General features: G+C 33.7%; 42 protein-coding genes and 1 long non-coding RNA gene across 72 annotated transcripts; 25 read left to right on the top strand and 18 right to left on the bottom strand.

The window, feature by feature from the left end:
* The first annotated feature begins 299 nt into the window (after positions 1–299).
* Positions 300–13,857, top strand: LOC110627090 (histidine-containing phosphotransfer protein 1). Of its 2 annotated transcripts, XM_021773324.2 has the most exons (7): positions 300–477; positions 821–860; positions 1,129–1,259; positions 1,359–1,427; positions 12,918–12,989; positions 13,351–13,423; positions 13,614–13,857. In XM_021773324.2, the coding sequence occupies exons 2-7, from the start codon at positions 849–851 to the stop codon at positions 13,671–13,673; spliced, it is 417 nt and encodes a 138-aa protein (XP_021629016.1). In that variant the 5' UTR covers positions 300–477; positions 821–848; the 3' UTR covers positions 13,674–13,857. The 2 variants fall into 2 exon arrangements, with proteins under 2 accessions (XP_021629016.1, XP_021629015.1); XM_021773323.2 differs by lacking the exon at positions 300–477 and having other exon boundaries at positions 801–860.
* Positions 13,858–15,964: 2,107 nt separating this feature from the next.
* LOC110625908 (60S acidic ribosomal protein P2B) lies at positions 15,965–17,579 on the bottom strand. Its single transcript, XM_021771601.2, has 4 exons — positions 17,425–17,579; positions 17,238–17,327; positions 16,343–16,572; positions 15,965–16,207 (listed from the first exon to the last, which is right to left on the bottom strand). The coding sequence occupies exons 2-4, from the start codon at positions 17,323–17,325 to the stop codon at positions 16,181–16,183; spliced, it is 345 nt and encodes a 114-aa protein (XP_021627293.1). The 5' UTR covers positions 17,326–17,327; positions 17,425–17,579; the 3' UTR covers positions 15,965–16,180.
* A 1,157-nt stretch (positions 17,580–18,736) lies between these two features.
* On the bottom strand, positions 18,737–23,665 carry LOC110626070. 4 transcript variants are annotated; one of them, XM_021771808.2, is made up of 7 exons: positions 23,378–23,665; positions 21,537–21,603; positions 20,790–20,939; positions 20,411–20,484; positions 20,159–20,277; positions 19,695–19,778; positions 18,737–19,235 (listed from the first exon to the last, which is right to left on the bottom strand). In XM_021771808.2, the coding sequence occupies exons 2-7, from the start codon at positions 21,541–21,543 to the stop codon at positions 19,130–19,132; spliced, it is 540 nt and encodes a 179-aa protein (XP_021627500.1). In that variant the 5' UTR covers positions 21,544–21,603; positions 23,378–23,665; the 3' UTR covers positions 18,737–19,129. The 4 variants fall into 4 exon arrangements, with proteins under 4 accessions (XP_021627500.1, XP_043817503.1, XP_021627499.1 ...); XM_043961568.1 differs by having other exon boundaries at positions 23,303–23,665; XM_021771807.2 differs by lacking the exon at positions 23,378–23,665 and adding an exon at positions 21,857–22,429.
* Positions 23,666–24,647: 982 nt separating this feature from the next.
* Positions 24,648–27,689, bottom strand: LOC110625904 (flagellar radial spoke protein 5). 2 transcript variants are annotated; one of them, XM_043961551.1, is made up of 10 exons: positions 27,327–27,458; positions 26,801–27,091; positions 26,545–26,629; positions 26,240–26,356; positions 25,904–25,968; positions 25,735–25,823; positions 25,556–25,635; positions 25,305–25,416; positions 25,041–25,160; positions 24,648–24,943 (listed from the first exon to the last, which is right to left on the bottom strand). In XM_043961551.1, the coding sequence occupies exons 2-10, from the start codon at positions 27,084–27,086 to the stop codon at positions 24,758–24,760; spliced, it is 1,140 nt and encodes a 379-aa protein (XP_043817486.1). In that variant the 5' UTR covers positions 27,087–27,091; positions 27,327–27,458; the 3' UTR covers positions 24,648–24,757. The 2 variants fall into 2 exon arrangements, with proteins under 2 accessions (XP_043817486.1, XP_021627287.1); XM_021771595.2 differs by lacking the exon at positions 26,801–27,091 and having other exon boundaries at positions 27,327–27,689.
* A 3,481-nt stretch (positions 27,690–31,170) lies between these two features.
* LOC110626190 (cytochrome P450 94C1) lies at positions 31,171–32,983 on the bottom strand. Its single transcript, XM_021771972.2, has one exon. It carries the CDS (start codon positions 32,894–32,896, stop codon positions 31,358–31,360), a length of 1,539 nt encoding a protein of 512 aa, XP_021627664.1. The 5' UTR covers positions 32,897–32,983; the 3' UTR covers positions 31,171–31,357.
* A 7,346-nt stretch (positions 32,984–40,329) lies between these two features.
* Positions 40,330–41,651, top strand: LOC110625723. The gene is made up of 4 exons (XM_021771351.1): positions 40,330–40,478; positions 40,590–40,860; positions 40,993–41,345; positions 41,429–41,651. Exons 1-4 carry the CDS (start codon positions 40,330–40,332, stop codon positions 41,649–41,651), a joined length of 996 nt encoding a protein of 331 aa, XP_021627043.1.
* A 5,156-nt stretch (positions 41,652–46,807) lies between these two features.
* On the top strand, positions 46,808–50,927 carry LOC110627165 (proteinaceous RNase P 2). The gene is made up of 6 exons (XM_021773427.2): positions 46,808–47,762; positions 48,224–48,325; positions 48,448–48,620; positions 48,844–48,964; positions 49,656–49,724; positions 50,418–50,927. Exons 1-6 carry the CDS (start codon positions 46,857–46,859, stop codon positions 50,727–50,729), a joined length of 1,683 nt encoding a protein of 560 aa, XP_021629119.1. The 5' UTR covers positions 46,808–46,856; the 3' UTR covers positions 50,730–50,927.
* Positions 50,928–51,477: 550 nt separating this feature from the next.
* Positions 51,478–54,819, bottom strand: LOC110626187 (probable fatty acyl-CoA reductase 4). Its single transcript, XM_021771968.2, has 10 exons — positions 54,664–54,819; positions 54,471–54,574; positions 53,820–54,022; positions 53,594–53,694; positions 53,255–53,447; positions 53,017–53,178; positions 52,465–52,546; positions 52,076–52,345; positions 51,834–51,958; positions 51,478–51,758 (listed from the first exon to the last, which is right to left on the bottom strand). The coding sequence occupies exons 1-10, from the start codon at positions 54,740–54,742 to the stop codon at positions 51,602–51,604; spliced, it is 1,476 nt and encodes a 491-aa protein (XP_021627660.1). The 5' UTR covers positions 54,743–54,819; the 3' UTR covers positions 51,478–51,601.
* Positions 54,820–65,734: 10,915 nt separating this feature from the next.
* Positions 65,735–69,567, bottom strand: LOC110627018 (alcohol-forming fatty acyl-CoA reductase). Its single transcript, XM_021773232.2, has 10 exons — positions 69,414–69,567; positions 69,204–69,307; positions 68,628–68,830; positions 68,422–68,522; positions 68,066–68,258; positions 67,222–67,383; positions 66,915–66,996; positions 66,532–66,798; positions 66,191–66,318; positions 65,735–66,081 (listed from the first exon to the last, which is right to left on the bottom strand). The coding sequence occupies exons 1-10, from the start codon at positions 69,490–69,492 to the stop codon at positions 65,925–65,927; spliced, it is 1,476 nt and encodes a 491-aa protein (XP_021628924.1). The 5' UTR covers positions 69,493–69,567; the 3' UTR covers positions 65,735–65,924.
* A 5,163-nt stretch (positions 69,568–74,730) lies between these two features.
* Positions 74,731–79,547, top strand: LOC110626143 (pentatricopeptide repeat-containing protein At2g27610). Of its 2 annotated transcripts, none has more exons than XM_021771902.2 (2): positions 74,731–78,876; positions 78,977–79,547. In XM_021771902.2, exon 1 carries the CDS (start codon positions 75,027–75,029, stop codon positions 77,664–77,666), a length of 2,640 nt encoding a protein of 879 aa, XP_021627594.1. In that variant the 5' UTR covers positions 74,731–75,026; the 3' UTR covers positions 77,667–78,876; positions 78,977–79,547. The 2 variants fall into 2 exon arrangements, with proteins under 2 accessions (XP_021627594.1, XP_021627595.1); XM_021771903.2 differs by having other exon boundaries at positions 74,731–77,965; positions 78,214–78,993.
* A 195-nt stretch (positions 79,548–79,742) lies between these two features.
* On the bottom strand, positions 79,743–85,469 carry LOC110626144 (protein SUPPRESSOR OF K(+) TRANSPORT GROWTH DEFECT 1). Its single transcript, XM_021771904.2, has 8 exons — positions 84,797–85,469; positions 84,019–84,124; positions 83,587–83,785; positions 80,934–81,002; positions 80,772–80,846; positions 80,574–80,672; positions 80,310–80,465; positions 79,743–80,096 (listed from the first exon to the last, which is right to left on the bottom strand). Exons 1-8 carry the CDS (start codon positions 85,260–85,262, stop codon positions 79,971–79,973), a joined length of 1,296 nt encoding a protein of 431 aa, XP_021627596.1. The 5' UTR covers positions 85,263–85,469; the 3' UTR covers positions 79,743–79,970.
* Positions 85,470–87,887: 2,418 nt separating this feature from the next.
* LOC122725051 lies at positions 87,888–89,246 on the top strand. The gene has a single exon (XM_043961470.1). It carries the CDS (start codon positions 87,888–87,890, stop codon positions 89,244–89,246), a length of 1,359 nt encoding a protein of 452 aa, XP_043817405.1.
* An 11,680-nt stretch (positions 89,247–100,926) lies between these two features.
* On the top strand, positions 100,927–103,772 carry LOC110625748. Its single transcript, XM_021771371.2, has 5 exons — positions 100,927–101,266; positions 101,561–101,667; positions 101,893–102,400; positions 103,208–103,326; positions 103,434–103,772. The coding sequence occupies exons 1-5, from the start codon at positions 101,009–101,011 to the stop codon at positions 103,633–103,635; spliced, it is 1,194 nt and encodes a 397-aa protein (XP_021627063.1). The 5' UTR covers positions 100,927–101,008; the 3' UTR covers positions 103,636–103,772.
* Positions 103,773–103,910: 138 nt separating this feature from the next.
* On the bottom strand, positions 103,911–106,614 carry LOC110625749 (UDP-D-apiose/UDP-D-xylose synthase 2). The gene is made up of 9 exons (XM_021771372.2): positions 106,178–106,614; positions 105,827–105,919; positions 105,602–105,709; positions 105,306–105,420; positions 105,088–105,221; positions 104,896–104,997; positions 104,723–104,815; positions 104,420–104,555; positions 103,911–104,336 (listed from the first exon to the last, which is right to left on the bottom strand). The coding sequence occupies exons 1-9, from the start codon at positions 106,436–106,438 to the stop codon at positions 104,233–104,235; spliced, it is 1,146 nt and encodes a 381-aa protein (XP_021627064.1). The 5' UTR covers positions 106,439–106,614; the 3' UTR covers positions 103,911–104,232.
* A 14,850-nt stretch (positions 106,615–121,464) lies between these two features.
* On the top strand, positions 121,465–122,519 carry LOC110625469 (zinc finger A20 and AN1 domain-containing stress-associated protein 3). The gene is made up of 2 exons (XM_021771068.2): positions 121,465–121,848; positions 121,960–122,519. The coding sequence occupies exon 2, from the start codon at positions 121,977–121,979 to the stop codon at positions 122,505–122,507; it is 531 nt and encodes a 176-aa protein (XP_021626760.1). The 5' UTR covers positions 121,465–121,848; positions 121,960–121,976; the 3' UTR covers positions 122,508–122,519.
* Positions 122,520–124,995: 2,476 nt separating this feature from the next.
* Positions 124,996–127,489, top strand: LOC110625472 (beta-1,6-galactosyltransferase GALT29A). Its single transcript, XM_021771073.2, has one exon. The coding sequence runs from the start codon at positions 125,558–125,560 to the stop codon at positions 126,728–126,730; it is 1,173 nt and encodes a 390-aa protein (XP_021626765.1). The 5' UTR covers positions 124,996–125,557; the 3' UTR covers positions 126,731–127,489.
* Positions 127,006–132,082, bottom strand: LOC110625473 (protein ADP-ribosyltransferase PARP3). The gene is made up of 17 exons (XM_021771074.2): positions 130,815–132,082; positions 130,530–130,725; positions 130,312–130,425; positions 129,967–130,024; positions 129,808–129,877; positions 129,549–129,723; positions 129,331–129,464; positions 129,006–129,243; positions 128,776–128,903; positions 128,618–128,694; positions 128,349–128,509; positions 128,050–128,259; positions 127,863–127,965; positions 127,696–127,778; positions 127,478–127,621; positions 127,217–127,399; positions 127,006–127,147 (listed from the first exon to the last, which is right to left on the bottom strand). The coding sequence occupies exons 1-17, from the start codon at positions 131,126–131,128 to the stop codon at positions 127,061–127,063; spliced, it is 2,475 nt and encodes an 824-aa protein (XP_021626766.1). The 5' UTR covers positions 131,129–132,082; the 3' UTR covers positions 127,006–127,060.
* Positions 132,083–133,846: 1,764 nt separating this feature from the next.
* On the bottom strand, positions 133,847–137,259 carry LOC110625973 (zinc finger protein WIP3). Its single transcript, XM_021771684.2, has 2 exons — positions 136,558–137,259; positions 133,847–134,665 (listed from the first exon to the last, which is right to left on the bottom strand). Exons 1-2 carry the CDS (start codon positions 137,143–137,145, stop codon positions 134,228–134,230), a joined length of 1,026 nt encoding a protein of 341 aa, XP_021627376.1. The 5' UTR covers positions 137,146–137,259; the 3' UTR covers positions 133,847–134,227.
* Positions 137,260–145,077: 7,818 nt separating this feature from the next.
* LOC110627182 lies at positions 145,078–152,704 on the top strand. 7 transcript variants are annotated; one of them, XM_021773451.2, is made up of 5 exons: positions 145,078–145,298; positions 145,406–145,511; positions 146,704–146,763; positions 146,926–147,018; positions 150,394–152,704. In XM_021773451.2, exons 1-5 carry the CDS (start codon positions 145,079–145,081, stop codon positions 150,422–150,424), a joined length of 510 nt encoding a protein of 169 aa, XP_021629143.2. In that variant the 5' UTR covers position 145,078; the 3' UTR covers positions 150,425–152,704. The 7 variants fall into 7 exon arrangements, 3 of the variants coding, with proteins under 3 accessions (XP_021629143.2, XP_043817858.1, XP_043817859.1); XR_006352571.1 differs by having other exon boundaries at positions 146,685–146,763; positions 146,926–152,704; XM_043961923.1 differs by having other exon boundaries at positions 146,926–152,704.
* Positions 152,705–154,609: 1,905 nt separating this feature from the next.
* On the bottom strand, positions 154,610–155,970 carry LOC110627046 (CEN-like protein 4). The gene is made up of 4 exons (XM_021773268.2): positions 155,672–155,970; positions 155,521–155,582; positions 155,224–155,264; positions 154,610–155,140 (listed from the first exon to the last, which is right to left on the bottom strand). The coding sequence occupies exons 1-4, from the start codon at positions 155,870–155,872 to the stop codon at positions 154,920–154,922; spliced, it is 525 nt and encodes a 174-aa protein (XP_021628960.1). The 5' UTR covers positions 155,873–155,970; the 3' UTR covers positions 154,610–154,919.
* Positions 155,971–163,632: 7,662 nt separating this feature from the next.
* LOC110626224 lies at positions 163,633–166,175 on the top strand. Of its 4 annotated transcripts, none has more exons than XM_021772009.2 (5): positions 163,633–163,977; positions 164,108–164,337; positions 164,887–165,098; positions 165,190–165,451; positions 165,604–166,175. In XM_021772009.2, the coding sequence occupies exons 2-5, from the start codon at positions 164,125–164,127 to the stop codon at positions 165,925–165,927; spliced, it is 1,011 nt and encodes a 336-aa protein (XP_021627701.1). In that variant the 5' UTR covers positions 163,633–163,977; positions 164,108–164,124; the 3' UTR covers positions 165,928–166,175. The 4 variants fall into 4 exon arrangements, with proteins under 4 accessions (XP_021627701.1, XP_021627699.1, XP_021627700.1 ...); XM_021772007.2 differs by having other exon boundaries at positions 163,634–163,977; positions 164,096–164,337; XM_021772008.2 differs by having other exon boundaries at positions 163,634–163,973.
* Positions 166,176–168,411: 2,236 nt separating this feature from the next.
* LOC110627150 (ABSCISIC ACID-INSENSITIVE 5-like protein 1) lies at positions 168,412–170,979 on the top strand. Its single transcript, XM_021773403.2, has 5 exons — positions 168,412–168,499; positions 169,119–170,075; positions 170,167–170,238; positions 170,594–170,623; positions 170,718–170,979. Exons 2-5 carry the CDS (start codon positions 169,167–169,169, stop codon positions 170,802–170,804), a joined length of 1,098 nt encoding a protein of 365 aa, XP_021629095.1. The 5' UTR covers positions 168,412–168,499; positions 169,119–169,166; the 3' UTR covers positions 170,805–170,979.
* Positions 170,980–172,335: 1,356 nt separating this feature from the next.
* Positions 172,336–182,861, top strand: LOC110626380. 5 transcript variants are annotated; one of them, XM_021772224.2, is made up of 17 exons: positions 172,336–172,491; positions 174,022–174,332; positions 174,840–175,074; positions 175,713–175,969; positions 176,782–176,949; positions 177,144–177,274; positions 177,353–177,887; positions 178,000–178,094; positions 178,542–178,604; positions 178,688–178,776; positions 178,876–178,941; positions 179,149–179,778; positions 179,890–179,961; positions 180,141–180,211; positions 180,297–180,354; positions 181,561–181,828; positions 182,077–182,861. In XM_021772224.2, the coding sequence occupies exons 2-17, from the start codon at positions 174,058–174,060 to the stop codon at positions 182,634–182,636; spliced, it is 3,573 nt and encodes a 1,190-aa protein (XP_021627916.1). In that variant the 5' UTR covers positions 172,336–172,491; positions 174,022–174,057; the 3' UTR covers positions 182,637–182,861. The 5 variants fall into 5 exon arrangements, with proteins under 5 accessions (XP_021627916.1, XP_021627914.1, XP_021627915.1 ...); XM_021772222.2 differs by having other exon boundaries at positions 177,144–177,887; XM_021772223.2 differs by having other exon boundaries at positions 174,840–175,068; positions 177,144–177,887.
* A 6,405-nt stretch (positions 182,862–189,266) lies between these two features.
* LOC110626841 (transcription factor TGA9) lies at positions 189,267–195,939 on the bottom strand. Of its 3 annotated transcripts, none has more exons than XM_021772966.2 (13): positions 195,425–195,939; positions 195,129–195,290; positions 194,901–194,989; positions 194,423–194,553; positions 193,925–194,179; positions 192,893–192,931; positions 192,707–192,766; positions 192,459–192,536; positions 192,301–192,346; positions 191,602–191,873; positions 190,773–190,994; positions 189,607–189,749; positions 189,267–189,516 (listed from the first exon to the last, which is right to left on the bottom strand). In XM_021772966.2, the coding sequence occupies exons 2-13, from the start codon at positions 195,236–195,238 to the stop codon at positions 189,429–189,431; spliced, it is 1,533 nt and encodes a 510-aa protein (XP_021628658.1). In that variant the 5' UTR covers positions 195,239–195,290; positions 195,425–195,939; the 3' UTR covers positions 189,267–189,428. The 3 variants fall into 3 exon arrangements, with proteins under 3 accessions (XP_021628658.1, XP_021628659.1, XP_021628660.1); XM_021772967.2 differs by having other exon boundaries at positions 194,480–194,553; positions 195,425–195,938; XM_021772968.2 differs by having other exon boundaries at positions 194,483–194,553; positions 195,425–195,936.
* Positions 195,940–199,629: 3,690 nt separating this feature from the next.
* Positions 199,630–202,080, bottom strand: LOC110626843 (F-box/LRR-repeat protein At1g67190). Its single transcript, XM_021772969.2, has 2 exons — positions 201,807–202,080; positions 199,630–201,466 (listed from the first exon to the last, which is right to left on the bottom strand). The coding sequence occupies exon 2, from the start codon at positions 201,104–201,106 to the stop codon at positions 199,847–199,849; it is 1,260 nt and encodes a 419-aa protein (XP_021628661.1). The 5' UTR covers positions 201,107–201,466; positions 201,807–202,080; the 3' UTR covers positions 199,630–199,846.
* Positions 202,081–203,985: 1,905 nt separating this feature from the next.
* LOC110626941 (protein BIC1) lies at positions 203,986–204,719 on the top strand. The gene has a single exon (XM_021773135.2). The coding sequence runs from the start codon at positions 204,077–204,079 to the stop codon at positions 204,509–204,511; it is 435 nt and encodes a 144-aa protein (XP_021628827.1). The 5' UTR covers positions 203,986–204,076; the 3' UTR covers positions 204,512–204,719.
* A 1,442-nt stretch (positions 204,720–206,161) lies between these two features.
* On the top strand, positions 206,162–208,693 carry LOC110625444 (60S ribosomal protein L10a-2). The gene is made up of 5 exons (XM_021771033.2): positions 206,162–206,318; positions 206,742–206,961; positions 207,810–207,975; positions 208,114–208,319; positions 208,484–208,693. The coding sequence occupies exons 1-5, from the start codon at positions 206,314–206,316 to the stop codon at positions 208,535–208,537; spliced, it is 651 nt and encodes a 216-aa protein (XP_021626725.1). The 5' UTR covers positions 206,162–206,313; the 3' UTR covers positions 208,538–208,693.
* A 2,557-nt stretch (positions 208,694–211,250) lies between these two features.
* Positions 211,251–214,827, top strand: LOC110626774 (ferredoxin, root R-B2). The gene is made up of 2 exons (XM_021772850.2): positions 211,251–211,449; positions 214,160–214,827. The coding sequence occupies exon 2, from the start codon at positions 214,168–214,170 to the stop codon at positions 214,618–214,620; it is 453 nt and encodes a 150-aa protein (XP_021628542.1). The 5' UTR covers positions 211,251–211,449; positions 214,160–214,167; the 3' UTR covers positions 214,621–214,827.
* A 3,692-nt stretch (positions 214,828–218,519) lies between these two features.
* LOC110627081 (glucan endo-1,3-beta-glucosidase 14) lies at positions 218,520–222,130 on the top strand. 2 transcript variants are annotated; one of them, XR_002489827.2, is made up of 4 exons: positions 218,521–218,770; positions 219,053–220,086; positions 220,173–220,328; positions 221,920–222,130. XR_002489827.2 is itself a non-coding variant. In XM_021773316.2 (3 exons), the coding sequence occupies exons 1-3, from the start codon at positions 218,716–218,718 to the stop codon at positions 220,227–220,229; spliced, it is 1,146 nt and encodes a 381-aa protein (XP_021629008.1). In that variant the 5' UTR covers positions 218,520–218,715; the 3' UTR covers positions 220,230–220,329. The 2 variants fall into 2 exon arrangements, 1 of the variants encoding a protein (XP_021629008.1); XM_021773316.2 differs by lacking the exon at positions 221,920–222,130 and having other exon boundaries at positions 218,520–218,770; positions 220,173–220,329.
* Positions 222,131–223,060: 930 nt separating this feature from the next.
* LOC110627082 (DNA polymerase epsilon subunit 3) lies at positions 223,061–225,556 on the top strand. Its single transcript, XM_021773317.2, has 3 exons — positions 223,061–223,313; positions 223,439–223,557; positions 225,065–225,556. The coding sequence occupies exons 1-3, from the start codon at positions 223,129–223,131 to the stop codon at positions 225,244–225,246; spliced, it is 486 nt and encodes a 161-aa protein (XP_021629009.1). The 5' UTR covers positions 223,061–223,128; the 3' UTR covers positions 225,247–225,556.
* Positions 225,557–225,695: 139 nt separating this feature from the next.
* LOC110627080 (receptor protein kinase CLAVATA1) lies at positions 225,696–228,231 on the top strand. 2 transcript variants are annotated; one of them, XM_021773315.2, is made up of 2 exons: positions 225,696–227,593; positions 227,721–227,914. In XM_021773315.2, the coding sequence occupies exons 1-2, from the start codon at positions 226,129–226,131 to the stop codon at positions 227,765–227,767; spliced, it is 1,512 nt and encodes a 503-aa protein (XP_021629007.1). In that variant the 5' UTR covers positions 225,696–226,128; the 3' UTR covers positions 227,768–227,914. The 2 variants fall into 2 exon arrangements, with proteins under 2 accessions (XP_021629007.1, XP_021629006.1); XM_021773314.2 differs by having other exon boundaries at positions 225,696–228,231.
* A 1,570-nt stretch (positions 228,232–229,801) lies between these two features.
* Positions 229,802–237,598, bottom strand: LOC110626672 (protein transport protein SEC24). The gene is made up of 14 exons (XM_021772711.2): positions 237,092–237,598; positions 236,771–236,836; positions 236,195–236,248; positions 235,902–236,074; positions 235,475–235,661; positions 235,183–235,328; positions 234,949–235,103; positions 234,637–234,718; positions 234,445–234,560; positions 233,224–233,322; positions 232,902–233,025; positions 231,397–231,674; positions 230,647–230,861; positions 229,802–230,545 (listed from the first exon to the last, which is right to left on the bottom strand). Exons 1-14 carry the CDS (start codon positions 237,417–237,419, stop codon positions 230,334–230,336), a joined length of 2,235 nt encoding a protein of 744 aa, XP_021628403.1. The 5' UTR covers positions 237,420–237,598; the 3' UTR covers positions 229,802–230,333.
* Positions 237,599–239,121: 1,523 nt separating this feature from the next.
* Positions 239,122–241,127, bottom strand: LOC110625985 (40S ribosomal protein S25). The gene is made up of 4 exons (XM_021771696.2): positions 240,965–241,127; positions 240,797–240,871; positions 240,565–240,699; positions 239,122–239,418 (listed from the first exon to the last, which is right to left on the bottom strand). Exons 1-4 carry the CDS (start codon positions 240,965–240,967, stop codon positions 239,305–239,307), a joined length of 327 nt encoding a protein of 108 aa, XP_021627388.1. The 5' UTR covers positions 240,968–241,127; the 3' UTR covers positions 239,122–239,304.
* A 1,160-nt stretch (positions 241,128–242,287) lies between these two features.
* Positions 242,288–247,746, top strand: LOC110626482 (rho GTPase-activating protein 1). 3 transcript variants are annotated; one of them, XM_043961906.1, is made up of 7 exons: positions 242,288–243,204; positions 244,376–244,496; positions 244,695–244,814; positions 246,322–246,552; positions 246,703–246,768; positions 246,914–247,175; positions 247,271–247,746. In XM_043961906.1, exons 1-7 carry the CDS (start codon positions 242,753–242,755, stop codon positions 247,294–247,296), a joined length of 1,278 nt encoding a protein of 425 aa, XP_043817841.1. In that variant the 5' UTR covers positions 242,288–242,752; the 3' UTR covers positions 247,297–247,746. The 3 variants fall into 3 exon arrangements, with proteins under 3 accessions (XP_043817841.1, XP_043817840.1, XP_021628092.1); XM_043961905.1 differs by having other exon boundaries at positions 246,914–247,746; XM_021772400.2 differs by lacking the exon at positions 246,703–246,768 and having other exon boundaries at positions 242,346–243,204; positions 246,914–247,746.
* A 1,036-nt stretch (positions 247,747–248,782) lies between these two features.
* Positions 248,783–250,109, top strand: LOC110626484 (protein FANTASTIC FOUR 1). The gene has a single exon (XM_021772402.2). It carries the CDS (start codon positions 249,067–249,069, stop codon positions 249,937–249,939), a length of 873 nt encoding a protein of 290 aa, XP_021628094.1. The 5' UTR covers positions 248,783–249,066; the 3' UTR covers positions 249,940–250,109.
* A 2,463-nt stretch (positions 250,110–252,572) lies between these two features.
* LOC110626488 lies at positions 252,573–253,900 on the bottom strand. The gene is made up of 2 exons (XR_006352566.1): positions 253,029–253,900; positions 252,573–252,913 (listed from the first exon to the last, which is right to left on the bottom strand). It is a non-coding gene; the product is annotated as an uncharacterized LOC110626488 (long non-coding RNA).
* A 716-nt stretch (positions 253,901–254,616) lies between these two features.
* On the top strand, positions 254,617–257,466 carry LOC110626483 (WD-40 repeat-containing protein MSI1). The gene is made up of 6 exons (XM_021772401.2): positions 254,617–255,120; positions 255,225–255,551; positions 255,731–255,883; positions 256,500–256,624; positions 256,801–256,896; positions 257,006–257,466. Exons 1-6 carry the CDS (start codon positions 254,776–254,778, stop codon positions 257,232–257,234), a joined length of 1,275 nt encoding a protein of 424 aa, XP_021628093.1. The 5' UTR covers positions 254,617–254,775; the 3' UTR covers positions 257,235–257,466.
* Positions 257,467–257,691: 225 nt separating this feature from the next.
* Positions 257,692–258,469, bottom strand: LOC110626487. The gene has a single exon (XM_021772406.2). The coding sequence runs from the start codon at positions 258,350–258,352 to the stop codon at positions 257,801–257,803; it is 552 nt and encodes a 183-aa protein (XP_021628098.1). The 5' UTR covers positions 258,353–258,469; the 3' UTR covers positions 257,692–257,800.
* A 441-nt stretch (positions 258,470–258,910) lies between these two features.
* LOC110626485 (probable calcium-binding protein CML48) lies at positions 258,911–262,759 on the top strand. 5 transcript variants are annotated; one of them, XM_043961907.1, is made up of 6 exons: positions 258,911–259,556; positions 259,989–260,035; positions 260,889–261,064; positions 261,162–261,180; positions 261,348–261,390; positions 262,623–262,759. In XM_043961907.1, exons 1-6 carry the CDS (start codon positions 259,172–259,174, stop codon positions 262,670–262,672), a joined length of 720 nt encoding a protein of 239 aa, XP_043817842.1. In that variant the 5' UTR covers positions 258,911–259,171; the 3' UTR covers positions 262,673–262,759. The 5 variants fall into 5 exon arrangements, with proteins under 5 accessions (XP_043817842.1, XP_021628096.1, XP_021628097.1 ...); XM_021772404.2 differs by having other exon boundaries at positions 262,620–262,758; XM_021772405.2 differs by lacking the exon at positions 262,623–262,759 and adding an exon at positions 261,836–262,001.
* On the bottom strand, positions 262,353–264,431 carry LOC110625724. The gene is made up of 2 exons (XM_021771352.2): positions 264,131–264,431; positions 262,353–263,042 (listed from the first exon to the last, which is right to left on the bottom strand). Exons 1-2 carry the CDS (start codon positions 264,237–264,239, stop codon positions 262,699–262,701), a joined length of 453 nt encoding a protein of 150 aa, XP_021627044.1. The 5' UTR covers positions 264,240–264,431; the 3' UTR covers positions 262,353–262,698.
* Positions 264,308–267,240, top strand: LOC110626332 (peroxidase 60). Its single transcript, XM_021772160.2, has 5 exons — positions 264,308–264,444; positions 265,888–266,139; positions 266,235–266,414; positions 266,536–266,695; positions 266,792–267,240. The coding sequence occupies exons 2-5, from the start codon at positions 265,915–265,917 to the stop codon at positions 267,238–267,240; spliced, it is 1,014 nt and encodes a 337-aa protein (XP_021627852.1). The 5' UTR covers positions 264,308–264,444; positions 265,888–265,914.
* Positions 267,241–269,113: 1,873 nt separating this feature from the next.
* Positions 269,114–270,259, top strand: LOC110626027 (putative protein TPRXL). The gene has a single exon (XM_021771756.2). It carries the CDS (start codon positions 269,268–269,270, stop codon positions 270,063–270,065), a length of 798 nt encoding a protein of 265 aa, XP_021627448.1. The 5' UTR covers positions 269,114–269,267; the 3' UTR covers positions 270,066–270,259.
* Positions 270,260–275,986: 5,727 nt separating this feature from the next.
* LOC110627204 lies at positions 275,987–277,318 on the top strand. The gene is made up of 2 exons (XM_021773489.2): positions 275,987–276,187; positions 276,699–277,318. Exons 1-2 carry the CDS (start codon positions 276,058–276,060, stop codon positions 277,082–277,084), a joined length of 516 nt encoding a protein of 171 aa, XP_021629181.1. The 5' UTR covers positions 275,987–276,057; the 3' UTR covers positions 277,085–277,318.
* The last annotated feature ends 407 nt before the right edge of the window (positions 277,319–277,725 follow it).

Genomic DNA, 277,725 nt, shown 5'->3' on the forward strand with positions numbered 1-277,725 from the left:
TGTGCCCTAAATTGAAAAGAAAAATAAATTTGAAGGGAAAATTGTTATACCATTTGTCTCATAAAGATAACTTTGTTTTTTTATTCGTCTTAAATTATATATTATTTTTTTGAGATAATAATTTATTAATTAGCTTTTTATTATATTATTATTTAATATGCATTAAAAAATAAAATTCATTAGTGACTGCGGTTGACTAAATATCACAAATTCACAATAGCTGTTTTTTTTTTTTTTTTTTGTCTGAACTAAAGCTGATGAGATAAATATGAAAAGACAGACAACTAAGCGACTTTGGTGCCCTTAAAAACTTACCAAACAAAGCCAAAAGGGATAAGCATGGCTTAAAACAGTTTCCATTGTGAATAAACACTTGGAGACAGTCCATGGAGGACACCACGGAGGAGCGTGGAGAGGCGCGTGAAGCTGTAAAGGCGTTTGTTTGTTGACTGCCCAGTCGTATCGTAGCTGTTGTTGGTAAGTAGTAACTGCTCGCATAAACACATTTCCACGTAGAGCGCAGTCCAGGTTTCACTGCCAAAGTTGGCACTCACTGCCAGTTTAGATTTGATTTATCCCAAACTGCCTCTTTGTTGTCTTTCTTTCTTTCTTCTCTTACTTTGCATACATATATATATATATATATATATATATATATATACAGCTCTCTCCCATTGCAAGAATTCATCTATGGTTTGTGTGGGAGAGAGCTGAAGAGCTGATAAATTTCAGCTCTCTGCTTTCTGGATTTTGCCTTGTTTTTTTTTTTTTTTTCCATATTTGCTTTTGAGAATAACATCATGGTGGGAATTGAACTCAGGCAAGAACAGAGGAACTGTGTTAGGAGCATGAAAGAGCAGGTGACCCTTTGGTTATTACATATATATGTATATATATATATGATTTGTGGTTTTGTTTTCATTCCTATTTTATAGTACATTGTTGTGGAGCTAGGGAAAATGAGGAGGCTAATGATTTTGTATTTGTTTGGTCGGTAAGAAAGCCTTGATTTTCCTGGAAACACCAAAGAAAAAGGGGAAATAAAACCCTTGTGTTGATTATTATACAGGCCAGAAATTATTTGTGATTTTTAATTTTTATGTTCTTATAGTTTTTTCTCCTTTGCAGGGAATATTAGATGATAACTTTGATCATGTGCTTGATTTACGAAGTACAGACAATCCTCGCTTTGTTGTGGAAGTGATATCCATGTTCCTGAACGATGCTGAAAACTGTGTAGCAGAGTTGAACCGATGCCTGTATTCCTTTTAAATGATCTTTTTAGTTTAATGTTATTTAGTTTTCCATTATATTTATTTATTGTTAATCAGGCGGAATGATCTTTCTTAATTCATCAGGAATCAGCCTGTTCTTAACTATGCTCGAGTTATCAACTATGCTCATCAGCTTAAAGGCTGTAGCTCTAGGTAACGTCTTTACCTTCCCAGTATTAAATTCACTTGCATTTAATCAAAACAATCTCCTTCTTATATGTTTAGATTCATGGTAGTATTTGGTGAGTATGTTCATAACCATGAAGACTCCATTCTTTAAGAATCTTTATTGCAAGGGAAATTCTTACAAGTATCCGGTACACATACTCCCAACTAATAAATAAATGATAAACAAATTAAAATTATAATAGATTTCAAATTCAATCACGGTTTATTATCATTGCACATAAAACGAGTGCACAAATGAGGGGTGCATGTAAGAAATTTCTTTATTGCATATGATGTATACGAGTGTGGATTGTATTATCAAGGAGCTAAAAAAAAGAGTTTAAAAGGGTTTTTTTGTCACTTATGCGGTCTAAAATAATTGAAAGGGTTTAAGAATGTTCCAAATAGTTTGTTTAAGATGCAAGAGAACAAAGAATACTTTTAGAATTTAATGTGCATAAATACACTTGCATTATTTGCTGTATATTCAAATCATTGGATGCTAACTAGAAAGAAAAGCGCGTGCATTCGCGTGGCGCGTATCAAATTGTTAGGAGCAACATATAAATGATTATTAGTTAGAGTTTCTCTATCAAGATCCACTTGCATTAGATCAAGGAAGATTGATTATGTGTCACCTGCTACACATAAACATACACATTTATATCATAAGAGAACTTAGGAGAGCCGCTGACTCCAAAATAGTCCATGTTTAATTTATGTTAAATTTGACAACAAAGAGTGCTTTTAAGAATTTAACGTGCATAAATACACTTGCATTATATGTTGTGTATTCAAATTATTGAAAACTAACTAGATAACGCGCATTCGTATTTTTTATGGCGCGTGTGTAACGATCTGAAAATCAAATCGCTATCGGCGCTAGAGTTCAGGTTGATTTAAGATCGCCGGAACCCGTAGCAAGCCTATTATACATCCTGTTACACCTGATATAATCTCATACATGATCATACAAATATATAAAAATATTTTCATTTCATAAACCAAAACTCGACATGTGCATGCATCATAATTGAAAAATATGAAACCAATACTAGAGCTCTCATCAAATACTCTATTGTAGTCAAAATTACATACCTAAGGTTGGTTCAAACATAACTTATACTTTAAAACTTTTACATATAAAGATCATAAATAAGTGATTATAAAAGAAAATTCAGGTAAAACACAATTCTAATCCATAATTTAATACATATCCACATCTATACTATTATAACAGAACTATACCAAATAACTCTGCTGACCTTCTGAGTTAATTTTTATCCTGCAAATCTATGATTAGGGAAAAGGATAAGTTACAAGAGTCTAGTGAGCAGAAATATAAAGAAAAGCAGTTAAATAAAATATATAATCGTATGAATGCGTCGCAACACAGACAATTGACATCAAGATAGACTTGTCACCAATAACCATTTCTAAATTTCAATAGTGTCCGGCCCACAATAGGCGCTCTTCAGACTTTTTCTTAAACATAACATAACATATCCATAGTGCCAGGGGTTTAGAATGGGCCTTGACCTGGACTTTACCTTATATAATGGCAGGGGCATAAAATGGGTATCGACCTAGACTTTCGTATCCATCATAACATATCATAACATGCTCGAGAGCTAATGGATCGTCCAACATTCATCCACAACAATAATAAATTATGTAATGCATCATATTCATGAATTCTAATGCAAAGCAACATAATCATATACACATGGCATTCGTGATGCATGAACATGCTTAAAACGTTTGATTTTCTTAAAGTAATAGTTCAGTTTAGTTCTATTCACCTCTCGCGGAGGCAAACCTAGTTCTGAAGCAGTTATCTCACTGCAAACCTCTACGATCTCCCAAATACGATCCTCTTGAAGGAAACACCAGCACAACAACAATGGAGAAATTCGGAGGAGAAGAAGAAATAAGTTCCGAAAATCCCAAAAGCTAAAACTCAAAAATCAAATAAGGATTTGTGAAGAAGAGGGACTAGAGACTCACCTCTACTGGCAATGGAGAAAAAGTTCTCTTCTTTTTGGGTAGAGCCATTTTATAGGTGGCTAGAGAAGTCACATTCGGTAGCAGAACTTGAAGGTTCGGTGGCCGAACCTTCAAGTTCATAAAATACTTCAAATTCATTTTATAAAAATCTATTTTACCCTTCTAAAGTTTTCAATTCCAAGATTTCAGATTTCAATGTAGATATTCCGTCGGAAAGTTAAAATTTCGACACCAAAATTTAGCCGGATATTACAGCGTGTCGAACTGCTAGAAGCAACATATAAATGATCATTAGTCAAAGTTTCCTTATCTAGTTCTGCCTGCACGAGATCAAGGAAGATTGATTATGTAATACCTGCTATATATATACATACCTATTTATATTATGAAGAACCCTAGGAGAGTCGCCGATCCCAATTATTGTCCATGTTACAGTTATACTAGATTCGACCAACGGCCTATCTTGCCTCCTCTACATCCTTGACAAACCATCTTTATCTTAGTAAAGTCAGAATATTTTCGGTTAGGCTTTGTTATTTTGTAGGAACTGCTTTTTAATGGTCATTAGACTCTGCCACATATACACATACCTATTGATCCTAACTGTCTGTCTGGCTAAGTATGCTTAAAGAATAATATATTCTAACAATTTAACATACACTATGGATTGTGATGACTGCTGGATTTCTTCACCCCGGCCTAAAGGCCAGGCCCATGAAAACAGCCCATGATTCGAAGGCTTCAATATTCCCCTCGAGAGCCAGGTCCAGCCCGCTCAGTCACAGGGCCGGACTCCGCCTAGACTCCTCAATCAAAACCGGCCCAAACCTCTCGGCCCAGTAATCAGGCCCTCACCAGGCTCAACTTCAGCCCTACCATTCAACCCAGCCCGGAAAGGGGAAAATGACCAAGATGCCCCGCTGGTAGGTCCTTCCGCATGCGTATCAGAGGAGAATTAATGGCCGTTACGCATGGAGCAGACGCCTGACACATCCGTACATACGGAGCTAAGCGACAGAAGACAGCTAGCATTATGGCAGAGAGACAGATATATATATATCACAGGATAGGCTCTTCTTCTTCATTCTCCTTCCTGGACACCATTTTTATTCTTTCTGTAACCCTTGCTTAAATATACTACTCTGAGCCATAAAATCTGACTTGGGCGTCGGAGGGCCTCTGCCGGGGCACACCCGGTAGGCCCCTGACCATTCTTTCTTATTTTACAGGTCCTTTCACCAGGAAGAACATGGAGAGACCCATCAGGGAGCCCAACAAGAAAGGACCCAGAAGAAAACCAGATTTACCATGGACCAGGAAGAGGAAAATATTTATCAAATGGCGCCGTCTGTGGGAAACGAAAGAGATTTTACTATCTCTGAAGTTTCTAGATCCACCCATTGAGATCCACATGAGGTATGAAAGTTTAAGCGAATAACCCAGCTGAAAAGAGAGATCCAGCTGGTTTAAGAATATCTTGACAGTCTCTTAATCTTCATTTTTCTACCCTCGTTGTTTATTTTAACATTTATTAAATATTATCACTACTAACTTTTTCTTTGAGATCTGACGAGGTGAAACTTCAGATCGAAGTGCTTGCCTGTAAGTATAAATTTTAATTTTTTCTGTAAAAAAAAAAAATGCATAATATACATATTTATTGAAATTGTGAGGTCGGCCGTGTATATATATTGTAAGGGTTGGATGGGCAGGTTGGCTGTAAGATTCCAAGTCAAAAAAAAAAATAATAAAATAAAATAATAAATAAATAAATAAATAAAAATAATATATATATATATATATATATAGAAATAGCAGGAGTGAAAAGAGCTCGAGCTGCCAAAGACGCGCCGACCTGAGGAGGAAGCTGCTGGTCTGGTCAAGACCCGACAAATGAGGTCGGGGTGATGTAGAATTGGACCAGATGTGAAGGCATGATAGAGCTGACACCACGTCTGCAAGGGAAGAAACCACAACCTTCAAGAATTAAAGCAGACACCACCACCAGATGATCAACTTTTGAGTGGGAAGGCTCCAGCAGACCACGCTCAACAGGTCGGAGGAAAAGCTCAGACAAGTCGGAAAAGCGAAATGGGAAAGAACGACTTCAACAAACCAACAAGAGATTCCCAATAAACATCGCGAACCCGACTGGGCATTGAACCACATGAATAAATCAGCTCATGCTTAATAGTTGACGGACCCAAGCTTGAGATTGAAATCGTGAAGTCAGATAGATGTAAGCTTGGGGTCAAAGCCATGTTGGAGGATGATCCCGCATTCCTGGTCGGATGGCCAGACTGCCCTCAAGATTTGAATTAGCAAGTTAGTGGGTCAGAATAGCAAGACAGGAAGGAGCTCGGCAAATCCGACGACCACAGCGATAGATTGCTCGTTCAGGTCGGATCTGTGCTCGAGCTCAGAATTGTGATCGAGCTCAGAGCTGTGTTTGTGGAAAGCTGGCGAAGCACAAAGATGGCTCTGTCATCGGCAAATTCGACGACCACACTCATTCAGATCGGATCCGTGCTCGAGCTCAGATCTGTGACCGAGGTCGGAGCCGTGTTTGAGGTCGGGCTCACATCCCAGGTCGGGTGAGATAATGTTACCGAACTCATATTCAAAGGCGAAGTAAAACAGATGAGTATTTACAGAGCAACCTCGATCGATCAAGCAATGCTCGAACTGTCCCAAGGCCGCGCCAACGAAGTGCTAGACCGTCCATCTATTGCTGTCGGAAACTGCGTAAATGGAACTTCCCACCTGTGACATCCACGCCTTCGTCATCTCTATTACCCGCTGTTACAGTACTAAATCTTTTTAATTCGCTTTCTCTGGATTGTTGAGGTGGGGGATTGAGCTCGGCCACCTGAGTCCGGTGACCTGAGAGGTCTAAAAAAAAAAAAAAAAAAACGGTCAGAGCGGATTGCTCGAGCCCTGGACCACCGGTTAAGCCGAGAGCTTCCCTTCAGCTTCCGAGGCTGAGGCTTGTCGTCTGAGGCAGAACAGGCTTGGGTAGTGAGAAAAGGGAGCGATTTAAGATTGGGCTGAGGTCGGGCAAGTGAAGAGGACAGCGGTGATGGACAGAGGCTCGGGCTCGGCGGCCTCAAGGTTGAGAAAGAAATCATCTTCGCTAATGCGTCATTCTCTGCCACGAGTGGGCTGTGATGTGGAATACTGTTACACATGGGTCTCAGCCATTGGGAGTCTCAACAAATCAGAGGAAAACTCTGGAGGTTAGAAAGGCAGCGTATGGAAGTTTGGAAACCACGCCAACAAGGGTTACACATTCGTTAACTTCACCGACTCAAGAGCCGTAGGGAAGTTTCATGCCGCAGTTCACAATCAGCGTTGGGAGCTTTTTCAACCAACCAAAATTTGTGAGATAGCCAGTGCAAGACTCCAGGGAAAAGAGGGGCTGGTGAAGCACTCTCGGAACTCAACTTTCAAGTGTGGAACTAATGATTATTCGCCAGTATGTTTCAGCCCACCCAGAGATGGTTCAAGGGTTATAGTGAAGCAAATGATCATAGGGAAACGTGTCATCATCTCGGTGTTGCTCAATCGCTTATTGAGAAGGGCCACATAAAGGTCAGCTTCTCCATTTATCATAATTCAATTTTTGAGTAGCAATTTCTATTTTATATTAGTAAAGTTCAGTTAAAAATAAAATATGATAAATGAAAACTAATTAATAAATTACGGAGTGAATAAATAAAATTAACTAGCCATATTTTAAGTAACATTTATACACTCAATTAAATTATATATTTTTAGCAAACGCTAAGATGTTTTCAGTAACATCAGACTTCCAATTATTATTATTATTTTTAAATATAAATACCTTAGAATATCAGGTCTAATTATAAAACTTAAATCTTAAAATAAAATTTTCATGAGCATACAGATATATGCTCAGAGGCATACTAGCTTAGGGGAAAAATTTTCGCTGCTAGTTAAGAGTAGCATGAATACCCTAATAAAAGGGATTATATATTTAAACATATTGCTTTTGTAAAGTAAAATCTTGGAGAAGTTTACATATGCAAATATATTGTTCATTGCATCTTTGGAATCACATGAGATAATACTTGCATGCATCTGAAAGATGAAACCGAATGACATGTGCGACATATTATTGGTGAACATTATTAAATTAACAACGAGCATCCGCGTTATATACGCTCTGTGCAAGCTTTTATTTTGCAGAAAAATTCTAAATCTCGCCCGAAGACCCTGAGACATAGAGACCTCAGAGGTAGAAGACCGGGATCCCCAAGATCTCCCGGATTCAAGACCGGGATTCCCAAGATCTCCCGGATACAAGACCGGGATCCCCAAGATCTCCCGGATTCAAGACCGGGATCCCCAAGATCTCCCGGATTCAAGACCGGGATCCCCAAGATCTCCCGGATTCAAGACCGGGATCCCCAAGATCTCCCGGATTCAAGACCGGGATTCCCAAGATCTCCCGGATTCAAGACCGGGATTCCCAAGATCTCCCGGATTCAAGACCGGGATCCCCAAGATCTCCCGTATACAAGACCGGGATCCCCAAGATCTCCCGGATTCAAGACCGGGATCCCCAAGATCTCCCGGATTCAAGACCGGGATCCCCAAGATCTCCCGGATTCAAGACCGGGATCCCCAAGATCTCCCGTATACAAGACCGGGATCCCCAAGATCTCCCGGATTCAAGACCGGGATTCCCAAGATCTCCCGGATACAAGACCGGGATCCCCAAGATCTCCCGGATTCAAGACCGGGATCCCCAAGATCTCCCGGATTCAAGACCGGGATCCCCAAGATCTCCCGGATTCAAGACCGGGATCCCCAAGATCTCCCGGATTCAAGACCGGGATCCCCAAGATCTCCCGGATTTAAAACCGGGATCCCCAAGATCTCCCGGATACGAGACCGGAATCCCCAAGGTCTCCCGGATACAAGAAAAGAAGACCTCACTGAGGTCCCACCAAAAGAAGACCTCACTGAGGTCCTAGCAAAAGAAGACCTCACTGAGGTCCTGGCAAAAGAAGACCTCACTGAGGTCCTAGCAAAAGAAGACCTCAACAAGGTCTTGACAAAAGAAGACCTCACTGAGGTCCTAGTAAAAGAAGACCTCACTGAGGTCCTAGCAAAAGAAGACCTCACTGAGGTCCTAGCAAAAGAAGACCTCACTGAGGTCCTAGCAAAAGAAGACCTCAACAAGGTCTTGACAAAAGAAGACCTCAACAAGGTCTTGACAAAAGAAGACCTCACTGAGGTCCCACCAAAAGAAGACCTCACTGAGGTCCTAGCAAAAGAAGACCTCACTGAGGTCCTGGCAAAAGAAGACCTCACTGAGGTCCTAGCAAAAGAAGACCTCAACAAGGTCTTGACAAAAGAAGACCTCACTGAGGTCCTAGTAAAAGAAGACCTCACTGAGGTCCTGGCAAAAGAAGACCTCACTGAGGTCATAGCAAAAGAAGACCTCAACAAGGTCTTGACAAAAGAAGACCTCACTGAGGTCCTAGTAAAAGAAGACCTCACTGAGGTCCTAGCAAAAGAAGACCTCACTGAGGTCCTAGCAAAAGAAGACCTCAACAAGGTCTTGACAAAAGAAGACCTCACTGAGGTCCCACCAAAAGAAGACCTCACTGAGGTCATAGCAAAAGAAGACCTCAACAAGGTCTTGACAAAAGAAGACCTCACTGAGGTCCTAGCAAAAGAAGACCTCACTGAGGTCCTGGCAAAAGAAGACCTCACTGAGGTCCTAGCAAAAGAAGACCTCAACAAGGTCTTGACAAAAGAAGACCTCACTGAGGTCCTAGTAAAAGAAGACCTCACTGAGGTCCTAGCAAAAGAAGACCTCACTGAGGTCCTAGCAAAAGAAGACCTCAACAAGGTCTTGACAAAAGAAGATCTCACTGAGGTCCCACCAAAAGAAGACCTCACTGAGGTCATAGCAAAAGAAGACCTCAACAAGGTCTTGACAAAAGAAGACCTCACTGAGGTCCTAGCAAAAGAAGACCTCATTGAGGTCCTGGCAAAAGAAGACCTCACTGAGGTCCTAGCAAAAGAAGACCTCAACAAGGTCTTGACAAAAGAAGACCTCACTGAGGTCCTAGTAAAAGAAGACCTCACTGAGGTCCTAGCAAAAGAAGACCTCAACAAGGTCTTGACAAAAGAAGACCTCACTGAGGTCCTGACAAGAGAAGACCTCAATGAGGTCTTGACAAAGGAAGACCTCAACAAGGTCTTGACAAAAGAAGACCTCACTGAGGTCCTAGTAAAAGAAGACCTCACTGAGGTCCTAGCAAAAGAAGACCTCAATAAGGTCTTGACAAAAGAAGACCTCACTGAGGTCCTGACAAGAGAAGACCTCAATGAGGTCTTGACAAAGGAAGACCTCAATAAGGTCTTGACAAAAGAAGACCTCACTGAGGTCCTAGCAAAAGAAGACCTCAACAAGGTCTTGACAAAAGAAGACCTCACTGAGGTCCTAGCAAAAGAAGACCTCAATGAGGTCTTGACAAAGGAAGACCTCAATAAGGTCTTGACAAAAGAAGACCTCACTGAGGTCATAGCAAAAGAAGACCTCAACAAGGTCTTGACAAAAGAAGACCTCACTGAGGTCCTAGCAAAAGAAGACCTCAACAAGGTCTTGACAAAAGAAGACCTCACTGAGGTCCTAGCAAAAGAAGACCTCAACAAGGTCTTGACAAAAGAAGACCTCACTGAGGTCCCACCAAAAGAAGACCTCACTGAGGTCCTAGCAAAAGAAGACCTCAAAAGAGGCAGAAGACCTCAATGAGGCAGAAGACCTTAAAGAGGCAGAAGACCTCAAAAGAGGCAGAAGACCTCAATGAGGCAGAAGACCTCAATGAGGCAGAAGACCTCAATGAGGCAGAAGACCTCAATGAGGCAGAAGACCTCAAAGAGGCAGAAGACCTCAATGAGGCAGAAGAGCTCAAAGAGGCAGAAGACCTCAAAAGAGGCAGAAGACCTCAAAAAGGCAGAAGACCTCAAAGAGGCAGAAGACCTCAAAGAGGCAGAAAACCTCAAAGAGGCAGAAGACCTCAATAAGGCAGAAGACCTCACTGAGGTAGAAGACCGGCAAAGATCTCAAAGATCTCCCGGAGCAAAAATAGCCAGAATCCCCAAGATCATCCGATGCAACAAGCAAAAACAACTCATAAAGAACATAGTTCTGATCTCACATAAAAGATTGGGGCACGGGACCATAAATGAAAAAGCTAAACTCCGACCTCCCAAAGGAGCTCAAGTCATCAGGTAGATAGACTTTAATCTCACACAACAGCCAAAAGTACCAAAGCATCATGCCGATCTCAAGAAAACGAGCGCAGTACTGGTAAACCCGATAAGACAGACCAAATTAAGGCAAGGCGATTCCTAAGCAAACTGCATACCAAAATACAAAGCCAAACAGAGAATCACGGGCAATCATGAGAGGCAACGACCTCGAGAATTGACCGCTCACACTAAACCAACTCAGCTGACCTAGAGAAAGGTCCAAGCAACAAAGAGCCCGCAAAAGGCTCGAAAGCAGACAGCCCATAAATACTCGGGGGCAAAAAACATACACGAGAGTCCAACGGTCAAATAAAGAATCAAGAAGGCAAGACGGTCAAATCCAAAAACAGATAGTCCGACCCCTGCAATCCAAGGTCGACCTTCCCGGAAGCCTGGAGGGGCCTCACATTTGGACCGGCAAGGCTATAAGCCTATAAAAGAAAAGTTAAAACCAAACAAATGAACAGTCAGACTGAAACACAGCCCGAATAATGGTCGACAAGAAAGCAAGAAATCAAGTCCGACTTCACAAAAGAGCTCGGGGCATCAAAGTGAAGAAAGTGAAATTCCGAACTTCGGAGCTCGCGATATAGACATCGTCACAGGCTATAGGCACAAAAGCCTAAGCGAAAAGCAAAGAACCGAGCTCCCAGCTCGGATGAACTCGTAACAGGAAAACAACAAAAGAACGAGTACTCTATCCCAGTGGAGTTTACAGCTCAAACCACACCGATTACCGGAAGGATATCTCAAGAGGAACAAGGTATTATATTCCTGAGCTCGCGACAATGACGAGATCGCGAGCCAAAAAAAAGAATGCCCTCATGAGAATAAGAAAAATTCGCAAGTTAGAAGCTTAACCAGACTCCGAGCTCTTAGCCCGGATCGGTTCAACCAGCAAAGACCCAGTAGAGCCGGCTTGATCCAACAAATAAGTAAAGTTGACAAAACCAGAAGATAGTGTGAGTAGAAAATAATGATGAGGTACATGCCGAGGTGAAATATCATTTGTCATCGAACACACATTTCCATAACGCCATACATTCAAACATCAAAGTAAAGAGACAAAAAAATAAAAAGGGAAAGAAATGGAACTTTCAACAAGAGCAGTTCTCAGACCACACATGAATAGAAATTAAAGATTTATCCCCTCACCAGTCATGGAATAACTGCTGAGGAGATAAAGGGGCAATTGATGACTGCTGGATTTCTTCACCCCGGCCTAAAGGCCAGGCCCATGAAAACAGCCCATGATTCGAAGGCTTCAATATTCCCCTCGAGAGCCAGGTCCAGCCCGCTCAGTCACAGGGCCGGACTCCGCCTAGACTCCTCAATCAAAACCGGCCCAAACCTCTCGGCCCAGTAATCAGGCCCTCACCAGGCTCAACTTCAGCCCTACCATTCAACCCAGCCCGGAAAGGGGAAAATGACCAAGATGCCCCGCTGGTAGGTCCTTCCGCATGCGTATCAGAGGAGAATTAATGGCCGTTACGCATGGAGCAGACGCCTGACACATCCGTACATACGGAGCTAAGCGACAGAAGACAGCTAGCATTATGGCAGAGAGACAGATATATATATATCACAGGATAGGCTCTTCTTCTTCATTCTCCTTCCTGGACACCATTTTTATTCTTTCTGTAACCCTTGCTTAAATATACTACTCTGAGCCATAAAATCTGACTTGGGCGTCGGAGGGCCTCTGCCGGGGCACACCCGGTAGGCCCCTGACCATTCTTTCTTATTTTACAGGTCCTTTCACCAGGAAGAACATGGAGAGACCCATCAGGGAGCCCAACAAGAAAGGACCCAGAAGAAAACCAGATTTACCATGGACCAGGAAGAGGAAAATATTTATCAGATTGTAATGGTTATTTGAATTCCACAAGCTACATATCTGTGTCTATCTAAGTGGCAGCTGTTAGCTGTCTTTCCTTCTATTGATCTTTCTTATTTGCTTTAATCTCTATTATATATCCATGAAACCTAAAGGAGACGAAAAGTAATCAGTGTATGTACAAATTCGTCTTAAAGCTACACTATAAGGTAACCTCAAGGTCATATGTCAACATAAATAATAAATATGCCACTCACTGACTTGATGTTCTTCATCATACTATTTCAGAAACTACAGATTGAATTCTGCATTTTAACAATCTGCATTTGGAGTTGCAGCATTGGTGCCCGCCGGGTGAACCTTGCGTGTCGTGAGCTCCAAAATGCTAGCGATGCTATGGATCAAGACGGGTAAGAAGCATCTCGTTTCTGTCATTGATTCATTAAGATGACTGTCAAACATATATGTACATAATATTATTGTATGCAGTTTGCTTACAATTACAGCTAGCTCATTACATGAATGCCATAATTTCTAACAGAAGAACTAGCTTCCTACTCACTGCTACAACAGTGTTCAAGATAGTGATTGCAATTTTTGGTGATTCTTATTGAACTCTAAGCATGACTATGGCTGTTAACTCTTTTTTAAGCTTTAAATTAACTGGAATTAATGCATTGGAGAGTAATCTCTAGTCTTACATCACTATGGAAAAATTATTACATACAACTGTTGTACGTACACGATTATAATGGGTTGTCATTCTTTTAGGTGCTTTGAGGCTTTCAACAAGCTGAACATTGCATTCCAGGTTCTGAAGAACAACTTAAATTCAATTACCCAGGTAGATCTTCTTTCATAATTCAGGCCTTTTAACACTTTTCCAGGTGCCTAAAGATCAAGTGAACCACCAAGGATTTAAGCTTCTTTTTCTTTTTCTTTTTTTTCAATCTTCTAAATTCCTTATAATACACCAATATTATATCCTTAATTTGCAGTGTCCACACTGTTAATCATACTGTAATTGAGTGCAGATAGAGAGATACATCATGGCTAATGAGAGCAGGAGACGCCGCCTCCTCCTCCGTCCATAGGGTGGTGGTTTAGCTATGCCAATTCAGGTGCTCAGGCAGAAAATCTGAGTTGGCTTTACAAATATATGCTATGATAATATAAATAAGAGTTCACTAGAACTCAAAGTTCTACCCGTTGTAAGACTGCTTTTGTTCTATGTTTGTATGTTTGAGTTTGAGACTTTTAATATTGTTCAGTGCTCTATTAATTTTTTCGATAAATTTCGAAATTAAATTTCAATTTGTGAAAGAAATAGCTTTCAATCTTGATATTTTTTTATTTTTCATAAATAAAACTTAGATAAGGAAACCACCAATTACAAGTTAGAAAAAAAAATTTTGAATTACAATTTTTGGCTTTCCAACCACAATCCCATAGAACATTACAAATATTGAAAGAATATTTTAATTTATTGAATAGTAAAATAAGGGCAAGCACAACAATTATCCCCTGAAATTTTTATTTTTAAGTGAAAATAGATTAAATGTAAATTTATCTTCAATAGACTGTCATATTTAGTCCCCCAAGTTTTTAATAAAAGAAATTAAAAAATTGATTTTCTTGTTAATTGTATACTTCAGTCTTTCTAAATATATTGTATTTGTTGAGTCACTAATCAATAATTCATATTTAGATATTTCACACATCTTAATTAATAATCTCACTCATATGGATAAAAGTTAATTCTCATTAAGCTAAACAAGTATTATTGTTTCGTAGCATTATTTTTCATTTTTTAATTAAATATAAATATCTAAAATTAAAATATCTTGGTAAAAAATAATTAAAAAGACCAAATTCAGTGTAGGAGAACTAAAATGGAAATAGACGGAAGGCAAAATTAAAATTTACAGGTCATGTAAATAAGGGTGGGTGGGACTAAATTCCTAGTTTCAATTTTATGTGATGTAATATAACCCACCGGCATTAGAGAGTGTGCATATAGTCTCCACGAGAAAAAACAAAATCTTTTAATATTTATATATTATTAAGTAAAAATATTTTAGAATATAATATTAACATAAAACTACTATGGAAACAAAAGTAAGCTTTCATGTATGGAGGTCGATTCTGATTAACAATATTTTCCGAGTTCAGCTGTGTTATTTGATAGGATGTGCAGGGAAGTATAACGCGCATTTTCGCATGACTTAGGTGCCTAAATAAATGCAGTTATATAATTGATTTTATAAAAATTTGATTGCACTCGGTAATTTTTTAAATGGATTAAATTTAAATTAACTTTTAAGTTATTTAGTAAAATCTTGAGTTTCACTCTTTTAATTTTTAACTCGTTAACAAATCAATTAATTTTTAAATGTATAAATATATTTATGAACTAATTCATTAAATAAATTTATTAAATTTAATATCATAAAGTAATAAATTAAATTTAAATTAATTTTTAAATTTATTCATTAAAAATTGAGTTTGACTTTTTTTTAATTTTCACTCGTTAAACATGATAAATTTAATATCATAAAATAATTAAGTTTAAAATCAAATCAACATAAATTTTCATAAAATTTATTAATATTCAACTTCTTAAAATTTAACAATTCTTTTTTTATTTAATTTAAAAATTAACTTATCTACATATTTATTTAATTAAAATTATTTAATTTTAAATTTATCATAATTATAAATAAATTATTCTTAAACTATTTAAAAAACCAATCAAATCCAAATATTTAAAAAACCAATCAAATCCAAATTTATTAATATTCAAACTTGAAATATGTAACACTAATTTCAACTGAGCTCAAAAGAATCAACAAAAGTTCAAATTTGGTTCGAAATAATCTTGACTAACCAAACTTGAAACGATTCATTTTCACGGACACAAAGTCTATAATTATTAATTATGGTTAATAATAAATAATTCCATTAAATCATTTTTCACAAACATATGAAGCCCGCAGAAGTTAAATCCCATTTGAAGATGGCAACAGGCAGAAAATTTCGTTTGTGATTTAAGGAAAAATAGTTGCAAGTAAAATGGGCAATGTCCACAAGTTGTCATCATCTGACTATTGTATACATATATATATATTGAATAATTTCTCACGAATGGGTCAAGCATGCAGACATATTCACAAAAGCTCAAGTTCAAAGCTGAGGGCCATTTTCAAGCAATAGATTAACAGGTTGGCTTACGAGAGGCGATCTTAAGCCACAAGGGATCTCCCCCATCACTATGGCAAAAAAATGATGAATCAAAACTCTAAGGGATTGCCATAAATAACCTTTGATGGGATATTAATCTCCAGGAATTTACTTCAACTTCACAATATAGCATCTAGGAATCAGATTAAGGAGAAAAAAGGGCAAGCAATTCCATAACTGAAATCCCAAAATTAACAATTATATCCGAAATGTCTGGTCTCCGATATTTAACTCAAATTTCCAGAAAGCCAAACAAGTTCTAATTATCATATCCAACTACAGACCAAAAAAATTATAATTTTTAGCTAAAACGCTAGCACAAAGTAGGACTTGATACGAATGGAACCAGAAAACAGATCTCTTAGTCAAAGAGGCTGAAACCCATATCCTGCAGCAAAATTGAGGGAAAAAATAAAGCAACATCAACAATAAGGTAAAATGAAATCACTGGGCCAGCACAATGAAAATTGTAATAAGCATTAATCAAAAATGGCAATTGCCATTTCCAATATTAAAAGTTTACCTCATCAGACTCTTCTTTCTCCTCAACCTTCTCTTCCTTTTTGGCCTCAGCAGCAGGAGCTGCAGCACCACCTCCTGCAGCAGGAGCAGCAGCAGCAGCAACGGCAACACCACCACCAGAAGGCACTGAAGCCAATTTCTCTCTACCAGCAGCAATCAACTCTGTAACATCTTTTCCTTCAACTTCAGTCAGCAACAACTTTATCCTATCCTCATCAGCATCAGCTCCAACTGCAACATGAACAAAATTATTTTTTTTATAACATCCTTCCAAAGCCTTAATGTGTTCTGGACATTATCATTCATTGAGGTTAATGCACAGATACACTGATAAAATGCAGTAATACTCTACAAAGTTGCCACTGCAAAGATCAGGATAATTTGCTTTACAGAAACATGAAGTTGTTCAGATATTTGTTTAATGCTTGCTATTTTAAGAAAACAAAGGCAAAAACTATCACTTATGGATTGGGTAAATAAACAATTATTGTGGGCACTGCATATAGAAGTATGAGACATAATAAGCAAATTATTCAATAATTACAACAAAAATTGGTATTGTAACTCCACAAAAGTTTGTTGCAAAAAGCAGTTTAATATAAAACCATCAGAAACTATTCTCGTCTTCCAGATAAATTATTCAATATCATTAAACCTCACACATGCACATCATCATTAAGCCACAATTACAACAAAATCAAACAGAGCTCCAAGAACAACGGCAGAGATAATACATGGTTTTCATCACGAAAAGATTATTAAACAAAAACTAAAACATGTAAAGATAAGCAACAGCGGTAAAATTAATTAAACAGGTTATATCTCAATAACGAGCAGATTATGATTAAGTCAAGTGTAAACATTCATTGAGAGTGAGGAGGAGTGAGAGAAAGTACCAGATCCGAGGATTTCCTTCAAGTCCTCAGCTGTGGGGTGGGTGTTGCCTCCCAAGACGGCGAGCAAATACGCTGCTACAACCTTCATTCCTGCTCAAACAACATTCGTTATATCAAATCAGTATCGCTATAATGCATATGAAGAACTTCCATAGAGCGAGGAAGGGAAGAAGGCGAAAGATATTACTTTGAGATTATGGATTGGCTGATTTTCAGCGATGAAGTGAGCAAGCAAATGCTGCAGTTAGGGTTTCCACGAGAAGACAGCAAGGAATGGCTATATGTGAGAAATATATATGGCTAGGGTTTTTCTCTCGGAAGTGATTATCAGATCGAGTCCATTCATTTTTGAATACTCAGCTTAGGCCAGAGGCCTGCCTATCCTAATCCAAGTCCACTAATTTTTTATCCGGCCCAATTCCTATCGTAGACATTGTCTAACTTGTTTTGTTAATTTTTAGATAAAATTACTACTTAATCTTTAGAGTATTAGAAAACTCTTAAGGTAGTCTTTTGGGTTTAAAAAACATATGAAAAACTTATAAATTTTTAAAATATTTACTAATTAATATCTATTAATTTTAACTATTAAATATTACATAAAAATTTAAAATATTTTCAGTATGAAAAAAATTAAATAATATATATTTTTACAAAATTGATAAATCAATTAATAAATTTTTTAAAAATCATAAGAATTAAATAGTAAAATAATTAATGGCTAAAATTAATAAAAAAATTAATTAATAAGTTTTTAAAAATCTCATAAAATATTTTAATATATTTTTCAAAATTAAATGGTTAACTAGTAAGTTTTCTCATACAAATTATTAAAATTAAATTTCTTACTTTATTTATTTTACTAAAAAATTACAACAAACTTTTAAAGAAAATAGTATTAATAAATTGTATTAATTTCATTTCTTTGATATTTACCATTTAAGGAATTCAATTACTATTGCTTTCAAAAAAAAAAAGGAATTCAATTACTATGACATTAACTTTGGTTAGCTAAAATAAGCTCAGTGGTTTTGATTCAGTCAAAATCAAACAGAAGGAATGTTTTAGCGTTGTACATCATGGATTTTAGGAAGTCAATAGCCGTTGGCAATTTCATAGAATCCAACAAAATATTCGTGATGCTCTGTCTGGCCACCCAAAGCAACTGGGCTTGCCTGAATATTGTGTGAAAATTCTGGACCAAAGACAAATTTACCTGTTCTCAAATGCATATCAATTAGGATTAGTGAATGCAAGTGAGATGGTAATATTTCCACTGGACAATCATATTAATTTAGGTGGTAAAGCTTCACAGCTCAGTTGATGCGAATGAACCGTAAGCTGTCTTCTCTTTTCTGATTCTCGGTAGTGATGTAAATTTTTTCTAAGTTCAACCTTTAACCAAGTTTATTAGTTGCAGTGAAAGAAGTGAGAAGGGACTTTCAGTTATGAATGCATCATCCTAATTGAACATATTGTTCATAAAATTATTTCATATATACAAGTATACCTGCAAATAAATTTTATTTCACTTTTTTTTTTTCAATCCAAAAATCCTGAGAACTTCATGTAATCCTTGTATTATTTCATGCAAGTGCTCAAGCTCTTCTTGCCTGTGGAGTATACATGTTGATTATAGAATCAATCTCTATCAGTGGACCTTGTCCATGCACAGACTCCTCAGCAATACAAGATTCATGCCATACGTACTATCACAGCATACTGGATACAGATTTGGAGTGTTCATAGGAATCCTTGAAATTGCATTTGTAACACATAATTCATTTCAATTCCGGCCCTTCTTGGCAGTATCGAGTTCATTAGCATTGTAATGCCAAAGGTTGCTGATGGAGCTTATTAGAAAATGGCCCTATAAAAATGCAGCAAAAATGTCACCAGAAGAACCATCTTTTGGTAGTTGAACTTGGTGCTGGCTCATCCTTATTCACATCCTTCTTTCTGTTCTGAATACCCTGCTTTAAAGATTCCAACCTTCTCCTGCACGGCACAATGGAGAAGCCTAATTAATTCAGTAGAGGAAACTAGAATACAGTTACAATATGATAGTTTTTACCATTTATTTCTCCAACACTTAAAAAGCATAGGTCAAATAGCTAACAGTCCATTAAAAAATATCAGCTAACTCAGTTTTTAATATCAGCTTTCTCTTCCCAACAACTATTCTGGCTTTATATTTATTAATACAGCTCAAAAAAGAAAACAACTTTTACCTATTAATTTCAAGATATGTATTGGGGTGGGGGGGGGAAGGTGGAGTCCACACTACAAACCATTTAGTAACCAGGTACACCTGCCCAATCTTAATCAAAGCCACTTATTGACAAATATAATTGAAACAACTCCATACTATTTTAAGTTGAAAAGGAACTGATTCATTTTATCTGTGTAAACATTAATGCCTATTCCATGAAGTACAAGGATGTGTATAGAAATTACTTTGTATCAGTAAGACGACCATGCAAGCTCCATCTCTGGCGAAATCCTTCAATGCCTTCAATTCCACTAGCAAGAATCAGGCGCCTATGTAGGTAAACAGTATGGCACATGAGTGATGTCCAAAGAAGTGTAAACAATCCAAATAGCTAAATATCAGTCATTTGTATTGTACCATCAACAGCAACTCTTTTAGAAATTGTTAATTTATCTTTCTTTCTATTTCTTATATATTACAAGTACAATGGTTAGCACGGTGCACCACTTCTGTTACAAAGAAATCCAGGTCCTTATCCTTTTACAAAGCTGATCCCAAAACTAGGATACAGGATAAAACATGAACATGAAAATATAAACATTGAACAAGTACACATTGCTTGCACTGACACGTCACAGTATGCATATTCATATCCTTGCAAGAAGAAACTTTCACAACATATTATCAAAACTATTGTCACATAAAGTACCTATCCAGTGATGTGATTTCTGATTCAAGCTGAGAAACTCTTTCCTTTGCTTCATCTAAGGGCATTGATAACCCCAATTTACGCTCACTATCTTGAAGCCGTTTCCTGATTTCCATATCCTGTCACTCAGCATTTTAAGAAAGAAAGAAAGGAGCTATTTATGTCAATCAATGAGTCAAGCTCCAAAATCTCCATTTACACATTTAAACATAAAATACAAAAAAGCCAAGCATAAAAGGAAATCATTCTCACCCTCTTCTCAGCACACTGACGATATAAAACAAGCTCATCTTGACAGAAAGGCTCAATGTCATTGATTTGCAAACCTACAATATATTCAGGAATTAATTACTCATTAGTGTCCGTTTATAAGACCTTATAGTGAAAATCAAAGACCGGCGATTTTAGCTGTAATTAAAGTTATTTTCTTCCTTTCATTCATAGAAAGAATAATTTCATAACATCATATGTATCAGTCTAACTAACAAGGTAACATGAAAAGTAGATGCCCCTAATGTCAAGGTTAAGCAATCATGTTTGAAGTATATTTTGCATAACAACTCTACCGGATACCATTAACAAACTAAATTGTCCAATGAATTAAACAAACACAATGGAAATGCAAACTTACAGAGAAATAGGTTCCTTAAAATTCCATCACACAAATCAACACCTTCAAGCACATGAGATGCAATTTCTGGTGGGACGAGAGGAGATGGTGGCCCCATCATCAGATCATCTCCAACCAATATAGTTTCCTCCATAGTTGGTTGTGAATCAACTGAATACCATAATAATAGACAAGCTTGTAAATACATATACAAGTCTCTTAACTAGTAATTTTAATATGTAAATGGAATGGTGTACAGAATGACCTTAGGCAACACTTTGCAGACGCACATAAATTTGACAAATGAAAGAAAGAAATCCCAGGTACCAACCATGAAACATTGACTAAAATTCTTCAAAACCTTAAATCAGTATTGTTGATGTAAAACAAAGAGAGTAACTCCATAAGCACACAATGAGCAAAAAAGTAAAAGAAACGAGAAAAAAGAACAAGCAATGTACATGAGCATTTATGCACGTGGGACACAAATTAATATTCTCGAAATAATTCATTTGCCGTTAAACAACCCGACAGCCACTTTCATTTAGTAGAAACATGCATAGCCTCACTGTGCCCATATTTAACCCGAAAGTTTGCGCACGATATTCTCTGATATACTTCCGTTACACCCAACACTCCCTAACTCTCCCAAAAAAGAGCTAAGCTAATGGTAGAAAATATTGCTCAGAATTGTTGATTTTCGTGCCCTAAAACATACAATTACAAAAAGGAAAACAAGTACAAAAAGAAGCAGGAGCATTCACATACCATCCATGATTGCTTTTGAGTAAACTCTCCGCTACTAGAAGCCCAAAGTTCAATTAGGTATCAGAACCTGTAAACCACAAGAAAGAAACAAAATTAAGGCCAGAAATCAATGAAGTAGTATGAAACAACAGCAACAGCATAATAAAATAACTGAGAAGATTATCTGTTATATGGATAACAAGAATCCAGGAAAGCTTACAATTTCCTCATTCACTTCAACAAATGAATGGAAACATTATAATGTAAGTAGGCTGTGAATACTGAAAAACACCTCTATTGAAGAATTTCATCAAACACACGCAAGACATTGTAAAACTAACCTTTATTACACCAAAGTGGAATAATTCAAGAAGAAGGCTCCGAGAATTAGCGTGTGGAATGCTAATATTTCTGTAAAAGAGGTAGAGTTGAAATGAGGCTACTAAGCTGACGAGCCGGTTCAACTGAGCAAAATGTCGTTTTGTTTCTCTTTCCGTTTGATATTGTGTAATATAGCCGCATAAACTGCGTTGAAATCGGTCAGTTTGGTTCCGAGAGGAAGAAATGAGGCACAGCAGAGCAGCAAGGGCAGAGAGAAGGGATGACTCTAATGAGGCACAGCAGCTAACGAGTAGAGGACCGGTGGAGGCCAAGGTGCAGTCGCTCAGAGAGAGAGAGAGAGAGGGGAGAGTGAAGGGGCGCAGAGAGAAAGAAAGAGGGAAGAACGGTGAGAGGACTCGGCAGTCGGGCAGACGAGAGGAGGAGGGAGTGCGCAGTCTGTTCCTAAGAAATGAAGGAACGAGGTGGGAACTGGGGGGGCAAAAGAATACGGGCTGAAGTAATTCTGGCTTTTGAGGAAGTATGGGTTTGTAATTGGCCAGGCTCAATTTTTAGACAATTTTTTTGAGAATAATTACTATTATATTCTTATATTTTAACTAAATTAATTAAAATATGTTTATATTTTTAAAATTATACTAAAATATTTTTATAATTTTAGTTCCATTAAAAAAATATCCATTAATTTTTATTAATTTTATCGTTAATTTTAAGGTCAAAATTGAAAAAACTAATTTTTATTTTTAAATTACCCTCCATATAACAAAGGAAACTCACTCCTCTCTCTATTTATTCTCTCACATCTCTGCTTCTCGTTTTCTCTCACACATCATCAACAGCCCAATCATTTAGCATATCAAAACCCATAGCTACATGCGCCTCCTTCCTAAAACTCAGCATCACAGATTTATGTTTTAATTGATAATTCTTTGATTTTTTATGTTTTAATTGTTAATATCTATCAACTATTTTCATTTTGATATTTCAATGGGGTTGTACAATTTAGTTGGAGGCATGTCCAGGTAGTAGTTGGTATACAGGGGACAGATGGGAGGGTTCCTGGAGTGTTTTCAACAAGTTAATTTTAGTTGTTCAGTTTTTGGAAGAAGCAAGGCAGTATGCAAGACAAATGAATCTGCAGACCTCACAGTCAAATGCAGAAAAAGCTAGAAAAAACAAGAACAGGAGGAGAAGAGAAAAAGCTCGAAGTCTTAAAAGCTCTCTCCTCAAATGGTGGAAGCCTGACAATAAAAAGAGCACATAACCTTCTTGTTCTGTAAATTCATTAATCCTAGTGATTACGGTTGCCATCTTTCTGTCAAGAATCGATGCCTTCGTGCCCCATCTCCACATAAATCCAATCTCAATCGAATACACAGTACAAGAAGCACAAGAAAGCATCATATACAACAACTTAGTGAAAATGGTAGAGATAAAGACGATCACACCATAGTAGGGACTTTAGTGAGATAATGCATTCAAGGCACCAACAAATCCGTGCACCCAAAAGGCAGAAGAAAAACCTTGGCAAGAGGATCGATAGGCATGATTTGCTTAGAGTCTCCGACTATAGCTGGCATTTGGCCTTCCTCAGAGTCTACCACTGTTACTAAGTAGATCTGCTCGTCAGATGCCAGGTAGATCGAGAGGTCATTGAGCAATATTGAGGGGTCCTCTTCTGGCCTTCCTTACTAGACACAAGGTAGTTCTGCTCCTCGATTCCAAAACTGTCATCCATTCAAGGTGGACTTGAAATGAAGGAAGAAAAAAAAGTAAGAAGAAAAAGAGACAGAGAAGGGAGAAATAATCGTATCTGTTGATATTGATAAAGAGGGTAAATTGACTATAAAAATAAGTCCTCTCTTCTTTAATTAAAAGAATAGCGGTAAAAATAATAAAATTTAGCGGATGTCGAATTAAATTATAAAAAATTTTTAATATAATTTAAAAAATATAAAGATATTATAATTAATTAATTTAAAATTTAGGAATATGATAGTAATTATTTTTTTTATATAAGTCAAATCAACTATATTGTTAGTTTAAAAAAAACTATATTAGACAAATTAAAAAAGTTAAATCAATTCGGTTATTTTTCAATTAAAGCCGTTCATCATTCACCCAATAATTTTATACACGGTAATACTCTTGTGAAATTAATCAATTTTTATTTTTATTATAAGGATTTTTGTGATCGTAAGGACAAATTTTCATAAAATAGAAAGTGAAATTTGATAAACTAGAAAGTGAAATTTGAAAAATAAAGAATCGTCCATTAATATAAGAAAAATTAGAGAAATCTATTTAGAGATGAAAAATATATTAAATTTTGACAAATTTTGTCAAGTGTGACATATGAACCCATTTTATTGATTCCAATTTAAAAAACAAAAATATAAAGAACAAAATTTGGAAAAATGATTCAGTTGCATTGCTTCTGTCTGGTAAGGAGAAATCCCATTCCCTTTTCCTAGAGATCTTATGTTCTTTCAATAAAACCAAAGCTGAAAAAAAACTCAGGCCAGAACTCTTACTGCCAAACCAAGACAGCACAACTCTGTTTTCACAAATCATATACACATCTATTGCTTGTTATATTAATTTGGTAGAATCTTGACAAGCCAAACATACACAGACAAGAAGGATAATTAGAGGAAGGCAGCATATAATGTTTAGAATTTGCAGCATTTCTTTAGGTTCAAGTTCAAAACTCTCCCTGTCCCAGAGAAATCGGTGTTCATGTTTCTGAAATATATCTGTAGATATGCACATGTTTCTAATGAAGTTCAATCATTGAGTAACAGACAGCTTAGAATATTTTTAACTGAAGTAATGTGCTACATTACACACAAAAGTTATATATAGATAACCATTAACAGCAAAAAAGATTATGGAAGCTCCGTTCATATGCGCCTGTATTCATCTCCAGAGTCCCCAATTACTTTCATTAGGTCTTTCCCTCTTTTGGAAACTTCTTGTATGCTATTTACATCCTCCTCGTCAAGAACAAGTGAAAACACAGCATTGGTGTCATTGATATGTTCTGATAAACCAAGCCGAACACCTATCATTGATCCTGCCACTGCTGGCTGCAGTAGCACATACCATACCATACCAGAAGAATGAAAGAGCATAAGAAATAATGCTGTAGATGATTTGATGAGAACACAAGAAGCAAGAATGTACCTGATCCAATATGTATTTTACAGCAACAGTTGGAATTGAGACACCATGTTTATTGGCTATCTTTTTGAGTGTCTGCAGCAAAACTTGAAACTGACTCCATCCCCCCCAAGCATCCACCATCTGTCATTTTTGTTATAAGATATCAAAAACATGCAGTGTGAGGTAACTTCTAATATTCTAAGCCTTAAATTGTACTTGATTTGACAACTACGCATGTCCCTCAATTAGGCAACTACTAATTCCTTCAGCTTTCTTATATCGTACCCTTTTGTATTTCTGGAGTGAGGGTGTATTTAATGGCGGCCCAGCAAAAGGAATGGCTAAGTTGGTGTCAAGGAATTTTTCAGATAGCAGCCCACCCATTACTGTCCCGTACCTGCATTTGTCCATTATTGTAAAAAAAAAAAAAAGAAAAAAAAAACTGAATTGATGTGGTTTGATTAAAGAATTGCTTATTTTTCTATCATTTGAGGAGCATCTTCATTATGTTATGAATTAATTGGTGATGAACATACGTTATAAGTTTAACTCCTGTAAGTTGACAGAGCTCAGCCATCCTCTGCTGAGGTCGCATGTCAATGATTGAATGTTGGACCTGATGAAGTCACAGCACCCCAGTAACAATCAGATAACGCTTACAGACAAATGTGGTTTTGCAAAAATGCTCAGGAGTTGAATACGTCTTGAGCTTTACCTGATTGCTGACGACAGGGATTTCATTTTCCAGAATTATTTGTAGTCTTTCTGTGTCAAAATTTGTCAAAGCTACAGTCTTAATTTTACCTGCAAACCACTTATTGGAGTAATCAAATCAAGATATGCATAGCACTTTAATAAGAACAACAGACTTAAATATTGCTAACCTTCTTCTTTTAGGTCCGTCAGGTTTTTAAGAGCATCAAGATAACCGGGATTGGAATAGTCCCACCTATTCAAGTATATGCAGAAATTTGTCATTAGAAAAATCATGATACATAAAAAGGAACAAAGAAAGACTTGAACTGTCTCCTAAGTTTATTTTAAGCCAGAACAAGCATGGAATATAGGATTCCAAATTCCTAATTAAAGTTTTGAGTAACAAATTCAGCAATATCAAACATATATAAATTAAAGAGGAAACCTATTATCATATATATATTCAGCACATCCTGTGACACAAAATCCAAGTAAAATAATCAGAAAGGTAAAAAGAAAAATACCAATGGAACTGAAGCATGTCCAAGGAAGATACATCCATTCTCTTTCGTGAAACGTTGATGCTCTCCCTCACAAAGCTACTTGTCATCTTAACTGGTGGTGGCACCCACTTAGTAAGACTGCATTTTATAATATAATGGGTAAGCAGATACTAAAATTCCCTTTCTATTCTCCATGTCAGGTTTCTTATCCATGTAAAAACTAAGGTTCATGTTAACTGTAAATTATATATCATCTGTCAAAGATCAAGTCATAGCCACAAGAATTTATAAGACAACTAAGAGTTAAACTCTGAGTTGTAACTCACCCTCTAATCTGATCCAAGAGCTCTGGTGGGCGTTCTCGGCGAACACGATTGATGAAAATCCCATAAAGATCTTCAGCAGGTCCATCTGCAACAGCAAAGGAATAAAAAACAATGGAAAAGTCACAATCATAAGCAACAGATATATCGGTGGATGACTAATGCCTATATTATAGGCTTTAGCATTAAATTAATCAACCGTTTACAAGTCTAACAAACCATATCTTAACTAGGAAAAGAAAAGCGATTTCCCCATTACATATATCAGCCATATCGAAAGTGGTGAGTCCAGAATCAGCATATTTAAGCATAGCATCAACAGCATTGTCACGTTCAATCTTGCCCCAGCCACCACTGGTCTGCCACATCCCATTCACAACCCTACATATGTCTAATGAATCCTTCCCATTCTTCACTATAATTTTCCTGTTATCCTCAGTTAGTACACATTGCAACGGCTTCAGACAGCGTTTTCTAAATTCAGCATCTTTTCTGGTTTTCAGGTCCAGTGGGTGGAAGGTGAAATTGGTAAAAGAATGGTGCATAACCTCTGCCATTTCAGAACAAGAACCCAAATAACCACAAGCAGAGAGAAGAGACTAGAGAGGACCAAATATAAAGACAGAAAAACAAATGTCATCTCTACAATTCTTATCTGTTTCCCTTTCTCAGCTAAAGAGAACACGTGTCCGTAAACCCCCAAAACCACAGAAATGCATAATTGGGGAAAAGAAAAAAGGGAAGCTGGAATAAGAGTTTACATTAATGGAATCACGTATACATACAGTGATCGGCCATGTCGAAGGTAGTGAGGCCGGCGTCGGCGAGCTTGAGCATGGCCTCAACGGCGTCATCGCGATCAATACGCCCCCACCCGCCACTAGTTTGCCACATCCCATTCAAGACTCGGCAAATCTCCAACGAATCGTTCCCATTCTTAACCGTGACTCGTCGGGACTCGGTTGTTACGACGCAGCATCTGACCGAGTTAGCACCGAGTCGGGCTGACTTAGGGCTAATTGGGGTTGAGGAAGTGGATTTGAATGCGGAGAGGTAGGGGTAAGCATGGTGTAGCGACATTGACATGGCTTCAGGGACAGAAAAAGCGGGAAGCAGAACAGAGCTGGTGAATGAAGATAAGGTGTTTGTCGAATTGGCGCTCAAAATGATGGATTTTGCCTAATGGGCTGGACCTGATTTCTCTCCAAGCCACGCCCAGTTTTTTCATACAGGCCCCATGTCTCTCTCGAACTCTTTTGTTTCCTCTCCGACACAAATTTTTTTTATTACAAATTGAAAAAAAATAAATAAATAAGGAAATTTAGTATAATTATTATTATTATTACTTCCAATATAATTATGACGATTTAGCTAAAAAGTAAAGGGAAAACAATTTATTAATTGTAATCGTAACATAATTAAGGAAATTTAGTTAAAGAAAAAATATACTTTGATTGATTATAATTGTAATATAAATAAGAAAGTCCGATTAACAGTTTAACAAATAAAATTTTGAATTTTTATTTAAGGAAACAAAAATATAATAATAACATAATTAAATAAAAAATTTATACACTTAACTAATGTATTTTTCATGTTGTATCGATATAGAATATATATAATTATAAACTTCTGTTTATAAAAGATTTTTTTTGGTAAAATTAAAAATATGTATATTATTTAAAAAAAACAAATATATGATTTGAATAGAGAAAAATATTTTTTTTTTCTCATTTTTAATGATAAAAAACTGAATGCAACACTATGTCTCAGTCCCAAAAAAAAATAATAATAAATTGCAATACCAAAATTCATTGATAAAAACTACTATCTATATTCAAATATTAAAAACAAAAAGAAATCAATGATCAATACAACGTTAATTTCCAAACTATCAAAGAACTCATGAAAACGAAAAAAAAAAAAAAAACAAATAAAACATGTTAATTGTGTAAAACATGACTTGATAACTAGGAAAGCAATACTTTAATATTGGGAGATTTAAATGTAAAACCTACTTCAATCAACGCAATTATCTTTTAAGTGGACACTTAGAGAGTTTTTTTTTTTCTAAAAAAGGAAAATAAAAGTTAATATTGGCTACTTAAAATATTTATCCAAATAGAAAGGAAAGGAAAAAAAGAAAACAAGAAACCTGAAGATGAGTATTTATTTCTACACTTAATCAATTAAAAGTTTAAATATTATATTAATATATAGACTTATCATTATATTTTTTTTAATATTAAATAACCTGTCAACATTTAATTGGATAAATATATGTAAAATTTTATTTAAATTTATATATAAATAGTTAATTTATAATAATTAAATATAAAATTGATATATTTTATTAAAAAATTATATTTATTGCTGACTGAAATGTTAATTTTGCTTTAAATTTTAAAAAAGTGAAAAAGTTACTCTTCTCCTAATTAGAAAAATTTAAAGTATTTGAAATCCTTTAATCGAACAAATCTTAAGAAAATTACTAAAAGGGACCGAGAAAATACCTGAAGAATATATGTATTCAAGTCCAACCCGGAGACGTAGTCGGATCAAACCAGCTCAACCCAAATCCTAAAAATTGACCCAAATGATTTTAGGCCGGGTACCCTAGCACCGCATGCACAGAGAGTCCCTCGTGATTCACAACCCTAAAGTGGATTAAAAACGAAACATCAATGAAATTTCTCTAAAAATATATACATAAAAATTTAATGAGTCAAAGAAAAGTATAATTGGTGAATTTTTAAAGTATAAAATTTTAGCAAATATGATGTGGCTTTTTGGCTTGCTAAAAAGGGCAAATGAAATGACATCTCACCTCACCTACACCCCTATTGGTCAAGTTCAACTTATTACTAGAAAAATACTCTACAAATTAAACAGAGACTCAGTTATTTCATCTTTACTTTTATTTGGGATTTGGGAAACTTCATTAAAAAAAAGAATATTAATTATCAAATGAAAATAAAAATGGGCAATTGTTTTTTTTTTTTTTGTTTCAAAATAAGCTTGAAGATGAGGAGCACAAGTGAATAAAGAGGAATGTTAATTAAAAACTGCAATAGCAATTGATTCCATCAAGACTAAAAACTTCTGCTGCTCTTGTGGTCCACTCTTTAATTTATTTCTAAAAATAGCTACCTGCTATATTTATATACGAAGTAAATGCCCTTGTCTAAAAATATCCCGTATGGCTAAACCTTATTACTATATAGTCTACCTTGATTAACTAATTTATTTAATGTATAATATTGGTCAGGGACAGAGCGAGGGTTGAGCAAGGGGCACGTGCCGTATCAGCGACCGGAAAATGCTTTGAAGGGATGAAGGTAGCGCAGTGGCGCAACCGGTGGTGCCGCAGCAGTATAGTTGCAGTCGGTGGTGCCCTACTAAAGAGAAGCTCCTGGCTCTGCTATTGATATTGATAATATATTTTTTTTTTCAGCAAGCAATGCTTATAGTATATATATTCCATTAGATGTTGGCTTTTAGTGTAAAATTAATTAATTTATTTTATGGGTTAATTGAATTCAACATGGCAGCGATCAATAATGCTATCAATTTAAGAAACATATATAGAATACTTAACAGAAAAAGATACCTGATTCTGACATTTATCATTTAATAATAAAATTTTCTAATTGTCAACTACTGTACACAAAATAGTTTAAAATTTTCCAAAATATATATTAAATTTATTATAATTAATTTTTTTTTTTACAATTTGCTATAATTATTTTAAGGATTAACAATTAAACTTTTTAATTATAATCCAAAATTGAATGTGCATGTGATGAGATGGATAAGCATAACATGATATAGGTGAAAAGAATATGGGAAGAGTACAATATATTAAATTTAATTTAATTTAGATGAGTAATTAAAATAATAAAAACAAGGTCAGGAATTAATTTATTGAAGATAAATAAAATATGCAAATCATGGGGCGGTACCTAGTTTTATCGTGTCCATGGATTTCTATTTTCTACTTTAAAACACCAGCTTCTTTAATGAAGAGCATGTGAGTTAGTTTCTCTAGAACTACAATCATGTGGCCTTCCATAATCATTATCTTCCTTTTCATTAACGTTTAATTCATTAATTTTAACTTAATCAATCAATCCCACCAACACACAACTAATAAATAATTATATATCAACAAATTTTTAATAAGCTTTAATTTATCTATTCAAAGAGCTGGAGAAATTCATCCACAAACAACGTTGAAAATCAAACAATTTTTTAATATAGGTTTTCATACTCTTTATATGAGCCAAGACTCATATTTCGTAGACAATTCTCTCTTAATTAATTTTTTAGATTAATTTTTAAATAAATTAGGTCTGATCTAAAACAGAAATTATATTTTTTAATATATATAAAAAAATAAAATAAATAAAAATTATAAAAAAAGTAAAATTTTAAATAAAAATTCAGTAATAGTTAAATTAAATGTTGTTATCAAAATTTTTATATCATCACTGAATATTAATGTATATTGAAAATAGATATTTAACTGAACTAATATTAATATGAAAATTATATTTAAAATTACAAAAAAAAAGAGTATAATTTTACTTAATAAAACTGAAATTGTATTTATAAACCGTGAATTTTACATTTGCAGTATTTAAAAACTTGCCCAATTTCACAGAATTCAAAAGAGGCAATAATACTGCTACTTGATAAAGAAAGGGAGCTGTTCTTAGTAACATGTACAGAAAGCTTGCCTTTTTTTTTTTTGACCCATTAGATATCATCACACTTATTTACATGGCATAGCTATATATGCATGATCTAACTAATATTATATATGGTGGCCGTGGTGGTGGTGGTTCGTCGAGGACTCTCTTTCTTGGATCAAAACTGGCAAGCCACCTCTCACGGTGGCTGTAAGACCCGGGGAAAATCTCGGTGGCTGATCCGGATCCACAACCCGAACATTGAAGGACCTAATCATTTGCAGAGCTACACTTTTCATCTCAACTAATGCCATTTCCTTTCCCAAACAAACTCTAAATCCAGCGTGGAAAACTGGGTATTTGTATGAGTTTTCTGCAACAAAAACCCCATTTTTTAACCATCTTTCGGGTTTGAATTCGAGACAATCCGGACCCCAAACCCGCTCCATTCGACCCATTGCATATTGGTGATATGTTACTCTAGTGCCTTTTGTTACAAATGTATCATCAGGCAATATATCATCTTCTTCAGCAAACTTGGAATCAAATTGAACAGATGGGTATAATCTTAAACTCTCATATATGGCTGCATTTAGATAATGCATGCCTCGCAATTGCTCATAGCTGATGTTCTCTTGACTCGGCCCTATGATTCGTTCAGACTCATCTCGAATTGCTGATTCAACTTCTGGGTGCTGTGACAGCAGCCAGAAGAAACTTGTTAGCCCTGAGGCAACTGTGTCACGACCAGCCAAGAGAAAGCTAATGACAATATCACGAAGATACTTATCATCGTTGATGGATCCCATGAATCTTGATAAAAGATCTTTCTTATCGGTGAAGCCTACTTTTCTCCGGTGATTGATCAATTCTTCTGCGAGTTCATCAACATATTTTATAGCCTCTTTGAGTTTCTTTTCCGATCCTAAATTTAGTAGCCTTTTGATCTTCCAAATAATCGGCGATGGTGCTGCAGCTCTCTCTGCAGACAACTTTGACGCAGTATCAAAAGCAAGAGCGAATTCTGAAATGGGCAGAGATAGCCGAAGGCATCCGGGGTCTAAACCGAAGGAAAATTTGCAAATAGTATCGAAAGAAAATCTTCTAAACACATCTTGCAAATCCAAAGCTTGATTTTTATCAGCATTTGATGACAAGAGAGGAATCAACCTTCCTCGGATCTCACTCATAATAAGCTCAAAAGCATAAATCCTTATAGACACACTACCGAGCTCTAAACTGGCCATTTTCCTTTGAAACCTCCAAGAATCACCATCAACATTGAAAATACCTCGACCCAGAAGATCACCCAAGAGAGCAGAGAAAGGTTTCCCTTTTGGGTAGTTGTCAAAATTTGTCTTGAGTATATACTCAACGTTTTCTGGGTTGGAGGTGATGACATTGCCGAGAACGTGGAGATGAATCGTTCCGGTGGGAGATTTCCGAAGAAGATGAGTATACCAATCGCAGAGATTGGCGAAATCTTTGGTCCAGCTCGCAGTGAGATAGCTCTTGCAGACCTCACAGTTACACCATGGCTTAAGCCTGAACACAAAGACGAGCAAAGAGAAGAAAGAAAACAAGAAAGTAAACCCAAAGAAAAGCAAAGAAAAAACACTGGAAATGGACTCCAACCACAGGGATGAAGCATTCATCAACTCCATTGATGAAAAGAAAGGTAAAGAAAATAAGAGAGGGGAAGGTGAAGAAGGTGACTGTGATGGGTTAGTGAGGGCTGCGTCATATATAGAGACGAAGGTATCAGTTATTTCTTTTTCATTAGTGAATTTTTTTGGTAATTAATTTTTATTATTTTATTATATACATGGAGGAAATATTATTCAGGTGCATGAATTACACGTGCCGAAACTTGAATAATATGTCCAATATCATGTGTTATAGCTAAAGGCATTCAAACACGTGCTATTTTGTCTCTCTTTGGCTACCGTATTGGCCCGACAAGTTGTCTCTGCTTTCTTCCTCCGCCACTTGATGTCGGCTCTGAGACGGCGTAACCACCAATTTGCCAACCACTAACGGAAGTTGGCGCTGGCTTCTATCTTATTTTGGGAGCGGGACCCACAAATAAGGTCAAAACTGTCATTTATCATTATTATTATTATTGATTTTTCATATAATTAATTCTAAACGGGAACTTTAACTTAGACTTCGCAGCTATAAAGGCGACTTCCATACCACTGGTCCAGCAACTCGCCAACTAATTTTGAGCCAATAATTTTATTTAAATTCAGGTTTCAATCACGAGTTTAATTTAATTCAAGTTTTAACAACATTATTATTATTTCAACATTATAACAACATTACAACATTGAACTAGGAGAAGTTGAAAAGTCTTCTCTGTTTGGGAGGCTTCGTCTTGTCTTCTGTGATAAAGTTTCCTTTGATTTGTTATTTTTTTTAGAATTTCTTCATGGCAACTGATGAAGACGCGGTGTCAGTGGAGATGGCAAGTTTATCTGTTGACGGCGAGGCAAATGATGATGACGGCTTAGTTTTCGAGGTTGATGATGGCGTATTCGGCCAGGAAGATCCCTCATTGTGTCTAGTGGGTTATTTTCTAACTAATCGACCTATAAATTTCAACGCCATGGAACACACTTTGGTTGCTCTATGGCAACCTTTTGAGCAAGTTTCTGTTCGGAGAGAGGAGGGTGATTTGTATGTGTTTCAGTTCTATCATGCTATTGATGTGCAATGGGTTTTGGATATGCGTCCGTGTACCTTCAACAATCATCTCCTTATTCTTGAAAAGTTGGAGGGCTTCTCCCATCCAACTGAGGTTCCCCTTACACATGTTCCGTTCTGGATTCAGGTGCATGGTCTACAGCCAGATTTCTTCTCTGAACGGGTGGTGGCCTGCATAGGTAATGAACTGGGAGTGTTCTTGGCGTCCGATCCTTATAATTTTCTTGGACTACGAAAATCGTATGTTCGGCTCCGCTATTATCACGACCTCTCCAAACCCATTCATAAGTCATTGAGAATGCGAAAAAGTGATGGTGCATGGTTTAATGTAACCTTTGTTTATGAAAGGGCTCCCAACTTACTGTTTCATTTGTGGACTTTTTGACCATACAGAGAGATTTTATCGCGAGCTTTTGAATCTTGGGAATGCTCCTGTGGTTCATAAGTTCGGTCCTGAATTACGTGCAAACTATCGACGTCCTCAAAGCCATGGAAGCAGGTGATTGAAGGGAGGAGGGGGAGAAAACAGCAGCCAAGGTCCATCGGGCATCATTTTTTATAATTCTGTCACCACCAAATCCGGTGGACAATGATGATCGTGATATGGACAGGATTCGTGAGGACTCTTTGAATTCATTTTCTATTGTTGGGGAGGAGGTTGCTAGGGGTTTGGAAGCTGGTGTTACTATTGTCGACCCTAAAAGACGACGTACGGGCCTTGAAAACAAGAATTCCAATGGGGAGAAGCCCACAATGGATCAGGGATTAAGTGGTGGTTGTAGCAATCAGTCAAAAAATGGAATAGCGGCGGGCCCTGGAGTTCAGGCCCGTCGATCACAATGAATTGTATTAGTTGGAACTGTCGTGGGCTTGGCAACCCACGAGCAGTTTAGGTCCTGAAAGAGATGGTTAGAGTTAAGAGGCCAAATTTTCTTTTCCTAATTGAAACTTTATATTGTTCTGCTCGGGTGAATGAAATAAAAGACTTGTTGGTTTATGATGGTTTCTTCAGTGTGGATTGCTTGAGTCGTAGTAGGGGTCTGGCTTTACTGTGGAGATCGGTTTCTTCTATTACTCTTCTTAGCTCATCGGAACAACATATTGACACCGAATTTTTTATTGAAGGGGTTGGTAATTGGCACTTGACAGGCTATTATGGCGAGGCTAATCGGGACTTTCGTCATTTATTTTGGCAACTGTAACGACCCAAAAATCGGACCGCTACCGGCGCTAGGATCTAGATCGGCTTAAGGCCGCCGGGACCCGTAGCAAGCCTAACATACCTCCTGTATACTTGTTAAATCCCATACATGATCATACAAATACATAAAACTTTAAACTTTTTCTTTCATTTACCAAGCTTAATCTGTGCATGCACAAACTCATAACCATAAAACTCCACACTGGAGCCCTCATCAAATGCTCCAATGGGGTAACATATCGTACATTAAGCTTGGTTTACATAAACATCATTAAAACATTTCATTAAAAAGATCATGTACCAGAAAGGGATTAACATACACTAGGACCAAGCACAATTTTATCCTCAATACAATTCTTTACATTACATCACATTATAACATTTTACAATACATGTCCACAACTAACTATTACATAAAACATGACTTATAATCCTGGTGACTTCCTAGTCTAGCCCTGTAACATCCTCAAACACATAGCTAGAGCAGTGACATCACTAGGTAGGGCTAGGCTATTTCACTACTAGAGTAAGTGGCCTTAGGGAATGTGCTAGCATAACGCTAAACTGCTAATAACTGAATCATAGAAAATTCAAATAAAGAAACAGACGTATTCAGAAATAAAGCAGACAGTGTGATTAGCGAGTCGGGAACGAGTCACTTTCGAAAGGTGCTTAGGGTTTTCCGACGTGCTTGCTTGGTGCTTGTTTAGAAAATGTGCAATAAAGGAAAAAGAAGATGTTTTTATTCTGTTTATCTGTAAACGTGAACTTGTTTACGCTATTTTGTTATTTGTTGTTATCACCCACTGAGCCTTAGCTCAGCGTGTTGGTTTTTACCTCACGCAGGTTGTAGATAAAGTAGGCACGCGAAGTTCATCAAAGGTCTACATCAGATATCAAGGCCATTATCATAGCTGGTTCTTTTGAGTCTCTGAGTCATAGTACAGTTTTATTTTGGCATGTACATATTAAATAGAGTGAGTTGTAAAGATTATGTAATCAAAAATAGTAAGATATCAAATGACAGTTGTTAGTGTAATTATAAGTGTGATGTTCATATGTATTACAGGTTAAAGTGCTAATGAAACAGAGGAAATTCTGCCGAAAAATTTTGGTTTAGAAATCTCACATTTATTTTAATCACTTGATGAAAGTTACATGCATTACCTAAAAACTTGGTATTTACAGATAAAAGAAATTGTTTAGTCCTGATATATCTAAAAAGGTATAGTTTGTGACATTCATTGCTCTATCTACTCTTTGATAGGGTAAGGGGTGTTACAAGCCCGCACCTGCAAACCTAGGGGGTTAAGGGAAAGGGGTGAACTACTAGAGCACAGTGAGCAGAATAGTAAAATATTATATTGAAATTCATGCTTTCATGAAATGCATCACATCACAAACAGATCACATTAAGGATGAACTTGTCACCAATAGCCCTTTACATATCCAATAGTGCCAGAACGTAGAATGGGTCCTGGTCTTTCCCTTACATAACATATCATAACATTCCAATGTGCCAGGGACGTAGAATGGGTCTTCCTGGACTTCCATACCATATCATCATCATATCATATCATACCATATAAGGGCTAATGGATCATTCAATGTTCATCCACATCAATATCATATTATGCAATGCAACATATTCGTGAATTCTAATGCAAACAACCTAATACATCTCATGGCATTCGTGATGCATGAACATGCTCAAAATTTATTTATTTACTTTGCAATATAAAGAGTCATTCTACTCACCTCAGGCTAGCTCTGAAAAGACTCTGAAGCAGCTATCTCACTGCTGGGGTCCTTGGTTCCTCGGGTCCGAACCTACACAGGTGGACTCAAATGAGGGACCAAACATAGACTAACATGACTCTAAACAACTCCCCAAAAACCCCCTAAAATATCATAAAACAATCATAGAAATTATGCAAAGGAAGGCTAAACAGGGCACTTTCGGCGACAGGTTCGGCGGCCAAAAATCCCTCCAGAGCCGAAACTCAGCCACTTTCGGCGGCCGAAAGTCCCTTCCAGAGACGAAACTTATGCATGTTCGGCGGCACCTTCGGCGGCCGAAACTCCCCTCCAGAGCCAAAAGTCCAACTTTCGGGGGTAGGGTTCGGCAGTCAAAATCTTGCCTCCACAGGCAGGTTCGGCGGCCGAAAGTCCTTCGGCGGCCGAAAGTCCTTCGGCTGCTGAACCTGAGTTCTTCCAAAGTGGCAGAACTCAGCCTCCTTATGCATATTTTGCCTCCCAAACCTTTCAAACATGCTTTTAGCTATTCTACAACATGCATACTCATGCAAACAAGCATATAAGGGTCTCACACTCTCCTAAACCCCCACAACAACACATATAGCAACTCATACACCATACATTACACATATTTTCAACAAAACTCACATGAACTCTAACAACAAACAACTAGCTTAAACATGCATTTCTACCCCATAAACTTTCATAAAACTTGCTTAGAACATCGAAGAAGGTGAGGATCGACGCTTACCTTTTGAAGATCGAGAGAAAACGTGATCCAACTTGGAGATTTGGGGAAAATGGGTTCCGGAGGTCTCCAAGCTTCCAAACTTCGATCTTTGCTCAAAAACTTCAAAAACAAGTTAAAACTTGTTAGAAACTTGTAGGATTTGAAGGAAAACCTCAAAACCAACCATGGGAGGGCATGAACTCACCGTTGATCGAAAATAGGGGAGAAAACTAACTCATTTTCGGCCATGGGGCCTTTTATAGGTGGCTGGCCAGACCACCTTCGAAAGCCAAAGGTGACTCCAAAACTCCACCAAGTTCGGCGGCCGAACATGAGGTTCGGCGGTCGAACCTGGATTTTCCTCTATGGTCATTTTCATTCAAAACTCAATTTCTTTCTTACTTAAAACCTTAAAACACTTGAAAACATTTTATAAAAATATTATTCTACCCTTCTAGAGGTTTCCGACATCCGAGATTTCACCGGACGGTAGAAATTTCGATACTGGAGTCTAGCCGGGTATTACAGCAACGGTTGCGTATACTGGCATCTCATCATGAAGCACCCTGGGTGTGTCTAGGTGATTTCAATGATATTCTATCGCCTTCTGAAAAGCGAGGTGGTCGTCCTCAACCTTCACGTTTGATCAATGGCTTTCGGGATGCACTTTGTGATTCTGGTCTTATTGAATTCCCCATGACGGGATATCCTTTTACATGGGAGCATGGAAGAAATAGTGATGGCTGGGTGGAATCTAGGTTGGACCGTGTTTTTACTAATATTCAGTGGCGTACCAGGTTTTCTAATTCTACTGCTGAAGTGTTGGGCTCCTCTACTTCAGACCATTTGCCTATTCTTCTTGCTGTCAAATGCTTTGTGGATCAACACCATGCTCATCTTTTTCGGTTTGAAAATAGTGGCTTCGTGAGGCAGGTTGTCGGACCCTAATTTTGGATATTTGGCAACTCTCTCCAGATATGGTTGAGGGTAAGCTTATGGCCTGTCGTACTGCTTTGAAATCGTGGGGCACGAATCTTAGACTTCTGCATAAAGCTGAGATGGACGAGAGTCTTGCTATTATGGCCCGTCTACGCGGCTCTCGTCTACAGGTGCATATGGATGAGTTTTTACGAGCCAAATCCCGTTTCTTTCATCTTTTAAATCTCCGTGAGATCTTCTGGAAGCAACGTGCCAAGCAATTTTGGCTTAAAGAGGGTGATGCTAATACTCGATTTTTCCACAGTGCTACTTTTGCTCGGAAATGGAAAAATACAATTGTTAAACTGCTGGATGACTCGAACGTGTGGCATGATAAGAATTCGGGTCTGGAGAAGGTGATGTCTGGATATTTTACGTCTCTCTTTACTTCTCATGATTGTAATTCTGAACCAGTTTTGCAGTGTGTTCCGTTATTGGTGTCACATGATCAGAATGCATCTCTTTTAGCTCCTTACAGTTGTGACGAGGTAAAATCTGCAGCTTTTTCTATGAAAATTGATAAATCTCCTAGGTTAGATGGTTTCAATCCTGATTTTTTCCAGCATTATTGGGATATTATTGGTGGGGATGTGTCTCATTTTTGTATTGATTGCTTGCATTCAGGGTCTCTCCCCTCGAAATTGAATGAGACTGCTTTAGTTTTGATACCTAAGAAGGGTGTCCCTGAGCGAATGAGTGATTTGCGTCCTATTGCCCTCTGTAATGTGGTTTATAAGATCATGACTAAGATGATAGTTAACCGGCTTAAGTCCATCTTGTCGTCTATTGTCTCGGAAAGCGAGAGCGCTTTTATTTCTGGGCGCAACATTCAGGATAATATAATCTTAGCTTTTGAGGCTATGCATGGATTTAATATGTTTCATCGAAAGAAAGAGTTATCTGGGGCCCTTAAAATGGACATCAGCAAAGCCTATGATAGGCTGGAGTGGGATTTCATTCGTGACATGCTCATCCGTATGGGGTTTGCGCAGCGATGGGTTGCTTTGGTGTTTTCTTGTATCTCCACTGTTCGTTATTGGATTCTGCATGATGGCAGGGAAATCGGCCCTATCTTACCGACGAGGGGACGGAGGCAAGGAGATCCCTTGTCACCTGATTTATTCATTCTTTGTGCTGAGGGGCTATCCCGCCTTCTGCAAGACAGTATAAACCGTGGCAGTCTTCATGGGTTCAGGATATCACGGGGTGGCCCGCAGATCTCCCATCTTTTTTTCGCGGATGATAGCTTGATTTTCTTCAGAGCAAATGTTCAAGAGGCGTTGGAGCTCAAGCGTATTCTTCGCATCTATGAGAACGCATCTGGACAATTGGTTAACTTTCAAAAATCATCTATTTCTTTCAGCAAGTATACTCCTGTGGCTCTTCGGGATTCTATCTGTTCTGTGCTTCAGGTTGAGGAGAAGCCGGATTTGGGTAATTATTTGGGACTCCCTTCTCATGTTGGTAGTAACAAGAGGGAAGTGTTCAGTTTTGTTAAGGATCGTTTGTGGAAGCGGCTGAATTCATGGAAGTATCGTGCGCTGTCCCAAGTAGGTAAAGAGGTCCTTTTGAAAATAATCCTCCAAGCTTTGCCAAACTATGTTATGAGTTTGTTTTTACTGCCTCGGACTTTATGTGCTGATTTGCAGCGTATGATGACCCAGTATTGGTGGAGTAAGGGTGTTGATCAAAATCGTGGTATTCACTGACTGGGTTGGCATAGAATGGCGAAGCACAGACTAGACGGCGGGTTAGGGTTTAAATCGATCCATGAGTTTAACTTAGCCATACTTGGTAAGCAGGGTTGGAACATTATTACCAGGCCTCATTCTTTAGTGGCCTGCGTTCTTAAGGCTCGTTATTTTTCGACAATGTCTTTTTTTAAAGCTTCTTTGGGCCACAATCCTAGCTTTTTGTGGCGTAGTATATGGGCGACTCGAAGTCTAGTTAAAGCTGGTGCTTATTGGTGAATTGGGAATGGCAGGTCAGTTTCTATTTGGTCTCACTCTTGGTTGAAAGAGGCGCCCGACTCATTGGTTTCTACACCCCCTCCTCCGAACTGTACTCTTTATGTTGTTGCAGATCTTATGATCGGCCATAGATGGAATAAGAGTTTAATAGCTCAGTTGTTCAATGACAGAGATAGGAGTTGTATTTTGAACATCCCTCTAAGTCTTTCTTCGCACCTAGATGTGTGGTGCTGGAAGTTTGCGTCCAAAGGTCACTATTCTGTCAAGAGTGCTTACAGATTTCTGGTTGCTGGGTTTTGACAGAGGGAAGGTAGTGAGATATAGAGTCGCTTTTGGAAGACGAAGGTGCCTCCTAAAGTTCTTAATTTCTGCTGGCGTGCTTTAGTTAATGTTGTTCCTTACCTCTCTTTGCTTCAGTCCAGGAGAGTTCCGGTTGATTCGATGTGTCCGTTGTGTCATGAGGCTCCTAAGACTGTCTTGCATATTCTTGTTCAATGTCCTTTTGCCCGCAGTTGCTGGTTGAGTTCGCCTTTGGGTTGGCCTGCATTCTCCGCTGCCTCTCTTAGGGAGTGGTTCTCTTTAGCCTTCCTTACTGCTTCTGCGGAGAATGCTTCCCTTATTCTAATGATATGTTGGGCTTTGTGGCATAACAGAAATAATGTTGTTTGGAAAGTTCAGGATCGAACTACGAGTGGTGTGTTCTTCATGGCACTGAATTTTTTGCAGCAATGGAGAGGGCCTGTTCTGATTCTACCAGCTGCACCAATATTGTATTGGCTTTGACTGTCTAGTCTCCTCCACCGCAGGGTTGGATTAAGGTTAATATTGATGCCTCTTTAAACTCGCAATGAAGTTCACTAGGCTTCGGCTGTGTAGTCCGAGATGCTAATGGTAGATTTATGGCGGCTAAAGCAGGCTTTTTTTGCAGTCAGATGGAGGTTAAGTGTGCTGAGGCAATGGCTTTTCGAGAGGCGTTGAGTTGGATTAAAGAGTGCAGATGGGATCAAGTTCTTTTTGAATCGGATGCTCAGGTTCTTGTTGTGTCCATTAACAGTGTTTCGTTAGATGATTTATAACCTTTTGGTATTTTGGTTCAAGATTGTAAATTACTTCTATCCAGTTATGAAGAAGCAATATGTGGTTTTATTCACAGGTCTGCGAATGATGTCGCTTATGTTCTAGCAACATCGGCTCATTCTGAGTCAGGTCAAGGAGTTTGGGTTCATGTCCCTCCTCCTCATATAGTTTCTTTGAACGCTTTGAATTAATGATATTTCTCTCCTTTTCAAAAAAAAAAATTTAATTTTTCAAATTTTTTAATAAAAAATTTGATGTAAAATAAATAAATAAATTTCTACTTGATTTAAATTAGATTAATTTCATCTCGCCTTTGAGACTCTAACATTTAACGTTTAAATGATTTATCTTAAATCATATCATATTTTCTTGTTTGTAATGATAATTTATTTATTAGTTTATTAATATATTTTTATTTAATATACAATGAAAAATATTTTTTTAATTACAATATTATTTATTGTCAAGTAATAAAAATGAGAAAAACATTTATCTATATTTCTTAATTTATATGAAACTAAATATAAATCTATATTTATGGGACATATATAGAAAATATTATATTTTTAATTTACAACATGTTAAATTTAAATAATTATTTGTAATACATAATTAAAAATAAAAACTCAATGCTTTCATTAATGTTTAAGTTTTAATTTTAAAAAAAAACTTTTAATTTTGAAAATATTAATTAATAAATTAAATTTCTATATCCTCAGTTTCCTTCTACGTGGAGAATGCTATTCACACATATTTCAAAAAAAAAAAAAAAACTCAAAACCCTCATATTGAACTGAGCAACATAAGTCATTCTTCATAAGAAGCACACCCCTAGAAAACCCCATGTTACCTGCAAGATCTCTATTAAAGCCTAACACAAGGGTTCCACCCATAAACCGAAAGATTTAAGACGGAAAAGTCTGAGTCTAAGCACATGCAGTTAAAGAAACAACAGTCAAGGAAAGTGAAGATTGAACCAGGAAGTGGTGGCCAGAGTCTCTCCTACCTATAAAAAGGTAGGGAAAGCCACGGATCTAACAAGGAGAGGACTTTTGTTTTGATATAGTCAATTAATTAAAAAATTATTATTTTTATATTAAATATTAAATATAATATAAATATTAACTTTTCAACAAGCATTTATAATTTTATTATTTTAAAAAACAAATTTCAACCGGAATGGCAAACAATGGTATTGAAGTTGAGAAAGAAAAGCAAGTGCCTTTCATTTTCATGATGTTTGAAGGATTATGTTAACATTGACAAATACCAAAAATCTAATTTGCACAATTTACACGTTTTAAATAAGATAGGGAAACTTAATTAATTATATATATAAGTTGTTGCCAAACATTTGGTCTAAATAGACCTAACCCAAAACCATAAATACGTAGGCAGGCAGTGTTTATATGATGTTTTTTTATTATTAAAGTGAATTTATTGATTTTTAAGAATAATTAATAATTGAGTAATATAAATTATTTATATATTAAAAGATACTATAAAATCATTACTTTAATCATGTTAATTACTTTTTATCTTTGTATTATTTATAAATAAATAACTAATATCATTAATTTGGATCACATATCAGTATTTAATAAATATAATATAATTAAACTTTATTAATTCATTTTTTTAATTTTATATTATTACGAGGTTAAATATATTTTACAACTGTATAGCATTTATGCATAAATTGTTAAATAAGTAAAGCTCGTGATATTATTTTATGGAAAAAAACATTTAAAATGTGAAAATAGGAAATATCAATATACTTCCGATATTTGTTTTTCTTGAATATATTTAAATTCACTCTCAATATAAATATTGATTTTAACTTAAAATATTTACGGCTTGATGACTAATTAAAAAAATAAAAATTATATGGCTTTGATGACTAATTGAAAAAAATAAAAATTCTATGAATTGCAATATATTATGCCAATTAATTTTTTATAAGGATTAAACTTTAAATTATGGGTACAATTTATTTTTCTTTATCCACCCAAAATTTTGTAAACTAACAAGTTTAAGGGTTTAATTTTCTTTTTGCCTTTATCTAAATATCCAATTAGCAAATTTTTTTAGGAAAAAAAAAAGCAAAATCTCACCTAATTTTGATAAAAAAAAAATAATTTAGTAAAAATTATTATTTAATTTTAGTGTTATTAAACAATTCACAAGTCAGTTTTTTTGTTTTGAAATATATTAAAAAATTTATAAAATTTTAAAAAATCTATTAGTTAATCTTTATATTAACTTTAACAGTTAAATATTATAGAAGTGTTTAACATAGGTTGAATATAAAAAAATTAATTAATATATATTTTTATAAAAAAATTAATTAATTAATTTTTTCAATTAATTTTAACTATTAAATACTTTTGATATAAACAAATTAATTAGTATATATTTTTATAAAATTAAAAAATTAATTAATAATTTTTTATATTATAAAAATTAAAATGTAAAATATTTACAGACTAAAATAATTAATTAGTGAATATTTTAAAAATTTATAAATATTTTAATATATTTTTTAAAAAATAAAAAATTAATTAACGAGTTATAAATACCATAAAAACTATATAATAAATTTTTATTTAGTAAATGAATAAATTAGCTAAATTTAATAATTCAATTTTTCTAATAGGAGAAATTTCAAAAAATTATCATGTAGTAGGTAGGATACGTATTTGACGGGTAATCCTTTTCTTCTAGAAATATTAAATTCACATAATATTTTTTTTAATTTTAATCTGGCTAAAATTATAATCTTTAATTTTAAAAATAGATATATTTTCTATAACTAAACACTTTTAATATTTAAAAATCATAGCTCTCATAAAAAAGAAATTAATAAATAAAATGAATAAAATATAACTAAAACAACGCCAAAAGCTAAATAATTTTAATGTAATTTATTTTGATGCCTTTGCTAATCTTTAATAAAAATTATAATTTTATAATAAAATATTACGTTGTTGTCCCTATTAAGAGTTTCTGAAATATTTTGATTGTTACTTATGATTTATGTATGATAAGAATATTTTTCATATACAATCAAATTATTTTTCAGAATATGCAGATCTTTTTGACAGATTTATGACATCTTTTAAAGGGATATCTATTATGAAATTAAAGGCAAAAAGATGTCTGTGTTGATTTTTTAATAATGTTAATTTTGAAAATATAGGGAATGGGGGGCTTTTGGTTTTACAATCGTTTGGAAGGAGATACAAGATAATGAACTCATTCTGATTTTTAGATTCTGATTAAAGACTTTCATTCTGATTATTATAACGAGACGTTAGCTAAATTGGTCAGGGATTTTGTTGGCCACTATAAAGAGTATGATATGAAAAATATTTCAGTTATGTCGCCGAAAACCTTTAATGATTTATACTCGAGAGATGAGAAAGAAGAAGTAGTATATTTACCAAATTATCTTACACAGGGTTTAGACAGGCATTTGAGAAATATTTTTGCAAAATTATCTTATACAGAAATTTGATTTTAAATGATTGTAAATATTTGTTAAACTCTAAAACTGATATTTCTATTAAAGGGATTCGTCGTAATACTACTTTAACTGCTCATACTTTAACTAGAGAATTTATTAGGGATAATTGTCAATTTATTTGACATAATATCTCTCTTTATTTAATAAAATGTTATTAATATAACCAGTAATTTTATTTTAAAAAAAATATTAATTTTATTATTAGGGTCAAATTATATGATTCTCTATCATTAATTGAATTATAAGATTCTACGTTGTAGATTTTTTTTATACAATTTTTTCTTTTTAATATTACCCAAAAATTTCATTTTTTGTAAAAATAAAGCTTAATTTTATCACCTTTTCATCTCAAGAGATAATCGGCTAAAACTGATTTGTTTTTTACTGTAAATCCAATGAGATAAGGGGCTAGTTTTGAATTATCCTTTTCCTTTTATCATCAATAATTGATTATTGAAAAAATATAATCAATTAATTTTAAGTTTATTAACATTAGAACAATTTTTTAAAATATGAAATTTATGATAGATTTATTTGTGGAACATAACTTATATTTTAAAAAAATATTTTTTTAAAAATATAACTAATTATTTTTTATTAATTAATTTTAATTTAAAAAATAAAATATATATATATATATATATAAATCTTAATAAAATTTTAAAAAGTGTGAAAAATAATTTTTTATTTTCTTTAAAATAACTTAAATTTTCATTTAATTTTTGTTAATTAAATTTTTTAAATGTTTCAAATATGAAAAATTATTTTTAAAAAAATTAAAAAAATTGTTCATAGCTTAAAATTAAAAAAAATAATAAAATGATCACAGCACATCTAGTTGCTATAGATATTTAATTGTGTTACATTATTTTATGAGATGACATATAAATAATTATATTGATTGAAATCCTATAATTCTAAAAGAATTTATTGTAATATGCTCATACAAACACACTTGCAACTTCAACTTGTGGGTGTTGATATTGACAATCCCTTTTTTTTTTTTTAAAAAAAAAAAAACAACTTATAAAATTTTAGAATAAAAAAATAAAATAGTCAATTTTAATATTAAAAACTAATAAAAAAAAAGTGCCAAAAGAGAAGATGTTGATTTTGTAAGTTGCCATATCCACTTGTTTGGTTAGAAAAATAAGGCAACAAATAGTTTGACTTCTCCACTTTTAACATATTGAAAGAGACTACACTATGGTAACATATTTTAGATTTATTTATTTATTTTATTAAATTTTGTATGATAACAATTTCATTGGTGGAATAAATAAATAATTTTTATTTTAAAATGCAAATAAATAATAAAATTAGGCTCTCAAACAAAGATGGGTCCCCATACTAAGAGAAATATATTCAAGTGGGCCTATTGTATTCATCACCAAATTAACAAATAAAAGAATTCACAATAATATTTGTTTTGAGCAAGTTAGAAAAAAAAAAAAACAATAAAAAAAGTTTGAATGAGTATCATGATAGCCCAACCCAAGAAACCCAAGCCCGCCAGCTAAAAAACATGAAACATTGGTCATTGGCCCAGTTATATGTTTAAAAGCCCAAAAGTATTAGGCCCAACTACACGTGGCAATGTCTTCGAGAGTTAATTAGGGTTTTTCAATTTTGAATTTCTCCTCATCACCTCCAAAAACCCTGCTTTTCACGTCCATCCATGGCCACCGCACAAGGCAAGAAAAAGAAACAGAATAAAAACCAAACCCCAGAATCCCAATTCAACTATAATCTCAACTTCTTCTCCAAATCCAAAGACCTTCGCTCTGCTGTCTCTCTCTATGATTCCGCTGTCTCTAGCGACACCCGTCTCAGCCAGCACCATTTCAACACTCTTCTATACCTCTGTTCTATCTCTCTCTCTGACCCGTCAACGAAAGAGCTTGCGCTTCAATATGGGGTTCGCGTATTTGACCATATGGTGGCAAATGGTATCAAACCCAATGAAGCATCGATCACTGCTGTTGCCAGACTTGCTGCAGCAAAAGGAGATGGCGATTATGCTTTTGATTTGGTTAAGAATATGGGTGTCCATAATGAATTGCCGCGGTTGAGGACATATGATCCGGTCTTGTTATGTTTCTGTGACAAATTGGAGGCTGACAAAGCGTATGAGGTGGAGGTGCATATGGAAAGTATGGGAGTGAGTTTGGAAGAGACAGAGCTTGCGGCATTGTTGAAGGTGAGTGCGGAGACTGGAAATGAGGAAAGGTTTTATGGGTACTTGCAGAAATTGAGAAAGACGGTTAGGTGTGTGAGGGAGGAGACTGCAAAGATAATTGAGGATTGGTTTCAGAATTTTGAGCATAATGGACAGGAATTGAACGTGGGTTTGGTGAGAGAGGCAGTTACAAGAAATGGAGGCGGGTGGCATGGGATTGGGTGGATTGGGAAGGGGAGGTGGGTGGTGAGGAGAGGAAATGTGGATAATGATGGAAAATGTTTTTGTTGCGGGGAGCATCTGGCTCGTATAGATATTGATGATACGGAGACTGAGAGATTTGCGGCATCTGTTGCTGGTTTGGCAATGGAAAGGGAGGTTAAAGCTTATTTTAATGAGTTTCAGGTTTGTGATGTTGAATCTGGAGATATACAGAACAAAGTTTGAGGATTTGATGTTTTATGCTGATTGACTTGAGGCATTCATGTCGTTTAGTAATGACTATCAGCCTATCAATTAGGTCATCTGCTGTTTGCTTGGTGTTTTATTTGGTATGCTGACAGAATTTTTTCCTGATTCTTTTGGTTTGGGGGGTGTGACTTTGTGAGTGTGATGTCTCCCCTGTTTTGTCATGCTGTTATCCTTTCTTTCTTCAAACGCATGTAGCAAGAAGAAACACATTAGCTTTAAAAATGTAGATTTTCATGCTTATATTGGTCATCCCTTCTGTCTCGATGAAATTAAAATATGAATAACTTTACAGGCACTGCCATTTCATGATAATTTCATTTTTTTGGGAATTTTTTTAAATCTCTTACAATTTTTGTTGATTTCTTCCTTCTCTGTTTTAATATCTTCTACAATAGGACTGGCTGGACAAACATCCCAATTATGAAGCAATTGTAGATGGAGCAAATGTTGGTCTCTATCAGCAAAACTTTGCAGAAGGCGGATTTAGTGTTTCTCAGGTTATTCACTTTGAATTGATTAGTGTTTCCCTTTATCTCTATATATAGCCTGTTTCTTTCATTTTAATTGTCCATTTATGTGATTCAAATGAACTGATGTTCTCAAAATTGCTATAGAGCAGCTTGATGCTGTTGTGAAAGAGCTGTATGGTCAGAGTGGGAACTGGCCTCTTATTGTCTTGCATAATAAACGTGTTCGGGCGCTCCTGGAAAATCCTTCTCACAGTAAACTGATTCAAGAGTGGATAGAAAAAGAAGTTCTTTATACAACTCCTCATGGTTCAAATGATGATTGGTAGGACTATCTTGACCAACTCTTGTGTGTGTTCGTCCTATCTCCAACTGGACAGTATTTTACTGCGCATAGTTTCTATTACCTGATTTTGGAACATTATGCTAGTGCTCCCCTAATTACTAATTTACTAGTTGCATGTGTTATTATTTATTTATTTTTTATGTTCATATTAACAAATTTAAGTAATAAGATGTTCATATTAATGAGTTTTTCCATAATTCAGGTATTGGCTATATGCTGCTGTAAAACTGAGGTGCTTGCTTGTTACTAATGATGAGATGCGGGATCATATTTTTGAACTTCTGGGAAGCAATTTCTTTCTCAGGTGGAAAGAGAGACATCAAGTAAGTGCTATATCAGAATCTGATCTCATATGTGATCTAGTGTTCTTATTTTTGTGGTGTCAATTTGTTAGTTATTTTTATCATTGATCTTTGTTGCTTCCACTCAAGATGGTGAAAAAGGTATTTGCAAACAAGTGAGAATGCATCTACTTAAACCTTGAAAGTTGAAATGATCTTGTGATGGATTTGGCTATACCGCTTTTCCTTCATATCTTATCACGCTCACTCACAAGATATTTTTCTTTTGTTAGTGTATCAGTTTACTAATATAAAATTTTAACATATTGTATTTATGTGTATATTTTATTATATTATAAAGCACAGAAATCTGGAGTTTTCACAAGTGTACAATAAGTTTGAATCATTAGACCCTTTTTTAGGGTTTAAGCAACATGTATGTAATGTATTTATTCTAACATGTATATTGGAGAATTATGGAAAGAATGAATTAGTTTTGTTGATCTTTTCAATACATCTTGTTTCATTAAGTGATCGATTCTGTTTTGAAATTGAGTATGAGGCTTTGTCATGCTGCTTTAATATGCAATAGTAATTTACTGAAGTAATTTTGTGCCTCCTGGTCAAGAATCTTTCAAGATTATCCTGCTTACATTTACAACTTTTTAGTTTATTTCAGTTTTAGATTCATACTTTATGACTATTGATGAATTCCCTTATTTCTTGTTTGCAGGTTCGATATACCTTTATGAAAGGGAACCTGAAACTTCATATGCCAGGACCATTTTCTGTGGTAATCCAGGTATGTTTTCCAAGCCAACATCCTTCTATGATATGTTATGAGAAATCCATTATAATCATGAGTGATATTGACTTGTGTAATTTAAAGTTTTAATAGACATGTTATTGCATGAGCAAAAACTATTTGGGAGAACTCTTACATGCATAGTCTACTGTCCTTGTGTGTTTGCTGCTTCTAAAATTTTATTTTTGGCATGTAAGTCATTTAACGGATAGAATTTAAACATTGGACATCAGGGCAAATTTTTGTTAAGGCTTAAGCATCATATTGGTATCCATGATTTCCTTTTTTTAGAAGTGGAGAACGGTTGGATAATTGTCTTCGTGCACATGGTATTTGTGCATTATACTGTTTCACTCTAGTGCTAATTGTTTAACATCTTAACTGAAGTGTGATAGGGAACATGCCATAAATGTTAAAACTGTAGGGCTCCAGTCTCATATGTATGACTCATCAATTTTCTAATGGTTACTGATTATGAATGCTTGATGTTATATTTTTATCGCTTTTCTCCTACATAAGATTGAGATGTTAACAAGGTTTCTGTTGGGTTTTTTCCCCCCTTAAGCAATAAATCATGCAAGTGACATGAGCATAAACCTGCGTTTTTTTGGTGCCTGATGTTACTGATGCGAAACAAAAACCTTTATATTGCTTAATCATATATTTGATCGTCTTTTATCTCGGTTTCAGGAGTCGGAAAAAGGAGCATGGCATGTGCCAATAGCAGGTGATGGAAATGAGGATTCTAAACAGAGTTGGCTCTGCATTACCAGGCCAAGTGCTTGGGGTGAACCAGGGGAAGATGCAGTGAGCATGGAAACTTGTGAGAATGGTGACAGCGTTTGGAACGGTTGTAAGTTGTTGAGCCCTTGCAAACCAAAATGTATTTCAAGTTGCGATAGTGAACCTGAAAGGCAAGATTCTTTTCAAGAGTCTGATAATAAACCTGCAACAATGACAGGTAAACGGAAAGAAAGATCCCCATCTCCATCAATTTCCTAGTTGTATCTTCCTTGAAATTTGTGTCATTTATAAAAGGCCTTTGAGGACCCTCTGTTGAATCCTTTGGGTTCACAAGGAGAAACCAAAAAAAAAAAAAAAAAATAAAATCCAATGTTGAATTTGGTTACCTCTTGCTCTGTAATACAAAACGCTATGCTTTTAATTGGAAAAAGAAGATTACTTACAGGAATTTTGACATGGCAAAGCTCTTAAGGAATAAAATTTAGTTGTTTTTTTCCAGCAGCTATCCTTCTTCCCTTCAACCTATCTTGAACTGGCTGCTGTACTTGTCCACTCCATTACAGAAGATGATTGTTTTCAATCTTATTTCAGTTTGCACTACTTCCCAGAAAATAAGTTACTTAGATCTTATTTAGTTGGAGTAACTTAATTAAGAAATTTTTCAACTTTTCAGAAAGTGTTAAAATTACTATCTGTTTAGTTAGTATTTTTTCTTGATTTTTTAGAAATTCAAAACTATATATTACTTAATTAAGTTAGTTGGAGTAACTTAATTAAGATACTTTTCTTGAAATGAAAGAAGTAACTTCTTTAAGTTTGTGAGAGGTGGGGAGAAAAGATCAATCAAACAAATTAAATATATCAACTTTTAGGAATTTGAAGTCCTGACTTAATTTCAGCCAAATAAAGCTAAAGTCTTGAAAAATAAAAATGCAACTAGCTAGCTGATGAATAGAGTTGATATATTTGAACGTAAATGGTAATGCACTAATTAGAAGATAAGTCATAGGATACGATTGAGTTTCACGATGATCAATTATTAAAGTACTTGAGCACAACCATAAAGCAGAATAATATATCCAAGGATGATACAATTGATAGATAAATTGAAGGTGTTGGTGACCTTGGGATCATTTCATTACATGTTTAACAAGACCAGGAATGTGAACGTCTATCATGTAATCCTCCCAGTCAATTTCTAAGGGATCAAAGCTGAAGCCATCTGCTTCTTCAGGAAATGTCTCTCTTGCTGCTATTCTCAACTTCTCTGAGTTCGTGTCGTCAAATCTACATGACATTTATACACATAAGTGATATATATTAATAAAAGTATGGAGAGAATTATTGAGTTAAACTACTTACATGCCCTCAAACAACGTATAAGGTTTATAAAGATCTACCAATCTCAGCACTAGTTTTATTTTCCTATCAAGAATTTCATATGTGCTCTGATATCTCTGGAACACCATTGTTGCAACTCTCAATGCCTGTGAAATATTAAAAAGAGATATTAAAACTTTATTATCAAGATGATGATGCAAGTTTTTAGAATTGTTGTGGCATAAAAACACTTAAGAGCTTATGATTAAACAAAAACTGAAGACCTTCAATGGCAGCTGATAACGAATTGCCATGTACAAGTAGAAGCTGGCCATGGTGGTAAAATTGGTGCCTTTGATAACCTTGACTGGCATTCCATCATTCTTGTTAATCAATGGATTTTCAGAGAAATAATCAAAACAAATATCACGAAGATCTATTGACTGGATAGGGTTTCTCAATGAAGATCCTATATGATAAATGGTTTCTGAAGATTGCTTCCCACGCGCCGCCATGGCCACGATAATACCATTCACCACCATATCAGCTGGTATCTGCACATTATCATCACTACTTATTTTAAACATCATTTTCTTTCATTTTTGGCGATTTTCAACTCAAAAGATGAAAAAAGAAAAGGAAAGAAAACTAAAGAAAAGAGAGATAAACTCACCACATCTAGGACTAATTGTGGTCTAGAAATAAAGCATGGAAGTTTTCCTCTGCCGAAGCCCACAATTACACTATCAACGGTTCTGTCATTGGAAAATAGATATTATATTAATGGGTTTACAAATTTTAATATAAATATTTAATCTAAAAATTATTAAATTTTTAATTTTGTTAACTAATATTTGATTTAAATTGAAAAAATCGATCGAAATTTAAAATTTTAATTTGATTCAGTTTTAATTTTTAAAAATTTTAATTATTTTAATTTGATTTAATTTTATGAAAAAATTAATAAAATCGAATGTGAGCAATATTATATTATTATAAAGATTAGACCATAAATTAAAATTAAAATATTTCAATTAAATTTTAAAATATTAAAAATAAAGTATAAAAAAATAAAAATTCATTAAATTTAATATATCGAACCGAATTAATATTCAATTGGGTTTAATTTTCAATCAATTTCGATTCAATTCAATTTTCATATATACTAAAATTTCAGTTTATTCGATTTAAACTAAACTGATTGATTCATTCTCTTATTTATTACCTTAAACCTTCAATCCAGCCTGGAAATGGTTCTTTGTAAGTACTTGTGATCATGGTGGGACGTATAATAAGAAGGGGCAGATCTTCTTTGAAATGCATGAGAAGCATCTCTCCCATTGCCTTTGTAAATACATAGGAGTTTGGCCACCCATACATCCTTGCCCTACATATTATTATATTCATCAGTGATTAAGAAATAGTAATCACAACTAGGGCTAATTAATTTGATTCCTTGATACCTTTCTATCCCAAAATTCTTCATAAATTGTGTAATCTCTGTCTCTGAAGCATTTTCTGATAGGAGTTCACTTAGTTTCTCTTGAATCACTTCCTTTTCTTCTTCAATGTCTATTTTATCAGTTCCCTTCTTGGCTTTACCCATGATAAATGGCTTTTCTAGAATGAGGCCTGAATCTTCGCCGCACACATAAGCTGATGATTGAAAAAAAAAAATCAATTATTTGAATTATGATATAAAATTCATTATATGCGGTAACATGAAATAATTTTTTTATCAATTTTATTTATGAGAAACAATAAATGTGGGTAAATTAAAGGCAACTAAAGAAGTTACGTACCAGTTGAGACATGGACAAGCATCTTGATTTGAAGACATTTCTTTGCAAAGTTCATGACATGCAAAGCTCCCAATGTGTTTACGCCCAAGGAATTGTCATATCTTCATAACACCCAGAAGAGAGAGAGGAAATCTCTAATAAGTTTCTATTAAATTAAATTACAAGAAAAAAGAAAATAAAATTTTAAATATTTATATACATTAATTTGATGTTGGTTTTTGATTACCTATCATCAAAATAGGTAGTAGCAGCAAAATTAAGCACAACATCAACTTCTCTCCACATCTCATCTCTCAAGTGGGAATCTTTCACACCCAAGTCTTCAAAAGAGATGTCCCCAGCAACAGCACTAACCTTTTCTGATAAAAAGGAATTTAGCCTTTCACCATATTTTTCTCTTACAACTTTAAACAACTCTTTCCCTATCACCTGTTCATGTACATATATCAATTAAAATTTAAATACTAAAAACTTGTTATTTACTAAAATTGAAAAAAATCAATACCTTTTAGTATACAAGTTTTTTAAAAAAAGTACAATTTGGTAAAAACTCCTCAGAATTACTAGTCAGTTTGAAAATTAAGAAATATTAGTTATTTTTACCCTTATTCTATTAGATATATAAACTATTTTATATAATTTTCTAAAACCATCTTATCATTTTTCTTTCTCTTTCTTCATTATTCAACTTTTCTAATCTGGAGAGAATCACTAAAATTAAAGTAATTAAGTGATAATTTAGTAAATTAAGAAGTATTTTATTATAATTTAGATAATTTAATTACTTTTTCCATTATTTAAAAAAACCTAAAATTGGATGAAAACGAGTAATACTATACTATTTTTTTTTTTTAGAAAAGAAAGGTAATAAAAATACCTCCTTATTTAGGCGTTCTATGGCAGAGTTGGCATCAGAAGCTCTTAAAAGAAGATAAAGCTTCTTAACCTTTGGCTGAACCCTCAATATCTTCTCCACAAAAACTGCACCCATTTGAAAGAAAATTGTCATATAACAAAAATAAATAAAAAAATAATTAAGAGAGAGATTGATGGGAAGGGCATATGTATACCCTTAGCTAGATAGCCAGTTGCACCAGTGACCAAAATGGTCTTGTTCTCAAGAAACCCAACTATGCTTTCCCTCCCCATTGAGTAGAGAAGAAGAAGAAGAAGAAGATATTCCTCTTCTCTAGTTGGTATACGTATATTATTTGGTGAATGAAAAACATTTGCTTTGCTATATATATAAATGCAAGTTTACAACTTCTCTTACCAATGCCTACTTTTCCAAATTCACTTTATACGTGTAAGAAATTTCGATATAAATGATGAGACATTATTGCATTTTAAAATTTATGTAATAATATTAAAGCAGCGGTTATAAAATTATTATTTTAATAAAAATTTAATTTTTTTTATTATTTATAATAATATATTTAATAAAATTATAATTTTAATTACGGTTTTTTACCTGTTGTTAAAACTAAATAAACTGCTTCTTTATTATACATGCAATACATATTGAGAAGATTAATTTTATACGAAGATATATATATATTTAACCTTTTTAAATTATAAAAGATATATAGTTAATTCACTGTGAAATTATATTTAATTGAATAAGCAGCAATGAAAAGATTAAATAATTATAATCTACTAATAAATTTTAATAGAAAAATTATATATGAACAAAATGTTAAAAATTAAATTGTTTGTTATTAAAATACTAAGATTAAATTATAAATTTTATTAAATTTCAGTGGGTATATTATTTTACTAATAAATATGTAACTTTGCTTTTTAGAATTTAAAAGTTAGGCAGAAAATCTTACAAGGTACGACTAAGTTTTTTATTAATTCAAAAAATGTAATTTTAAAGCCTTTTAAATCTATTAATTTAGTGAGTTAGAAAATTGTAATTTTTGCAAAGTATTTAAAATGTTTAACACTTTTATTTTAAAAAATTAAAATTTTTTCCAAGTATAAATTTAAGAATTAAAAAAACTCTAAAATTAGTTTATAATTTTTTTTTTCAAATAGAGGATAAAAGTTTGCCATTGAAAATTAAAATCTCCATTTTTATTTCTTTTTAAATTTTCTTTAATATATTAATTTTGATTTTTTCAATTTAAATATCTAATTTTTTTTTCATTCTCTTGGAAACTATTTAATATCCATAATGTTTTAAATATTTTAAGATCTATTTGGTATTTAATAATTTTATTTCAAAACATTTAATTTATGTTATTTAATAATTGAAAAATTACATATGTGAAAGTTAAGTTGGCAGCTTTTCATAATTTTCACTGCTCATAACTTAGAAGCAACATTTTCTGAAATATTAAGGAATAAAAATAAAATATTTATAATAATTTAATTATTCAAACTACATAATGACAACTTTAAAAATTCCCTTAATTTATTTTCTTGAAAAATAAAAGCCAATAATTATTAACCGTCACTCTTTTTCTACAATTCTCATTGTGTTAAAAGGGAGAGAAATAATAGAATTACTGAAAAATTTCTTAATTTATTAAATTATTTATAATTGTAATTTATTATTCAAATTAAAATTTAAAATTTACATAAGTTGAAACATTTTATTTTAGTAAATATATATTTATTAAATAAAATATCTATTTATAAATATTATTTTAAAAAAAATTCAAGAAATAATATGTTTATATATTCTTTTAAATTATTATTCTTTTCGTAATATATTTTCTATAATATTACAAAATAGTGACCATTTTGCAAAAAGTTTAAAATAAAACATAAATTTTTAGTAAAATTTAATTTTTTTTATAATAAAGTATAGAAGTCATGTTATAAATATATTATTTTTTGTTATTTGAGTGAGTTTAGAGAATATGGATCCAAAATTATTAGCCTATTTGGACTTCACTGTAATAATTTAAAGTAAAATTTTATGAAAAAAAAATTAATTAAAACGAGAAAAATGATTTTTTTAAAATAATTATTTAAAATAATAAATTAACATTTTATGTAAAAAATATATTTTTCATGAAATTCTTTTATAATTTTTAAGAAAAAAAGAGAAAGCTGTGTTTTAAAATTTTATATTTTTTTAAACAAAAAAGTGAAGTTGTAATTTAAAAAAGCACTATTAAATTAAGTAATCAGAACTTTTTCGTAAATTCACTTTAAAATTCTTAATTTTTAATTTTAGATAATTGAAGTGAACTTTTAAAGTATATCATAATTTTAATTTTGAATTTTGAGATTGTTATGTAATTTTTTAATTATATTTTAATAAAATATATTTTTAATTTATTGGATATAATAATTTAATTTTTTTTATAAATTTATATTTATATCTTAATTTTTTTTATCTATTATTAAATAAAATAATTTAAATAATTTTATAAATTTATATTCATATTCTAACCTTTCAATTTTAAATAGTGAGGATACAATTATTAAGACATACAAAAAAATCAACTAGGAAAAAATCATATTGGTTAATAGAAGAAATGTAGAGGAAATGATAAAATTTAAATAAATAGAGTGACAAAAAAATAAAGTAAGAGGTAAAAGAAACTAATTTTTTTCATTAATTTGATCAATAACGATTTGGTATCAAATATATAAAAAATTAAAATATTTATTAATTAGAAAAAATTTATTTTCAGTATTCTCATTGACACACCTTTTTGTGATGGCACCCTATAATGCATGTGGAAGGTAGCATTTATAGATATTGAAGATGACATTACTCATTGCATTCAAGATCATAGAAGGATACAAAATTATTGTCAACCTTTTTTTTTTATCGTGCTTTAGAAATTAATTATCTCTTGCCTTCTCCATCTTGTGGATATTGGGTAGTTAGAATATAAAATAATATTAATTAAACTTTTGATATTGAGTAGTTAGAATATAAAATAATATTAATTAGGCTTCTAATAGAAGAAACTCTAAGCCTACAAGTGATTGGTTATTTATAGTAGTTAGAGCTATAGTTGCATGCTCCTCTAAAAAATGTCATTCATAGAATATGAGTTTATTGCTATGCCTCTTAATAGCAAAAATATCCTACGTATTAAGAGATTTATGAGGTGTATTCTATTTATTATTATTCCTAAATGACTTGTTACTTTATATTGTAATGACTAAGTTGTATTATTGATGCGGACGAGATGAGCCGAAATATTTAAAACGGATGGACCGGTCCAAACGTGTCTATTGAGCAGCAAAAAATGTTTTGTCTATAACTTTTATTATGGGTATCAAAATCACTATTAAAATCCTAATTTAGAAAGCTCGTCCTGATATCTACATTTGTTCAATGCCTTTGGTTACGTAACGGCCTGTCACAAGGCCTAAAAATACTGTTTAGGGTCTCAGAATGGCCTTTAAAGTTAAGAAAATATGATAGGCGCATGTTTTGATTGTGAAGCAGATTTTGATGAATGAGCCTGAAAAAGCAAGTGGATGAGCAACCTAAATTGGTCCATCCTCTATTATAGGAGTTCAAAGAATTGATGGGAGAAGACACACTAGATGGGTTACCACCCATGAGAGACATTCAACATCAAATTGATCTTATTCCTGGTGCTAGCCTTCCTAATTTACCTCACTACAGGATGAATCCGAGGGAGAGTAATATTTTAAAAGGGAAGGTAGAAGAATTGCTGTGGAAGGGGTGATTCAAGAAAGTTTAAGTCCATGTGTAATGCCAGCTTTGTTAACACCAAAGAAGGATGGAAGTTGGAGAATGTGTATTGATAGTTGGGTGATCAACCGAATTACAATGGGCTATAAGTTTCCAATTCGAGACTGGATGATATGCTGGACAGATTGCATGGGGCGAAGTGGTTTTTGAAGCTAGATTTAAAGAATGAGTATTATTAAATTCATATTAAACTTGGTGACGAGTGGAAGTTAGCGTTCAAAACCAAAGAGAGATTCTATAAGTAGTTGGTTATGCCCTTTGGGTTGTCAAATACTCCTAGTACATTCATGAGACTGAGGCATTTAAACCATTTATTGGCAAATTTGTTGTAGTTTACTTTGATGAGTCTCATATATAATAGTAGTGAAGAGGAGAACATGGTCCACTTGAGAGTTGTACTAGTTGTGTTGAAATATAATCTTTTGTATGTTAATATGAAAAAATACAGTTTTCTAACCCAAAGATTAGTGTTCTTGGGATTTATGATTTCGGATGAGAGTGTTCATGTTGATGAGATAAAAATTGCAATAATCAAAGAATGACCCACACCCAAAAATGTTTCTGAATTACCCAGCTTCCATGAGGGTGTTCATGTGCATTCCGAAGACCTCCTTAAGGGAGAAGGTGATTAGTGACTTGTATAGAGGCGTATTTGTAGGTCACCTTGGGAGAGACAAGGCTCTGGCAACCATCAAGGAAAAGTTTTACTGGCCACAACTGAGAAGGGATATCTGCAAATTTATGGAGAAATATTACACTTGCCAGAGATCCGAGGGCCAGTCCAAGAACATTGGGTTATACTTGCCTCTGCCAGTTTCAGAAAATATTTGGAAAGATCTATCTATAGACTTTGTCCTAGGACTGCTTCGCACACAAAGAGACATTAATTTTGTTTTTGTTGTAGTTGACAGATTTTCGAAGATGTCACACTTTATTCCTTGCATAAAAAACTCAGATGCAGTCGTTGTTGCAAGGCTGTTCTTTAAAGAGGTCGTCCATCTTCATGGGGTTCCAAAATCTATTATCTCAAACAGTGACAACAAGTTCCTTAGCTATTTCTGGGGGACACTATGGAAATTGTTTGATTCTTCCTTACAGTCCAACAGTACCACTCACCCGCAGACTGATAGGCAAACAGAAGCAGTCAACCAGATTTAAGGCAACTTGATTCGCAGTCTTTGTGGAGATAAAATGAAGCAGTGGGGCCTTATTCTTCCTCAAGTTGAATTTGCTTACAATAGTGTTGTCCATAATGCCCTAGGCCGCTCACCTTTTTCTGTTGTCTACACCAAGGTGCCACAATATATGTTAAATTTAATCAAGCTGCTAAAAGGTATAGATACTAGTATTTCAGCAAAGTACATGGCTGAGTAGATTGTGGATGTGCAGAAGGAAGTTAAACAAAAGTTGGAGCAAGCGAACTCAAAGTACAAGCAAGCTGCAAATAAGCATAGACGACAAGAAGTCTTTCAGGTTGGAAATTTAGTGATGATGTTCCTGCGCAAGGAGAGGTTCCCAGTTGGTACATATAACAAGCTGCAGCCTAAGAAGTATGAGCCCTATTCAGTACTCAGGTGCATTAATGACAATATTTATGTGATAGATCTTCCAGACACCATGGGTGTTTCTAAGATATTTAATGTGGTGGACATATCCAGGTACCACGACTTTGATATTCCTTTGTATCCAAATCTTTTGCTTCGCTCGAGATCGAGTTATTTTCTAGTGGAGGAGACTGATGCGGACGAGATGGGCTAAAATATTTGAAATGGGCGGATCGGTCCAAATGCGCCCATTAAGCGGCAAAAAGCGTTTTGGCCATAACTTTGACTACGAGTGTTATAATCGTTATTAAAATTCCAATTCGAAAAGCTTATTCAGAGATCTACATTTGTTACTTGCCTTTGGCTATATAACGGCTTGTCACGAGACCCAAAAACATTGTTTAGAGTCTCAAAATGGTTTTTGAAAATTTTTTTATCAATATTTTAGGATTTTTTGAATTTTTTTATACTACTATTTAAAACAAACGTTATATTTTGTGAGACAATTTATTTTCCATTCAGAATTATACACTTTTCTCTAAGTTTATTTAGAGTTTATTTTTAAATGCGTTTATATGACGTCAATTATACATTTTCTTAAAAAAGAAAGATATCTATTAAGTATCTTTCAACTGATTAAATATTGGTTGATCTTTTCACAGAACCGTTGTTAAGTGAGAAAACTAAAAAATTTAATGGAAAACATGATACTGTGACTAATCTAAAAAGATAATATTATTTGAATTCTATTATTTTTTTATAAATATCATACAATTTGAAACTTATACTAGAATTTTAATGTGGAAGTTACATTTCCGATGCATATAATATTTAAGGAATAGTGGGAATGATAATAAAATTACTGTCCCATCTAAAGTTTTATATTTAACTCGTGCAATGTAATCCAAAATGAGAAGATTCAACTTTGTTTTTAACTGTTCTTATAGCTTTAAGTGGAGTGATGAAGCAGTAGTGGACACTCACAATGAGAGTGCCTATGCAGTTTTCAATAAATTAATGGTGAAGTTGTAGTGAAATTGCTAAAACAGAATAGAGTGCAACGCCATTTTTAAATGCACTGCGCCGTTGTAGATTTAAGAATTCATGTATAATACAAATATGAATTTTATGGTTTTATGTGCTATACATATGTCCAATAAAGTTTTATGCCCTTTATTATAAAATAATATTAAGTGAAAATTGTTAAATATAATATTTATTAATATTATTTATTAGTATATATATACATAATGCAAGACAATATAATATAAAGGGACAGGGACATGGACATGTCCTTACTTTTGATTAACGTCAATGGTAAGTTTAATTACTTTTAATTAATTTATTTATTTATCTATTTATTTATTATTTTTTAAACGAAGCCATGCATCTTTTCAAGTCTATAAATAAAAAGTGAATTTCATTTTTGATATGTTTTTCTTTCTCCCTTTTTATCAATTCTTGTATTATTTTTTCTTTCAATTTTGAGTGAAGTTTTTAAAATTAAGAAGAAAATAAAAGAGTAAAATTTTTAGTTATACGTAATTAAACTTACTGTTGCAAGGACCTCATCTTTTTATATTTAAATTGAATCAAATTAAATTATTAATTAAATTATATTTTTTTATAAATTTTAATTTTTAATTTATCAAAATTAAATTGGTTGATCACCCCTAAACTAACTCTATTTTTAAATAACTTCTTTTATTTTCTTAAAATAATTTTAAATGATGTTTTTTTCCCAAAGTATGTCTATATATCTAAAGCGTGCAACTAATTTTTCTTATGTTACAAAAGAAACTTCAATATTGATAACTAATTGATAGGGTTGCTTAGGAAAAAAAAAAAAAACACTGATTGACGGGCGATAGCGGCGAGTAATCTATTTTCTTCAATAAATTTCATGATAAATGTGATAATTGTTTTTTTTTTTTGAAATAGGAGTTGGGGGAGTCGAACCTTAGACTTCTCGGATGCACTTTCCACCAGGTTAAGTCTCGGAGTGCAAATGTGATCATTGTGATAATTGATAGAATATATATAATTTATATGACAATTATTTTTTATAATTATATTCTAAAGAAATAAAATTATAATTTTAACTGATTGAAATATCAAATATTAATTTGATTGATTTTGAAATTCTAATGAAATTTTAAAGTCAGTAAAATTAATTTAATTAATTAATTAACTAATAACTTTAACTAATTAAAATATACGTAAATTAAAAAATTCATATGATTAGTTGAAAAATAATAATTTAATTGAATAAAATATAAAAATTTAATGTAAACAATTTTAATTAATACTGAATTTTCGTAAATTTATTATGAAATAAATTTAATTGATAACGAATTAATAATAATATAATACTTTGTATAAAATTAATAAAAAAAAGTAAAAAATTACAATATATACAACGAGTTAATAAATATATAAGTCACGATGTAAAAATTAGTATATATAAAAAATGGAGGAGAGAAACTACTATTGAGAATTTAAAACATCCTTAATTAGATTAGATGATTATAAGTTTTCTTTAATTTTAATTGGTCTAAAAAATAATATAATAAATATTAAAATCTTTAATTTAATTCCTTAAATGAGTTTTTTATTTTATTAATGGATAAAATTTTATAATTTTTAGTTTAATTTAAAATTATGAATTAATAAATTATTCATTTAAATTTATTATATTTTTTTAAAAAAATTAGTAATATAGAATTATATTATAAGTTGTGGAGGAGGTTTTGGAGACTAAATTTTAATTGAAATTGTTTTGATAATTAAATGAATTTAATAGAATTTATTTTTAAAAAAATTTTATTTTCCTATTTATCTAAAGTTTATATATTTTTATGCGTTATTATTCAAGAATATAAAATTTTACTTGTAAACATAAATCTTACAATAATTATTACAATTAGTGGCAGAAATTTTAGAATAATATTAATTTTGGTATTATATTATTTAACATATAGTAGCAATGTAAATAATTATTGTTAATTATTTAATAAAAAAATGATAATAATAAAATTTATGAGTATTATTAAAAAGTTTTTTAATTATAATATTTATTATTACCACTATAATTTTATAATAATAACGTACAATATAATAATTATATATTCCTGATATAAATTCAGCCCAAATTTATTTAATCATTAATATACATGTAAGGAATTTATTTAATTTAATTCATTAATTAAAAATCGTATGTGAGTTTCCCTGTAATCAATCATGGATGCACAATCTTAAGAAGCAAATCAATGATCCTCCCAGTCAATTCCTATGGGATCAAAGTTGAAGCCACCTGCTTCTTCAGGAACTTTCTCTCTTGCTGCTATTCCCAACTTCTATGAGTTTTGTCAAAGCTACAACACATTTTAAGCATAAAATTATGTGTAATACTTTATTACATATTTAATTAATACTTTATTAATTAATGAATTATATAGTTACAAATTTTAAAAATTACTTCCTTTGAACTCGCAGATTTAATATAATAGTAAGTGCATCTGAATAGATTAAGAGATTTTAAATTCTACTATTATAATCTCCAATCCATATTTTAAAAAAACAAGAAACCTCCTTTTTTTTAAAAAATAATTATATATTAAATCTCTTATTATATAAGTTGAATAAATTTTATTACTAGTTTTTTTGAAAAAAGCAAAAGTAATCATTTTATTATATAATAAATCTGTATTATTTAAGTTGAATAACTTTTATTATCTATCTTTTTAGATAAAATAATAATTTGATATCTTATCTCTTATTTTTCATAAAAAGCAATAATTAATTTTACCTGAAAATAGAATAAAATAAAATGATATTTAAAGTAAAATTTTGGACATTAAGGATATAATATTTTAATAGAAAAATTGTCATAAAATTAAAAGGTTAAGTTACAATTTATATTTAAAATAAAAAAGTAGTAGTAAGACTTAATTGTAAATTTTATTAAAAATTAAGGTTAAGGTAATTTGCATTTTATAAAGGAAACTATGCTCCTAATTTTTTAAGAACTTTAAAGGGATATTAAACTTTAATATTTGATAATTGTTCTATATTTTAATTTAAAACTTATTATCTATTATTGATCACTCATCTTTATAATTATTTAATATTTAAATAATAATATATTTTAATATTTAGTAATTCTTATTAAAATTATCTAATACTTTAATAGCACCCATTAATCAAATTTAAATTTATTATCAATTAATATTTATTAATTTAACAATTTTTTATAACTATTAAATATTTATTATTTTAATAATTCTTATTTCTAAAATTTAATAGTGTTATGTTTTGCATAACATTAAAAATTTATTTCATTTTTATAATATGATAGATATTTTATAATCCAGAAAAATATTTCAATTAAATAATAATTCCTATAGATATTACATAAATTAATTTTATAATTATTAAATAGCATGTATTATAAAACAAAATCTACAAAAGATTACAAGGATTAATAATTGAGACTCTATTAATATTGCTACTTATAATTTTTCATATTATTTAAATTTATTTATTGGAATTATTTGTTGATCTTTACCATAAATTCATCAATAAAAACATACATTTAAAAACTATAATGAGTAGCAAAATAATCTAAAGATTTACTTTTAAATATCACTGAAAAAACAAAATAAAATCTTAAATATGATAATTATAATATCAATTATTATATAATGGTATTTATTATGAGCACAATAATTTTTCAAAATAATTATAATAAGATATTAATATAAAAAATTAATTTGTATACTAATCGATAAAAAAATTGTATATTTCTATTACCAAAATTTGTGACGGCCGAGGCTCCATTCACTTTATGCAAAGATAATATATAATATAATAGTTTTATCTTATATATAATAATATAATATAATATAATATAATAATAATAATATTATTATAATTTATTAAAAGTCGTGCCTTGCACGTATTTTGTAATTGTGCGTATCCTCATATTAGAATGTGAAGTTAAATTTTTGATAAAATAATATTTCATAATTACGTTCTGTTAATAAATAAAAATTTTTATATTTTATTTTATTTTAATATTATTGATGTGTTAAAAATTATAAAAAAAATATATGTAATTTTACAAAATTTCAACTAAGGGTTTAAATTTAAATTTATAAAAAAAATTAAAAGATATAATAAAAAAGTGAGAAACCAATAAATTACTCTGCTAATCTATTTTATTATAAAATTAACTTCAAATTTGAAAACTAGAAAACACTTTTTTATAATTATTCTTAAAAAAAGTTAATACTACATATAAAAGTGAGGAGAATGGAAAATAATAGAATTATTAAATTTACTCTTAAATCGGTTAATTATTTACAATAATAGTTAAATTTAAAAATGGATAATAATTTATTATCTAATTTTAATTTTAAAGCTAATTAAGAAAATCTTAAAATAAGATATAAGAATATTAAATTTTTAGGATAAAGAATTATTGTTTAAATTTTTTTCTAATTTTATATTTAGATTGTTTCCCATTCGTATTTTTTTTATTATATCTTTGTTAAAAACAAATTAATAATATAGAACTATTTTATAAGTTGTAGATGAAGTTTTGGAGATTAAATTAATATATTAAATGAATTTAATGGAATTTAAATTGTGTTTAGAATTTCATTGGACTTTACTAATTAAATCAAAATTTTAGACATTTTTATGTGTTATTATTTAATAATATAAAAAATTATTTGTAAACGTAAAACATGTATTATAATTATGTTACAAACTATGAAAGAAGTCCATAAGACTATATTTTTAAACAATAAATTACTATATTGAAGTTAAATAAATTAATTTTTATATTTTATTAAATTTAATAAAATTTAAATAGTGCTAAATTTCTAATATATATATATATTCTGCACTTTAATTTTAATATTAATATACAAGTGAATTGAAAAATCTTAAAAATACAATCGTTATATATTTGAATTTGACTATAATCAACCATCAATTATTTTTAAGTCTTGAGAACAATGTTGAGAAAGCAAATCAATGATACAATTAATAGCGAAAGTAAAGGAGGTGTTGGCTGGCCTTGGAATCATTTCATTACGTATTTGACAAGACCAGGAATGTGAACACCCATCATGTAATCCTCCCAGTCAATTCCTATGGGATCAAAGTTGAAGCCATCTGCTTCTTCAGGAACTTTCTCTCTTGCTGCTATTCTCAACTTCTCTGAGTTCGTGTCGTCAAAGCTACAACACATTTATACGCATAACTTATGTTAGTATATATATTAACAAAAACATGGAGAAAGTTTCAAAAAAACAAATTCATGGAGAAGATTTGAGTTTCACTACTTACATGCCCTCAAAGAACACATAAGGTTTATAAAGATCTACCAATCTCATCACTAGCTTTATTTTCCTATCAAGAGTTGCATACGTGCTCTGATATTTCTTGAACGCCATAGTATTTGCAACTTCCAATGCCTATGAAATATTACAAAGAGACACTAAAACTTTATTATCAAGATGATCATCATGACGTCTCATGCATATATAATATATAATTCAAATATTTCACATGACGTTCTATATATGTTAGTAATAACATAAAGGGTAATCTAGTATCTATGTCGCAAGTGATTTTACTTCACCGTTGCAATAAAAACACCTTCTACGGTTAGCCATAAGATATTCTACCTTCAAAGGCAGCTGAAAACGAATTGCCATGTACATGTGGAAGCTGGCCATGGACCGAAAAATGGTGCCTTTGAGAACCTTAACTGGCATTCCATCCTTGTTAATCCATGGATTTGCAGAGAAATAACGAAAGCTAAAATCATGAATATTTGATAACTTAACAGGGTTTCTCAATGAAGATCCTATATGATAAATGGTTTCCGATGATTGCTTCCCATGCGCCACCATGGCCACCAAAATACCATTCACCACCATATCAGCTGGTATCTACACATTATCATCAATACTTTTTTAAACATATATATATATTTTTTCATTTTTGGCAATTTCAACTAAAGAAAAGGAAAAAAAAAAAAAGTAAAGGAAGAGAGTGATAAGCTCACCACATCTAGGGTTAATTGTGGATTTGAAAGAAAGCATGAAACTTTTCCTTTGCCATAGCCCACAATTACACTATCAATGGTTCTGTTATTGTAAAAAAGAAAAAAATATTATACAAAAGAAAATTATTCATCAAATGAAGTTGAATTCAGTTTATTTACGATTGTGTAGCAAGTTTAATTTAAATATTTATATCGAAATTCATGTAAAGTCAGCTAAGGAGTGTATATTATTGAAATAATTGGCGTATAAATTGTAGGGTACATATTTAAATTAAAAATTATTAAGCTCGTTTCCTTTATCAATTACCTTATACCTTCAATCCAGCCTGGAAATGGTTCTTTGTAAGTACTGGTGATCATGGTGGGACGTATAATAAGAAGGGGCAGATCTTCTTTGGAATGCATGAGAAGCATCTCTCCCATGGCCTTGGTAAATACATAGGTGTTTGGCCACCCATACATCCTTGCCCTAGATATTACTATATTCATCAGTAACTAGGAGGCAAAAAAAACAAAAAATAAACTAGTGCTTCTATAGCAAAGTGAAGAGACTCCGACGATAATCGATAGTCTAAGGATTCATGTCTACAAACGCTCTCAACATTTAAAGAATTAAAATATATAGTTTTAGTATTCAAGGTGTCGAATTTGTATCTCAACATTTAAAGAATTAAAATATATAGTTTTAGTATTCAAGGTGTCGAAATCCTCAATTTTACATTGTAAAGTCAAAACACAAGTATTTTGATTCTGAATGATTTGAAACTCGAAAGTTTTGACTTCTTAATTCAGTGCCCAAAGATATTAGTTTAGACACACTAAACGATATAATTTTCAAACATGTAAAGTCTTATGATAATTAAAACTCCAAATCTCACATGTACAAAGATGTCTTCAAAGAACCAAAATTTTACAATTTAAAATCAAAATAAATTTTAAAAAAATAATTATAGTCCTATTAAATATGTTAAGATCATCTTTTATCGTATTATTCTCTTAATTTTTATTATGAGATTTCATATAAATCATTTATGTCCATAACCAATCACTCGATATTTTTTTAATTTATAGATCGATATTCAATATCATACACGCAAAGGAGATTAAGACAATATTAATAGTTAAGGCTAATTAATTTGATTCATTGATACCTTTGAATGCCAAGATCCTTCATGAATTGTGTAATATCTGTCTCTGAAGTATTTTCTGATCGCAGTTCACTTAATTTCTCTTGAATCAGTTTCTTTTCTTTTTCAATGTCTATTTTACTGGTTCCCTTCTTGGCTTTACCCATTGAAAATGGCTTTTCCAGTATAAGTCCTGAATCTTCACCGCATACATAAGCTGACAATAAAAATTACTAAATTATTTTTTGAAAAACAAAAAATATGAAACAATTTATTAGCTGTCTGAGGGTAGGTATGGATATAATTAATCTTATTTATGAGCTACAATTAATGTAAGTATATTAGAAGAAACTAAAAGGAGAGAAAGAGAAGTTAATTACCAGTGGAGATATGGACAAGCATCTTGATTTGCAGACATTTCTTTGCAAAGTTCAAGACATGCAAAGCTCCCAATGTATTTATGCCTAAGGAAATGTCATATCTTCATAACACCCAAAAGAGAGAAAAAATGAAATCTTTAATAAGTTTCTATTAAATTAAGTTACAAGGAAATAAGTAATTATTTTATCTTCATTTTTTCTATTACCTATCATCAAAATTGGTAGTAGCAGCAAAATTGAGCACCACATCAACTTCTCTCCACATCTCATCTCTCAAGTGGGAATCTTTCACACCCAAGTCTTCAAAAGAGATGTCCCCAGCAACAGCACTAACCTTTTCTGATAAAAAGGAATTTAGCCTTTCACCATATTTTTCTCTTACAACTTTAAACAACTCTTTCCCTATCACCTGTTCATGTACATATATCAATTAAATTATTCAACACATTATCATATACACACACATACAAACAATGAGAGGTGAAGATGAAGGAATATTAATTATTTTTCAAAAATTTTTTTTTTTATTTTATTAAATATATTTATATAATTTCCTAAAAATTCATCTAATTAATTTTGTTTCTCTTTTTCGTTATTATCTCTCTTTTTAATATTATATTAATGGAGAAATAATTATTAAAGTATGGAAGTAATTATTAAGTGAGATAACAAATAATTTATTAAAATAAAAAATATTTCGTTAAAATTTAAAAATTTTAGTTACTTTCTTAATCACTATGCTTAAACTATTTAATTGCCAGTATTTCATAAAAAAAATATACCTCTTTATTTAGGCGATCTAGGGCAGAGTTAGCATCAGAAGCTCTCAAAAGAAGATAAAGCTTCTTAACCTTTGGTTGAACCCTCAATATCTTCTCCACAAAAACTGCATCCATGTCAAAGACAATTGCCATAAACATTAATTAGAAATAAAAAAAATTTTCTCCCTTAAAAAGAGAGAGAAAGAAATTCATGGGGAATGGCATATATACTCTTTGCTAGATAGCCAGTTGCACCAGTGACCAAAATGGTCTTGTTCTCAAGAAATCCAACTATATTTTCCATCTCCATTGGCTAAACAACGAGATTTTCTTTCTTTTTGTTTTCTACTCCTTTAGTTGGTATATTGATTGGTGAAATGAGAAGCACTTGCTTTGTTATATATAACTAGAGAAAGCCATGCAAATGACAACTACTCTTTGAAGTCGTAGCAATGACAGCTTACCAACCAAAACCAAAGTGCACGAACCTAAACGACAATAGGAATTTGTAACAATCTCCCTATCGTGTAAATCTAACATTTGTGATTCACCATCCAATTAATCCAACATAAGGTTTCCTTTATGTTCAAATTGTTTTTGTCCAGTCCACGTTTCCTTCAGATTATATTTAATATTTATTTAAAAAATAAATAAAAGCTAAATCACTTGCTCCTGAGGTGCAATTAGAAAAAAGAAAACTGAAAAACTAAGGCTACCAACCCAGAAGAAAGATAGCTGAGCAACTAGAGAACACCTGGACACTCATGAAGAAGGTTAGGGACATGAACAAAGAAAAACTTCAACACGTGTGAGTGCAACAGAACACCAAAACTAAGAAATGAAGGTAAAGTCCTTTAATTGTTTGGTATTGATGAACGTACGTCATCTGTGATCCATGCATTTACCGATCACCCATAATTATCCATTTCTTGGTTTACTGGTCACCAACACATGCATATGAATATTAAATAACAAATTAATAAGTTTTAATATATTGTTGATATTAAATAAGGATCATGATTGATATTCAAGTTGAGCCTCAATTATTATGGCTCAAATGCTTCCATCAATTTAAAATGTCACATCTATTCTTACAAATTGAATAGAGATTTACACGTCAACGACAATTCGCATTCTATCATTATTATACATACAAAACGATGCACGTAAATAAGTGGTATTATAATATTATTTATTATTTTATTATAAAATGATATTATAAAAATTGAAATAATATCAAATATTAAATAACAAATTGAAATGATACTGAATATTAAATAACAAATTAATAAGTTTTAATATATTGTTGATATTAATTAAAGATTATGATTGAGCCATAATTATTATGGCTTAAATGAGTCTCATCAATTTAAAATGTCACATCTGGTGAATTAACTCTTTAAATTACATTATCTTTTCTCCATTAATTTTCTTTCAATTAGATATCTTCGTTTTATCAAACAACATAAATTATGTTATCATTTTCAAGATAAATAATAATTAAAAATTATATTCATTTTAATATTTAATTCTTTCTACCTACTTATATTCTTCACAAAGCTTCTTCTTTCCAATATTTTTTGACACTCTCTCCTATTTTCCTTGCAATATCTTCAATAGTAGAAATGAAGATTTCATACCTGATATTCTTGAATAAGAAAAATTACAAGTGAATAATATGTGATATTTTTGAACTATAAAGGAAGTATTGTTGATAAAATGGGGACTATAGAAATAAACAACAATGGTTGCTTTATAACTATACCGATCCTTATTCTTACAGTTTTGTCAGAGAAATTAAATGGACATTTGCATGTGGACGACCATTCACATTCCATCATTATTGATACATACAAAACGGAGCACGTAACCAAATGCTATTATAATATTATTTATTATTTTATTATAAAATGATATCATAAAAATTAAAATGATACTGATTTATAATATATAAAATTTATTAATAATTCAATAATATGTATTATAGTAAGGTTTAATATTTAATTCAATGATTTTATTTTAACTATAGTATGTTTATAAGATTTTACATTTAAATCACATGTCAATTTTAACTTTACAATATGAGATTTTAAATTTAAGTTACATGTTTCAATTATACACGACCAAGTTTATATTACAATCATATGGTCAATTTTGATTATATTGTATGAGATTTTAAATTTAAATCATATATCTCAATTACACATGATTAAATTTATATTATAATATATGATCGATTTTGATTATACTATATGAGATTTTAAATTGAAGTCACGTATATCAATTACGTATGACTAAGTTTATATTATAATTATAGTGTCGATTTTGATTATACTATATGAAATTTTAAATTTAAGTCACATATCTCAATTACGCATGATTAAGTTTATATTATAATTATAGTGTCGATTTTGATTATACTGTATGAAATTTTAAATTTAAATCACATATCTCAATTACGCACGACTAAGTTTATATTATAATCATAGGGTCGATTTTGACTTTACTGTATAAAATTTTAAATTTAAGTCACATATCTCAATTACGCATGACTAAGTTTATATTATAATCATAGGGTCCATTTTGATTTTACGGTATGAGATTTTAAATTTAAGTTATATATTTCAATTACGCACGACTAAGTTTATATTATAATTATAGGGTCTATTTTGATTTTACTATATGAAATTTTAAATTTAATTCACATATTTCAATTATGCATTACTAAGATTATATTATAATTATAGTGTCAATTTTGAGTATACTCTATGAGATTTTAAATTTAAGTCACATATCTCAATTACGCATGATTAAGTTTATATTATAATCATATGGTCGATTTTGACTTTATTGTATGAGATTTTAAATTTAAGTCACATATTTCAATTACGCATGACTAAAATTATATTATAATTATAGTGTCGATTTTGACTATACTCTATAAGATTTTAAATTTAAGTCACGTATCGCAATTACACATAACTAAGTTTATATTATAATCACATGATCGATTTTGACTTTGCTGTGTGAGATTTTAAATTTAAGTCACATATCTCAATTACACATAACTAAATTTATATTATAATTATAGTATCGATTTTGACTTTAGTGTATGAGATTTCAAATTTAAGTCACGTATTTCAATTACCCATGACTAAGTTTATATTATAATTATAGCGTAGATTTTGACTATATTTTATGAGATTTTAAATTTAAGTCACATGTTAAAATTTAAATTTAAGGATTGACATGCTTATAGAATAAAGAGAAAACTTGAAAATAAAATTATAATAAATTGGGAAATATAAAGTAGTTAATATGTTTATAGAAAATAAAACTCTATTTTGAAAATTGAAATACTTAATGAATGAAAGAAAATTTAAAATTTGAATTTCAAATTCTATATATTAGTTGAGCAACTTCATTGATCCACATTTGTTGTGGATTAAGTTGAGCCATGGAGTTTTTTTCATTAAATAATAAAATTTTTAAAAACTTAGGTAAAATGTTAAAAATGTGGATAAGAAGCTAAAGGCTAAAATTAATTGAGGATGCAAAATCTAGGAAAAATAGTTATTGTCGAGAAAAAGTGGCGGTGAGGTGAAAGGGATGATCCACCCTAATTATTTTTTATCAATAATTATTTGACAAATTAATCCTCATATCAATTTGCACATTGCTTATAGTGGATCCATATCTCTATTCCAAAAGTCATTTAAGTACACCATAACAAGAAATTTCAAAGACAGTGGCGGTGAAAGGGACGACCTACCCTAATTATTTTTATGTTTACATCCACTCCCTGAAAATGCTATATTTACCAACTCCAATCCCTAAAAAAATAAAAAAATAAAAAAAAAAGAAAAATTTTTCTCAAAACCTTATATTATTAAATACGATTTAAGTCGTAATATGAAGTTAAAAAGCTCAAATATATCAATTCATTTACAGAGCTAATCGACGCGGAAAAGAAATAACATATTATCTTCTTGCTCACTGCTCCTAAACTTAGTTGATGACCGTCATGCTGAACTCGCCAAACCGTTTTGATTCTGGCGATTAACTCATCAAAGGAGTTCCAGACTTAAGCTAGAAATCTAAACAGTCCTCCAAGGAGAGGGGCATTTCATACTTATGAGTGAAATTGTACAATAAAATAGCATCCACCAAATTGATTACAAAAGCTATAGTTGGGATTTAAACAGTGAGATTCTTTGTTATACTGACTTGTGCAACTTCAAAGAATAACTACACATGCCCACCAGATCTTCAAATGACAAGGATTCCTCATTGCGAATACCTTGGAGGGTCACCGTGCAGGAAGCCATTGATGGCGATATGCATCTACTTCAGCAACACTGCATGTTAGTCTGCTAATGTTCTTTCAAGATTAATCCTATTGGTTATAAGTTCAAGAATTTAGGGGCCAGTATCCGTAGCTAGCGAGTCTGGAATAACTTGATCTGTCAATATTGGACCTGAATCTTCTTGATCACTTGCTAGTGGAGTCTTTTGATCTGTTGCTTGTTGGACACAGTTTGTTTTATCTGTTACTGGTGCAGTGGATTTCTTGTGATCTGATGCTGATTGGTCAAGGTCCATTTCATTAGTTTCTGGTTGAGATGCAGTTGGTTGCTTTGAATTTTTCTGATAAAGATTAGTTTCAGCAGTTTCATATTCAGAGAGGAGATCCATGAATTCGTTGAGCAAACGCTGGACTTTTCTATTTGATGCCATCGAAGGAAGAATATCTTCTCTCATGAGTTTGTGCTTTTTCATTCCCTGCAAAGTGCCAGAGTGTGGCTCAGACAATGCTCAACAATTTGTTAAGCAAATACATACGAGTAAAGTCCAGAGTTAATTGAATTTAATATATGAGTAAAATCGATGCGACTATTAATAAATTCAAAATTTAATTGTTTAATAAATTTTGAGTTTATTAAATTTAATTTGGAATAGTTTATAAATATTATATAATAAATTTTATTTAAAATTAAATAAATATATATGAATTACTTCATAAATTTATAAAAAAATATATAAACATCTATAAATTTTAAAATTATAATAAATTTTAAAAAATTTAAGTTACGACTTGTGAAAAGTTTATAAAAAATTTAAATTTAATTTTTTTACGAAATTAAACTCAAATTACTTTATAAAATTGTTCACAAATTTATTTATACATCAGTTTATAAATTCATAAACGAGTCTAACAGATAAATTTTATCAAGTATTTATAGAGTTTAAATTTAACTCATTTATTAAATCAACCTAATTTAAATCGTTTAAAAATAAAATCGAATTCAATTAAATTTTTATCAAAATCCAATTTCAAATAACTATCAAACAATTCAGTGAATTTATAACTTTCTCCTACTTTAAGCAGGTGTATATAATTGTTATGAAATTTTTTTATTATATATCTAAATTTTAGTATTTAATTATTAAAATTAATGCTGATATAATCTTTAAAATTTTAGAGATGTTACCATGTATTTTTCAATCTAAAAGACAAAGTTTTTCTTATATGATAGTATTAAATAGAATTTAAAAGAAGGGTGAGTAATTGAAAGAAGGATGGATATGAGTAACATGTGAGAGCAAGAGATGTTCAACTCTATTTAATTTTAACCTTAAAAATAAAACCACCATTCCCTAGTCCTGAAATTAAGAACAGGACATTATATGAGTTGCAGACAGCAGGTGCAGTGCAGGTCCTTGTGCTTTGTCCGAGCCGCAGCAAGACCTTCAGTTTCACTGGATTATTGTTCCCCAGCTTTCACCCAAGAGCAGCCCAATGCTGCTATTCATCTCCACTTATATTACTAAAGAAAGCAGAAGATGACTCTATACCTCATTTTCCAAACCTTTCATGGACCCCGAATAAAGCAAACCTTCAAATCCATTCCAACCCAGTTCTATTTTCAAATCCACACTCACCATCCTCTCTCTAAAACTCATGCCATTGCCTTAAATCCTCAGGCTTCTTTCTTGGACATTAAACGCCCAGTCGTACACCACACGTTCGATTTAAGTCCCCAACAAGGCTCTCTACAGTGCAATCACTTTCTTTTTGAGTCGTCTCGTAATAATTCACACCCTGATGTTGTCAATCTCTTCCTGGGTATTCATCGTTCGGGGTTTTCCATTGATGGGTCAACCCTTTCTTGTGTTCTGAAAGCTTGTGCATGCTTATTTGATGAAAATGTTGGGAATCAAGTGCATAATTATTGCGTAAAATCTGGTTTTTTTGAGGATGTCAGTGTTGGTACTTCTCTCGTTGACATGTATTTCAAGAATGGGAGTGTTGAAGAAGGGAGGAGAGTTTTTGATGAAATGGGAGTGAGGAATGTGGTGTCATGGACCTCTTTGCTTGCAGGTTACGCACAGAATGGATTGAGTGTTGAGGCATTGAATTGCTTTTTTAGAATGCAAACAGAGGGGATTAAGCCTAATCCATTCACATTTGCGACTGTTCTTGGAGCTTTGGCGGATAAAGCTATAGTTGAGAAGGGAGTTCAAGTTCACACAATGGTAATAAAGAACGGGTTTGACACAAGTATATATGTTTGTAATTCGTTGATTAATATGTACTCAAAGTCAGGAATGGTTAGAGATGCTAGAGCTGTTTTTGACAGTATGGTGGATAGGAATGATGTTAGTTGGAACACTATGGTTGCTGGTTACGTAACAAATGGACTTCATTTGGAAGCTTTTGAGATGTTTTACTATCTGAGACTTGGTGGAGTAAAACTCACCAGTATGATTTTTGCCTCTATAATTAAATCATGTGCTAATATCGAGGAATTGGGTTTTGCTAGGCAGCTACAGTGTCAGGCATTGAAGGGAGGGTTTGAATTTGCTCTCAATGTTAGAACAGCGCTGATGGTAGCTTACAGCAAGTGCAAAGATATGGATGCTGCTTTTAAGATATTTTCAACGATGCATGGAATCCGAAATGTGGTTTCATGGACGGCCATGATTGGTGGGTACTTGCAGAACGGTACAGCGGAGCAAGCTGTGCATCTATTTTGTCAAATGAGTAGGGAAGGTATTAGACCAAATGATTATACTATTTCTACTATTCTCGCAGCTCAACCCGTTATTTCCCCTTTTGAAGTACATGCTCAAGCCATCAAAAGTAACTATGAGAAGTCACCTTCAGTTGGAACTGCACTTTTAGATGCTTATGTCATGCTAGGAAATATTGTTGGAGCTTCAAAAGTCTTTGAAAGAATAGATGAGAAGGACATCGTGGCATGGTCAGCAATGGTAGCTGGATATGCTCAAATGGGAGACACTGAAGGATCTGTTAAGATATTCATCCAAATGGTAAAGGATGGGGTTGAACCTAATGAGTATACTTTCTCTAGTGTAATAAATGCATGTTGTTCCCCTACAGCAGCTGTAGAACAAGGAAAACAGCTACATGCCTGGTCAATTAAGTTGAGGTTTAATGATGCTTTATGTGTTAGCAGTTCTCTTGTCACCATGTATGCAAAGAGAGGGGACATTGATAGCGCAAATGAAGTTTTCAAAAGACAAAGGGTGAGAGATTTAGTTTCTTGGAATTCAATGGTATCTGGATATGCACAGCATGGCAATGGGAGGAAGTCTCTTGAGGTATTCAAGGATATGCAAAAGCAAAACTTGGAAATAGATGGCGTAACATTCATTGGTGTCATTTCTGCTTGCACACATGCTGGATTAGTGGATGAAGGTCAAAGATACTTCAACATGATGGTGAAAGATCACCACATTGAGCCAACAATGGAGCACTATTCTTGCATGGTTGATCTATATAGTCGGGCTGGAATGCTTGGAAAAGCCATGGATATCATAAATGCAATGCCATTTCCTGCAGGTGCAACTGTGTGGCGAACTCTCCTGGCAGCTTCCTGTGTTCACCGCAATCTAGAGTTGGGAAAGCTTGCGGCAGAAAAGCTCATCTCTCTCCAGCCACAAGATTCAGCTGCATATGTTCTACTCTCCAACATATACGCTGCGGCAGGAAACTGGAAAGAAAAAAACAAAATAAGGAAATTGATGGATGAAAGAAAAGTGAAAAAAGAAGCTGGGTACAGCTGGATTGAGGTAAAAAAGAAGACCTACTCATTTTTGGCTGGTGATGTTTCTCATCCCATGTCAGATGAAATTTATTCAAAACTAGCAGAACTAAGTACCCGATTGAAGGATGCTGGTTACCAGCCTGATACCAATTATGTGCTTCAGGATGTCGATGAGGAACACAAGGAAACAATTCTTTCTCAACACAGTGAGAGGCTGGCTATTGCTTTTGGATTAATTACCACAACTGCAGGAACTCCACTCCAGATTGTGAAGAACCTAAGAGTCTGTGGAGACTGCCACACAGTTATTAAGTTAATATCAATGATTGAAGAGAGATATATTGTAGTCAGGGATTCAAACCGCTTCCATCATTTTAAGAAAGGATTGTGCTCTTGTGGAGATTATTGGTGAGGGCTCCATGGTTTGTGCATTTAATTTGGAAACCTCCAATGGAGAGCCGAGGATAACTTCACCATCTTTAGTATGAGGATTCATATCATGCTCGTCTGCCGCAATGACTGGAGAACCCAGAGTGATGCAATGATTTGAATCTTCCATCCATAACTTTATGGGAAAGACTGAATCACCATGACACATGTTTGTTTGGGTAGGATTCTTGCAATGAGAATGAATGTGTTGGATTTTCACATCAGAAGAGTAGCTTAAATCAAGTTTGAAAGATACAGTTGGATGATAACATCAGCAGACAGGTAAATGTTTTTGACAATCGGAACCTTATAAGAATACAATTTTGTAAACCACATTGAATAACTTTTGAGATTGGTAATTCCGGAAAAGATAAATACTTCACATTTTCCCTCTCCTAATACGTTTTCTGGTTGAAACCTTTCCATTTCTTGTATACATTGTGCCTTTGATTTGTGCCTTCTATAAAAGAAATGCTTTGCACTTACAAGATATACATGGAGTTTTTTTCCCTTTTTTTTCTTTTGAGGAGATTGCTAGAAGAGTGAGAAGGCATGGAGCATAAGATTTCGGTTTCTAGGATATGAAGATCTCTGCAGAAGCTGCAACAAGTGTTGCATTTTCACTAGCACGGAAAGTTCCAATCAAGGTTTTGGTTTCAAGACAAACAGGCTGAAGAGGGAAGCGGAAATCAATACCATAAAGGAGCTTTTGACATTAAAAAAGTCTATCCAGCTTGGCTTCAATATCATTCATGACTTGTATTGTAATCCAGCCTAGAACGCCTTTTCCTAGCTTCCCTGCTAGCAAGATACAGACGGTGAAACCAAAGGAATGCTAAACTATGGGGAAAAGTAAATGGTATTCTCTAGGTGAAAAAAATGTCAGCATCAGCAGTCCAGCACACAGATTAAGCCAATAAAGATGGTAAATCAGGAACTTGGTAGAAAGCATCCAGTGCTGTGTTTAGCTTTCCAAATAATTTCACAGTAACTGCCAACAATCGAGGTATGTGACCTGTGACTGATGCAGTGTTGGTTCTATGGTCATTACTGTTTCAAGCATACTGCCTGAAAATAAGCTATGCTGAAGGATTCAAGTGGTCTGTATGGTTGAGATGGACGCCTGCGTTTGTCCGCAGATCACAAATCAATTTGACATTGTTGACCTGTACATTGTTGAACTAGTGCATAATGTACGTGTTCATCAAAATTTCATGTTCTGCCTTTGTTAACTTTCAATAGGTGTATGTATGAGATAATCAGACGGCTGTTTGCTTTCTTGTGAATTTAAAGAAGCCTCATGGAGTTCCCATTCACCGTCTCGCTTCCCGAATGCTAACCGTACTGCATACTGCTTAAAGCAAACTTCATTCCTGAAGAAGCCTCGTAAGATCCGAGTTAATCCAATTGGAAGTGCAAAAAGCTCCATGGTGAAGATGTTGATTCAAGCCAGGACTTGGTAAGGAGTTCCTGATCGTTTGAGTTTCAGGTTTATTAGCTATGGTCAAAAGGTCAAAGAGCTCTAAATTTACCACACCACATCACAATTTATATTAAAATTTTATAGCAGTTATTGAACCTTGATTTTATTTCAGTAAGATATCAATGTTAAATTTGATGGGAGTTTATTTTTAAAAAAGACAAATTTGAGTACCTTCCTTGATTCAATACAACATTTAAGACAAACAGAAATTGGATAATTCTGAGTAAAAAATCCACAACACAACCAAGAATCACTTGAACATACAAGAAATCACCTGGCTTGCATGTTCAATTACAACTAGGATCGAGTGAAAACCAAAACTTGAGTACTAAATATATACAAGTCAAGTTGAGAGAGAGAGAGAGAGAGAGAGAGAGAGACAGGAGGCAATAAAATTTGTTTGATACATTTGCAAACAACTAGTGCCTTCCACACGTCCGACCCGGCTTTTATAAACATAATTTGACCCGACTATGGCAAGACTCCAGATTGCCTGAAACTCCATAAATGCTTGCAAACAAGATAACAAAGGTGATTTAATTTTCGGGAACAAGAAATCGTTAGGAAGCAGCCTGATAAAATAAAATTCTGGAATGATATTTCTAAAACTCTTCTTTACACAATTTGAAACATGCAATTTAAAAAGTATCCATATTCAGTTCTTCCATCTCAATACAAAGGGAAAGTCAAACCAGCTTCCCCCTTTGATGAAAAAAGTAATTTATGGGAACCAGCATTAACAACTAAAATACATATCATAGCTGTTGAATTCATGAGTGTGGATCAATCGTATCACCATATTCATTAGCCTTCCTCTCCAAACTCCTTTGTGAATCTCTCATGAACCTCCAAATCAGCTTTGCTCACAGTTGGCCTCTGTCTTGCAAGGACCTTATCAAAATCCGTTTTCGAAATAGGAGGGGGAAGGATCTGCAGACACATTGACAAGTATCAAGAAGAATTTAGGAACTTTAAAGATAAGCATTAAGCAGGCATAAAAATAAGATAAAAATGCCCCCCTTCTATCTCTAAACATCTAAAGCACATTTTTTTTATAGAGGAGAAATTAATGAATGTGCTTTTCTAATCTCATTATCAGAAAACTGACAGCAGATACTCATATCAAGGGCATCTATTCATTACCTGGGCTGCTAGTCCTTGCGCTGCCAGTTCCTGCATGGTAATTTGGACAGCACCCGGTTGCTTTGGTCCACATGGCACCCACATGCCATTAGGAGTCTTGATGAAAAACATGGCATCCTGTGTTTTACGAACAGGCTCAAATAGAACATCCTTGACCTGTCAAAGTCAAAGCAAAAAAATCTATGGTGTGATCCTTCTTAAAATATCTCCATAGTGAGAATTTTTAGGGGAGGAAAAAAAAATCTTAACTAGGGACATGCTTACACAAACAGAAATATCTGAACCCGAAAAGCCCTCAGTCTTGCGAGCTAAGACTTCAAAATCACTTTCAGTCAAGTTGTGAGGGGTATCTCCAAGATGCACCTGTTCAAATGTTTTTGAGGCTCAGCAAAAATAGATGAAGATAGTTACAAAGCCAAATAATTCTTGAATTAAAGTTATGTCCAACAATAACACTAGTACCTTGAACATGTGCTGCCGAGCCTTCAAATCTGGGAGAGGAATATATATACGCTTGTCAAAACGTCGCCTGATGGCCTGTAATCACTAAGATTAGCACCAGAGCCAAAGAGTAACAGCATTCAAGAGAAAATTGAAAAAAAAAAATAATAATAATTTTCTTACTTGATCTAGGGCATATGGCGTATTTGTTGCTGCAAGAACAAGAACTTTCTGGTCATTGTTACCTACACCCTAAAATATAGGAAACTTATGGTCCATTTTACTTCACAAAGAAACATGCACAACATACATGAATCTATTAGTTGGACATTTTCAAATTTATCATCCTCAGTTCAGTGTAAAACAAAACTAGAATAGATACCACATGAAGTTTATAGCATCAAATTAACTGGACAAAGTAAAAACTGAGATATAGAGAGTTGCAAGAAAACAATTCAGACCAATTTTAATTTGATCCCAAAACTTAGTTATCATTTAATAAACAAAAAACACTGAATAAAAAAAAAACCGTTATCCAACACATTGGAAGTTAGCAATCCACAATAACATAAGGATGACATTGTTAATAGCAATAATAAGAATCAAACCTTATCAGTTTGCACTATAGAAAAGGTTATACAATTTATTTCAAGCATAAAGGTTATACCCATTGTAATAAACTAATTTGCAGCTCATGCAGAATGTCCAAGAATTATCCAGGCAATTGCCTAAAGCCATTTCAAAGTACTTTGATGATTGAGAAGTAGATATGCTAGATAATTAAAGCATTAATCACCACCAGGATGTCACTTATTAGTTAACTTGTGTGTGGAGACATAAATAAAAAACAGTTACAATAGTTGAAAGCTCTGAATGTGGTTTCAAGCATTTGTTGATACAAATACTCAATTTTCAAATATCCTCTAGGTCCTCAGAGCAGTAAGAACACTACCTCTTCTCACTGAATTTCCTCAACTTAGGAACTCTATTCAGGCTAAACACACCCATGACTGACTATTGAGAAACATAGGACAAAGATAACAGCCAAAAAAAGAAGAAACTCTATGCACCACTTAAGATGAAAGCCTTGCCATGAGAAACTGCAGAATCAATTTTGCAAGAAGGTATAACCCTGGAATAATTAAAGATTGTATTTGTTTTAGGGAGATTTATAAAAATGTCCTGGGTACTGTCATTATTAACATTTAATAGGTTATTCCCTGTATTTTGAAAAACTCACTAAAACCTTCCAAGGTTTTGATGTTGTTAAATACTTTAGTCATTCCATCAATTTTCTAAGTGTGTTTCAACATATTCCGTTATTCAAATTTCAACTAAATAGCTATTTAGTCCCTAAATTCATCCATTATAAACACTTCTGTGCATTTAGTTTGAAAATTATATTAAAAAATCCTTCTTCTACAAGGGAATTTGATCTTTTCCTTAAAAATTAATAGCCAAATGGATGAAGGGACAAAAGTATTCAAGGGAAGCAAAGTTTAGAGAGGTTAAGGATCAATTTGTTAATAATGGTATTACTTATGGCATTTTTGTAATTCCCCCTTGATTTTTAAAAAATCTACAGCAGCTGTTTTTTTCTTGCATACAATTTGAGATTTTACATGATATATTCTAACTTGATGGACCAAGTACACTGCAGCAATAATTTCCAAGGAAGCAATAAACTTTGGCCATTCCCAATTTCACCCTCATTGGTCATGGATTTTGTCCACAATCCCAGATTCCAAGGTGAAAGAGAGTAGGAAGAGGGAAGATAGGTTGAAAATGAAGAGAAAAAACAGTTACTTAGATGAAACAATCATATGCATGGACACATACTTGGGTACAAGACTGAAGAAAAAATTGAAGAGAGTAAGCACCCCCACCAACAAACACATGAAGCAGGATGGAGAACCCAGGCAAATCTAAATGTCATAATTATATACCCTAAATAAATAAGGGCTGCAGCAAATATTTTTTAAGCAAGACACAAAGCTAATTAACAAAATATATAGAAAACAACATTAAGAGTCAACATATGAAACATAAAGGTAGTAACATGACAGAATATGTATGTGGGTATAATTAAATGCCCCCCTCTCTCTCTCTCTCCCTCTATTCCTTCTCTAAACTAATAACGTGCTCTCAATTTGCAGTGCAAATTATCTCCCCCTCCCATGTCTAGAACTTAAAACTTCTAAACTAGTCCAGTGCTCTCAACCTGTGCTCCCAATTTGCAATGCAATAGATCCCTCCCTCCACCCCTTTCTGACCAGATCCAGGCATTGCAAATATTCATGGTTATCAAATATATTCAAAGTCTAGAATTTTTAATTCCATATTAATTTGGAAAAGAAAATTTTAGTATCTTTAATTTTATTAGAATTTTATATGAATCATTTTCTTGTAATTTGAAACTCGGACTCTCAAACCTCTCCGCCATCCGACATTATGACCAAACAAGTGCACAGGACATCGTTTGCAAGTAAGTATCCTAACACATGTAGAGCCAGCTGTAATTAAAAGACAAATCTAAGCCAATGAGGTTGCCAATTAAGATTCCCATTCAAAAGTACCATGTATTCCATAAACCTTCTTATTTCAGCATCAATGTCATCACTACCTCATCTAAACAGGTTTTTTTTACAAGTGTTATTAATTCCCGTTAGAGGCTTGGTCAGAACAAAATTGATATTATGAAGATACCAAGCAGAATTGAAAGCATTCAGAAGAAGGTAAAATGAATGGCAGAGTAAAATAATGCCATTCTCAGTGGCAGCAAAATAAAGAATGCTATTCTTCCCAATCACTTGCCAACAAGGGGGAAAAGACACACCTGCATCTGCACAAGAAGTTCTGTCTTGATACGTCTTGAAGCTTCACTCTCATTACCTTCTCCACGCTGGCCACACAAGGAATCTATCTCATCAATAAAAATAATCGAAGGAGCACTTTCACGTGCCATTTGGAAAAGATTGGAGACAAGCTTTTCACTTTCACCCATCCACTTTGAAACTAGGTCTGACGAAGAAATACTGTAGGGAAACAGAGAATTAAATTCCAGCAACTTGCAACCTAATTAAAAACATAGATGATCACATGCTAGTTACACGCATAAAAGCTCATTTAGAGGAAAAAGGAAATCTAGATGCAGCAACAAAACATTAAGTGCTGCCACAACATGCCAAGATTAATCAAATAAAAACTGACAACTTACACCTTCTCACAGCTAAATTAAAAGACTCTCTTTGTGACTTAGACTATTTACCTGAAAAAAGTAGAGTCTGCTTCAGTTGCAACTGCCTTGGCCAAGTAAGACTTCCCAGTTCCAGGTGGCCCATACAAAAGAAAAGCTCTCCAAGGCCGTCTCTTCCCTAAAAGAAAGAGCAAAAGGAAATATAAGACATTAACAGAGTAAAGCCAGTCGAGATTTGTTACAAAATGTTAATACAGAAGTTACAATGGAGTCAATAACAGAATAGATGCAAAATGACTGAATTCTATATCTCCGAGTCCTAAGTAACCTGCTGATGACATAAAAGAAAAATAAAAGCAGAGCAATAACAAGAAAAATAAAAGTAGAGCAATAACAACAATAAGAAACCTTCTTTGCATCTTCGTTCTAACTGTTCTTCTACCAAGTAAGAACCTTAGATGTCCATATTCCAAAATCCTTGATATACCAAACACGACAGAGCACGCATGCCACTGTCTCCATTTACAAACTCACGAGTCAAGATAAAACAGTGGGGCCAAGACAATACCCAAACATGATCATCGGATAAACATTTTGTATCAACTAGTTTACTTTAAGGCAACCACTTTGAAGCAAAATAAACTCGATGGACCCAAGACAGCCAATAGAAAGATTAGCAATTTGCTATAGCGATGATAGATTCAGAAACCATGCATCAAAAATCATTTTGCAGGCAGTTCGATCCAGCAAACCATTCCAAAAGCATACGATTTCACAACCATCAACCAAATATAGAACACACAGAACGGGGGGGGGGGGGGGGGGACGGAAAATCGAGTAGAAAATTCACCTGTAAAGAATTGGGGGAACTTAACAGGCAAAATAACAGCTTCCTGCAACGCCTGTTTCGCGCTCTCAAGTCCAGCCACATCATTCCACTTGACGTTAGGCTTTTCCCTAATAATTGCAGAATTCAATCCAGCTCTCAATTTGGTCTGTTCAGGATCCTCACCATCTTCTCCATCCTTAGGTTTGGTCTTGGGGCGGGTAGCAACAGCAGCATCCCCATTGGAAGCGGGCCCAGGGCCGCCTTCATCGAGCACAGCCCGGATCTCCTCAGCCCGACGAAGATACTCGGTGAATTTCTGGGTAATCGCTTCCCGAATCTTAGGGTTCTTCTCGTACTTCAAATGGGTCTTGAAGTACTCAAGCGCGTTCATATACAAAGGGAAGGCCTTAGCATAGTTACCAGCATTATCTTCTTGTACGGCTTGCCTGACATACTCTATCGCTTGCTCCTTGAAATTGCTATACATCTTATAGAGGTTCCCGATCAATCAACAGAAGATATCATGTGAAATTTTGGGACGAAATGAGAAAACCTATAGATTGATGATAATTTGGTGATGAATTTGAGAAAAAACAGGGGTTTGAAAGAAAAAGATTGGAAATTAAGGCTTAAGCAGCCATGTCAAAGGAAACAAGCGTGTGATGACTGAGGTGAGGGGAAGGTTCCAATGGAAGTTGCTAATAACTTATTATTATAATATAATAATTATTTTTCATGAGTTATTATTATTTGTGTACAATAATAAAATGAATTATATTTCATTAATTAAAAATAAATAAACGAAAAATATGAAGCAATTGTATAATAGAATATCCCTATTTAAACCAGGACAAAATGCTTCAAATACTATGAGATTTACCATGAATTCCAATTCTCTATATTTTTCCTTCTGATTAATGAATTATGATAATTTTTTCTATTATCATAAATTGAAGAATAAAAATTTCATTCAATCTAATTGAATTTGTTATCGATTTTTATATTTGAAATAATTTAATTGTTGTTTATAAAGCAAAATTTATGTACAATTATATACAAATTTAATTGAATTTATTTTTTCAAAAATATTTTTTTAAACAAGCCTTAAGAAACATCAACATAAATGAAAATGCGATTTCAATTCTATTATTTTATGTTGATTAATGTTTTTTTTTTAAATAAAAGTCCTAAACATTTCCGAATTTTAATACTTTTTTTCAAAATATTTCATAACTTTAATTTTTTTAAAATTGTATACTTAAAAAGTTTTAATCCACCTCCTTCCACGGCTTCTGCATTGCAGTACCTATAAAAAATAATAATATAAAAACTATAATAATACAAATTATAATTTTTGAAAAATATATTTTTTCGAATCACTAACCTTGTCAAAATTCTAAAAAATAAACTTGAACATTGATGACCGCTGGATTTCTCCACCTCAGTGAGGGACCAAGCCCTCAATCACGGCCCATCACTCGGAGGCCCACGCGATCCCAATACAAATAGGTCCAGCCCGTTCGAACCTTGATACAGGGTTCATATGGATTTCTCAACCAGGCCGACCCAGTTCCCATTGCCTCTCAGGCCGACCCAGCCCTTACTGCTTCTCAGGCTGATCCTTCTTGGACTCAGTATTATTCCTATCTCCCGGCTCAGCCTGGAATCGGGAAGAAGGCCCCACCTTCAGCCTTGTGGACCCATCCACACACGCACGAAGGGAATCAGGGGCCGTTACGCATGAGACAGGTACCGGATATCCTCGTACAATCGTATCAATATGGCAGAGACAGGTGGTCCAATGATAGCCACGCCGTTGCACGTCACTGGCATAGGAGGAAAAGGGATAAAAGGAGAATGATCCTCCCCTAAGCTCTAAGTTTTTCCATTATTCCAAAAACCTCTGTAAAACCCTATTTCTCTGGATCTCAGATCATCAATTGGCGCCGTCTGTGGGAAACGAAGGAGATCTTTTCATCACCGGAGTTCCACTCTTAACAAAACCCACTGAGATCCACGATGGCTAATCACAATGAAAGCAACCTTAACATCCCAAATGACCTGAGCTCTGTCCAGGAGGGGCAGCAGTTCTCCTTTTCTAGTCCTACAATACTAAATAACCAAACACCTATTCCTCTCAATCCCTCGCCAAGCTTGGCAGGGAATGCTCCCACCGCCACCTTATCTAACCAGGACCTTCAAACCATGGCCCTCCAACTACAGAACACCGCCCACTGGTTGGGGCAGATAATGCAACAAAGGGGCCTCAGCACCCCGATAAATACACTCCCAGTGGTAGAAGAACCCCAAACCAATGAGCCCCAACCTGTCCTTGACCGCCTCCAAACCAGCAGCCGCGATACCGGAGAAAAGGGGAGAAGAGCCGGAGGCCCGAGTCCACGGAAGGAGGGTGAGGGAGATGATAGAGAATGATAAGGCTGACAACTATTCCGCCGGGACAACCAGGTGGGCGAGAAGTGAAGCAGAGGAGAAGGAATACCACCTGGAGAAGAAACCCAGGCTGGAAGATGAGAATGTAGACCAAAAGCTGCAAAAGTTGAGAGAGCAGCTCTTGGCTGAACTGGGAAAGAAGGATCAGAGCCAAACCTTCCTGCCCACTTCTTCACCTTTCTCGAAGTGGGTGCAACAGGAAATTGTTTCTAAGAAGTTTATGATGCCATCAATGGCGGCTTATGAAGGAGCTGGAAACCCCCGAGAGCATGTCCTCAACTACAAGACTTTCATGGAGCTGCAGACTCTATCAGATGCCTTGATGTGCAAGGCATTCCCAATGACGCTCTCAGGGCCAGCACGGGCATGGTTCAACAGCCTCGAGGCTGGGAGTATCAGCAGTTTTGGGGATCTGGCCACTCGCTTCATTAGCCGGTTTATTGCCGGAGTGCCAGCAGATAGGAAGACGAGCTACCTGGAGACAATCAGGCAGAGAGGAGACGAATCGCTCAGGGAGTATGTCGCTCGTTTCAATACGGAGGCCTTGCAGATTCCCGAGCTCGATGAGGGAAAGGCGGTGGAAGCCATGCAAAAGGGGACGACCTCTGCCGAGTTCTTCGGCTCATTAAGCAGGAAGCCTCCGATCTCACTGGTCGAGTTGATGAAGAGGGCTGAGAAGTACATAAGGAAGGATGACGCCTTGGTGACAAGCCGATTCGCCAAGGGAGTGGCAGGTAAGGAGAAAACCCTGGAGGAAAGGAGGCCGGAGAAGCAAGAGAAGAGACATGGCAAAAGGCCTGAGCCTTACAGACAGCCCTGGGAGCGAAGGGACCAAAGACCTCTCCCTACTCGGGTCTCAGAACAGAAGTCACTCCCTCCGTGGGTTCCAGAGAAGTCGACCCCACTTAATGCCTCTAGAGCCGAAGTGCTCATTGCCGTCCAAGACAAGGAACTCTTTCAGTGGCCTAGACCCCTGAGAACGGAAGCCGACCAGCGAAATCCTGACAAATACTGTCAGTTCCATCGTACTCATGGCCACGACACCAATAACTGTTTCCAGTTGATCACGGAAATCGAAAGGCTGATAAAAAGGGGACACCTGAAGAACTTCGTGAAGAAACCAGAAGGACAGAGACCCCAGCCCAATCCAGCAGTCCAAGCGCCGAGGAGAACGGGAGCTAACCCCGTAAACGACGGGTCTAGTGGGACCATCAATATGATTGTCGGAGGCACAGGAGGACGGATGAGTCGAAGGGGGAAAAAGAGGAGTAGAGAGGGAGAAAGCAGCAGCGCTGAGGTCATGCAGGTCGTCGTACACTCTCCGACGGTCATCACTTTCTCCCCAGAGGATGCCCAGGGTGTTCAAATGCCCCATGACGACGCCTTTGTCGTTGAAGCTGTCATTCACAACTACCGCGTAAAGAAGATCTTAGTGGATGACGGGAGCAAGGTGAATCTGCTACCTTATCGAGTCTTCCAGCAAATGGGAATCCCCAAAGAGCAGCTGGTTCGAGATCAGGCCCCGATTAAAGTAATTGGAGGAACGCCAGTAACGGTGGAAGGGAAGGTAAAGCTAGCCCTTACTTTGGGAGAAGCACCAAGGACTCGCACCCATTATACGGTGTTCCTGGTGGCTAAACTCCCCCTGAGCTACAACGCGATCCTGGAAAGACCTGCATTGTTTGACTTTGAGGCCATCACCAGTATCAGATATCTGGCAATGAAGTTTCCAACAGAGGCAGGGGTGGGAATAGTTCGGGGAAGCCAGGAGGAAGCAAGGGCAGTGTACCTAGCTACGGTAGCAGAGTCGAGCTCAACAGAAGATAGGCTGAATTCAGAAGTCCTGGAGGTCCGAGACAAGAAAACAGAAGCCAAGACAGAGCCGGTGGGGGAACTGGAGATTTTTCCTTTAACAGAAGCAGAAACAGATAAAGTCTTTAGTCTTAACGCCGGCCTCACCAAAGAACAGAAAATCGAGGTCATGGCCTTGATCCGAAGTCACGCGTCAAGCTTCGCCTGAAAGCCTTTTGACATGCCCGGAATTGATCTCGAGGTGATAACCTATAAGCTGAACGTCCTCCCCGAAGCCAGGCCGGTGAAGCAGAAGAAGAGGGTGGTAGGAAGGGAGAAGCAACAAGCCACCAGGGAGGAAGTGTAGAAGTTAGAAGAGGCAGGCTTTATTAGGGAAGTCATGTACCCGTAGTGGTTAGCTAATCCTGTACTAGTCAAAAAAGCCAATGGCAAATATAGGATGTGCATAGATTTCACTGACCTGAATCAGGCTTGCCCTAAAGATTGTTATCCCCTCCCTGATATTAATAAAATGGTTGATTCTACGGCCGGTTTTGATTATATGTCGTCTTTGGACGCAATGTCTGGTTATCATCAAATCCCAATGGACAAGTCGGACGAAGAAAAGACCTCGTTCATAACAGAAGATGGGACTTATTGCTATAGAGCCATGCCTTTCGGATTGAAAAACGCCGGGGCAACTTACCAAAGACCGATGAACAAAATCTTCAAAGATCAGATCGGCAGAAACGTAGAAGTTTATGTGGATGATATGGTGGTCAATAGCCTAACTTTCCAACAGCACGTGGCAGATTTGAAGGAGGTATTCGGAGTATTAGATTAGTACAGAATGAAGCTGAATCCAGCGAAATGCGCCTTCTTCATCAGAGGAGGAAAATTCCTGGGATACATGGTGAGTGGGAAAGGCATCGAGCCCAACCCGGAGAAGGTAGAGGCCATATTGAATATGCCAGAATCGACCTGTGTGAGGGACGTCCAGAGACTGACCGGGAGAGTAGTGGCGCTTAATCGATTCATGTCGAGGTCGGCAGAAAAGTGTTTACCATTCTTCAAGAAGTTGAGGAAAGTGCCAAACTTCGAATGGACAGAAGACTATCGAGAAGCCTTCAAAGAACTCAAAAGCTATCTCAGCTCGCCTCACGTGCTTAGTAGTCCCATAGAAGGTGAGAAACTTCTGATATACCTGGCAGCCTCTGAACAAGCAGTCAGCGCCGTATTGGTAAGGGTGGAAGAAGGAGAGCAGAAGCCTATTTTCTATGTCAACAAGGTGCTTAAAGATGCCGAGGTCAGATATTTGAATATTGAGAAGATAGCATACGCTTTACTACTGGCAGTCCGAAAGTTCAGGGTTTATCTGGAAAGCCACCAAGGAGTAGTAATGACAGATCAACCCTTGAAGAAGATTCTGCATAGACCGGAGACCTCAGGCCGGATGCTAGCGTGGTCCATTGAGATTAGTCCTTACTGCCTAGAGTATCGACCTCGAACAGCTATAAAATCTCAGGCCCTTGCTGACTTCATAGCAGAGTGCACATTCAGTGAGGAACAAGGAGAATCATCTTCAGAAGTATCAGGGAAGGAAAGAAAGGAAGAACTCTTCCAAAAGTTCAGCTGGAAGTTATATGTAGACGGGGCTTCAGTCGCCGGAGGCAGCGGTGCTGGAATAATGCTTAAGGGGCCTGGAGAATTTAAGGTTTGCTACGCCCTACGCTTAGAATTCAAAGCCTCTAATAATATGGCGGAGTATGAAGCCCTAATAAACGGGATGCTGGTGGCAATGGAGGTAGGGGCAACCGACCTCGAAGTAAATAGCGACTCACAACTGGTGGTCAATCAGATAACTGGGGCATATCAGGCCAGAGATCCAACCATGCTGAGCTACCTGGCAAAAGTAAAAGCTATAGAGGCTGAACTCATAGATCGGGGAGTTACCATCAAATTTCAAAGAATACCTCGGGCAGAAAATGAGGAAGCAGACCTGCTTAGTCGGTTGTCCAAAGAAGAATTAGAACAACTCCCCGATGAAGTGTACATACAGCACGTCCATACGCCTGCTTTTAGTAAAACAAACACGGTATTGCAGGTGGAACAAAGCCCGACTTGGATGACCCCATACCTAGAATACCTGGAGAAGGAAAAGCTCCCCGAGGATAAAGACGAAGCCAAAAAGATAGCAGCTCGTGCTGCCAACTACCAAGCAGTAAGGGGGACCTTATACAGAAAAGGGAAATCCAGCCCGTGGCTCCGGTGTGTGAACCCGGAAGAGGCTACAAAGGTGATGGAAGAGATACACAGGGGAATGTGCGGAGCTCACGAAGGGGCAGGGACATTAGCCAATAAAATATTCAGGCAAGGGTACTACTGGCCCACTGTTAAAAGAGAAGCAGAAGAGTTTGTCCGAAGATGCTACGTATGCCAAAGATTTGCTAACGCCATCAAAGTCCCAGCCACTCCTCAAGCCAGCATATCCAGTCCATGGCTGTAACATCCTCTGGGCCCACAACAGTAGATATTATCCGCTTTGGGTTCGAGGGCCTTGGCCCAGCCTTCCCCTCACAGTTTTGTTCTTGGGTCAAGGGATTTGATACCCTTTTTTCCCAAAACGCGTCTACTGTGGTCTCTTGGGGCTTGCCCTTATAAGGCTTCCCCCCTCCTTACCTCTTTCCGATGTGGGATACTTTCAATCCACCTCATAGGGCTTCTACCCCCCATAAGGCCTGAGCGTCCTCGCTCAGCACACCGTACTCATGAGGCCCAGGCTCTGATACCAATTGTGTGCTGAGCGAGGACGCTCAGGCCTTATGGGGGGTAGAAGCCCTATGAGGTGGATTGAAAGTATCCCACATCGGAAAGAGGTAAGGAGGGGGGAAGCCTTATAAGGGCAAGCCCCAAGAGACCACAGGAGACGCGTTTTGGGAAGAAAGGGTATCAAATCCCTTGACCCAAGAACAAAACCGTGAGGGGAAGGCTGGGCCAAGGCCCTCGAACCCAAAGCGGACAATATCTTCTGTTGTGGGCCCAGAGGATGTTATAATGGCCATTCTCGCAATGGGGAATAGACATCCTGGGACCCTTCCCCAAGACCACGGGGCAGAGGAAATTCGTGGTGGTGGCTATAGAATACTTCTCAAAATGGCCAGAGGCAGAAGCCATAGCCACGATCACAGCTCACAAGATAATAGACTTCGTATGGGGAAACATCATCTGCAAGTTTGGCATACCGAGAGTGCTCATATCTGACAATGGCAGACAATTTGATTGCAGCACCTTCAGAGCATTTACGGCGAACATGGGCATATGGCACAAATTCTCCTCCGTAGCCCATCCTCAAATTAATGGTCAAACAGAGGTTACCAACAGAGCTATCCTCCAAGGATTAAAGAAACGGCTGGATGGGACAAAGGCAAACTGGGCAAAAGAGCTCAACAGTATCCTGTGGGCACTCCGAACTACCCCTAGAGCGTCCACTAAAGAAACGCCATTTGCACTTGCTTACGGCACAGAGGCCGTAGTCCCAGTCGAGCTGCAAATCCCCACTCATCGAGTCCAATTTGTTAATGAGAACACTAACGACGACAAATTAAGGAACAACTTGGACGCTTTCGAAGAAATTAGGGAGGAAGCTCAAGTCCGAACTGCTGCTTATCAACAACGGGCAGCCCGTTACTACAACCAAAGGGTCAGGGAAAGAAGTCTAAAGGTAGGGGACCTAGCCCTAAGAAACTTAGAAGCTACGGAAAAAAGAGCGGCAGTGGGAAAGTTGGCACCGACTTGGGAGGGCCCATTCAGATAGCAAAAGTAGTCAGGACAGGAGTATACCGAATTGAAGATATGCAGGGAAACCCTGAGCCCCATGCCTAGAATATCCAGCACTTGAAGAGGTATTTCCCTTGAAATATTTGTAAAGAAAAATATTGTACTCTGAAAAGCACAAATGAATAAAATAACGCCATTCTTTACACAAATGAAGCTAAGTATAGAGAAAATAACAGAGAACCGAGCTCCCTCTATGAAACGGCCCATAAATGCAGGAACATATAAGAGGATAAACGAGGGCAAAAGACTGTGCTCACAACTCGAGTCAGTTCGCCATGAACAAACATTTAGCAAGAATAACCCAAGAAGAAGGAAAATGACAAAGGCCGAACTCCCCGTCCCAGTGGAGCACGCAGATTAAGTTGCACCGCCTGACGAAGGATCACCTCGAGGAGGACTAGACATCCGAGCTCACAACCAGAAAGCAAAGTAAAATCGCCTAAAAAGAAGCCGTGCAAGTACAAATAAAGTACAGGGATTTACTTCCTCACTATTCATGTAATAAATACTGAGGAAGTAAAGGGGCAATCCAAGGAAAATCTAATGGCACGAAGTAGATAAAACCTCAGCTCCAGTCCCTGTCAAGACAGAACTAAAGGCAAAAAGACGAGCCCTGCTCATCATCGCGACAGGTACATGATTTGACTCATTATTACTTAGCAAAGGCTATGCGCCTAAGCTCACATTAATAGAGTAACAAGGATAAAAACTTGTAAATTGAACGCCTTGATCACTGTTAAAAACATAGCTCACGAGTGCAGCTAGCCCAGCTTGGAAAGAGCTTACGGATAAGACTGCCTTGTGAAATTAGAAAAGTTTATGAGTCAGAGACTAAATCCTTGGTTAAAATTTTCAGCCTTGATTAGCTAAGAGACAAGGGATGAAAAACGATGTAGTCAAGTCTTTACAAAGTTTATTAAGCACAGCTTAAGTGTTTTTTGTCAAATCTTTAAAATTTAAACAAGTCAGACTGTTTAACAGAATAAGTAGTCCGATGAAGTTGAAACAACAAGCAAAATAAGTAAAAATAAAGTTTCATTAAAAGAAAAGTACATTTATAGCATGTTACAAGTGCCTACTCCACTGAAGAAAGAGCTGTCCTCAAAGGACTTACACAACCAGAGGCGCTATTATCTACCCTGTTCCCCTTTTAGCTCGGCGGACTCCTTCTACTCCCTTAGAGGTCCCCTACTCACCAACCGAACTCTATCTCGTTATTATAGGAGAGCTGAACAAGTTGATCCCCATAAGCATCTCTCACTTTTCCGTCATAGGCAGGCTTCCTGTCGCCCAAGTGTGATGCACGATACACTCGAGCAAGCCGAGGAAAATTGGCGAGGCATTCTGAAGAGCAATGGAACAAGTGAATGTTGCAAATCTACACACATACTATGTTGGTCTGCTAAAATTACGTGTGTAAACAGCATCTTGTATCTCATAATAAGCCTCAAAAACCATGTTATTCCATGAGTTTGAGTTAGGAGCAGACATCAGGGGCACCACGAGAATCCTCTCCTCCTCCCTGGAAGAAAGAAAGACAAGAGCCGATCTTCCGGAAGCCCAAGACTTCTTTGGAGCACGAACCAAGACAAACACTTTGAGGAGAATAGGACACTTGCCTCCGACCTTCTCCGCTACACCCCCATCATCCACAAAGCTGGGTTCCCTATCCTCATCAGTCGGACCGACCTCGGAGGGGACCCCATAGACATTCCTCACAAAGGCGATCTCAGCCCGGCTAGCAAGGGTCCTCATCTCAGCTATGAAGGCCTCAGGCCTCTCTCCAGAAGCATCGCCAAAAGACGGGGCAGGCTTCGCTGTCGTCAAACCGGAGTCCTCGCTCGGCCTTGAAGCCCGAGAGAACCTGAGAGCTTGAACAACCAGCACGGCTGAAATGGACTTGTCAATACTTGGCCGCCTTAAAGATTCGGCACCGCGAAAGCTCGGCTCCGGAGCTCGGGCAGGAGCAGGGGGAGGAGGCCGTCCAGACGACCTGGAAAACATGATTTTGGCGACTTGTCGAGTAACCTCCCCTGCCAATCACCCCATTAGGAAGACATCTAAAGCAACGTTCAAGCTCCCTATGGGCGGCGTAAGAATCTTAGGGGGCTTAATCCGATTCATCTTTACCCCCAAAGGCTGCAAAAATCACAAAAGCAAGGTTAGAACAGACCCCATGAAAGACAGAGCAGATTCGAAAGAAAACATAAAGAGAGTGAAATCAGGGGCCAGCGTCCGAGAAACAATCCCGAAATATTGGAAAACCCCGTTGAAAGAAGGAGATAAGGGAAGGATAAACCATACCTCTTCCACATGACAAAGAAAACTAAACTTGCATCTTTCTGGAGATCGATTGAACCAGAGGGAGAAGAATCGGAAAGAGGGATCCTTTTGTCCCGATAAGGAGCCTGAGGCTGAGAAGGAAGTGTTATTAATATATAGCCGGAGGCTGAGATTTTAATGTGAGATAGGGCGACGTTATACTCTAGGCTAGCGGCATCAGAATCCTTAAAGGCTATTCACAAGAAAGGAAAGAAAGCGTACATGGAAGATAAAGGCAGGAAAGTGAAGACAGCAGTATGCACGAAGAGCAGAGGAAAGCTAGAAATAGAAAAAAGACAGAGAGGATTTAAAGCTACAAGTGACAAAAAGATGAAAGGGCGTTATGGAGCAAGCTGAATTCAAACAGGCGCGGTCATAATGATTCTTGATGTTTACCCCCTCAACAGTTGGGGCAATAACTGCCGAGAAGGTAAAGGGGCAATTGATGACCGCTGGATTTCTCCACCTCAGTCAGGGACCAAGCCCTCAATCACGGCCCATCACTCGGAGGCCCATGCGATCCCAATACAAATAGGTCCAGCCCGTTCGAACCTTGATACAGAGTCCATATGGATTTCTCAACCAGGTCGACCCAGTTTCCATTGCCTCTCAGGCCGGCCCAGCCCTCACTGCTTCTCAGGCTGATCCTCCTTGGGCTCAGTATTATTCCTATCTCCCGGCCCAGTCCGGAATCGGGAAGAAGGCCCCACCTTCAGCCTTGTGGACCCATCCACACACGCACGAAGGGAATTAGGGGCCGTTACGCATGAGACAGGTACCGGATATCCTCGTACAATCGTATCAATATGGCAGAGACAGGTGGTCCAATGATAGCCAGGCCGTTGCACGTCACTAGCATAGGAGGAAAAGGGATAAAAGGAGAATGATCCTCCCCTAAGCTCTAAGTTTTTCCATTATTCCAAAAACCTCTGTAAAACCCTATTTCTCTAGATCTCAGATCATCAAACATGAATACGAAATAGAAGAAAGTTATTAAGCACAAAAATCTCAGATTCAACGGCTTCAATTGTGTGATAGTAACACAAGTTATTTCCATGGCAAAATCATCCAGAGAAGAAAAGGTAATACAATAGTAGGTTTCTGAGATAGCTGTGGGAATTAGAAAACATCTCTAGGTAATATTCAGAATATTACATATGGCTAGTTTCAATACATTTATTCATCGACCAGGCCTTGCAATTTTTTGGTCATTACTCAATGGTTCCATCCGAGAATTACAGATGAGATGAATTTGTATCTTATCAAGCCAATTATACAAGATGAGGTTAAAATAGTTGTTTTCTTTATTGATCCTTCAACTAGTTTATTCTTCTAAAAATATTGGTCCATCGTTGCTAATGACATTTATAATGCAGTAGAAAATTTCTTTGCAAGTGAAAAATGATTGAAGAAATAAATCATACTCTCATTGCCTAAGTAAAACAGGTCCGGTTACGACCTATAAAATTATAAAATAATTTACGACTTATAGAATTAGACTTTTTATGAATAAAATTATCAAATATGAAAAAGTATTTTTACAAAAGGACAACTTAAATCCGATAATATTTTAATTAACTATAACGTTAAGCATTCTTTCCAGAATAGTAGGGGAAAAGGAATTATGACATGACTCTTAAACTCATGTTAGTAAGGCATATAACTATGTGGAATGGGCATATATGCATTACATGCCATCTTGCTTTGACTTTCATGAGTAATGAATCACTTAGATAATGGAATGGATTACGAGTTACCTATTCTGTGCATATTAATGGCCATAGGACTAGATTCATAACTCCTTCTAGGGGTCTTAAATGAGGAGATCTCTTATTACATTTTTTATTCCTCTTTTGTGTGGAGGGCTTATCTCACTGTATTCAACATACCTCTTTGCAATGAGTTAAAATTGCAAGATATGGTCTCTCAATTTCTTACCTCTTATTTGCATATGATTCTATATTTTATTCTAAGGCATCTATGGAGGGAGCAAGAGAACATTTGAGGAATTATTCAAAAACCAACAGCCAAAAAGTTAATTTTCACAAATCTTGCTTAATCTTCAACACCAATACACTGCAAGATCGCATCAGAGAATTGCATCTCTTTTTTATATTGACAAACTAAACACTCCGAATAAATGTTTTGGATTGCAATCTGATATCTCTAAGCTAAATCAAAGGTTTTCTTTATTATTTAAAATAGAATTTTTAACAAAATGATGGACTGAAAAGAGAAATTTCTATCTAAAGAAGGGTCGAGAAGTTCTTATCAAATCAGTCTTGCAAGCCATTTCAAAATATGCAATGTCTGCCTTTAGAATTGTTTGTCTATCAATTCTATTATATTAATTTTTTGGTGGGGCAAGAAAAAGAGCAACACAAAATCCATTGGGCATCTTGAAATTCTCTTTGTGAGCTAAAGATCAGGGAAAGACTGATGTTTCAAAATCTTGAAGACTTTAACATGGCTCTCCTAGCAAAACAAGGTTAGTGCATAATTGATAATCCTCATTCTCTCCTCGCACTTATCCTTAATGGGAAATATTTTCCACATGAATCATTTATGTAAGCAAGAGAGGGCTATAATCCTTCATGAGGCTAGAGAAGTATTTTTTAGGGAAGACAAATCCTAACAGAGGAATCAGGTGGCAAGTTAAAGAGACAATTTCATAATGTGCAAAACGGACAAGTGGTTACCTTAAACTTTCCCTCATCCTCTAACAACTAAGGAATGGCATGATCAACATATAATTTGGGTCTCTCAACTACTGGTTCCTTCATCCCAAAAATGGAATGTGGATTTGAAGAAGATGCAAATTTTATCTTATTACTCCCAATGGGTTGTTACAGGCAAGAGGATCATTTGATTTGGCATTTCCAGCAAAGTGGCAAGTGCACATTGAAGTCCAATTATCATATAGCTCATCAAATTCACTGGGATTATGCCAATACCTCGACTGCAAGCCATGGACCTACATTGCAAATTAATTTCTAGAGAAAAGTCTAGGGCATTAACCTTCCAAATAAACTAGCCATTTTTCCTTAAGAGTATTCCCAATGAAAAACTCCCTTCCAACATGGCTATTCATAAGGGAATTTCTTCGATTCCTCCTGAATGCAGATACTGCGGATCCATGGAATTAGTTAAGCACATCTTGCTTGAGTGTCCCAAAGAGGTAGCCGTTTGGTTTACTTCCTCAATTCAGATTTGATCAACCATGCTTTGTGGAGAAACTTTCAAAGACTGCTAGGAAGAAATATACGACCAACTTACAGGAGTGAAGGCCAAACTAGATGTACCACAACTGTTGGTTTTCATTTTTTGGAGCATTTGGAAAGCAAGAAATGAGCTCGTCTTTCTCTGGAAGAGCTCAGTGTCCTTGTGAAACTATAGTTTTTGCTATTAATTATTGGGACTCTTTCAATGAAGCCAACAGTCCTTCACCTCCTATGAGCACAAATTAAGTGACCCATAATAGTTGGAAACTTCCACCATTGAATTGTATTAAGATTAATTTTAATGCAGTGATAGAGAAAAATTCGGCTAAAGGAGCTTCAGCAATGGTGGTTTGTGATCAGGCAGACTTGATACTTGATTGGAAGTGCAACTTCCCATTCCATACAGACTCATTGATTATGAAGAGTCTTACATGCAGAAAAGTAATTATAGTAGCCTGTCATTGAAGGTTTCAAAATGTTACAGTGGAAGGGGATTGTAAATCGTTGATGGATGCTATTTATTTTCAGAATGTCTGGACGACCATTCAAAATGTTATTCATGACATTTGGTCCCTTAGGAAAGGTCTGCACACATGCACCTTCTCTTGGGTAAGAACAACGAAGAATGAAGTAGCTCATGCACTTGCCAATAAGACTTCAACAGAAGAGGTTTTTTTTTTTCATCAAGCGTTGTTTGTTCTGGATAAAATGCCCAAGTGACTGTCTTGTTTTATTGATGCCTTTGACAAAAATATATAATATCATATTACTTTGAATTAATAATAGTATCAAATTGACATTATCAAAATTAAATAATTCAATTTATTTTTTCTTCAGTTTAAATATAGTGTTTTGTTATATCTTCAATATTTTCATTTTATTTGTTTAATTTGTATAAAATTGAGAGGTAAATGTCAAAAAAAAACACATTTTGACATTTAAGAGTATTTTTATTCAAATGTAAAATTAAGGGCAAATTACATTTTAGTTCCTAAATTTAGCATAATTTATGAATTAATCCTTATATTTTTAAAATAAAATATTTAAATAATCTATAATGAGTCTGTTTAAATCAGATATTCTTTTTTTTTTTACTTTTAAAGTGGGAGAATGTTTTTATTATTTTTTAAATAGATAAACTATATTTTAATTCTTAAATTTTAACATAATTAATAAATTAATTCTTATATTTCTAAAATCAAATATTTAAATCCATTTATAATCAATTTATCTAAACTTCATCATTCCATCCATTTTTTGCCATTAAAAGTATTAGAAATATTTTATTATCCCTCTTTTAAAATTAAAAATGTTAAGAAGTTAATATTCCATCTATTTTTCTTTATTTATTAAAATTTAAACACTTTTATCTATTAAAATTTAAACAATTTGATCATTTATTTTTCATTTGAAACAACACTTAAATTTTCATTAATTTTTATTTAAATAATCACATTCAAATAATTTTTGACACTCTTTATCCTTCAACATTTATTCATTAAAATATTTTAATATATGATAATTTTAAAACTTTCAAAAAAAACATATAACTCTATCCATTTTTAAATAGTGCCAATTAATTTTTAAATAGATTATAAATTTTTATAAATATTATTTTAAAAATAAAATTATACATTTAGAAATTAAATTTGAAATAATGTATATAATGGAGGAAAAATTATGATTTTAGTTGGGTTGAATATTGCGGAATATAAGGGTTTAATTTTAAAATTTTAAAGATTAAACTGTTAATTATGTTAAAATTTAAAAATTAAAATATAATTTATATAATATAAAATGTTTCATCATTAACGGGTACATAATCAGTCGTGAGAGTATTTAGATGTTTAAAATATTTATTCTCTCATTAAACGATTGACTAATAGAATTATAAATGAAAATATTTCAAATTTGAATGGACAAATTTAAAATTTAAAGAAGTTTAAATTTAATTTATTTAGTAAATAAATTTAGTCAAATTGAGTTTTATTAAATTTAATATCAATAATTTTTAAATAATTTAATTTATTTATAATTAATAAATTTTAATTTAAAATTAAATTTAAAATTAAATAATTTTAATTAAATAAATATATTAATTTTAATTAAATAAATATGTATATAAGTTATTTCGTAAATTTATAAAGAATAAACTTATAAATTTTAATTATTCAAATAATTACAAATTTTAAAAGTTTAATTAAATTATATACATTTTAACTTTAAAAATCTTAAGTTTAGATCATAAAAGTTATGTAAAGATTAATTTTAGTTCTCCTGTAATATTAATTCTAGCCTACTATAAATTTTAAATTTAATAAACTGTTAAAAAAATTAAGCTTTGACTTAATTTAGAAATGGAATCAAATCAAGGCTAATTAAATTTTTAACCAGCTGAATTTCAAACACCAACAATTCATTTACATCTAAATAAAAAAAATTAAATTATTAATTTTAAAAATATCTAAATAAATCTATTAATCACACTAAAATTCATATCCAATTAACCGGCTAGTAATATTGGTAAGTATATTAGACAAGTTTCAGGGCATTAGGTGTAAGGACGGGTGCGGGGAGTGTTGACAGCGGCGGAGAACGGCAGAGGTAGAAAATGGGGAAACGAGAGAAGAAACAGAAGCATCATCAACACAGAGCCAGAGGAGCTTCTTACTATAGGACGCAAGAAGAAGATGATGACTATAACTACTCGCAAAGTTTACCATCGTCTGTCTCTGATCAAGACCCGGAACCACAAGGTGATTTAGAAGAAGAAGAAGAAGAAGATGGAGAAGAGGACGGCAAGCATAATGATTCAAATCCATCCAGCGACATTCCTTCAAAGTTTCTTCTTTACCAACAATCTGTGCAGGTATGACCCATAAAAAAAATGAAATTGTGATTATCCTGTTTGGTTGTTGAGAAAGTCTTCTTGTATTTGATTATTTTGCTAGCCATTAGCCAATTCTGCTTCTTGATTTTGCATTTGGTTGTTAATGAAATGTGGGTATACGGGATTGAATTTGGAAGTGGATATTCCATCTTAATTGGCTCTACTACACATTAAAAAAAAGAAAAAGTGTAATTAGTGGGTTTATTTTATTCTTGTCCAAAGTTTTTAATTTTATGATTGTAATGGATTTCGTGGATATTCGATGGATTGCAGTCACCCAAAGGAGACATTAGCTATTTGCAGAAGTTCTTTTTAATGTATGTTGGCGGGAGGTTGCCTCTCCATCTTCAGGAAGATTTCTGTGGGACTGCGCTTCTCAGGTGAAATACTTAGCTTGAGCTGCCATCTTGAGATATGGTGACTTAAATGTTATGTGTTTAATTTTGATAGTTTCTGAATTCATAATTGAATCTTTATCGGTTACTATTTTATAAACTTTTTGATGCATTTATGGAGGTCACAATCTTAGCTTGTGATGGTTGTGTTTTTTTAGTTGCAGTTCAAAGTTTACCTTCTAGTTCATGAGATGTCTATGTTTTCTACAGTACCGAATGGCTCCGCAGCGACTCAAGACGGACTGCTGTAGGAGTGGATTTGGACCTTGAGGCACTAAATTGGTGCATGGAGAACAACATAAATAAAGTTGGGGCTGATGGATATTCCAGAATCTCACTCTTTCATGGAAATGTTTTGCAACCTTTTGAGGCTAAACTAGTCAGGTTTGAGGTTCAAGAACTGATAAGTAACATTAAATTAAGAGAGCACAAGGTCAATTCAGAGATTAATGCGCTGGAATCTACAGTCCAAGCAGGCTCATCTGATTCTACTGGTGATAAGTACTTGAAAAGAAACTTTTCATTACCAGCAAGAGACATTGTGTGCGCTTTTAACTACAGCTGCTGTTGTCTCCATAAACGAGCAGATCTGGTTTTGTATTTCAAACATGTTCTTGATGCTTTGTCCAAAAAGGGTGGTATATTTGTGATGGATTTATATGGTGGAACATCATCAGAGCGCAAGCTGAGGCTCCAGAGAAGATTTCCAAATTTCACGGTATATTATATCTGCTCTAAATACCATGGCAAAATAATAGCATATATGGGAGGTCCACAAGTATATATTGGCATGCATCACTTTCCTTTTCGGGCCAGGTTCATGTTTAGAGAACATAAAATCCAAGAGCATCAAATCTTTGAAAACTTAATGCTACTAACTTCTCTATTTAATTTGAAAATGTCAGCAGCTCAAATGAATATAGAATTAGAAATGATCTCTTGTTGTAACTATAAGTATGCTATTATTTTGCTTATTTTGAACATTCAAATAGGCATGCTTCTCATAAGTAATGCTTTTCTCATACTTATGGCGGCATGAATTTAAAGTGCTACACTTTGTTCTTATGAATCCCAGTGTTCATATCTGCAAGAATGGACCTGAAATTGCATCTATCAATTATGAATTATATGTCTATCAATTTATGAATTGTATTGACGATGTGTACATGTGTTATGAGGTTCCCGGCCATGGTTAGTGCCCTCCTTTCTTGGTGATTTCCTAAATTACTTTGGATCTTCTTCCCGCTCTTCCCTCCCACCTTTTTACCTTTTTAGGGTGTAAAATGTGCTTTAGAATATGTTTAGGTGAAAATTAGAAACAGAGCTTGTATAGCATGAGTATTGAGTACAGTTTTGAGAGAAGAATTTTTTTTTTCTTATTTTTTCATCATAGTTTAGGTCCATAATAATGATTCAGAAGTGCAAAGGTATCAGATATTTTTCCCCAACATGATTCTAGTGCAGAACTAAATTGACATTCATATTAATTTCTTCACTATTCACCTTTTCAATAACAATGCAACAGTATATGTGGGAGCAAGCTGAATTTGACATAATTGAGCGCAAAACAAGGATTAGCCTCCACTTTCATCTTCAGAAGCAGCAGAAAAAACTTCGCCATGCATTTTCATACAGCTGGAGGCTGTAAGTAGTGTGATTTCGTATTATGTTTGGCTTAGTATGTTTGCTGATAATGACTTCAGTATATGTGTGTCTAATAAGTTGGTACTAACAAGTTCTCATGTCCCCAGGTGGTCATTGCCAGAGATCAAAGACTGCTTACAAGAAGCTGGTTTTCAATCTGTTCACTTTTGGCTTCGGCAGATGCCAGACAGTGAAGAAAACCGGACCACTGAGGGATTTGGTGTTAGTCGAGACATAAAGTATGAGGAGGTCAGGAATTTTGAACAAGAAGATTCTTGGAATGCATATATCATAGCTGTCGTGAAGTAAAATTATGGCTTCATTTCTGGAGTTAATCTTATTCTGCAAAAGCACTGGAATGTTATAATCACTAGTTTCCACATTTATGCTAACCAAACTCTGGAATTAAATTTTCTAAATAATACTTTGATAATGATTTTTCGAAATTTCTAGCATAAATTGTGGATTTGCATTTCTTTCCTGAAACTATATTTTCAACTTTCAGGGCAGGGTAGCTTCATTAAGATGTCGCAACATTTGATATGTCACTGGGTTGATTATTAATATCTAGTTAGTGATATGTCTATGAAAATTCTGTCAGACTGGATCAGAAATTTCTGCAATCACAGTAACAATTAAACATTGATATGCTACTGAAATATCCATCAACGAGAAAAAGTGAACTTTAGATTTACTGTTATGTCAACCTGAAAATGAATTCTTTCATACATTGTCTAAGCATTTCATTTTAGACTAAGAACAGGAGCATGATGAATTTCTACTTTTATGTTTGTGAAGTTTAATATGCCACGGCTGTAGTGATTGTATTTCTCACAACTGCCTCTTATAATAGTGTAGTTTTTGTATGACAAAAGATTGGATTGTCTGTATGAACCGAGAAAGGGCTCAAGAAGCTCGATTTGAAGATCTCTCACTCTTGGAATAAGTTTTATGTTGATATATAAGAAAAACTTCCACGATTTCTTGAAGAGTGAACTTTGGTTTCCAGCCTGTATGCAGTTAAAAAAACATTTCAGACAATACTGAAGAGATAAAAAATCATAAAAGTGAAATATGAATAATCAGTACTTACCAAGTTGCCTGTTAATAATAGTCATGTCAGGAATACGCCTATCACAGTCATCATAGCCTTTACCATAGAAAACCTCGGAGCTCACAGCGACTGTTGAATAGTTAGAACGAGGCTCTCTGTTAAACTTTGCATGCACCTTCATAAATAAATTACACTAGTTAGCAAGAACTCAACTTTTGGAAAGACTTATCAAAATTGCGTTGGTTTTTACTTGAATTTAATGGTTATTGTCGGTGTGTGTCCTAATTCTCAAAAAGAAAAATCTTTGGAAAGAAAGAGTAGGCAGGTTGCTTCCAGCATTACCCGTATCATCAGGTTTGCTAGTTCTTTGATTGAAATCTCAGTGTTTGGATTGCCCACATTGAATATCTGCCCATTTGCCCTTTCTGGGTTATCCTGAGCAAGATAACTCATGAAACCCAACTTCCATAGGAATATTCATGTATGGGCGACAAAAGTTTATAAATTTAACTCACAATCATTAGAAGAAGAGCTACCATTGCATCCTCAATAAAGCAAAAAGTTCTTAGATAATATCCACCATCAACAAGTTTGAGTGGCTCTCGACGCAAGAGACTCTGAAATTAGAGATCGTCAGAAAACAGTATCTCTGCAACAAAAGTACATATGCAGTAACAAAACAACAGGATTGAACAAGCTTGAATTACATTACTGAAGGAAGTTAAAACAGTTGGGACTCCGTTACATGGGCCATCAACGCCAGGAATAAAGTCCATTCTTGGACCGACCCAGTTGAAAGCTCTTACAATGGTATACTCAAGGCCATGCTCATCACCCTCAGCTGCATAGTACTCGAGTGTCAGGTAAAACTCTGATGTAGCAAACAAAAGAAAGGGAACATAAATGGATCAATCAACTTCTCTACCAGATATTAGCCTTTCAGTCAATTGCTGCGCACAGGCGTAGGACCATCTTCGTTTATCAATTGAGCCTAAGATACATGGGGACTCATCTTCTTTGAGAACATAAAATTTGGGGTCCTGGACATAGTCAATTTTATGGCCTCAGAAGACTTACAAGAAGCATGAACCAACATTGATAAATTACATAAATCAAATAGTAGAAACTCAGAATGTAGCAAGAAATCATCTATCAGATGAACAAAACGAGAAAATGAAAAATTAACGCCAGAAAGTTTAACACAAGACCGTGTAACTATACCTTTCGAAGAGGATCGTCTTTTAGCAAATAGCCCGCAGTAGTCTTTCCATAAACTTCAGAGCTAGACAAATGAATGAGACGTTTGTTTTTCTCACTACAGTATTCAATCTATTCAAATCAAATTGTACCCAGATTCCAAAATAAGCACAAAAAGAGTTGAAAAATCAAGTACAAAATCAAACTGTTAAAACCAATTAAAGAAATCTTAAAATTCCTAAAACCCACCAGTGGAACTACATCAAGGAAGTTGCTTTTAATTGTATCAAATGTCCTGGTACTGTAATCAGCTGGAAGGCAAACTGCCGGAATATTGATAAGCTACACAGCAAAATAATTATATTATCATTTCTTGTCAAGGAAACAGTAACCCTTTCACCATTTTACCTCCAATGGACTCCAAAAATTACACAAAATACTTGCATGAAGAGAGTTACGGTACCAACACTGATAATCTAAACAAACAAAAACTGATACGACCACCAAACATATTGACAAACACAAAGAAAGCAAAAAGCCACATGAAAATCATCAAAAGAACACAAGAAAACCAAGAAATTAACAAGAAGACCCGCTTACAATATCGGCGGCATCCAGAACTGGCTGAAGGCGAGCTACATCAGCGGGGACGTCGATATTTAAGTAAGAAAAGCGGTCGATCCGTGCGGCATTACCGCCAAAGAGATGCTTGATCTTGTGAGATTCATCCATAAGGGTGACCTGGTGAGGGGAATCATATATGATCTTCTCGCAGAGGCATGCTCCAATGAAGTCGCCATCGCCAATCACGCAGATTTTTAGGGGTTTGATCTCTTTGCCATCTAAGTTGAGCTTCGCCATTGTAGAAGTAAAGAAGAAATGGGCGATGCAGAATTTGCAGAGAGATTGAGAGAAGGTTGGAGGCAGAGTGTCACTTTGTAACTGCTTTTTAAGCGGCAAATAGAGGGAAGCTGCAACTGACAGCTAACAGTTAGAGACTACGCACAGGGGTATTGTCGCAATTTCAAACGTGATCAGTGACTGATTTCTACTTGCTGACGACTTCGACTAATGATAAACTAGTTTATAAATGCGAGGTTTAATCTTGGTGTTTTTAAAATTTTATTATTAATTTTTTTTCATATTTTAAAAAATATGTACGTTAATTTCTGTTGTTAGAAACAAATTATTTGACCGTTAATTTTAATAAAAATTGATCGAAATACTTTTAATATATAGTTTTCATTTAAAACAATAAAGTTCTTGATATTTAATTAAATTTTTTAGTTAATTAATTAATTTAAATTTAAATTTTTTTGTTTCATTAAAATATTATTATAAATTTACTATCTATGAATAACTAGTTGTAATTTTACAAATTGATTATAAATAATATACTCATCTACAAATAAGTCTTTATATTTTACAAATTGATCCTAAATATGTAGAGCTTAATTTGTAACTTTAAGAACTTATTTATAAATAATTATAGTATTTATGAATCAATTTGATTAAATTGTAAAAATGTAAGGGATCTTATTAAAAAATAATCATAATATTTAGGAAAATTTGGGAAAGATTATAGTTATTTACAAATAACTATAATGTTTTGCAATTAATTTATAAAAATATAAATTTATATTTATAAATATTAATAATTAATTATAAAAAATATTATGAGTTTATTCGTAAATAAAATAATATTAAGCGATGAATTATAAAATGATATAAATAATTAAAATATTTTAGAGATCAATTTGTAAAATATATTGACCTATCCTTAAATGAGCAGAGATCATTTTTGTAAAATTATCGGGATTAATTCTAAATAATTATAATATTTTGAGATTAATTTATAAAAGTATAGGGGTTTTTCATAAATAATTATAATATTTTGAAATTTATTTATAACATAAAAAACATATTATTAATGAAGTAATTAAGAAGCAATTTGTAAAAATAGATAAACTTATTTATAAATAGTTAAAATATGTTGGCATTAATTTATAAATAATTAAATATTTAGAATCAATTCGTAAATATAAAATCTTATTTGTAAATAATTATAATATGTAGGAATTAATTTCTAAAATTATAGGAATTAACAATAAATAACTATAATATTAGAAACATTTATTTATATTATTTAAAATCAACTTGTAAAATTGTATGTATTTATTTGTAAATAGTTAAAATATTTATGGTTAAATTTATATTAAAAGATATTTTGATATTTTTTAATATCCGAAAATTAGATTATTATTAACGTTAGAGTTCAGATCGATTTTGTAATACCCGGCTAGACTCCGGTATCGGAATTCCTACCGTCCGGTGGAATCTCGGATGACGGAAGTCTCTAGTAGGGTAGAAACATGTTTTCATAAAATGTTTTAAGGTATTTCATGGTTTTAAGTATGAAAATTTAAGGAGTTTTGCATAAAAAGTCTTTGGAGGAAAACCCAAGTTCGGCCGCCGAAAGTCAAGTTCGGCCGCCGAACATACATGCGTTTTGGAGGCACGTTAGGCCCCCGAAAGCATGAGCGAGGGAAGTTCAGGTTCGGCCGCCGAAAGTCAAGTTCGGCCGCCGAACATGGCATGCATGCGGAGGCAAGTTCGGCCCCCGAACGTGGCCTGGCCAGCCACTATAAAAGGGTCACTTAGCCGAAATGGGCGAGTTTTCTCCCATTTTCGGCCACAGCTAGCTTCCGACCTCCCTCTTCCAAATCTAGTGTTCTTCCTTCAAATCCCCACCATTTTTCTTGAGTTTTAAGCTTGCATTGAAGGTTTTGAACTTTTGAAACAAGTTTTGGAGCTTTGGGAACTCAGGAGCTCATTTTCGTGGATCTCCAAGTTTAGGTCGTCTCCCTCTCGATCTTCAAGAGGTAAGAGCCGATCTTAAGCTCCTTATATGTTTTAAGTAAGTTTTAAGTCGTTTTATGAGTAGAGATGCATGTTTAGGCATATTGATGAGTTTATGGGTTTTAATGTTGTGATGAACAATGTGTGTTGATTTTGTGTGTTTGAAGTGTTGTAGTTGGGGTATTTGATAGTTTGAGACCCCTAGGTGTGATATATGGTGTTTATGCATGTTTTAGATCAAGTTTATGCATGATTTGAGAGTTGGGAGGCAAATGTGCATAAAGGAGCCAAGTTTCTGCCCTTTTGCAGAAACCAGGTTCGGCAGCCGAAGGAGCTTTCGGCCGCCGAACATGGCTGGGGAGGCAGGCCTTTCGGCTGCCGAAGTTGCCCCCGAAAAGAGACTTTCGTCTCTGTCTGGGACTTTCGGCCGCCGAAGGTGCCGCCGAACATGCATGAGTTTCGCCTCTGTCTGGGAGTTTCGGCCGCCGAAGGTGCCGCCGAACCTGCCTGACTTTCGGCTCTGGAGGGACTTTCGGCCGCCGAACCTGCTGCCGAAAGTGCCCTGTTCAGCCATTTCTTGCATATTTTTATGTGATGATTTCATGATGTTATAGGGGGTTTTTGGGGAGTATGTTAGAGTTATGATTATGTATGTTTGGTCCCTCATTGGAGTCCACCTGTGTAGGTTCGGACCCGAGGAACCGAGGACCCCAGCAGTGAGCCAGCTGCTACAGAGTTTGTCAGAGCTAGCCAGAGGTGAGTGGAATAAACTTTAAGTTTTAAAATAAACGAAATATGAATTTTGAGCATGATCCATGCATCATGAATGCCATGAGATATAGTAGGTTACTTGCATTAGTATTCACGAATATGTTGCATTACATTTATGATGTTGATGTGGATTGGTCATTGGATGATCCTTTAGTCCTCATATGATATGATGATGTTATGGCATGATATGGTATGGAAGTCCAGGTTGTACCCATTCTACGTCCCTGGCACGATGTAAGAGGAAGTCCAGGTTGTACCCATTCTACGTCTCTGGCACAGTTGGACTGTATGATATGTTATGTTAAGGGAAAGACCGGTTGTACCCATTCTACGTCCCGGCACAATTGGACTATGTAGAGGACTATTGGTGACAATACCATCCGAGATGTGATTTGTTGTGATGTGTTGCATTACATAATGGCATGAGATTTTAAATATATGTTTTCACTATTCTGCTCACTGGGCTTTGTAGCTCACCCCTCTCCCCTAACCCCAGATGTGCAGGTACAGGGTAGACCAGGAGGTTAGCCAGAGATATGAAGTGTATATGTAATAGTTAGTTGTGGACATGACAGTTGTATTATGATGTAATGTAAGAGATTTCAGTATATTATAGTTATGTTATGTGTAATGATATTGAGGATTAGATATTGTGCTTGACATTATGTATTGAGGTATCCCTTTTATTACATGATCAAAATATTTTATTATGTTATGGAAGCCAACTCATCTCATGACGTATTTGCCCTTTGGGGCATTGTTGAGGTCCCACAGAGGGATCATAATTATGATTATGACTATGTGCAGTATATGTTCAGGTTGAGTTGGATGTTTGAAGGAAAGGTTTTGAATTTTTATGTATTTTCTTGATCATGTATGGGATTAAACAGGTTTACAGGTTATATGTCAGGCTTGCTACGGGTCCCGGCGGCCTTAAGTCGACCCGGATCCTAGCGCCGATAGCGGTCCGATTTTCGGGTCGTTACAGAATGGTATCAGAGCCCTAGGTTCATAGGATCGGACCTAGAGTGTCGGGCTCATAGATGTTATAGAAGGTCAAGCACAATAGGAGGTCATGTCCACTAGGATAGGATGTTGAGTCCTGTCTTGCATGATGAGGTGAAATGCCATGATTATATACATGTGCATTGATGCTATGATATGCTATGATATGTTTATGTGATGAGGGTTCATGTGTGCCCACATGAACCATATGATGCTAATGCTTGCTTGATGTGTACTGTTTTTTTCAGAAAACAGGATGAGGGGAACTCGTCGATCGGCAAGATTGACTGGAGTGCCACCTGAGGATGAGGGCACGAGCGCCCGTCCTCCCACATTGCCTAGGGCAATGTCTTGTAGAGCCAACAGAGAAAGGGTGTCAAGGGACCCTAGAAGGTCTTTTGATGCTAGCAGAAGGGGGACAGATAGAGGAGGAAGTTCTTCAGATGTGAGGGAGGTTATGGAAGAGGATCAGAGGAGGGATGGGAACCTGGATGTGAGCATGGAGGAAGAAGGGACAGGGGAGTCTCAGGGAGGCGTTCAGGCCTCGGGGTATGGTTTTCCACCCCATTATCCACCCTTCCCACAGGGTTCAGGGTATCCGATGGGAGGTACATCGGATTACTCCAGCTTTAACCCCTACCCTACCTACATGCCTTATCCACCTTTCTATCCGCCTTACACAGAATACCCAGCTTATCCACCCTCACCCTTCTATCCAAACCCGGCAAACCCCACCTCGGGGAATGCTGCACCTCCACCTCCACCACCTACAGAACCAGCAGCCCCAGTTACTCAACCTCCTAGACCTAGCTCAGCTGATGGGAGCAAGGTAAAGATGACAGATTACCTCAAGCTGGATGCTCCCAAATACAAGTCAGGGGATGACCCCTTTGAGTATCTGAGAGTGGTGAAGACAATAACTGATGAGCTAGGGGCAAGTGACAGCAGGGCCATTCAGATGGCAGGGTTCACTTTAAAGTGCAAGAAGGCACGGGAATGGTTCAAGTGTTATGTGGACCCGAGACTAGACGGTATGACATGGGAAGAATTTGCAAATGAGTTCGCTGGATGGGCTTTTCCAGACAGTTCCAGAGAACTGAAGATGATTGAGTTTGAGCAACTGAGGCAGTCAGAGCACATGGGTGTAGAGGAGTTCACGGATAAATTCTTAGAGCTATTGCCTTTTTCAGGGCAAGCTCTAGATACAGATACGAAGAAAGCCAAGAAATATGTTATGAAGCTGCATTCCAGGTACTCCTCGTTAGTTCAGTCAGCTGAGAGAGAAAGTTTCCACACTGTGGTGGATATGGCTCGAAGGATGGAAGCGAGTGCTATAGTTGAGGGGTCAGTGAAGCAGTCAGTGACCCAGTCTTCAGGGGTTAAGACCCCAGGCAGAGGAGGACCAGGGTTCTCTTCTCAGAGCTCAGGAAAGAAGAGGTGGGATAACACCACCAGGAAGCCGAAGAAGAATAAGTTTTGGAACAAGTTGAAATCCGGTTTGGGATTTGGCGGTGGCTCGAGCTCAGGCTCAGATGGTACAGAATGCCAGAGATGTGGAAGACCACACAGGGGAGTGTGTCGAGCTGGGACTAACACATGTTTTAGATGTGGACAGGAGGGACACATAGCTCGGGAGTGTCCTAGAGCGCCTTTTATGGGCCAGCCCCAGCAGACAGCTTCTGGTAGTGTGGCACAGCCAGCAGTTCCAGCCACAACTCAGGGCAGTGGCAGAGGTAGAGGGAGAGGGGCAGCCTCTTCTTCTGGTTCCCGAGGTGAAGGTCCATCAGCTCCAGCCAGGATCTTCACCATGACTCAGCAGGAGGCTAACACATCCAACACCGTGGTGTCAGGTAATCTCGTCATTGGGTGTTCTGATGTGTATGCATTAATGGACCCAGGTGCATCTCATTCATTTATTGCTCCGAGAGCCGTTGAGAGGTTGGGTCTGATAGTCTCTGGGTTAGAGTGTCCCCTATGGGTCAGTGGACCCAAGTGTGACCCGTCAGTGGCAGTGTCAGTCTGCCAGTACAGTCCAGTTTTTATTGAGGGAAGATGCCTCTCTGCCGACCTTGTGGTTCTAGATTTGACAGACTTTGACGTCATTCTAGGGATGGATTGGCTATCTACCCATGGTGCTACCTTGGACTGCAGGGACAAGGTAGTCAGGTTCAGAGATCAGAACGGGTCAGAGGTCGTCTTCAGGGGAGACAAGAGGGGCACGCCTAGAGGTTTGATATCAGCTCTTCAGGCTCGTAGGTTGCTTAGGAAGGGATGTCAGGGGTACTTAGCTCATGTGAGAGAGCTAGACAGTCAGGTCAGGGAGCCGGCCTCGGTGCCAGTTGTCAGAGAGTTTCAGGATGTCTTTCCTGATGAGCTTCCAGGTTTACCACCTGCTAGGGAGATAGAGTTCGAGATAGAGTTGGTGCCTGGAACTAGACCGATCTCTATCCCTCCCTACAGGATGGCCCCAGCCGAGTTAAAGGAGTTGAAGGAACAGTTGCAAGAGCTGGTAGAAAAGGGTTTCATCCGACAGAGTACCTCACCTTGGGGTGCTCCGGTCTTGTTTGTGAGAAAGAAGGATGGATCCCTTAGGCTTTGTATCGACTACAGGCAGTTGAACAAGGTCACTACCAAGAATAGGTACCCTTTGCCAAGGATCGATGATCTATTCGATCAGTTAGCAGGAGCAGGTTGTTTCTCCAAAATAGATCTGAGATCGGGGTACCATCAGCTAAGGATCAGAGAAGAAGATGTGCCAAAGACAGCTTTCAGGACCAGATATGGGCATTTTGAGTTCCTTGTAATGCCGTTCGGGTTGACCAACGCCCCTGCAGCATTCATGGATCTCATGAACAGAGTGTTTAGTTAATACCTGGATCACTTCGTTATTGTCTTCATAGATGATATCTTGGTGTATTCCAGGAATGCAGAGGAGCATGCCCATCATCTGCGGTTGGTCTTGCAGACTTTGAGGGAACATGGCTTGTATGCCAAGTTCTCTAAATGTGAGTTCTGGCTGAGGAGCATTTCGTTCTTGGGGCATGTAGTATCAGAGAATGGTATAGAGGTAGACCCCAAGAAGACAGAAACTGTGGCTAACTGGCCTAGACCCACTTCAGTGACAGAGATTAGAAGTTTTTTGGGTTTGGCAGGTTACTACAGGAGGTTCGTTCAGGACTTCTCAAAGATAGCAGCTCCTCTGACCAGGTTAACCAGGAAGAATAAGAAGTTTGTGTGGACCGACCAGTGCGAAGAGAGCTTTGAAGAGCTTAAGAAAAGGTTGACTTCAGCACCAGTTTTAGCTCTGCCATCTGGTGATGAGGACTTTACAGTCTTTTGTGATGCGTCCCGTGTGGGATTGGGTTGTGTTCTAATGCAGAATGAGAGGGTGATCGCTTATGCTTCTAGGCAGCTGAAGAAGCATGAGTTGAATTACCCCACACATGACCTGGAGATGGCAGTAGTAATCTTTGCACTCAAAATGTGGAGGCACTACCTCTATGGGGTAAAATGTGAGATCTTTACAGATCATAAGAGCCTGCAGTACATCTTGAGTCAAAGAGATCTGAATCTGAGACAGAGGAGATGGGTGGAACTGCTGAGTGACTATGATTGCAAGATCCAGTATCATCCGGGTAAGGCGAATGTCGTGGCAGACGCCCTAAGCCGGAAGTCACTAGGCAGTTTATCCCACATATCGGCAGAAAGGAGGCCAGTGGTGAAGGAGTTCTACAAGCTTATTGAGGAAGGTCTACAGATGGAGTTGTCTGGTACAGGTGCCTTGGTGGCCCAGATGAGAGTAGCACCCGTGTTTCTGGAGCAAGTGGCTCAGAAACAGCATGAGGACCCGGAGTTAGTGAAGATTGCCAGGACTGTTCAGTCAGGCAATGACAGTGAGTTCAGATTTGATAGCAAGGGGATCCTCCGCTATGGGAGTAGACTATGTGTACCAGATGACATCGGACTGAAAGGAGACATTATGAGAGAGGCTCATAATGCAAGATACAACATTCACCCCGGAGCCACCAAGATGTATCAAGATCTAAAGAAGGTTTATTGGTGGCCAGCTATGAAGAAAGAAGTGACACAGTTCGTGTCAGCCTGCGAAGTGTGTCAGAGGGTGAAGCTGGAACATCAGAAGCCGGCTGGAATGCTTAACCCGCTACCTATTCCTGAGTGGAAATGGGAAAATATAGCTATGGACTTCGTAGTGGGGTTACCGGCGGCGTCCAACAGAGTGGACTCCATATGGGTGATCGTGGACAGACTCACCAAATCTGCTCACTTCATTCCCGTCAGGAGTGGCTACTCTGTGGACAAGTTAGCGCAGGTGTATGTGGACGAGATCGTCAGGCTGCATGGGGTTCCTGTTTCGATAGTGTCAGATAGAGGGCCCCAGTTCACCTCCAGATTTTGGCGGAGTCTGCAGAATGCCATGGGTACCAGGTTGGATTTCAGTACTGCCTTCCATCCCCAGACTGACGGACAGTCAGAAAGGACCATCCAGACTATCGAGGATATGCTCAGAATGTGCGTGCTGGACTTTGGCGGTTCTTGGAGGCAGCATCTACCTTTGGTGGAGTTTGCCTACAACAACAGCCATCATGCTAGCATCGGGATGGCTCCATATGAAGCTTTGTACGGAAGGAAGTGTAGATCACCTGTTTGCTGGGAGGAAGTTGGAGAAAAGGCCTTAGCAGGGCCTGAGCTAGTAGAGATCACCAGCAGGGTGGTACCCATAATCAGAGAGAGAATCAAGACTGCTGCAAGCAGACAGAAAAGCTATGCAGACGTCCGCAGGAGACAGTTAGAGTTTCAGGAGGGGGATCTGGTATTGCTCAAGGTGTCTCCAATGAAGGGAGTGGTTCGCTTCGGGAAGAAAGGTAAACTAGCCCCACGATACATCGGACCCTTCGAAATCTTGCAAAAGATTGGGAATGTATCGTACAAGCTGGATCTACCTGCTTCAATGGAAAGAATCCATCCGGTTTTCCATGTTTCAATGTTGAGGAAGTTTGTGTCAGATCCGAGCAAGGTTCTTAGTGAGCCTGATGTGGAGGTCCAAGAGGATCTCACTTATGTTGAACAGCCAGTACGGATCCTAGACACCCAGATCAGAAAGCTAAGAAACAAGGAAATCCCGATGGTGAAAGTCCTGTGGAACCACCACAACTTGGAAGAATGCACTTGGGAGACACGGGAGTCTATGCTCCAGCAGTACCCTCATCTCTTTTAAGGTTAGATCTCTTTGTGTTTATGTGCTATGTATGTATGTTATGTTTTATGCCATGCTATGTGTGCTAGTTGAGGTACATTCGGGGACGAATGTTCTTAAGGGGGGGAGAATGTAATACCCGGCTAGACTCCGGTATCGGAATTCCTACCGTCCGGTGGAATCTCGGATGACGGAAGTCTCTAGTAGGGTAGAAACATGTTTTCATAAAATGTTTTAAGGTATTTCATGGTTTTAAGTATGAAAATTTAAGGAGTTTTGCATGAAAAGTCTTTGGAGGAAAACCCAGGTTCGGCCGCCGAAAGTCAAGTTCGGCCGCCGAACATACATGCGTTTTGGAGGCACGTTAGGCCCCCGAAAGCATGAGCGAGGGAAGTTCAGGTTCGGCCGCCGAAAGTCAAGTTCGGCCGCCGAACATGGCATGCATGCGGAGGCAAGTTCGGCCCCCGAACGTGGCCTGGCCAGCCACTATAAAAGGGTCACTTAGCCGAAATGGGCGAGCTTTCTCCCATTTTCGGCCACAGCTAGCTTCCGACCTCCCTCTTCCAAATCTAGTGTTCTTCCTTCAAATCCCCACCATTTTTCTTGAGTTTTAAGCTTGCATTGAAGGTTTTGAACTTTTGAAACAAGTTTTGGAGCTTTGGGAACTCAGGAGCTCATTTTCGTGGATCTCCAAGTTTAGGTCGTCTCCCTCTCGATCTTCAAGAGGTAAGAGCCGATCTTAAGCTCCTTATATGTTTTAAGTAAGTTTTAAGTCGTTTTATGAGTAGAGATGCATGTTTAGGCATATTGATGAGTTTATGGGTTTTAATGTTGTGATGAACAATGTGTGTTTGAAGTGTTGTAGTTGGGGTATTTGATAGTTTGAGACCCCTAGGTGTGATATATGGTGTTTATGCATGTTTTAGATCAAGTTTATGCATGATTTGAGAGTTGGGAGGCAAATGTGCATAAAGGAGCCAAGTTTCTGCCCTTTTGCAGAAACCAGGTTCGGCAGCCGAAGGAGCTTTCGGCCGCCGAACATGGCTGGGGAGGTAGGCCTTTCGGCTGCCGAAGTTGCCCCCGAAAAGAGACTTTCGTCTCTGTCTGGGACTTTCGGCCGCCGAAGGTGCCGCCGAACATGCATGAGTTTCGCCTCTGTCTGGGAGTTTCGGCCGCCGAAGGTGCCGCCGAACCTGCCTGACTTTCGGCTCTGGAGGGACTTTCGGCCGCCGAACCTGCCGCCGAAAGTGCCCTGTTCAGCCATTTCTTGCATATTTTTATGTGATGATTTCATGATGTTATAGGGGGTTTTTGGGGAGTATGTTAGAGTTATGATTATGTATGTTTGGTCCCTCATTGGAGTCCACCTGTGTAGGTTCGGACCCGAGGAACCGAGGACCCCAGCAGTGAGCCAGCTGCTACAGAGTTTGTCAGAGCTAGCCAGAGGTGAGTGGAATAAACTTTAAGTTTTAAAATAAACGAAATATGAATTTTGAGCATGATCCATGCATCATGAATGCCATGAGATATAGTAGGTTACTTGCATTAGTATTCACGAATATGTTGCATTGCATTTATGATGTTGATGTGGATTGGTCATTGGATGATCCTTTAGTCCTCATATGATATGATGATGTTATGGCATGATATGGTATGGAAGTCCAGGTTGTACCCATTCTACGTCCCTGGCACGATGTAAGAGGAAGTCCAGGTTGTACCCATTCTACGTCTCTGGCACAGTTGGACTGTATGATATGTTATGTTAAGGGAAAGACCGGTTGTACCCATTCTACGTCCCGGCACAATTGGACTATGTAGAGGACTATTGGTGACAATACCATCCGAGATGTGATTTGTTGTGATGTGTTGCATTACATAATGGCATGAGATTTTAAATATATGTTTTCACTATTCTGCTCACTGGGCTTTGTAGCTCACCCCTCTCCCCTAACCCCAGATGTGCAGGTACAGGGTAGACCAGGAGGTTAGCCAGAGATATGAAGTGTATATGTAATAGTTAGTTGTGGACATGACAGTTGTATTATGATGTAATGTAAGAGATTTCAGTATATTATAGTTATGTTATGTGTAATGATATTGAGGATTATATATTGTGCTTGACATTATGTATTGAGGTATCCCTTTTATTACATGATCAAAATATTTTATTATGTTATGGAAGCCAACTCATCTCATGACGTATTTGCCCTTTGGGGCATTGTTGAGGTCCCACAGAGGGATCATAATTATGATTATGACTATGTGCAGTATATGTTCAGGTTGAGTTGGATGTTTGAAGGAAATGTTTTGAATTTTTATGTATTTTCTTGATCATGTATGGGATTAAACAGGTTTACAGGTTATATGTCAGGCTTGCTACGGGTCCCGGCAGCCTTAAGTCGACCCGGATCCTAGCGCCGGTAGCGGTCCGATTTTCGGGTCGTTACAGATTTAAGGTCGTCCGAACTCGTTACAAGTATATTGTACATCTTATTATATTTCATATAATTTCAAATATAATTTTAAAACGTACATAAATATTTTCATCACATGTGGTTCGACATGTGCATATATACATAACTGAAAATATAAACTCATACTATAACTATTATTAAATATTCTAATATGGTCAAGATTTCGTACCTCAGTTTGTTTTAAACATAATTTAAACTTAAAACTTTTATATAACAATATTATTAACGAGAGATCATAAAAAGAAATTCGAACAAAACACAATTTTAAACCACAATATGATATATGTCTACCACAATACATTATATGTACCCATCTAAACTATTACATGAGAGTTATACCATAGGACATTGTTCAACTTTCAAACTAACTCTGATCTTGCAAATATGAGATTATAGGATAAGCGATTAGAGTTTAGTGAGCATAAACATGATATAAAACAGTTTAATAAATATCTGTCATACATAGCATAACTAGAGCCTACAGCCTAGCATTTAACTCACAGCAGATACTTCTTAGAACTTTCTCTTAAATATAACATAATATATCCATAGTGTCAGGGGCGTAGAATGCATAATATAATATGTTCGAGGAATAATGGGTCATTTGACAGCCATCCATAACAACAATTAATTATACAATACATCATATTTATTAATTCTAATGCAAAAAAAAAAACTGATAATATACGCATAACATTTATGATACATGAACATTCTTAAAACATTTGATTTATTTTAAGATAGTAGTTTAGTTTAGTTCTACTCACGTATGATTGATGCAAGTCTAGCTTTAAAGTAGTTATCTCACTGTCGGTCTTTACAGTTTTCTAAATTCGATCCTACATAAATGGACTTAAATGAATGACCAAACATAACTTTTACAACTTTTAAAGCTAATCCAAAAACCCATAAAAGTATATAAGAAATCATATAGAAAACGAGCTAAAAATGGCTAGACAATGGACTTTCCATGACAAGTTCAGCAGTCTAAAGTCTCCTTACAAATTTGAAAGTCAAACTTTCGAAAGTAGGTAAGACTGCCCTCATAGACAAGTTTGATGGTCAAACTTGAATTCTTCTTTAATACATAATCCGATTCTGCTTTTTGTCAACAGCTCCAAAACACAACTGAACTTATATACAACAGCTAAAAACCATATATTTGCAACTCAGAGCATAAAGAACTTTTTAAACTAACATAAATTTTAACATGCATTCATCACATCAAAACGATACAAATTTTCTCTAAAACCCATAAATCAAAACTTTAAACTTGAAACCAAACACATGACTCACATGCAAGGGAAAGTATCACATACAAGTTAAAAATATAAATGGATTGAAATTAGAGGCTACCTTGAACATGTTATTCTCTAACAACGAGGAGGAAGGATGAGGAGGTTTTTGAAATAAAACCTTATGTTTGAAACCTTTTAAATTCAAAACCTTAATTTCAAAACAAAATAAATAATTGTGAGTTTTTTTTGAAGAAAATTGAAGAAACAAACTCAAAGTTTCAAAAATTTTGGCTGAATTGACAACTACGTGAAATGGAGATAAATTTTTTTTTCGGACTGACAACTATTTATAAGTAAGCTGAAAAAAAACCACATTCAATGGTCGAATATGAAATCTTTTAAAGTTTTTGGTCCCGTGATTCTAAATTCCAACAGAAATTTCATTAGAAAGTTATAATTTCAACGCCAGAATTTAACTGGATATTATAATTTTTAATATAAATTAACAATAAATTAACTTTTTCTAATGACAGGAACTAATTTATACTTTTTTTCAAATGTCAATGAATCAATAGTAGAATTTTAATAATATAAAGACTAAACTATATGTTTCACCAAAATACATGGACTAAAAGTATAAATAAGCTCTTAAACTTTTGATCAAAATCCAAATAGTCCAAGTCAATCTTTTTAACTAAATAAATTCTTATTTAGAATAAATAAATCATGATTTAATATAATATTATTTTTGAATAACAAAATATTTTTTAATTTAAAATATAAAAAATTTAGTATTTTAATTTACATAAAAATTTAAAAAAATATGTAGAAATTGTAAATAATTTTTAAAATTATAAAAATATATTTATTATTAAAATGTAATATTTTATTAGACCATGGTTTATTTAACCTTAAAGTTGAAGTCTATAAATTTATTTGGCAAAAAGATTAAATATCAGAAAATAAGTAAAATATATAATAAAGGCTTAATTTTGAAATAAGTGAATTTCAAATTTCATTTTAAAAAAATAAACCCACTCACTCATATGATTACATCTACTGATCATTGTTGAATTAGTTACTCAGTAAAGTAATTTTTTAAAAAAATTCAATTGATTCATAATACAAATAAATAAATTTTATTTAATTTTTATATGAATTCTATTATACCATAAAACGAATCTGGACAAGTTTTTTCATTCGTTGTATATGTTGGATCTATTTTGTTTTTCTTTTTCATTTCTGCCTTAGCCTATAAGTATTTGCTTCTTCGATATTAAGTCAATAATGTATTTTAAAATGATTAAAACATATACATATATATATATGATGTGAACCCAAAATTTGGAAACTTAATATGCAAATTTGAAAAAAAAAAAGAAAATAATAGAATAAAGCTTTTTTTTCAAAAAAAAAAGAAAAGAAAGAGCTAAATATTTCAATGGCTGAGAAAAGAGAGAGAGTCAAGATCAAGTGGAGACCACAGAAACACCTAATCCAAAAGAAGAGTTCTACGCTTGATGTTGTTGACCATCACAGCCCATCAGGCGATCGTAACCGTACATTCAACGCCACTCTTTTTTCTTCTAAAAATAGTATATTAAATATATAATTTTAATTTATAAAAAAATATTGATATTTAACTTTATATTGAATTAACTAAAATGCGGACATAATTAAAATAATAATTACACAAATTTAAATAAAAATATTTAAAATAATAGAGTCAATTAGACAATACACCACCTAAATTTAAGCACAGATTCGTTATGACACTATAACATTTACTTAAATTTAAAATTAATTTGTATTTCTTTAAATAAATTTAATCAAATTTTAGTCTTTTCTTTAAAATTAAAGATTTTATAAAAATTAAATTTTATTAATTTAAAAAATTATTTTAACATATATAAAAAGTATACATTTAAAATGAATATAATTTAAAATAATTATAAATAAATTAAAATTCGATCATTTTGATGATAATATAATCGAGTTAAATTAATTTGATTTTATTCAAAATTTAATATAAAATTAACACTATAACAATAAATATAATACTTGCATTAGTATTTATTTAAAAATTATGTATGATTTATTATAAATGTTTAATTAAATTAATAATAATAAATTATCTAAAAATTGTTAAATTCATTAGTATATGGAGTAGAATGTATAACGGCGTTACTACCACAGAAGAAAAAGTCGAAATTGGCGTGTTAACGTAAAGGTTTGACGTAGCTTAAACGGCTTCCAGAAGTTTTTATTTATTTTTTTATTTATGGCATCCTAAAAACTCGATTATTTAACGCGTTAAGTAGAGAGAGAAACAGCGTTTGTTTGGTAGAAAAGAAAAAGAAAGAGAAAAAAAGAAAGTTTAAAAAAGAAAGAGAGAGAAAGAGAGAAGGTGGGTGGAATCTTCTTCAGGCAAAGGACCAAATAAACAGTCAGGAATCGCCCTCCCTCTTCTCCTTCTCTTTTATATTTATGCTTTGGGGGTGCTTTTCTTTTGGGTTTCTATTTAATTTTCCAGGCTCTTGATTGATTCCATTTCCCGTCAAATTTTCTTTCTTTCTCTCTTTCTTTCTCGACCCAAATCAGAAACCACAGATTCCTTTCCTTTTCTTTCCCTTTATTTAATTTTCTCTCTCTCATCTTCAAGACTCACAAACGCCAAACAAAACCCATAATCGGCATATCTCAAATCAGGTAAGAATTAGATTTTCTTTTCCATCTATTTCGTTTCTATCATGATGAATTGAATTCAAATATTCTTTGATTTTTATGCTAATTTTTGTGATTTCTTGTTGTATTCGGAAGGAATCGAAGGGATAGAAATGGCGGAAGAACATAGATGCCAAGCACAGCGTCTCTGCGTCAATAACTGCGGATTCTTTGGAAGTCCAGCCACCCAAAACCTCTGTTCCAAATGTTATCGTGATCTCCAGCTCAAAGAGCAGCAATCCTCCAACGCCAAGCTCGTGTTGAACCAAACCCTAGTCTCCGCCTCATCCTCCTCATCATCATCATCATCATCATCATCATCGTCATCGTCTTCCTCATCGTCGACTGCATCAGTTTCTATTTCTAACCCATCCGCCGTTGAGATCAGCAGCAATCAGCCAGTTTCAGCGACGGTGGCCGTGAATGATAAGGAGGAGACACCGGTGGTGCGACCAAATAGGTGCTTGACTTGCAGGAAGCGCGTGGGGCTTACGGGATTCAAGTGCAGGTGTGGGTTGATGTTCTGCGGCAGCCACAGGTACCCGGAGCAGCATGGTTGCACGTTTGATTTTAAGGCTATGGGCAAGGAGCAGATTGCTAAGGCCAATCCAATGGTGAAGGCAGAGAAGCTGCAAAAAATTTGAAATTGAGAAGGAGAAATAAAATGGAAATTTGATTTATGTTTCTCTGTGTGATTTGGAATTTAGGGTATTGAATGAGATTTGATGATGTTGCCGTCCGCCGGCTTGCTGGTAATAGCATCTCCGGCCGCTGAGGATGTTGGCTTGATGGTGAAGTGGTGGCCGGTGGGGATGTTATTATGTGTTGTATGTAAAGTCAATGGAAATTTTAATCGACCTTCTTTTTTCTTTTAGCAAAAAAAAATTGTTTATTTGAATTTAAATTTCACCCAAAGACTTTTAACTTAAAATTTATAACAAAAAAAAAAAAAAAAAACTGTAACATAATATTCTTCAAATATTAATTTTTAATAAACCAAAGTAAGGAAAGTAACGTTATGGTAAATCTACGCATAACCTAACAAGAAGTAGGTCATCTATCCAAATATTAATTTGATGAAAGATATAAGACCTCGCAACCTGAGCCTGAGGTAATTAGTTTCTTAATTATTATCTGGTAGAAACTAAAAAGGAAAGAATGTGATTTTTGGTGAGAAATTTTCCTTTGAATTGGTTTTATTATTTAGTTGTGTATGTGGTTGTATCCTAGCAAGAGAAGGAGGTGCTGCAGTATAGCATTTGAAGCTTGAAGGAGACATTAAAAAGCGCAACTCCATCAACTCTTTGGTGGTAGTATTTGATTTTGAAGGCTAAAATTTTAATTATTGTTGTGGGAGTTTGCTTCTACCGCATTTTAAGTAGTTGGTTCTTTCAAATTTTCAAATAGTACTTTTTCTTTCTTCTAATTGGTTTTGAAAAATGGATTTTAAGATTTCTAAAATTTTATTTTTAAATATTGTATTGACATGTAAATTTAATAAAATATCCTTTATTTGTGTCTAAAAAAAGACTTGGTTGAAATAAATAGATTAAAAAAATAAAACTTGTTAAATTTATTTGATTTGCATTATTAAATAAAGTTGTGGTTCATGTATGGATTAATGGGTAGATTGATAAATAAAAAGAACAACTTAACTTATTAATATATAGCAACTTGAGGGGTTTGGACATATAAACGAGGATACAATGTCATAAGTAATTGCATAACATTATCATGATTTGGAGAAGTAAAGTTTAATTTTGAATTGGAAAAATCTAGATACATTAGAGGTTGTCTTTCCAATCAATTATGGTAGTTTAATTGAAAAGGGAAAAAATTATGGATTTTAATTATAATAGGTGGTTTATATATGAATATAATATTAAAATTTTAAAATAATAATAATAATAAATTAATAATAGCAATATAATGGGTGATGGAAAAAATAAGAGGAGAAAATTGGAGTCAACCTGAGAAAAAAGTTTCTTGGAAGTTGTGATGGAATTAACATTGCATGTTGGTAAGCAATATTTCGTGGAAAATGCAGTCCTTTTGACAAATGACTACAACAACAAAGCATGTTTAATAATAATAATTCCAACACCAAATCTCATGATATTGAAATTAATATCAATAAAAAAATATTTATAATATTTCTCATTTGCATCACAAACATTAGAATTTTGAAGATTAATTAAGGGAATTGCCAGCAGATCTTTTGAATCATTTTTTTTTTTTTTAAATTTTTGAGTTGAATTGTAGATTCCAAAGGTGACTAGTTTTTGAGAAGTTGAAATTTAGGTCTAGGGAAGGTGTTGTCTCATAAGTCATACCCTACCAAATATTATTATTTTAAATCTTAAACTATTTTCATCACCAATCAAGAAAGCTGGTTTTCTTTGCAATAATCACCCATTGCTTCATTATCCAACAAAAATCCAGTCATTGCCTTTGGCCCCAAAATTAAAACAACAAATAAAATACCATTTCTCAATTAGCCAGCAGAAATACTTGGATTTTAGGGACGATTATTCCAAAGGATTGATACTTTAAGATAAATATTGTAAATAAAGTAAAATATATTTTTATTAATTGTTTAAATAGAGTTGCTACTTCTTTATCCTCATCAACTTTATAGTGGTTGATTAAAAAATTTTGGTTAGTGGAGCATCATCAATTACCCTTTGTTTATTTATTTAATATTGCAAATAAATATTTAAAATTTTTATTATTAATAAGTTTAGTCATTAATAATAATGATAATAACACAGGGATCTCATCCTTCATTCTTCTTTATTATTGAAAAAATATGAAAATATTTATTAATTTTTATAAATATTTTATTTATTAATTTTAACTATTAAATATTTTTAAAAGATTTAAAATACTTTTAAAGTCTAATTAATATATTTTTATAAAATTAAAATATTAATTAATGATTTTTTAAAATAAAATTTTAAATAATAAATAAAATTATAAAATAATAATTAATAAACTTTCTTCTATCACACGATCTAAATAATAAATTTTAAAAAAATTAAAATCCACCAGGAGATCTTGAAATATATATTTTTTAAAAGAAAAAGAATGTGATCTTTCAACGTTTAGGTCCACCGCCACCTCCCTCCCGGCCCTACTCGTACTCTGATATATTCCCCTCCTCCTCTCCTCCTTTTCCCCACCACCACCACTCGCACACAACCCTCTGTCACCCACCGTTTCTCCTTTTAGATCTTCGGCTTCTCCCCCTCAATCTCAATCTCAATCACTATCCCAAATTTTTCTCGCAGTCATGAATTTCCTATTTCTTCACCAAACCTTTCATCCAAACTTCTGTAATTCCTATTTCACTTTCTTGTAACACTTCCTACTTTTTCATTTTCTTCTAGTTTTTTCCACTGCCAAGATGTTTTGGGTATCCAAAATTTTATCTTTATATTCAAGCTGTAAAGTTTATTTCTTTTAGTCAGTCAATGTGGTTCTTGAAAATGTTTTTTGTCCACAAACTTACCATCGTTGTATTTAATGTTTACACCTCTTAGTCCACTTTCTTGATTTCTTTTCTTTTCACTTCTTTGGATGTCAAAAATTCTTGCATGTGAAGATGGATCTAATACAATCTACATCCGGTGGTGGTGTTGGCGGTCAGATTTAGTGATACCCATTAAAACGGACTGCCGAGTTGATTACGCCAATGAAAAGGTCAGTTCGTCCACTCTTTAGCATTCTGTTGCTGATTGTGTTTGCTATTACCCTTAGCTGCCGGATCCTAATCCGCCGTAGAGGCGGCGGTTTCAGCTCAAGTGAGCTCGAAACCATTGTCATAGTTCAACCACCAATCCCAGTTTTCAACTCTACACTGCTGAAATATGCAGCTATTGATATAGGTGAAGCTCAAGCAAAACAAGAAATAGAGCATTTGTTAGAAGGTAACTTTGCTAGTCAAGCAAGGTATAGAACCTTTGCTTCTTGGCGAAGGTTCAATCACCATGATACTAGAGCTAGCTCATCCAGAGGCATCCCTGTAATGCTCAGGTCACCACAGTTCTATCGATATTGGCTAGATTTTAGAAGGGTACTGCATGATTGGGCTCGAGCCAAAAGATATCAAGCTGATATAATGAATGAGTTGATAAGCCTGGTGAAGAATCCACTTGATGGGCAAAAAGGATCAGTGGGTTCAAACAGCAAGTACAGTTCTTGTGCTGTGGTGGGAAACAGTGGGATTCTGTTGAAAAAAGATTATGGGGATTTGATTGATAGCCATGAGATTGTTATCAGATTGAACAATGCAAGAACAGGAAGATATCAGCAACATGTTGGGTCTAAAACTAATATCTCCTTTGTAAATAGCAATATATTGCATCTTTGTGCCAGGAGAATAGGATGTTTTTGTCACCCATATGGGGCTAACGTCCCCATTGTTATGTATGTTTGTCAACCTGTCCATTTCTTGGATTATACCATTTGTAATTCGTCTCACAGGGCGCCCTTGATTGTCACTGATCCACGTTTTGATATAATGTGTGCAAGGATTGTGAAGTATTACTCTTTGAAACGATTCGTAGAGGAGACTGGGAAGTCATATGATGAATGGAGCTCTGCACATGATGGTTCCATGTTTCATTACTCTTCTGGTTTTCAAGCTGTAATGCTGGCCCTTGGGATTTGTGATAAAGTTAGTGTTTTTGGCTTTGGAAAATCAACTTTGGCTAAGCACCATTATCATACTAATCAAAAGGGCGAGCTCAAGTTGCATGATTATGAAGCAGAGTATGACTTTTATCATGACCTTTCGCATACTCCTCGAGCAATTCCATTCATTTCGGACAAGTTCCAGTTTCCCCCCGTGGTAATTTATCAATGAATTTTTGCCAGTTGGATCTTTTGTTTCCAGCTCAAATGCTGTAATTGTAATCACTTCAACAAGACAGTTGGAGATTTCTGTTTCATATTCATATACCATCCCAAGGTGATTTACAATCTGTTAGGCCATTGCATGAAGTGTTCCAACAGAAAACCAAAACGATTGCATGCACATGATCATATTAAAGCTACTACATCAGAGAGATGATTTTATGCAACAAAATCCGTCAACTTCTCGGTGAGCTTCCGATTAAAATCCTTCTACACCATGCAAGACAACAGCAGAAGCATTGGACAAAAAGATCTTCTTCCAGAGGAACAAAAAGCCTTCTTAGCTCACTTCTCCTTGTGGCTCTGCAGTGTCCATCACAGCATCCTTCTCCTCGTACTTGACTCCCACCAGGAACCTTATTCTTGTCTGCAATTCCAGCGAAGTAATGAATCTTGGAAGCTAAATGGAAGTGTTAAGAGAGAACATCATTAGTACCTGTTTGGGATCGTAGACAGCATACTCATTGTATTCCAGGGGGCTATCTTTATGTTCCGACGGTATCAAGCGACCACAAGGAACCTTGATGTCACCTTCCCACATGAAGTGTTCTGATTCATCTGTTTTCTTTCTCCCCAATCCCTTTACTCCAATCTTCTTCTCTTCTAATGATTTTGTATCCTGAGTCATCAAGTAGAGAATTTTTAGGAATCTTGTTTGTTAATACAAATTACAATTTAGAAATGGAAACCAACTTGCCTCTGGTACGCTCGAAACCTCAGTAATATTATCTCCTTGGGAAACAACAGCAAGAACTAAGAATCCTTCTGGTCTATCTACAGCAGTAAAACCATATCTAGCAGCTTCTGCTGCAGCATCAGAACAAACAAGTGCCTTGCCAAACTACCAAAACAACCCATTTTGTTAGACTTCAGAATAATCGAAAAATATTTTTGTTGATGATTGATTGATTTTACCATATAACCAGGCACAGGAAGAGAACATGTAGCTGGCAAGAATCCTTTTTTCAAATGCCTTAACAAGTTTGAGCTTCTAGTTCCTACAAGACAAAAACGAAGCTGAGTTGCCCCACAGTCGAGACAAGCGAAGTTAACATTATTATGAATTGCGACAGAGATCTCACCACACCACAAAAGGACTTTGTTAGGCAACTTCTTTATTTCATCCATTGAAGGGCAGGCACTTGGCTCAACAGCAAAAACATTCTCAACTGATACTCCATAATCCTAAGTCAAAATAATTAGACAAAACAAATGCATTATCATCTGTTAACAAGATAATGTCCAAACTTCAAGTTTGAGTGGTCTCACAATGTCTCCAACTTTGATGGGTTCATAAGTTTTCTCCAGGTACTTCACAATCATTTTGTAGTCATCAGAGTCATTCTCAACTGGAGAAATTGAGCACCCCAAATTGTTGTATCGATCCGAGAGCGGGTCATCAAGGGTTGAGCCAGACATATCTCCCACAAGATGCGAGGCTACAGTTATGTCTCGGACAGTCTCGAATGCTGCTACCACCTGCAAAATAAATCCATGATCAGAAATATTGATTTGAAGAACTTCTGTAGCATGTCTGGAGTTGATAAAAACGCCTGTATTGGGTTTACATTATCTGCAAGTTCTTCATAGTCCCTCAGGATCAAAGGTCTAGTAGAGTGCATAAGAGTAAACCATCTCTGGCTGTAATCCGACCAAACTGCCTCAGACTTTTGCCCAGTGCCTTTAATTGGCTTCACTGCTTCTACAAACTGAACTACGACCTCCTCACCTGATGTGATGAGTTTATGCATATATATCAGGTGATCAGTTTATTCGCATACATGAGTGCGAGAGCGAATCGATGCAAAGGAAGCAGCGAGAAGCAAAAAATGCTCACATCTTCTCAAGTGGACATTGGAGAGCATCCCCACTGGAAGATCAGGGGGGTCTAAACCCATCTCCATCATTGCATACCTGTTCCGAGAGTTAAGACAGGATTCGAAGCACTCATTTGAAACTGAATGTGCAGGAAGCAAACTGGGAAGGACTTTATACCTATAGATCTCCTGACTGCACAAAACCTTCATAAAATTTGCAACCTTGGATTCAAGGTTGCAATGTGTTGCTGCAACTCCCAGCTGTCTTAGTCCAAGCCCTCCGTGTCTCACATCAACTCCATCATCCTATGGAAAAAAATCCCATCAAGCATGAGGCCATAGCTAATCCAGAACATAAACTGGAACACATAGCATGAATAAGTCCATAAGAAACAGATTTAACTGCACCATGTCAACAGGATAGAATTTTAATAGTTTCTTTTCGATCTTTTTCTCCCTTTCCCATGGCTCAAATTCATTTCCTGTAACTTCTTCAAAGAGCCTTGTAAACTCCTTAATAGCATTATCCACATTTTCCCACTCTTCAAGCCTCTCCTCCGCTCTGGAGTCATCACCTATTCTCCCTTTCTTGTAGTATAGATGCAAGTTACTCTCTGGTACAGAGATTAGTTGCATTACACAGTATCTACACCAAAACACACAGAAGATGAATCTACGACTCGCAGAAGGTCGATTGAAAGAACAATAATTCTAAAGAGTTCTTCCACAGTACTCGTTTATTTCTCGTCCCATGTCGCAGAGGGAGAAGGCACAGTTGTACAATATCCCATCTCTCTCGAATATCTGCCCACCTCGTTCCTGCAATTTAGTGTCTTTATGGACTCCTCTTTTACCGTATACTTTGATCTGCATTCAGAGACAGTTTTCTGATTAAAATTGGCAAGATGGGATCACTCTTGCAAGTCAAAGGAGTTTAGAGTTTATATTTACTTCGGCCGCCAGCGACTCGAGAGCTTCTTCACTGGCTTCTCGCTTATCCCATGGGATTCCTTTGCCCTCCACAGCAAGATCAGAGACGACATCATAAGCTTCCAGGGGCTGTAGTTCTTGCTTCTCTATGCTTTCGAGAAGCCATGCTTCTCTCACAACAGGTATGCCCCTCTCCCTTCAAAAGGGATTCAATGTAAATGTAAATGTTAATATTATGCTGTGTTCAATTCACAAAGCCTAAAGAAACTTCTATGCTCACATTGCTTCTGATAGCTTGGAAGAACCGCCACGTTCTCGCTCAGCCGGTGAAACAACCAGGCAATTCACCCCTGCAGAAGTTTAGGCAAAAATGCTCAAGAGAGAAAAACAGAATTGAAATCCAAACCAATTCAAAGCAAACTGTCAAAGGAAAAGTTACCAATAACAGAATTGGCGACCTTCCCTCCATTTTTCTCAATGATCTTTTTCCAGTAATGCTGCATGAATCAATGAGACACTCATCTAATTAGCAATGTAGCGCTAATATATCACAAATGATCAACTTAGCATTGCTGCTGCAATTTCAATGGAGTTCCAACCTGCTATTTTAGATTTCTATACAACCACTCTCTAATGACGTCTAATTAAAATAATGCTTTTCTCAGTAGCAGCTTAAATACTAATGCCAAACAAATCCTTAAAAGACTGCTTTTCAGAAAAGTGCTTTCTGAAGCAATGGAAAATGGACATCAAGAAACAAAACCATGGGAAGAATAGTACATACATGGGTTCGAGAAAGACGGCCAGATAAAGAAATCATCATTCCAGCAAAAGGCTTGGCCGGAGCACCTAAGTCCCGATGAGGCCGGCGGCTGGGCTCCTGATACTTCTTAAGCAACTAAAAAAGACAGAATAAAGAGGACTCCACAGAATGACTCACAACTATCGACACACAAAGCAGAAAAAACTTATCATGATAGAAAATGAAGAAAAATTAATTACATCTGCAATAGGGGTGTTTAGAACAGAATCTGGTAATTTGATTGGTTCCTCTTTCCTCGGTGGATTACTTGTCTTGAAAGTGCAACTAGACCACTCACTATAAGATCCTTTGCAAGAATACCTCGTACCATCAAATTCCAAATTGCAGTCACATAATGGACATTTCCCTAGTGCTCCCAGAAACAGCAAATCTTGGCTGTTCAAAATGAACATAATCAATACATTATCCAAGCTAATTACTTTCACTGACAATGTCCAAATGGCTAATACTTGGAATCAACTAACCATTTAGTGGTAACAGACCCATCAGAGCCAGAGGAATCTTGGTCATTCATCTCTAGTATTTCTCGCATTTGAGCAACAGAGAGATGCTCTCTAACGGATTTACAGAAATCCTCAAACTCTCTAGCAATGTCTGCCTTAGTTTTCCCATTAGCACGATCAGTTTCATGTTCGGATTTAGCCTTCTTCGGAGATTGTTCTCCATCATGTCCCTTGTTCTCTGCCTTCTGCTTCCTTGTCATCACTTTTCCTTCATCAGCAGCTGAGGCATGAGCTTGAGACTTTGTTTCATGGACCTTCACATTTCCATGCAACATAATCAACCAGCTAGTTTTGGGAGTTCAGTATGCAGTCTCCTAATTTCTACAACCTTAATTACGTAGAAATCAATCAAACCTAGTTCCCCCAAATCAACAAAATAAAATTTTATTTATGTTCATTCAAAGATAATATAATTAAAAACAATATCGATATGATAATTCAACTGGGTATTTTTCCTAGTTGCAGGATAAATGAAAATACAGAGAAAATAAACAAGAGATGAAGCAGCAACGAACCTTCATATTAGTTTTGTGGCTACAGAGATCAACTATTAACTAAGCTATTTTGAGATGATCTGCAGAATCCTTGTTGCCGCAGGAACAACATACGTCCTAAATAGACACGTAAAATGCTTGAGTAGCAAACACCATAGCTGCTGTGTCTTCCCAGCAAGACAACGTGTGTACTAAGCTTTATACTCGGTTGCCACGTGTCCAACTGGGTGCATTTGTTGACATGTGGTGATTTTGTAGTCAGTCTCCAGGGTTTATGTGGTTTTAGCGTATGCATCCATATATACATATATCATAAAATATTTTAAAGATTAATATATGACGAAAAGAACACATCTATTTCTCATTAAATGGTAAATATTTATTAAATAAAATTTAACTATTATATATGTTAATATATAAATTTAATTTAATTTAATTTTTTTTGGAAGAGTATTTTATATCTGTTAAATAGTGAAGAAAGCGATTTCCTTAGCGGTTTGAAACTTGGCAGGTTCTTGGCTGGATGGACAAACACCTGGATACATAAGCAATGCAGACATGGACTGGACCCTCTCCTCTGGATTATACGTCTGCTGTTTTCTAGCTTATGAAAAGATGGTAGTGTGCATAGTAAGTAGGCATGCCAAATCTATTCTTTATTAATTAGAATTTAAATATAATTTATCTTGAAATATTTTATGATCATGCACGTGTCTATGCTTTTCCTTTTGCGTATGTTGATTCGGAGCACTTCAATAAAATGAATATATCAATATATAAAACTAGTCCAACTACTATAATTCTTCATAAATAGTATTATAGGATTAGTTATGAATGTATTATGCAATGTTTTAAAATCCTATCCAATCAATTAGCAAAGCCAAAAAAAGATTACAATTTAATTGCTAATTATTAAATAATGATGTTAACGATAAATATTAAAAAAGTAATAGAAAAATATATAATTTTTGCTTTTTCTCCGACAAAGCATAGTGGAGGACCCTAATCTTCAGAAAAATAAACAAAAAGAAAACACATTTTTTTCGCCATTCAACTTTATATAGTTGGTAAAGCTTACCTCAAAAGTAACATAAATATAAATAAATAAATAAATAAAAATTTCAACTCCATTCATTATAGTCTACGTGCCTTGTTTGAAATCAAGGGATCGTAAAATCTTATATTCACACAGTAACCCCAAAAGTTTTATAATTCAATCATCTACGTACAATAATATATTATTATTTTTTAAAAAAATATTTGCCTCTAAATTCACATCTTAAATTGGACTGTTGATAAAAATATATAAATATATTTATAAAAAAACAGTGATGAGTGTAGGACTGCAAAATCAACTAATGCCTAATCATGCATTCTGATGTTATGTCCATCTAATCTAATCTAATCTAATCTATGGGTTGTTGGGTGTTTGATTTGGTGATATTGGACTCTTGCTAACTTGTTCATTTTGCCTTTTGACAATTAATACACACAAAACTTTTCATATCTATTGCTACTTTGAAATTAAGTTTTCTTAATTTCTACATTGATTTAAGCTTCTATATATTAATCTATTTATAAAGAAAATTTAAAATTATTCAACAAAATATTTATAATGTTGCTTAAAAAATAGAGTTAAATTTGATTAGAATACCAAAATATATATCAAGTATTAGACTATGGCTAAGGAAAATTAATGCTAGAGGATTAACAATTTCAGAAACTCATTGAATGTCCTTAAATTCTTGCATACATCATGCATTTAGTTGATAATACTTGGAAAAATATTTTAATATATTTTTTAACTCTACTTTTTTATTTTCAAAAAGCGATAATATTTAAAATAAAAACCATTTAATTTCTTCTTATGGAGTATATTGACCCTTGTGTCAATATATAATAAGCCTAACAAAAACATATGGGTAGGTGAAATTTTGCTTTTCATTATGTACCTTTAATTTACATATAATAATAATTAATTAATTTTTAAAGTAAAGTTTATTAATATATATTTAAAGTGAAGTTTTATTAACAAAATAATAATAGTCTTTTTAAAAACAAAAGAAAGATTAAAATTCACATTTTCTACGTCTTTTTTATAAGCATTCACATTTTATACATTAGTGATTAATTCTCATAATAACATTAAAATTCAATTTGTGTCCAACTCTCCCTACTCCTAACTAATAAATAACTAAATAAAATCTATATAGAGACTATGAAATATTAATTTAGTAAAAGATTGATAAACTTAATATAATAATATTAAAATTATATGCAAATTTGTAATATGAAGATCTTTCAAATTTGAAAAGAATCATTATCTTTTTAATGGGCATGATCAAATTAATTAGAAAAAATCATATGCGAAATTCTAAAATCTCAAATTTAATTAGGGTAAGAATCTAATAAAAAAAGAAATCTACCCATATTTCCATGGTGGAAGTTGAATATATATATATATAATAATAACAACTCAAATTAAAGTAGAAGACAACAAACAAAATCATCACTATAATATTAATGAAAAGATTACCAGTTAATTAGCAATGAAGCGAACAAATTTTCTCCATTAAATCTTGGAGAGTTGAGATCATCACAAAAAGCTTGAATATTCTACTCATCAAGCAGAAGAAAATTCATCAACTTCATCACCATTTCAGAAGGTAATCATCTTCTTTATTATTAATCTGCTCATCATCTCCCAGCAAGTGCTCCGTAGCAAACCGCTCCCTCTGTGCTTCCCATGCTCTTGAGAATTTTTTGTTACTGAGCACAAGCCTAGGTACGTATCAGCAGATATATGTTATATATAGCTTTCAACTCCAAAAGCAAGCGAAAAACGAACAGAACAGGGCAAGTTTCACTTTGAAGCTAGAGCTAGTGAAGGAGTTCATCTTCTTCAGAGGCACTGATGCATTCTTTGTCATCTTCAAAACCTTCAAGAGAAGGATGAGGAGAGTGACCTTTGCCAAAAGACCTAATGTGATCTTTGAGAGATCTTTTGTGTTTGAAATCTGAACCACAAGTACAATACCATAACTTTCCACAGTTCTTTTCATGGGTTCGCCAATCTCCTTTGACTGCAAAAGTTTTCCCACATTTTCTGCACATAAATGGCTTAGCTCCATGCTTTCTTTTGTAATGAGTTTGAAGGGTTCTGAAATCTTTCAATGGCTTTGCTCTTGGATGGTTTATATTGTTCTTGCAACCTTGTGCACAGCAATAACATGGTAGCCTCAGCATTGCTGCTGGTTGTGTTCCTTTTAGTGAGTCTGGTCCTCTTCTGAATTCAGATCCATGTCCCCACATATGCATCTATAAATCCAGATATCACTTCATTTTCATCAAACACAGCCAAAACTTTACTCAACATTTGCTATTGATCTTATACAAATCAAATCCCCAGTTCATATCATAATTAATTACATATAATTTTCATTTTTCATAAATATTATGACATAATTTACCAATAATTATGTATTTTTTGGATTTATAATCAATAAAAAGAAATACAAATGGGTTAAGGAATGAGTATCCAATAAAGTAGCATAGCTCCTTCCCCACTCCTAGGGTTGGGGGGGCCTTTTTATCTCTTTATATCTTTAGATAATTGTTTTCAACTACTTGTATAGTTTATATTGCCTCCTGATATAATCATTTTCAGTCTCTTTACACATCTCCTTTTGCATCCACTTTCATCTCTTCAATCATTTTGTGCTACTTAATTATTAACCCCTTTTATTAATTTCATATGATTTCCACTTCCCTTGGCTTTCACATGTAAGGGGAAGCAATAATTAATAGACAAGAAAACCTTAATTTTCTTAACCGAGGGAGAGGAAGAAATATCATAGTGAGGAAAGAAAACAACAGTAATCGAGAGTAAAATATGTGTGATGAATCTAGTTGAATAAGGTATAAAACTTGGAATCCCAAGTTGTAAGTGTGGAATTTCATTGTGGGTTTTATGTATATTTCAAATCTTTTACCTTGATAACTAGTTTTTGGAGTGTGAATCTGCCAAGTCCATAAAAATATAGTTTGAGTCTTATATAATTAAAATCATATAAGATCTATTTTTATATAAACTATTCGGTTTTTCGAAATTCATTGACTCTTTGAATTTGCGACGGAAAGATCTATTAAGAGAGTAAAACACTTTCTTTCAAATTTTAAAAGCACTCTATACTAAAATTCAAATACTAAAATTCAAATTTGATATTTCTAATTAAAGGAGAATGATCCGTACCATCCCATCTCACTTTTTTGAGATAAAATCATACAAAATCTATTAATTATAAGCCAAGTATAAAATACTAAAAATATATTAAAAAAAATAGATACGCAACTTAAATAGATATTAGAAGAGTGCCACTATTTCAACCTTTTTCACATATAATTTTTTTTTTGTTAGTTTGAGATTCGATATCATACTATTATGAAAACGACACTAATATCATTTTGATTTTCACATATAAACTTCGACTACTGTATGGAAGTATATGCACAAATATATATTTAGGCATGGTAAGCATATAATGCATCATAGAAATAAAATGTTTATTTGCTTTTGCATCAAATTAACTAGATAAAAAAGAGGGGAAAAAAAAGAGATTATCTTCTTCTGATCATACAACCTGCAGGAAATATTTATATTTAAAAAGAATGGAAAAAAGAAGAGCTAAATTTGAATCATTAGACCCTCTCTGCAGGTTTAATTTTAAGGCAAAAGTAGTGTTGTAATGATCATGTTAATTTTTCAAAATTATGTACGATAATCACTGATTAAAAGATCAACTTTACATGATCTTTTTACCAAGATACGCTGTTTTAGTTACTTGTCCCTACATAGAATACACTCTTCATCAAACTGCTACTTTCCCCCATAATTTAAGCTATAACAAAGTCTGTCTCTCTCAAACACCAACCACAGAGATAGAAAAACAAGCAGTTTGCTTATGATCAGTGTCTACAATTATATCATCATGTAAATTCAACAAAGAAAAAAGAAACTGAAAGAGAGAATCATGCACCAATACTTTATGATTCCCAATTCTGAACATTCGTAGTATCAAGAGAAAATGGACTCTACGGATAGAAAAGAAAAGGAAAGAAAAGAAATTCACAGAGAGATAAATCACGCATACCCAACAATTTATAATCATTAGTCTTGATCCAGAAGAGAATATGGAGAAGATTAAACGAACCTGCATGTTGTTGTACCTATTGAAGGTTTTGCTGCAGATGGAGCACTCAAACTGCATAGGTCCTACAAGGATCTGAGCAGGAGTCGGGATCCAAAACCTACTCTCTGTGTTGAAAGAGCAGTGTCCATGGATACTTTTCTTCATGGGCTGTTGCTGTTCTTTAAAATCAAAAACTTTGGTCTCAACTTGAGAATCTCCACTACTGTTAGGTAGTCCAATGTGCAAAGCCACTGTTACCTTCTGATCAATCTTCTCCTCTTTAGTTTCTTGCACTCCCATATTCTCTTCTTTCAATGGTTTATTCTCTGTGAGTCTGCTTAGAAGAGGCAAGCATTGGATGGTTTCTTTCACAATTTCTTGCTGCTGAGGCTGCTGCTGTTGTTGTGGGTACAAGAGAGGAAGCTTTAGTATGCTCATGGGGTTTGTGAGCTGAACTTGTTGAGTCACAGAGGAAGAAGAGGAGGAAGAAGATGAAGTAAGTGAAGAAGAAGAAGAGGAGGAGGAGGAGGATGGCTTGAGCCATTCAATGAAAGGAGGAGGTTGAAAGCAAAGATTGTTGTTGTGTAGATGATAGTTCCATAAACCCATAATTTTGTGAGAAGTGAGAGGAAGAAGCCCTTGAAATTCTCTCACAAAGATGGTTTATATGTAGACTTTATGTGGGAAAGCTTTGCACTGCTCAAAGGTTGGTTTTTAAAAGATGGTTTGGTTTGGTTTGTCTTTTGGGAAGTCTTTCTTCTCTACTCCTCAACCTTGAGAGAGAGAGAGAGATTAGTGGTGGGGTTAGAGAAAATGACATGCAAAAATGGGACTGATCAATAAATGAAGAGAATCCTAGAATAGTTTTTGGACTATTTATTTATAATAATGACACAACTTGGATATAATGATAATTATAATTATTATTATCATGAAAGAGTAGAGACAATTATCACTCTTTCTTTGGGTGATAATTAAATATAAATTTAATTATTTTTTATAAAAAAATTACTATTTAATTTCTATATAATAAAAAATTTACTAATTAATTTTTTAATTTTAAAAATATTTTAGAGCGTTCTTAAAATTTTAAAAATTCTATGGTGCTGCTTTTTAATTATTTTTAATTAAATAGTTTATATTTTTATAAAATTAGAAATCAATTAAAAATTAAAATAATATTAGTAACTAAGATTAAATTAAATTTCATATTCATGGAATTTGAGGCATGAGCTCACACATGGAAGGAAGGAAAAAAGAAAAAGGAAAAAGGAAAGAGCATTTGGTCAATACCTAAAAGAAAAAGAAAATGATATCTTAATCCTATAGACCTTGAGGGAATTTTCATTTCATGTTTGGTGCAGTTATATATTTTATTTCTAGATGATGACCTCTACATATAAATTTTTATTTCTTTTTAATGTTAAATTTCAATATAAGCTGCGGAAAAGTAAATTTCTTCTTCATAGTAATTAATTAAATTTTTCTTTTTTTTTTAATTACTACTATATAAAATAGTAATTCGAGCAAGTTTTCGCATATATATGTAGATTAATTTTTAAATATATATATTACAATTTTCAATATAGGCTGCATGAGATTTTGTTTTAGATTATTAAAATAATATTTTGTTGGTGTATTTTGAGTGAGATATAATTAATTAAATTTAAAATATAATAAAATAAATAAATAAATACAATTTTGGATTTTTGTATACATGTGAACAATCCAATTAAGTAATGACAAAGTCTGTTGGGAATTTTTCTTTTCCTTTTTGGAATAATATATATATATATAAATAACACTAATCTAATTTGTTCTCTTTCTCTAAAAAAACAGTAATACCCATTAAAATTTAAATCATTCCCAGATCCATTACCAAAACAATGATTTTAGATATATAAAATCGAGCTGATCGAACTTTCATTTTCATATAAAATCGAGCTGATCCCGCGTAAATGGATAAGGAAGTAGGAAGGCAGCGACGAGCAAAGGGTAAAAAATGAAGGCAAAACTTGCTGCAAAATTCAGTATTTCCTTGATGATGACTGCCATGCATATGTCCTTGATGCCCTACGCTACCAACTATATGGAATCCTTTCAGACACCTTTTAATTATTTAAGTCGCTACCTTAACTTCTTTTTTCTTACACTTATAGTGGACAAAAATGTACAAGATGATATGACCTTCTTGCCCATGTTTAAAACGTTATCGATTGTATCTTATATAAGTGTGATGATTTCATTTTCTTTTTTATAAGAAAATTCATATTCAGAAGAAAATTAATTCAAATCTAAACGTTTACATGCTAAAAGGAAAAATAAGAAAAAATCTCCGTATATAAGCAGAGGCTCTAAAATACTATCTACCACCAAGTAAGTATCCAAAGAAAAGCAGCAATGATGAAGAAAAAGCCAGCAGTAGAGGAAGTGTGACTTTAGATAATTATTAAATTAAATAATTATATATATATATATATAGAAATTCGTGTAAAATTAATTAATGTTTATATACAAATTTAATTTTTATTAAATTAGAACAAAACTGCCACATACCAAAAGTTATTTACTTTATATTATTGATTGATTTAAGTTAAGGTTGTTTTTAATAAGTTTTATTTTAATAATATTGAGTCATTTTTAAAACTATAAGTTCCAACTCCCAAATTTAAAAAAAAAAAAATTGTACATTTCTCTTTTAAGCAAGAAATATCATACTTATATGGTTAGCAAAAGATATTTATGGAAGAAAATAAAATAAAATAAAGAAAGAGGCCCACGAAAGTGTGAAAATGTAAGAAAATGCCTGAAATCTAATGAACAAAAAGATGGAGCCCACACTGCCAAAATTATGGAAACACATTGTGGAAATTTACTTTGGAGGTTATAAGCTATGGTTAAACCTTTGAAATCATTTTTGCCGACAACCAAGATATCTTAACCGGATTTTCAGGGGATGAAACCAACCCCATAGCTTCCTCTTTCTTTTTTTTTTTTTTTTCTAACTTTTCTTTATGTACCTTATATCTACAGTGTATGATTCTCTACCACAAAATCCAAAGCTCAACCCATTGATTTCCAACATATATACACACATTTCCTTCACTCTTTTTCCCCTTTCATACATTAATCATGCTCTGCTAAAGCCTTTTTCTTGGACTTTATTATGTTGTCAAGCCATACCTATGCATGCATACCTGCTTATCTCTCTCTCTCTCTCTCTATATATATATATATATATATATTTCACACCAATCAGATATTAATAATTGAATTATATTTTTTAAATCATTAAATTTTAAATCAGTCAAAATTAAATAAAAAAAGTAAATCCCATTTCAAATTTTAATCAAAAGAAATTAATTACTATAACATTACTACTCTCACTATTAAAATTAATTATTTTAAATTAAATAAAAAAATAAATATAAAAAATTATTTAAGTCAATTTTAATCAGACTGTTACATTATTAGACTTACAGCTATTTCTCGTATTTATATAAACCGAAAGTGCATAAACTATATATTTTTTTAGGTCACAGACTTAATAGGAGTATTGGAGCTTATTAGGCAAGTGACCTGCTTTTCTTACTTTCAAAAGGAGAAAAACTGAGACAAGAAAATATCAACGATACCAAAAAGCTAATCCTTAGAAATCTTCAAAAAAGAATTTCATACTAGATTTTTTAAATATATATATATATATTTTTTCTTTTATTTTCTAGATTTTAAGACTTTTATTAATATATTTTAGCTCTCATATTTGTGTTATTGATTATATAGAAATTTTATTGATTGAATGGTATTTTAAATTTAAAAAAATATATAGTCAAAAGTGTCACCTATATATATATGCAATTACGCCTATATAAATTAGGTTGTTTAAACCATAGAAAATAATAAATTTAATATATCCTTGCCTAAAACCCTATTTTCAAAATAAATAAAATTAAAAATTATTGCCTATCTTCCAAATTATGAATTTTATGTCCCATTTTTTTTACCTTTCTTACAATTATTTATTTAAAAAAATTTAAATAATTTTTTATAAAATTATATATAATTTTAATTTTTTTATTAACTTAAAAAATTAATTAAATTAAATTCTTGTAAATAATTAAAAAACTATTTGTTCAATGAAAAGTCATGATAAAATTTTGAAACCAATCATGACGTCTCTTTTTTTTTTTTTTGGAGAAATAGTAATTATAGTATTAATCAATTTATTACATGATTAATTTAATTATATGATAATTAACTAAAAAATTACAATCAGCATATATTAATTAGTACAATTCCTTACACTTGAAGAAAATACTATTACATGAATGGAAGTTTAAGTAAAATGAAATCCACAAATCAAACAAAAATGATAGAATGGATTAATTTCTGCACTTTTTGGGTATTAATATTTATTTTTAACAACTAGTAAAAATTTTAAATAAAAAAATAAAAGTCTAGTTTGGATTTATTAGAGTCACCGTGATCATAAGATCATGGGTGCATAAACGTAGCCGAAATTATGGAAATTATGAATTTTTTTTCTACTCAATTTTTTTGACTTGACTTCATTTTTCTTAATAATTTTCAACTCAGAAATGATTTCTTCTTTTTCGGAAAAAAAAAAAAAAAAAAAAAGACTTTGATGTTATATTTTCTAAAGGTCTTAGTGGTGAGAAGCCTTATTTTTCTATCGTTTCATAAGGGGACACATTTTTATGGTTGAGAAAATCAATTAAGACCATTTTCAATAATTCCCACAAAATACGTAATTTCAGTTTTATAAATTATATATTACAAATAATGAAAATAAAAATTTCTGGAAAGAGTAAGTGGTCAATCCAATGAGTTAGCTTAGCTATTGTTTCTATATTATCATCATTTCTTCATCTTAAAGTCCTACATTTGGTCTTCTTATACCAAAATTTATCACAAATTTCCATTGATGGGTAAGTTTCCTCAATTGGGTGTCATTTTATATATAAATATTATCACTAATTTAATTAAAATAAATAAAAAAAAATTATTCTTTCTTAATATAACTCTATTAAAAATTAAATAATTTATTTTATCCAATTAAATAAATACATATTCGTAAGTAAATTAATAAGCGAGTATTTATAAAAGGAAATGACCTAAAATTTTAGGCATATAAAAAATGAAAATAAGTCTATTTTTTTAAAATGGTAATTAAATAATTTTTTTTAAGAATAATTTCATGCAACCAAACAAGTTGGACCCAAATAATAAGTAACCCTATTGCAATCATCTCAACTTTCTATGTTGGCCTAATTCCAAACTTTCCAATATTAGGGTTTGTGGAGGTCACAAATCTAGAATTAATTGGAAAAATCAATTCTAATTTTCCATCATAACTTCTCCATTTTGATGGTCTTCATGGAGTTTTGCTTTGTTCAACAATTAATTGGGTGGACCAAACTCACCCAATTTCTAGATTTTAATTAATTTATCAAATTTTATTATATTTTAGATATTTTCATTTTAATTTTTGCATATTAACATTAAATATACCCTCCAATCTTTTTCATTAATAATTAATAAAGTATTTTTTATTTAATTAGCCTGCTATCCACTGTTTAAAAATATCTTAATGACTAGGGTTTGATTTCCTTCTTTATCTCTCAAATTAATTATTCTTTCTAATGGATGAATTAACTCTAATTAATTAATAAAATAAATGAACTATGAATTTATGAATTTTTTTTCCTCTTCATAATGAGAATATGACTTAAATATAAAAAAAGGGTATGATTCATGTGGATGTAATGCTGACATCAAAGAAGAGACATATATAGGGTTTGGTGAGTTTTGTGTTCAAAAGTGGAGAGTGTAATACATAAATTAAACATTGTTGTGATGGGATCTTTGTGACACACACACTCTAGAAACTACATTAATTTTTGGTCAATCTAGTAGAATTTTTTTAACAATAATTAAATAAATAAATAAATAAAAATATAGCTGCCTGCTTCAGTTGACTTGACTTAGGTCTCTTCCTCTTCCAAATTAATTGCAGTTTCTCAATGGAATTGTACCAAACTTGGAGAATTAGCCCATTGAAAGGGCTTTCAATTAGGTATCGATGTTCGTTTATTCGGTTGTAATCCAAACAATTAGTCCGATAAAATTCGGCTTTTTTTCTTTTATTAATTCTCCGACTATTTCATAAAAATAATATTTTTTATAAGACATTTAAAAATTTAACTAATGAATATTATTTTTTTAATTATATGATTTATTATTAATGTATTTTTTATATATATATATATATTTTTTTGAAATAACAAGAAAATTTCATTAATTTATAGAGAATAAAGAAACAATGTGAGGAGGAGAGATCAATCCAAACTCCTTGATCTGATTCAGAATGAGCCGATATTGCTAGAATATGAGCGACATCATTCGTAAATTTATGAACAAAAACACACTTTGCTTCCTCATAACTAGATAACACAAGTATCTGAGCATTCAATTCGAAAAGAACTCGATCTCATTCACACTCTTTAATCCAACTCAATACTTTTCGAAATGTTATAGTTTCAGCACATTTTGCATTCATCTGACTATAAAAAGAGCCTACTCTAGTAGTCACAAAACTCCCATCATCCTTCCAGATGACACAACCAAAACCTACCGAATCTCGTTGCAAGTTTAAAGAGGCGTCAATGTTCGCCTTGATCTTAAATTAAAAACAAACAATAAAAATAAATTATTTTTTAAATACAAATTATATTCCATAAATAAATAATGGAAACTAAATATTTACTCAATTTAACAAAAAAATTATCTTCAAATTTAACAATTATGATCGATATTTCAAGTTTAATTTATTTAATTTTATAATTATAGAAGTAATTTTCTAAAAAATCACACATGCAATTTGTGGATTGGCAGGAGGATTCAACATTTTCTGCGAGGGGCAAGACTCTAACACATGATACTTGCATCTTCTCTTCATCTAAATGGTATAGAATTTGAAATGTTTTATTATCAAAATGGGAGAAATATATATAATTAATTAAAATTTTTTTTTCTCAATATTCATCATTACCTGTTTGATTAATGCTTAACTACCAACTTTGAAATTAAGTAACTGTCACCTCCTTATAAAATTGGGAGACTCCATTGGAATTGTGATTTAAATATTATAAATTATTTTTATAATTATAATAACATTTTTAATTTTAAATCGATTTCAATAATTTCTACCAACTCTTTTAATTATTTACTTAATTATCCATTGAGTTTGTAAACTTTTTTCCAAAAAAAATATTTTAAAAAAATCAATTAGTATAATTAATTTTCAGACTTATGCGTTGGTGGCGGGAGTCAGGGTTAAAGAGGAGAAAATATTAGGCTTCATACATTGACCAAGTAAGAAAATTAGAATTTAATGACACGGACAGCGAACCAAATGATGTAAGGCTGACATCATAAATATAATTATTTTTCATTTAATATAAATTTATTTATTTTAATAATGCAAAATCTTGTTACATTTTCCATGGCCCATCAGATTCAGACTAGGTATAAAGAAACCATTCTTACAAAACAAAGATCCATGTGTAAGCGGCACAAGACAAGCAGGACTTTAAAATAATTAATCATAACCTTAAAATTACACATATTAATTTTTTTCTTATTTAAAATTACAGAAATTGAATAGTTGGATTTAAAATTATATTATAGAATAATTATGTTTGTAGTTGTAGACTATTTAATAAAAAAATATATTTTAATTATTTCACATATTATAGAAAAAATTAAATCATTTTTTATATTTAAGAATTTTATTAGAACTTATATATAAATTTATTAATATATATTTTTTAAAATTAAAATTAAATAATACAAAATAAATTATTTTATTAAAAAATATTTTAAATATAAATTATTTTCCGTTTGTTTACAGATATTAAATTAAAGGGGGCTAAAGCATCCCGTTATGTTTGTTTATAGTCGCTGACAGAAGATGTCTATTGGGTCTTGGGCCCAAATCTCCATTGCCAAATTACAAACTAGAACCTTGTCCAGTACAGTTTTGACCCAGGCACGACCACCTACTTCAAAAATCTTTTTTTTTTTTTTTGGCCAGTAAAAACCATGACGACAGTATTGGTCTAATAATTAATCGCCTGTGGAATGAAATGCTACTATTATTTGAATATTATTTTTTCTGTAATAAACTCATAATACAATGTGTTTCAGATTTTTAAAATAATTTATTAATTTATTTTTCTAGTAATTTTAATTGTTAAGTGTTTTACTATAATATAAAAAAATTATTAATTAATTTTTTATTTTATAAAAATTTTATTAATTAATTTTCTTAATGAAATTATTTTATATTTTTTATAATATTTAATAGTTAAAATTAATAAATAAATTTTAAAGAATTTTAAAGATATTTTTAAAATTAATAAATTAAGTAATGAGCTGTTAAAAGAACCAAATGCTAATTCTTAAAAAAAATGAAAATCACTATTTACCTAAATCAATTAGTTGATTTTCTATTTTAAATATGCATGGTGAATATTCCCATAACTGCCACCGTCGAATCATTCTCGTCTACTCCTTCCACACTTGGAGGAGTGATGTGGAGGCAACCACCATCCTCAACACCTCAGCCTTCACTATGTCTTCTCGCGCCAACGAAACCGCTCTCTTCTCCGATGTTTCCTTATTGTCTACTCTCAACCTCCGGGCTTCTCCATTCGTCGGTCGTGCCTTTGAAAGATCCGGTATAGTTCCCTTTTCTCCTTTATCCTTCTCATTTCCTGAAAGTGGAAAAGCGAGAAAATCTTAGCTTAAAAGACGGAAATTTGATGCATTAAATCTCTGTTTACAGGAAAATTCCGATTGAAGCAAATGCTAGGAGGCAATCATTTTAGGGAATGGATCGAATTTCACAAGAACACTGTTAAATTTTGCTGCACCCGACTTCATTCTTCTAGGTAAAGAGCTACCTTTTTTTTATTTTTCATTATTAATCTGCAGATTTTTTGGTATATCTTATTATGTTTCTTTTTGTTTTCTTGTATAATTTTAACCATTCTAATTTGATAAGTTTAAATTTATGCATCTCTAATTAGTGCTGTAGCTTTAGGAATGGCAGTCCAACTCTTGTCTGTCTTCTCGGCGATAATCATTATGGAAATGTATTACGTTTGGAATTTTCTCTATTTCAATTGAAGTTTTATGTGTGCCTTATCAGGGATATTTTTGTTTTATTAGTTGTTAAGATTTTCCTTTATTTCTTTCATAAATTTGTAGTGTTAATGTTGCAGGGTAAAGAAAGCTCATGATAAGTTCCACATTGATTGGGTACTTGGGGAAATGCTTCATATTACTTAGATAATCTTTTTATGCCTTTGAAACGGAATTAGGTCTGGTCTATTTTATTAATATGATATCAAATCCAATCACAGACTCAATGTGCTTCAGATGTCTCGTCTTGCAAACTTCATACTCCAGAAATTAGGCATGGACGGGGGGGTGTGTTTTGAAGTTCTATTGGGAACTGCTTTATTTATGACTTGGACAGTCATCCTCACACAAGGTGCCTTTTAGTATGGAATTAGGTTTAGTCCATTTTATCAACAAACTGGCCTATTGGAATATTTAACCTAGTATGAACCCAATTTCTTGGTGCCTAGTCCCCTTTGCAGGTTTCAATCTTGTTGATTTTGTAAAAGTAGTAAGGTTGTAGTTATTTATTCTCTCACTGCAAAGTTGCTAGAGATGAGAGTATTTTCCTTATTGTCCTCTTATGCTAAGTGCAGCAATGAATTTGTAGGATTGCTTTCTTTTTCTGCTCATGTCAACTTTCAAGTATGTGCATTTCATATTTATTCACATTAGATAGGTTCCTTTTAAGGTGAGCTGTTAACACCATTACTTGAGCCTAATCTTGGAACAACTGCTGCTATGTGATAGCTTTTACTTTGTCATTATTTTAGTTTTATCTTTTTGTGTTTCATACCAGGCTTCTATATTTTTTATTGGGCCTTTCTTCTCCTCCTTAACCTCAAGAGTTTATAACAGCATGCAGAATGAACTAAAGCTACACTTTGTAGAGGGGTAGTTTTAATTGGATTAGTGTTATTAATATGGCAATTTGTTTGGAGCGTTCATTTCTTGAAACAGGAATAGCTATTTTTTGCTGTATGCCAACAACTTTATCAAGTGGAGTTGCACCTTGCACAAGTATGCATTTTTACTTCTTCTCATTGGCTTCTTGCCCTTTCATTTTGACTCAAAGTCAAATGTGTCTCCTGTATTCACTACCTAAAATATATATCCTCAATAAGGATGATTTTTACTGTGTTATGCATAATATCAGTGATGGTATTTCCCGTGTAATTGCAGATTGTTGGGGGGAATTCTGCTCTTGCTCTTGCAGCGACAGTGTTTTCCAATTTACAGCTGTTCTAACTCTAAGTTTAAAGTTGCTCTTAGAATGTCAGTGATTTTTATTCAGGAATTCATTAATTTTTGCATTTTATTAATTGCACACCAGTATTTCAATTTCTCTTGACTTACCATATTACATGCTTGTTTAATTGGAATTCTCCTTGTGTAGACAGCCTCCTTTCATGCAAATGAACTTCATTATTTCTGGATTAGATATACATGCTGCCTTTACCATTCATTTATATATTCCTGTGTTTCATATTGTTCTAATCTGCAAAATAGTATGCTCATGGTGGTTTGATGCCATACATGCCTTTTTGGATCTCAAGGATTTTATCTGATGGGCTTGGTGTATCCATTCCAACTTGATAGCTATTTTGGAGTCTAATTTTCAATATTCTTTTTCCTTTGGTTTTGGGAAAAGTTCCTTCCTTGCCTTTGGTAATTTAATAATCCTCATTTTGGACATATTCTCCATACTTATATACTAAGGATGAAGTAGTTATATTGATTGGTTGTTTAGTAGATTATAAATCTATTTCTTCTTGATGATTAACAATATATGTACCCTTAAGTTTTGGGAATAACAACTCAGTCTCTCTCTCTCTCTCTCTCTACTAAATTGCATAAGACGATATGTTTTGAGTTTTTAAGGTTTTTCTTCTCTTTACTTTAATGATTGACATTATATACCATGGCAGTTAGAACATCATGTTTATTTAAACAAGTTCTTTTATCTTCCTTAGAATGGCAACGAGCAGACATTCTAGTTCATCCTTTTAAGTTAATCTGTTCTAAAAAATTGATTTTTTTTTCTTTTACTTCATCTCTTTGAAGCATTTTATTTGTAAGCTTGGTATTATTAAGTATCATCAACAAAAATTGGAAAGTTGTCAAATAGAATACGAAAGTTTTAGATAAATGATATTTTATTGAAGTTTTTCCGACGAAACTGTTTAGGTCTTCCAAACTATGAAAAAGTGGTTCAATAGGGGCACGAAAGTCTATTTGATTATTTTTATCAACTCTGAACTCTCATTTTGACTTCAAAACTTATTAAACTATGTACTCTCAATTGGACTTTAAAACTCTTAAGCAATGTATTTAGAGGTAAACAAATATTGTTGAAACTTCTAAAGGAGATGGAGATGGAATGGAAGTATTTTGACCAACATATTGGTAGTATTTCCATACAAGATTGATGATTCCAAGCATTCTGTAATAACCAAGCTATTACTGTAGCAATGTTAGAAACTGCATCATGTCTTTTGCAGTTCTGCTATTGTCTGAGCCATTTGCAATACAGGCTGTGATTACAAATTGCAGAAAGGCTCTTACTTTCCATTAGTTCAAGAACGAATTTCATAAAAGTTTGAGTAGACATGCAGGGGAACCACAACAGTGGAATTATTTCTCTCAATCTTATTGGTATGCAAGATGATGTTCAATGATTAGATGTAGATAGTGGATGATTTGTGATGTCTATCATATTCTTGAGAGCAGATGCTTTATGATTTCTAGTGGTTCTTCCTTTTGTTTATAGTTAACTGGATTATAGTGATGTTGAAAAAGTTCTAATAAGATATCTGTTGGAAATTACCATTTCATCATTGTTATCCGTGTCTTCTTTCTTTCATTTTTTTTGAAGGATTTTTATGCGCTCCTTCAGTAACCCTTCCTTTTTTTTTCTCTGTGTAATTAGTTGGATTCTCTTCCTTGCTCCCTTATAAGTATGCCTTTCATATTTAATAATAGAAGATAGGCCACCTTCCTCAATTGAAAATTAAATAAATAAATAAATTAAATGAATGAAAAGAACCAGAGAATACCCACCTGCTTTGTTAGATAGTTAACTGAAGCTGCATCTGCTCATAGTTGTGAAAGGTGAGCCTCATGGGTGTGGAACATGCACTTACACTGTAAGTGTACATATGGCATTCTTGACCTAAAGGTTAAGGATTTTTTTTTTCCTTTTCCTAAATAATAATGAATTTTTTTTCTATTTATCTGATGTGGCATGATCCAACGACAAATGTATGTTCAGGTAATACATGGAATAGTTATAATTATTTATGCACTTCAAATGTTTGTATTTGATTAAAACTGTCCTATACGTTTGGCACATAGGTTGATAAAAATTAAACAATTCCTCAGTAGCTAGTACAACCCTCTTTAGCCTAGTAAGTTTTTTATCCTTCTGTGGTTCTTCACATACTAATATTTGAAAGAAAAATGCAATAGCTGTTTATCCTCTTTGTTTGCGTAAATTCAAATGCAGAATATATTACCCTATTAATATGTTAGTTGAGATTAGTTAGTAACATGTCAGACCTTCGTATTGTTTAGTTTTTGGCAACTGTAATTTATGCTCATTGAACAGTATCGGTTATTTATATGATATGGGTAGCTTGTGTTTGTGGGACCCATATTGAGATCATAATTTAATTTGTATTAAAAAAAATAGTACTGCAAATGTATTGTTGGATTTCTTACTAGACTAAATTAAAGGATACTTTAACTCTTCTTTTTTTTCCTGTAATTATTCATTCTCTTCATTGTTCCACACCCAATGGATTCAAGTTAGTATACCTATACTCTTGATCTCAGTGGTTAAGACACAAGTGTCCATTGAAGCTACCTCAAGCCAGGGGTAAGAGGGATCAATTGAACCCTCTTTTAACTAAAAAATTCTTACATATGTACACATACTTGTTTAAATGGACCCCTGATAGATTTAGTTTTGAACCCTCTTTTTAATAAAATTTAGAATCAAATAAGGATAATAGTATTTCTCAACTTATTTAATGGTTAATATTAATTGGTGAATGGCTTTAGTTATGTGTAGAGAATGCATTTAATAGCATAATAATGGATAAGGTTGATAGTTTCTAGTATATTAGAACTCATCGAGATAATTGTAAATTATTAACATTTTTTACGGTATTTTATTATTTACTTTTTGTATGTTGACTCCCCTGCCACTGATTGAAGCTAATGGGGTGAGAAACTGGGAATGTAAGTTATTATCATCTGAAGTTTTCTATTTTATGTGCCTTGCTTTCAAGAAAATTTCTGAAAAGATATATTAAATCTTCTATAGTTCGTGCAACTTCCATGGTTAGCCTTTAGGAAGATGGCATTTTGCACTCCTAATTAGTTCTATGTTTCCCAATCATGTGATTCTGAAGCTAATGGCATGGTACCATGTACACATGCTGATTGGCATAACCTAAAATACTTTCTTTGTTTTGCTTAGATATGTCCAATAGGGGAGAGCCAACGACATTAAACTCTGGATAAGGGAAATAAAACTGCATAGGTCCATGCACTATTGCGATGGATAAGAATGGATGTCTACTTGTTTGTCTAAACAAACAATAGTCTGCTCGTTATTCTTACTAAGCTGTATTCTTGTCATATCAGGTTAAGGCAGAAGAGTGATTTGAGATGTTAGAATCAGTGGGAATGCAGCCGTTACAAAGTTGCTGCATTTAATTTAAGGACTCATTTTATGCAGAGACAAGCTTCTGAATAGATAGAAAGAGATGTAAAAATGCATGCGAAAAATGGAGAAACACAGTGCTGCAATGATATTCAGGCTAGATGTAAACTACACTTAAAAGACAATATTTTTTAGTGAATTTATTAACATGTACCAATATCAATACACTTTGTCAACACAAAAAATATGCTTGGGAAGCTAATGCTTTTGCTGATTTTCTCGTTTTATTGTGTTCTATTCTTTGTCCTTCCCAGATTCTGTGATAATGCAGACGGGAGGGACCTATTTTCTAACAATATAATGATTCAGGCCAATTCAGGGTTGAATTTCTCGTTTTTGAAGGACATCTCTCCCAACCCAAACAATGGGTTCTTTAGTTCTTTATGGTGTCTACCTCAACCAACCTTCTCTTTAGGTCATTTTGTTGAGATTAAGGCCCCTGGCAATTTAAAGAGAACTGCTGTAGATCAAAGCTCCAAATAAAGAGAAGGCTTTATGCGTGGAGTGTAGTGCAGAATATTCACCATCACCTCATGCCATTTGGTATGGTTGTTGTTGACTTGGGAGGGGCTTCTAGAATATAATATTAGGTGAAGAAAAATGGAAAATGCGAGATATGGTGCACCTACAATAGAAAAATGTGAGATGTGATCTACAAGTTTCTAGGAATATAATGATGGGGCTTTTATATAGTTAATGTAATTAATGTCAGGAGAATTTTGGCAAAATTTTGTGCTTTCTTTCCTCATAGTGTTCAGTCTTAGGAGTCCTCTCAGTGTTATATATAATATATATATATATATATATATATATATATATATCTTCATTATTGCTCTAGATCAATAGAATCAGGAGTTGGAGGTAGAATTATTAGCTGCTCTTTTTTCTTAAAGAAAATTATTTTATCTCTTCTTCCTTTTCAAGTGATAAGGATAGTGTTTCTTTTTTACCTGAAATAAGACAATAAGATACATCTTAATCATGTTAATTACAACTGAAGCTAGCTGATGCCAAAATGCATTTGCAAATGCAAACAAATGAATATAACAATCCAAACTAACAATATATTTGGAGTTGAACTGAGATCTCTTAGTCCCAAGGCTTCTGTCTTGCACAATTTTACTGTTGGAGTGAATAATATTTATATATTTCATTCCCTTTGTTTATATGTTATTTACTTTACAGAATTTTTAAATGTTTCATTGGCATTCTTTATTTATCCATTCACTTTGTGTAACCATTACACCACTGTCCACACTAATCACTCACAACACCAAGTATTTTTGCTAATATCTTGAAGACCACATAGGATGATTTGACTCCTTGATGGAGAATAAAGAACCCTGATGACTTGAGAGGAGGATAAGTTGAATATGGATTAAATACTTCAAGATTAGTATTGGGACATGTGTAATTGCTATACTTTTATTCCATATGTAATCCTGTTTGCTTCTTTTATGGTACGAGGTTATACATGACTCCTAGTTCTTTAAGATGCAATTAATTCATCTCTCACAAAGTGGCCACAAAGTTGTGAGAGCATCTCTGTGGATATTTAATAAAGATTTGAAGGTGGGTCCAAATTCCAAGCACATACCTAGTGAAGCTGGTGAGCATGGTTCCAATTTTCCAAGTTTTGTTATTATTATTTTTATTATTACTGAAGATATGGAGATGGGAGATTAACTGAATGCACTTATTGTTATCGTTGGATTAACTAGTAAGTGCAGAATGATTCCAAGTTCAAGCGGGTTATATTTTACTGATTTATTGCACTGTTTGCCTATTTCTAGACATATGCATTATTTCCAAGGATACATGCAACAAGTCAAAAAGACTGTGGCAAAGGCAGGCAAAAGGCTGTTATAGGGATACATGTCTGCAGCAGAAAAAGGAAGGTAGGTTGCCCTCACAGACCCAAGAGGCTGCTATACATATATAGAACGTCCTAATATACCAAAGTTGATGGACTTTGGATCAGTAGATAGTGAAATTTGGCTGGGATTCAAATGGCCAATAATGTTTTGCTTGGAATGAGTTTGGCTACTAGGAAGTTTGATAGGCCACCTCAGCTAGTTGAGTAAAGAGAGATTAGCTAATATAGGTAGGCTTGATTCTTGCAGTGTCCAATATTGTGCACATGCTATGAGATTTCTGGATGCTACTTGAATGCAGCACCAGACTTTAGATGGATTCCAATCATCTCAGTACATTACCAGTGTGCAACTTGAATAATAGAACTTGCACTACTAACAAAAGTGTGGCTCCCACAATCGTCTGGGCAATCGCTCTGCTTCCTGCGGACTTAAAAGGGGGCCATTCCTCCGTATCATTTTATCACCGTCCCTCCTATTTATCAATATCTTTTAAGCTAAACTTAGTATCTGCTGAAACTTTTTTTTTTTGTTGTTGATTCATTCATTTTGAAAAATATATTAGAAGATTTTTGAGATTTAAAAAAAAATACCGATTAATCTTTCCGTATTTTATCATTTAATTTTTATAATATAAAAAAAATTATTAATTAATTTTTCAGTTTTATAAAAAATTAGTTAGTGAAAGTATTTTAAATTTTTTTGTAATATTTTAATGATTAAAATTAATGTAGGTACTAAATCAATATATTTTTAAAAATTTTATAAAAATTTTAATATAATTTTTAAAATAAAAAAATTAACTATTAATTTTTTTATATTATAAAAATTAAATATTAATTTTTCTTTTATATATATATATATATCATCTTATGAAAAAATATTTTGAAAAATTTGGAGTTGGGTTGGGACGAAATTATGTGGCAGCTTTAGAAGTATGTGGAAATCTTTTTTATGGGGAAAGCTAAGAGTAGGATCCATATGATGGTTTCTTTCACTGAACTTTCTATTATTGCCTATCATTTAGACTTGTCTTTCTTTGGAAAGTGAAAGACCAAGCAAATGTGACTATATATTATTAAGCATATTTCTTTTTCATATTTTTTGTATAACTGGGATTCTCCCTTGTATCCTATTCCTACTTAGTTTTGGTGAAAAAATCCATGTATTACACAATATAATTAAATGATGTTATTTTTCATTAATTAATATTAAATATTAATTACAAATAACATAGAATGCCATTTCAGATTTTAGATTTGGTATTTGTGATTTTAATTAAAATTATAATCATTTAAGAACTTTTATTTATTTTGTTTTCCATCGTTTATATAGTATAGTAATTTATTAAGTTAGCTTTAAAAATTGAGAATTATATAAATTAAATGTAAATTGGAATGCAGCAGCGCAACGCAATGCACAAAATGTAAAAGAAGTGAAATATAGGCTTTTTGAAAAGTTTGTCCTCTTACCTCTCTTCTATTCACTGCCCACTGCTAAAAAGATTCAGCAAATCTCTGAATATTGTAACTCTTTATTCCCCATTTATGTTCAGATTTTGTTTATTTCTAAAAAATATATACTCCATCTTCCAAGCTGCAAGACAAAACAAATTTAGTTTATATTTTTAATTATTCATAAGAAAAGTTTTTAAATTGATCCCATAATTAATATGAAAATATCACGCATGTGATTTCAATCGGAGCATGAGCTAGCCGTTATTTTCCTCGATTGGTAACAAATATCGATCTTTCTATATAATTTAATAATATATTATATCTTTACCATAGTTTATTTTTTTCCTTGAACAGATATTCCAGTTTTATTTCATCTACGTTTTTTTTTCTCCAATAATTGTGACAACTTTTTATTATTAAGAAAAAATCATTTATAGTATGATTTCTAAAATTCATATGATATATTAAAAGCTTTCAATTCTCAAAATAATAGATATAAAATTTTCAATCAATATATATTTCATAGATAATTGAATTAAACTATAATTATTAGTAATATGTGTTGTTCAATACATATCTAATAGCCAATAGCTGAATTAATAAATAGATGGATGATAATTAATGGTATAATTACTTTTATATTTAAATAATGGTAACTGAATACAACCGATTTAATTTCACAACTTTCTTAGAAGGCAAGAATAATTCAATAGGCATATATATCAGCTGAATAATAGCATTGCAATAATTTTAATTTTTTTTTAATAATATTAAAATAAAAGGGCAGATTTTTAATTAATAAAATACGTAAATAACAAAGCTTCGCTTTTATTATTAGCAGAAGAAGAAGACACTAATATAATATTTATGTGAGGGAGGGAGTCAAAGGTGGTAAAAAAACCAACATGATCCCTAACCTTATTCTAAGCTAAAATTAAGATCCAAATACACTTGACATATGATTTCATAAACCTACGTCCTACTGTAATAATAATAATATTAATTGATAAGTTGGAGGAGGTACTGCAGATCATGCAGCTAGGGGCTCCACTATTGCAATTGCTGTTTATTTATTTTATTTTTATTTTTATTTTTCTGACTACCTTTCCTGATCAGCTAGCGTCTCCTTGCAGCTGTTTCCCTCTGAGCATTAAAGAACACAGCTGCCACAGGCAGGCCTAGCCCATTTTCTTCTGCAAATTTTCTTGTGTTAAACTTTTCTCTTGAGCTTGGTGTGCTCACTATTGCTTGCCTTCTTTGTTGCTTGAACAGCAGAAACACAAACCTATGAATCCCTATGTTTGGCCTCGGCATCTCGTAGCTCACCACTTCTCTTCCTGTTTTTATCATTTTCATTTTCAGACAATCTATACCCATTCATTAGCATTAAAAACAAGTAAAAGCTTGTTTCTTTTCTTACCAAATGTGGCATCTGTTGTTCCTGGGATGTCTGTCACTACCCTGTCAAATCAAGTTTGAATCCATGAGTACATTACATTACATTTTTATATTTATATCTATATATGTATGTGTTTTGATGTTTCTTAGTTTCCCTATACTTGTACTTTGAGTTTTGTGAGAAACTGGAAATGATGAAATCACTTATTTTTTTCTATTTTTGCTATATTTGTACTACATTCTCCTTCTTTAATTATTTTCTTCCAAAATCCAAAACTTTGAATTGTAAAAATGAAGGCTTTTCTATTGTATACTCTACCAATGCAAGTGCTCCCTCAGATACGGATCACTTGGACCAGGCACATCTGGGTCTGTCATGATCTGCAAATTAATAATATTGATGAAAATGAGAATTCAAAGTTTAATAAATATCTGTATCAAGAAGAAGAAGAAGAGGGAGATGTAATTACCAGAGTGAAGAAGGATCTCATATCACCTCCCTGGACCTCAACCTTAGGTTTCAGTTTTACAGCAGAAGGGAAAAGTTCATGGCCATTATATACCTGCTTGTTTGAGCAATAAGAGACTGTCATTTTCACACTTGGGCTGAAATAATCAATTACATCTCCAATTACTCTCCCAACCACCAGAGGATCTGAAGTTTTGGCCATGAGAGATTTCAAAAAGATCACAGATAAAAAATAAAAATAAGAGAGAGAGAGAGAGAGAGAGAGATGGAATTCTTGGGGGCGCTTCTGGGAATTTTTGTTGTGGGGCAATGAGAGGAGGGAAGCAAGACCCCATATTTATACTGTTGGTTTGGCCATCCACCTACATAATTAATTATGATTAGTCTTTTTGTTGTTTATAATAAGGTTTAGTGAAAAATTCCACCATCAGAATATTCTTTAATTTGCTGTGAACTTGTATGAGCATTCTCTGATGGGTATTATATATATTGTCTTTTAAAAAAATATATATATATCTAATTAATATTATTAATGTATATATAGTTAAGACTTAAACCTTTATAAGATTGTAAAACTCCCATGCAAATTAAATACAAGAATTTGACATTCATTACTAGATTTTGGCATTCCAACACTTTGAAAATAAATAATGTATATATGTATTGAATGTAATAAAAAAAATAATTTAAAAAAAAAGTGGGTATGTAATGGATTTATCCGGGAAGATGATAAAGAAGAGACGTTCATGTGAATTTTCATGTCAGAATCAGACAGACATCAAGTAGATATAGACTCGTTTTGTTGAAATGTCAACCATATATGTTCTCCAAAAACGTCCATGCTTTGTTTCTGACATCTTTTCTATTTCTTTTCAATTTGAATATGTGTGTTTATTGAATTAATTTGGTCAGTTTAAATTCTAATTTAAAATTAAAAACACATTTTTTTACTTGAGAATGTTAATTCAAAACTTTTTATATAATAATTTAATAAAAATAATTCAAATTTATAAAGAGAAAGGCGGAATAATTAATATAAATGTAAATAATAAAACCGAAATGATTTGAACCGTTTGTGAGGTGTAGAGAAATGGGAATAAAGGAAAATGAAAGGAAGTGGTCCATGATTTGAGAGAAAGTGTGAATTAAATGGCTAAACCACTGCCCCAAAAGTGCCAATTCTACTAATTCCTACACAAATATATATATATATATATATATATATATATATATATATTAATAGCAATAGTGAACATTAACTCTCTGTTTCGGATAATTAATTTATTTTTTAATTTAAAAATTATTTTATTTCCAAAAAATCATGTAATAATTTAAATTCTTTGCATTAATTTATTTATAATAAATTCGAAAAGATGGGTGTTGTTAGAACCTTTCCAAAAATTGGCATTGAGTTGGGAACATACTATAGTTGGAAATATGCAAATGCAAATGCAAATGTAAAATTTAAGAAGAGTATAAAGCAAACTCCACCAAAAGGAAGAATAGTAGCTTAGTGGTAATGTGTCATTTCAATGTGAAAAGAGATTCAATTGGCTTCATCAATTCCATTCTAAATTTGGTAAATCAATTAACTTCTCTTCCTATAAATGGAACCTCAACAAATTCCTTTCTTCTTCTTCTTCTTCACTACTACTCCCACTTTGGATGCATCTCATCATAATCTCATTTTTTTTTTCAGAATATATAATTAAATCCTTAAAATTAATAATGATTGATGAATAGTGATACCAAAGCCTTGGTTTTAGGCTTTTGGGTATGAATTAGGGAATCTTTATATATGAAAAAGCTTTTCTTATTCCTAGCTTTATGTGGAACTACTTTCATAGCTTTCTGCGCCCCTATAAGAATAAGAAACTTCTCTTTTTATCAGCTCTACTCCCTGTATTTTTAACTGTTTTAATTTTTATTAGTGGTTAATAAAACTTTTTTATAATTCATCCTTAATTTCAATCTCCATTTACACATCAAAACCTTTATTCTCTAAAATTAAATATAAATATAAAGGTATCCCTAATCTATTAGGGGTAGGGGAAAAATTATTAAGTATAGAGCATGTAATGTAATGACCATGGAAGCTATAACCTACCACTTAGCTTTTTTTGATTCCATGCTATGGCTAAGAGATCATATGTGTAGTGTAGTGGTCCTGTACAATGCCTATTCATCGTTGAAACCAAAACCAAAATATTTATACAACCAAGCAATAATTTATTTATTTTATTCAATTTTTGTTTAAATTATTATAGAAATCTTGATGTTCACCAAAATATAATTTATTTTTACATTTAAATTACTTATTTTACATCTTAAATTTACAATATGCCAACACTTAAATCAATTAATATATAAATTACTTGTCTTAATATTGTAAACAAATAATGAAGAATAAATTCCAATATTGGAAAGCAATTTTTTTCCAAAAATATTTTCTATATATAATTTATTTTCATTGAACCTGAGTTTATGCAATAATTTTTCATAATTCTTTTTTATGGAGAAGTCCAATATTTAAAAAAATAAAAAAATCTCTTATGCTTTTGGTGGCCCAATTTGGTCAAGGTCATATTTACTTAGGCCCATTAATTTCTGCATATGTGGGATTTAAATTCACATTTTTGTTGAAGCTATTATTAAATTTAAATGTAATTAAGTAGAAGAAATTATCCATGTTTATTTTTTCTCCAGAAATGCGTGCAACCAATAGCAGTAGCAGTAGCTGTAGCTGTGGTGGGTCTTATGGGTTGGGCTTATCAGGCAGTGAAGCCTGCTCCTCCAGAGATACATGAAATAAATAACTCCACTATGGGTTGGGTATTTATTTAATGGTCATGCTCAGAAAACAAACTCCTATATTATTAAGTTAAAAAAATATTTTTCAATAAAATAATTTTAATTTAAAAATAAAATATGTTAATAAATTTATATAGAGAGTTATTAAAAATATCCTCATGAAGTCATTTTTTTAAAAATAATTTAATTTATTACTTGATTTATTTTTTTATTAACTAAATTTCCACATTTTAATAAGGAATTTCCTAGAGCCTTAAAATGGTACTTAAAAAAAAAAAAACAGTTACTATTTTTCAACCTCCCAATAACAATATCAAAATTAATATAGATTATGTTTAATAAATGCACAATAAAATAAAATAAGTAATGGGGTGATATTACATGAACTAACACAAAAATAGTTCAAACATCATTTTGATAAAGTTGATGATATGATGATAGCTTTCTTATCTATAAGTATGGATTCAGTCAAAGCCATAATTTTTATCCCTCACTTTGAAATAAATCTCAGAAGACTTTTTAAGAATTTATTTAATTTTTTTTTTTTTTTTTAAATCAATAATGGCAAACAAAGAGTATAGCTTATGGCATTACCATGATTAGTTTCGTGGATTGTAAAAAATTTTCGCTTTGACTTGTCTTCCTATGGAATTTGATAAATCAAGAAAATCTCAACGTGTTTCTAAAAGAAGTCCACTGTATATAGACTCAAAATTAGGAGAGAGAAAGCATGTGATTGAGACATATAACGTGGAAAATGGATGGATAATGGGTGGTTAACAGATGATGATGGTGACATTAGACGTGGGTTATATAATACATGAGAACATAAACGGTAACTTGCCAAAGTTTAAGAAAATATATATTTTTTTAATTTATTATTTTATTGAGTCTTATTATTTTGTTTAAGAGTCGTGGTTCATAATCTTTAAAAATTATAGGCTAAAAAATATGGATTAAGTATTAATTTTCTATTTTATTTAAACTTTCAATAATTGACGAAAAAATAAGTTTATTCTTAAATAAAATTAGGGTTATTCTCGCTTAAAATAGAATATCAGTCCAAATAGAATTCTCATAACTTTAAAGACTGCTCTTAACAAAATCTTTAAATTACTTACCTCAATCCGAAACTAAGATCCAAGCAATCCAAATGAACTCTCTACTAGTTCCACCATCCCTCCCCTAAACCTCATCAAAGAAGAAAATGAAGCTTCAATGGAGATGGCAGGCAATTATTCACCTCTTAACCGGCTAAATTGAAGTTTTCAAAATTTTTTGGGGTGATCCCATAAAGTGATTTATTAAGGTTGAATAGTTTTTTGAGTATCAAGAAATGACAGATCTATAAAAAGTACCTCTCGCATCTTTTCACCTAACAGGCAAGACTAACCGTCATTACCGTGGACTTCATTATCGATCTACCCAATTCAAATGGAAAAATTTTTTATAATGGTAGTTGTCGATGATTAAGTAAATCGGTCCATTTCATGGCTTTCTCACACCCCTACACTGCAAAAATAGTTGCCAAAAAATTTATCGATTATAGAGTGAAGTTACATGGCATGTCATAGATCATGAACCGGTATATTGAATAATATCTTCATTGTTTTACCTCATAGCCTGCAAATGACACTCGTTTTTGCTATGGGCCGAGTATTGGTACTACACACCACATTTCAATCGACATGGCCCATTTTGAAGCTCTCTATGATCATCCACCTCCCACCATTCTCAAGTATGATGTTGGAACCAATTTAGTACATGAAGTGGACCGACAACTTCTTCGCCGCAATGACATGCTTCATCAGCTCAAGACTAATTTGCATGCAGCTAGCAATTGAATAAAACAAATCAACGATTCTAGACACTGAGACATTAAATGTTGAGTAGGCGATTGGATTTTTTCAAGTTGTACTCATATAAATAATATTCTATGTTTAAACAAATTTGTCACAAATTAGTAAGCAAGTTCTATGGTCCCTACCAAATTATGAAACAAATTACCATCGCCTATTGTCTTTAGTTACCATTAGAAGCACGAGTTCACACGATTTTTCATGTCTCACTCTTAAAGAAAAAAATAGATGATGGTGAGTAGTTACTGAGTTGAAGCAACTCCTCGACAGTCCTTGATTAAAAAGGAGGGCTAAATTTGTCGAGCAATGTTTGTTTAAATGGAAACATCTATCAATTAAAGACGCCTCCTGAAAAGATATAAATAACATCCAATCTAGATTTGTTAACAATGACCTTGAGGACAAGGTCATAGTTTCAAGGGTGGAAATGATAAATCAAAGAAGTCTCAACGTATTTTCAAAAAGAACCCACGATAAAGAGAAAAAGCATGTGGCTGAGGCATGCAGCGTGGGAAATAGGTTGTTGACAGATGATGGTGGTGACATTGTACGTGGATTATGGAGTGCATGAGAATATGAATTGTAGCTTGTCAAAGTTTAAGAAAATATATATTTTTTTTAATTTATTATTTTGTTGAGTCTATTATTATTCTGTATTAAGAGTCATAATTCTTATTCTTTAAAAGTTATGAATTAAAAAATAGAATAAAATATTAATTTTCAGTTCTATTTAAACTTTCACTAATAGTCTGAAAGGTAAATTTACTCTTGAATAAAACTATGGTTGATCTCGCCCAAAATAAAACATTAGTCCAAATAGAATTCTTACAGTAGGTTTTTATTGAGATCTTTTTCGAGTCATTATCCTAAAATTAATTCCTTTGAAATTATTTAATTCAAATAACCCATTTGCTAAAAAAATTACACTTTTTATAAACTAATTGAATTATAAAAAATAACTTACTTCTATAATAAAAGTTATTAACTCGAATAATTTGAATTTATCAAAATTTAAATCTCTCATTTTTTTTATTATAAAATGATTGGATGAGACATTTCATATCTTTCTTTCTCTTGATATAAATAAACAAGCTTGCATGCTAATCTTCATATTTTAGATTCTATTTCGAGTTTTTTAGTTGAGGTTATTTCTTCTAATGCAATTTCTATGGATCATAGGATGGATGTATATATTAGGGAGGTTTGCTAGTTGGAGTTAGTTATTTTGGATATTCCAGTTTGCTTTGTTGTTTTTTTCTTTAATTTAATGCATCTTATTTTATTATTTTTTTTTTTAAAAAAGAGTGAAAATGTTGACCTTCCAAAGAGTGAAAAAAACCTCAACCAAACTAGTAAATTTTTAGAATTTTGAAAACTTGAAGTTCCCAATAAAGTCTGGAAGATCTCATGAAAAAGAAAAAAAAAAAATCATTTCCAAGTTATTTAATTTTTTCAATAATATCTATAAATTAATAACTTACCATTCTTACAATAAAATAAAAGAAGTGAAAACCTCAACTTCCTATAAAATCAAGGAAAAAAAACCCAACTAAGCCTCTATTTATTTCCCGAAAACTTTTTTCACAATTTCTAATATTTAAGATATTTTTAAAAATTAGTTAATAAAAAAGGTAAATAATTTTAAAAAAATAAAATTTTATTTAAATTAAAATTAAATAATAGAAATAAATTGTTTTTTAAAAAAGTATTTTATATGAAAAATATTTTTTCTATAAAAAAATAAAATTTCAAATACAAATTATTTTCTAAAAAATAGAGTTTAAATCAACAAAATTCTAATACTTGGAATTCCTTTTTATCTCCACCAAATAAAGGCCTAAAATATTTGATGGAAAAAAATTCCACTCCAATTTCTTCCATTTTTCAATATATACATATACGGTATCCATCAAATACATTATTTTTTTTTTTGGAAATTCATAAATTAAAGAAAGTCCAAATTTTTGGGAATTAAAAATAAAATTTTATTCCTTAAATCTACCAGCTCTGAAGATTGCAGTTGGCATATTCAGAGAACAGATAAGACATCATAAAATAATAATTTATATTTGGTACAATAATACTTGATAGTACACACCAACCAATCTAGCAATTATTTTCCTCTTTTATACTCATTTTCTTTTTTATTTTCCTATTAAAATATTATAAAATTATTTTCTCTTCTTTCTTTTGATAAAATAAAACTATTTATTTCCTTTATTTTATTCTATGTACGAGAAATCTTGCTTCTTAAGAATTAAATTGATTGTGTTATTCATTTTAATTCTGCAATTTATTTTTTTTTTTAAGATTAAGAGTGATTTAACATATTCAAAAAATTTCGTCAAACTATAATACTAATATTGATATTTCCTAATCAAGAAAAAAAAATGATACTATTAAAGAGCTTTTATTTTTATCAATGAATATTAGATTTTAAAACTCAATAATTTAAAATATTCTCAAATAGAGAGTATATAACTTTTTTGCTGCTTAGAATTGAATCAATTGGGTTTATTCAAAATTTCAAATCTGAGATAATATAATAATTCAAAATTAATATAATGTTTTAATTTATCATATAAGGTATTAAATGTGAATTTCCAACTAAAAAAAAGCATATATAAAAAATTTTAATTTTTTTATAATACTTAGTAGTTGAAATTAATAAAATAATTGATTAATATACTTTTTAAAATTTTATAAATATTTTAATATATTTTTAAAAATTAAAAAGTTAATTAATGAATTTTTTATATTATATTATTAAATAATATATATATTTTTAAAATAAATTTTGTAATATACAAATAGGCTGTAATGAATTACTTGTCAGTTTCGCATTTGCCAAAACTGACTCGACCAGCGAAGCATGTTGGTATTCGACATGTTTTCCAAAAAAAAAAAAGGTATCTGTTGGCCCCATATGACCAATTTGACCATTATGCTATTATCTTTTTCTCCCCTTCTATAATTAAATAAATTTTTATAATTTAATTTATAATTTCAAAAAAATTATAATCTATAATACTTCAATTTGTTCGACATTATTATTTAAAGGCAATAAATAATATATCTTTAAAAATACAACTAAAAGTATTCAATAAAAATAAATAAATAACTTTTTGTAAATATATTTCAAGAGCGTTTAAAATGTTTTTTTTATCTAAAACTCAATTTTCTAACATTTCAAACGGTGTCTTAAACTATTCATAACAAAAAGATTCACACAACAGATTTTAAATAATAAATAGACAAAAAATTCATTTTTTACCTTGCAAAAAATTGATAATCTAGTTCTCTATCTTCAAATACTTGTGCATGGAAGGAATATCCAAGATGGCAGAAGGAGACTGCCTCACAACTGCTAGCAAGGCAGCAGAAATAGAGAGCTGAGTCATTACAGGGCCACATCGAAAAAGAATAAATAAAGAAAGAAAGGAAAGGTGAGTCTCCATATGAATATCCGAGTAATCAAACAATACTTACAGCAGAGACTCAGTTCCAAGAAATCAAAACTGCTGCTGTTGGCTCTCTGCTGATATCTCAGCCTCTAAAGGTCAGAACACATCAGAAAGAAACCAAACACTGGATTTCTGTAACTCAGTACAACATTCTTTAAGATTCGGACAAGTGAGTGAGTTCAAAATCTTCCATTCCTAGCTTTTTGGGATACTATTAGATCTATCTATGTATCTATCTTCCTTTCTCTCTCTCTGTTTTTTTTTTTTTTTTTTTTTCATTTGTTTCTTCAGGGATGGTTTCAGGAACAGCAGTTGTCTTGATGATTGGTCTACTGGGAATGGTTTATCAGGCTAGACAGCTTCCTCCTCCTCAGAGGGAGAGTCCTCCTAGGAAATCACCAAGAGTCAGACTCAGTGATGGAAGACATCTGGCTTACAGGGAGAGAGGAGTTCCCAAGGACAAATCTAAGTACAAGATCATTATTGTCCATGGTTTTGGCAGCTCAAAGGAAATGACCTTTATGGCTCCTCAAGTACAAACATTAATCTCCCTTCTCTATTTCTCCTTCTATTGATCTGAAATTTTAGACATTTTCATTTGTGATTGCATCTAATTAGATCATGGGGACCAAGAGGACTTGACCTGGGAAGGAACTCAAGCTATTAGAAACTTATGGAAAAGCTATTTGAATTGATAGACATTGTTCAAAGACTCTGCGTATACAATGCACCACACCTACGGAATAATATACTAACACAATAGAGCAACAAAATTATCATTTCCATATGTTTAAATAATTTAATTTTGTTTTTTGTTGGGTGATACAATGTGTTTAATGGATTTCTAGATATGCTTTTGGCGAAACAGATGTGTAGAAAAAAGTTAGGGAAGTTATTTTGATCTCACAGATGGGAACAGATTGGCTTCTCTTATATCAAATATGCTTCTAAAGATTATGTTTCTGATGCGAATCATATTACAAGAAAATTTTGGTAGTCCTTCCAGTTTATGAAGTATTAACTACTGGTTTGAAATTGGAACGTATAAATTGAAGTGAATTTCACAGTACTTTAGTTTTCAGGAAATGATAGAGGAGTTGAAGATATACTTTTTGCTGTTTGATCGAGCTGGGTATGGAGAAAGTGATCCAAACCCTAAGCGAACTGTAAAAAGTGAAGCACTTGACATTGAAGAACTTGCTGATCAGCTGCAGATAGGACCCAAGTTTTATGTGATAGGAGTGTCAATGGGATCATACCCTATCTGGAGTTGCCTCAAACATATACCACACAGGCAAATCAGTAAAAAACATCTGGCTGAAAAGCTTTTGCACTTGAATTTTGTCATAAAATTTTGGTACTTACCTCAAAAAGTATGTGTGCAGGCTAGCAGGTGCAGCAATGATTGTTCCAGTAATCAATTATAGGTGGCCTTCCCTTCCTCAAAATTTGATAAGAGAAGACTATAGAAGGAGAATTGTCCAGTTGGCACTCTGGTTTTCAAAATATGCCCCTGGGCTACTACACTGGTGGGTTACTCAGCAATGGATCCCTTCAACTTCTGTCCTAGAAAAGAACCCAATGTGCTTTAGCACTCAAGATCTAGAAATCTTGAAGAGGATACCAGGATTCCCAATGTTAAGCAAGGTAACTATATTTGCAAGAATAAGAACAAAAAGATGTGTTGGGGGGAGGGAAGGGCTCTTTGGTACTATAATTAACAAATAAAAGGATAAAATTTATTCTATTGAGTCGTAGTTTTGCATGTCAAATTATGATAGTTTTTGTTTCTCCAACAGGATAGCTTACGACAAAAAGAAGTTTTTGATACTCTCCGTCGTGATTTTATAGTGGGTTTTGGAGACTGGGACTTTGATCCAATTCAGCTAGAAAATCCATTTCCTCAAAATGAAGGCTCAGTTCACATCTGGCAAGGTTATGAAGATAAGGTTGTGCCATTTCAACTTCAAAGATATATTTCAGGAAAGCTACCATGGATTCAATATCATGAAGTTCCTCATGGTGGGCATCTAATTGTGCATTATACTGGTTTATGTGAGGCTGTTTTGAGAGCACTTTTACTTGGAGAAGAACCTCTAAAGTTAGAACAAGTGCGTCCATAATTGCTTCTTAATTTGTCACAAAAACATTTCATCATTCAAAATGTTTTTCATGTAAGTAGATTGAATTTTAGAGAATATAAACATGTTTCACATTACATTTATCATTTGAAGGGTTGAAGTGGATACAATTCTTTTTTTTTTTTTTTTTTTTTTATACATTTGACTCTGACCGGATTCAAACTCGAGATCTCTCAGCCTGGAGACGACTCTAGTACCAATGAGTTAAAGCACATTGATGTAATTCTTTCTTTTTTTGTGTCTATGCATAGATGTAGATATTTTTAGCTTTAACCACATATATAAATAATCCTGGTTTTTATATGTGAGAGAGGAAGTAGGGACAGATTAACAATGCACATGGAATGGGGTCTGTTATACTTTAGAGCAGTATCTTACTTTCGCTTTTCAGTAATGAGTTTGCACTAATAATCCTGCCGTTATCGTTGAGATATGACCACGAAAAGTTTAGAACCATTGGTAGTTGTTTCTTACATTTAAAAATTGTGATGAATTTAGCCTAACTGGGACATCTGAAAGAAGGGTTAATCACAGACATCTGAAAGAAGGATTAATCACACTCTATTGACCTATCAAAACATAGAAGTCTCAGAAGCTTCATGAAGAATAAAAAAAACAGAAAAAGCAAAACAAATGTCATAGACATTGGTGTTCAAGTGGGAGATTGAAAAAAAGGGGGTTTGTTTTTTCTAATGAATACAATATTGGACTCATTAAGATTATAATTTCTTTTGTTTTTCAATGTAAAAATTAATAATAAATAAGTTTATCTAATGAATTTTAATTAAGGCTGAGATTAATATAAGTCTGACCTCATGTGAAAATGAGTTTTATTGTGTAGAATTAATTAAAGTATAGATAATCTCATGTGAAACCGAGCTCTTTATAACCTTAGCCTTTTAGCAAACGCAATGTTGCACCTATTAGGGAGAAAAAGAAAAAAGAAAAAAAAACTTCCATCGCTATGATGACACGACAAGAAAAAGTGAAGTCATTAGTTTTCCATGCAATTCCTCATGACCTGTTTTGATCCATGATATCTGCAGTTAGACGTTTCAAGGCCAGCATATAAAAAGCAAAAAAGCCCCTTAAATGCAGGAATGACACTAGTAAAAATGGTTTCCTAGCATAAGCCAAGGGTTGGTATAGGGTAGTACTTTTAAGCACCAAATTGAATGCAATGTGATTTCACCAGTACAGCAACATTCATTTTCTTAATGTGAACTTATCAAATTCACCAAGACTAGACCTTGCCAAGTTTAACAAGGACCTTCAGTATGGGTATCCTTGAACCTTGTCGCCCTAAAATTGTGACAATATACTTCAAAGGACTAAAATGAGATATATTCTGTCCTAACTGGGTAACCGCCTAGGCACCGGGCTACCACTCGGATATTGTCTTTGTCTAGGCAAATTTGTCGACTACCTTGCAGACCAAAGACAAGTTTGACAATGACATCAAAGATCAAACAATTCACAGTACATATAATCAAACATGCAGACATAATATCATATAGAAATATAAATGTCTTTTTCTGAAGGGACCAAGTGGATTAAACACAACCTAATTACAACATAATATGCATATAATCAGTGTCTGAAAAACAAGCCAAAGATATCATAAACAAAGGGAAAGAACCTGTTATCTTGAGCTTAAATCCCTGAAATAGCTGTCAAGCACATGGAAAACAACAGTAATAGAATTGTTATTTGTTTTAATCTTACCCAGGAGATAGGCAAAGCCAGGAGCTTTCTATGATCTCCCCCAGAAGTTTGCCTGTAAGCTAGTTAAGCTAGATTTTTGAGTGACTTTGTACTAAGATTCACTTAAAACTACCAGATAATATAGAAGGAAACTATGTTATTCTACTAAAATTATCTCAATCTCACTACAAAGAGGAACCATTTATGCATAAACTGTGATCCTTAAAAATTTTTTTAAAAAAAGCAGTGTGCAATTAATATATGCTAGTATGCTATTGGAGGATAATAAATAAAAGTTCATCTATAATGTCAGTCCAAAACCGAAATATAACGCCCATTTGGCAAATGAATGAGGTGGCAGTTACTGATATAAGTGCATGCTTGCAAGGTGTCAAATCCAAATCAATAATTGGAGGTTCCATGAGAAAGCTTAAAACTTATAATTAAAAAAACATCCCATCTTATTACATTTGACATTTAGCTTACCAAATGAATAATTAAAAAAAGAGAATATATGGGGTTAATTATGATATAAAGAAAATGGGTTTGAGATTGGAAATTGAGAAGAAAAAATTAAGAAAATTGAGAAAATAGAAGAAGAGGCATGCAAATGCGAAGAAAAAGAGATCTTTTTAAGGCAGAAAAAGGGAGGCAAGTGGCAGAAACGTGTCAAAAGAAGTGAACAGAAAGGGGGGGCCACATTTGCCATGTATTAAGGGTGTGGCCATGGCAGTTACAGACTCCTACAAATTTATACTCTGATTTTTCATTCTTTGCTCTGTTTTTGCTTCCTTTTCATCCATCCCTCTCTCTCTCTCTCTGCTCTAATGCTCTTCTTCACTTCCATCAGGTGATTTCTTTTCTTCCCATTTCTCTTCAAATGCTCTCTCTCAATTTTTTTTTCAGATTTTTCTTTCTTTTTAGTTTTTTCAGTTTCAGTGATCATATATGCATGCAAGTTCTTGAAGAGTTAGAACCCATCTTTCTTTTTCCCTATTTAATTTAATGCAGCATTAATCTGAGCTACAATCCCATGTTTCATTTTAAAAAATAATAATTATTGTTGTTGAGATTTTGGAGTTTTTTTTTTCTCTATATAATAAAGCCATAAATGATGGAGTTTTTTTTTTTTTTTTCAAATGATGGAGCTTAATTGGATTGGATCCTTTGACCATATACTTTTGTAGGCCCCAACACCATTTTTAAAAAATTATTTATCTTGAAGGAGGCTATTGGATTTCTGGGAAAAAAAACATATTATTATATGCATGACAGCATGATGGCTTGATAATAAATTAGCAGTTTTTTTTAATAATATTTTAATAAGTCTTTGAGGGTTTTGATGAGTTTATATAGAAGAATGGAAGCCAACAAGTTGGGTTAAATGGGGTTTTGGCCTAAGAATAAAAAAATGAATCTGAAATAAGAGTGATAAGTGAAAAGGCTTCAATTTTTGTTGTTGATTTCAGGGATTAACTCACCATCTGTTGCTGTACGGCTGTACCCATCATACAAGTATGGTACTTTCTGAATCAGATAACATTGCTCATGGCAGTAATGGTAACAAATCAAATTCCTCACATCCTCCTCAACTACAAGATCAAGACTCAATGAAGGAAACTTCATCACTTTCTTCTCCATTAGCAGCAGCAGGACAGAATAATTCTCTCCTGTCACTTACTCTCAATGAAATTCAACACAAGAGTGGCAAGAGTTTTGGCTCCATGAACATGGATGAATTTCTTGCTAACTTATGGAGTGTTGATGAAAATCAAGATTCTTCACAACCCAATCAACACCAACCCACAAAAGATGTTTCTAATGCCACACTAAACCAGCCAAGCTCATTGGCTCGACAAGGCTCTTTCTCTATTCCTGCTCCTCTCTGCAAGAAAACTGTGGATGAAGTCTGGTTTGAGATCCAAAAAGATCGTCCCCACAACCAAAACCCCACCAACATTGGTCCCCATGAACCTCCTCAACGACAACAAACACTTGGAGAGATGACCCTTGAAGATTTCTTGGTAAAAGCTGGGATTGTTCAAGAAGCACCACTAGGGTCGAGACCCACATCCCAGCAAAAGATGGTAACAACACCCAGTGTTCAAACCATAAGCTCATGTTTGGATGCAACATTTGGAATGGGGCAAGTGATAGGAATTGGATTTTCTGCACAACAAGCTATTGGAAACAATTTCTCTGCTGCTAATGGTTTCACACCATACCAGATGTTTCCACAAGCCAAAGGGTATAGCATTGCAGAAGCTCCGAATAATGCTAAAAATGATCAAGCTCATCTCGACTTAAATGCCCAACAAAACAAGAAGAGGATAATTGATGGTCCGCCGGAGGTGGTCGTGGAGCGGAGGCAGCGCAGGATGATAAAGAATAGAGAGTCTGCAGCACGATCTCGGGCTAGGAAGCAGGTTCTCCACATATTTTTAGTTTCTTTAGATGTATAAATCCAGACAAGAAATTGTCTGAATCATTACAAAATCACTTGTGAATGCGGTGCAGGCATATACAGTGGAGTTGGAACTAGAGTTGAATCAACTCAAAGAAGAGAATGCTAAGCTAAAGCAACTGGTGGTAAATATTTATTTTCCATCTCCACTACAACAGATGTTTTAATTACTAACAATATTATTGCTATGGCTATGGCTATATTAACTACTATATATCAGCAATTAGTGATATATAAAAAAATAGACATTAGTAAAAAAAATATATATAATATTTGTTGTTAGTAATTATTTTTTTAGTAATAACTATAATTTTAGTTTAAAATATTTATGATCATAAATGTATAAATAAATTTTAGTAAAATTATTGCTATATAATAATTAATATAATAGTAAAATTAACGTTTAATTCTTTATAGTGCTGCTCTTTATTTCCTCTCAAGTTATGTAGACATGGGCAATGATAATTTAACATGAAACAGGAGGAAATCGAGCAGAATCGAAAGGAAGAGGTAATGTTTTGAATTCTGGAGACGAGGCTGTCTATGTGATAATTGGAAGTTGGTGGTGATGATATATGTTTTCTTTGTGGGTTGACAATGGCAGGTTATGAGAAGGAAACCAACAATGCAGCCACAAAAGAAGAGTGAGAAGTTGAAGAGCATAAGGAGGACGGTTAGCCTTCCATGGTGAATGAGGAGAAATGGTGACAAAAGGAAGCTGCTTGGCATGTGAATATTTACATTGTGATACTTTTACATATTATAAGTAAGCATACAATAAGTTAATTAATTATTAGTATATGTAAAATTTTGTTTTAATTTTAGGAAAATAATGTACTGTCATTGGGTGTTTTTATTATTATGGATATTAATGCTAAAATAACTTTGATAATTTATTAAAAATTATTTTTCATTATAATAAATCAGAGAAAAAAATTTATAAATTTGCGCTTTATTTTTAATTGATTAATTGTTATTTTATATATAAAAATTAATACTTGGGTTACTTAGTTATAATGAGTTTGAAACTTTATATTTAAAATAAATAATTATTTAAAATAAAAATTTAAGTATATGATTATTTTAAATTAATATTAATTTAGAGATTAAATTATTTATCATGAGATATATCAATGTATATTTTTTATATATGTCTACTAAAAAAAATTATTATACCATTTATTAGAGGCTTTGATTTATTTTTAGTTTTTATATTATATGAAATACTAAAAGAGTATGGAGAGTTTTTAAATATTTTTAAAAAATGCAAAATTATTTTATCCAACATAATGTATAATGCCAATTCTACTATAAATTAGTATTAAATTTCCCAAACTTTTGTTACTTTTATTGCTCTCAATCTTTTTTCTCCTTTGCAGTGTCTTTTATTTATTTATTACTTTTTTTAAACATAATGAAACATAAGAAATTTAAATTATCTCAAAGTTTTATTTTGTTTGTAGAAAATAATTTATATTAAAAATATTTTTTTTAATAAAATAATTTATTTTTAATTTAAAACATAAAATTTATTGATAAATTTATATATAAAAATTTTAAGAGTGTAAAAAATAATTCATCTTTTTAAATGAGAAAATTATTTTTCATTAATTAAATTTTTTAAATACATAAAATATAAAAAACTATTACTATTCTCTTAAAATATTTTCTATGAAATAAGTGGAGTTTGAATTTTCATTAAACAATTTTTTTAAAACCTTGAACTCAAAAGATTTCATACTTATTATTTTTTATTAATACAAATAGTATAGTTTATAAAAAAATAAAGTTGATTTATTGAATTATAATCCTCGTTCCACAATGAGGAATTCTTTTTAAAAGTAATAATTATTTTATTTTGCTAATATATTTCTATCTAATATATAAAAAATTAAAGTTTAATAATTACAAAAATAATTTGATAATATGATTTAATTAATAATATCATGAATAAATATTATTAAAACCTAAATAAAATTGATTTATTTAATCTTTTTAATTATTTTTTTTAATTTATACGAAAATAAAAAATAATCATATATTTTTTAAATGAGAGAGTTTTAATAATAAAATCATTTTTAAAACATTGAAGTCGGAAATTTAATATCAGTAAAAAACAAATTAACAAAAAAAAAAAAAAAGAGGACAGAACACATGTAGGCCAATAGGAAGTGAAACGCAAAAGATGATGACGTTTGGAGTATATACTTGGGGAATCTATATATATACACGCGCTTACACGACACTGAATCCCTCTCTCCCGCTTTTTGCATTACACCATAATTGACATTTTTTCCCCTTTTCTTATATCCATCTGAAAAAAATTAAAATAATTTTGTACGCAGGTTTGATCTGCTCTTGACCTCGTTGAATCTGAGGTAATTCACATTTCCTCTCTATCGATTTCGTCTATTATGGTTGAATTTCACTTTCATTTCACCTTATTCAAGCCAAAATTAGCCGAGGTTCTCGATTCCCCTAGGGTTTCTAGCTTTTTTTTTTTGAGCTTGTCTTTTTTTTTTTTTTTATTAATTTCTTGTTATGATCTTTGCTTACTTCCTACTAGGATCAAATCAATGTACGTTTTAACTTTTTATTTATTTATATTTTGCGTTGAGGCAATTAAAGGGAGGGGTTTTTTTTTGTGTTAAGTCGAGTTGGATAATGAGAAATTACATTTGTTTCATTGAGATATGGAAAATATGAGTGTTTTTAAAAATTTTATTGGTCATATATATCAGGACCAAGTTGGTTTATTTTATTTTTTATTTTCTGAAACCAGGACTAAGTAGTTATAGCTGTTGGATTAGTAATATTCTCAAGCGGGATGTCTAATGGTAGAATTTTCCTGTTTGGTTCCCCAGGAAATAGTATACAAGATGGGAAATAAAGTAAGCATAGTTTGCTTTTGTTATTTATGTTGTCTAATAAAAAGTTAAACTAACTTGAGATGAGCCAAGTGGTTCTTTTTCTTGGCTCCTTTGGTGTCTGGCAAAGTCATTTCTGTTTGATTCCCTGGAAAGATATTGAACTATGGTAGAAAAATGAAAGCTATTAATGTTTTGGAGTTTCTGGTGTCTGAGACAACAAGGTCCTTTGATGATGAATATGTGGATTTTGTGAAGGCCATGCTTTCTGGATGGTATTGTGTTGGATCTATAGAACAAAAGGAGATAGAGGCCTGTCCCCCCACCCCCCACATATATATATATTCCTGGCTTATAGGTGAAAAGTTGTTCCCTGGTTTTTCATGATTCCCATGGGCAGATAGGGTTAAAGGGTACAAGTCCTGAAGACTGTAACGGTTATTTTAGGCATATCTGCGAACTTGTCAGTTTAGAAGATTGAATCTGTATGAGTTATTAATAGTGGACAATTGGCTATTTAATGTTTAGCCAGCTGAGTGAACTTATCAGCAGGGTGTTTGTCAAAATTAGAGTGTAATGGGAGCTAAAATGCATATTGAGTACATGTACATTCAATGATTTGGGCTGCTTTGAAGTTCGGCAAGACACCTCTTACACTGGTCAGTCGGTTAAACTCTCTATCCTACATCTTCATGATCAAACTGATCCTATTGGGTTGGGTTTATATGTATAGAGGCTTTCGAAGGGCATTTGTCAACATCTTATAATTGGAAATTTATATTGTTATTAGGTGAATCAAACAAGTTGACCAACACTTTTTTTCTTCTTTCCCTTTCATTTGGACCTTGGTTATCTAGAGTACTAGTATTTTTTTTCTGGGTTTTAAATATTTTGTCTGGTGTGGCTCACTGAACAAGAGATTGGTTATTTGTTAAACAAGACTTAAAAAAAAAATACTTTGCGGAAAATTACCCAAAAGTTGTTTTCTTTTTTCCCCTTTCAGAGTTGCTTATTTTAGTGGTCTTGTGCTGCTTTGAACAGGTCTTTGCTGCACGAGCATAAGAGACTGAGAGCATAATGTTAAATTCAGGAAATAATTTAAGCCGCGGAAGTGCCACAATGTCATCAGATGTTCCACCATTGACCCAATGCTTGCCTTTGGAGCCAATTGCACTGGGAAATCAGAAATATACTCGTTCTGGAGAGGTTAGGAGAGTTTTGGGAGTCCCTCTTGGAAGCATATCAGAGGACCATCCCTTTGGAGTTTCTCATCCCAAGCCTCCACCTCCAGTGGCAACAGAAGAACTAAAACACTTCAAAGAAAGTGTACAAGATGCTTCTAGGATGGCCAGGTAATTTTTGTCATGTTACAACAACCTTCCTCCTGCTGCATGTCATTACCATTGCTATTTCTGATTCTGACATGCTTCTCTTTAGGATTTACTTGCAGTAACCTGAAAATTTTATTTTGAATTCCAGTAGGGGATGGGATTCTTTTTCTTCCCAAGAGAAAGACCTAGCCTTGTTTTGTGAACAAAAAATGTATGGCTGTGCATCACATTTAGACTGTTCATCACAGGATAAGAAAGATTAGTTAGAAATTTATAGCCGATGTTGCATGAATAAATCATTCTAGTTCTTCTATACATGTTTCTATATGCTGAAATTTCTGCATTTCTAATTTAGAGAACCTTCATGAACGCCTGCAAAAATTCTTATTGTTGCTTTTGTGTGGATTTTCCTTGTTTTGCTTTTGATTCTGTACCTAAATTTATAGTTGTAATATCTACTTTTGGTTGTAGGTCTCACAAAATTTCTGTCTTGTCGTATGTTGATGAATTGTGATGTATTTCTATCAGGGATAGAGCGAAAATGTTGCGTGATTCATTATTCAAATTGGACAAGTATAGGGAAACTTTAAGCTCAAAGAAGAGACAGAGGAGTGAACTTTCATTAAATGAAAGGTCAAATGGAGCAAAAATGGGGAGTCAGATTCATAGAAATCCACATGACATTATGGCTCAGAGATTGGAAGAGAGATCCAAGAATGTTGGGATGAATAAGCGTGTTCGTACGTCAGTGGCTGATGTGCGGGTCTGTACTTTAACTATTAATGATGATATCTTATGTATATTTATAATTTTGCTGCTTATATCTTGCAAAAGATAAACATTATATGCTAAGTGGAGTCCATTTCTATGTTTCATGGTTTCCTAATTTTCTTGAACAAGTATAGATTTATAAGGAACAGTCTTTCTTTTAATTTTGTTATTCCCCACATTTATGTTAAGTAGGTGTAATATCTTTAATTATCGATGGGTTCTTATTATGATAAGTGATTACGTGTGTAATCCGCATGAGCATTCAAAACTAGAACATTCTGTTTCTTGTGTCTTGTTGGCTCCAGACTAGAAAGTTGATTACAGAACCAAAAGTTAGGGTCAAATGTAGATACATCATGGACTGACCCCCTGCACTCCTGCTTCAATTGAGTGTGAGGAGTATTTACGGTCTTTATGTTGCATTTCTTAGTGCAATTTTCTTTCCTTTTTCTTGTTTCCATTTTTTGAGGGGGAAGCAAGGGTTTTGAACCGGACTGCCTATACTGTGGTATGCTGCAGAGACTAGGCCACTGAATCTGTGGCTTGCTTTTATCTCTATTAATCATACATATTTAATCTTCTTCAATTTTTTAACTGTTATTATTATTTTTTATCCTTTGATGTAACCAGTCAGATGGTAGGTCCAGCTCTGCCTCAAGGCAGCATTTGATCATGGAAAAGGGTGGAGATATACTCCAGGATGCTGGTGGGGTTATCCGTAGATTGCCTGCCGGAGGTGAAGGATGGGATACAAAAAATAAAAAGAAGCGTTCTGTTGGATTGGTGGGTAGTCGAGTTATAAATGGTGATCGAGATCTAAAACGAGCTATACATCCAAAAATTGGTGCTGACTCTAAGTTGCGATCGTGTGATGCTCAGGGTTTCAGGTCAGTAAATGTGATATGTATCTTATGATTCTGTACATTGGCAATTACTAACATGCCCAATTTAAGTATTTTGACTACTACTAATTTATTCTGTTGAAGTTTTGGTTACAAAACCATGCTTGCATAATATATATATATTTTTAATGTATGAGCATATGAAACTGACATAAGCTGGCAATGCTGACAAGTTTGGTCAAGCTTGTTCATGCGATCAACTTTCTCCCAAAGGCTGGGCGTTGCTGTGCTTTCGTTTGCATGGTGAAAGTGTGATGCAAATGCTTCACCACTTCTATGTTACCTATATATTATTTATTTGTGTTTTTATTTATTTATTTTTTTTTTTGGGGGGGGGGGGGGTGTAATTTTAAGCAGCAGAGAAGTGAGATATTAGCATGTTTGTTAAGTACTGGGAATGCTTGATGTCCCCTCGTCTTTGTCTTAATTAGTTTTAGAAAAACTTATTAATAATAGATTCTGAAACAAAGTTATTGACCTTTTGATTACTCAGAGAAAGTTTGTGTTCTACGGTTATGAATTATGTAGTCTGTTTTAGTTTATTCTTACTTAACTAGGCGGGAAAACCTTCTTCGTGCATCATTGCCTGTGTTTTACCTTTTTGTCATTGCCTGTGTTTTACCTTTTTGTCATTGCCATTGGTTCTTCCCTTTCATTTTGTTCAGTCTGATATCCAGCTGACTTGGTCATTGTTAATTGTTATGCTACTGATTGGATTTTGCTGTAGTTTCCCACAATTATGCCCAAAAAATGAGGCAAAAATTTTGTTATGTTAATGGAATTCTTGGGTATATCAGATCAAAATCTTCACCTGGTGTTGGTGGAATCAACAAGTTGGATAGTACTTTGGAGCCTAGTGGTTCAGACACCAGTACAGTACTCAGGAATGAAATGGACACTGGAACTCTTTCAAGAGATCGTTTGTCCCCTTTAGAGCAGAAAGTTGTGACAAAAGGAAGCAATAAGTATGTATTTTTATCTTAAAACTGTACTTTATCCTCTTTAGTAGAGATGCTGAGCCATGAGTTAACGAATAAGCTGTTTAGTTTTGATCTTCTTCATCAGTGCAGTGTACTTTCTTTTGGATGGCTATAATTTTATTTTATTTTATTGTTTATTATTTATTTATTTTGTGCGTGTGTGTGCCGCTGTTTATCAGGCCAAATATTCATGAAGATAACTTAGGAAGCAGTCCTAGTACAATGATAAAACCAAAGGTTTCTAGGGGGCCACGTACCATGGTGTTAGACTCATCCCTCAGAGTTCAGTCCTCATCTACATCTCTTCAAGGTGCGGAACAGCCTACAAGTTCAAATAAAGTTGCAGTGCCTGGTGTGGTAAATAATCATAAGCGGCAAATATCTGCAGGTTCAGCTTCTATGGCTCAGTGGGTTGGTCAGAGGCCGCATAAAAACTCCCGCACAAGGAGGGCAAATATAGTTGCTCCTGTTTCAAACAATGTTGAGACTCAGATACCGTCTCAAGGTTTTCAAGCTAATGATATGACTGCCAGAACTTCCCTTGGGGCCAATGGATCAATAGTTGCTAACAGTGCAGACAATACTATCCCCAAATTTAAAAGGGAAATTGACAGTGTTCCATCTCCATTCGGGTTATCTGAAAGCGAAGAATCAGGTGCTGGGGAGAATAAAACAAAAGATAAAGGAATAGATAGTGGTGAGGTTGCTCTGACTGCAACTCAGAAAGCTGGGCCTTTTCTTATGCCTGCTCGAAATAATAAATTACCTACTAGTGAGATTGGGGACGGTATAAGGCGACAAGGAAGGAGTGGAAGGGGTTCATTAACAAGGCCAGCTGTTCATACAGTGAGAGACAACTTAGAGAATCTACCAACAATGAAGCCACTTCAGAGTGTGAAACCCACTTCTGATAGGAATAAAAGGTTTTCACATTGATACTGCCCTTCTCTGATTGGACCATTAGTCCACTTTTCATGCACACTTCTTTTAGTTGTGTTCCAAATATTGAACCATGTTTATTTTCCTTGAAATCAGCAAAACAGGTCGTCCACCTTCAAAAAAGTTGAAAGAGCGAAAGTCTTTAGCTCGTGTTGGGCCATTGGTTAATAGTGGATCTGTAGATTTCACAGGTAATATTAATTGATCTATTCAATTGTAACATCAATTTGGAGTCTGCAGTTTTAATTTTATGATATTATATAAACCCTCTCAGAAATTTTGTTTCTGGGATGAGCATTGTAAATCTGATCGTTGCAAGATTATACAGTATCAAAAACTCTTCCTGTTGGAAAAACTTTGTCTTGTTGGCCTGAGATTACTATTTTTATTGTATTTTCAGATGTGTGGAGGCCTTCCAAATATTTGAGGGGTAGTTTCTTGTAAAAAAATATATTATTTGGCTGTCAACTCTATAGTATCATCCTTTTGAATTTTTATTTTTTAAAATGCAGATTTGTTTTGTAGTTCTACATGTATGTGATGCATTTTTGTCAGCTGACTTAAGTATGTACTTGTACAGATTATTGATTTACTATTAATAGCTAGAATTCCTAATATACATAGGCATGTTTTTACAGGAGAATCTGATGATGATCATGAAGAGCTATTTTTGGCTGCCAATTCTGCTCGGAATTCAAGCAGTATGCTTCCTGACCTTTTTTAACCTTCTCTTGATAAGCCACTTTATCTATTTCATAATTCAATACATGCTTGCTTTTTGTAGACCGTGCATGTTGTGGTCCATTTTGGAAGAAAATGGAATCTGTTTTTTCTTCTCTCAGCTCAGTGGATATGTCCTACTTAAAACAACAGGTACTAAGTTGGCTAAGCAGTAGATTTAAGGTTTTATGGACTTTTATGGGTCATGGACTTACCATTTCTTCCCTTTCTACTTCTTTGCTGTTAAATCAGCTAAGTTTTGCAGAGGAGCTTGATGAAAGTTTGTCTCAGATGCTTGGTGGTGGTTATAATCTTTTGGTAATGGATTACTATACATTCTCTCTCTCTCTCTCTCTCTCTCTCTCTCTCTCTTTTTTACTTAAGAAGTCCCCTAAGCCTTTTACCTCCTTGTTATGGGGTAAAATATCTTGACTTTATTGAAAATCAGTTTTCAATACATGGGAACTCAAATGATATTTAACCTTTTGAAGGTACATAGATTAATTCTGAAGTTTATTGTCTTAGGGAGTTCTTGTGCATAAAGAAATATCTGATTATTCCGGGGAAAGACAAGGCAATGACTCAAACCAAGAATCATTCAGGAATGCTTCATTATGTGGAAAGATTGACATAGGAAAATTGGAGAAGGGTGCTCCATTATACCAGAGAGTTCTTTCTGCTTTGATAGAAGAAGAAGAAAGTGAAGAATTTTACTTCCATGGTGAAGGGAAGAATATGCCACTTCACTATGCCAGTGATGATTCTCATTGTGGTTCTTGTAATCTGATTGACATTGAACCCAAAGATAGGGACAGGGTGGAATCTGAAGTTGAGTCAAAAGTGAACTTTCAGACCCAGAAGAATTCTTTCTTGGAAAGATTTTCATATGATAAGAGTGTTGCATCTAACACAATAAGGAACCCAAGCATGCCAAATTCTTTGCATAGCAATGAACAGTGGCCAGGAGATGATGATTTTTCACAATTGGAAAGTGGGCATACCAGTGAAATAAGTTCAAATGATGTGGGCCAACGGCAGACAAAAGAATTAAATATGAGTGGCTTCTCTTCTTCTGATCTCAAGTATCAGCTGATGTGCCTTGATGATAGGGTTATGCTGGAGCTACAGAGCATTGGAATTTGTCCAGAGACATTGGTATGCTTCTATTTCGCACATCACTTACTTTATCAAGTCACATTAATAGTTCGTTCTATCTGTCCTTTAGTTTATTCTGTCCTTAGTTCTATTATATTTTTGGCCTTGCAGCCTGATCTGGCCGAGGGAGAGGAAGTGATTAACCAAGATATAATAGGACTTAAGGAAGGACTGTACGAACAGGTTGTCTGCCAGAACTTTTTCCTTGAACTATTGAACATGTGCATTTTCTCTGAAATTCTTTGTGTAAATATTTTGTTCTTTTATGTCACTTTTATTCCCCCCCCCCCCCCCCCTCTCTTCTTTCCACATTAAATTCCTTTGATGTTTGGCAACATCTTTTATGACCATTTAACTGACAGATTGGAAGAAAGAAAAGGAAATTAGGGAAAATTGGTAAGGCTATTCAGAAAGGGAAAGAGGTGGAAAAAAGGTTAGTTTCATTGCTATTGGGATTTGTTCTGATGTGAAATTAATGAAATAGTATTTGGACTCAAATAAAACGGTTTTATTTGCAGGGACATTGAGCAGGTTGCTATGGACCAACTTATTGAGATGGCTTATAGAAAACGACTGGTACTTGTTTTCTTCACTCATTAGTTATTGTTTCTTTGAGTCAACTCCTAAGCAATTAAATTCCACAGTTCTCTGTGAATTTACAGCATGTACAGTTCAATTTTGTTCTTGATCACATTAGAAAACATCCAGTCTGATGGAAAATCAATATTTTTGTCAATAAAAACGGACATCTGCATTATAAAACAATTTCTTATGCATGTACACTAGCAAATGACTCGCATTAGGGTATAGTTGTGCAGGTTAGGTGTTTCTTTAAATTTAATGTGCAACCTTTTTATGTCTCTTTCTCGCCCATCTTGTGCATCTCCTATTTACTTGGCTGAATGGTTTTTGTGCTTATAATTCTTTTCGGTTTCTAAAAACACTATTGGTCTTAAAAAAAAAATAAAGATTTTTGGTAAAATAATAGGTTAATGAGCATGCGTACCTATGCACCTGCTAACCTCCTGCCAACTTATTTTCATGTTAGAATTAGATGCACCAATTATTAGGAGACTGAAGTATGAGGATCAAAGCTCTGCATGTAAATTAGTTTTACAAAACATGGTTTACCATGAACCTCAGATTCCTAAAATGGAAAAAAATGAGTTGTCCGTCTGTACATCTGTCATTTATAGCTTCAATGCAATGATTTTTATTGCATTTTCACTTATATAGTGCATCTCATCCCACATCCCATTAAAAAGGAGGGTTTTCTCATCTGGATGGCATAGATTACTAAATACTCGATTTATTTCAGATGTTAGAAAAGAACAGAAAAGAAAAGAAAAGTTGCTACTTGCTTAAAGGTGTAAAAAATATGAATTTGCATTTTTTTTCAAAAAGCAATCAATGTAAAGCACACACCTCATGGAAAGAGAGGTCTAAAATAGTTACAGAATGTAGAAATGACCAGAACTCAAATGATTGAATTATTTCATTACTATAGGCATTGGTGGTTCAAAAAGGTGTAGAACATGGGTCGTATGCATGCATACGTGTTTGCATTTCGAGGGAGGTTGATTAATTTAAATCTCATACCTGAAAGGAAAGAGAAAAAGGGGGTCTGAAATAGTTAAAGAATTTATGAAGGATCATAATTCAAATGATTGTATTATTTATATCCTTGCCATTGACATTGCTGGTTCAGAAGGTGCAAGTAGTTAGGTTTTTTTATCATTAATTATACACCATATAATTTTTCTATTATGTCAAATTATACAGGCTTGCCGTGGGAATAATTCCTCAAAGAGTGCAGTCCGCAAAGTTTCAAGACAAGTTGCACTGGCTTTTATTAAGCGCACTCTAGCTAGATGTAGAAAATTTGAAGACACGGGCAGCAGTTGCTTTAGTGAGCCTGCATTACAGGAGGTCATTTTTGCTACGCCTCCAAGCAACAATGATGCCAAGTCTGTTGATTGTGTTGGTTCAGGAACCGCAAGTAACACGTGTAATGAAGTTTCTAACCATCATGCTGAAGCCAGAGGCTCAGGTATATCAAAGTTAATATTTGCATTCTTTTTGTGATGCTAATTACTAATTACTAATTTTGATTTATAATACATGCCCAATCTAGATAGTCTCAGCTCAAGGAGTGCTATTCCTATAAACAATTAGATTTTTTTAGTATAAAAAAGTTGCTGTATTTTGGCTACAAGGGAAAAAAAAAGAGAGCACATTTATGTGTGCTAACAACCAACAACATAGGATGATTGATTGGTTTGCCATTTGTTGCTACAGGTGCTGTTTCTAGTGCTTTGGAGAGAGATGATTCACATGGTGATTACTTTGATAGAGGTAAGAAGAGGGAAGTGCTTATTGATGATGTTATCGGCAGTGCTTCCTCAAGAGTTACATCGACTCTTGATAGCGGTGGGCTTGGTGGAGTAAAGGGTAGGAGAAGCGACAGAGATAGGGATCAAAACAAAGATGCCTTCAAAAGTGAACGCAAAACGAAATCAAAGCCCAAGCAAAAGATTAATCATTTTTCAACATCTGGAAATGGACCTCGTGGATCTGCTGGTCATTCAGCGGCTAATGCTAGCAATAAAACAGACAGGGAAATTTCTCTCGGTAACGTCCCTCGGGATGCTTCTAAAGAAGCAGATGAAGGTGTCGATTTGGGGAACTTGCAGCTGAACGAATTAGATACAATTGGACTAGATGTACCAAATGAACTTGGGGGGCCACCGGATCTATATTCATGGTTGAATTTTGATGATGATGGCTTACAAGACCATGATTCCATAGGTCTTGCAATACCAATGGATGACCTTACAGAGTTGAATATGATTATGTAGGGAAATTTGCAATTGTTCTTTCAGGTTAATTCAAGAATCATTGAGAGCTAGAGCTAGTCTACCCCAAAGGCAAGGAAACCAAAGGTTGTAACTGTAGTTGATTTTTCTGTATATAATTTGTAGGTAATTGAATGGTACTTTTGCTTAATTGTACAAATTGAATAACAATGTTTCCTCTCATTAAAGTGGCATGCTCAAGAACCATAGTTGGTCGTATTATGTTTCTAATAGAGATTCTTAAATGATTTCAGGAAGGCTTAATTAACAAATGAATGTTCCTTGTGATTTAAACCTTTAAAAAAAACATTATTAGTAGATTCAAGCACTGAAGGTTTTGTGCCAAAACAAACAAGGGTTAAGGGAGGATTTTATTTTATTTTTTTGTTTGAAAAGGAAAAAAAATGATGAGTTTTTCTTTAGTTATTTGCTCTCTAAATTATAGAAAAATTATGGGATTATGTGCGAGATTTTATTTTTTATTTTTATTTAATAAAAAATATAATCAATAAAATGAAGGGAATATGATCATTTTAATGATTTTCTTCCTTTTACTTATTTAAACACAAAAGAGAGAAAAAAAAAAGAAAAAAAAAAAGAAATAAATGCATTCTCTTAGTTATTTTGGTTTCCATCCCATAAAATTATCCAAACCAAACGCAGTGTCTATTGCTTGGGGTGAAGAGCCACTTGATGAACCAACGTGGTTGGGTTCATCTACCTTCCTCATGATTAATACTAAAATCTACTTGTGCTAACATACTCGTAGACTTGTTACATTTAAAACAGTATACTAAAAAAAAATTAATAATAATAACGAGTACCAACTATATTAATCTTCACGATCTCATCTGTTGCTTACTATTTAATTGTATAAATGTTTTTATTAGAGGTTTGACAATGATGATTTGGTTATGGTATATGATAAAAATTGAGGTGTTGTGCTAAGCAGCAGCATTTGTTATTTAATAATAAAAAACCTAATCTACAAAAAGAGATGCATTAGCCTAGCTATATAAATAATACTCTCATTAAATTATAAATGATAATGACCCTTTTAAAATAAAAATTTTCCATCCTTTTATAAAATTTTTGTGTAGTTAATCAAACAGCGACTAAATAACTTAATTTTTTTTTTTAAAGTTTAAATTCTGATCAGAATTAAAGAAATATGGAGTATTTGTTGAAAAAATAGGATAAAATGATGCAACTTAAGTCGTGTAATTTTTTTTTTTAAATTTAAATTCTGATCGGAATTAAAGAAATATGGAGTATTTGTTGAAAAAATAGAATAAAATGATGAAACTTAAGTCGTGTTGAACACTGTACTTAAGGATTCATTTTGTAATCCCCATAATTAAATAAGTGCTTCTGTAATTTAATTTCTAAGATCAGGACAACAAGAATTTATCTTTAATTTATAATCCAGCAGAAAACACAGAAGAAAGAAATAATAAACTAGGAAAAATTGGGAGAAAATATCTTTATAGAGATGGAGGCTATTTATAGTGGAAAAACCGATTGTTATATATGGTTATAAAAATCTTGAGATAATACAATAAAACATAACGATCAGATTTAATATTATATTTAAATCTCATAAATAAAATATTTAATGACCATAAAATCTTCAACAATCATAAAATCTTTAATTATCATAAAATCTTTAATTAACATAAAATTTTCAACGACCATAAAATCTTTTTGAAATCTAAACTAATTTTACAACAATCTCCCACAGATTTTAAAAAATTTTTCATTGTTGGATTTAGAAATTTAGTGTATATGTTTCGAATCTGGTGTTTTTTAGATTATGAACCAGATCTAGATTAATAAGATTTAACATACAGAAGAATTGGTGAAACTTTTGTTTCTATGAACCAAAAACTCTTTTTTGTATGCTAATATCCCATCAATCTCATAACACTCCACAGATCTTATTGTCAACGCTGTTTTGCGCTAATAGGCCATGCGCGCGCCTGGTAGTTCATAAGTGCTATAGAGATTATGCCACAATCTCATAGAAGTGGCCTCCACTCTACACTTATATAGGTGATATCATCAAGTGTATACTGCAATTTATACACCACTCATAAGGAATATGAATATCATTAAGAGCTTCCATCTCATCCTCTCATTAATGCAGTATAGCACTTCTCACACCATAGAAAGGGACAACAATAAATAGTGCTATCAGAACTAATAAGTGACTTGTTATTACTCATATGAACCTTTTTCATGGAATCTCCAATCACAAAGGTTGGATTACCATCACTGTTAATTTCAAATTGGCTCAAGTCCCATTCCTCTCGATGTTTCATCTATTAGTTTTCTCTCTAAAGGTTTAGTCAGAGAATCGGCCAAATTCACTTTTGACTTCACATAATCAATGGAAATAGTTTCATCTTTCAGCAGCTGCTTAATAACATTATGTCTCAGATAAGTATGTCTATTCTTACCATTGAAAGTTTTATCCTTTGCAATGGCTATTGCCGGTTAGCAATCACAACGCATTGATACAGATAGTGTTGGTAACAAATTCATTAAATGCAGCAGACTCCCAATGATCTGTGCATATTCAGATTGAGCAACAAAGTCACCTCTATTTTTCTTTAATTGACAGTTAGGATCATAAGGGATACTCACTTGTTTGACATTGAAATGTCCAAACTTCCTTAGAAGCTTCTCAATATAATGCTCTTGTGATAGCATTAGACTATCATTCTTCCTTATGATTCTAACTCCCAAAATCACGTTTGTTTCTCCCATATCTTTCATATCAAATTTAGAGGCAATGAAAGTTTTTTATTTACAAACTATATCGTAACTTGTACAAAAAATAAGTATATCATCTACATATAAACAAATAATCATAGATTCATCATTTATATATTTTGTATATACACACTTATCAATCATTTATATGTTTTGTATATACACACATATCAACTTCAATAAAGGTAAAACCATCATTTAACAAAATTTGATCAAATTTCTCATGTTATTGTTTGGGGGCTTATTTTAAGCCATATAATGATCTGAGAAGTTTGCATACTTTATTTTCTTGATCAGAAACAATACAACCATCATGTTATACCATATAAATTTCTTCTTTCAAGTCTCCATTTAAAAACTGTTTTAACATCCATTTGATGAATAACAAGTTTATGTATAGAAGTTAAAGCAATTAATACTCTAATAGAAGGAATTATGTCTCAGGAAGCTAAAGCAAGTTTATGTATAAAAGCTAAAGCAAACTTATAAGCTTGAGTTTATAAGTTTCAGCATAGCTCATAAACATGCAATCAGAAGTTTTTGAACCTATTTTTCATTTCTTAGGATCAGAAATAATTACTTTAGCAAGACACCCCACACTTTTAAATATTTTAAATTAAATGTATAACCTTTCTAAAGTTCATAGGGTATTTTATCAGTTTTCTTATAGGATATCCTATTTTGTAGATAATAAGCAGATAATAAAATTTCACCCAAAGGTTATTAAGTGAGGAGAAACTTATTAATAAAGCATTCATCATTTCTTTTAATATTCTATTTTTTTCTTTCTGCTACTCCATTGAATTCATGTGAATAAGGAGGAGTAAATTCATGAATAATTCCTTCTTTTTCACAAAAGTCATTAAATGAGATATATTTTCCACTTCTATCTGATCTAATTCTTTTCATTTTTCTATTTAATTATTTTTCTAATTCAGCTTTATATAATTGAAACATATCAAATGCTTCATCTTTGTTTCTAAGTAAATATATTTTAGTATATCTAGAATAGTCACCACTAAAAATTACATAATTTTTTTTTACCACCTCTAGTCATAGTTTGTTTTAAATCCCCTAAGTCTGTGCGTATTAAACTAAGCAATTCAAATTCCCTATGTGTAGTTGAACATGATTTTTTTGATTGACTTAGATTCTACACAAATCTCACATTTATTTAAACATGTATTACCAGTACTAGATATTATACCAAGATATTACATTTTTTAATATAAGAAGCACTAATATGTCCTAATCTAGCATGCCATAAATCAAAAGAATCAGGCAAGAAAGCACAAGAAGATGCATATCCATTTGTTATTGCAAAAATATTGAGAACAAATAGTCCCTGATTACAATAACCTTTTCCAATAAAAATTTCATTTTTTGTCAGTATAATTTTGTCTGACTCAAAAGACACCTTAATTCCGGTCTTTCCCAATAGAGCTACATAAATTAAATTAGCTATCATATTAGGTACATGAAGTATCTCATTAAGTGCCAAGGTCTTGTCAGATGTGAGTTTGAGAAGAAATTTTCATTTACCAAGAACACTTGCAGTCCTTAAATCACCCAAATACACATGTTCTTCTCCTTCCCCCACTGTAGAGTAGGAGGTAAACGCATTTCTATATTTTTGTTTGTACAGATATACTTAGTAGCACCAAAATCTACTACCCATTCTTACACATTAGCTACAAGAAAAGTTTGAGAAATGACCGCAGCAATAATGTCATTTCCTTCAACTAAATTCACTTTTAGTTTAGGAGAATTGTCATTTATCACTCTTTTCCTGTACTGGGGTGCATCATGACCCGACTTACCACATACAAGACAATATCTTTTCTTTTTAAAGATGAATTATTAAACTTAGGTTTGTAATCAGATTTCTTATTTTCGTACCTGTTATTTGATTTGTGCACTTTTTTTGTACAAGATTTGCTCTTGTAGCCAACATCTTCAGCAATATATTTCAGGTTCATTGAATCTCATATCTCATTGAATCCCATTTTTCATTGGCTTCCTTGTAGAAACAGTAATTATAAAAGAGATCGTTAGAAAGAGTACTGATAATTGTATGCCTACATACCTTATTAGAATAGGTTCAGATTTGATGCAACTTTGGATCAATAGCAGGTACAGATCTTGATTCATTTGCGGAAGTAGAGACGGTGATAATGTCATTGGAAGCGGGTAGTGCAGAAGCGAAAACAGTGATAACATTTGGTTCTATTTGTGTAAAGCTAAATCCTTAATATTGTTGAAAAAATAGGATAAAATGATGAAACCTGAGTTGTGTTGAACACTGTTCTTAAGGATTTATTTTGTAATCTCTCAGGATTAAACAGGTTTTTCTGGAATTTAATTTTCAAAATCAAAACAATAAGAATTTATCTCTAATTTATAATCCAGTAGAAAACACAAAGGAAAGAAAAAATAAAGTAGGAAAAATTGGGAGACAATATCTTTGTAGAGATGGAGGCTATTTATAATGGAAAAATCTACTGTTATATATGATTATAAAAATTTTGAGATAATACAATAAAATCATAACGGTCATATTTAATATTATATTTAATCTCATAAATAAGATATTTAATGATGATAAAATTTTCATCGATCATACAACCTTTAATTACTATAAAATTTTTAATTAATATAAAATTTTCAACGATTATAAAATTTTTTTGAAATCTAAACTAATTTTACAACATTAATCTAATTAATTTAGCTACAGGACCATGATGGCTACTACTCCACGTCCATTCAATACTTCTTATAAAAAATTATCTTCCATCTGTATGCAAAATATATCTTAATTAGTTGACCAATAATGTCTGTCAGTTAGTGTACTGGTTAAATGACTTGGAATCTTATTTAACTTTAATTATAATCTAGAATTAAAGAGTTTATTATGCCCCTCTAACTTATTGTCATAATGTTTGAGATTTAAAGAAATATATTAAAATTATGATCCATAGAAATTATAATATTTTTTTTATCATAATAAAACATTTTACTTGTATCTTATATCCAAAAATATAAACTTTACTGTTACATCATTTTATTTACTGAAGTTCATTCAATATTTTTATTTATTACTAATTTTAATTTTAACGTAGTATTATATATTTTCATGCAAGGGGATATTGAAGAAGAAATTTCTTTTAAAATACTATGATAATATTTTAAATTATTTACGTTGTCATTTCTGGAGTTTAATTGATGAAAATTATAGAAACGCTATGGCTACAACATTGATGACAACTAAAAAGTATATATTGGTCTTAGGAATTACGAAGGGTTTCGTTGTTTCAGTTTGGCTTGGGTTTTTCCTTTTCTTTTCTTTGGGTGGGGGAGGGCAGGGTTTCTGTTTGCTATTTTTTCTTGTCTCTGCTCCAATTAATCTTTGGGTTCCCTCACCGTCGATCGGGATTTTGTTGTTGTTTTCGCTTATTTTGGTTTTGGTTTCAAGTCCTCAACGATCTTCGGGAGGCTTTTTTGCAGGACATGGGTGATTTGAGGGTGCTATGCTCTTGATGACGGACACGCCCGGTGATTATCGCACCCCGTGAACTCCATCGTGTCTTCTTTCGGCGTGACATGCCCGTCTCCAACACATGTAACCACCAATTGTCTTTAGTGAAGACACGTGCTCTACGCATGCTCTCTTCTCCAATATATACGTAGCTCAAATTTATCATATTAATTATTTTCATCCATACGTAAATTATTTATTTATTTCACGAATAAGATAAATTCAGTATTATAAATTAATTTTGTAATTTAAATGAAGATTTTCTTTGTTAAGCAAATGGATGCATGCGTGATTGATTGATTTGCATTTACAAGGCTAACATAGTAATTAATAATAATCTTAAAGATATTAATGGTAAAAAAAAATAAATTAAAATCCTCTAAAATTAATTAATAAACCTATAACAACAGCATACCCATTCATTTATGAGAAAAATTCAATAACTTTTTAAGCTCTAATTAAATCAGGCCGCTGTCTTCTTCTCTTCAAATGTTTGAGAAATGATTTTGTGGTGGTTGAACCATTTGTAGATCACTTGTTGTTTGACATGTATTCTCCTCCCCAACCAAGGACCTGAATCAAATAATTAATTAAATAAATAAATAATTTCATATTTCTAATATATTTTATCAAAAAATTTTAATATATTAAACAAAATCTTACTCTCTAGGGAGAGATGCCCAGAGGGAGCTTAGTGCACGTAACCGCCCATAATACTCTCCGATCACCAGAAAACACCGAGCAGCCTGCCTTACTGTCAATATCCGGCGCAGTTGGTGAAGGGTTTGCTGTCTCAAATTATCAGCCTACATATAATGAAAATAAAACAGATTTAATTTATAAAATATTTTTAATTATCAAAACAAATAAAAATTAATTCAAGATAGTTATCTACAGAAATGGACCATTCCATTAATCATACAAAAGAAAATTAAAGACTTGTTTATTCATCAATAGATTAATTTGATTTAAAAAAATGTTGTTGATAGGTGTAGCTAGGGTTTTTATTTCAACAAACATCATTTTCTAGCTACCTTCTGATAGCAACTTTTTAGATGAAAAAACTACATCAAAACCCTACAAATCAGCATTTCTAAAATAGACTTCTCAGCAGCTAATTCACATATATACTTCTTTTTATAAATCATTTAATATCCCATGCTCACCGCTCTGAATTTTCTACAAGTTAAAACACTCTCTTTCAATTTTTTAAAAATATCCTATATTCTTGTTTTAGATGAAAAAGTATTCTAAATTCATAATTCAAATTCAAAACTATTAATAAAAAAAAAACTTATATAGCCTCATTTCATCTATATATAATAGATAATCATCTTATATACTCGACTTGAAATATAGAACTTAATTATCAAATAAAAGACTATAGATTAATATATATATATATATATATATATCAAAAATATTTTGGATTTCCATATCAAATGGAAACAAATGATAGCATATAAATCTTGTTGACAAAATTTTAAAAAATTTTATAAAGAAAACAGTGATAGTGATTTTAGCTAAAAAAAATCATAAAAATGGTAAATCAATTGATGTCAAGGAATGGACTCTTATACCTTTCAGGCGTAAAGAGAAATTTCATGGTCTATAACAACATTAGAATTATAACAAGAAAGAACTTGTTATTAATGAAACCTTAAACTAAGATTTAATCTTCACAATAACATAAACCTATATTGAGTTTAATATCATTTTTAGAGAGCACTAATCAAACGTACTTGGATGTTTAAACAAGTATGAATGAAGTAAAACCCAGAAAGTGTTTGTTAGAAAGCCACTAAGAGTGTCAAAGATAGTGTAATTACCTGGCGAACAAAGCCTTCAAGATTTGAAAGCTTCCCTAAGGCCACTGCCATTTGCTGCATGCCATCAACAACTGGACCACTAGCAATAGTGTCAACTAGAGACTGTTGGAGCTGCTCCAAGCCCTGGGAGAGAGCCTCTTCTGCCTGCTGCGACGAATGTTGGAGGCTGTAAATTCCCATCAGTTGCTGCTGTGTTAATGGGTCTAACTGAGACGTTAGCATCTGCTTAATAACAAGCAATAAGGTAAAACAAAAAGATTAGAACTTAAGCAGATAGCAGGGGTATTCTAGTCATTCTATATTAGTTGCATGCATGTTACTCTTTAGGGACAAAAGCATTAAGCTTCCAATAGTTGATATGAATCATTGTATTTGCATGTATGATAAGAAAAGGATACCTAAAATGGGATTGCTACCATTTCCTTTTTCTTTATTCTAATCCATCAAAGGACTCAACTTTAGGGCACTTTTAACTGTCTAATCACTTTTAAATGGATAATGTACCCTTAAAAGAGGGAATATTTCATCTCCTAGATGCCATGTCCTCTCTAAATTACCATTATGGCCAAACCCACTTCTCCACTTTGTTTTTTATCCCTGTGTTAAAATTATGTATTTATATAAAAATATATGTTTATCAATAATTTGTATTTTAAAATTTTAATAATTTTATAAAATATCTAATTTATATTAATTTATATATATAGATATTTTTTTCGCTCTTTAAAATATTATTAGGTCAGATTGGATGGGATGGGATGGTTAAATAAACCTATGTTGCTATGCTCAAGTGGAGGCAATGTGCAGAAATGGATTAGGAAATCCAAACCTTGATGAGTTCTGAAGGCCTAAAACCACCCATCCAGAGGAAGCAACGCTCGGCGGGAGTAGACCACATTCCGGTAATAAGGTGAAACACATCAGATTTAGCAGCCACTCCTTTCAGCCGAAAAATTTCATCATAATGAGAAATGTATCTATCTACTATAACCCTTAGGTCACCATCTGATAAATGTGCTTGCAACCCTGTTCTGAGCTCTGACATGTGTCTTTGGTCTTCGTCTAACCATCTTCCATACTCCATATCAAATATTGCAGCTCCTAATAATAATTAACAGTGTCATCAATGGAAGTTGAAGTGTTAAAACCAAAGAGAACAGATCCAGGAGAATTTTGATCATATAAAGAAAGTCCTGCCAAATGGATTATTGAGATTGCAATTTATTATCAAATTTTGACCGGAAGAAACCCCATTAAATTGCAAAACTTATATTTACATGCGGAACAATGCTCAGCAACCAATCAGCTAATTGAGAATTCAGAACAAAAGCATATTGTAGCAAAATGAGGTTTCATAATTTCCTATACAAAATTTTCTGGACAACTTAAGTTTCAAAGAATATTTAAATTAGGATACTTAATTAATATTTCTGTTTAGCTAAATCCCCCGAGACAAATAAGCACTGTTATGTCAAGCTTCTATTAAATGTAAGCTTTAGTTCACTATAAAATCATCCAGAGGACTCACCAGAGCTTATATTGCCGCCACCACCACAACCGCCTAAGAACAATCCCTACAAAATCAACCCAGAAACATTTTCCTTTTTCTTAGCTAAAAGATGCATTTATCAGATTTTTCAATTATTAAAATTAGTTGACTATAAAATGTCTACATAATTTGGAAACCTGTTGACGGGCTCTTTGGAGGTCTTGCTCTAATTGGGTGAGCTTTATTCTACTAGATTCTAGCTGCTGCACGTAGGCCTGGTTTTGAGAAATATAAAAAAGACACATTAATGATGGTTATTAAAAAAAAAAAACACATTAATGATGGGTTGTTGCATTCATGGCTAGCACCTAAAAAATGTATACATGATTACATGCACATATAGGCATTTAATTAGGTTTCCAAGTTGGTGGGCAATGACCCATACCTTCTTTCTTAGGCGGCTCTTCCTTGCAGCTTCTCTGTTTTGAGCTAAACGTCTCAATGTCTGAAGCCAACATGAAAAGAAATAGACTTTGATCTCCAAACATTTGAAAAATTACATATAAAATCCAGAAAAGGAAGAAAGTTGAGAAATTTATCCCAGAGAAAGGAAGATATGTTTTAATGCCACCTTTGCATCAAGCTGTTTCTCTGATATTGAACCCTTCCTCTGCAACATTACAGAATCCAGTAAGATAATTGAAAAGAAATAGGGACAAAAAAAAAAAGAATAAGAAAATGCAGTAGCAAGAATGGAAAATTTGGTCAACAAAATAAAAGTTCTTAGTTTGGCGGCTGAGGAACTTGAGAAGAAAATATCAGAAGAAATCTACTTGATTAAGTATCACAATGCAGGTAGAAAATGGGAACTAAGCAGCAAAAAACTACAAGGCTAATCATCTTATTTTGGGCATTTTACTGAACACCGAGTGTTTAGCAACAAGAACTGAAAGACTAAACCAAGGGCGAAGGCGGATGAAAAAAGAAAGAATGAAAGGAAAAGAAGATCTATTTCTTATAGTATGTGGAGCCCAGAAAGCAGTATTTTCGTGGAGATTCTAGGACTAACAAAAAAACATAAGCATTTAATGGATCTCACAGAATTTGTGGGAAGCAATTCTGGTATCTGGTGCTGATGTGCGTGCTGTTCTTGGAAATGATAATGATCAATTTGAAATGGGTTAGCAAAAACATCATTATCTGCCATTTGTTGAAAGAATGTGGCGTTGAGTTTTCCAAGTTTCCAAAAACTGATTTTTAAAAGGCTATGTCTAAAGAACATGCTTAACTGAGAGTTATAGGGATTGAGTAAAGTGGGTCGTCGTTATTGTAAATTGAAAAAAAAAAAAGAAAAAAAAAACAACAGTAGGTTACTATTGTGAAGATTCTCATTTTGGCCTTTTATATGTACTACCCCTACCCTCCCCTAGCTCTCTGATTTCATGTCAGACATTGAACAGAAAATCCTTCAGGAATCAGAGGAACTCTGCCACCTTTGATCTTCTACGATTGTTGGGATCTGTGCTTTTGTATTTTGGAGAGATGCCGAAAGAGAGAAGATAACAGTAATAATAACAAAAAATATGTTAACTTTTCCCTCGGTTCTGGGACTTGGAGGGAGAGAAAGAGAGACGCCAAAACTATAGTTAAAACTTGAAAGGACCTTTTCTTGAGGTGTGTTTGCAGATGATGGATTCAGTTCTGAGGGTCCTCCTGTTCTTGAGGTATCACTTGCCATCTCTATTTGTTGGTGGTGCTGTTGAAGCTGTAGATGCTTCTGATCAAAAGCCTGATGATCTGAAGGAGATGCCTTTTTGCTGATAGGAGATTCTGGGTCCAGCTGGGCCGCAGCTTTGCTTGAAAGAGTGTTTACTGGAGATCCTGAGTCACTACTCTCACCTCCTGACTTTGAACTTCCCTGGTTTAATTAAGAAAAACAGAAGCAAACCCCACCAGAAATATTCAAATGAGCAAATTTTTCAAAACAATAATTAATCACCTTAGTAAACTAAGTTCAGCAAATGGGCACCAAAGAACCATGAGAAAAATGACTTTCCAATAGAGGAAATAAAGAAATTTCGAGTGAAAAAGAAAAATTGAGTGAGAAGTGGAGAAGCTCTTGAACTTTCAACTTTGAAGCTTTGTTCATATAATCCAGTACCCATATCAAAAGACAAAAGACATAGTCAAACACGGAGAAAGCAAGCCAAGAAACTACTACTCTTGGTGTTTGTTGGAATCTTAATGGCCATGGGGGGAACATTTCCAGAGTAGCTGCAGGTCTGAATAAAGCTGCAAGAATCATCAAAAGCAAAATCTCAGAGGATCACCACAAAAATAAAGAACTCCATTAGACATTTTTCAAAATTTGCCACCTAATCCCCTATTTCTTTGCAGTTATATGAAGAGGGTCAGAAAATCATGCAAAGGAGGTCAGATTACTATGTTTGTAGCCTCACACCATTCAAGTCTCTTGCCCCAGAATGATTATTGCGTTGGAAATAGTAACCCATCTACTGTACCCCTCAATAGACATATTCAAAGTCTCTCTCTCTCTCTCTCTCTCTCTCTCTCTCTGCTTTTCGAAGAGATTGTTATACTTATCAAACGTCACAAAAGGAGAAGAGAGGGAAGCTTACGTGCTTTAGCTTCATCATTTCTAATCTTAACTCCTTGCAGAACAGCTTCTTCCAGGTCTCCAAAATCAAAAGGAGATCCTTCTTGATTACTGAGAGATATTTATTCATCAATGAAGCAAAACAATGTTTTTTAGAGGCAAAAGAGCGATCAGGTTATAAACATAATGAAGTTGTAGCAACTTGAATTTTGCACTTTTGGCACATAATTAACAAAGTTGAGAAGCATACAAGAAACTGGTAGATGGAGGGTTGATTCCATGAATAGCTGCATAAGGGAGATGGTGATTAGAAGGACCTGAATCTGATAAACCAGTCTCTCCAACCCCGTGGCTCGCCATGCAATAAGACTCTCTTTTACACCATTTCCATCTTTTTTCTCCAACAGGGAAACTGAAACACAAAAAGAAGAGGTGGTGAAAATGAAGACAAGAAAATACCCACAAAAACACAAGTGTCTATATTGCTAGTAATCCAGAAAGAAACAGAGGAATTCAATTTGAGCACCAAGAAATCCATATATTTACCTCAGTTTGTTTAGGAGCAAAACCCAAGAGTGAGAGAGAGAGAGAGAGAGAGAGAGAGAGAGAGGATCAAAGCTTTCTTGTCAAAGTATATTTAAGTTGCCACAAGAGGGACAAGTCTTTTTCTCAGATATCTCTCTCTTCACTTTGCAACTTTTGATCTTTCTTGGATGATGTCTCTATCTCTTGCTTTCCATTCCTTACCTCTCTCTCCTTCTGTGCGAAGAAAACCAACCTGATTTGATTTGAAGCTCTCTCCTTGTTTTGGATTTTGCTTTTTATTAGCCTCTATCTCTGACTTAAGTAAATTTTATCAGTTTTTGAAGTTCTTCATCCTCTATAGTACACACAAACAAAATCTTGTCCTTGCAGGGCCTGTCTCATGTCCTCTGGGTTGTGTTTGGTTTTCCAAAAATAAAATAAATGAAATCAAAGTTGTAATAAGAAAGAGAGAAAGGGTGGGGTCTTTGCAGGGAACCCACTGGAATCACTGACTCCTACTCCACTCTTCTCTCTCCTCTAACCGCCTGTTCTTCCCCATTGGTCCTTTTGATGGGCCTCCTCAGGGATTCAAGTACTTGCAGAAGGAAAAGGATAAATTTTTATTAAATACCCATTAAATTCATCATTCAATATTATGATATGAGACAAGGTTTTCTTCATCTTTTTATGCCTCAGAGGAAGAATTAAGTTTACTTTTGACAACTCAAAGGCCAGAAAAGGTTTTTATTTTCTTTCTTTAAAAAAAAACCTGTTATTTTCCATTATTTTAGAGTTGTGCTATACCATTTCAACCAAAACATTTTTAGAATAGTGATCCTCCAAGCAAAACCCACTTGCGTATATTAATCCAGCTGCAGTTTAAATTGAAAAAAAAATTATATATTCTAACCAAGCTCTTAAGATGGATTTGTTTGGTATTATCCCCTTGGTTGATGGGTCAACGTCCATTCCCTGTCATCACCTAAAACAATGCCACATTAAGATTCTTTTCCTTTTCTAGAAATAGAAATTTATTTCTCTGAGATGTCTGAGGCCAGAAGGGATTTTATTTTGTCATTAGTGTCTTAATCTCTATATTAGGTAAGGCTTTCTTGTTATCAAATGCCCCAAAACTATATCCTTTTTGGTATCCTTAAACTGCCCTTAATTTATATATATATATATATATATATATATATATATATATATATATATATATATATATATATATATATATATATCCACAAGTATTTTCAGCTTATTGAATTGACATCAAATTATATTTGCATCAAATTAATTTATTAAGAAATAAAATATTCTGAGCAAATATTTTTTTATTTATAAAAATTAAATTCTTAATCTTATTTAAAAGAAAATAGTGTCATATTAATTTGAATACTCATTAATTAATAAACTACCCGTTTAAGTTATTAGTTTAACCCAAAAGAAAAACAAATTTAAAGTTAGGAGTCAAGAAATTTAAAAATTTCTTGAGTGTCTAGATAGCTAAGAGCACCATTATTGATGATTATATATTTGTGAATATAGGGAGAGAAATGGACCCATGGTGTCCTTTTTTATAAGAAAATAAAAGGTGGAAGAAAATATTTAATGTTATGCTCATCCACTATCTTTATAGGTAGTATGCCCTTCTACTAATTATTCCTTTATTATTCCAATGATTGGTCTAGGAAAGGGGATTTAGCCCAGAGAGAAAAAAGTAGCATTCATGGATTAGGTAAAATTGTACTTGAAATGTAAAGCCTTTGTTTCCAATAAAGCTTACAACATGTTCTTAATTAACAAGGAAAATTATTATGAGATGCTTATAGATTTTAGATTCCATGGACCTTGCCCTTGTTTCAATGTGTACTTTTTTTTATAAGTTTCTTTCTTTGCTTGTATATTCGTAGAAAGGTGATTGGTCTAGATCAAATCCAAGTTTTAATTATACCCTTTTGAAGATTTGGTATAACTAGATTGAGGAATTGCTTGTCAATTAAGCATATGTGGAAGTATGACATTGAAATTCTTAGTATTGGCCTAAATTAATATCAACTTGCATATCTTATTCTAGTTTTGTTATCATTACTGCAGTTGCGTGAACTAACTTTGCAAGGTTGTCCCCTCCACAGTTTCTCATTATTGACTTGATCCATAAATTTAACAACCAACAAAAAAAAAGAAATATGTCTATAAATGTGGTTTTGACCTCTCACTGACATAAAAAATCACACTTGCCAATCATTACCAGTGGGACTCAACACATGCACAACAGGAAACCATGATTAATTATACAGAAATCTAATTCAAGTCTGTTTAAAACATGCTAAACAAACACACACAATAATCATCATTTATCTACTACTATATTACTCTCTGATTCCTGCATTATTTCTTACCAGAAATATTGTTGAACCCAAAATAAATAAATATATAAAAATGGATTTTGTTTGCATACATGATCAATTCATCATATGAAATTTATGGGATTTGCACACAAAACATGGTCCCCTCAGAGCTGCATTATAGAAATTGTAACTAATAAATTCCAATGAGTAGCAGAAATTCCAATCACTTCCATTAAAGCATCTTCAATAATTGTGAAACCAAACTAGCTTCCATCATTCAAAGCTTACCCTCAAAATCCCATTTTGAGGGCCTAATCCTTCCAAATCAACAACCAATAATCACTAGAAGCAGAAGCAGAGTAATATCCAAATGGTAAATTGAGCACACATTTGGTTGTTAGAAACTGTTGAATATTTTTTCCAAGGCCAACTATACACAAGGGAGTAGGTGCTGACCATTTTAGTTGTTTGCAAAAATGTTCATGCATACAGTTAGATTTCTTTCATGATAAGATTTAAAATGGTTGGCTTTATTCATTCAGGGAGAGTTGGGGACACTTGTTTGACTTTCTCCAAAGTGCACTGCTGTTCAAGTTCTAATGTGTAATAAGGAACTTTTATTTGTCAACTTTCTTTGGAACAACATATGCAGTGAAAAGTGAATACCTGAAGGGATCTTCTCCTCCAGCTTTACAAACTAGACGATTAATCCAAAACAGAACAATAATAGAAATTAATAGCATGTATAGCAGTATTGAATAGCCTCAAGAAAAAGGGAATAAATTACTAACCAGCAAATCCATACAGTTATGAGGGATGATCCTGTTTCTATACCTACAGTTGATAAGAGCACTGCAACTTTAGATGCCATGGAAAGAAGAAACTGGGAAGCTAATTTTTAACATCCACTGCAGATGTGATCTATTGAACAGAATAAAGATCAAACAAATGTACACGTGCAAGAATCAGGTCAAGTTCCAGCGTAATTTTATCTCCAAAAAGACCATATTTTTTAAATTAAATCTAAACCACAACATGAGCTTCAGAAGAACAAATTCAGTAGTTTCTCCCATTAAACCTGCATCCACTGGCCAGGCTTCAGTTCTAACAATCCCCATGCATCACCTTTAGGCCATATTGCACAGAAATTTCAATAAATAAATAAATTATCTTAGATTATTGGAGAAATAAAAGTATGTGCAGGACTGGCTGAATGACAATTGACAGTTCTATCCACAGAAGCAAACTTACCTCGAGATATAACTACGAGTACAGATAATCACATTGATGCTCACCTTCCATATCAGGCTATGCAACGTTCTAGCAAACTTACCTCAAGGTATAACTACAAATAATTCACATTGAAGCTACCTTCCAAATCAGGCTATGCAGTGTTCTAGAAGAAACCAGATCTCCAAGTGCAAAAGCAGCCTACTCCCCCCCCTCCCCTTTCCTGTCCCCCTCTTTAGCTGTCTTCTCTCTATCTCTCCATCTCACACCCCTAGATATGCACGCCTGTGTTCATAGAATTTCATACACATCTGCAAGTCAAACCCTTCAACTCATTAACATTAGTGTACTTTCACAGAAAATGTGCATCAAGAAGATGATTTACCCTTCTTAATACTGTCAACCGAGAACCTGAGAACATGTCAGAAAGCACAGAACTCAAAGAATGCAGAATAGATTGCATTATATCAGTCGAACCATAACAATTGTCCACTTCTCAAAGATGCAGAGTTGACCCACACATTCAAACATGTGGGAACGCCAATGACCATCAAAGGCATGGAATCCAAAAAGACATGCAAATGTGTGCATATGAGAGAGAGAGAGAGAAGAAGATCTTTAATGAATGAAAAAGAAGCAGTTTCTCCACAGCAATTGAGCAAAATTAAAATAAAGTAAATAGAGGACATGTTCCTTTTTTCTGAAGTAATATTTCAACGATAAAAAAAAACTCAAAGATCATTTACAGGGCATGGAAAAGGGTATTCAAGCTCTACATGCTGTAAATGCTACCTGAATATGTGCTAATACAACTGATATTTGAAGAAAAATTTGAATTTTAAACAAAGTAATCACAGAAATCCTATTCATACTCAAACTGCACATTTACATTAATATATTTCCTCATCAGCTGAACTATGGATGAGGTGAAATTAGCCAACATCTGGCATTCTTCTTGACTTTTGGCCTCTGAAACAACTCCATGAATTATCAATTTCCTAAGATGTGGGCAACGTTTTAGGAGCCCCTCCACCCAATGTGAGAAGAGATCATTAATTACAGTCCATCCAAGCTCCAAGACAACCACATTCACCAAATTTGATGATCCTTGCAAACTGTAGTGAAGCACCCCATCTCTTAAGTCATAACTTAATGACAGATGGCTTAGATGTGGAAAACAAAGAGCAATTGTTTCCAAATCCACAATCCCATCCTCATCATCAAAGACCACATCCCAAAGGCGAAGCCTCCTCAACTTTGATGATTTTGAGATCAATTGGTAGAACTTTGGCCAGATAATAGTGAAGTTGCTGACATCTACAACCTCCAGATTTTCAATTGTTTCACCAATGTCAAGATGTATAACACTCACATCATCAATCTTGAAATGCTTCAGAGTTCTCTTTCCAATGAGTTCAAATAGCTCAAGGGCACAATCCTTCAAATGCAAACACTCTATACTATCTGCCTCCAAAATAAACTTGTCCAAACTAATTGCCTCCACGTAAACACTCTTTAGTGTAGGACTACTTAGTTCAATAGTCACCTGTGCATCAGACATTGCAATCTCCGGATTGATAAGTTCCAATATCTCAATCTTTGGGCAGGCAGAGAGCAAAAGACTTAGATCCAGTGCTGAGATACTGACATAACTCAAAGAAAGGGATTTCAAACAAGGGAATCTCTGGAAATTTGGTTCAACACCAGTTATGGAGTTATGGGACAATTCCAATACTTCCAGCTTCTGCCTCCCGCAAATATCAAGAATATTAACATTTGGAGTAGTCCGAACATTATAGAACAACCGGCGTAAAGTTTCTCTCGTATACATGAGCCAAGCAATAACTGCTGAAGCCGAGAACTCATCAACATCGTCCATCAAAATTGACAGGCCTTGCAATCCAGTTGTTTGAAAAATAGTTTGTGTTATCAATATTTCCAGCCGACTAGTTGTTAGATCGTGATAGACAGGCCAATCATGAGAATTGAATGAAAGAGTGTGAAGGTGTTTGCGGCAAGCTTCTCTCCACTTTTGACATGTTGCAGATGCAATCACCACATCTCGGGCACCTCCCAGACGAGATAATATGTTACCAATGACTTCAACAGGAAGGTGCTCCATTGCCGCAAAAAACCAATTCAGTGTACCAAATCCAGAATGATATCCCACAAAAATTATCAATAGGCTGAATAGGCTCAATTTCTAAAGCATACACCACCAAATCATTTACTATTTCTTTATATTCACCAGATGCTGCTTCTTGCCAGCAACCGCAAAAGTTTGCTCCAATCCGTGAACCCTAGAGCTCTTCAAACACAGAGAAATAGCCAGCAGTTTGGCACCAGCTAAAAACTTAATCTCAAACAACAAAAAGGGGGTGATGGGGCGATAACAAGATAAAGATTTGGATCACTTGAAGAAGGTTGTGCCTCCGAGAACAAAGAAATTTGCTTCCGTGTAGTCTGAGAAGCCACAGTGCATCTACAAATATGATATACGACAAACTCAAATTTCATTATGTATGAATCAACCAACTCCCTTTATTTTAACCAGAACAGCAAATCCATTCACAAAATCTCAAGGAAAAACAAGCAAGAATACGCATAAAGGAATACTGAGTACATGTAATAAATCTATCAACAGAACCAATCACAAAATATAACAATGATAACAATCTCCGTTCTAGCATCTACAATCTCGTGATAACCCAAGTATCAATTTACCTTACAAACTGAAAATCAAATAGATAACTACACAATGAGATTCAATCAATTGAAGTACACAATAAAATAAAATACAAAGAAGGGGTCAAAGATCTTACCAATCAAAACGAAAAATGGGAGATTTGATACAAGAATAATGATTCAAGAAGAGACCTTGTCTCCAGAAACACAAATATACAGAGAGATCAGCAACCAAGAGAAAGGGAGAGGGGTGATTACTACAAAGAAGAAGAACCCATAAGACAAATGAAGATGAGTGCTACGCTGTTGATGAAATATTCGATCATTTTTAACATTTTCTGATGCGTTTGAATCAATTCAATTGGATGCTCTGGTTTGGAAATGAGAAACCCACCCAATAATAATACCCATATCCATCTTTGCTTTATTTGGCAAGTGGGTCCACACACATGTAGTAAGAACTAATATTGAATAATTAATATAACATATTTTCAAAAATAAATGTCATTAAAGCAAAATTTTAAATTATTAAAAAAAAATTTTCCAAAGGTAATACATTCATTAAAAACTGAAGGTTAGAGGTCCAGTACAAGAAAGCCCATGAAGACAATATATAAGTTCTAGGCAAACCAAAAGAGAAAAAAGCCCAAACAGGTGAAACCGTAAGCTCGAGAGCAAGAGATCTCAATCCGGTTGATCTTTTCATCTTTTACAAAGAAGTCTTTATCGGCTAGATTAATAGGCTTTCCAAATCATCATAAATCAAATGAAACTCAAAAGAAGGTATAATACAATCCACCACTGCATCTATACAAAAATAATAAAAAAAAATATTGAAATTATATATGTAATTAAATTAAAAAAAAAAAAAACTCGCCGCCATATATCAAAATAACTATGAAATGATTTTTTTCGAAGTCAAGAAAAACTTCGTCTCATAGATCATTGAAAAGGATAAAGATAATCCAACTAAAAAAAATTAGAGAATATGTTCTCTTATATGTGAAAAGAAAATTTATAAATTAAGTTATTTAAATTTAAAATTGTGTGATTTTTTTTTTGTCAAATGTGAAACACATATGATAATATAGTTAAGAGATCATGATTCAATGAAAAATATATTTATTTTTGAAAGTTGAAAATATAAAAATAATAATAAATTATTAATAATTTATAAAGTATTGACATAAAATTATTTTTAGAATATAATTAATAATGAAAATTTAACATAATTTCTTATAATATATAAAAATTATAAAATTATTTTAACAAAATTAAAGTAGAAAGGGATATTTTCCGGCTCATGATCTCTGCAGACCCTTTCTCAAAATTGTATATTATGGTACCGTATAAAGAAATAAAAGAAAAAAAATCAAGACAATAACATCCCTAAACTTAAAAAAAAAAAGAATTTTCACATTAAATTTTAAAATATTAACAATTAAATAATATGGCAAATTCGTTAATCACCAATAATATAAGTATGGATATATAAAATATGTGAGAAAGACCTAACTCTTAGAGTTTAATTAACAAAAAAATATATGATAAAATTTAAAAAAATTAAAAAAAACCAATATGATATAAATAATAATTAAATCTCATCAAAGCTATCATTATATAGTGGAACAAATAAACAAATTGGGCTTATTTCATAAATAAGAAAATAAGCAATCTTCTTTTTAAGCATAATTTGCTTCTATTAAATTCTAAAAAGTAATTTCAATATTAATGAATTAAAACAGTTATTTAAATTTTTTTTAAAATAAATTTAAATTTCAAGTGGAGGCAATAATTTAAAAAAATATATATACTATAATTCATAAATTTTATTGCTAATGATTATCAGTCCTTATATATTATAATTATTGTCAGTCTCATCTCTTAATTTTACTATTATTTATAATTTTATCCATTGATGTAATTACAATGAATTATAATTAAAAAAAATGAAATAGATAAAATATGAATATGATGAATGAAATTATAACTAATCTCAAAATTGATGGATGTAACATATTGTTGTAAAAAAATTTTAAAAATTGTTTTATTAGATTTATAATATTCTTTTAATTGAAGCAAGTTACAAGTAATGTAATGCGTAAATGGGAATTCTCCGGTGAATATGGTTCAATTCTGGGCTCTTCATCCTTTTCCAAATAATTATCGATAAAGAAAAATATTTATTTTTCACTTTAAATTTAATATATTTTAATTATAAAAATTTCAAAATATATTAGCTTGAAGTTGTAGGTAAAGTATTATAAAATCTGAGCTGATGAGAAATAAACCACACAATCAACTCATATGACGTGTATTATTACTTCCCCATTCATTCTCTTGCTTTCCTTCCCCACACAACAATTAATTCTTTCAAAAACCCTCTTCTCTTCATTCTCACTCAAACATGGATCTCTCATCTAACAACCATGAATCCAACACCTCCACAACCAAAACCACACCGAGCTGCCTGCCGCTTCTTGAATCTCCGGCCAAAATCAACATGGATTCTAAGCCTGATCACGAGAATCCACTCGGAGCACAATATCAGTCGTCTCCACGTAGCTCATTTTCATCTCCTGGTCCTGGACAATATCTTGTTGATAGCAAAGACAAGGAGAAGGATGGAGGGAGAGAGCGATTGAAGAGGCATCGAGAAGAGGTGGCCGAAAAGGTGATGATACCGGATAAATGGAGTCAGGAGAATTTTCTAATGGATTGGATTGATTATTCTTCGTTTGATAAGATTTTAGCTCCTAATGGAATTGCATCAGCTCGTGAAGCTCTAATGGCTGATGGACGACGTAGAGCTCAAAGACTTAGGATAGAAAGTAGGTGTTGAATTTAATTTCAGTATTATAATGAGGACAATATCGTCTTCTTGCCTTTGTAAAGTATGCATGAAATCTTGAATTTTCACTTTTTGTTCATGAAATTGTCCTGATCTTCCGCAAAGAAAAAGAAAAAATCGAAGGAAGCTTAGGCTGAAGTTCAGTTTGGGATTAATTGATAAGCTAAAACATTAATTAAAAAAAAAAAAAAGAGAAAAAGCTGTGTTAATGACAAATTTATTTATATCTTCTGTCTAGTGGTGATTTGAATTACGTATGTGTTAGTTTGAGAATGATTTCAATTTTAATTTGGATATATAGCTTTGATTTGCTTCAATTTAATTAGTTATTGTTGTTAATATTAAATATTTGAATTGAATATGTTCAATTTTTTTTTTAATCGTGGGATAGTTTCAATTTGAGTCAAAGATAATTAAAAAAATTGATAATTTTAGTTTTTATATATTTTAGATCAAAATGATTTCAATTTTAGTAATTAATTTTCGATTTACTTTAAAGCTAAGAGATGATACCAAACTTCCTAATTAAGCCACTAATCGTTTATGATCTCAAATTTATAAATTTCAAATTCAATCTGTAGATAGTAACTTAAAAAAGACAAATTTAGTTATTATCACTAGTTATCATTTTAAATTATAAAAAATAAACACTAAAATTTAAAACTACAAATATTAATTTTTTATTATAGTCTGTTTTTATTTCACCATTATTCTTTTTTTTCATCTTTTATTAGATAATTAACAATTTTAAAATTTTGCTTTCAATTCTATTCATATATATATATATTTTAAGAATTAAATTATAATCTATCATAATTAAAATTATTTTTAATTAATTTTTAAATATTATATCAACCCGTACTTTATAAAAAAGCCAATAACAGAGCAATTTTTTTTTATAATTATCATATACTTTATAAAAAAATTTATTATTCTTTTATACACAACCATTTATAAAATTATTTTATTATTAAATATCACATTTTAAAAATATAATTTATTACTTATTTTTATATACAAATATATAATCTTAGTTTTATAAAAATAGTTTCCAAAAACAAATAAAAAAAATTAAAATATAATTTTTAATTTTATAATTTAAATATAAAAATATAGTATTGTAAATAAAATAAAAAAGTAAGGGTTAATAAAACTTCTATTATATAAAAATTATAAAAAAAAGTTTTGGATTTTGATGATAATAATAATTGAAATTATAATTATATAAAAATACTACCACACTTATTTATAGAATCTATAATTTTAAAATTATGTAGACTCTAAAATAAATTTATTTAAATAATAAAAAATTAAAAATAATTTTTACTAATCTAATTATTTTCCACTCTCTTTCCTACTTTTATATATACTATAATAAATTATATATTTATATTTATGCGTATGGGACAACAATTATATTGTTTACAAAATATTTTGGATATGCATATTAAAGATTATTTATAAAAATAAGCCACTATTTTTTATAATAATAATAATAATAATATTTAAGAACTGTGGAGACTAAAAATTTCAAAGGCTGAAGAGAGTGGGATAAGAAAAAAGAGCCCGTGAATAAGCAAACAGAAGCTCACATAGGATCTAATGGCCCAACCCAATCACATAAGAGCTTGCTAGGGTTTATCAGCCGCACCCTAACCTTATATAATGTAATCAATCGGCCCTGTTTCTTCTCTTTCTTCGTCTGCTCAGCTTGGTCATACTACATATTTTCTCTGCCGATAAATCTCTCCCTTGAGGCTCACAGGAGAGGAACCCGCTGTATAGCTTCCAACATGAGGTATTCGGAAGATCTCAGCTCCTGTATTGCTTATCGTCTCGTTTCTGCTGTGTTTGTTGTTTTATATTCTGTTTTCTCTTGGAATGATTGCATATGTAGTGTCTGTTCGTCTTTAATTGACACCTGAGGAGAAACCATCGGGTAGTGTCTCCATTCTTCAGTGCTAATGGAATGCATTTGCAGCGTTTACTGTATAATTAATTATCGAATTAGCCTACTTTGTATCCAAATGGAAATTGGGTACTGCAATTAGGACCAATTACAAGTTGGTTGTCGTTTTGTAGATACTTAAACGCCCTTGTTATACAAATATCTATTTGGGTATGGAATATGATGTGATGGAGGTTTTTCTATGGCATAAGACTGCCATCGTATTTGGTTCACGTTGTATTTTCTGCTCAATATTGGATTATTCCCTTGCAGTAAGCTCCAGAGTGAGGCATTGAGAGAGGCCATCTCTACTATTATGACTGCATCCAAAGAGAAGAAGCGGAACTTCACTGAGACAATTGAGCTCCAAATCGGGCTTAAAAATTATGATCCCCAGAAGGATAAGCGTTTCAGTGGTTCGGTGAAGCTGCCACATATTCCTCGACCCAAAATGAAAATTTGCATGCTTGGAGATGCTCAGCATGTTGAGGAGGTATTATGCCGTTGCACTTCTTTTATGTTTAAAAGTTGTCATTTATGTGGTTTAGGTGTTGCCAATCTTTATCAGATATAATATTTTTATGTCAAAATTCTGGATCAGTCAACTTCTGATAGACCATTAATAACTGTTGGAATGTAGTCTTATCTTATACAAATTGCATGGAAAGTTAAATGTGCTCACTCTGAGGGAGTATTTGGCAGAGTGTTTGGATTAATGGGATAATATGATAGGGGAGCACAATTGATCTTGATGCTCCAAATGTCTTTAATCTCTTAAAGAAATTTTTTTCTCTTTAATTCCTATTCCTGTGCAATTCTGTTTTTTATATGTTGCCCTTTATGTTTGATTTAAAACATTTTTTTACTTATTCTCAGCCTAACATCAAATGTACCTTTTTTATACAGCCCTATAACACATTAATTTATTCAATTTTTCCTTTTAATCAATGATCAGTAATTCATCTTAGATTGTCATGCAATTTTTTTGGTTACTAAGTTCGTCAAATTTTCATGCTAGTAGTTCTATCATTATGTCCTCTGACTGTTATGATAGTCATTTCATCATCTGCTCTGTCATTTGTTGCATGTTTTCTGTAATTTATATGTGGCTGTTACTTTCTTCTTTATAAAGAAATGACTCATCTTCTCTTTATCTAGGCATCTTGAGCTCAATGCTTCTTTGGATTGGCTATTATTATGTCATGGATGTTTCTTTAGTCAACAATGGGAATGTTATAGGTTGTGAAAGTGGATTTATTTTCTTAGTTGAGGTCATGGTGAGATGAATTTCAGTCCAATGATTTTTAACAAAGAGATTCCCCCCTTCTTTTTTGGGAGCAGGCAGAGGGAATAGGTCTTCAATGGATGGATGTGGAAGCATTGAAGAAACTAAACAAAAATAAGAAATTGGTCAAGAAACTTGCCAAGCAGTATCATGCCTTTTTGGCCTCTGAATCTGTCATCAAGCAGATTCCTCGTCTTCTGGGTCCTGGTCTTAACAAGGCAGGCAAGTTTATTGAGAGTAATTCATGTCTGTTTTTGGCTGTTGTCTTTCATTGTGGATGTGTAGAAATTTTGATTGTTTGGCCTTTTGGATTTGTAACCTTTCTTGTACTTTCTCACTTTTTGCCCTAATTCTCTGCAGGAAAGTTCCCCACCCTCGTGACCCACCAAGAGTCCCTGGAGTCAAAAGTGAATGAAACAAAAGCAACAGTCAAATTCCAACTGAAGAAGGTGCTTTGCATGGGAGTGGCTGTTGGGAACTGTGCTATGGAGGAGAAACAAGTCTTCCAAAATGTGCAGATGAGTGTCAATTTCTTGGTGTCTTTGTTGAAGAAAAACTGGCAGAATGTGAGTGCTAATGGCTTTCTTGGCTTTTGCTTTGCACTGTTGGCGTTTGATCTACATTGGTTATTAATCTTTTTATAGTTCATTACATTATCAGATAGTACAAACTTTTCTTTGTTTTAGATACTGTGTTATAACTATTTTTATTTTTATTTCATGTATATCAGGTGAAGTGCCTACACCTCAAGACTACCATGGGAGCACCACAACGCGTCTTTTAAGTTCTTTAGTTTGAATTTTTCGAAGATTTGTACCAGAGTTATTTACAGGAGTATTTTCGCTTGAATGGTCAATTTTTCTCATTGTATGGCTGTCTGTTTTGTTCTATGGAATTTGCGATTTAATGATATAATTTTAGACTTGGCTTATAGCTTCAATTGGAGAGTTGTGAGGAAAATTGCATATAATTGGGAATTTTCGTTCCTGGAGGTGGATGTGGAAATTCTGTTTTGTTCTGTTCTGCTTACAGATTTTGCCTCTTAATGCCAATCTCCTTCAGGGACCCATAAAAAAGATTCTGGGTGTACCATATGAGCACTTTGTTCCTGTAACTCATATAGAGCGGCCCATTGCTATTCAGGGATTGATAAGGATATTTAGGAATTATCTAAGAGCTTTAGTTCAATCTCCTTCACTCGGGTTAGAAGAGATGGCAATAATGCTGCCTACTCCTTGGCACATAAGTCTCTTTGCCAAGGCTTCGTATGATGTCAATTTTCGCTATAATCCTTTCGCTCAAATATGCTTTGTATCGGGCGATATTCCTTCTTAATCCTTTTAATGAATTTTCTACTTTCGAAAAAACAAACCAAAAAAAAACCTAGATGTGATCTTGGGAGAATTTCATTTTCCGACTTGGTGACCCTGATGAAAGTTTCAATTGTGTTGGAAAATATGAGAGTTTTCAGGACAACTATGCTACTATCAATGGCGAGTTAGAAGCCCACGTTCAATACAAACCCCAATGTGGTCTCTATGATATAACCACATTTAATCTTTCAATCTAACCAAAGAATTTGCAGCTGAAGCTGTGATCTTGGGAGAAACAGCTAAAACGAATGTTACTAGATTCTCATGATAAGCCACTGCTTAAATCTCATTTTCAATATTGTCATGCTTTGCTTATTCTGTTCTTCTACAGCCTGTGTACATATTTTCCTCTAGATCACTAGGTTCTAAATTCTAACAGGTTTACGTGGACAAAGCAACTGAGAGAGTTGGTCTGCAGATAAAGACTATTTTATCCTGAATGTAATGCCAAGCCACTTTTTTATGAAGCAAATTCTATGGTGTATTCAAAAGGAAACCTACTACTACCCCAACTGCAGGAGACTCGTTCAATGGCTGGCTTTGTATTGCAGAAATTATGTGGCAAGTCTACTGGGTTGTCTCCCTTTTACCCATCCCATTCTTCACAAAATGATCATATTATTACCAATTTACCATAATTGGGCAGCATGTATCGCAATTCATAACATAGATACCAACTCGAAGATGGATATTCACGTGCATCACACATGGATAATAACATGGTCCCCGCAAATGGTGGCCAAACAAATTCAATGAAATTATTAACTACACTATAATAATATTTCTTCCAGATTCACTTTATAAACAAGAGATTTAGTATTTATAAAATAAAAAATATATTATTTTTATTATTTAAAAGTTTAAAACAACACATTTATTAATTTAAATGTTAGAATAATTAAAATGATTATCAAATTATTTCGCACAGATTAATAAAATATTTTGAATTCATCGTCACCTAATTAAAAAATGCACCAAGGACATAAAATACTAAATTTTATATTTGAATAAATCATAATATTGATGGCTCACATTTTTTTTTGGTAGATATGACCAACCGTTCAATTTGAGCTGGTATTAATTTAAGTGTTGTACTTAATTTGAATTCCATTGATTATTAGCTGTAGATTTGATTTGACATGGTATATTTATTTTATTTTATCAAAATCAAAATTTGATGTCTTGATACTGATTCCGAGTCGATCACCTGATTCGCAGGTTGCAATTAAATAAGTTGAGGCCCACATATCTTGACTTCTTCGGTGAGCTTCAAGTCCACTTTGGAGTGCTTAACCATTTCATATTTTATTGGATGAAATTAATACTTTTATTAAGTCAAAAATATTAAAATAATGTAATCAATAATTTCTCAACAAATATAAAATATTCAACTTTCCTCAAATTTAATGGGTAACTAAATATATTTTCCCAGCATGATTTATTTTATAATTTTTTAAAATAATATATTTTTAAATTTTAAAAATTATTTTATTTTAATTTTTTATAAAATTTTTAATTTAATTTCTTTATTTTTTTAAAATAATTTCTTACTTTAAGAAAATAAATTCTTTAAATTTTTAAAAAATTAAAAAAAAATAACTTAAATTTGCACTTATGAGAACTTAAAATTTCTTAATTAATTTAATCCTAATCAAACACTGCCTAAATATCGCAAATTCTAGTATTCATGTCAAAATACCGACAGACTCATATTTTATTTATTATTATTGCGTCATCTCCTTAAAAGTAGGTTTATAATTAATATAATAATTATAATATTAAATTCTACATACTTTTTTTTTTCTAATGTATCATCCACGAGATACACATACTACTATATGTTTTAAATTATTATGATTAATAAATAATATATTTTTAGTGGGATATATAAGAAAGTTATGTAATAAACTGTCATATAAAAAACAATCTATAATATATAAAATTAAAAAGGAAAGTATAATAATGTAATAGATTTTAAAATTAAATTTTATTGAGATTATATAATTTTTTATTATTTATAACTATGAACATATTTTAATATTATTAAAATAAATATGTAATTTTGCATTTTATGTAAGCAAATTTTATGGAAGCTGAGACCTTAAATAAGTAAAGAAATAGGGGTGTTGGCCCTTAGCGTGGGGGCATCTTTCTGCGCCAGGCCGCCTCTGCCTTTCAAAAGATTCCAAAAGCCACCAGATCTTTCACTCTCTCTATCGGCTTCCCGACTCTTTTTAGCTATAAATTCTGACCCACCTCGTTTTTTACGTTTGCCAAGCTCATTAGCCTCCCTTTAATCTCCTCTTTGATCCTCTCCTACTCAGTAAGCTCTCTCCTCTCACCACTCTGTGTGTATTCATATCCATATATGTGTTTTGATTGATGGGTAGATGTGAGATCTCTTATTCTTGATCAACCCTGTGTCGGTTGCTTCCTAGTTTTTTTTTTTTTCTCTTTTTTTGGGTTTTATCATGTATTCTGTTTGTTTTGTTTGGGGTGTGGAAGTTCAAATTCTTTGTTTGTTGGTTTATATTTATGTGAGGTGTTTTTCACGAGTGGGCTTCGTGGACTGAGGACAAAAGGTTGAATCTTTTTGCAGTATATAGTTCATTTCATTTTTTAAAAGCGGAAAATGTTCTCTCTCCTTTTTTTTTAGGTTCCTTAAATCTTATTAAAAGGAGGAAAAATTAGTTTTTGTTCATTTGTGAAATTTAGATTTCAAATATTGAATTTGAAATTAACAAAAATATTTTATTTTCCTAATAGAAGAAATTTCAAATTTAAAATGGAGGTAAGTTTTCAATGAAACATCTATTGTTTGGTTGAATGTGCATTACAGTAACATAGTTTTTCTGTTTTAAATCTTACTTCTCTTTTAAGTGTTCATATTTATCTTGGATTTGATTAAAAACCAGATCCTTTTACGTATTTGATCCAAATCCATGGATTCAAAATGCATAAATCAAAAGAAAACACTAAACGGTTATCTAATTCTTACTCATTGATTGAAACTTATAATTGCATCAAATCATTGATACCATTGCTGAGCTTCTGTAGATATCTCAGTTCTTCATTTTCCTTTCCTTCAAATTTTGGATGCGGCTAATGACAAAAGGGGGGAAATTCTAACTTTGGCATTGTTTTTTTTTTTCTTTTTGGTCCTTTTTAATTTTGTTAACAAGTGTGGACAGTTTAGCGAGGGAGAATGGAGATGTATGACTGAATACCCTTACCCCAATAAAAAAAAAAAGGAAAGAAACTACATAGTTATCTCAAATGGCAAAAAGAAGAATTACGAAACTTTAAACTAGTCCTGATATTTGTGGCAATTTATGTCCATGTTTACAATTTTTACATACATGCCATTGCCTAATTTCTGTCCCACTGAAGTTAGGTAGGAGGGTGGAGAGTTAACTAATTGTGTTCCGCGCGCATGTTAAACCTTGGTTGAGTTATGTGATGGAGAATAGTCAATGGTGCAAGGTGACATCTGTTTGCTTATGGCACTATGTGAATTTCACATTGACAAATGGCGTGAAATTGTTAACATTTGTCTATTACATAAACTTTATGATCAATTGGAAATGTTGAGTTTCTTTTCTTCACTTAAGTGCAGTGTTCCTTATTTTGTTGTAATGTTGTGAGGGACAAAGAGACAGGGTTTTTGTTGAATATGAGATATTAATAGTAGGACAATGCATTAACACTTGTGAAACCAAGGAGAAAAGCAAACAGGGGTAATGATGAGTCCAAAATGATTGTCATTTTTATTATAGCATTCTCTTCCTGCTCATCTTCGTCCTTTTGCTTCAAAGTGCAAGCCAAGCAGCGATAGCAGATGGTGCAGCAGCGCAGCAAGGGGTGTTGGGTAGGTTTCTAATAGTAGTGTTGTAGTAAGGACAGGAGTGGATCAGCTTGCAGTATTTTGTAATAGCTACAGCAGTCGGTTGAAAGTGTGAAAGCACCAGCCTTATTAGAGGCTTCTAAGTCCTATCTCTCACTGCAGGAAATGGCATCTGAGTTCAGTCGCAGAATATGTGTCAAGTTTATGCTGCCTTTAATATAGTACATTGTTTACCTGTTTTGACCTTTTGTGGAACTTGGCGTTTTGATCTTATTGTTCTACTTTTTTGGATTTCTGCACAACTAAAGTGGGTATATTCTGATTTTAGCCCAGTAGGAGCCTTTCAGTTTGATTCTTAATTCACCTAGATTTTAAATTTGTTATGCCAAATTTCATCATAATATATTATCAAAAACCGTATTTGAAAACCTGTTTCATTTATTAATCAAGTGTTGACATACATGTTTCTAATCTCTTCTGCTTTGTTCATCTCAGCAAGAATGGGAAACCTGAAGATTCCTCACTTGCTATCCCTTTTATTCTATGGAGCTTCGAGTGAAGAGCAGCAATCCCTTAGCTTTGCCTCTTCTCATAATGCTCCAAACATGAATTGCCTTGCTCTTGTACAAATGGATACTTCGTTCCATTTTGTTGCGAATGATGTGGGGCATACATTTCACGCGTGTGACTTTAGGGTTATTTAACCCATGCTTGAGGTTATTTTCGGAGATGGAGGTAGCTAAGGGCCAGGTTAGAGCCTGGGCCTTAGCTCCCTTCTTCTCCTCTTCGTTTTGCTATGACACTTAGGTTGAAAATCTGATTAATTTGTGTGATTATGAGGACTTTGTCTTCGTGTTGAGTAATTTGTGATTACAAAAGCTAATTCTGAATTCTGATTGTGTAGATGGGATTGGTTTATTACTTGTATTTGGTTTATTTAAAAAGGTATTAGTCCTTTAACCTTTGCAAGCTCATCATGAGGGGACTTGTTTCCTATGGAAGTTTGATATACTGGTGTTTCCATTCATGTCAGAACTATTTTTCTTTGTTGCTTGATTTTATTTAAGATGTTTCTTTGTTGCTTGAGTTGATCCCTTTAAATGATATGTAAGATGAAAAAATAAATCAAATTCTTGCATTGTCGAGAGTGCCAATGGAACCAGCTGACATTTGCTTTTTCTGGATTCAGGGGCAAAGATGGCAACTGCAACTGTTCCCTCTCAATGCTTGGTCAAAATTGCATCCAAAAATCAGTTTGCTAGCACCATTATGAAGAGTCCATCTTCACTGGGATCAGTAAGGAACATTTCCAAGTCTTTTGGCTTGAAATGCTCCCAAAATTTTAAAGCATCAATGGCAGTGTACAAAATTAAGCTGGTTGGGCCAGAAGGTGAAGAGCACGAATTTGAAGCTAGCGATGATACGTACATCCTAGATGCGGCTGAGAATGCAGGAGTTGAGCTACCCTACTCTTGCAGGGCTGGAGCTTGCTCTACTTGTGCTGGGAAGATGGTGTCAGGCTCAGTTGATCAATCTGATGGTTCCTTCCTGGATGAGAATCAAATGGAGGGGGGTTATCTGCTGACTTGTGTTTCTTACCCAACTTCAGATTGTGTTATTCACACGCACAAGGAGGGTGAACTTTGCTGAGTATTGTTTATCATAATTCAGTAGACTATGAAGTTTGTGTAAGCCTGTTAAGGATTCATATGATGGTGAAGGTTCTTTTGGAACTTTGGTACTTTTAGTTCTTTTCTATAAGTAGTATTTGGTGATATTCATTCATCCAGATTGTACTGGTGATTCTGTTGTCTAAAAACTTTAAGTTCATGAAATGTGACCATCTTCAAGCTGTCAGGATCTGATCTGTTTACTCTTGGAGTCTCCAAAATCAGAGTAGTTCCTGATTTGGTAATTAAAAAATTCAAATAGGAAAATGGAAAAGGCCAATAACCACAACTGCTACATAGTTATAGAGGAACAAAGTTTGTACAAATTGAAATTTTAGGTCGAACTTTTCAAATTTTTAATAATAAGAAGTATGCTATATTTTAGAAAATTTTCATAGTTATTATACCAGAAAATAATTATAATCTCTGTCTAGATTCTAGAGTGGGACTTTTCTTTTATAAAAGATTTTTTTTTTTAGTCAATTTTCTTTGCCAATTGCATTTTTGTCAAATTTTCTCTATCCTGTTCAAGTGAGGGAAGACCTCTATGGACCTCTATTCGGAGAGTGAATTTTCCTCTCCACCTTCAAATCTTTTAGTTTTTAAGTTTTTTTACATGTGCTTCTGTTGTGGATTGTATGCTGGTGGAAGCTCTCTGGTTAATGTCTCTCATTCAAGCCCGCAAAAATGTGGATGATGGCAGCTCAAGGAGAGACGATTCGCAATATGCGATTGGGATGCCAAAGAGTTGCCGTCTCCATTGCTATTGAAATTTCTCATCAATATGAAAGTTTCCTATTTGAGTTGAGTTGTGTGATATTTATTTATAGGTACGGTGATTCTGATTTTTTTTAAATCTTTATGAGGTGTTTGTGATTAAATATGAGATTTTTTTATTTTAACTTCAATAAATGAGATTTTCGTCGTCATAAATAGTTGAAGAGTGATTAAAGAGAACGTTTGGAAGAAATTTCTAATATCTTGAGAAAATTAATAATGAAGTAGGTTTCAGATCAATTGGATTAAATTTTAGGTCTCTTAAATTTGGATAATAGTTTTATTATTATTTTATTTACTTTAAATTTTAAAAATTAAATATTTAGACTACATTTATAAAGTTTAGACTTTTTATTCTAATTAATGGACTACTATCTTTAGAAAAAAAAAACCATAAAATAATGAAAGGCAGCCAAGCTTTAATAACAAGTAAAGGTTACAACTTCTTATTTTGATAAGAAAGTGATTCTTCGTAAATGGTGAGGGTGCAAGTCTAAAAATGTAGCTTTCTTGAAAAGGCTTAGGGGGACATCCATATTCCATATTCCATATTCCAGGAGGATAGAGCACTTCTTTTTGGCTGCCAATTGAAAAGATGAAAATGGGAAAACTATGAAAGAAAAGTGCATCTTTTCAAAGAAAGGCCAGCTTTATGGATCCAATATCTACCAAACCAAAAGGTCAAGCAACAATAATCAACTTTGGAATAATATATTTGTGTGTATTTAGAGTTGCCTACAGCCTCACATTTTAGATTTTTTTTTCTTTTGTGCAGCAAATTGAGCAAATGGTTGTTTATTTTTTTTCCATTGTTAAAGCTCAATATAATATGAAAAAACTAGTTCATATTACAAGTTCAAAATAATAGACATTTGAACTATATTTATGATTCCATCCAAAAGTTTAATTAAAAACAATTTAAGTGGACGCATGAAATTAGAGACTGAAATAATTTCATTGAAAATATATTTTAAAAAATAAAAAAAATAATATCTAATACATAATAAATGTCATTTCATGGGAATTTAAATAAATAATGTTAAATTAAAAGAGAATGAGGTAACACACTTGATATAGAAGCAAAGATAATGCAAGATTTTCCTACTTACTCAAAAACTTGCATCACACATAAAGTTTCAAATCATTGATCTCATGAATCATGATTGAAATTAGCAACTAAAAAAAAAATTAAAAATGGGATTATAGTGCCTTCCCAAAGCTTGGTCTAAAAATCATGAAATGATGCTTTGACCTTTTGAGAAATATCAAAGTGGCTTTCAATAGAATCCAATGTCAATACACTCATCTTTCTTTTATATACACATATTCCTTGCTTTTCATTTATTTGCAGCTTCTCCTTCCTCAAGGGGTATTGTCCTTTTGAAAAATATTATGGACAATCACTTCAAAAAGTGATTATTCAATACTTTTTATTTTATTTATTATATTAATTATTATTTCTCTCATCTTAATTAAAATTCGTAAAGTTTAAATTTAATAAGTATATTAAAAAAGAAATGATTATGATATTTTAAAAAGTCTTAAAAAAAAATACTAATTAAACAGATAAAATTTAAATATTTAATAAAAACTTAAAATTTTTGAATTGAATTACCGTAACTAAACAAACCAAAATGTTTTTGCGCAGACAAAAAAACTTTTTCCAAAAAAGAAATTTTCCTGACATAGACATTTCATGTATTTATTTGAATATAAAAAACGAGGACAAATTTTAAGGAGGTAAGCATTCAGACCTCTGAAAGCATTTAAGGTCATCGATGATGTCTTAAAATTCCGGCTTCAGATTCTGATCCTACTGCTGCTCTCTTTTATTATTAACATTTCTTTAAGATTTTTTTATGCTCTAATGTTAATTATATCACTCCAATTAACTTTTTAAACTAATTTTAAAATTTTCATTATATTAATTAGAGAATAGTATTAAAATTGTTTATTCAAAATGAGTTCAATAAATAATTAATGCTTCCGAGGCAGGATCCAAGATCTGAGTTTAGATATGTGCGTCTTCCACCCATATTCTTAGCTTGCTTCACGTCTCATGTGCATGCCTCATAAATATGCATGCCTCATAAATATACCGATTCATCTTTTATTTTTTTTTGAAAAGAAGGGATAGAAACTTTAATTTATTATACCATCATGAAAAATATTCATACAATCAACATTCAAGAGGAGTTTAATACTAGATGAAGGCAAATCAATAAGGCAACAGCAATTTAAAAATCAATTTGGATAATAAATTTTCGCTATCCCCTACTTCAAACCACATTCAAAACATGATATATGGTCCATAATTCTGCCTCAACCACACCACAAATTCTCAACATACCAATTCATTTTTGTGTTAAATCTAACTCAAAAATTATCAATTATATTTATATTTAGCTAAATTTTAATAAAAGCTTAATTTTTTTTAAAATAAAAATTGGAAAATAAAAAATAAAATTTTAAATCTATTTAAATGGGTTTATCATCCATTTAAATATGTGTATGCATAAAAGTTTTAATTTAAAAATATTTTTTTAAATAAATAATATAATTATTCTGCTTTAAGTCTATGTAAATCGAATATTAGATAAATATTAATCTAAAAATAGAAATAAAAAGGGAGAGCCGACCTTTCCGTTCTTTATACGGGCGGAGCTGAAATGATGCCGACCTGATGGACGGTGGCGGACACGTGCAGTCTGCTTAAGATCAAGATTTTTTCATCTTCCAAGGATTATCCGACCGACACTTGTCCATCACTCGTTATCACCCGACGACACTGGATCATTACCTCCACCGCCCAATATTATATATATATATATATATATATTTTTTTTTTTTTTTCTTTTTCAATTTTAATGTTTTATTATTTAGATCCTTGGTTAAATTTAACAGTTGAAACAAAGATTTTTGACTTTAGAATCGATTTTAATTAATTATAATCAAATGTTTATTAATGAATTGATTTGATTAATTGGGATTAAGAGGGGTAATAAATCTGCTGTGACTGTATAAAAGAAAGAGACATGTACACACTAGACCAATCCCATACGTGTAAGCAAACAAGTGGAGACAAAAATCAAACCACTGGAACAGACACAAAAATCAAAGTTGCAGAGTGGAGCCTCGTCAGCAAGAAAGCTGAGTTCATAACAGGGAAGCCAAGCCGCCTCTTCAAGACAACATTATAAATACAAAAGTACATGTGCATTTGGGTTCTGTTCTGTTCTTGGTGGAGCTAAGGTAAGGTAAGGTGGTGGCCTTGGTTTAACCAAAGATCAGATCAGCCATGGCCAGCTGCTTTATCCTTTTTAGATTGCTTTTCTTGCTTCTCTTTCTTTCAGGTTCGTTCTTCTTAACTTCCTTTTCTGGGCTCTGCTTCTTTCTTTTAAAAATGGAACTTCTTCAATAGAAAAATGAAAGCTACTTCAAACTTAAAAACTCTTTCTTTTGCATAGGATTGGGACCTGCTACCAACTTTAGCTTCATTTTCTGGTTTAATCTTTATACAATTGAAAATTCTGAAATTTTCTCAGGAAAAAACTCTCTGTCTCTCTTTGTTCTGGGTTTTTCTTGATCTAAAATGTTGAACTCTGTTGTTTTTTTCTTTTCTTTTCTTTTTTCAGGTTCAGTTGTTCCAATTTATAGCGGTGGTGTTGGGATTAACTATGGCCAGATTGCCAACAATCTTCCATCTCCATCTAGAGTTGCGCTTCTGCTTGAATCCCTAAACATTACAAGAGTAAAACTCTATGATGCTGATCCAAATGTCCTACTTGCCTTTTCAAATTCAAATGTCGATTTCATTGTTGGACTTGGAAATGAGTATCTTCAGAACATGACAGACCCCATCAAAGCTCAAAATTGGATTCAACAGCATCTTCAAACCCACCTCCCTCAGACCAAAGTCACTTGCATTACTGTCGGAAATGAGGTTTTTAACAGCAATGATACTCAATTAATGTCTTATCTACTCCCAGCTATGCAAACAGTGTATCATGCTCTTGTTAATCTTGGATTAGATAAGCAAGTTACTGTCACAAGTGCTCATTCTCTCAACATCTTAGCCAACTCTTACCCTCCTTCTTCTGGGAGTTTCAGACAAGATCTTGCTGAATATATTCAGCCACTTTTGAATTTTCATTCTCAAATTAATTCTCCTTTCCTTATCAATGCATATCCTTATTTTGCATACAAGTATAACCCAAGTGAGGTTTCTTTAGATTATGTCCTTTTTCAGCCTAACCAAGGTTTGACAGATCCAAATACAAATTTGAAATATGATAATATGTTGTATGCTCAAATTGATGCTGTGTATTCAGCGATTAAAGCAATGGGGCATACAGATATTGAAGTAAGGGTTTCAGAAACAGGTTGGCCATCTAAAGGGGATACAGATGAAGCAGGAGCTACACCACAAAATGCTGGTCTTTATAATGGTAATCTGCTGCAGAGAATTCAGGAGAAGCAAGGAACACCAGCAAAACCATCAGTTCCTGTTGATGTCTACGTTTTCGCACTTTTTAACGAGGACTTAAAGCCTGGTCCGACATCAGAAAGGAACTACGGATTATTCTACCCTGATGGCACCCCAGTTTATAACATAGGATTACAGGGTTATCTTCCAGAGTTAACTTATTCTTCAGCATCCAAGATAAATGTAAGTGTCTCCAGAAGCTAGAAATTTCAACTTGTAATAAAACCATCCATCTAGTGCCATGTCCTGAATTGTTCCTTGTTCTGCAGGTTTTGTCTGTATTGAGTGTGGTGATCTATGTTATGGTCGGCTTAACCTGTGCTTAGGAGCACCTCAATCCATTGGTAGAAGGAGAGGGACTAACAGAATCAATTTCTTAGAGATCATATAACTGCAAGAGGAGTTTTTTGTTTTTGTTTCTTAAGGTGAGGTTCAATTCCTTTTGTCATTTGGAGCAAAAACCATCATGAGTTAGTCATCCAACTATAGAATCTGGGTTAAATTTTCCAACAATCATATGCATATCTATGAGAAGTGAAGAAAGTCCATATATTCCCCTCCCCTATTTCTTTGATCTAACTTTGGAAGCTGACTGCTCTGCTAGAATTAGCTGATCACATGATAAGGATCAGCCTACTTTGGATACCATTGATCTTAGAATAATCTGAAAATCATATGGTTAAGATTTCTGAATCATTTTCAGAACATTTTGTACCCAGCATCAAGTGAATGCTTGATGATGTATGCAGGCTTCTGTATTGACGACCAATTTAGGGATAGTTTATAATTTTTGTTATTTTTTATTAGAAAGATATATTGATGGATCTCCATTCTCCGTCCTTCTTATCTCCACCTTCAATCATGCATGTGAATCTTTCTTTGCTCAAAATTCTGGTTATCTTCAACTAGACAAAAGTCCAAACTTGCTTCTATCATGAAAAGACATTACGGTCCATCTTTCGGTTCCCATTTCACACAAATAACTCTCCATCTCTCTCCTTCTGTTTCATCATTTTTGTCTTTTGCCTTTCATCTCCATCCCAAATTAGAATATGTAGGATCATCCATGTCTGTTCCAAGTTCACATCATCAGGCAAAAAATTGTTATCCGGTGACCTCTTCTTCTCAGTTTACATGAATAGCAGAAGGGTCTTGGATCAAATTACCATTACAATCAATTTGCTAATGTAATATCTTATAATCATGTCATTATCATTTGCCTTGGCTATTTTTCTTGATCTTGAAAGGCTAAAACAAATGACACAATTTTGTTATGTTATTTTGATGGTACTTTTCGATTCTTCTGCATAAGTTTGGTGGCTTCAAATCAAATGATCAACTGTAAGAATTATTATATATTATGTTAGAGAGAAAATATTCAAAAATGGGTTAATATCAATTGATACTTGAGAATAAAGTGGGTTGGTGGATATCAACATCAAGGACACCTTGCATACACATGAGATGCTAATCTTGCATCAGCAATGTTCCTGTAGGGGATAAGATTGACAGCATAGATGATTCCACTTGATGATCCCTTCAACAAAAGAGACTTTGTAGCTACCATAATATTTCATTTAATTTCCCAGTTGCTGAACAAATCATGATTCATGAACTTTCATATTCTGCTGCTAATTTGATCATTCCATCAAAAGTCTCTCTCTGGGGTCCCAAATTGCTACTTGACTTTCATATGAAATTGGGTTTATCAGATTGTGCATGATTATGATCATTTCATGGATTGGAAAGGCTAGCTGTACTAAGTAGTTGGGGTTGAAGAAGCTGACCAGGAAATAAATTTATAAATGATAAAGCTGTTACCTTGTTGGCTTGGTGGCTGATTTTGGTAGGCCAATCACTTGAAAAAGGGTGCCAACCAATGTGCTTGTTGGAGGTTGAATTCTTCAAATGACAGCAAAATTAAATTATAATCTTTTTAAAGATGTGATCTGAATATGTTGACTTATTATTGTTTACACATGTGATTAACATGGCTTTATTGTAATCAATATGCAGGAGAAAAATGGCAGCAGGAATTTTTCCAGCAGTGGGCAGAGCATCTCATCTCTTTACAAGTTTCCTTGTGTAAAATAATAAAAACATAATCACTAAGGTTGAATCCTGGAATGGTAATTCATCTATAGGTTAAAGTTAATAGAAAGTTTATTACATGAAAAATACTAATTCTTTTGACAGATTTCCAATAAAGAAAAGTTGGTTATGATAAGCTTCAGCTATTTTTATATTTGTGTTTTGGGGTTCTTGGAAATGGAGCAGACAGCTTAATTGGAATTTTATGAAAAATGGATTGTTTGAGCTGCTTTATTTTTGTTATATTGTATAAATAAAAATCTGAAGGATAGGATAATAATATCTTACAATTTCAATTTCAAATATCTTGTATTACTATGAGGGAATGCTCAATTATTGAATAATCTATTAAATATATACCAATCTATTTGGTATATATTTGGTGTTATTATTATTGGAACTATTATTAATAAATTTATCTCCTTGATTATTAAAGATTATTCTAAAATTAAATCTAATATAAGTGTTTTTAGTTTCAAATAAATAAAAAAATCTTGCGCGGGTATAAGTTAATTCATATATCCAAGCGAGTAAAAATTAAAATATTATATTAATGAAAATAAAATCTAAATACCTGCTGAATTTTTTTTAATTTTATTAATTATAATTTGGAAGATATATAATCACAATATTTAATATGACATTAGGTTTTAGTTAAAGAGCACGAAAATTTCAATCTTGATAAATTTATATATGTATTATTTAGTCTTTTTATTTTTTATTTATTAGTGAATCATTATATTATATTAGAGTGAAAATTATGTTTGTTTTCACTTGAGAGGAAGTAGAGTGAATAATATTCTTTTGGAAAATTGAAAAATGAAGTTTTAAAAACGTCATTTTGAAAAATTAAAATTAAAATAAAATTCATGAGGTCTTTTTTTTTTCTCAAAAAGTGATAATTAATCCTAATAATTTAATATTTGCATAAGAAATACAAAATTTGAATTATATAATATTCAATAAAACCATAATGGGCCTAGAATTTGGAAGCCCAAAACATAGATTAGGCCCAATTAACCAATGCCTCCAAATGGCGGGAAACATAGCATCCAATCGGTAAGCCCTAAAATTGCCTTTGAAATGGTGGCACAAAGAGAAAATCAATTCTGCTTTAGCCACTGAAAGAGAGAGATGGAGTCGGAGAAAGTGGAAAAAGTGGTACCGGAGGTGGAGGAGCTGCCTAAGGCTATAGTCCGTCGGGTGGTCAAGGATAAGCTCTCCCATTGCTCCACCGACGGCGATCTTAACATCCACAAAGATGCTCTCCTTGCTTTCTCCGAAAGCGCGAGAATCTTCATTCACTATCTATCAGCTACGTAAGGAAAAAAATTTTCTCGCGAAGTTTCAATTTTACCTTCTTTTCCTTCCCATTTTCACTTGTAATTTAGGGTTTTTGATCCGACTTTTATTAGTTTCTTATTATTTGGTCAATTTCGTGCAGGGCTAATGATATATGTAAAGAATCGAAAAGGCAAACGATCAATGCCAATGATGTGTTAAAGGCGCTTGAAGAAATTGAATTTACTGAGTTTGTTGGGCCTATCAAAGCCTCCCTTGATGGTAACTGAATGTTGAGTTTTATTGTGGACTTAGAATCTCTCCTAATCCTAGTATTTATATTCTTCATTATGTTTTTTTTTTTTCTTTTTGGCTGCTAAATTAGTGATCTTTACGGAATATGACAGTATCTAGTAATCTAATTTTGGTGACCACAATATTTAATTGGATGCTTTTATTTGGTGAATTAAATCCCGTTTTAGCCCCATATGTAAGATGGTAACTTTCAACAATTATCTTCTTTACAGTCTCTGTGCAAATCTTCCCCTTTTGGTATTGAAGGTCTCTGTGCTAGCATTAGTAGTTGAATGCTTATAGAGAGCATGACAGTAAAATTTAAAAGCTATATTGTGACCACGGTTGATGTATATTTTTTTTCTTTATTGCAGATGTGGTAAATGGTTTACCACACCATGTAGAAGTTTTTTCATTTGAATAAAAATAGCTATGCACCTAACTGCTCATCTCGCATTGCTTGGAGAAGCCGATCTAAATCCGCCACCTCTTAGTCAAGTATTCCTTTATGGCATGTCTTGCAGCATGCCAGAAGATACCACTGCACTATTTTTTGGGACTTTAATGCATTTTCGTATACCAAGCCTGTGTCAAATAGTGTGATGTGTTCACACATTGAACTTAGTTCTGACATGTCTTCTTTGTAGTGCACGCTCTGGTGGCATTGGAATTCAATTCTATGCAGTCATCTGCAACAGTTTATACTTCTAGATTTCATATATATATGTGTGTGTTTGTGTGTATATATATATATATATGTATAATATCGGATGTTCTTTAGGAAAGTAAATACTATTTTGTTAATAACCACCATAATGAGTGGAATATAATTGCATTCTACAGCTGAGGAAATTAAAGGTTGCAATTTTTGGTGCAATGTTTTTACCAATATGATACCACTTTATCTCTTGAACGGAGCAGTTTGTAACTGATGCATGAGCTGCAAGTCTAAGATGAGGTGTCATCTGTCTCTTAGTTTTCAGTAAATCTTAAAGAGGGGAAGAGATGTAATGTTGATTGCATATGAAGTTGTTTGTGCTCTAATTATATTAGATGCCCCCAGGGAGGCAGGCACTTAGCACTTCTCAATAACGTGTCATTTTTTGTTCTTGATGCCTTTTAGTTATATCTTGAGGATTCAATCTCAAATCTTTTATTCTACCTGCATACCTGTATGGCATGCAGTTTCTCTTTTATAGTGTTTAAGAAATATTTATTCTCACAATTAGTCACGTAATTTGATCCAGAGTAACATAGTAATATGCCTATTTCTCTCTAAATGCATATTATCTTTCTTTCAACTTGAATTCCATTATCCACAATATGAATCTTTCAACATTCAGTAGTTTTAATCTTTGGGTAGAATTTCTTGGGAGTTCTCTGTGTTATTGGCTTGTATATTATGCTATAGGATCTTTTATCATAAAAGAAAATGTGCAATGCCAATACAAGAAGTAATCTTTACTGATGAAAAATTCATGGGTTTTATGGCTAGATTTTAAGCGGAAAAATGTTGGCAAAAAGGCAGGAGCATCAGAGACAGGAAAAAAGGCGGGGGCATCAGAGACTGGAAAAAAGACAGGGGCATCAGAAACCAATGAAGTAAAAAAGAAGAGGAAAGTAGAAGAGCCTTCCAAGAAAAGTGAGGGTAAAAGCAAACAGAAGAAAGATGACTGATATAGAGAAGAATGACACTTGCAGCAAGGAACAATATTGTTGCTTACCTGGCTAGGGAGACAAAAATGGAGCAGCACTCTAGTTTGAACTTCTATTCGTAGGTAGATAATTAGAAAGCTAGCTGTTCCACTTATGTCTTTATGTCGGCTGTAGAACTGTGGCTCTTAATTATTCTAGTGGTTTTTTCGCCTCTTGATGTTACTCCTTAGCAAAAAGTTGAGAAGGAATTTGCTGTGCAGAACTGGCTATGTGAAACGTTAATACTCCTGAGCATCTATGAAAGGTCCATATAGGTTTTTCTACCCTCGAATTTTATTCTGGCTTGGATTCCTCTAATTGTGAGTTCCTCTCTGCTGCTTTTTATTTGGAGAATAATAGAATGTGAACCTGGTTCTCCAACCATTTGAATTAAAGTTAAAAATAAAGCTTATCTTGTTAGCACAGCTTAATTGCCAAAACTTTGAGGATAGCATAAAATTACTCCAGAATATCATTGACACCAATTTCTTTCGTTCTGAACATAGCATACACAAAACAAAAAAAAAAAAGGCACAAAGATATTCTAGTATCGCTTTTGTTAAAGATATTCCATAGCAGAATTGCTGTGTTGCGAGTGTCAAGAGCTGGATAATGCCAAGTATTTATTATCTTTTCGTGTTAGAAGTAAATTAAGACAGCACCAACAAAATTCATTTTGAAAAGGGGAAAGAAAAGGCCTCACATTTGATGCTCTGCTCTTTTTTCCTTTTCCTTTTTTTTCTCTCTCTAGGGGTTTGATTATATGGTTCTTTGAACAACTGCTTCTAGTATTATAATTTGAAAGCCATGTTTCATTGAGAGGAAAACAACATAAGGAGTAAAGCTGTTGAGTGAAAACAAGGAATGAGAATTTCGCTGCAGCTGCTTCTTATTCTTGTATTTGCGATCAGCAGTGCCTGCGGTGGCGACCTTGAAGTTCTGCTAAAGCTGAAATCCTCCATGACAGGGGCAAGGGACTCTCGGCTCGAGGACTGGGATTCTTCAAGGGAATCAACCTCTGCTCATTGCTCCTTCTCTGGAGTTGCATGCGATGGGGGTAACAGAGTGGTATCTCTCAACGTGTCGGCTCACAATCTCTCTGGTTCACTTCCTCCTGAGATTGGGCTCTTGAACAACGTAGAGATTATGATATTGGCCTCTAATAATCTCACCGGAAGAATCCCTGTGGAGATGGCTAATCTCACGTCTCTAAAGATTCTCAACATTTCTAATAATTTGTTTATGGGCAACTTCCCTGGAGAGATCGCTCTCGGCATGACTTCGCTTGAGGTACTTGACATCTACAACAACAACTTCTCAGGTCCACTGCCTACTGAGCTCGAGAACCTCAAGAATCTCAAGCATCTTCATCTGGGTGGGAACTACTTCTCTGGGAGAATACCTGATTCCTACTCCAACATTCAGAGCTTGGAATATTTTGGTTGCAACGGCAATGATCTCTCTGGCAAGATTCCAGCAGGCTTGGCTCAAATGAAGCAATTAAAATATTTGTTCCTTGGCTATTACAATTCTTATGAAGGAGGTATTCCACCTGAGTTTGGATCATTGACTTCCCTTGAAGTTCTTGATATGGCGTTCTGTAACCTCTCTGGTCAGATTCCGGTGAGTTTAGGACAATTAAAGCATTTACAGTACCTGTATATCCAAATGAATTCTCTTTCTGCGGCTATTCCCCATGAGCTTTCAGGGCTAATTAGCTTGGAGTTCCTTGATCTTTCAATCAACCAACTCAGTGGAGAGATACCGGGGAGCTTCTGCAAGTTAAAGAATGTCACATTGATCCATTTGTTCAAAAACAATCTGTCTGGTCGAATACCTGCGTGCATCGGCGATCTGCCAAATCTCAAGGTGCTTCATATATGGGGAAACAACTTCACATCTGAGCTCCCTGAGAATCTTGGCTGGAATGAGAAGCTTACACATCTAGATGTTTCTTTCAATCGTCTCACAGGACCGATTCCTCCGAATTTGTGCAAAGGAGGGAAGCTCTCTGAATTTATTCTCATGAATAATTTCTTCTATGGACCAATTCCTGAGGAGCTAGGTAACTGCAAGAACTTGACCAAAATCCGTTTACAGAATAACAGACTCGACGGAACAATCCCTGCTGGAATCTTCAATATGCCTGCATCAACCATTATCGAGTTGAACAATAACAATTTCTCCGGTGAGCTTCCGTCAAATATGTCCAGCAATGCACTCGAATTACTAGAACTGTCTAGCAATGGAATAACAGGAAGAATTCCTCCTGCTATTGGAAACTTACAGAACTTGAAGACACTGTTGCTTGACAGGAACAGATTTTATGGTGAAATTTCTGAAGCAATATTAAACCTCAAATTTCTTTCAGGAATCAATCTTAGCACCAATAATCTCAGTGGTGCAATTCCACCTTCCATTTCTAATTGTACTTCTCTAACATCTTTGGATTTTAGTAGAAACAGCCTCAATGGAGAGATTCCAAGCGGAATTGCTGCGCTGAAGAATCTTGCATTCCTGAATGTTTCTGAAAACCACCTCAGCGGACAAGTACCAAGTGAAATTCAATACATGTTAAGCCTGGCAAAGCTTGATGTCTCTAATAATAATCTGTCAGGAAGAGTTCCATCCAGTGGACAGCTTCTTGCATTTGATGACAGTTCATTCTCGGGAAACCCTTATCTCTGCTCTCCCCACAACATTTCTTGCCAGTCTCCTGTAAACTCAAATCAAACTTCTAACAGCCGCCATAGCTACAGGGGCTGGCAGAGTATTCAAAAGCTTACAGTCAGCTTAATTACAGTATGTCTCCTGTAATGCTGTCCACCAATCTATATTAGCATAAAAGTATCTCAAGCTTTGTTAATAGTTGGCAAAAAAAATCCATCCTGCTTGAAAGAGAGTAATGTTATGTGATTAAAGCTTGATGGGTTTGAACTGTATCTAGTTGATAGTATTGTTTGCATATAATCTACAGAAGGGCTGCATGCATAGAATCCCTCGAGGAACTGTTCTTAACAGAGAATACTTATAACTAGGTCCATATTACCAACTTTAATACGACAGGAATAAGCAATGTCTTTCATGCAAGAGGTTCGGATTGGAGGTTTCTGTACAGATACAGAAGCATTGCTGGGTAGAATACATTCAACATTTTCAAGCCAACCGTTCTTGCTATGAACTCTGATTTGGTAGAATAGTTAGGAAGAGAAATGGGAGTCAAACTTAGACTTGATTTGTTTCATGGAAAATATTTTTATATTTTCTAACGTTTAAAATATTTAAAAAATTAGTTAATAAAAAATATTTTTTTAATTAAAAGAAAATTTAAATTATTTTAAAAAAATGATTATATTTTTAAAAATGCATTTTAAAAATTTATTAAACCTTTATTTTGCTAGTATACATTATTTTTTAAAAATAAAATTAAAAAATAAAAATAAATTATTTTTATTGAAATATTTTCTATAGAAAATATTTTTTATGAAAAGTATTTGAATTCAAATATAAATTATTTTTCACAAATGCATTAAGTTTAGAAATTTTAACCAGCTTTTCTTTTTGATATTCATAACAACGCATGTTACTATATTATTACAATATAATTAATAATTAATGTCATTGAACTTTAAGCATAGGCTCTCGAATAGTTGGGATTGGATTTCTTGCACGGTGTTTGAAATTATGAGTTCAATCTGTTTTTTTAATCATATGATGAGAAAAAAAAAATAGTTAGAAAAAACTTTGAACATTTTTATGATCAAATCATACATAAGTTCTCAATAACTTCGAACAAACATAAGAAAGTTTTTTAAAGAAAAAAAAATAAGTGTGTTTTACTTACTATTAAATTAGCTCATAGATATTTAGTGCTTATAAGATATTTTAAGCTTATAAGCATTAAAATTTTAAGCAAATAGATATTTAATTAAGATCTTTAGTGATTGATAAATTAAAAAAAAAAAAATTATGAATGCACCCATTTTTAAAATTACTAAAATGAACATTAGACAAAGTGTATAGTAAAGATATAAAACTAAACAAGAGTAATATAGTGAAATATTTAACCAAATTAACTTACGATAAATTGATCTCTAGTTTATCCTTTTAACTTTTAAGCTGAGTTTATACAAGATAAATATATATATATATAAACTTATTTTTAAAATTCATAAGCTTGTATGACCAACTTAACCCCAAAATCTAACAAGGATGCTAAACAAAGTCACAGGTTGCCAGACAAAGCCAACCAAGCCAGCCTCCACGAAAAGATCAATAATTAAACCTTACTTACAAATTCCAATTACTCAAAAGGGAACATGAGTTCTACCTCATATTAGCATTAATTTATAATATCTAAACTAAATAGTAAATTTTTAACCATACCTAATTGCAAGACATTCCAACAGCAAAAAGAAAGAGGGGAAAAAAAACTTATTGACTTCTCAAAATAACCAATACGCTTGCAACAAAAATATATTGCAAGAAACTCTCTAAATCTTTAAGCTCTCAAATTTGAGTCCTAAACAAAGCTGAATGAGCAAAGAAAATATATTTGTCAAAAACAGTACATGCCACATCATACATTTCTCAAGAGATGCAATCGCCAATTGTAAAATTCAAGTCAAAAAGAGAAATACCTACTACCTCTAATGAATTTGACAGATTTGATTCCCTCTTAACAGCAAAAACTATAAACCCTAGAAGAACAGCTCTTGGCACAATTTGATCCACCTGTATTGTTGTTGCAACAAAAACCACAGGCAAATTTTCAGTGCCTGCGACCTTGATAAAATGACTAATCTATGTTCCTAAATATGGTGATCTGTATGTAGTTTGTGAAGGGAATTTCCAACAGATTTAAGAAGGGACACACATTTCGATAACCCACGCTTGGTTCCAATGGTACAAAACTTTCATATCTCATTTCGCCACAACAAAGTTTTGAACTACACATGCTGTACTCCATATCAATGTTTGGCTCATTTCTTACCAATTTCAGCACCTCCACCAAATTTGTGAGCTTAGGACTTTCTGTTGAGTATGATTAGCTTATGTTATTGGCCTTCTTATTTCATGTATTCCAACACACTCTGGGTAATGTCTTCAAGGAAAGAAACAAAACCCATGACACTTGTGAAGCCATTGCCATTAACATCCTGTTCCTCAATGAGGTAATGCTCAAAAGCAGAGGCATCATCATGCCCTCCCCGGATAAAAATCAATTTCGGAGTTATACTCCTGTCTTGCTTCAATTTGTTAATGGTTGTTCTTAATAAACCTGGGAAGAAATTCTTGTCTTAGAAAGCAAACAAAGCAAATTCTTTCCAAGGATACATTTCTTCTGCATGAAAGCAGCAACAAATGATACAAAGAACTTACAATCCTGGGGTGGAGGAAAAGGAAGCGCAGGATCTGCCGTAGATGAGTAGAACACAATTAGAGTTGTAAATGCATCAAGGAAAAATATTGGACTACCACTGGTAATTAGAGCAGCACGGCTCAAAGAGTGGCGAGGATATGCTTGTTTATCTGGTGTAGAATATGACATTAGTACCGGATATACTGCACGATGAAGGGAACTTGGTTCAAGCGCGCTGGAACAAAAATTTAGACAAGTGATTTCCACAGTTAATTCTCACAGAAGTAAAGCAGAATTAATTCTCAATAGTATAGCTTTACTGTGCAAGAAAACTTAAATAATACATAAATAATGGTTGAAAAATCATAAAGCTTTAACATATTTATGACAATAACATTAAAAAAAAGTGCATTAAAACTAATTGCACAAATTAACTTCAAAACAACATTCGCAAGAAATCTTCATAAAAGCAGGCAAATATTTGTCTGCTATAACATGGAAAATAAACTAAAGCAAAACAAATCCTTTGAATCTGACTGAATCATTATAATTATCAGTAAGATATTAGGATGATCATTTCAGCAATAAATATTTCAATTCTCTGCCAGAGTAGGTGAATGTGGGAGAAGGTTATCTAATGATTACTTGGCCTTGGTCTCAATTCTCTTCAAACCTTGTTAACAATTTTCATTCTCAGTTCCAAGATAGCAAATTGATTCAATCTCAGTTAAAACGGTGATTGTTACATCACATGTAAACATCAGAAATACCTGAAAAGACATTGCAGGTAGATCCGGTAGTCAGGGTGGACACCTTCTTCATGGAAACGAAGAAGAGGATTTCGAAGCAAAGCAAAAACTAGACGAGGTAAGGGCTGCAGTTGTGGGCAATGTGAGAATGCAACATCAATCTGACCAGTTACCAAGCTCCCATTCTTAAACTGAACCAATTTATAAGCATCATTATACTGAGCGGTGAGGATTACAAGCCAATCATGAAGCAACATCCTGCCCTCCCGAACCCCTTGCTCCAGAGAGGCTAATATAACCTGTGAAGTTGAAAAATTTATAACCAGTATACAATAAGATTCAAGTATGTTTGATAATTGGGGCAATTCTTTATGATTTCCTTTATTATAATTATAGTCAACAAACAGCAACTATTGTTTTTTTAGGGTTAATGTGATTCTTTTAGACTTAAGAGTCCCTTATTGATCGGTTTGGCACTTGCTCAAGGAGACTAAACTAGTTCTTGTTTAGGACTTGTCATACATGAGAAAGCCAAGCAAATACAGATCATTCTAATCAATAATTCCCATCCCTACAAGAATGCCAAAAGAACTAGGAACGTTTAGCACTTGAATGATAATCAAACAAATATAGACTTACTAATTTGCAAGTGTGATTTCCAAACAGAATTGAAATTATTTACATCTACACCAGCTGTTTCTGTTATAGACGCTTTTATCGGCAAAACTTATAATCGACAGCAGCAAGTAGATCGCAGCTCAAACACTTAATCATCCTTTCTAGAAAAGACTAGTTTCAGATAAGGATGAGTCTTATTAGACTAAAAATATGCTGTCATAGTGCTATTTTATTCTGATAGGAATTTTGCTATTTTATTTTAAGTAGGACTTCTGATTTACTTAAGACTACTTGCAGTAGGACTCTATTTGTAATTTCTATTTATAGAGATGAATTTTATGAATAAAGCAAGCATATTTTGAGATACAAATCGAGATTAGAGGCTCTCTCTTTAACGAGTCTTGAGGTAAAGGGGCTCCCTCCAACGAACTCCATCACAGCAATCACAAATTCAGCAAGGCGAGGAAGAAACAAAAATAAAAGAAAGGCTGCTGTAGCTGAAGATTCGGCAGTTCATCGACCTGTGACAAGATCCTTAACCAGAAAACTCAACAGTTCCTCACATAACATTAGTGTGAGAAAGCTTTTACCTGCCTCTCACTTTAAACGAGCAGTTAAATTTCATTCAAACTTAGGAGTTGAGAGGAAACCGATGTCCCAAAATGTCTAAACTAGCACAACACTTTCAATTGAATACCATTACCATACCATTAATTATTTAAGTTTACATTGTTCAAAAAGTTATCTATTTTATTAGCAGATGTGCTATATTTCTTAATGTATATGACTTTGGATTATCTTATTATTAAATGGAGAGAGGGGACTAAATTATTAGATTACTGTCACACCTTGCTGAATTTACTTTTTAACAGATTACATTATGATTCAATGGAAAGAGGAAATGACACCTTGTGAACAAGAACTGATAGGACAGCTTCAGGATCAACACTGTCATAGAGTTCATTAACATTTCGAGCAGCACCAAATTGCAAAGTTCGGATCCTCAATCGCCGTTTAAGGGAATGCTTCCCTCTGCATAAATATACAGAACTTAAATGTTAGCTTACAACCAATGACAAGCAATCAAATGTCAGTAACAAAATCTATGTTGTATGAACAATCTACAAAGCTAGGTACATCTATCCAACATATCATATATCTAATTTGCACAACATTCAAAATCATTTATATCAAACAAGTTGACCAGTTAGTGTATCAGTTAAGTCATACCCACTTGCAGAAACCAACCCTGAATTTGAAAGCTCTTCAGGGGGCACAACAACTGTGTACTGAAATGCAATCTGAAGCACAGGTTGTTCTGATGCATATCTGCAAAAGAAAACACAGCCTAAGTTACTGTTTGAAATTATTGTTCAAAAGAACCTCAAATAAACTCAACATATTGCAGGAAGCAAACTGTGCCAGACTGAAGAAAGGTAACATGATGGAAACAAAGAGAGAAAGGATATAAAAACACAACCATGCCAACACCACTAAAAGATCATAAAAATGAAAGGTTAAGAAGATAACACTGTTAATTTTTTTTTTTTTTTTAAAAAAAAAAGCCATTCATAAAGCAATTATGCCCACAATCTAATATTTATATATCTGTATTCAAATTCTTCAATAAATGAAACCTTCGATTCCATTACAGCTATATATATACACACACATACAAAGTCACACACATATGTGTGCACCATTTTCCCATATTTACCTATTGGAAAGACGTATGTGCAAATATGCATTTGCACATTGATGTACCATAATAGACCATGCAATTTGAGAATCTTGCATACTATAAAAAAAAAAAGAACTATTTTTCTCCCCATAGTTACACATTCAGAAATTCTTAAATTCTTTGTTGTCCCCGAGAAAACAAGTGGCTCTATATTCATTTAAGGAGCTTTTATTGGCCAATGAAATGGCAGAAGAACCAAACCAGAGAATGCATAAAGTAATATGCATTTCACGGTTAATTCGTGAGCCTCTCAACAGAAAGATCAATACAATTTCTATCGTAAGTATGACATATAAAACAAAATTAGGTTATTAACTTTGAAATATACATGCCAGATGAAATTCAAACTTGCTGCCAGTAAAATTCATTGCATAGTCCAATCCATTTCCATTTCATTTGTTTGTTATTCACAAGGATGTGTAGCTTCTGACTACATGTAAAGTGTCACCATTGCATATTTGAGATTTGCTAAAAGAAGGGAAAAAAACAATGTGGCTTTAGATTGTAGATTAAAAAGATGTTACAGCAGGAAAATACTAGATTCTAGCGATAAAACGATGTAACATTGCTTTTAATCTTCACATGCATTACCCACTTGTCACCGTGTGATAAAAGCTTTTGACATGCACATACAAACTTCATCAAAGGTCAAATAACAATAGCTAATTAAGGATTATAAAATCTTAGGTATTAGAGAAGTATATATATACCTGGAAAAGCCATCTGTACTTGCAAAATCAAAATCATAGGCATATGTGGCATAAGAATCACAACAAATAATGTGCTGAACATTTTCGTATTGTGGATCTGGAAAGAAATGACCATACTGCAATAAACAGTTTAAGCATGTCAAAAATTTGGTACAACTCATTGGGTTGTTAAAGAAAATGAAAGCCACTTACAGAATGACCAGGCTTAAACTCAGAAGATGTCCTCAATCGAAGTATGCAACCAAAAGCATATGGTCGACTTAACATCCGATAACTGCAATGTACAGTGCACAAATTAAAACTGAACATTCGACCCACTAAAAATGGTCATAAAAACACTTTTTCAAGCGAACTCATACTTACAATATAGAGAACATTTACATGTTTGCATTAGTGAAATAGATGCCCTTGTATGCCTTAAAGATGATCAACATAATGTTCTTGTTGAATTTATTTGAAAATATAAATTACAATTGCTATTACATATTTAAATTAGATACTCACATGTCCTGAGGAAGTGTCGAGTCATCTGTATTTGAATACAGAAACAATGAGCCCCCACTTTCAATGCTAAGAAACTTGAGGGATGCTAAATCCGTGTACTCATTTGTAACAGCAAAAATGTCTACACATACACCTGCTTGAACAGCGACAGCAGCCTGTAAAATACATGTTATTGCACACATTTCCCAAAAATTAGAACTCAAAAGCTAATAAACAAAAGTTAAGCTGGACTACCAGATCTTTGTAGAACGGTGTCTGTTCTGGAAGTAAAGCCCTGTCTGCATCCTCACCCTTACTAGCATATTGTTCACCATACCTCCTTGTGTCCAATTGCCCAGCCCCATAATCAGGAGGACCAGATAGAAAGGCAAAGACTCTAGCTGCAATTTTCTCAATCAGGCAACAACATGGGTCACATCTTCAAAATACATAGAAACCTTCTAAACCAATGAGAAACAACTGGTCCTTAATTACTTTAACTCTAAGAAACTAAAATTCAATATGAGCTTTAAAAAGCAACACAAACCTAAAGCAAATATGTTTCCATACTCTGATCCAAGGTATTTAAATAGGGCTTCCATTGCAACACCAAAACCCCGCCCACCCATCAAAACACCATCTAGCCCTTGACCTGCACCTGTTGTTCTCTCCCATGCAGTTGTTGGCCTAAGTGTGTCAAGTGCAGCTGTAATACGGTCCTTACAAGTATCAACCTGTAACAGAAGCAGTCAAGTTATAATGGTCCATTTTTAATGACCAAGCATATATGATTTCAAGTAGTGAACAAGAAGAGACAACCTTCCAACTGAACAATGACAACAGAAGAAAAAAATCACAACCTGACATATGTGTACTAGACTACTACTGACATCAATTAGGAGATATTTTATATTTAGCTTTATCAAAAGCAATCAAATAATACATAAATATCCAAAGTAATATGACCAATATACCGGGGCCAAGAATTGTAGTAAAGGCATTGCATCTTCAAGCTCAATTGGCAGGGTGCCCTCTGTATCAGAAGGAATAAACATGTTCTTTACAACCGGAATAGGCCCTTGAACATCATACAATCCCAGTTTGTGGCTGAAGGTCGCAAGCCCAAACAAAGCACCAGGCGCAAGAGCTGCAAAAGAATTCAAAAGAAAGTTCACATCCGAGGTCATCGTCATACAGAACAGTCAAGCCAAAGAGGACTAAAGAACTGTTTTGATCTAGAAAAATTAAAATAAAGAAGATTCTTAACCTTCTAAAGCTGCTTGTAGTGCACTCTTAGTAAGCTCCAAAAATTCTTCTGAAGCTGCAGATAAATCCAGGAAGAGTTCATGAAGTATTCATCTCTTTGGAAAAGAATAGAATAAAAACATAAAGAGTCTCTGAGGCTTACACAGAATAAGAAAGAATAAAAACCACAAGAAATACAGTTATTTTTGAAGAAGAGAGATCACATGTTTTCCCTAGAGATGCAATACTTGTCTTACATGCTCAAATCAAAATATAAAAAGTTATACCTCAATTCTTAAACTAATTTATATAGCCTATATGTATATAAAGCCATGAACAGCAATATTTAGAGATGCATGCATACCCCTTCCAGTTGTCAAGATAATGATAAAAGGAGAAATTGCATTTCAGCAATGTTCATTTAAACCATCCAAAAAAATTTATCATTAACTTCATAGAGCCTGTCCAATTACGATTATCATGGATAATTCTTCTGATTCATTCTAGTAGCTTAATAGAACAAATTGCAGATTGACAAACTATAAATTAAACTGAGCAATACACTATAATGTAACTGAGCCAACCAACGAAATCTTACATGACAAATCCACAGCTGCCACATAGACTGGACGAGCTTGCATCATTTCTTCCTCTGACCCCTCAACTACGCCAAAACAGCATAAATTAGCATTAGCATTAATAACATTAGGGTAAATAAGTAACAAGATAAAGGTATCTTTCGGTGCTTAGAAAACATAAAGAGAAGCAAGGAAATCAAAACAGTGTCATTCAGCAACTGAGAAAGGAATCCATTAATGCCAATACAACATTGAACACTGAACAAAAATTCCCTCATTTTCTATGAAGAATTTTCCAGCATCAGAACAAAATAAAGAACACAGAAAATTAAATCACTTACTAGGCAACTCAAGATCAATAAACGAGGACATCATCTCCGCACAAGACTGAGGATGCGAGTAACGAGCAATGGCGCGAGAGGTGAGCCCATTAAGGGTTCCACAGAGAGCGCAGGTCCACGCCCACTGGTCGAGCTCGCAGTAGGTATTGAAGTAGGCGTAGCAATTCTCGCATCGAGGCAGTAAATCACCGTCCGATCCATAAGTTGGAGGCTGGCCATTCTCGTCCTTGGCAGCGAATGGGGTCACAGTGACTCCCCAAGGGAGGCCTGAAGATTCCTGTGCGTCTTGGTCCATTGGGAATCGTGAAACGGTGGCACGAACTGCCATGGTGCTTTCGATATTTTTCTTTCCCCTGATGTTTTTCTTCTGGTTTCTCGGGAAACAAACGGAGATGGAAGAAAGGGAAGAGTATTGAACCCGTAGGGTGGCTTGGAAAGAGCTCGAGGATCTACGTGGGAGGGACCAGTAGAGTTATGCCACATCGGAGAACTTCAGCAGACGTGGCATTTGTGTTCTTGCCCTCTTTTTAAGGACCGCCTTCCGTTTTGTTAAAAAGAAAATCAAAATGTCTAAAAAATCCAGAACTTCGGCACTTTGTCAATTTTAATCATTTTTTTTTTCTAATTTTAGCATGAGTTAAACTTTTTATATTAATTTAACCCATGATTAAAATCGCTGATACGGTGATTACTGTAGTATGAATATTAATATTTTATTTATTATTATTGATTTAGCCAAAATTATCATAATAAAATGACTAATTTAGACCTAAAACTAGTTAACAATAGAAAATGTTAAATTTATTTATTTTACTTAGTATATTTTATAAAATTTCTATTCTTCTTCCTCTCACCTTATAATTTTTTAAATGTATTCAAGAAAATTATTGTAAAATAAATAAAATACTTTACAATTAAAAATATTATACTTCATTTAAAGCATTGTTTGAAATTTTTTTTTTTTTTTTTCTGTCGGTTCACTTATTTTCCCTTAAAATTCTGAGCATAGATAACCAATATTTTTCAAAACGTGGAATGTTTTTTTAGTTTTAATGTAAACTTCAACGGTGCAAAGAGAGTTAATTTATGTGATAATAGTTTTATAGGAATATATAATTTGATTCTCAAATTTTATTTAAAAAACACTTTAATCTTTTAACATCTGTTTTTATGAAAATATAATTATTTAATTTATAATTTACACTTTAAATTTTATAGGATTAGATATTTATATTTTTATAAAGTATAAGAATAATTAGTTATATCTTATAAAATTTATATGTTAAATAATTACACTTTTATAAAGTTTAAACATCAAAATTTAATGATAAAAAGATTAAAGTGTTAATTAATCTTTGTATAAAAGTTAGAGTTAAATTTTATATTTAATCTAGATATATATAATTGCCTTAAAAGAATTTAAGTGTTGTATTGATATTCTCTAAAGAATTTTTTTTAATTGTTTTTTCTTTTAATATATTTTTGTATACGTGTTTTCAAAAGTATCATTGCAACTTTTTAACATGAACAATTAAGTACTTTTTAGCGGAACTAATAGGGACTACAACCGGCGAATTCATGTTTTCCTTGAAAAAATATTATTAATAAAAGTTTGAAATATTAAAATTAAATAATATTAACTTAAATAATGAATTTCGCAGTGAAATGTATTAACTTTTTATTGTTTTAAGTAACAAAACATTATTTTTACTTAGTTGACTATAAAATTCAACTCTAATGAACGAGTGTCAAACAGTACTTAACTTTTTTTTTTAAATTCTTAATTGAAAATTAAAGAAATAGAATATAAAAGTCATATAATTTATGAATTTCTTTTTTTATTACTGTTACCTATATCAACAATAATTATGAAAAAAATAATATTCATGTCAAGTATCACAAACCCTTCATATTAAAAAATTGGCTAATGCCGCTAAAGTTTTGCAATTTTAAAACATTTTAGCAAAAAAGAAAATAAAATAAATAGTCATAAACAAGGTCAAAGTTGGAAATATCAACTTAAAAAGATGTGAAAAGAGCAAGTAATGCTCGTCATGGTTCAATTGGTAACCAAAAAAAAAACCATAGCATTCACCATCAACAACCTTTATAAGGTACAAGTAATATAAAATGACAGCAAAACATACACTCAACATATTGCAACAAGATTCTATTAACTAATGATAACAAAATGCCGATTAAATCATTTCCTCCTACGTATTTGTGGATCTGGTGTAAATTTGCTGGCTAGCATGAGCAGAAATCATCCTGATAGAACCTCTTGCCATCAGATCCTTGATTGCTCTACGTGCCAGAGATCCATTAATCTGTAGAAAATGTAAACAACTCCTCAATCATCAAATAATATTCGTAGCAGAGAGAATAAAAAAAAAGGAGAATGCAGGTAACAGTATGTGATTAATACTCCATGACTACCAATGAAGCCAATCACACAATATCATCAAAGTTGAAGAGTGGCAACAAAACCGGAAGAAACACAGGGTCCAGCTGTATTTTATATGTACATGTATGCATTATACCTGTGCTTCTATTTTGGAAATATTGTTCCTAGCTTAATTCATCTATGATTCTAAAAGTAAAATTAGTTACTGAACTTCAGATTTTTATTAAAATATATGATATTGTTTATGAACATTGTCGATGGTGAACCTATTGTTCCCCCCAACAATTAACATTTCCCAGTATAACAAGATCATACTAGTTGATGTAAACATGAGGAACAATTAAGAACTCACCACTTGTGTTCTCCGCACTTGTGCTATGCAACCATTAAATATTCCATCGACCAGACTCAAGACAGTTAAATGCGAAATAATCATAATACGACAACAATATCCATAAGCATTAAAAAAAAAAAAAAAAAAAGACTATTATTCCAGACATTCAAAAAAAGAAAAACGTGTCACACTAGTATAAAATCATAAGCATGTCCGTGTTATCCACAGAAATAGTAATATAGAAGGGTTAGCTTCATCATAGACACATCCATCGCACCTTTTTACACACTTGGTTTCTATTTTCTTGGAACATATATACTTCGTCTCAGTTGGGTGTGTTGCCATAACAAAGTAAAGCAAGATCAAGCATTTAACTCAAGTTAAAACAGAATTATCGATCAAAAAGACCCAAAACCAAAGCATCTTAAGAAATCAGAAACACAAATTTAATGAAATAACTAAAAAGATCATAGAACATTGTAACTTCTAGATAGCATGATGACAACAAAACATACAGTCTACTCGGCCATTAAACAACATGCTTGTAAAAAAGTTAACAAAATAAAAGAGACTACAACAGCGTTCAGGGATAGAAATCACATTTAAGGCTATGACAAAGTTGCAATCCAACTTATTAACTTCCAATTGGGTTTGCAGTGCTAGCCAATGCATTTACAAATAAACTAAAATGAGTGTCAAAGATTCAAACGATACGAAGAAAAGTTGACATCATACCCTCAATCTGTCGGACAAAATTGAAGGAGTGACGAGCTTATACTTCGGAACCTCCGAAAGAAGTTTGTCATATGTGGCTTGATCGAACAAAACCATGTTGTTTACCTTCTCCTTTTGCTTACCCTTGCTCCATTTCTACGCACCAAACCAAACAAAACTAGTTCTCCAGTTTCGCAAACTAAGGTAACCTATATATATATGAACCGAAAAAGATAAATATTAGAAAATTTACCTTCTTCTTCTGCTTCCCTCCACCAGACTTGGCAGGCTTAGAGGACGGAGGTGGAGCCTTATCCTTCTTGGGCGCCTGCCAGAAGAAAGAACAACACTTTTGAACTTTTCTTTTTCTCGGAAACCAACAGGAGAATGAAAATTGAAAAAGAAGAAGCCGTTAACGTACCATTTGCTCGAAGGAATTGCAGACGTTTCGCTACGAAAAAATGGAGTTGCGGCCGCCGCTAAAAGGATCAGAGTGGGTTTAGGGTTTGTCTAAGAGACGGAGAAGATACAGAAGTTGTACTAATAACAAAAGCATTACTCTAGCCCAATTATGCGACACACACTCCAATTTTTAAAATTATAATATTTTTAATTTTTAATTTTTATTTTCAATTAACTTTATAAAAAACATTATTACCAACCCGAAATTTCATTCAGTTCATAATAGAAAAAAAAAAAAAAACCAGACCATCAATTAACTAATAGAAAAAATTATTATTATTTAAATTAAAACATAAAAATATTATATATTTCAAATATATTCAATAAATAAATTTATTTTTCATTTGATTATAAATACAAAATGCAATGCTATTAATAATATTTTCAAATTCTAAAAAATAAGTTTAATTTTTGTAAATAGAAAGTGATTTGAATAAAAGAAATTTAATTTTCTTTTTTTTTGATAATTTTGTTAGATGACGGTAAAAAGTAATTTCCGCATTAGCATTAAAGCAAAGAAAGATGAAAAATATGATAATTATGATTTGTGCAAAAAAATATGAGTGAATAATCAAAAGATTAAGAATTTTAGGCTTTTTTCACTTTTTTGTCTCATGCGTCAATTGCTAAAATGATTTGTGCGCAAAGCACGCTACCGACCACAGTCTTAAAAACGACATCCTCAATTTCACTCTTCCTAAATCATAGCAAATAAGTTTTATAAAAATAAAAAAAAAGTTGGATTTTTTTAAAAATCAAAATCAAGGCATATCAACTATACCTTATAGGGCTAGAGTTGTTAGCCACAATATCAAAGAGTAGTAAGGAAATTAAACCTGCAATATGCCAAAAGTATGTATAAAATGAGAAATAAATAAATAAAACTATAAACTTAATATTTTTTAGTATAAAAATTCAAAAACTAAAAGTAAAATATTTTTTTTATTTTATTAGTTGGGAAGAGATAGGAAAATCCAACCAATGCGTAGTAGTGTCTAAAGCTAAATAAATAAGATTACAATTAACATTTTATAACAAATTTTCATCTTTCACATAAATATATACACGTAAAAAAGATAAAAGAGTGAAGTGTGTTATTGTATTTAATGGTGAAATCCATACCAGATATTAGTTAACTTCCATGGCAGGCACCATGCTAATGGCTAATAAGCTTGTTTTTCTCTCTCTCTCTCTTTCTCTCCTCTGAAACTCCAATAAAGGCAGAAGCTTTAGCTGCTGACTGCTCCAACTCCAATGGGTGTTGTCTCTGGTTGAAAGTGAAAGAAGAAAACAGATTTTAATAACCCACATTACCAATACTTGTGCCTGAAGCTCAAGCTCTCTCATTTTCATTATTAATTGCTCCTACAAACAGCTAATTACCCTTTTTCTCCTCTTCTTCTAACTTTTAATCCATTGGTATTCTCTTTTATGATCTATGCCCCTCCATTAATTTCCCACCAAATCCTCTATCTTTCTCTCTCCTTCAACTTCAAGCCTTAGAAAAAGAGAGAAATAATTAAAGAAAACAATGGGAAACAGTCGGGGGAGTTAATGATTCTCACGTCCCACAAAACCCATTTCTTGAATCCAACTCTACCTCGCCAAATCTCTCAACAACTGCAGCAACAGCAAACCTTGTATTGTTTTCTTGAAGCAAAAAATTATTTAATACCCATTAACAAAGAAAAGAAAACATTTTTTTTCTTTTTAATATTGCAAGAAAACGCCCTTTTCATTGCCAGCCATGACTGAGGTCCTCCATTCCCCTTCTCATTTCCCTTCTTCACCAAGCACCACTTTTGCTTCTAATTCTTCTTCTTGCGCCCCTGAAGCAACTTCCTTATCCTGCGCATCTCCCAGGCAACTTCCTTCAATACAAGGTAATGGTGGCGGTAGTGGTGATACTCAGGAGGAGGAGGGTTCTCCGGTGACTTTCTCTGACCCAGATGAAGACTTTGTGAAGGCCAGAGAGAAGAAACAGAGGGAACAGCTTTCTTTGTTGGCTCTGGTCGTCACTCTGTTTAGGAAATCTTTGGTGGCTTGCAAGAGTGATAGAAGGGAGCTTTGTGCCATGGAGATCGGTTGGCCAACCAATGTTCGCCATGTGGCTCATGTTACCTTCGACAGGTTCAATGGTTTCCTGGGCTTGCCTGTGGAGTTCGAGCCTGAAGTGCCTAGGAGGGCTCCCAGTGCTAGGTACATTGTGAATTTCTTTTTTCAGTATTATATATTATGAGATGTGAATGCTGTTGCTTTTCCCTCCCTAAGATTTTTGCACTTGTTTGCACTGTTAATTTGCCTAGTTTTATTGGTAAATTATTATCTTGGATGTTTAATCCGGTTATACAAATGCAATTCTTAAAATCATATTGTGAAGTTAATCTCCTTGCTTGAATTTCACTGTATTTGAAAGATATTAGTTTATCTATTTATTGATGCAATTTCTCAATATCTTGGTCTGCTCCCATTTGAGAAAAGGAAATGGATCTCGACGGAGGAACTACAATGCAAGTCTAATATAAAAGATGGCAATATTAAGTAATCATAGTTTGAAATATATAGCTATATACAAACACCAAGCCCCTCTTGCACCTTCCCCAACCTTCACTATTAGTTGCATCTAGTTTAGGGCATTGCTATCTATTTCCGTAAAAAATGAGAAATCAGATATATCAAATGGTTACTGAAGCAATATGGAATTCTACTGCAAATCCAGTAACAGATGCCTTTGTTCCATCGTCTTCTCAAAGTTTTGGGGCATTCATCTTTGGTGTTGTTCATGAATCATTGCCTTCCTCAAAAAAAGCATTTCATGACTGTCTAGATTGATACTTGAACTTGATTTACATAATTGTGCATATTATGCTCAGGAAGGAATTGCTTTAAGAACTTCCATACAAATGCAAAATTGTTCAATTACCAGAGCTGTGAATGTTAGTGTGGTCGAGGTATATGTGACCATTACAGATATTCAAAAGTGACCGACTTTATGTCTCTATTTTCATCTGTTGTATCAACTGATTTCTTGAGTCTGGTAGTTGTATGTTTTCTTTCAGATCCAGTTTATTAGGCTTATAGCACATGCATATTATTTCTAATGTTTGGACTCCATGGAATCAAGAATGTGAATAACTTCCAAATTAGTCAGCATCATGACATCACTTCATAGCAACTTCTTGAGGATATCTATGTCAAAAAAATATCTAAGGCACTTGCAAGTAAGATTTTACAACATTTAACTTGTTCTATGTACTTCTTAAAGCTCCAAGTATTGGTCTTTTACATGTTTCTTTTTATAGGGCCTTACATTTTGACAACCATCATTTGTGCCACTTTACCTCATAACATGAACCTTTTCATTATGTAGTCAAACTGTCTTTGGAGTTTCAACAGAATCCATGCAGTTGTCTTATGACTCCAGAGGGAACAGTGTACCAATGATACTCTTGCTAATGCAAAGGCATTTGTATGCTCAGGGAGGCTTGCAGGTACATCTCCTTGTTATTTTCTATGTTAGTGCCAATAGACTGGCCACAAAGATTAGGGAATTCAGGAAAAAGAAAAGGAAAAGCTTTTGGAAATAATTGTGTATCATTTATGTGAAGATGCTTGCTTTATTTATAGTTGGGAGTTCAGTTTACATTGATTTGGGTGGTCATAATCAAATTGTTAATTACTGTATTCAGGCTGAAGGGATTTTCAGAATTAATGCAGAAAATAGTCAGGAAGAATATGTGAGGGATCAATTGAATAGAGGAGTGGTACCAGAAGGTATTGATGTACACTGTTTAGCAGGACTTATCAAGGTATAGCAGCACAAATGCACAATTTAATTTCATTTCATTTCCCTTCTGAATGCATTCTGCTTTTGACATATTTAGTCTTTGCATGGAGCTACATATTCATCCAAGGTGAATTGAAATGGTTGCTGAGTGGTGAAAGAAGTTATATCAAGCCAGGGAATGTGTTTTGTAATTGTAATGGTTAATCAATCTGGGAAGGATTGCTTAAGAGGAGGAAGGGATGAAAAATAGGAATACTGAAAGAAAGACTTCCATATTGATAACCCATGTGATGCACCGGTAGAGCTATCTGCATGTTAGAATCAAACTGATCCTAATTTATAACAATGTACAATTTGTAACATTTTGATTACCATGTTGATGACACAATGGTTGCTGGATACAGGTCATGCCTCTGAGAGGAAATAGCTAATGTGCATGGTATCAATCAGGCTGAATTAGGTTATGCAATGTTGCAGGCAACATCATAAAATATATTTTTTTTTGGGTCATGATATATATTTTAAGCCTGAATTAGGTACATTTTAACTGAGATATTTGATTTGGTTGCTTTATTAGGCAAGAGATTAAAAAGATGGCTCACTGTTGTATTCTTGAAGTGCCTAAAGTTAAAAAGTTAACTGTTCATCTTGCAAAATTCTTCTGCGTTGAACCATTTCAATAAGCTCTTCATTATTAAGTATTGCAACACAGGCCATTACAACTTTGGCTTCTGAATTGACCTCTACTATTCCTCCATCACCATGATTAACCACCACAACAGCAGTAACCTTACATCCTTAGCTATTTTTCTTGTGCATTACCAAACCTGTTTTACTAGTGGTGCCATGCTATTACCATCACTCAATGGTGCAGAGTTTGAGCCTACAATTTTCCCATGTCCTTGACCTCTCATCTGACAGCCTCCTCACCACTACCTTCACATACCCGCTATAACTCCACTATACAAACAAACCTATTATTCCATCATTGCTTTTATGCCACAACCAAGATAGATACAGTCAATATTACATAATTTTTTTGACCTCACAGTAGATGATTGAAGGCCTAAAGCAGTCTGTTTATTGAGTCTGCATAATAGAGACAGTGTTCAGCTCTGAAATTTTTGGCCCTATGTTGCTTTTGCTTGTTTGGACTAACTCGAAAAAGATAGTATTTAGCATCCCATGTATAAATGATAATATTGCTTTCTTAAGTGGCATTCTTCTTGAATTACATTATTACATGTATTAAATTTCCTACCTTTGATATTATAGTTAATATTGTTTGATGTGAAATTGAATAAAAGACGCGGCTTAAATTAATCAACAAGTGGAGATGAATGCTCAACTGCTATTTTGATATCCTGTTGTTTTCCAAGGATCCATTTTCTTGTCATGGTTTTAGTATTATCACATGTGCATTTGGGTGGGTGCCATTGTAGGTGCTTATTTTGTCACAACTTTAATCCCTTCACATTATTTTGTGTCAGATGTTCATTTATTAACCTGGAGTATGATTATTTCTCCAGGCTTGGTTTAGAGAGCTCCCAACTGGAGTTCTCGATTCTCTGTCGCCTGAGCAAGTCATGCAATGCCAAACAGAAGAAGATTGTGCTGAGCTTGCTAGGCGTCTACCCCCTATAGAAACTGCCCTACTGGATTGGGCCATCAATCTGATGGCCGACATTGTCCAGCAAGAACATGTAAACAAGATGAATGCCCGCAACATAGCCATGGTTTTTGCACCAAACATGACTCAGGTGAGTCTCTAACTCTAAAGTTAATTTCCATAGGCCCAGCATATCGTAAGATAGTATCTACACAAAACCAAACTATATAATTCTATTTTTGTATATTTGATTGTTAGATGCTGTGGTTACAATTAAATGGGTCTTCATGTTTTTCTTAAGGTTGGGGCTTATGTGGTACTTTTGGGCTTTGAACTAAAATGCTATTTAGAAAAGGAAGAATTATCCGTGAGTATTTGAATGAAAATAATTTTTCTTCTTCTTTGTTATATATATATGTACTCTAGATCACTGAAATTCTTTTATGGCTGTAAAAGTTGCAGATCTGGTGAGTGGTCTGTTGGCTGACAGTTTTGTCTTGATAATGTTTCAGATGGCAGATCCTTTGACTGCACTAATGTATGCGGTTCAAGTGATGAACTTTCTCAAGACACTTATCTTAAGGACACTGCGAGTAAGAAAAGATTCCATGGTGGAGCCAACTCCTATTTCACGTCTTGAGCCGTTTGATGAGAATGGCCATCAGAGCTCTTCACAGTCCTGTGTGGAAGCTACTATAAAAGACAATGAAAAGACAGCACAAACTTTCACTGCTGAAGAACCTGTTGTTGAAAGTTCCTGCAACTATAGTCAAAGTAATGTCATAACCGATGGAGAAAATCACAGGTATACTATATCTGCTGAGCAGTTAATTGCCAAAGGATATCAATCTTGTGATGCTGCTTCTCAGGTCGATACATTTATCAACGAATCTGATGCTGGTATTGTCAATGGTCTAAAAATTGGTGTTCATGCAAGACCTGGGCAAAGCAAGGTTGGTCAATCAAGCAGTTCAAATCTCAGAAAGAATCCTGGTAAGATAAATAGGCAGCAATCTATACTGTGTATGACGATGCCTATTGAGAAGACAGCTGGACTTAGCAACTTGAGGCGTATAGATTCAAGGATGGAACTTATTGAAGCTTGGCGATGAAAGAGATTCCAGTTGTTGGCCCCAACTGATTCTACAAAAAGGAGGCTGTCTGATTTGGAAGTTGCGTTTGTTCGTAAACTGTTCATGTATGTTTTCTGTGTGCTGACTTGTTTTCTAATTTCTCGAACAGACTCTTTGCTGTACGAATCTAACATCTACTGCTTGAAACTATAACTACTTCTCATTAACAATGAAATCAATTGTCCTGAAGCAATGCAAATCCATTTGTTAAATAATCATGAACACTTATAATTGTCATCTGAGTTGCTTGATGGGCTTCATTACATAGAGATGAGAATTAAACCATAGTCTCAACTTTTGTTTAAAGCAAGAACCAATGTGTGACAATGACATTCATATCTATTGGTTGACGACAGATTTGTTTCTTGTTTTGTTAATATTTGGGTACCACTTGTGGTGGTGAACTGTGTCCTGTTGCATGGGACCAGAACATACAGACTTTAGATGTAATAGTGGTAGCTAAAGCCACTGAAATGTTGTGGCAAAACAGAGTCACACGACTTTGGCTTTCTATGGTTAGAACAAAAGGAGCTACTTTCTTTCTCCTTTGCTATTAAGATAAGTTATCTGAAAATGGACAACATCAGCCAATGATTTTCTCATGGATACCTCAAACCATTAGGGAGTTTTCTATTGGAAGCAAGGTAATTAGTGAGTGATTAAGTAAAGACATCAGCTTACTCTGGTCACACCAGATGGAAATAGTATTATCATGATAAATAATATGAAAAAAAAAAATCTAAAATAACAGTTATTGTGAGACTGCCATAAATATCTTTTAAAGAATCACATGAGCATAGTCTGGTCGCAGCAGAGCAGATGGGAAGAGCACTATCACATAACATATGACAGGAATTTGGTAAGAATCGTTTTGTTTAACAAACAGAAGAAAAGGTTATGGTCCCTCTTATCCCAATCTATTACTACATCTTACCATTGGTATGCAAATCACAATCCTCGGATACACTCTAAACAAAGTTCAACAGAGTCGCAAGTTTTTTTTGTTATTGTTTGATGCAGCTTTTGCCACCTAATTCCATAACGTTTGATGCAGCTCATGCCACCAAATACATACAGCACATGGTTACTGTTAAAACGGCCATTCCAAAAATTGTCTTTATTAAATATATTAACCATTTAAAACAATGAACATAAAATTACAACCCATTTGGTATAAAAGAACAAGACAATCTTTGGTTTATTTGGATTTTTTTAAAAACAAAAAAAAAACCCATATTTTGTAATTTAAATCTTCTGAAAAAAGTTGAAATTTTTTTCATGTATCTGTTACCACCAAATTTAGACCCATCTTCAATATCATCCATTCTTGTTACATTCCAAGTGGACATCATCCATAAGGCCACAACTTATCATCCTAACTCCCCTAATAAATAGCATCATCTATTGATTTTTTCTACTCATGATAATCTCGTGCTTCTTTCTCTCCCTTTATCAACAAACCCTCTATCTTTATTTCTTTCATTTTCTCTAAAGCCTCTTAAAGGAGGAAAACAATACTAAAGAACTAAGCCATGGCTGCCTGTGGAAGCCTTCAGCATATCTTCGAAAATCCATTACCAGAAACTGCTCCACTTCTTGAATCCCTCTCTTCTTGGAAGCAAATCAAGCCTGTAAAACCCATCCAGCAATCATCGTTCGCTGACATATTCGGTGAGCTTCATTTCAAAGAAAATTCTGAGTTACTTTCATCACCACCTTCGTTTCCTGTATCATGCTTCTCTTCCCCTTCCTCATCTTGTATAGATTCAATCCCACACCCTGCAACTTCAAAACTGGACAAACTTGATAGTTTAGATAATGAATATGAGAGCAAGAAGAGCCCATCACAGGACTTCTTTTCAAGCACACCAAAGAATCATCAATACATAGGTGGCCACAATAATGGCGAGAGCTTTTCACAAAGGAAATATGAGAGCTTGCAACTATGCACAGAAGGGCTTGGTTTTGAAAGCTTTGATGATGTTTACTTTAACAATGAGATAAACGAATGTTGGAATGACCAAGAAGAGAAAGCAAGCATTACAAGGCATTCAACAACACAGAATCTAAGTGGAGAAATCCGGCGGTCCAGGCAGAATGGCAGAGCATTCCCTCCGCCAATTTCATGCATAGGCAAGAGTGGAAAGCCTTGGGTTTCCTTCAAGTCTTATAGACATGATGGCAGGTTCGTGCTTAAGCAAGTAAGGATTCCTAGCCAAGAGCTTTTACATGCATGTAGAGAAGATGGCCGTTTAAAGCTGCACTTTGTTCAGCCAAGTGATGAAATTCTTGAAGAAGAAGATGGTGATGAAGAGGTGGGGGGAGAAGGAATCTACATAGAAGATACTGAGCAAGAAGAAAATGAAGAAACAGGCAACAAAAATGATGAGGAAGATGACAGATGAAAAGAACAAGGTGCAGCAGGCATAAAGTCAAGGGCAATTGTCATATATCGGTAGGAATATTTTTTGCTCTAGTAGAAAAATCTCTAGCTTCTGTTTTTTCTTCCAGAGTTATTTTCAAATAAACAGAGAAAAAAGAGGAAAATATCTCCGACTAGCTAAGCGTAATTTCTTATCCTTCCCTTTCTTTTTCTCTCACCCGCTCTTTTCTTTTGCTTTATATTTCGCATTCAGAGCATCAAGAATCTATTAAAAAGAAAGAAAGAATAACACAATAATTGGATTTCACAATTAAGATTGCAAAGCATCAGTGAGTATTCTACAGTTGTATTAATGATAATTAATACTTAAAAATTTTCATACATATAATAATCTATTTCCTCTAAATTAATTCAGATGCTGAATGATGTGCATTCTGAGTTTTGCCTTGAACAGAAAGGCAACTTTAAAAAACAAAAATTCAGTTTATGGGTATCCACACTTGCATCAATTATGATATCAACTACTTTTAGAGGGTCCCTGTGAACTGTCAATCCCAATATAAAATTTCCAATTTCCATTCAATCACTCTTGCACCATATTCTTGGGAGACCATTGTTTGGCAATTAAAAAATAAAAAATAACCTGCTTTACATAATGTCCCCATATTCCAGCACAGAAACATTTGATATTCATGTGCAGAGGAAAGGAAAACAATGAAATTGTTTAGACGAAGAAACAGCTGGAACCTCCAAATTAGCTATGACACCAAATTGCACTAAAGGCATTATGGAAGTAGAAAAAGCATGCAAATTTGACATTCTCTTTAAGATCTTTCAGCTACTTTCTACGGTAGCTGGAAAGGAACAGATTATGACTCAAGATCTGCATAAGAATTCTGATAATGGCATGACAAATCAAAACTACACCTTTCATGCAAAGCATGTGATACTACTGTGTGTACGCGCATGTTTTTAGTTTATTTTATCTTTCGATGGACATGATGACTATATCCTGAATATCGAAGCAGGCTTTGAGAATTGTGGATTTTGTTCAGTGGAACACCCAGAACCTCATATGAATACGCCCTTCTGCTAACACATAAATCAGGCTTATTTAAGGTTTGATAATACCAGCTTACATACCAAATACTACACATTCAGGCCCCAGAACCAAGTAATTCTGAACCAGAATAGATTCTTATAGTAATCTTTTTCAACATGAAAGACGTTGAAAGAGAACAGAGCATTCCAGAAACCTGTTAGACTGCAGATATTCTATGGACAATAAACAGAAAGATCCCTTTCCCTGGACACATGGCAAGAAATGGATCCCAAATCTTAAAAATAGATAAAATCTGTTTCTGCCTGGCCTCATAGCTATATGGACTGTATAGCACTTTGCCACATCCCAGATCTGGTCATTTCTCCCTACTTTGATGGTATGTGGGATGAAGAGAGGGAGGAAGTCTTCCCACTCTAAATCCATGTAATCCACTTAGTTTATTATTAATTTTATTAAAAAATATTTAATTTATTATCTATATTTAAATACATTGGTTGGATTTTACTATAAAATGAGAAATAAATAAATAATTTACTATTATATTTCTGACATATAATTTATTTTTAATAAATAAATTCATATTTTACATTGATAAATTGAAATAAACAAATAAACAGAAACGAAGAAAATCTCCTTACGAAATGAAAAGAATAAATTCTACATTGCCAACCTTCGTGTGGATTCTTAATTGTGCAAAGGAAATAAGGATAAATTAAAGATGAAAAATGAAGAGAGAAAAAAAAAAGATAATAAATTTCTTTTTCTATTTGTTTAAAATACCAGTTTACCATGCATACAATATTTGAAGCCCTAACAAGGGCAAACCACAGGGAGCGTGGAAATATTTAAATACCATGCATTTTTAAACTAAGCCAATTTTTAAATAATATAGAAAGAAATAAAAAAAGTTTCTCCTAATAGCATTACTTAATTGCCAAAAAGTTATAATTTTTTAATATGATGCTGCGGTTATACAAGTAATTTTGATAGACGTAATATTTAATTTTCTCATTTCACTGCAAGTTAGAGAAAATATGTTTTAGGTTTCTCTTCCTTCTCCTTTCTCATCTTCTCTCTTCCCCTGTTTGTTGTCTAAACAAGTGAAATTTCCTCCCCTTCTCTTCTCTTTATTTCCCTACATCCAAACAAAGAAACCATCTACAATCACACAAGTAATTTTTTCATCCCAGCATATGGCTGCAGCCTATCAGTATACTGTTATTTATGAGATAAATTGAACAGACCATTGAACAAGCACCAAACATGACCTATGCTATTATGTATGCACCCGTCCTGAAGTAAATCTTGGGATGCCAATTTAATGAAATCAACTAGGGTGAAGAGGACAAAAAGTAAGGATTCCAAACTTTTGGGACCGCATGTTATCGCTTTGCATGACCATCCAAAATCATGTGATGTATTGACCTAGGCAATCTTGCAAGTATGAATCCTCTAATGGATAATGGTGGACCACAGTACTACAGTATGTGACAGCTATATACCACTTTTTCAATCAAGAATTAAGGCCTAAAGAAAAAAAAAAAAAAAAGAAGAGGAAAAAGGAAAAAGAAGAAAAGGGAAAAGAAGCTATATGCTTTGTAAATCATAAAACAGGCCTTAGATTCAAATTCATCACGTTCTAAGTAATTTCTCTTTGATCTTCAAACATATATGAACTATTTCCTCATCCCATAAATATAACATATGTGGGAAAATGTTTTATGAAGTTAACTGGTTACCTCTACAACGTTGTGCTGTTGTTTGTAATAAGCAGCATAAAATCACAGCAAGGGTTCACTGCCACCTAATGTCAAGAGAACCTTGTAAAGATCTGGACATCAATCTCAAAATATCCCCAAACTAGGTCTCTTGTATTTGGATTTGTCTATATCAAACTTAGCAACAAGAACAGCTTCCTCTTTATCACCAGCAACTGCAACAATTCCCCAACTGGGTCATGCACCTCAAATTATTTAAGATCTACATGTCCATGAACTCAATAACAACATATTAAAATAATAATAATACTAATAATAAAGAAAGGAAACCTGCTCTGAACGAGTTCCCGTAAAGTATGATCTTGCTATCTCCATGCTCACTCTGGATTATTTCCTTTCTAATGCGATTTGAAGCTAATAGAAGATACCTGAATTCGTAAAGACGTAAACTAATCCCTTTCCATGGAGATCAAAATGGAAATGCCACACACAGAAGATGCTCACAATTGATTGCAGGCCTTGTTACCACTAGATACACACTTCATTGTCAATATGGGAACTTCATGAACATCAGTCATAGACCTACCACCAATTTAAGTTACTTTCTCAGAAAGTAGCCCTCTTCCTTTCATGGGATGGAATGAAGGAAAGGTTAACATCCTCAATTTTTATATTGTAGCAAACTGTAATAGTCTTGTGATTTGACTTTTTACAATGAAGAAAAGATATACTACACAAGATATTTTGTTTCGAAGCACAGAACACCACTCCAGAGTACTTGTAAGCAACCAGACTGGATTTTGTTAAATAAGGTGGACAAGAAAACATTTTATAAATGAACTCTCAAAAGCAAGAAAACTAAAACAATCAGGATAGAAAAACTAAGTGGCGAGCAATGTGATCCACACCAAAACTAAAACAGAATCACCAAATACTACACTATCCTTTCTCACCATATTAGCCCCAGCATCCCCCTGCATCACTGACTTCCAGTGATCACATGAATCAAGTCCATCTTGAGGTTCAGTTCGGAACCAATATTCAATAGGGTAAAATAATATTTTGCAACTTGCAGAACCATAGTTTGGGCTTCTCTAGAAACCACTGAACCCAGCATATCGCTGACATAAAGTCAGGGGGAAGAAGGTGCTGCCTCAGTCAGCAGCATATACAAGACTCTGAATTAAACAAACGATAAAAATAGCATCATCCATCCTCCAGTATTGGATATAGTAAATAAAGTAGGTAATATTGCCACGTAAAACTGAAGTTTTGAGCAGGTAAAAAAAGGCCATGTGCTTAGCAACATAAATATCAGGGGAAAATGCAAATTGGCAATCAAAGAATGAACAAGTAAATGGTGTCAGTCGGTGTGTGCGGTGAAATTAATAATTGATGTGACTATTTGTGTCTCTGAATTTGGTGAATTAGCTTGGTTTAAAATATTTTTTAATATTTAATAAAATTTAATATATTTAAAATTAATATAATTAAAAAATTAATATAAAAAAATTATAAAATAGAAAAAATATAAAAATATTAATAATATTTTTTATATTCCTTCATTTATTAATTTTCTTCATTAATAAATTATCATGACAATTTGCAAGTTAAATTATATAATATTCTGTTCTATTATTTTCAATTTATGGCATTTTATTTATATTCAAGTCTAATATATTTGCTTAGTCTAATTTGATTCCATAATAAAAAATATATGTAATTCAGTTGGAAGTATAATTTTTTATAAATATAATTTATATAAAAAATTAGTTAAATGTATAAATATAAATTAAGATAAGAAAAATCAGAACCACAGTAAATTAATTTTTGATTAAGTTTTAAATTGAAATTCATTTAATAATATTTTCTTTCTACCAAATATCGTTGAGGAAAAAAAAAATACTACTACAAGATACCTGAAATCATTTTGGCGGAAACATTGTGGTTTTGGCGGAAACCGTCCCCAAATTTCACTGCCTAGGAAACCCTAGCTACCACTGTGTTGACAGAGAAGAGAGAAAGAAGAGTTGAAGAAAGAGAGGGAAAGAGAAAGAGAGTCAATCGGGGAAGAGGAATGGGAAAAGACGATGAGGAGATGAGGGGGGAGATAGAAGAAAGACTCATAAACGAAGAATACAAAATATGGAAAAAGAACACTCCTTTCCTCTACGATCTGGTCATCACTCATGCTCTCGAGTGGCCCTCCCTTACCGTCGAGTGGTTACCCGACCGCGAGGAGCCTCCTGGGAAGGATTACTCCGTACAGAAGATGATTCTCGGTACTCACACCTCCGAGAACGAGCCAAACTACCTCATGCTTGCCCAGGTCCAGCTTCCCCTCGATGATGCTGAGAACGATGCCCGCCAATACGACGACGACCGCTCTGATTTTGGCGGCTTCGGAGCTGCCAATGGCAAGGTTTTTTCCTTTTTAATTTCTTTTTTTTTTTTTTAGAATTATTTAGTGTTAGTTTAAATTGTTAAAAATGAAAAATCAAAGATATAAGGTTATTCCTTTTGCAGGTCCAAATAATTCAGCAAATCAATCACGATGGGGAGGTTAACAGGGCTCGTTATATGCCTCAAAACCCTTTTATTATTGCTACTAAGACTGTTAGTGCTGAAGTTTATGTCTTTGACTACAGCAAACACCCATCAAAGCCCCCTTTAGATGGTGCTTGTACTCCTGATTTGAGATTGAGAGGCCATAGCACTGAAGGTTATGGTTTATCTTGGAGTAACTTTAAACAAGGCCACTTGCTTAGCGGTTCCGATGATGCTCAAATTTGTTTGTGGGACATCAATTCCACTCCTAAGAACAAGTCTCTCGATGCTATGCAAATTTTTAAGGTGTCCTTTATTATTATTATTTTTTCCTGGTTTCACTATATCTTAGACGCAATGCTTCTTATTCACAATTGTGACAATAATAGGGGGGAAAGCATCAACTTTAATTGCTCATATTAACACCGCTTATGTTTTCATCCTTGGTTTACAAATTATTATGACGTTCAATTTATGCTACATAGGTTCATGAAGGTGTTGTAGAAGATGTTGCTTGGCATCTGAGACATGAATATTTATTTGGCTCTGTTGGGGATGATCAGTACCTGCTTATATGGGATCTCCGAACTCCAGGAAACACAAAGCCTGTCCAATCAGTTGTTGCACACCAGAGTGAGGTAAGCTTCCAACAAAATTTTGATTTTGGCAGGGTGAACAATTATTTGATGAATCTTTGTTGTGGATTGTTGTGATAAGTTCTCTGCATTTTACCCTCTGTCCGCAGAATGTTTAGTTGAAACCATGTGGATAACCCATGTACTTGTGTAGCAGTACCAGGATACTGGTCTTTTACGCCCTTTGCTTGTTTGTTACCTCAGCTGTTCTGTTGAGAGCCTTTATTTTTTTTATACCCTCCCAGCCAGAAGTCCTATTAGTTATTATTTTCTCTCACTCAACTATAATTACACTCATTTGATTTTTCCTGTATATGTCTGCTGCTTTGGCCACTGTGGCTTATGAATACTAACATTTAATTGTCTGCTGGCTGGTGTGTTCCATGCAAAGTGATCTGCATAACATTGATTTCTTGTCATTTTGTCATCTTCTTATACCGGAAGACTGCACAGATGTACATGGCATTCTCTGTAACCTTGAGCTTTTGATACTTAAATTGCTGATGAGTTAGTAATGTTATTTTAAATGCTATGTACGGTGCAATCTTTGATATATCTAGAGGATTAGATTCTTAAGTTGTACAATTATGGGATTTTTTCCTTCCTAATTTCATCCTAGGTTAACTGCTTGGCTTTTAATCCTTTCAATGAATGGGTTGTTGCAACGGGATCCACTGACAAAACTGTCAAGTTATTTGATTTACGGAAAATCAGCACAGCGCTACACACGTTTGACTGTCACAAGTAAGTAATCTATCTGTATGGTGCATTTCTTCAGATAGTCTAAACTTGTGGACTTCTAATCACAATACTGCATGCAGATGCATGTGTGCCAATAAGCATGTGAACAATGTCCAAAAAAAAAAAAATCCTATTTCAACTCAAAACTTGCAATTTTATATGATTCTTATGTACATCAGGGAGGAGGTTTTCCAAGTTGGTTGGAATCCAAAGAATGAAACTATCTTAGCGTCTTGTTGCCTTGGTAGGAGGCTCATGGTCTGGGATCTTAGCAGGTTTGGCCTTCAATAGACTTGTAAATAGTTTAGCTGAGATCTGTAATTGAATGGTTTGCCACCTCACGCGGCTTTAGTTTCTAAGTGATCGTTGTTTTTTCTTTTGTAGGATTGATGATGAACAGACACCAGAAGATGCTGAAGATGGCCCTCCAGAGTTGCTTTTTATTCATGGTGGCCACACAAGTAAAATATCAGATTTTTCATGGAATCCATGTGAAGACTGGGTGATTGCAAGTGTTGCTGAAGACAACATCCTTCAGATATGGCAAATGGCAGAGAATATCTACCATGATGAAGATGACATACCTGGAGATGAATCCACCAAAGGATCCTAAGTGTATTTTCCATTGCTTTGGGAGCCTAGGGTGTTGGATAAATGTCAATTATAAAATAGGTAGCTTAGTATTATTTATTTCTTTTCTTTTTTATTCTCTTTGTAATGTTTGCCAATCTGGCCTCCAATATTCGTTGGCTCCCTGTTGAGCTCAGGAAAGACCTATTTTTGAATTGGAAGCATAGTGATCCATAATATTTATATATGTAGAACTTGATTACTATTTGCATTCACATCCTGAAATCAATGGTATGTATTTACTATGTAGTGAAGACAAGAGTGCCTGTTATGGTTATGATTTTAAACTTGAAAGAGTTGCTGATGGAGATTTTACCCCTGAATTGCGTGAGGGAATTAGAGTTTCAAACAGCAGAAAGCATTTTCAAAATCCCTAGTAATATATATTTGATTGGATAATTTCATTTGGCAATTAACACATAAAATTTGCTATGAAAATGTAACGAGTAAAATTAATTCCCATAACTTCATAACAAATGCCGCAGATATGACATCGTTTTTGAGAGCAGAGAATTGTTCATTCCATGTAAAAAATACAAAGCATCAGCCTCAAGTAAGAAGGAGATCCAGCTGGGACTTGTTCTCCTGATCAATCACATCGAGGAACAAGGGATCAACGGTCACATGACTGTCAACGTGGACCTTAAACTTGTGCTCCCACAACGCCAGCTTAGCCGCTCCCTCAACATCCACCTTAGCATCAAGCACCATCTCTCTCTTAGTTACGTCGCTGAAAAACTTGTAGGCATGGTGAGCCAGCTGGAGCCCGTTGAGCCGAGCCTGGAGCCGGAGCAACTTACATGACCTGGAAGGCTGAGAGCCCGCCTCCAACTGAGCCGAGCCGAGGAGAGACCCGTCGTAGAGGATGGACATGGTGGTGGAGGAGTAGTGGACTGGGGCGATGTTGGGGTTGGTGACGTGTACGGTGAGGAGTAGCTCGGCGTCGAGGACGGGAAGGTTAAGCTTGAAGGAAGTTAAGTCGATTGAAATCAAATGGAAGGTTGGGTCTTTGGGCTTGGAGTTGATGAGGGCTGTTAACGCCGTAGCCGACGCTGCACCGATGAAAGCGGACGTCCAGCTCCATTTGACCTTTTTGCCCATGGATTTAGCAGGTAGATCTATCTACCTCCTCTTCTCGGTATTCAAATTGTTATGTCAAACGGGTCTGGTGAGTCATGAGTGAAATTACGGGAGTGAAGTCTACGTGGATCGTAGCCTAGGGGTTAATGCGAGGAGATTTTGGTATTTTGATAAAACATACTTTGGGCAGATTTCGAGGAACAGCACGACACGTGGACGCGGCGCGGTTGTGTGAAATCGCGAAGGCTTTTGAGTCGGTCGACAAAATAAACCCACAAACTCCATAAATCTTACTCATCTACTACTAGTTTCTTAGAAAAAAAAAATCTACTACTTGTTTAATTAAGATATTGTAAATTTAATCTTGATTTAAATTTTTATCATTTGATAATTAACATATTAAAAAAAAGTTTGTAATGCCAATAATTTTTTTAACTATGCAATTAGTCAATAAATAGCATAAGTTTCTGAAATATTCATAAATTTATTCAAATATTTAAAAAATTACACTGCCAATTAATTAAAGCCGTAAAATCATATTAATTTCAATTTTTAAATAATTTAGGTATATATTTTCAGAGTTCAAGACCACATACTCACGCATTGATTTCTCAATCTCATCCTTAAAGCGGGGATAAGAGGAGAAAGAAGTTGTAGGCGGAGGAAGCCATAAAGCAACCTCCATGAATGCATCACCAGCTTACGCACTGCATTGACTGCTCCACGCTGTTTATCAAACTTAAGAAAGAAGTTTTATCATTCTGACTACATATATATATATATATACACACACACACACACAGCCCCATATAAATTTTTGATTCACTGTTTACTCCTTCAATGTCTTCTTATACCAGACCAAACTCATCTCAGCAGTCATATGCCCCTTCTGCACCATCCCTGCCGGACTCTTTTGACCAGCAGCAGAACCACGCATATGATAGTCCTCCTCCAAGTGATTACATGCGGCAGCAGCATCAACCGTCGCCTTCTTATGCGGCAGGATATGGACGGAGCGAGTACTCTTATGGGTACTCTGGTTTTCCACAGGGAACACATCCAGATGTGATTAGGAGCTTTCAGATGGTGGATAGGGACAGGAGTGGATATATAGATGAGAACGAGTTGCAACAAGCTCTCTCTTCTGGATACCAGCGATTCAATATTGGGACTATTAGGCTGCTTATGTTTCTGTTCAAGAATCCACATGATCCTCTACGAATTGGTGAGTTCTAAAATAATTGATCTGAGGACAAACTGAATATTACTAATATACTGGATTAGATAAGATCTTGTTGTTGATTTGGGGATTTTAATTGTTGAGACCGCGATTTTCTAGTGATTCTAATCTATCATCATTCAATTTGATTGTTTCTGTGAAATTGGAGACTATATCTAGTTTATACATGGGTACTTTTCATTTTTGTAAGAATATGTTTTTGGGATATGCTTGTGTTGCTTTTTTGTATCTCACAGATTTTTAATTTTAATTAAAATTGGGTGTGAGCTGTGCAACAAAGGAAAGAAAGAAAAAAAAGGGGTTTTAAGCTTTCTCTTTAAATTTCATTGATCTGTTCAAATTGGATGCCTTTACTTTTACATTGTTGGGAAGGTATGATTGCACAACAGTGATGTCGGCTTTTCCTTTTTAATGTAGGGCCTAACGAGTTTGCTGCTTTGTGGAGTTGTCTTGGTCAATGGCGAGTGAGTAGTTTCATACTTAAAACTTTCTTTTAAGTTGCCTTCTAAGAAAATTCATGCATTAGCATTTCCTTTTTCGGATATGTTTTGCCAATGGTATATAGTGATTCAATTATCAGCCTTTTGAAAACTGTTTTGATTCTTATATTCATTTTAACTATCTATAATTGAAGGTCAATAGTCTATATAGTAGAAGAATTTATAGGGAAATGAATTGCAAATGTGCCTTGTTTAGCTTCAATAATGAATTCATAGTTAATTTATAATTCTACTTATTCACACTGGAAGAGAAAATATGTGCTCCTCTTAGCTAGCATTAATTCCCATTTATGCAACTTGTTCAACTCTAAACTGTCTTGATTTTTGTTGGCAACGTCTGAGGAATGGAACTTTTTGTTGAAGATATTGCTAGTAGACTAAAATGCTAAACCTTTGTTATTATTACTTCTTTGTGCTAATCTGTCATGAATATGGAGGAAAGGAAAATAGAAAGTCAAGCTTATTTCATTAATCAGATCTAAACATATCTACAATGATGTTGTGGGTGTTCCTTTTTCTTTTAATATATGACAAAATATTTGGGGAGGAAAAGAGTTGTTTAGGTACTTGTTAAGTGAGCTCATGTGTGCATGTGCACAAGTGTTGAATCATCACCATTCTTTTCAATGGCAGAACACATTTGATTGTCCATGGAAATAATAATACAATGGCATAAACATCATTATTCAGCTAGAATGCCTCAACTAAGTTTTTGTTATTGTGAGGTTTTTTACTTTGAAGATGCTATTGTCACGTGCTAGTTGTGTGACATGAGTGTAGCTATTAAACGATGAGTTTATAAATTTCTTTTGCACAGGCGATATTTGAGAGATATGATAAAGACAGGAATGGGAAAATCGACTTGTTTGAATTGAGGGATGCTCTTTATGGCATTGGTTATGCAATCCCACCTCCTGTTCTCAAAGTACTGATTTCCAAGTATGATGATGGAAGTGGCAAAAAGATAGAACTCAACTTTGATGATTTTGTTGAGTAAGTTCTTCGTTTAGATTTTTCTGAAATGAATTGATTTAAATGGGATTTTAAATCTGATTATATTTCTTTTGTCTTGTGTTGTTTTGACTTGCAGATGTGGTATGATTCTGAAGGTGAGACCATAACTTAGAAGTCTTATTATATTCTTCACCTTATTTCACCGGTCAATATTATCCCTAGATAAAAATGGTGCCTTAAGAAGTATGCAAATGCACCCTTGTAGAATGATGAAAGTCTTTTTTGCAGGATCTTGATATTCATTTTAATCTCTGGTTTTCAGGGTTTAACTGAGAGATTTAAGCAGAAGGATTCGCGTTATACTGGTACAGCAACCTTCAATTATGATGAATTCATGTCTATGGTCATTCCTTTTCTTGTATCATATGATTGATTGTGAAACTCCCATGTTATGATCTTTGTTTAGTGTGCCCCCCCCTCATTACTCTCTAGTTCAAGAGTTGTATTCAATTATTTGTTTTTTATTTTGATTTTTTATTTTAAAATTTATAGTTTTGTTTGTAGAGGGCGGAAGAACCTGTCTGTTAAGTTAGCCGTTATCATTTTTTAGAAATGTGTATAGAGACAATGATAATCTCCCAATGCTACTAATTCTGAATTTTGTCCATAACAACCATAGAAACACACAGCTAGAAATAGCAAGGTAAATGCCTTTTTCTGTGTCTTATGCTATTAGTAATATTTGATTTCTTCTATTTGGAAGAATAGATGAAGGTGTCTTTAACCAACATTTTTGTTCATTTTTGTCAGGTAATCCGTAAGGGATTTAAAGATGGTAAAGTATGGACAATAAAATTTCAGGGATGAAGTTTGGGAGCTAATGCCTAATAGTATATAAGCAAAACGGAGATGAAAGTGTTCAAGAATAATAAAAAACTCAAAAATAAAATAATAATTTATCTACATAAAGTTAAAAGAATTTTTTTGTTGTTGAATGATAAAAATTGGTCCTTAAGATCGTACGAATAGTCTCGGTGCGTGAAAACTAACTCAAGGATATTCTTAAGTACTAATCTAATCTCAGGCGTAGCCATATGAAAAGCCCCAAAAGAAAAAAAATACGTATTTTAACTGTTTATTAATGGTATAAATAGAGGAAATGACAAAAATATACAACAAAATTAAAATTTAAATCTAGTCTCGTGTGAAAGCTAACCTAAGGATATTCTTATCTCAAGTGCCCATATAAGAATATCCTTATAAGTAATTTAAAAAAAAAAAAAACAATCTTTATTATTAACGGTATAAATGAAGGGAAGCACGAAAGTATAGAACAAAAAATTTAAAACACTTTTGTATACTTTTTTTTAAATATGGAACCGTAATTGTTAATTATGGCACAACAGATACGTTTTAAATGAAAAAAAGGTAAATAACACAAAGAAGTTTTGGAACTCTACCTCAGACTTTGAATCCTACGTTCTGTAACTCGACATTCTGTGCTGAGGGTCTATCTGTGTCTCTCTCTTTATATGCTAAAAATTTACAAAATATCAAGTTCTTAAGCTAATTGGAAGTGATATATTTCTTTCAGAAGTTGGGAGAAAAATCACACTAGGTTTCACATCAAATCTAGTCGTGATTTAGTACACTATAAACTGCACTACGGTAAGCTAAGCAAAATACTCCAGAAGAATAACAGCCAAAGCTACGAGAACCAAACAACTGGAAACAGCGTAGTTCGGGGAGCCTTCATTAGAACCATGGTGGTGGCTATTATATTGGTGATGGTTCATAGCCCCAGCAGCATACACAGGAACTACGGTTGAACCGTGTGTGGCTCCCGCATCACCATTACCTTTATCCTCTCCACCATGTGCTCCGGTTCCTGTTGAACGGCCACCTGCATGGCCACCTCCATGGCCTCCGCCCTTTCTGTTTACTGCGAACAGCCGCTGGAGCCCTGTTGCAACTTCAAATCTTCCTGTCATTCCTTCTCCTCTGCCGATTTTTTGGTCTGCAGCATTTGGTTCCTTTGAGAACTGATTATATAGAACATGACATGACTTCATCATTTAAGCAATAAGCCTCTATTTCAGCTCCAAGTCTTTACTAATAATATAGTTCTAATAAGCTAATTATTCTAGACATTTTGATCCAAAGATGATTTATAAAGTTGAGGATAACAACGTTAGCATGTGCTCGTTTATAAATCAATTTCAAGTCCATTAGTGAATGTGGATGACAAAAGTTTTACCATTCACGGTGACCAAATTATGAGCAGGGTGCATGTTAAAACTCATAGATGGGTTGGTTTGCTATGATTAGGCACTGCGGGACCCCACATGCCGCACAGCATCATTTGCTTTTGGGAGTTGAGGCATCGAGTCATCAAAGATTCTTTAGCACTAAAGGTTAGATAACCCATTTGCCTACCATTTTTCATATAAAAAACATTAAAAATGAAAAAAAAAAAAATAAAGGGTAAAGAAAGCTTCTTATAGAGCTAAAGAATAAATCAATGTGCTTTTCTTGAAGATTTGGTGAACAATGTTCTTTACAAACGAAAGTTCAGAAGAATCTATCTCGATTCCAAAAATTAATTTAGCTTATGAAGATATTGCCCACCGGCTTTCAGTCAATCAACTTGTTTATTTGGAGTGTATCTACTATAAACCCCAACTGTATACAATAACAAGCTGAAAAAATTTGTAAAAGATCAATTAAAAATATATAATAAACGTATAAATTTATACATAAATATTTAATTTAATAGTTATATTAATTTATTTCTCATGTGATCTGTGTTTGCATCATTACATTCTGCAGATGTGATATAGCAGCTGTTGATTGTGGGTCCTCAAATGGATTAGTTCCATAAACGGTTATAATAGTATGCACGGTGGTGGAGCTCTCAGCAACAAATAATCAAACAGTTGCAGCTGTTCTTTTAATTCTACAGAACTGAATGAATAAAATACTTAAGACTGCACTTAAAACTGCAGGCTATGAAAAAGCTAACAAAATAATTAATTAATCATGAAAGTTCCATATCTTGAAAGAGAGCAAATTAAATATTAAATAGAAGCGAAAGTAGCTGAGTACCAGTAATAGCAGTAGAGGTATTTAACGAGGGTTGTGCAAGCAGAGGAAGCAGATGAATCAGAAACAAGAATATAACGATGAGGAATAAACCCAGTTTCTTGAATCCCATTATCTTGTTTCCTTCTGTAATCCCACAAGGAATAAGATACTTTTGATTCTTCTGTAATCGGCAGCGACGAAGAAATCGATTTTCCTTCCCTTTGATCGATTTGAAATAAAGCTTTTTGGATTATGTGGGTTTTGCGAGAAAGAGAGGGAAAGCTTCAGCCTCTACAGGAAATGTACAGAACGAGAATTTTCTTTCACGAGCATAGGTGGGTTAATTTAAATTTCTTATAAATAATTAAAAAATTATTATTTTTATATAAATTTAATATATTGAAAACAAATAGGAATAAATATTAAAATAACTAATAAATGAGAAAAATGATTGTTAGAATGAAAAATATGTCTTTCCTTTATAGAGTGCGTTCGAGAATAATATAACAATTATAATAATTTTTTTATTTAACTTAAAATTAAAAGAAAAATGACGAATCTTACTTTTGGATTTTATATTATTTTAATAAATTTTAAAAATACAAACATTATCCTTAAAAAAAAAAAATCTAAAGGTTGAGTTGTAATTTTCTAGGGTTTCTCCCATGGAGCACTAATTTGTATTTACTTTGCCTGAATATTAATACAATATTGACGATATTAGATTTTTGAGTATCATGATTAATTAATTTATTTTATTGATATTGTAGCAAAATTATATTTTTAAAGAATATTATCTACAGACCAATAAAATTATACTATGAAAAGATTTATTAGCTTGTTATAATCTTTTTTAGTGGTTGTAATTTTGCAATTATGAAATATAATTTTATTGTATATAAAAATAAAAAGAAATATAATTTATTTGCTTTTGTTTAAGTAGTTGGATTGAGGTGTAATATTGGTTTGATTTTTTATTTTGATATTTTGTGATTTAATTTTTCTTTTTTATGCTTTTGGTATCATATAATCCCTAAACAAATGCAATATATATTTGCATTGATAAAAAAAATGTTTTTAAAAAATTATTTATTTTATTATTTAATACAGTATTTAAAAGTAGAAAAATATTTTTTTTTATAAATATTTTATGTGAAATAAATAAGTTAATAATATTTTAAGCAAATTGCATTTTATTTTTTAAATTTGAAGTAGTTACTTTTTGATTTTGTTAGAAAATAGTTTAAAATTATTTATTTGGAAGGCGTTTTTTAGATCATCATTGTTTAAAGGCTAAACCGACCATATCCCTTACCATAAATATTCCTTTATAATTATTTAAAATTTATAAATTAAACTAAAACATTTTTCTTTTTGGCTTTAGAGGAATTGAAAATTTATAAAATTACAAATAATAATAATAATAATTTATTTTCATCTTTTATATAAGTACAAAGTGGAAGAAATTTGATTCTGTTTCATTTACTACTAATGTAAGCCTCATTAAACAATTCATTACAATGAAGCTACTTATTAATTTAATTCTTCTGGTTCATAGAACTGCATATGCAATTAAGACAGCTCAAATCCTCTATTTTTACTAGTAATACTACACTAACACGCCAAGAAATTCCCTCTTATATAACTTCTAAAACTCTCATGCATATTCTTACAGGAGGCCACGTTTCATAATAAATGGTCGTGCACACCATTTTTATTCTTACCTTTGTTACTTCCCTATAAATACTTAACAAACATCAGCTTTCTTCCATATCCAGCCATTTTGTTACTCCATACGAGAGATAATGATGATGATGAGAAGAGTAGCTGCATTGGGTTTAGCCCTTTCTTTCATCTCTGTGCACTTGACAGGCCAATGCCATGGTCAGTTGCAAGTTGGGTTCTATAAAGGCAAGTGTAAGTTTGATGTTGAGTCTATTGTACGTGGTGTAGTAGAAGCAAAATTCATCACTGACAAAACAATCACCGCTGCTCTTCTTCGCTTGCACTTCCATGACTGTTTTGTTCATGTAAGCTTTTTAGTTTTGTTCTTGTTTAGTTTGGACAGACCATTTCTTGAATCCATCAGCTAATTGATATACATTATTGTGTGTGATGTGAAAAGGGCTGCGATGCATCGATTCTGCTTGAGGGAAGCAACAGCGAGAAAACTGCGCAACCCAATCTAAGCGTAAGGGGTTATGATATAATTGATGCTGCCAAGGCTGCTGTTGAATTCTTCTGTCCAGGACTCGTCTCTTGTGCTGATATTATAGCAATGGCTACCAGAGACTCTGTTCTCCTTGTAAGTTGCATTGTATTTCTCACATTATCCAATACTCATCAGTTTATATTACTGTGCAAATCTTGAAAGCGGAGTTGAATTATGCAAATAAATCTTAATCATTTTTTTTTCTTTCTTTCAGGCAAAAGGAGGATGGTACAATGTACAAACGGGGAGAAGAGATGGGTCTGTGTCTTCTGCTCAAGATGTTAACCTGCCATCTCCAAGTTTTAATATTCCTGAAGCTGTTGCAGCATTTGCTTCTAAAGGACTTGATGTTACAGACATGGTTTATCTTCTGGGTACTTCAAAATCTCCCATAATTTACCAGCTTCCTTTCTTTTAGTCATTCAAGAATGTGTTATAATTTGTGCTCTGTGAATCTTGTTAATGCACAGGTGGCCACACCGTTGGGTTAACACATTGTTCGTTCTTCCAAGATCGTCTTTACAATTTTCAAGATACTGGAAAACCTGACCCAACCATGGATGCAACATTACTCAGCATGCTAAGACAAAGGTGTCCCCAAAATTCAGCTGGAACCAACACAACTTTTCTTGATCAGAACCCTTCCAGTTCTTTCACTGTGGACAACTCTTTCTACCAACAAATTCTAATGCATAAAGGGGTGCTCCAAGTTGATCAAGAACTGGCCTTGGACCCCATCACCAAATCCATAGTGGCAACCATAGCTAATGGTAAGGATTTCTCCTACAACTTTGGTCGAGCGATGGTTAAGTTGGGAGCTGTCCAAGTCCTCACTGGAAATCAAGGAGAGATCAGGAGAGATTGTCGATCAGTTAACAATCCATCTAACAGCAGTTCTAATTCCAACATTGAAGAATAAGCATGATCATATTAATGCTATTTGCAGTCTCATGTTTTCCTTTCCTTTTGTTTATGTCATTCATGTATTCGTTTTTATTCTATGTTTTTATTCACATTCCTTTTGAGTACAGAGAGATTCAGCGTTTGTATTTATTATTTTTTATCCACTTGTAAGACATTTTGCAGAATAATAATCATGGATTATAAGTCTTAAACCAAGATGATAAAATTGAAGCTTCTCAGTTTTCTACACTATGAGGTTGATTATCTTATTGGAAAAGCACTTCTTCCTTGTTAATGAAAATCAATATGAAAACAAAATAATACTTATGCTTCAGCACATGTTATGCAAATTGAAAAATAAAATATTACAGGCATTGAATCTTATTCTTTCACTAAGAGCTAAAAGAAAACTAAAAGAATCATTTCAATCTAAGCCTTAGTTGCAAGACCTGCCTTGATCTTCTGTTTTGAAAGACTTGGCAAGGATTCCATCATCAATCCCACTAGCAAAGACGGTAGCCGGAACTGAAAGAGTTCCAACATTGGCACTGCCAAAAACAGAGAGGGCACTTGCAGGATTCTTAGGATCTGCATTCTACTGATAATCTCATCTATCCTTCATTTGACTGCAGATTCTGATTTCTCACTTTCTTTTTGTCTTTTTTTTTTGGAAAAATCTTTATTGCCAAAAGAGCCAAACTGTACAATACAACCCATCTATTATTTATATACAATTTTTAAGCAAATCAACCTCCCTGAAATCAACTTCCCTCACTCAATCTGTCGGTATGAGAAAACAAATAAAGCTAACCAGCAAACCCAGCTACAATTCAGCTAACCAGCAAACTCAGTTACCAATCATTTTTAACCATCATTTCAGAGTATCCAAAGCAGACCCACATAGCACACATGATTCACAGTATCATCTAGTGACTTTAATACCATAAACCTCCAATCATTCAACAACACACATAACCAACCATTCAACAACACGCATAACCAACCATTTAACCAGTTTAGTTTTAATAGCTAACCTGTTTAGAATAGTCATCCATACAATACACCGTATGCCTATCCCAGGCCAGCTTCCACCGATTAACTTTACTAGTTTTTTTCCTCGGCACCTCCCAGACACTTGCATTGTATACTTGCCAGAGTTAGTTAATCTCTATTCGATTTTATCCTCACGTTCCCCCACACTTTATGTCTCTTCGCCTCATTTCATGCTTGCCAGCTCAGCCTTTGGGTTGTTTAGTCTCCAATGCCCAACTCTTTATATCTCATTCACCTTTCCACCTAAGAAAATCTATCGATAATACTACATCCATCCAGAATTTATGGATAATGCTACATCCATTCATCTAGAGTTCAAACCAGTGACCCCTGGCTCGCTTGCCTTTCTTTTTGTCTTTTTATTTACCCTTTTTGACTTGTCTTGTGATGAATATCCATACTTTGCAACTGGAATGACATTGTAATTGCCATCTATAGTAAAACTATAATATTTTAAATGTAAAGAAAAATATTTGTCCAAATAAAAAAAAAATAAAAAAAAGGAATATCCATCACCATCCCAGGCTTTACTATAAAAAGTTTTAAAAAATTAAATTAAATTTATTTATAAAAGAAAAATCCTTAACCAAATCTCGTTTTAATGGATAAACATCATTGCAAATTATGTCTTTTTTAAAAAAAATTAATGGAGTTATGTAATTTTTTATATCCAATAAATAAAAATAGAGGGCCCCACCTTTTCTCGAAGAAACTGATTTCGTCACTCATTAGTTGTCCCACGTTTATGTCGCTCCATCCCCCTCCTCCTCATCTATTGTGAATAGTTATCTTCTACCCTCGATGCTAGAATAACTTCGTCCAATCTAACCCTGCATCCTTCCTAAGTTCATGCGGACCTCACTTATTCAACGGCTGTGATCTCTCTTCTTAAGCAACACGTCCCTGCATGTCATCATCTCTTAATCTTTTTGCCACGTCACCAAATCTTTCGCTCTCTATCTCTCTCCAAAGCGATGCACATCCTCTCTCATGAAGGGCGCAAATTCCGCGAAACCATATCAATTACCTACCCGCCCCGATTCCGATATGGACATAAACGGTTCCGCTGTCTTCCGCCACCGGAGAGCGACGCCCGGTGACCGCTTCCTCAGTGCCTATCCCCGCGCTCCGCAACAGAACACCGGGTCTACCACCTCCAACAACGAAGACGAGCTCAACGAGGACGACATATTCTCCACCGGTGATTTTTCTGAAGCTTCCAACCATCACCATTATCCCCACTCCCACAATAGTCCTCCCTCCTCTAACTCCTCCCCTCGCCACCACCAGCTCCATTCCCATAGCCATAAAGCCTTTGCCCAGCCGGAGTCTTTCGGTATCCTGGCGGCACTTCCGGAGAACAAGACCAACTCCCACCACCATTTGTACCAGAAAACAGCGCTTTCTTCGCCCTCCTCGTCTACCTCGTCCTCATCAACGACCTCTTCTTCTCGTTTCATTCCTTCTATCCCTAAGCCACCACAGGAGAGAGTGCCTATATCTGCTTCATCTTCTTCCTCTTCCAAGTTCCATCAGCCCCAGTCTGCGCCGGTGAATGTGCCGGTTTTAGCAATGGCGATGAGGAGGAGGCATAGGGAGTTCGACGAGATTGACGAGGACGAGGAGGAAGGGGATCGAGAGATGCTTCCGCCGCACGAGATAGTGGCGAGGACGCAGTCGCCGATGTTGGCGTGCTCGGTGTTGGAAGGGGTCGGGAGGACACTCAAAGGGAGGGATCTTAGACAGGTAAGAAATGCGGTGTGGCGGCGAACTGGTTTCCTTGATTGATTGATAGATTGATTATTGAGGATTCAACCTTTCTCTTTTCTTAATCGTCATTGTCATTGTTATTGCTATTTGTGGAAGATCGAACTAATTAAATTGGTAATTGAGGTATTATTGGAGGTAAATTGTGCATATGTTAACTTCTAGTGAAGATTAATTTCATCCTGTTATGTGCATTTTGCATCTGTTTCTTTGATTGAAACTTGAAAGGATAGTACGTGGGATTGGTGCAAACGTTGAAACTAAGGATGACATTTAGTTAATGTTTTTCTTTTTTCTTTAAAAAAAAAGTTCTAAACTTTAATCTTATTGATGAAAGATCTGCTAAGCAAATAGTAGCACACTTGTGGGAATGTGTAGTTTCTAAACAAAACTATAAACAATATACAAGAGATTTACTTTCAGTATTGGCATTTGATAATGGTTATGGTTTGTGTGTGAATGTGCTGTAATGACAAGGAATAAGGCACTATCCATGGTAATTGGGCCCCTAGAAAGAAGCTCATCGGGGTTGATACTCTTAGAACCAATTATGGTTTTTTTGTTTAGAATTGGATTATGAGGATTTCACTTTGGAACTGTTCATAGCCACTTGGGATTTTAAAAATATTATTCTTAATGTAGAAGCCATAAGTACTATACGGTACTCCAGTGTAACTGAAGTCTGGAACCATTCCATAAGGTTTCTGCAGAAACGAGGGAATCGCTGTTCATTGGATTGTTTTGAAGGATAAAGTATTGTTGCTAAACTGACATTGATGATTGATCACACTAGAATGACAAAAGAATTACTCTTTATTTTGGGTGGGGATATGAAAAGGATTCCTAAGTTTCTATATTTAGAAAGGAAAGTGTAAAAGAGCTTTTTCCCTTGTTTGGATTGGGGGAAATGGAGAGAAGAGAACATAAAAGAAATTGAATTTCTAGACACTCTCTTGTTTGGACAATAATTGAAGGGAAAAAAAGGAGGGGAGAGAAAGGGAAACGGGAAAAAAATTTAATTTCCAAAATTCACTTTATGAATACAAAATATATCTTTCCAATTTGGAGAGGAATGGAGGGAAATTGAGATAGTTACATGCTATGTATATTAAAACTACATAGATACCTTTAATATCACATAAAAACAAATCATAATTCCTGGAAATTAAGTAACTGTATGATGAGAGAGAATTTATTTCTCCACAATTTTAGTAAAATATCCAAACAATAGAAATGAAATTTAATTTCTCTTCTTTTCCTATTCTTTTTATTTCTCCTCTTTGGTTTCTCCTCATTTCCACTCCATAATTATGGATCCCAGCAAAGGTTTAATGAGTGATGATGGATAATGGATTCTATACTAATTTTGAGCGAAAAATGTAAGGATTTCAACTGTGTATCTTATTTTCCATTATTTGTTTTTTTCTATCCTCATTAAAACATGTGAAACGTTTGAGCTTCATTAATATTCTAAGCATGAACCCTGCAATTTTTTTCTGCTGTGCTTTTGTTCATCAGTGTCTAGCTCAAAGTCAGGGTTATGGTGCTCTTTTCTTTGTAAAACAATGTTAGCTGGCTTCAAATTGATTAGATTATTAACGAACATATGGGAGAAATAATACTAGAGTCCATGAATGTCATTGAATGTGCTGGTAGAAGGTCAGTTTCCATCATGCTTAGAACATTGGAATAGAAGTAATTTATTTTAGTTGGGGTTTATGGGCCATCTTCTCTCTTCATGTAATTGCAAGAAGAATGAAGTTGACTGTTTTATCCTTAGGAGTCTCATTTTTTTTGCCTTAATTATTGTCTTGAGCCCTTGGATGGAAAAGCTTGTGACAGACCGACCTTTGAAGTTTTAGTAGGATCCCTGTAATTCATCTTAAAGATGATGCATTGGAGTTGACGGTCTGTTGTTTTGTACTTCAAGGTCTACTAGCACCTTGAGTAAGTTCGTTTAGATGGAAATTGTTTGAACTCTTGTAGGTGCTGTTTGGTTTTTTGTTGGAGGTAGCTCATAGTTGATGGCATCTGATTTATGTTAAATGTTGGATAAATTTTATTTAACCATCACTGTTAAATAAGCAAATGACTAATAAGAGTATATGTAACATATGGTTTGTTTTATTTTTAAAATAAATATATACTTATTTATTTATTATATCATGTGTTATTTTTGAAATAAGAAAAGAAAATTTTACATCATATAATAAAATAAGAGCAACGGTTATATATTACATACACAAACACACACACACACACACATGCATACATGTTTTTTACATAATATAGAAGATCTATGTAAAGTGAAATAAGGGTAAAGTGGTTCTTTTTATATTGAAACAGCAACAATTGTGAACAACTTTAATTTCCCAACTGTTTGAGGCTGTAGTTCAGAAGGTGTATCAGTTGAAGGACAATTGTTCAATGGTTTTAGCAAATGGGTTTGAAGCAACTATTGGATACAAAACTTCCCTCGGCTGCTCCAGCCTCTAATCTAAACCGCTTAATTCTAAATCCATATTTGGCACCTTAATTTATTTTTTTCTTTCCTTTCCTTGTGCAACTCCATCACATTGCCCATGAAAAATCTTAATAGTTTGCAGTGGTTGACGGGTTTCGTTGTTTTCTCCTATTCATCCTAGTTGCTAATGAAAATGCAGGGCTTCCTTATTGATGCAAATTAAAAATTACATAGTGAGGAGGAAAAGAAAAAAGAATTAGACTTGATATTCTCAAATGTTGTGGATGTGAAACATGTCTTGCATTATAAGCATCGTCTGCATTATACGATCAATCCTTTTTATTTTTATATGCTTATCTCATCAAATAAAAAAATTGTGAGAAATATAGATTACCTTTAGTTAATTTAGTGGCCGCTTGTAAGTCCAGTTGAAGCATTAACTCACTGGTTGAACTAGTGGTTCCTTGACTAAGTTGATGTCTCTGGTCTAGGTTCTGTAACACTGATCTTATGTCTTTGAAAAGCATTTGCTTGATGGGCATGAACGCTATGATTTTCTAGAACTATAATTTGGTTATTGCAGATGTTTCTTTGGCCTCTAATGCAGTTGCTAATCTTTTCTCCTCAAAAAGGGGGGAAATGTCATTAGTATGTTAGTTGAGGCCTGAGGGTGATCCATGTCACCGTCAGTCTGCACTAAAGGGCTTGTTCATTGTCACTTTCTTGTGTATATTTTTCAACTTGACTGCATCATTAAGAGATATAGTTGGCAACTTGATTTGATATCAGAAATGGATAGGAATTCCATCCTCTAATTATGCGGCTTTTTATTTTTGATTTTATTAATTAGTGTTGCTTATCACAAGATCTGATTACGGTTCAATTTAGATTCTAATTTGACAAGATGCAGTGTGTTTGATAAGGAAGTGAAGGACAGATTTGATTTAAGTTGGAAACAATCTACTCACACAATTTATTGCAGAAGGTTGACACTGCAAAGATCTGTGCAGTTATTTTGGTAGAATTGTTTCTTCTCATTTTTTATTCTAAGGGTGGTGGACACCGCCCTGACCAAATAACACAGAGAGCTTATCTTGTAATTGTGGTTAAATCCCCTGCATATCAGACAGACTGCACAGCACCTAAAATGCACTCAGACGGTTGATCCAACACTTCTACTCCAATCTCCATACCAATACCTAAATTAGCCGGCCGGCTTTCAGAAACAATACTTAAAACTGCAGTTGCCATGACTATGGCTTGTTTGGTTTGGGGTAAAGTAATTCATAAACTTCTTCAGTTTGTTTGTAGGAATTTAAGCAAATAAGCCTTAATAACTGCAGATATTGCACGGTCACACTTAAAACGCTCAAGCTCGGACAGCATAAAGTTTTTATTTGCATCTCAGCTTGCCCTATTCTTTTATTAAAAAATCGTTTTTCTCGTTGCAGCTCAACCATAATCTCAAACATGTCTTTTTTTCACTGTATAAAATTGAACGCTTGCCGACTCAAATGTCTAAGAATTTTATTTCTTCATTTAGACTACAAGATGATAACAAAATGGTAAAACAAGAGACAAATTGAATTCGAAATAATCGTGTAGACCATATATCTATATATTTTTAAAACTTTGTATTATTCGAGATTTTTCTATCAAATATTTAAATTAAAATTGCAATTTAATTTAAATTTATAAAAATTATAATAATTAAATATAAATTAAACATATTAAAAAAAATACAAAAGTAATTTTACATATTGTTGATTATACATTATATTTTATAAATTACACTTAAATTTTCATAAACTAATAAAATTATTGTCGGTATAGCTTTATTAATTTATAAAAATTTAAGAATAATTAGTAAATTTTAAAATATAATTAGCGATATGTGTGCTTTATTTAAAATTTTTTTGATAAATAAAATAATAATAATATGCAGTAAACTGAATTAATTCAAAATTTTAGCTTTATATTTTTTTTCACTTTAATTTTAGTTTTTTTAAAAAATATTGATTTTGATTTAGTTTAATTTTAATTTAAAAAATTTCGATAAAATTAAATCAACTGATTATGGCGATCATATTTTAACTAAACTTAAAATATTTTATTTAAATTTGAAAATATTAAAAAAATTATAAAAAGTAAAAAATTCATTAAAAGATATTAAATCGAATCGAATAAAATCATATCAGTTCGATTTAAATTAAATTCTATTCGATTTAAATACTTAAATTGTATTTTTTTTTCTATTTATTTAATTCCCCTGATAGCTCTACAATTTCAATAATTTTTGATAGATTATGATTTCCATTAGCTGGTTAATGGGTTAATCTCAATTAATTAAAGACCGTAAATATATAACACCCAACCAAATAGCAACGTAAGTATATGGATGAATGCCAAAGATGCATGTTTCTCTGTTATGAGCTGAGCTCCCACAATTAGGTACCCTTTACCCTTTCATTCATCTACTACTCTTTAGTTGTTCATCCGTCTATGTCCATCTTTTGTTTGATGTTTACAATTTTATATTCAAAACCATCCGATCCACTTAAATGAGTTGAATTTTGGAATTAAATAGTTTGAATTTAAATTTTAGTATTTAAAATTTAAGAACGTGAATTCTAAGCAAAGTTTGAAATTTTTTAAAAACGAAACTGAAATTTAATTAAGAACCAGAGCCACAGGACAAAGAATAAAAAATAAATAAATGGACTCCATTTCTGAAAGTTAAGACTTATTCAGTTTTATGAGCAATGTTCTCTAAATAAAATTAAGACAGCATTCAACATAAGTGCATGGTCATTGAACACAATGAGACTCCTGTGGTTTCCTGTGTCGGGTGAGAGAGGGAAAGTGGGTGGTAGAAAGGGAAGAGGCAGACAGACAGCCATAAATGGAGGTGGTGAGTTTGGATATGCTTTAAAAGCTGCCCTACAAAACCAGTAGAGTATAATGGATACAAAATTAAAATTATGGTTGCAACCTAAGCCAACTGGATCATCTTTATCTCTTCACACCTTCTCTTACTTACCTTCCATTCTTCTTTCTGTGCCTTAGCCATGCAATTAATTTTTCACTTGCTTAACTATGATATGCTGGCGTCAAAAATTTTCCACTTTCTTTAATATTTGTGTCATTTATGCTGCAAAACTTGATCATCACCTACCTTTGTCCAATCATCTTAAATGTTGGCATTTGCTTTTGCCAGTCATATTTTACCGAGGAAGTAAAATTTCTAGGAAGAGTGACACACAAAAAAAAAAAAGCTTTTGTTTTGTTTTACTTTATTAAATCAACTAATCATAAAATAGGCTATTTTGTTTTTTTAAAAAGAAAAGCAAAACATTATTTATTGTGGTAAGTTCACAAGATGTAGTCAAGTAAAATTAATGGCAACTACTAGCATTGACATTGGGGTCCATTCAATAAGTAAGCTGTCTGAGAAGGCTCTATTTGCTTATTTATATACGTGCTACAATATAATTTCCATCCATTCTGCAATTTCCACACTGAATTCCTTCAGCTTTTGGCTTCCAATCCATGGCGATTCGTCCAGTTGCAGTGCTGCTCTTTGCTTTGGTTATTTCAGGGATTATTCAGCTCTCCTCATGCCAAGTACTCAAAGGGAAGCTCACTTGCTCTGATTGCGGCAGCCATTATGACTTCTCAGGTCTGTTGTAACATATCCTCAAACACTTTCATGTTGCATTACCTCCTAATCTAGATGCCATTAATTTCTATTACCCATCATGTAAAAGTGAAGGTTTTCAAATTAGTATTTTGAGACCCCACAGCCCTGAAAATCTCTATTTTATAGACCACTAGCTCTGGAAACGTGGTTTTCGCAGTTTTGTAGACCACTAGCTGGCTTAAATATTGGTGCATTAAAAGGAGTCAAATTCATATGGAAGTCATTTCCTCTTCTAAAACCTCCAATTTATTTTCAAGAATAAATTTTAATCTCTGAAAGCTCCATGTGCTTAAGTATAATTAATAAAAGAGACATGTTCTCTCACATGAAAAGGGTTCAAAGATAAGTTAGCAAGAGGGGGTCAATCATGATCCTTAAGAATTCTAACATACCCATCAAAGGAGAGTCCATTAGGCTTAAAGTGATCTCTTAATCACGTACCATCTCATCCAAAAGGACAGAAATTTCTTACATCCACTCTATGTTTCAGGCATCAAGGTTTTAGTGAAGTGTGCTAATGTGAAAAGGTTAGCTACAAGTACAACAAGCAGTGAAGGCTCCTTTGAGGTTGAGCTGCCTTCAGGTAGTGGCACAAGAACTTCAACCACTCCATTGAATTGCCTAGCTAAGCTTATTGGTGGTGCAAGCCAGATCTACGCCTCAAGGAAGAATATGGTGTCCAAGATTGTGAAGACCCAAGATTCTAGCTCATACGCTATCTCCACTCCTCTTGTGTTTTCCACTACATCCCCTCCTGTTGGGAAGCTAAAAGACACAGGTTCCTCTAAGACAATTGATCTGCCTCTCCCAAGGGAGTGGGGCTTGGCACCTTCTAGCTACTATATTCCCTTCTTTCCTATCATTGGAATCCCATGACTAATTGGTGTTTGATAAATGTAATGCCACCAAACTTAAAGGCTTAGCTATGCAGTTGTTAAATTATATAAATATCTAAGTGGCTTAAAGGGTATGGGAGGGTGTAGTAATTAGCTCTTGTATGTGTGTTAGTTGAGTGAATTTGTATTAATAATTAAGCATTGTAAGTAGAATATAAAAACACTAATGCATGTTTAAGAATTATACAGTATATATAAAGCTTGTGTTGTGTTAGGATTTTTGCCTCTTTCTCTTAAGTTTGCTTTGAGAATATCATTATGTTGATAGTTAATTGTGTACTTGCTTATTCCAACCATGAGTTCCATGATCATTTAATTAATTAAATAAATTGAAACATTCACGATACAAAAGGGACAAAAGCAATCCAGCAAGTAACTTAAATTATAAAATAGGACAAACATTTTCCTTTATGATTGTCATCCTGTCATTACTAAGATTTATTCAATATTAGAAAAATTTACTATTTAATCCGTCTAGTATAAAAAATTCCATTAATTAGTCTTTTAATTTTAAAAAATTTTTAAAATTTTTAAAAATCTACTATGTAATCTCTTTATTAATTAGTCTTTATTAAAATTGAGAGATTAATAATTTGTTTATACCACAAATGCTAAATAGTA

This window comes from Manihot esculenta, chromosome 11 (assembly GCF_001659605.2).
Source record: "Manihot esculenta cultivar AM560-2 chromosome 11, M.esculenta_v8, whole genome shotgun sequence".
NCBI lineage: Eukaryota > Viridiplantae > Streptophyta > Magnoliopsida > Malpighiales > Euphorbiaceae > Manihot > Manihot esculenta.

Excerpts from the sequence above, each read along its gene's own strand:
- LOC110626672 (XM_021772711.2), bottom strand. The coding sequence starts at position 237,419 with ATGGCAGTTCGTGCCACCGTTTCACGATTCCCAATGGACCAAGACGCA. Across the intron at positions 236,837-237,091 it reads TATTGATCTTGAGTTGCCTA|TTGAGGGGTCAGAGGAAGAA; the intron begins GTAAGTGATTTA and ends GTTTTGGCGTAG. Across the intron at positions 234,561-234,636 it reads AGTTTAAGCCTGGTCATTCT|TATGGTCATTTCTTTCCAGA; the intron begins GTAAGTGGCTTT and ends TGTTTATTGCAG.
- LOC110625985 (XM_021771696.2), bottom strand. Across the intron at positions 240,700-240,796 it reads GAGGGAAGCAGAAGAAGAAG|AAATGGAGCAAGGGTAAGCA; the intron begins GTAAATTTTCTA and ends TTTGGTGCGTAG. Across the intron at positions 239,419-240,564 it reads TTTTGTCCGACAGATTGAGG|ATTAATGGATCTCTGGCACG; the intron begins GTATGATGTCAA and ends CATTTTCTACAG.
- LOC110625473 (XM_021771074.2), bottom strand. The coding sequence starts at position 131,128 with ATGTTGCATGGAAATGTGAAGGTCCATGAAACAAAGTCTCAAGCTCAT. Across the intron at positions 129,244-129,330 it reads ATGGGACGAGAAATAAACGA|ATACTGTGTAATGCAACTAA; the intron begins GTACTGTGGAAG and ends GTTTTGGTGTAG. Across the intron at positions 128,510-128,617 it reads CAATGTCCACTTGAGAAGAT|GTGAGGAGGTCGTAGTTCAG; the intron begins GTGAGCATTTTT and ends TCATCACATCAG.
- LOC110626843 (XM_021772969.2), bottom strand. The coding sequence starts at position 201,106 with ATGGAGCACCTTCCTGTTGAAGTCATTGGTAACATATTATCTCGTCTG.
- LOC110626190 (XM_021771972.2), bottom strand. The coding sequence starts at position 32,896 with ATGGAGTTGATGAATGCTTCATCCCTGTGGTTGGAGTCCATTTCCAGT.
- LOC110625724 (XM_021771352.2), bottom strand. The coding sequence starts at position 264,239 with ATGGGATTCAAGAAACTGGGTTTATTCCTCATCGTTATATTCTTGTTT. Across the intron at positions 263,043-264,130 it reads TACCTCTACTGCTATTACTG|ACCAAAAAATCGGCAGAGGA; the intron begins GTACTCAGCTAC and ends CAAATGCTGCAG.
- LOC110625904 (XM_021771595.2), bottom strand. The coding sequence starts at position 27,627 with ATGTCAATGTCGCTACACCATGCTTACCCCTACCTCTCCGCATTCAAA. Across the intron at positions 25,824-25,903 it reads GACGGACCTAAAAGAAGAAG|GTAAAATTAAGACTGTAGCT; the intron begins GTTAGCAATATT and ends AGTGGTTTGCAG. Across the intron at positions 25,161-25,304 it reads CACTCCAGAAATACAAAAGG|ATGGTGGATGCTTGGGGGGG; the intron begins GTACGATATAAG and ends CAAAAATGACAG.
- LOC110627090 (XM_021773323.2), top strand. The coding sequence starts at position 801 with ATGGTGGGAATTGAACTCAGGCAAGAACAGAGGAACTGTGTTAGGAGC. Across the intron at positions 1,428-12,917 it reads CTTAAAGGCTGTAGCTCTAG|CATTGGTGCCCGCCGGGTGA; the intron begins GTAACGTCTTTA and ends TTGGAGTTGCAG. Across the intron at positions 12,990-13,350 it reads GATGCTATGGATCAAGACGG|GTGCTTTGAGGCTTTCAACA; the intron begins GTAAGAAGCATC and ends TCATTCTTTTAG.
- LOC110626487 (XM_021772406.2), bottom strand. The coding sequence starts at position 258,352 with ATGGGCAAAAAGGTCAAATGGAGCTGGACGTCCGCTTTCATCGGTGCA.
- LOC110625469 (XM_021771068.2), top strand. The coding sequence starts at position 121,977 with ATGGCGGAAGAACATAGATGCCAAGCACAGCGTCTCTGCGTCAATAAC.
- LOC110626482 (XM_043961905.1), top strand. The coding sequence starts at position 242,753 with ATGACTGAGGTCCTCCATTCCCCTTCTCATTTCCCTTCTTCACCAAGC. Across the intron at positions 246,553-246,702 it reads TTGCACCAAACATGACTCAG|GTTGGGGCTTATGTGGTACT; the intron begins GTGAGTCTCTAA and ends GTTTTTCTTAAG. Across the intron at positions 246,769-246,913 it reads TAGAAAAGGAAGAATTATCC|ATGGCAGATCCTTTGACTGC; the intron begins GTGAGTATTTGA and ends ATAATGTTTCAG.
- LOC110626144 (XM_021771904.2), bottom strand. The coding sequence starts at position 85,262 with ATGTATAGCAATTTCAAGGAGCAAGCGATAGAGTATGTCAGGCAAGCC. Across the intron at positions 80,673-80,771 it reads CTCGGCAGCACATGTTCAAG|GTGCATCTTGGAGATACCCC; the intron begins GTACTAGTGTTA and ends ACATTTGAACAG. Across the intron at positions 80,466-80,573 it reads GTTCAGATATTTCTGTTTGT|GTCAAGGATGTTCTATTTGA; the intron begins GTAAGCATGTCC and ends TGACTTTGACAG.
- LOC110626187 (XM_021771968.2), bottom strand. The coding sequence starts at position 54,742 with ATGGGGAGGGAAAGCATAGTTGGGTTTCTTGAGAACAAGACCATTTTG. Across the intron at positions 54,575-54,663 it reads AACTGGCTATCTAGCTAAGG|TTTTTGTGGAGAAGATATTG; the intron begins GTATACATATGC and ends AAATGGGTGCAG. Across the intron at positions 52,547-53,016 it reads GGCTGGATTGAAGGTTTAAG|AACCGTTGATAGTGTAATTG; the intron begins GTAATAAATAAG and ends TTCCAATGACAG.
- LOC110627082 (XM_021773317.2), top strand. The coding sequence starts at position 223,129 with ATGGAGTCGGAGAAAGTGGAAAAAGTGGTACCGGAGGTGGAGGAGCTG. Across the intron at positions 223,314-223,438 it reads ATTCACTATCTATCAGCTAC|GGCTAATGATATATGTAAAG; the intron begins GTAAGGAAAAAA and ends AATTTCGTGCAG. Across the intron at positions 223,558-225,064 it reads TATCAAAGCCTCCCTTGATG|ATTTTAAGCGGAAAAATGTT; the intron begins GTAACTGAATGT and ends TTTTATGGCTAG.
- LOC122725051 (XM_043961470.1), top strand. The coding sequence starts at position 87,888 with ATGAAGAGGGCTGAGAAGTACATAAGGAAGGATGACGCCTTGGTGACA.
- LOC110625908 (XM_021771601.2), bottom strand. The coding sequence starts at position 17,325 with ATGAAGGTTGTAGCAGCGTATTTGCTCGCCGTCTTGGGAGGCAACACC. Across the intron at positions 16,573-17,237 it reads GAAGGAAATCCTCGGATCTG|TTGGAGCTGATGCTGATGAG; the intron begins GTACTTTCTCTC and ends TTCATGTTGCAG. Across the intron at positions 16,208-16,342 it reads AGAAAGAAGAGTCTGATGAG|GATATGGGTTTCAGCCTCTT; the intron begins GTAAACTTTTAA and ends ATTTTGCTGCAG.
- LOC110627046 (XM_021773268.2), bottom strand. The coding sequence starts at position 155,872 with ATGGCCAAAACTTCAGATCCTCTGGTGGTTGGGAGAGTAATTGGAGAT. Across the intron at positions 155,583-155,671 it reads TGAGATCCTTCTTCACTCTG|ATCATGACAGACCCAGATGT; the intron begins GTAATTACATCT and ends ATTAATTTGCAG. Across the intron at positions 155,265-155,520 it reads CTGAGGGAGCACTTGCATTG|GGTAGTGACAGACATCCCAG; the intron begins GTAGAGTATACA and ends TTGATTTGACAG.
- LOC110626485 (XM_021772403.2), top strand. The coding sequence starts at position 259,172 with ATGTCTTCTTATACCAGACCAAACTCATCTCAGCAGTCATATGCCCCT. Across the intron at positions 259,557-259,988 it reads ACATGATCCTCTACGAATTG|GGCCTAACGAGTTTGCTGCT; the intron begins GTGAGTTCTAAA and ends TTTTTAATGTAG. Across the intron at positions 260,036-260,888 it reads GTTGTCTTGGTCAATGGCGA|GCGATATTTGAGAGATATGA; the intron begins GTGAGTAGTTTC and ends TCTTTTGCACAG.
- LOC110627081 (XM_021773316.2), top strand. The coding sequence starts at position 218,716 with ATGGCCAGCTGCTTTATCCTTTTTAGATTGCTTTTCTTGCTTCTCTTT. Across the intron at positions 218,771-219,052 it reads CTTGCTTCTCTTTCTTTCAG|GTTCAGTTGTTCCAATTTAT; the intron begins GTTCGTTCTTCT and ends TTCTTTTTTCAG. Across the intron at positions 220,087-220,172 it reads CTTCAGCATCCAAGATAAAT|GTTTTGTCTGTATTGAGTGT; the intron begins GTAAGTGTCTCC and ends CTTGTTCTGCAG.
- LOC110626143 (XM_021771902.2), top strand. The coding sequence starts at position 75,027 with ATGACTCTATACCTCATTTTCCAAACCTTTCATGGACCCCGAATAAAG.
- LOC110626070 (XM_021771808.2), bottom strand. Across the intron at positions 20,278-20,410 it reads GTCAGTGTGCTGAGAAGAGG|GATATGGAAATCAGGAAACG; the intron begins GTGAGAATGATT and ends GCTGAGTGACAG. Across the intron at positions 19,779-20,158 it reads GAAATCACATCACTGGATAG|GCGCCTGATTCTTGCTAGTG; the intron begins GTACTTTATGTG and ends TTACCTACATAG.
- LOC110625472 (XM_021771073.2), top strand. The coding sequence starts at position 125,558 with ATGAAAAGGTCAGTTCGTCCACTCTTTAGCATTCTGTTGCTGATTGTG.
- LOC110626841 (XM_021772966.2), bottom strand. The coding sequence starts at position 195,238 with ATGGCGAGCCACGGGGTTGGAGAGACTGGTTTATCAGATTCAGGTCCT. Across the intron at positions 194,180-194,422 it reads TCTTTTGTCTTTTGATATGG|GGAAGTTCAAAGTCAGGAGG; the intron begins GTACTGGATTAT and ends TAATTAAACCAG. Across the intron at positions 192,932-193,924 it reads CAAACACACCTCAAGAAAAG|AGGAAGGGTTCAATATCAGA; the intron begins GTCCTTTCAAGT and ends GTAATGTTGCAG.
- LOC110627182 (XM_043961923.1), top strand. The coding sequence starts at position 145,079 with ATGCATGGTGAATATTCCCATAACTGCCACCGTCGAATCATTCTCGTC. Across the intron at positions 145,512-146,703 it reads ACCCGACTTCATTCTTCTAG|GAATAGCTATTTTTTGCTGT; the intron begins GTAAAGAGCTAC and ends TTCTTGAAACAG. Across the intron at positions 146,764-146,925 it reads TGGAGTTGCACCTTGCACAA|ATTGTTGGGGGGAATTCTGC; the intron begins GTATGCATTTTT and ends GTGTAATTGCAG.
- LOC110627018 (XM_021773232.2), bottom strand. The coding sequence starts at position 69,492 with ATGGAGATGGAAAATATAGTTGGATTTCTTGAGAACAAGACCATTTTG. Across the intron at positions 67,384-68,065 it reads AAGGATCTTGGCATTCAAAG|GGCAAGGATGTATGGGTGGC; the intron begins GTATCAATGAAT and ends AGTAATATCTAG. Across the intron at positions 66,997-67,221 it reads GGCTGGATTGAAGGTATAAG|AACCATTGATAGTGTAATTG; the intron begins GTAATTGATAAA and ends TTACAATAACAG.
- LOC110627150 (XM_021773403.2), top strand. The coding sequence starts at position 169,167 with ATGGTACTTTCTGAATCAGATAACATTGCTCATGGCAGTAATGGTAAC. Across the intron at positions 170,239-170,593 it reads CTAAGCTAAAGCAACTGGTG|GAGGAAATCGAGCAGAATCG; the intron begins GTAAATATTTAT and ends AACATGAAACAG. Across the intron at positions 170,624-170,717 it reads AGCAGAATCGAAAGGAAGAG|GTTATGAGAAGGAAACCAAC; the intron begins GTAATGTTTTGA and ends TGACAATGGCAG.
- LOC110627165 (XM_021773427.2), top strand. The coding sequence starts at position 46,857 with ATGGCCACCGCACAAGGCAAGAAAAAGAAACAGAATAAAAACCAAACC. Across the intron at positions 48,326-48,447 it reads GCGGATTTAGTGTTTCTCAG|CTTGATGCTGTTGTGAAAGA; the intron begins GTTATTCACTTT and ends GCTATAGAGCAG. Across the intron at positions 48,965-49,655 it reads GGTGGAAAGAGAGACATCAA|GTTCGATATACCTTTATGAA; the intron begins GTAAGTGCTATA and ends TCTTGTTTGCAG.
- LOC110625723 (XM_021771351.1), top strand. The coding sequence starts at position 40,330 with ATGGCGAAGCACAGACTAGACGGCGGGTTAGGGTTTAAATCGATCCAT. Across the intron at positions 40,861-40,992 it reads AGAGTGCTTACAGATTTCTG|TCCAGGAGAGTTCCGGTTGA; the intron begins GTTGCTGGGTTT and ends TCTTTGCTTCAG. Across the intron at positions 41,346-41,428 it reads CTACCAGCTGCACCAATATT|TTCACTAGGCTTCGGCTGTG; the intron begins GTATTGGCTTTG and ends CTCGCAATGAAG.
- LOC110626027 (XM_021771756.2), top strand. The coding sequence starts at position 269,268 with ATGAAGGGCGCAAATTCCGCGAAACCATATCAATTACCTACCCGCCCC.
- LOC110626484 (XM_021772402.2), top strand. The coding sequence starts at position 249,067 with ATGGCTGCCTGTGGAAGCCTTCAGCATATCTTCGAAAATCCATTACCA.
- LOC110627080 (XM_021773314.2), top strand. The coding sequence starts at position 226,129 with ATGAGAATTTCGCTGCAGCTGCTTCTTATTCTTGTATTTGCGATCAGC.
- LOC110627204 (XM_021773489.2), top strand. The coding sequence starts at position 276,058 with ATGGCGATTCGTCCAGTTGCAGTGCTGCTCTTTGCTTTGGTTATTTCA. Across the intron at positions 276,188-276,698 it reads CAGCCATTATGACTTCTCAG|GCATCAAGGTTTTAGTGAAG; the intron begins GTCTGTTGTAAC and ends TCTATGTTTCAG.
- LOC110626483 (XM_021772401.2), top strand. The coding sequence starts at position 254,776 with ATGGGAAAAGACGATGAGGAGATGAGGGGGGAGATAGAAGAAAGACTC. Across the intron at positions 255,552-255,730 it reads ATGCTATGCAAATTTTTAAG|GTTCATGAAGGTGTTGTAGA; the intron begins GTGTCCTTTATT and ends TATGCTACATAG. Across the intron at positions 256,897-257,005 it reads ATGGTCTGGGATCTTAGCAG|GATTGATGATGAACAGACAC; the intron begins GTTTGGCCTTCA and ends TTTCTTTTGTAG.
- LOC110626224 (XM_021772007.2), top strand. The coding sequence starts at position 164,098 with ATGGTTTCAGGAACAGCAGTTGTCTTGATGATTGGTCTACTGGGAATG. Across the intron at positions 165,099-165,189 it reads CTCAAACATATACCACACAG|GCTAGCAGGTGCAGCAATGA; the intron begins GCAAATCAGTAA and ends GTATGTGTGCAG. Across the intron at positions 165,452-165,603 it reads GATTCCCAATGTTAAGCAAG|GATAGCTTACGACAAAAAGA; the intron begins GTAACTATATTT and ends TTTCTCCAACAG.
- LOC110626332 (XM_021772160.2), top strand. The coding sequence starts at position 265,915 with ATGATGATGATGAGAAGAGTAGCTGCATTGGGTTTAGCCCTTTCTTTC. Across the intron at positions 266,140-266,234 it reads TCCATGACTGTTTTGTTCAT|GGCTGCGATGCATCGATTCT; the intron begins GTAAGCTTTTTA and ends TGATGTGAAAAG. Across the intron at positions 266,696-266,791 it reads AGACATGGTTTATCTTCTGG|GTGGCCACACCGTTGGGTTA; the intron begins GTACTTCAAAAT and ends GTTAATGCACAG.
- LOC110625444 (XM_021771033.2), top strand. Across the intron at positions 206,962-207,809 it reads ATGCTCAGCATGTTGAGGAG|GCAGAGGGAATAGGTCTTCA; the intron begins GTATTATGCCGT and ends TTTTGGGAGCAG. Across the intron at positions 207,976-208,113 it reads TCCTGGTCTTAACAAGGCAG|GAAAGTTCCCCACCCTCGTG; the intron begins GCAAGTTTATTG and ends AATTCTCTGCAG.
- LOC110626380 (XM_021772222.2), top strand. The coding sequence starts at position 174,058 with ATGTTAAATTCAGGAAATAATTTAAGCCGCGGAAGTGCCACAATGTCA. Across the intron at positions 175,970-176,781 it reads TGTGATGCTCAGGGTTTCAG|ATCAAAATCTTCACCTGGTG; the intron begins GTCAGTAAATGT and ends TGGGTATATCAG. Across the intron at positions 178,942-179,148 it reads GTGGTGGTTATAATCTTTTG|GGAGTTCTTGTGCATAAAGA; the intron begins GTAATGGATTAC and ends TTATTGTCTTAG.
- LOC110625973 (XM_021771684.2), bottom strand. The coding sequence starts at position 137,145 with ATGGGTTTATGGAACTATCATCTACACAACAACAATCTTTGCTTTCAA. Across the intron at positions 134,666-136,557 it reads ATAGGTACAACAACATGCAG|ATGCATATGTGGGGACATGG; the intron begins GTTCGTTTAATC and ends CTGGATTTATAG.
- LOC110626941 (XM_021773135.2), top strand. The coding sequence starts at position 204,077 with ATGGATCTCTCATCTAACAACCATGAATCCAACACCTCCACAACCAAA.
- LOC110625749 (XM_021771372.2), bottom strand. The coding sequence starts at position 106,438 with ATGGCGAAGCTCAACTTAGATGGCAAAGAGATCAAACCCCTAAAAATC. Across the intron at positions 105,421-105,601 it reads AAGACGATCCTCTTCGAAAG|GACCCCAAATTTTATGTTCT; the intron begins GTATAGTTACAC and ends GACTATGTCCAG. Across the intron at positions 104,998-105,087 it reads TTTTAACTTCCTTCAGTAAT|AGTCTCTTGCGTCGAGAGCC; the intron begins GTAATTCAAGCT and ends CTCTAATTTCAG.
- LOC110625748 (XM_021771371.2), top strand. The coding sequence starts at position 101,009 with ATGGGGAAACGAGAGAAGAAACAGAAGCATCATCAACACAGAGCCAGA. Across the intron at positions 101,267-101,560 it reads TTTACCAACAATCTGTGCAG|TCACCCAAAGGAGACATTAG; the intron begins GTATGACCCATA and ends GATGGATTGCAG. Across the intron at positions 101,668-101,892 it reads TGTGGGACTGCGCTTCTCAG|TACCGAATGGCTCCGCAGCG; the intron begins GTGAAATACTTA and ends TGTTTTCTACAG.
- LOC110626774 (XM_021772850.2), top strand. The coding sequence starts at position 214,168 with ATGGCAACTGCAACTGTTCCCTCTCAATGCTTGGTCAAAATTGCATCC.